The 207,314-nt window shown below is 38.4% G+C and overlaps 1 protein-coding gene and 3 pseudogenes across 9 annotated transcripts; 3 read left to right on the top strand and 1 right to left on the bottom strand.

Annotated features, from left to right (window-relative positions):
- Window positions 1–19,720: 19,720 nt before the first annotated feature.
- On the bottom strand, window positions 19,721–170,983 carry BTRC (beta-transducin repeat containing E3 ubiquitin protein ligase). 9 transcript variants are annotated; one of them, XM_016120036.2, is made up of 15 exons: window positions 170,831–170,971; window positions 124,404–124,511; window positions 92,320–92,397; window positions 77,551–77,640; window positions 46,634–46,865; window positions 43,833–44,019; window positions 39,731–39,827; window positions 38,922–39,059; window positions 38,343–38,461; window positions 36,420–36,669; window positions 35,745–35,863; window positions 34,464–34,574; window positions 32,943–33,021; window positions 26,255–26,447; window positions 19,721–24,475 (listed from the first exon to the last, which is right to left on the bottom strand). In XM_016120036.2, the coding sequence occupies exons 1-14, from the start codon at window positions 170,876–170,878 to the stop codon at window positions 26,286–26,288; spliced, it is 1,818 nt and encodes a 605-aa protein (XP_015975522.1). In that variant the 5' UTR covers window positions 170,879–170,971; the 3' UTR covers window positions 19,721–24,475; window positions 26,255–26,285. The 9 variants fall into 9 exon arrangements, with proteins under 9 accessions (XP_015975522.1, XP_015975526.1, XP_015975524.1 ...); XM_016120040.2 differs by lacking the exon at window positions 124,404–124,511 and having other exon boundaries at window positions 170,831–170,983; XM_016120038.2 differs by lacking the exon at window positions 92,320–92,397.
- LOC118604446 lies at window positions 81,664–81,782 on the top strand (annotated as a pseudogene).
- Window positions 137,990–138,108, top strand: LOC118604255 (annotated as a pseudogene).
- Window positions 170,984–182,859: 11,876 nt separating the features above from the next.
- LOC118604159 lies at window positions 182,860–182,978 on the top strand (annotated as a pseudogene).
- Window positions 182,979–207,314: the final 24,336 nt, after the last annotated feature.

Below are 207,314 nucleotides of genomic sequence, written 5' to 3'. Positions count from 1 at the left end.
AACCTGAGGGCCTTAGTTTGATAGAACAGATAGGAGAAGTCCAGCTAGTGCCGTGATGATGGTTTTCAGAGGGTGGACAATGCAGGGTGGAGAATTTGGTGAGGGGACTGGAGGGACATGGAAGGTTTGGGCATCCCCAAGTATGAAGAATAATCGGCACAGAGGCAGGATGAAGTAGCTGCGTTGGCGGAACAGAAGGGAGCCTCAAGAGGCCCTGTGATAGGGGGGATTTTGAGGCAGAGCATGAGGTGAGTCCAGGAGGCAGAGATGGGTTTAAACTTGAGTACACTGGCTCCGAGACAGGTTGGCAGGGTGTGGGGGGAATGCTGCTGAGTCCTTTCTTCGTCAGTGACTTGCAGAATCCCCAAGTTGGCCTTTGTTGGCCTGGTTTCAGTCAGGGGATCTCAGCAGCCTTAGGTTGGGCCCCCCCAACTAATTCAGAACCCTGAAGGCCAAGCCATGGGGACTTGTCGGTGTGAGTCATTGGGGAAAGGAACCGAAAGCCCATGGAGTCTGGGGGCCCCATTCACAACTCTTATCAACCAGAGACGGTCCCATCAAAAGCTCAGAAGCCTCTGTGAGGGGTGGGCCTTTCACTCAGCTTCTACTCCCAGGGAGGTGTGGCTGACCTTAGCCTGGAGTAGACCAGAGGAGCTGGGAAATCGCTGGGCCCCCCAGGTGTTAGGGCTGCTTTTATCCTCTCCCTAGTTCTGCTAGTTCAACTCTGGGCTGGGCCCCCAGTGCTTGCCAGTGTCCCTGGCAAGGGTCAGAGTTGGCAGAAGCCAAAAGCCTAGGGTGTCAGGGTCCAACTGTATCTGTTGCTTCTCCTCTCCTTTTGCTTCCCAGTTCAGCACCTTATCCAGGCCCAGAGGAACTGGGCCTCCAGTGCTAAGAGAAGAGGGAACCAGTGGGTCTCGGGATAACTTGACCACTTAACCCCTTCCTACATTCAAGAAGTGCCCAGAACCATGGAAAGTGATAGTGCTGTCTTCTGTGTCTGAAACCAAGGGCCCCCATTCCTGCCACCGCCTTTTCCCCAGAAGACACAGAATTCCAGACACTGCCTTCAGACCATACAAACTCCTGGTCTCACCTCCTGGCAAGGGCAACAGGAAATGATGAGATACAAAGGGAGAGTGCCCATACCCTCCAGAGAGACTCATCCAGAGGGCAGTATCCTCTTGGCTGCTCAATCTGACACAGGAGCCCAGGGAAAGACCTGATGGAGGGATTCCTGTGTCTTGAGAAAGGCTGCCAAGTTTAGAAGAAGAGTTATTCTCTGACCCTCAAACTAAGCAAAAGTTGCTTGCGGGGGGGTGGGTCCCTAGCAACTTCAGAGCCTGAACCGGGTTTTCAGCCCAGTGCCCCATCCTGCCGGAAAGGGAGACAATTTCAGAGCCTTGGTGGCAACTGGCATCCTTTTCAGTGACTGAGCACCCCAAAATCATCACCCAATCACCACCTGGTCCTGAGGAGGGGGAGGAGGGCACCACAAACCTGTTTTCTGTCCCTAGCCCAGCTGTTGTCACTCTATCCCTGAGCCAGAGTTGTCCCTGGCCGGACTCCATGTGGTAGACAGAATAATGGTCCCCCAAAGATGTCCACATCCTAATTCCTGGAATCTATGAATATGTATGTTACTTGGTGAAAGGGACATTGCAGATGTGATTAAGGCTGATTTTGAGATGAAATTATCCTGATTATCCAGTGGGCCCAATCTAATCATAAGTCCTGAAAAGTAGAGAACCTTTCCCAGCTACAGGAGACAGGTGTGATGAGGGAAGAAAAGTCAGAGCGATGCAGCATTTCTGGCTTCGATGATGGAGAAAGAGGCCACCAGCCAAGGAGTGTGGGCAGCCTCTAGAAGCGGGAAGAGGCAAGAAACATCCTACTCTAGAACCTGCATAACAGAACACAGACCTGCCAATATCTCAATTTTATTCCAGAGATACCAGTGTCAGGCTTCAGAACAACAGAACTAGGTGGGAATAACTTTGTGTTGTTTTAAATCACTAAGTGGGTGGCAATTTGTTATCACAACAATAGAGAACCAGTAGACCGGGTGTGTCTTAGACTCTCCTGTATAAAGTGAGCAGGCCCTGCTGTGAGGTGGAAGAGGTCCCCCAATGTGCAGTGGGGTATAGAGAAGGAGAAGGAGGCGCATATGCCTAGAGTAGGGGTGGGTCAGGTGGTAGGCAAAGCCTCGAGCCCCGGACCTCTCCGACTGGCTGCCGTATGCTCAGTCCGAGCCTCCCTTAGTGTCAGTCTTCTCACTTTGTGCCCAAGATAGTTTTCTCTGGGCCACTCTGCCCCAACACTGCCAAGCTGGGAGCCTCATCTTTTCCCAGGGCCTGGGGTGATAACACTGACCTTGACCCAGGGCTTGCACAGAAAGGGAAACAAGGCCAAAGCTTACTCCTGAGTTCTGGCTGCTCATGGGGGAGGAAGTGTAAGGACAGGGCCAGGGGCCTCCCAAGCCTAGAGTGGGCATGGCAAGGTCAGCAAGCCCAGCTGTGTCCCGCCCTCCAGGACCCAAGGGCTAATAGAAAACCCAAGCCCCTTGTCCTGCTTTTCCAAGAGAGTTATGGAATTCCTTTCTCTTTAAATGGAATGGGATACCTCTTGCCAGGACTAGGGACTACAACTTGAGAAGAAATTGGCTTTACCTCCTCTCTTCACTCCCCCAACAGGAGTGCCTGTTTCCAAGCTCTCTCCACCATCTCAGAGATCAGCCCCACATGGAAGATACAGCTATTGGGGTATCTGCTGCTCCACAGACTCTGCAGACACCCAGGAGCTGTCCCAGGCCCAGGAAGGGCTCAGACCCAATACCTTTAGCCCTATGTCTACTCCGCCCCTCAGTCAGGGCATCAGCTGGCTAATTTTCTAGAACCCCTGAGCTCCTGGGCAGCCCTGCTTCTGAGCACTGAAACAGGGGGACCCTCAGGGCTGAGGCCCCAAAACTGACTTGAGACTGGGCCAGGCCTCATCCCCATCATCTGAACCTTGACCTCTGCAAGCCGTGGTCCCCAACACTGGAGGTCAGTGCAGAAGCTGAGCCCCAGAAAAGACCTAGAGGGAACATTCCTGAGGAAGGCCCTGAAGGTTGAGGACCCAGGAATGGTGGGACTGTGGGGAGGGCTCTGAGGATGCCACGGGGCACAGTTTAGTTGGTCCTCCATATCTGCAGGTTTCACATCTGCAGTTTCAACCAACTGCAGATGGAAAATATTTGGGAAAAAATTACATTGTTGCTGACATGTACTAGGTAGTTAGTCCCATGATAGTTGTATCTCTACTCAACACTACAGACTTTTCTTGTCATTATTCCCTAAACAATACAGTATAACAACTATTTACAAAGCATTTCATTGTATTAGGTATTATAAGCTAATCTAGAGATGATTTAAAGCAGAGGTCCCCAACCTTTTTGGCACCAAGGACTGGTGCTCCTCTGAGAATCTAATGCCTGATGGTCTGAGGTGGAGCTGAGGCGGTGATGCTAGCGCTGGGGAGCAGCTGCAAATACAGATGAAGCTTCGCTCGTTCATCCACCATTCACCTCCTGCTGTGTGGCCCATTTCCTTACAGGCCACCGACCAGTACGAGGCTGTGGCCCTGGGGTTGGGGACTCCTGATTTAAAGTATAAGGAGGATGTGTGCAGGTTATTCGCAAATATTACACCATTTTATATGAGACTTAAGCATCTTTGGATTTTAGTATCCAAGGGGGACCTGGAACCAATCCCCCTCAGATACCAAGGGACCACTCACTGTACAGGCACCAGGCAAGGGGACACTGCTTGCTGCTTGAGTAGCAGCGGAACCCCTGCCTGGCCCTTCACTCCTCTGGACTCGGGCCTAGCCCTGAGGGAGCAGGCCCAGGGCCCCAGACATAGAATTCCTCCCACAGAGAGAACCCTAACCCAGTGAGCTCCGGTTCCCTCACCTGGGGTGTCACTGTGGTTGTCGTCTCATTGGCTTGTGTGCCTAATGTGCATTCCCAGGCCCTCAGTGTGTCTGCTGCACATCATGATTTTGTATCTGGGCACGTGTGTGGGCAACTGGCTATGTATGTATCAGTGTACCCATCTACCTAGATCTCTGTGTGCATTCCTCTGTGTTGTCGAGGGTTTGGGCAGGGCCTGGGGGCTGAAAGGAGGGCCCCTGGAGCCCCCCGTGGTGCTGGGCAGGTCCTGCAGAAGGTGGTGGAACCCCGGCTGAGCTCTGGACTCTGGGTCCTTGTGTCCATGGAGGCGGCCGCAGGGCGGGCTGCCTGCGTCAGCCTTGAGCGGCCATCAATAGCACGCGGTTAATTAATTTGATGGGAACAGCAGGGACCGCCGTTTGCATTTAGTGAAGTTCCAGGAACTTCCAACCTCATCTTCATAATTGGCCTCATAAATTGTAAGAAAGAGAGAGATCAGCAAAGCAGGAGGGAGGAGGGGCTGCCCGTCCGTCCTTATTTAATTTTATTGCTGAAATTCATCTTTTTAGCCTCCTCCAGAATCGGCTCTCCCTGCCGGATTTGCCTAATCATGATAAATTAATATTCATTTTCCTGCCTCTTACCCAGCTCCTGTGCTTGGATGGAGTTGGGGAGGGTCTTTTTCCAGCCCTTCTGCCAGGCCGTGATGAGGGCCTGAGACTGGGCGCGCTGAAGGGGAGCTTGCATGCAGAACAGAAAGTGGAACCTGGGGAGGGCTGGGAGGAGCCTGGGAGAAGAGGTGGCTGTCACCTGGGGGTGGGAGTGGGGGTGATTGACTGGGGCTCCCAGGCGAGAGGCTCCTGAGGCCCCCAACCCCTCCCTGTGTCAGCCCAGAGAGTCCAGGAAGATGGAATCTACTCCCCCTGCCCACGGCTGAAGAAGGGGCAGGAAGAGCCTGAAAGAGCCCTTTTGGAGACCCAGAGGCCAAGATGGGGCAAACAGAATGAATCTGGGAGACGGCTTTTGAAGGCCAGCTCAACCTGAGTGGTAAGGGGAGAGGGGATTGGTTGCCTGCCTGACTTGGTCTTTGCACCACTCCCTCGACTAGCTGCGGACTTGCCCTGTGCAGACTCTGGGGGGCCCCATCCTTGTCTGTGGGGCCTCACAAGTGCCCATGGGCTCTGACCAACAGAAGCAGCCTGTCTACTTCCCCATAGTCCAGCCCAGCTGAGTGGCTGGACCCCTTACCCAGGGTACCTTGGCTGTGCCGTTTGAATGTCCCAACTACAGCTAGCTCTTCCTTGGTAAGGCAATGTGGAAGGCCTGCCTGCAGGTGGGTGTTGCTGGGAGGGTAATGCAGTCCTGCTCTTGTCTGGAGAGTGGGGCCTCTGCAGTCCAAAGGATCAAAATTCTCTGTCTTTTTGCATCACAATTAGTATGTAAGACTTGGAAGGGATTTAGATTTCATCCAGCCCCTTGCCCCATTTTACAAATGAGGAAACTGAGGACCAGAGATGGGAGGTGACTGGCCCAAGGCTTCACAGAAGTCAGGGGGGCTGGGACTAGGAATGAGGAACGCTTCCGCCCCATCTTGGAGGCTAGGTGTGGAGGGCAGGTTTCTAAGAAAGACCCCCAGTGACCCTTGCTCTTGTGGAACACCCTTCCTTTTGAGTATGGGTAGAATCTTCAGTTATGATGAGGCACTATTCCTCTGGTTGTTATCTCACATGGCAAAGGGGAATTATGTGGGTGGGACTAGTCTAATCACATGAGCCATTTAAAAGCAGAATTTCTTTTTCTGGCCAGTAGCAGAAGGGGTAGTCAAGGAGATTGGAAACATGAGGAAGATTCCACCCTTTTTGCTAGCTTTGCAGATGGAGGAGACTGTGTGCAAGGACTGAGGAGAGTCCTCAAGGAACTGAGAATAGCTCGCAGCTGACAGCCAGCAAAGGAAATGGGGACCTTAGTCCTACAACCACAAGGAACTGTATTCTGCCAACAATGAGAATGAACATGGAAGCTGATCTTCCCCAGCTCAGCCCAGCCAACACCTTGATTTTACCCTGTGGGACCTTAAGCAGAGAATTCAGTTGAGACAGCCTGGACTTCTGGCCTACAGAACTGTGATATAGTAAATAGGTCTGTTTTAAGAGGCTAAATTTATGATAATTTGTTATGCAGCAATATAAAATTAATACACAGGACTTAGGAGAAAGGTGTTTTAGGAGGCTTCTATGATGGGAGGAGATGAGGTTAGGAGAGGTCTGGAGCTCTATCCTAATGCTATGTCCCTCCCCCATAATCCCACATGGCCACAATTGACTGGAGCTGCTCCCCACTTGCCAATGTCCTCACCACTCCCTAGTTTTCCCTGAGACCAAACCTTTGTAAGCATTTACATTCGTGACTCCTGCCAGGTGGAGTCTGGAACCCTTGGTCATGAGGAGCAGTGAGTTTACCTCTCACAGGAAAGGGTCCTTTACGGGAGGAGTTTTTATGGAATTGAGTTGGGCAGAGACTTCTAGGATGTGGGCACTGTAAGCCAGCTAATAATTTGGTACCCTTTCAAACCAGAGTTCGTCTCCCCATCTCAAACCAGAGTTTTTGGGGAAAAAAATTATTCATGGGGACCGGATGGGTACTGCCAAAAGACGTTTTGATTCCCATTGGAAGGCATCAACTTCTTTGGAGGTTGGAGAAGACCAACTTCCCCCAAATTTGATATTTTGCGAGTTATAGAAGGAGTCTCCAGTGAGGAGACCCGGGTTAGCTACACCAGATTTTTGGTTTATCTTAGCAAGGTATCAGCAGCGTTTATTGATTGATTCCTGAGCCTTAACCCAGTCCTGCACATGGATTATATCATATAACCTTCCCAGTGGGGAGTAGTAACAGCCCCTATTATGTGATAGCCCTATGGGTAGTTGTATTATTTCCATTTTGCAGATGACAAAAGTGAGGCCCAGAGAGGTTCATTCACTTATGTGAAATCACAGCACAGGAGGAAAAGAGCTGAATTTCAACTTAGATCTCTGTGACCCAGGAAGCCCAGTTGGTTTCCCTGGATCCCTTGTGGGAATGGCCCCAACTCACATCTAACTGGGTTTTCTCTCCCAACCTCTCTTCCTTCTCCCGTGCACCCAAAGCAAGGAACCCTGAGCTTTTCAGTCTGTGGCGAGTTCCTAAGGCGGATGTCCAAGGATGCAGTCCATGGCTCTGAAAGCCCATGGTTTTTGAATCAGCAAATGCCCACTTGCCCTGTGATGGGACCCCTTGAGCTCCTCTATTAGGGAATTAGTGGTGGTGGTCGTGGGGGCACAGATTCCTAAGCTCCAGCCAGTCCCCCTACTGGAGGCAGGGGTCTCAGCTCTATAGCTCACACGTATCCCCTTACATGCCTCACCTGTCCCCCATGACTCCCACACGTGTCCCTGCACAAAGCTGATTCTTCCTTCATTCTCTCATACATGTCCCTGTACATGCCTCCCCCACCATGCCTGGCTTGTTCCCACATGATTGGTCCTAGCCTGGCCTGAGACATCCCCTCCCCACCGCCCCAGGCTTCCCCTAAGGAATCATCTCTCATTACCATGACCTTGAACTCACCACTATATGGGAGCATTTTAGGACCAGTTTGACAAGGGCCTCTGGTCAGGCCACTCTACCTACCTGCAACGCCAGACACCAGACACTTCATTGGAGAGAAATCACCCCCTCTTTCTCCCAAGGTGCATAATAGGGAGAAAACCCAGGACCCTCAGCATCTAGCCCCAGGAGGGCGGACTCAGAGGCCATGCCCTTCCTCTCCCTGCCAGAGAACAGTCCTGGAGCTCTGGGAAGCCCAAGCTTCCCACCTCAGGAGCCAAAGAATGCAGCCCCCCACCTCAGAGCTTCTGAGAACCAAGGTTTATGGGCCTCTCTAAGCAAGAATAGACTTGGGGTGTGTCGCGGTAGAGAATAGGGCGGGTATTAAGGACGACGGGCGCGCTTCCCAAGAGACACCAGCAGAGGGCGCGCGAGGACCGGAGAAGAGGCGCGGCAGCGTGCGAAGGCTTGGAACAGGCGGGAGCGGGGGCGGGCGGGGCGGCGTGTAGAGGAGGCGGCAGGTGCCCGCGAGGAACCTCCCGGAAGACTCCCCTCCAAGCAAGGGGGTGTGGGGAGTGAGGCTGGAAGGGTCCTGACTGAGCTGCCTCAATGCGGCCCCTTGCTCTTCTGAAGGAGGCGGCGGATGAAGATGTGGCCCAGCGCGCCCCTCCATGGGTGGGTATTCCCTCCCATCACCTGGCAGGGAAGCAGGGTCTGCGGAGCCAGGACTGGTGACGTTGATGCGGAATCGAGTGGGACCCCTTTACAGCACTTGCCTCAGGTCTGTGCCTCAGTTTCCCCCTGGGTGAGTTCTGTCCTTGTTCCTTTAAATTCTAAACTAGGAGGCCAGGTGAGGTGAAACGACCCAAAGAGCGGGAACCAGTAACTACCCAGGGCCCCCACACCTCTTTCCCTCACTAACCTTGTACTCAGAGTTTGTGGGGGAGGCTAGAAAAAGATGGGGAGAGGAGAAAAGAGTGAGTGATGGAGGGAGCGGTGGCACTGGAGGCGCAGATAGCAGGGGAGAGTGGAGGAGAAGCTGGGGAGGTTGGAGTGGGTGGGCATGAAGAGGGGCCATTTGCCCTCCTCCGGGCTGTGCCGGGCACCCAGCTCTCAGCTGTATCCTGGGAACCATCCAGCCGCCATGATTTATGGCAGGGCCAGGCCCAGCGACCTTGGACAGATAACTAATGACGGGTCAATAACGCTACAGAAAGAGTGAACTGGTGAGGGAGGAGGGACGAGTCCCATTAGCCGGCTGTCCCTTTCCTCCCGGCATATTCTCTTTGGTCCCAATGCCTGTCACTGCAGTCCCCTTGCTGGGGCTTTTGGTCGGTCTGGGAGGTGATGGTTAACACAGCTGAAATAGTGGGGGAGGAGACAGGGACCAGACCATACTGGAGAGATCCAAAGCGGATCACATGAAGATGAGGGAGACAGGTGGGGGCTCCTGGGAATGCTCCCTCACCCCATTCTGTAGACAGGAGCAGGAGTAAGTCACATGCTGAGAATCCAAAGTTAGCAGGTGGAGTCTCTCAGGCAGGAGGATATCATAGTGTCCTCTACTCCCCTCCATGGTGCTTTGCCAGGCTCCCTCTGCCAGCCCACATCTCTGGAGGTGTCTTCTGCCACCCCCTGACCCAAGCTATCTGCAGTCAGAGTGTTTACTTTAGTCATGAGGGCACATCATATCTGCCCTGTGTCCCTACTGGCAGGTGGGTTGTGGGAAGCAGGGGCCTGAGTCTCAAGTACTAGATCATCTGGCTCTATTGAAAGTAGACCAAAGCCTCTTTATCCCAGGTCCACCAACTCCCCTTCTTCTGTTTGAGGTCGCCAGGGTTGTCCCATGGGTCCCTAGTCTGTTGTCAACTCCTCAGGGAACCCAGAGTTGAGAAGAAGAAAGCAGCTCACTCAATACCTGACTTGATGAAATATATCTCTAAGCATCTCTGTCAGAATCAAGGTGCCCATGTAAATGCATTTCTATCTTTTACTCCCATTTTGTGGATAAAGAAGTTGAAGCTCAGAGAGGAGCAGTCAGCAAAGGGAGGAGCTGAGACTCGAGTTCAGATCCTCTGGCTCCAAATCACAGCCTCTCCTGTCCCATCGTCTCAGGATCCTGGTCTCCTCCCTCTGCCAGCTCATCCTTAGCTCCTGCCTGGCTTGGTCTACAAAGAAGACACCCAGTGAGAGGGTCACTGAGGCAAGGGTGTTTGTACCCCAAAGTGGACACTGGACCACAAAACAACCCTGGAGGCAGTACATGGTAGTAGCAGTGGGTCTGAAGAACACAGTCAGGCTTGCATGTACCCCTCGTGGTGGGGAACTGGATGCCCAGTGTGTACATATGTGGACTCCTGTGTGCTCGTTCATTCATTTATCACTTATTCCTTCAACAAACAGGTGTTAGGTGGCAAGCATGTGCCGTGTCCTGGGGATATAGGAGCAACGCTGGGGAGCTCATATTCCAGCAAGGGGAGTATATAAATTAGGTATGTTTTACGAGGCAACCTGTGGCATGCAGCCACGTATGGATTCACTGTGGCGTAGAAACGAGCATGGCAGAAGTATATGTCAGTCCCTAGCCCCCACTCTGGGGATGGAGACACTGAATTCTCACTCGTCACCTCGACTCCTCAATCCATATCCAGACTCCCACACATACCTGGCCCCAACCAAACTCCACCCCCCCCCCCAATACCTGTTCTTTCTAATGTCTTACTAGATCAACCTGGAAACCTGAGAGATCCCTGGCTCCAGAGTTGGCTATGTAATTTTGGGGGGCCCAGTGCCAAATGAAAATACAGTCTCATTATTATACATTTATAAAAAATTTCAAGACAGCATTAAACTCAGCGCAGGGCCCTTCTAAGTGCAGGGTCCCATGGGACTGCACAGGTCACATGCCTATGATGTCAGCCTTGCTTGGCACCTCCCACAGGCTTACTTTCCCATTCATTGATCTCCTGGTCCTCTCCTTTTCTATGTCCAGTGCTAGCGCAGGCTTCGTGCTCTCTCGTGCGGACCTGCCTCCTCACTGGTTTCGTGGTCTCCGGCTTCCTCCTGGCTCCAGTCTCTTGCCCCAGTCTGTCTGAGAAGCCTCATTCCCACCACACTCACACGATGCCATTTTCCTGGACTCCTGGCTTCTTAGACAACTTGGCCCAGAACGCTCCCTATACTTTCCCGTTTCCATACCATATTTTCCCCCAGAATTTAGTTCCTTTAGCCACCTCCTCTAGGAAGACTTCTGATTTTCCAGTTGGAAATCTCACATTGCAAACTCTATACTTGGGTCAAAGCACAAATCATCTTTTGCCTTCACTCATAGCCATTTGTCTGGTTCCTCTAGTAGACTTAAAATTCTAGACAACAGGGATGGTGTCATATTCATCATTGTAACTCCGCGGTACCTAGTTGACTTGTGTGTGGTAGGGGCTCAGTTAATATTTGTCGATGCAGCTGTGAGAATCTTCTGTGTGTGGGTGTGGGTGTCTAGAGGCCCTGAATTGTGTGCTGTAAGGGTTTGCGTCCACACACAAGCGTTTCTGCTGTGTATATATGTATTATCCATGCACGTGCCCAGACATGAGTAAGCATGTGCGCGAATCGCAGGTGCAGGGTATGCATGGCTCTGTGTACACGGATTTCTGTTGGTGAGTGTGTGCCCTGATCTAGTGGCAGATGTATGCCCATGCATGGCACAAAAGCATGTGTTTGTGGTTCTGTGTGGGGGGGGGGCATTGTGCCTGAACAGGAGCTGCAGGTGCACTGTGCAAGGACACAGGCGGCTGTTACGTGTACAGGCCATGTGTATGCACAGCTGTGTGTCCTGGCCGCAGGCAGGCGGATGCCCAGTGCGCCCCCTGCTCCCGCTGAGTGTGCTGCTTTGTTTCTTCACTGTGGGTGGCTGCTCGGGCTCTCAGCTCTCAGGCCTGGGCATCTCAGCCCCGCCTTGGTTGGCCAGGCGGGAGGCTCGGCTCCCTCTCGGGTGGGCAGAGCCTGATCGGCTCCCGTTACCGGCGCAGGGGGGTAAGGGTTGGGGGGGGGGGCGCCAGGCCATCCATCTTCTGTTATTACAGCGTAATGGGGCTGCTCGGCCGCCCGCCCATTTGTCATCGGCCTCGTTCGCTGATAACGGGCATTTGTCATCACTTTCCTCTGCACCAATGTCATCAGCGCAGCTGACAGACGGGGGTGGGGGGTGGGGGCATCGCGTGCACGAGCACTGGCGTGCACACATGCACATGGGCCTGCTAGACACATGTTCATGCACATATACACAGGAACATGGAACGTGAGGGGGCATATGGAACCTGGGGGGACACATGTCCCTGTGTGTGGATCAAGGCTCCCTGGAGACAGACACATACAGAAACACACTCAGAACAGCCTCATCTGTCAAGCAGATATTCCCAGCTGGAGATCCTCTTCCCCAGTTGAGGAGACGTGCGTGCCGGGGGGAGGGGCTAGTGTTCATGCTAAGGGAAGCTTGAGTGCAGGTGGCCCTCTGCCAGCTCTCAGTGTGCACACGTGTGACATCAGCCGCCAACATTTGAGCTGCCCACAGGCTCTACAGGAGCTCACGTGTGACCGTGTCCCATTGGCAGGTGGAGTGTAGCAGCACAGGGGCAGCCAAAAGCGCACACTCGGGTTTCCCAGGCCTCTCGGACATAAGGGCCTTGGGCAGGTTGGCAGGCTGGACGGTGGGGTTGTGGGGTGGATGCTGAGATGATGGGTGGTAGTTCCCACAAAGCCCTCCTCACAACCCTCCGGAGACAGCGTAGCCTGGGAGTCACCCTTCCACTCCTGGCCCCACTCAGGCTCTGAGTTTAGGCTGATCTGTAGCAAGAGGGATCAGGAAAGACTCAAGAAAGCACTTCCTGCCTGGAGAGGGCGCAAGGCAGTTTGGGGTGGGGATGCCGTCAATAGGGAAGAGGGGAGCTTGGAAGGGGGAGATCTCTTGCCTATGTCCTGGGCCCTCTGGGTTGGGGTACGGATGATATGTTCTCCTGGTGCTGCTTTCCAGGGCTTTCTCTCCAGTGTGGCAGAGGGGACTCCTTTAGCTCTTAGCAGGGAGGGAGACCTCTCCCCACATCTCTCTGGTCCCTGGTTGTCTGACACATATTAGGTGCTCAATAAACACCTGTTCAATGAATAAATGATTGAAGACAGGGTGTGTGTGTGTGTGGGGGGTGTTGTCCTAGTCCTTCTCTGAGTGGCCACCAGCAACTGATCTCACCTCCTGCCCTCCCTTTAACTCCCTTCCTCACTCCTTTGTAGCCCCCCAAATTCTCCTTTTCCCCCAGCCTCTCCCTCCTGGGCTGAGGGGGAGTGGTGGGGGAAGGTCCCCTGGCAGAGCAGGGCTTGCTTGTTCCTTGTAAATGAAGACCATAATTAACATTAAATTAAGGTAATACAAATGAAGGCAACATAGAGGCTGACAAGATGAGCGTTTGGGGAGGCAGTGGGGAGAAGTGATTCATATTTTTAATTTACTGTACGAATGGGCCATGTGGCTGGGGAGCAGGCGGCTCCAGTGGAGGGGGTGTCGCCCCGCGGTTTGCTGGGCTCCGAGTGAGCACACAATGACTATTAAACTCAACTGTCCATATAATGGGACAGATTCGACATGACACCCACCGGAGCACCAGGAGCCTGGCTGACCGGGCTATAAATCCTGCCCACCTAGCCTGGCTTGGCCCAGGCCTGGGGTAGGGTGAGTACGATCCCCAAAGGACGCAAGAGGGGCCTTGGACCTGGGGAATCAGGGGGGCCAACAGGGTCCAGGCTCCTCGCTCCAGCTGAACAGGGTCAGGGGGCACTGGAAGGTCAGATCTGGAGTGTGCTGGGGGTGAGACAGGCCCTGGAATCCCCCTCTTCGTGCAGGACCTCGGCGTCAGCACGGGGCTGGAGCTCTGTGGCCCACACGCAGTCTGTTCAAGGAGTTGAAGACACTGGTGTCCCATTCCAAAGAGGGGAGCTAGTCGCCATCTACTTCATCACCATCACAGCGCACATTTAGCAGGCGCCCACTCAGCACCGGTTCCCACTTCTGACCCACTAACTGTCCTCACGATCATGCCATGAGGGAGGTGTTTATCCCTCTTACACACAAGAAAACTGAAGCTGAGAGACAGGGAGTAACTTGGTCACAGAGCTTTTAAGTGTCCACTGCCCCATCTCGCCCCTCCAGACCCCAGAGCCTGGATGAGCCCTTGATCCTGTAAACACCTAGCGTGGAACGAAGGCTGGCATCCCAGGGGGCCCTCATCCACCGGACCCTGAGGCCTTAGACTGAGCTCCTTGGGGACTTGGGTATGTGTTGGGACATAGGTGTGCACATACACATGCATGTACACCCTCCCACCCTCCCTCCAGCCAAAAGAAAGGTGCCAACAAGTCCCAGGCAGGCAAGGAGGGATCCCTGCTTACTCACTCTGAAACAGAGCCGAAAGATGCTCGTCCCTGGGATGAGAGACACAAGTGTAATTTAGGTTTTGATATTATGAAAGTCTCGCTGCTCTAAAACAGCGGGGCACTCGGTGCCTCATTAATAAAGGATAAACTCGGAGTCTATTTACAAGGCGCTTTTTGGGGTTATTTACTCTCCAATATACATACGTAATGTTGCGCATACTTACCGCTAGGTACAGCTCATCCTTCTAGCCCGGGCCTTGGAGTCACCCTGGGGAAGGCTTCCCTGCAGGGCGGAGAGGGTCACTGGGGAAGAGAGAATGCAGAGGGGGCTGCCTCCGGGAGTGGAGAGGCCCTGTGGGAGATGGCAGGGCCCCACAGAGGGAGGGGAGTCATGGAATTTTAGAGCTGGAAGGTAGAAAGGGCAGAGGATGCACCCCATCTGACTCCCCTACCCTCTTCCACGTTTTCTGAAGCCCGGCCTCCTTAAAGATAAGGGGCAGGCTAAGCTCCCCTGCTCAGCTTCCAGGCTCTCCCTCTCTGTCCTTCCCTCTTTGTCAGGCCAGGGCATGGTGGCTTCCCTCACTGGGGCCCTCCTCTGACTAGATCCTGACCACACTGAGGAAGAGTCCCTGCAACTCTGAAAGGAAGTCAGCCGATTCCTTTCGGCAAGCTTGTCCTCTGCGGCTGTCGTGCACCTGACCTCACACCTGTCACAGCCCTACCATTGTGCTCGGTGGTGCCTGGAGTGGGCGAGGCCTTCCTCAAACCGAGAGGCTACCTCTCAGCTCCTGGCGCCATGAGCCAGCCACAGTAGAGATGGTTCCCCATAGCTGCTCAGCCTGCAGCTGCTAACGCCTTAGCCTGGCCTCTTCACGTTACGTGCGGTGTCTCAGTGAATCTGCAGCCATCTGCAGGTACGGAGGGCACTTTCATCTCCATTTTATAGATGAGGAAACTGAGACTTAGGTTACGAAACTCACACAATGTCATACGTCAAGCAGGTGCCAGAATTTTAACCCAGGTTAGGATTGTTACCCCACAGGGCCTCCTCAGGGGTCCTGGGCCTTTACTGCCCTTTCTGGCCCCTCTCCTCAGCATGGGCTCCAACCAGCCCATGGCCCCCGACGAGGAGCTCTGTGCCCTGCCGTCCTGCAGCAGATCTCCCCTCACCGAAGGACTCTCCATTCACTGAGTCACTGAACACCTACCATGTGCAGACTTGGGCCTGGGCCTATGGCCTAGGTGGGCAGAAGTGCATGGGAATGGAGGCCTTGGTCAGAGACCCCAATTAACACATAAAGGAGCTTGGAGATAGGGCTACCCACCCATGCACCCCACAGCTTAAGAGTTGCGTGGTTTTCTGAGTATGTCAGCTCCTCAGATGAGGAGTGTGTGGCCCAGGGCCCAGCCTGGGGATAGTGATGGTGGCGTGTGCATGGGGCAACGTGAGCACCCCTTACCCCCCAAACCTGGCCAGCTTGGACCAAGGAGACGTCTGGTGGCCACTAGGAGACCTATGGCCTTTCTGCATGGAGTCCTGGGTACCGGTGTCAGGGTCCAACCAGTCCCAAGGGGTCTGAAAGGACATAATCACCCTTGAGGTAGAGCCCATGGCTGCTCCAGGCTTCAGTGCCCAGGACTCAGTGGGAAGAGACTAGGGTCTCCTATGTCCTTCCCAACCCCAGAGCCCAGAGCTGGGGGAGAGCTGACCTGGAGGGTGCTGGACAGAGGGAGAATGGTAAGCAGGAGGATCTGATTCATCATTGTTTGTGAACAATGAGCCGTCACCACCCTAATTAAAGATGTAATTACAGTAAATACATTCTGGGTTGAGAATGAATGATGGATGGCAGGAAGGCACCTTGTAATCAGCAGCCAGGAGGCTCTGTCCCCTAAAGCTCCCCACTACAAGCTGGGGAACTCTCCCCTCAGCGTGTGCCCCCATCAAGCTGGTTACTGGGTGTCCTGGTGCCTCCCAATAGGATGGTGGCAGCCAGGTGGGGACTGAGGCTGGAGCTGAGGGTCCAGGCAAGGGTCAGCGGCTGGGGCCTTGGAGAAACAAGGGAGGGAAGGACGCCAAGAGGCCAGAGTCAGAGGGCCTGGGCTGGTCTATCTGTCAGGCAGAGGGGCAGGGCCAGGAAGGAGTAGGTATCTCTGTGATAGCAACACAGTTTTTCAAGGCACCCCTGCTTGGGGGGTAATTGGACCCCTTCAAAGGCCAGAAGGACTATGGTCATTGACCTTTGGCCGTAGAGGGTGAGTGCAGGGGCCAGGCTGAGGGGACTCAGCCTGTAGAGGGTAAGCACAGCAGGGAGCTGGTGGGCCATATTGGCTTTTAGGTTTGGTACAGGCTTCAGGGACTAGGCATGGGGGTGGGGGGTGGGGGGCGCTCTCCTGAGGGCTAATTTGTCCTTACCTGGGTTAGGGTACAACACAGGGGACTGGCCATATTAAGGGACTAGAGGTGGGTTTCTCCTACTGTCCTGGCCGCTGTTGCTCCCTCTTTCAGCATGGAAGACCCCCGGCCACCCTCCATCCCCCTACCACTGCCCTGGACACCCTTAAAATTGTGGGTACCAGTTGCCCCAAGAGGCTTGGGTTGGGATAGCTTCCTCTAATTGGGGTCTGGTCCTCTGGATTCTATGGCCTGTTTGCCCTGGGCCACCACTCCCACTTTCCCTCAGGGGACAGGAAGCCCCAGGCACAGGGTCAGGTCACCCTGAGGCCAGACTGAGATATGACCATTCCGGGGCCAACACACGAAGGCCTGCTGGGACGGGGAGCTTGTGGCCTTAGCTTTTTGGTCTCATCTGCCATAGTGGCCCCTGGTCAGGGTCCTTCAGGGTGTGTGGGCTGACCCCAAGGGAGAGAGGGCTGGGTGGGGGGTGGTGGGGAGCACAGGCAGGCAGAGGGAAGGGAGGGAAGGCCACTGACAGCAGAACAAATGCTTGTAATTTTATAACCAATCTCAGCATGTCCATGGGGGGCCGTTTGCGCCTCCACTCAGGACCAATCAGCCTGACAGAGCTATGAGTCTGCCTGAGTGAATGTGAGCAGCTCCCCCCCAACCCCCAATACCACTTACTGCAATCTCATTACGCACCCAGCCCAAGACAGGCCGGAGCTGAGGGGCTGCAGGGAAGGGAACCCAGCCCATCCTGGAAGCAGAGCCAGGCCAGAGCTAGGGCTGAGCCTCGGGCCAGGAGGGGAGGGTGGGCGGGCCTTGGAGATCGGCAGCTCAGAGGGAGGTGGGCTCAGGACAAACATTTATTTTGCACCCATTGGTTGCTGAGCATATAGGATGGGGTAGGGCACAACTTCCTGCCCTCAAGAGGCTTGCAGTCTACTAGGGGCAGATAGGAAAGTTCAAGAGGCTTGCAGTCTACTAGGGGTAGATAGGAAAGTTACGGAAGGATGGGTCCTGGGAAAGGTGGTGATGGAGAAAGAAGTGACCACAAGCCAAGGAGGCTGAAGGACAAGAAAGGCAGGCAAGGAAGGGCAGAGCCCGAGAGCCAAGCTGACCTTGGGCAAGGGGTGGGAAAGAGGGTAAGTAATCAAGGGAGAGGGAAACCAAGAAGCCTCAGAAGTATTTGCAGAGCCAGCCAGAGAGATTCAGGCTATGGGAGAGAAATGCCGCCCGGGGAGAGAGGAAAGGGTTGGGAGGGGCTGGCTGGCCAGCGGTGGATATTAAAGGACGGCCTTGCCGGATATCTGGCTCTGGGGATGGCTATGTGCCCATTAGTCTCTCTAATTGTCAAAAATCTAATTTAGTGTCTGGAGCCCGGGCCGGCCTCAGGTTAAATGGAGAGAGGTAGGCCCAGCCATAAATCTGCCCTCCCAGCCTGGGCTGGTGTTAATTCTGCAGTTAAGTGAGGGGGTGAGGAGGGCAGCAAGATGGGACAGGGAGGGTTCTGGAGAGAGATTATCTATGACCCTGTATGCCAGCCCCCTCTTGCTAAGTCATGGCCAGGCTCTCCTCTTTTGCTGAAGGAAGGGGACTTGCTTAGTGCTCATTTAGACCATGCAGAGGGCGTGCCTCAAATGTGATGAGCTTGGGATCCAAAAGGAGTCTCAAGAGTCTGCCGAGGCTGGGACTGTAAAACCATCAGCCCCTCCCCCTCCTGGACCCACTCAAGGTCTGCAGGGTCTACTGAGGGCTCAGCTCTTGCAAAGGGATCGGTAGGGAGGTCACATTTTCTAATAACATCGTGAGCCTCTGGTGAGAAAGGGGGCTTGGAGGTTCACACCATGTGACCAAAATGACTGGCCATCCTGTTCACTAGGTGATTACTAGCAGTGGTCTCAGTGATGGGATCCATAGGCTATTTCTCACTGAGGAGAACACACACAACCCCCTGGGTGGCCCAGACTCCAAACGATGTGCACGGGGACTGGACAGCCCCTGAGGGCTTAGTGTGGCCTGGAGTGGGGAAGGCGCTCCACCTGAGCTTGGTAATGACCTCACTCCCCTCAGAGCTGCTAATTGAAAGCAAGGGGTGTGGTAGGCTCAGCGGGGAGAGACTAGGGGGCTGAGAGGGTTCCCTGAGAAGCCCTGCTTCCATGGGGGGAAGAAAACGATTTCTCCTGGCTTCAGCTCCATCTCACCAGGCACCCACCTGGCCTCTCCTGCTGCTAACGAAGTGCCTTTAATTAGCAGCCTAATAAAATGCTCTTAATTGGCAAGAGCCAATCAGAAAGGAGAGGTCTCCTCCCCTTAGTTGTGGCTGATGGTGGTGCAGCTATAGGTTTCAAGGGGAAAGAGATTACAGGCCCAGCCTGGCTTTGGGAAAGTGACTTCAGAGCTAAGTCTTCCAGCGGCATGCCTAGACCCCAGTCTTCCTGGGGAAGCCATCTGACAGAGTTTGATAGTGAGACCAGAAACCCCATGGCCCAGCCTCTGCTCAGTGCAGGGCTCAGGAGCCCAGCTGGTGACAACTGATTAGATGCCAGGGGTCCTGAGCCTTCTCTGCTGACTCCTCCCTCCCAGTCCTTATTAGGGAGGAGACTCCAGTGTGGAGTCTTGCTCGGGTTCCCCATCTGCAAAATACGGGTGCACCTGATGGTCGGTTATGTCTCCAGCTCCTCCAGGAGGGATAGTCCTGCAGTGGGGCCCTGCCATCTTACAGTCTGAGAATGCTCTCATGACCACAGTGTCAGTCTAGGTATGACAAACACTGAGACCGCAGGCTGATGGAGCCAGGGAGGAAAACGGGGCGTACAGATATAAAACAAGGGCAGGTTAATTTTGGCAAAGGTTCTACTTGTGACTCTAGGAGGGGAGAAGAGGGAGATGAGGAGGGAGGCCTGCCCTGCCTACAACTTGTACCCATTTCCCTAGGATTGGTTTAAAGAGGGAAAGGGGGTGAGTTTCCCCCAGATGGTCAATGTTCTCTATTTTTATAGCTTGTTGGAGTCTCTCTGGAAATTGCTCCCAGGTGAGCTCACCTGTCTAGAAAGTGACCAAATGGGATGCAGGGGAACCTAAGTCTTCTCATGCTTTTAGGAAGCAGAGAAGAATTTAAGTTCTGGGCTCGAGTGGGGCTGTGGTAGGCTGAGGCCATGTTGACTAGTTCCCAAATCAGACATCGCTTTGGATTCAATTTAGTTTCATATGGGAAATTAACTGTATGCCAGGGGCCCCATATGTATTCACACCATTTGGCCCTGACTTCTGTCAGTATTTTCTAATATCAGATTATCTTAAAAGGTATCTGTGCACTCAATTTGTATACCAAAAAACTCACTGTCCTTCTGATGTTGGGGCAAAGAGACAAGACACTTAGAAAATTCACTTTAATCTTATATTTGTAATTTAAGTTACTTTTTTTCTGAACAGTTAAAAAAACCAGAACACACTATATTACCATGATCCTAGGTTGTGAACATATTGGTACATTGACTACACATCACCAAAACATAATCACAAAAGTCAAAGCAGTCAATACTGAAGTCTAGAGAACAAAGGGCTGAACCAACAGAAAGCTCTCAAGGCAGCTTACATTTGTTGCCAGGCCTGCCCCCTACTTGGAGTCCAGTGAATATCCCTCAGAGCAGTCCAGGTTGGGCTCAAGTGATCACTGATTTGAGAAGGTCTACGTTTCCTTGGAACCCAGGGGTCTAACCCTCCTCATTGGTCTGTCCTTCCACGTCCAGGAAGGGAAAGGAATAGAGGGGAGGTGACCCTTTGTAATGCTACTTACTACAGTCATCCTTAAACACATACGCGGCCAATAAGCAGCTAAGAGAGCCAGGTGGGTGGACTGAAGAGCACATCGTTTAGTTGTCATCTGCCTCTAGGAAATCTTCAATCATACTCAACTTGCAACAGATGAGGTTTCAGAATATCAATGCATTAAGTTCTACCTGAACTCGAGCAGCCATAATAATGCTCTTTTGGTTTCTCTCCTCAGTTCTAAGAATTACGAAGTCACAAATGAACTACAGGTGAAAATAACAAGAAGCAAAACTCAGCCTCATTTCCCTCAGAGATGGCTGTCTTTCCATAATTTCTGGCACTGATTATGGTCAGACTGAGGAGAACCTAAGGGGCTCTGGGATGGGAGGATAGAGCCCAGAAAGAGAAACTCAGCCTGCAGGCTCTGGGTGCCCCTGTTAGAAATGAGTTATTCTAGGATGAAAGAGAGGAAGGCAAGCAAAGAGAAGCATGGCATCTTTTCATGTTTAGTTCTTGGAGAGTCTGTTGAACTCATCCAAATGGGGAAGGAGATCAGAAACGTGGATTAAAGTCATATGGTAAACCTGATCACCAAAGAGCATGATGGTCACAGGTGGGGGTTATCTAAGTCCCTTTTCCCACTTGGAAGTAGGATTCCCCCAAAATCAGGCCTGCAGCCTAGCCCCCCAGGCGCGCACTATTCTGGGTTGGACAGTTTCCACTTCAGGCAGGAACATATTACCATCTAAGGTAAACGGAGGACACCAAGAAGGTCAACAATACCGAGGTGTCTTGTCTAATTCTGTAAAGAAAAAAACTGCCCCAATTATTTCCAACATTCCCACCCCCTTCACCCCAAGCCCTTTATTTCCACACATAATCAAGTGCTAAGCAAGGAGACAAACCCCAGCTGTTTAGACCAGTGGGCACCGAGAAACGGCGAAGGAGAAGAGTGCCTATTTTCTTCCCTTCAGATTTTGATTTTACAAGAGAAAAATAAAAAAGGATTTTTCTTACTCAAGCAGAAAACAGAATGATTTAGGGGTCTCAGGGTCTTTTCCAGTTCAGAAACAAGTTATGAGGGCCAGGCTTTATTATTTGTCAGTAGAGTTCCAGACAGTCCCTGTCTCCGAAGTTTCTGGTGAAGAGTTACCAGAAAGAATTTTGCCAAGGGACAAGCGTAAAAAGCCTCCCATTCACAATTCATGTCTACTATCAAGCTGCCCATGAGAAAGTAAAAGGATGTTCGGAGCAGTGGAAACACACATGTGCAGCAAGGCATGCTGGTTTTGTCCAAGCAGCCCCAGTGAACGGAGAGCTCACGTGTGCCCAGGTGCAGTGCATGCACACGCTCCTCGCCCACCTGTGAAGGGGCTGCCTCTCATCCCGAAGGAACATTTCTTTTAGGCCCACATCAGAATTCTAGTGAGAATACAGTAATTTACAATGGAGCCATTTCATTTCAGAGCCCAGAGACACCGTCAGCTTCTTTTCTACTATTCCTTTAAATGCGTTGACTTTCTTTGTTTCTCTTTTTAAAAAGGTCAAACTTTACATTTATTCTAGCCCAGTTGGGGATTAGTGATAATCAATTCCTACTGAAATCATGCAGAGATGGTAAGTGGGGTTTACCTTCTTTGGAAATGAACTTCTACTTACCTGATTATTTCTTCTACAATGAACTGGTAAATGACCCCCAGAGCTGAGATGTGACTGATTCAAGTTTTTCAGACCACTTAACTTCATTGTCATTTTCATGAGCAGCAGAGGACAACTTGGGGAATATCCTCGATGGAGCTAATGGCTCCAGACCGCACAGAGGGCCACCTCGATCTCATTTATGATGTATTGGACAGGCTTCAGAATGGTCTATTTAGTATTTCTAAATAATTTGCATTCAACTGAACCTAGATGGGAGAGCAAAACCCCGGGCACCGATGAATATTCAATAGCTCCCACTTTTGAACAGCAGCATATAATAGAAAGGCTAGTAAAGTTATGGCTATTGGGCAATATTTTAAAACAGCTTAAAATCCATGATTCTTTAATGCCTGACCTGTGTGTTTTTCAGGGATGACAGCCTTCTGCCTCACCTGGCAAAATCCTTAATCAATCAAAAAGCCATTAATAGTCAACACAATAGGCAAGAAACCCTGATAGTGACTAGAGAGAATATATTTCTTTGTAGCATTTGGCTAGTTAGGAAGGGAATTATACTCAGAAAATATTTCCTAGGCAATGACATACCATTACACTGGAAATTATTTTCTGACTGCAACCTGGAACTAAAAGCTTAAAAGCACTCATAAAGCAGGAAAGGAAAAATGCATATGCATAAACTACCTTCTAATATGTAATAACATCCAGTCTGGGCACATTTTGGGAAGAGGAAACCTTATAAATCAGAGGGAAATGTGAAGATGGCCTTCTCTCCCTCTCCTTGGCTACTGAACTAAAGGTGGCCTGGCTTTGAGGTCACCTGCAACAGGCTTCCATTCTGATGTCTCTACAGCAGCTGGTTAAAAAGGGGCTTTCTTTTACTCAGCTGCTTTGATTAGGAAGGGAAACAATGGGCCTGACAGCTCTGCTTCCAAGGGAAACTTGAGACTGTACTGTGGCCTTGAGCCTTTAATGGGTGCGCCCATGACACTGGAAAAGGATGGTGGAAGTTCACTCCCACCCTAGCAAACAAGTGGGGCTCAGGCTGATAGTATTCCCTATGCTCCCAGGATGGGGAAGCACCTGTGCCCTATCCTGAAAGCCCATACAGCTGCCTTTCAAGTGCTGGGTCAGTCTGGCCCTTGCTGAGGTCCATTTGTTTATGTTGTTCTCCAACTGCCAGAGAAATTTTATTGGTCGGGGAGAGCGGAGATTAAAATAAGACCAAGAGGAGGGAGAACAGGAAAGAGAAGGCAGTTTCTGCCCCCATAATAAACCCTGTGTGCCAAACTTCACCCTGATTTGCTCTCTCTGGCAGCTTTGCCCTTTGTAAATATCAAGTTTGGAAAAAGCAGAAGGAAGGTTCTGCAGGTCAAGGTTGAGATGATTAGCTTGATTTTTGAAAAATGTTATTTACTGGCCTAAATGAAAAATAAATCAACTCTCATTCATGACCCCCTCTTAAGCTATTCAGATTGTGGTCTTGGCAAAGATACAGGTGCCTGGGTGCTCACAGGCCCTGATGAGGAAATCAGAGATGTGAACCATTGTGAAGAACGCACCGAGTGACTAGCTCTGGCCATTTCAAACCTTTCTGTAGGCTGAGCCTTACCAGTGATTTAAGATGAAGTACAATGCTTTTTATTACACATCTAATTGTTAATGAGAGGAAATGCAATCAGCAACTCCTTTCCACACTCTACATGGAATTGAGGAGACTGCTGAGTCCAGAAAAGATGTGGCCATTGATAGAGCCCAGGAAATTTCTGCTCTCTCTTCTGTTTTTTCTTTTTTCTTTTTTTTTTTTTTGGTGAGTGGGTGGGGGTGCAGAGGGTGCTAGAAGGACAAGAGAGAAGACTTGCAAATACAATGAGAGTACCATGTCTGAGAACCCATTGTTGTCACATAGGATCTCTTGCAGCAAAAGCCTGCATTTGAAATTTTGACTGAACAGCATTTAATTCTTTCAAGAGTTGGATTTTCTAGCTGATTTGCCTCATGCTAACCGAGGCCACTTTCTTTATACTCCTTCTTCTCAAGTGGAGCACAGAAACAGGTTGAAGGGGAGTGAGGGGAGGGGAATGAGGGAGACACAGAGAAAGAGATGCAAGGAAAGAGGCCCGGATCCTCCAATGTGCACATTCTTACTGTCTCTCTTTCTTACCCCAGAGGCTACACAGACAGCTGTCTCCTCCTAAGCATAGTGGGGCTGCTTGATCTTGCCAGGCGCTGGGCATTCCTGTAGTTCAGAAGGAGGCACTGGCTGCTGTCTGGCTTGAGGTGGTTTCCCCCTGTCCCCTAGCAGTGGGTCTCTCCCAGCAGGCTATATAGGGAAACTAGTTCTTCTGCTTAACGGCAAAGCAAGAGAGATTCTGGCAAAACACTAAATATATTTATAAGTCATCTTTGTCTGGAACCAAATGAGGAAAAAACAGGTGCAGAGGGGAAAGAGGAGGGGAAGTGAGGTGAGGTTTAAAAGTTCCAATCATTCACGAAAGATAAAAGACATCTTCTGATAGCAGCACGGAAGCAGTCAGCTGTACTGAGCGGACCCTCCTGGGTCGACTGCAGACCAACTGTGTCCCAGCAGGAGTCTCAAAGCCCTGCTCCTCGGCTAGTCCGGGGAAAGTGGGTAGTATTTTGATTGTTACTGTTGTTGCTCATCCTGGTATTGGCAGATACATTAAATACCGCAACTTTAATGAGTCCTGTGTGAAAACAGAGCAAATAGTCATTAGTCCCTTTCCCTGTATTTCTCACTTGCTCTATGAGAAAAAGAATGTTAACTTAGCTGTCAACTGGGAGAATGGCTCAGAGGTGCTTCTTAATGCCTGCTCTCTACCCATGCCAAGCAAGAGTTTCGGTGAAAGGCTACATGGCCTGTTCGAGGACCTCACAGGGCTCACTGACATGCTAGGGGCCACAGTGTTCACAGAGTGACTCTGATGTCTTGAGATTAAGAGTGACTATGGTGAGTGTAGCATCAAGCTTTCACCTGCTCCCTATAAAGGTATAGCAAGCTAGAAGAGCTCTGAGGTTCTGGCCCTGAGTGGCCTTCAAAGACAGATGTGTAGGTGGTGACTGGATATGTGGCCTAGAGATTAAGGCTGAGGTTGGGAACAGAAATACACATTTTAGAGTTATCTATATTGAGATGATAGCTGAAGTCTTGGGAAGAGCTAAGGCAGACAAAGAAGGGAGATTAAATAATGAAGAAAAGCCTGAGACATACTCTAAGGGGATGTCTATATTTCAGCAGTGAGAGGGGAAGGAGACGTAAGCAATAAGAACACCAGAAAGAATATTAAAAGTGGCAAAATGTCATAAAAATCTCAGGTGGAGAAATTCTGGCAAAAAGATGGGATAGGTAACATGACAATAACAACATTAATACTGATGACCACATTTTACCAAGGGCTTGTTCTGTGCTAGGCACTGGGCTAAGCACTAAGAATTTTACAATTAACATTTCAATGCAATCCTCACAACAGCTCTGTGTAGTAGGTACTGCAACCCTCTCATTTCACTAATAAAGAAACTAAGGCTCTGGGAAGTTACTTGCCCAAGGGGACACAGCTAAAATTCTCACCCAGGCTTGCCTGTGTGACTTGGATGAGGAGGCTGAGCAGGAATGAGGAGGCAGTGTGAAGTAACCAATGAAGTGAGCCCAGCAGAGCACAAACTACACCATGCAGAAGAACCACTGCAAAAAGATGTGCAAAAAAGTGTACTAAAAGAGTTCTTAGGCCACAAAACTGAGGCAAGCGTGGGAAACGAGAAATTCCAATGGAGCCAATGCTCCCCAGTTGTAGTGTAATTTTCCCAAACCAACGATAACCTAATTAATTTATTTGAACTGTTCAGGATACCAGGTATGATCTGAAAATACCATAATATAGATAAAAATGAATTTTGGGATCTTTTCCTGCCTCAGAGGGAGGATGAAGACTTGAGTGGGAGAATACATGGAGTTTTCACCAATTCTACAACTACTACCAAGGTCAAAGACAGTTCTTTTCATTTTTGGAGGGGTTGGGGAACGGGGATAAAGATAAAAAAGCTACCTTTATAATCAAATGATACTGACAAGGCAGAGCTATGAGAAGTCAGCATACTTCACCATGAGATGTTCCCATTCACACATTAGATTATCTACCTGGTTTAAAGGGTCTCTATTATGAGTAGTGATTTGATCAGGGAACTATAAAGCCACAGGCTTTTGGGTCATTCCTCTTAGTTTTGAAACTGATTCAAATCTCTTACTTTCTTAACAATCCTATTAGATAACAGAGGGAGGAATTACTAGCTCTGCTACACAAGGGTCATCCAATATGCAGTCCCAGCCCTGTCTCATGTTGCTGGCTTCCCTTGCTTCACAGGACTTGGAGAGATAAAGGGCACAAGGCGGCTCCATGAACCAGTAACACCTTACAACCAATACTCCATCTCCTACCCACAGTGCTACGTACACAATTATTTTTTCATACCTGGGCAAATATGAGGTCAGTGTGTGATTATTTATCTGGAGATATAGGTGTATGTTCGAGAAGGGGAACGGGGGGGTTCAGCTTGGGCAGCTGGATCATTTAGAAAGTCCCAGATGAGGATTGTGTCGTCATGTGAACTACTGACAATCTGGAATTCGTCAAACTGGAGTCGGAAGACTCTTCCAGAATGCTCCTAAAGAAGAAACAAAAACTTTTGAACTACTCAAAATCAAAAGGACATAAATTCAGCAACATGTCAAAAGGAGTCTATGCTGCTAATATTCTCTACCATTTAATTGTTCCAAGAATACAGAGAAAAAACTTTAGTTGCTTTAAAGAAAAGATGGAAAAGTCAACTATTGGGCAGTTGATTTCATGCACAAACTAATATTCACCAGAGCACTGACACGCCAAATAATATGATAATTCTCCTGGTCTTAGGCTGAACAAGACCATTCCTCAGGACCTCCCCGGCCTTATCCTCTCTCTATACCTTCAAGATTCTTCCACAATCAGAGGCCAAGGCTTGATGAGCAATAAGTGGTGTGCTGGTAAATGTTTATTAATTTACTCTTCCTAGTTTTCCCAGCATTTGCACATTTTCATGGTGTAAAAATTCCCTCCCTGGCTAATTTCAAGCTAACCATGTGAGGTCAACCAGCTTGCAAAATTCATGAAAATTTAACATTTGGCTCTCATAAGCAATTATAAATCTATTTAGCACATCATTGTAACTACCCCCGCAATCATTTCCAGCATCCTAGAACGTATTCTCATGCCCCTTACTAATCAATATTACCTTCACTCCAATGCTATTATCAATTCATTTTTCCTGTTCAATTTCATATATACTCATAACAGCATGTATTCTTTTTTCCTGGTTTATTTTACTCAACAGTATAAGATTCCTCTATATTACTGCATGTAATAGTAGTTGTTTATTATTATTATTATATCATTATTATTATTGTGTTGATATTCCATTATAAGAACATACTCTATAACATCATTTCTCCTGTGGTAAACATATGGATAGACTGCAGTTTTGTGTATTATAAATAAAGCTACTAAGAACATTTATGTACATGTCCTTTGATGGATATATGCTCTTATTTCACCTAGAATTGCTGGGCCATGGGGGCCATGGAGTAGGTGTATGTTTAGCTTTAGTACGTATAGCAAAACAATTTTTTAAAAGTTGTACTAATTTATACTCCACCAGCTACGTATCAGAGTTCTACTTGCTTCACATCTTTAACAAATTCATACTGTCAATCTTTTAAATTTTAGCTATTTTGGTAGGTTTGTAGTGGTATCTGATCAGTTTTAATTTGCAGATTTCCTTATGAAACTGAGGCAGTTCCCCTCTATTCCTAGTTTGCTTAGAGTTGATCATAAATGGATGTTGGACTTGACCAAATGTCTTTTCTGCATCTACTGATATAATCATGTGATTCTTCTTCTTTAGCCTTTTGATGTGATGGACATTAATTGATTTTTGAATATTAAACCATCTTTGCTAACTGGAATAAACCCCACTTGGTCGTGGTGTATAATTCTTTTCATACACTGTTGGATTCAATTTGATAGTATTTTGTTGAAATTTAGTTTAATTTGAATTACCTATTGGCATATTATTACCTTTTAAATAATTTTGTAAATATTTCTTATTGTGAATCACTAAACATAAGGTGACAAGACCACCCTTAATTCTAAGCAAATAGTTTAAAATATTACCAAAATATCCTGCCTAATAAACTCATATTAGTCATATGATTGTGTTTGCCTATTACATTAGTGTTTTCTTTTTAAAAAATATTTTGAGTTATAGTTAAAACCACATAACATGAAATTTATCATCTTATCCAATTTTAAATGTATAGTTCAGTAGTGTTAAGTACATTCGCTGTGTTGTGCAATCAATCTGTAGACTTTTTTCATATAGTAAAACTGAAATTCTATTACCCATTAAACAATAATTCCCCAACTTCCTCTCCCTGGCAATCACCATTCTACTTTCTGTTTACATGTATTTAACAACTTTAGATACCTCATATAAGTAGACACACAGTATTTGTCTTTTTGTGACTTGTTTCACTTACAATAATGTCCTCAAGTTTTGTCCATGTTATAGCATGTGACAGTATTTCCTTTCTTTTCAAGGCTGAATAATATTCTAATACAAACACACACACATTTTGTTTATCCATTTATCTGTCAATGGACACTTGGGTTGTTTCCACCTATTGGCTACTGTTAATAACAGTGCTATGAACAAGAGTATGCAAATATCTTTTTGACATCCTACTTTTGATTCTTTTGGATACACTATATACCCAGAAATGGGAGTACTGGATTATGTAGCAATTCTATCTTAAATATTCTGAAGAACTGCCATTCTCTTTTCCATAGAGGGTGCATCATTTATATTCTCTACAAGATACAAATGAGCTTATAGATGAGTCTCTGTGTGCATGAGACATCTTGGTCAGTAGTTTTCTTTTCTTGTAATATTTCTGTCTGGTTTTGGTATTAGGGTAATGTTGGCTTCACAGAATGAGTTAGGAAGTATTCACTCTGCTTTTATCTTCTGGAAGAGATTGTAAAACACTGCTATAATGTCTTCCTCAAATACTTTGTAGAATTCACCAGTGAACCCATTTTGGGCCTGGTGCTATCTATCTTGGAAGGTTATTATTGCTTCAATTTCATTAATAGGTATTTATACCATCTATTTCTTCCAATGTGAGTTGTGTAAGATTATATCTTTCAAGGAATTGATCCATTTCATCAAGTCTGGGGGCATAGGTTTGTTCATAGTATTCCTTTATTATTATTTTTTGATATCCATGGGATCTGTAGTGATGCAAAGTTAGGTTTAACATTCAAAAATCAATGTAATACACCAATTAACAGAATAAAGGCAAAAATATAAGATCATCTCAATGGATGTAAATAAAAGCACTTAATAAAATCTAACATCCATTTCTAATAAAAACTCTCAGCAATCTAGGAACTTCCCAATCTCTTGATAACGGGTATCTATAAAAAACCTATAGCTAACATATTACTCTCTATGTATGTATATATAAAATGGTAAAGACCAAATGCCTTTTCCCCAAGATAAAAACAGCTACTCTTACCAATTCTTTTGAACCCTGTACTAAAGGTCTTAGTACTATAAAACAAGAAAGAAATGAAAGGTACATAGAGTAGAAAAGAAGTGTATATCCTTGCAATGAATGATCCAAAAATTTAAATTTTAAAATACCATTTATAATAGCATTAAAAATATGAAATACTTAGATATAAATATGACAGAATATGTACATGACCTTTACACAGAATGTTATAAAACACTACTAAGAAATTTTTAAAAGACCTAAATAAATGGAGAGATATATTGTATTCATGTGCCAGAAGAAGACTTAATATTGTTAAGAAGTCAACTCTCTCCAATCCAAGTTAATCTAGATTTAACACAATCCCAATGAATATCTTAGCAGATTTTTCCTGGGGGGGAGTGTGGCGGTGGTGGTTGAAATCAGCAAAGAGATTAAAATTCACATGAAAATTCAAAGGACCCAAAAATTTTATAAAAGAACAAAGTTGAAGGGCTTATATGACTTAACTTTATGAGTTATTAAAAAAACTGCAATAACCAAGATAGCATGATATTGGTATCAAAATAAACAAAAAGATCAATGGAAATGAATAGGTCCATAAGTAGACCCACATACAACTGGTTTTTGACAAAGCTGCAAAGGCAATTCAGAGGAAAAAGGACAGTCTTAAATAAATGGTGCTGGAACAACTGGATATCCATGTGAACTCTGAACCATACCTTGTACCATCCATAAAAATTAATTCAAATTGAATCATAGACCAAAATGTAAAATCTAAAACTATGAAACTTCTCAAAGAAAACACAAGGAAAATCTGTGACTTTGGATTAGGCAAAAATTTTTTTAGATATATCAAATACAATCCATAAGAGAAAAAGCTGATATACTGGACTTAATCAAAATTAAGAGTTTCTGCTTTTCAAAAGGTTTTTTTTAAGGCAATGAAAAAGCAAAAACAAATGGGTATCCTGAATATGTAAAAAAATCTCAAAACTCAATAGTAAGAAAGCAAAAGATTCAGCAGACATTATACCAGAGTAGATATAGAAGGCAAATAAACACATGAAATGATACGGAATATTATTAACATTAGGGATATGCAAATTAAGATCACAATGAGGTACCATGAGGCACTTACCAGAATGACTCAAATGAAAAAGGCTGTACTAAGTATTGGTGAGAATGTGGAGTAACTGGAACTCTCAAGCACTGTTGTACTATAATGTTAAATGGTACAACTGCTTTGGAAAACAGTTTGGCAGTTTCTAAAAATATTAAACATACATTTGCCATATGACCTAGCAATCCTGCCCCTAGGATTTACCCTGGAGAAATGAAAGCATACATTTACAAGAAGACTTGTGTATAATGTTTATAGAAACTTTATTTGTAATCACCAAAAATTAGAAACGATCCAAATATTCATCAACTGGTAAGTAGATAAACTGTGGTATAACCTCACAATTACTACTCAGCAATTTATAAAAACGAATGAACTATTGATATATACCAACAACCTGGGTGAATCTCAAAATAATAATGTTTAATGAAAAGAGGCAAAGAAGAGTACATACTCTATGATTCCATTAATTAAACCCTAGAAAATGCAAACTAATCAATATTGACAGAAAGTAGATCAGTAGTTGCCTGGGGACTGAAGCAGGGGTAAGTGGGTGGAAAGGGAAGGAGGGATTAAATAGGGCTATAAAGAAATGTTCATTATCTTGGCTGAAGTGATGGTTTCACTGGTATGTATGTACGTATGTCAAAATTTATTAAGTTGTACACTTTAAATATATCGACTTTATTGTGTGTCAATTACATTTCAATAAATCTGTTTTTAAAATAAGGCAACTCAATAAATGAGGACAAGATTTAAACAGACATTTCACAAAAGAGAAGCACATGAAAAGATGTTCTACACTATTAGTTATCACAGAAATGTGAATTAAAACTATAATCACACACAAAAAACTATAATCACTACACATTCAAATGCCTATAATTTTTCAAAAAACTAACAATACCAATTGCTGTCAAAGATGTGGAAAAATAGGACTCATATATTGTTGCTAGTAAAAATGTAAAATGGTTTGTATTTGCAAGCTTCCAAAATTCCACTTTGGTAAACAACTTAGTAGTTCTTTTAAATTTAAACATATACTTATCATTGGACCCAGAAATTGAACTTCTAGGTATTTACGTAAGAGAAATGAAAAGAATATGTACGTTCGAAAACCTGTATTGAATGTTTTCAGTATCACCGAAAACTGGAAACATTTCAAATAGTCTTAAACTGGTGAATGAAAAAATAAACTGGGTTAACCACACAATGGAATACAACTCAACAATAAAAAGGAAGGGTGACAGGGTACTAACATATGCAACCACATGGATAAATTTCAAATGAAGTAAAAAAGCCAAATGAAAAAAGCTACATATTGTATAGTTTAATTTATATGACAGTCATAAGATAGCCAAACTATAGGGACAGAAATCAGATAAACAGCTGCTAGCGGTGATTCTAAGGGGCATAATTTTGGGGGGTGATGGAAATTTTCTATAACTTTGTGGTATTTACACATCTGCAAAATTTATAAAAATACACTAAAAATGGGCAAATTGTGCTGTATGTAAATTATATTTTAAAAATCAGAATTAGATTAATTGTAAATGAATTAAAGTACACATTTTAAAAAACATGCATGAAAAATGAAGGTACAGCATGTCTGGTACTGAAAGAATGAGCTTTAATTCCAACAAGGAAGACAAAGAAATGTATCTCTCTCTTTTCCAGAGCAGAGACTGTGTAAATGTTGAGCTAGGATCCAGAATACTGGGACTTCAAATGCTGCTTCTCATCTTTCCGAGTTGTGCAAAAGATCCTGTACTCCCTGGTGCCCCACCTGATCATCTTTTTCTGATGAAAACAGCTGCTTTTAACCTCAGGATATTTTTAAATCCAGGCCTTTGGAAAAACTACGATAAAGAATTCAGTGCATTTGAAGGTGGCATTCCTTCTTTTGAGTCACTTCTTTTCCTAAATGTCAAGATGTTCAGGCAAGGAGGTATATCAGGGATAAAAAAGATGGGATTCAAAATGCTGGAGGCAGCATGCCTTGAATAGGATGCAGAACTAAGGGGCAGACCAGGGGTTCATGCAGACTCCCACAGCACTTTTTGCAGGCACAGGTGTGCAGGTCCTTGGATTCTGGACAGGTTCCAGTTTGAGTAATTATGTTACTTCTCCCTAAGTACCCCCCCTACTGTTTCTGGTGGATACAGTATTCTTATTCACTTCCTGTACTAAACTGATGTGTAGAGTTGCTGTGCAGCTGTTAAACAGCTGCCACATTCCTCATCATATATAGTCTCTAAAGCACTTTTGGATGAAAGGCACTATATAAACATATTTTATTGTCATGTACTAGTTGCCTTTCCACTTAGTAGTAGGTTTTGTGAGGTTCTAACAATCAAACCCAGATCTGTATTCCACAGCATATCAATGTTTAATTTCTTCTCCTTCCTGCTCCCCAACTCCCACTAAACAACAAGAGTCTTACCACAAGGGTCCGCAGACAGAGAGTCCCTGCAGGAGCTCGGGGATCCAAAGCAGCTACAAGATCCCATACTTTAATTTTTCTAAAGAGCAAAAAGGAGACAAATATCTTAGTTAAAAGCAAATTAAAGGAACACAGGAAGAATAGCAAAAAAATGCATGGCAATAAATATGTATGTTGAATATAATTTATATGATAAATGTAGCCCATAGGAATATATAAAAAGTTTTTGTTTTGGAAATTTAGTTTGTGTATTCATTCTTGGGTGTTTATTGGTCTTAATGGGGGAAAATGTATGTGTTTAACCTATAAATGAGAAACGGGTTAGCTTTAACCAAACTGATGAAGATAGTGAACAGAAAAGTTACACCATCCTTTGAAGCCAAGAGGAGATTTTACACATTAAACCTCTTAATGATATAAGAGATCACTTAGACCTAGAAACCTATCACCCTGAGGCATCTTCTCTCTGGTGAATTCTAAGAATGGCCTAGGTAACATGTACTAGAGAACTGGGGTCGATTTAAGAGCTCTGTAGTTTACATAAACAAATCCTCTTATTTTCATTTAAACAAGAAAAGGTTAGCCCTCTAAAAATTAATTACAGGTCATGTCTCCTCTAGGTAAATAACAGATAAAATCCAAGGAAGGTGGGTAAAGATCAAAATCATGGGAATGAGAAAATATAACCTAGGACCTACCTGGAACACGTTATCATATCCCTGAATGATTTCCTAAGGATATGAGAGTAATGGCTGACTCAAGGCAGAGGAAGCTATACTTCCTGCTGCTTGAGTTGTCTTAATATGTCAATCAATATAGCCAGCTCATACACTAAGATAACATTGTTAGATATTTAAAAAGCTGCCAATATTTGAACCATAGCTTCCTACTGTCCCAAATCAGGTACCTTGACAAGAAATGATAAATAGGCCTTCATAAGTGAATACGCTTTTGTAGGAATTTACTATGTGCTTAGTATTGCTAGACATGCGGATCCAGCTACAATATGAATGGATTCTATAATCACTGGAAATTAGACTGAAGAAAATAAAGATTACTGAATTCATTATAACTGAAATGCTAGAAGAAGTAAAGACAAGAGTGCTGCACTTTTAGGAATTATTCAAAGAGATCAATATTCAAGACCCTACCACACTAAGCCACATAGATATTGCCTTTCAATGTCTCAGTTTTATTAATAAGTCTCTATTTTATATTCATCTTTTATTATACTAAATTTGGTTAGTTCTTTGCTTTACAGGGCAAAAGACAACTATATAACAACAACCCGTGAAATATAAATAACAATCATGAACAAAAAAGTGCAATTAAATGATTGGGAAGAAGATTTTGGAAAAGAGTAGACAGAAATGAATACATAGATTAGACACAAGAGCTACACATTGGGTCCTTTCTGTGAAAACTATAATCTTTTGGAGACAAAGAAAGGCTACATTTAACATTCTAAGGCAGAAAGGACTCAGCTATAGATTTTTTTTTTACTCCTGTTAGCAAACTCACCCATCATAGGCTCCACTGACTATCCTCTTGTTATCAAATCGAATACAGCGCACCAATTCCTCATGACCTTCTAATACTCGTAAACATGCACCACATTCTATGTCCCATAATCTGGAAAAGAAAATTGAGTGAATTCTCATGTATTCTTTTATAAGCTTGGAATATTATGAAATACTTCATATGTCTTTTAAAAATCCACAAAAATAAAATAAATCCACACCCATACAAAAATGTACTGCTTTCAATGTAATTTATTTCCTTTCTGCCGGGAAGAAAAACGTATGATTTAAGTTCAAATACACTATATTTTTTCAAAGTACAATGCTTTATATAATTCTGTAACCAGGGTCTCCAAGGCATAAAAAGGATGAATTCAACGCACACAGTTCCCTGTGAAGGTGACCAATGCAAGAAAAGTAATGCCTCCTGAAATCACCAACAGGAATGAGATGAAACGTGTCAGTGACATTGTGCCCTCACAAAACATGTCCATTTCTTTTACTGAGGATGCGCTCTGCTTTCACACACTGTCCAGGACAGTTTTTCTCATGTAATGAAAATGCAAAGTAAGTTCTCAAATACTTTTATATACTAACATAACAAAAATTGTGTGCTTTCAGACCAATCCAAATGATCTCTAGGAATGAAAGTTTCCTTAGCTATAACAACAGTTGTTTTTTTAAATGGTCTTTCATCCTCTTAGTACTTCTATGAAGGAAGGCAGAGGATTGATAAATCATCCAAATTCTATTCATATCTGTGTCATTCATCTTCATAAAGAGAAAACATCGAAAATACTTTAATTTGTAGATACTTTATAATTTCAAAGGCTGGTAACTCCCAGGCCAACTACGTAATGCTAAGAAAACAAAATGCACAATTTCTAGTGGAGAAACACATCTTTTTTCTTTTTTTTAGAACAGTGGCAGAGAGAAATGGCCTTTAGCTATCTAGTAGCACTCTTCAACCGTAGACAGGTGAAATTTAAAGAGGACTTTCAACCTCAATCTACTTATTTCTCTTGACCACTTCCTCATTTAAGCTGTACCTTTAAAATAGGTCTATCTGGTGATAAAACCATTACAGAAAGGAAACAAATCACTAAAAGTTTTGGTGTGCTGCCTTTCTGCTTGGGGCAAACTTTTGACCTGTAAGAAGCTACAGAAAGGAAAAACATTTTATTATAAACATAACACAGTTAAAGATATGTTTGAACTGTGTACAAACAATGAATGGCAGGATATTATTGATATCTTCTGGGCAAGGGCACCTGCTGCTCACCTGATAGTGTTGTCAGACGAGCCACTCACAACCAGCCTGTCTCTGTACTGCAAACAGGCGATGCCACGTTTGTGTCCATTTAAGGTCCTTACAAATTCACAAGTACTTGTGTTCCATACCTGAAACAGAAAAAACAAACAAAAAAACAGAAAATAGCATTGGCAGTTGATTTGATGCTTTCACTACTAAAATCTATGGCCACTGGATTCTTTGGGAAGCAGAAAATAGGACTGAACCAATAGGGGCATGTCAACTTCTCAAGCCTGGCCAGGTCTAGCCTGGTCCAACCTGACCCGACCCAAACAGAACCAAATCCGAACCAAACCAATGACAAGTTTGAGTCACAGTAATATAGGGCTAATTTGTAGCTGGATGCTATTTACATGAGGATTTCTCAAATTGATTTACTCTTACTGTGTTAGGATGGTCTTCCAGACAAATTTTCTTGAACCTATATTTACAACTGCCTTCTTATACACACCATTATTTATAGTAATAAAATACCTAACCAAAATTGTGACACACCTTGCCTCATTCATTACCTTTTTACACAGACTAGTATCTGAATCAAATATTAGCTTACAGTGATATTTAAATATGAATTAGCCCTTGATCATATTTTCACATGAATTCCCCTACTATAAGTTGGGGACTTACTAAAAACTGCTGTATTACCTTTATAGTCCTATCTCCAGATGCAGAAACAATGTACTTGTCATCAAAGTCTACAACATTGACGGCTGCGCGGTGTCCGACAAGCACCCTCCGGAGGGTGATGTCAGTTGGGGAGGCCATATCCCATACAGCAATGGAACGGTCTTTGGAGCAGGTCACCATCATGCCGTTATTGAAACGCAAGTGCAAAACTGCTTCACAATGGTGAATCAACGTATTTAGCATTTCACCTGTATTTACATCCCACACTCTAGAACAGACAACATTAAGGTTATCTGAATTTTGATGGTATTTATGCTACAAGCTATTACCAATATTTGGCCACAGCACTTCCCACCCCTCCTGACCCATTTTCATAGCTAGTATTACACCCTACTCTTTTTTTGCAACTTTGAAGTTGAGCTGAGATAAAGAGTACTAATGGATCACAGGGAAGTGGTAGGTAGATGGCTAGATTGAGAGAGTGGGGAAAAGAAGGGGATGAGATGCTGACAATGTGAAATGCTTCAGACAAATTACTTGAAATCTGGGCAAGTGTAGGGGTAGGAATGTGGTAGCAGCTACCATCACCTACTAATTAAACCTAGACTTCAAGATGATTATAAAACTTTTGACATTCAATCTGATACCATAATAGGTACATTTAAAATTGGGAATCTGATTTAACAGCAGCATTAGTACCCTATGGATAGCTCTCAGGAAACTGATATAGACCAAGAAGCTTCTATAATAGATTGTCTTAGTAGCACTATGGATTTGTGCTTGATGACCCTGAATCTTAGATTTCACCACACAAATCAAGGTCTAGATTACCTAGACCCTAAGTCTAAGTTTCTAGTTCTGTGCTTCAACTGGGGGTAGGGATCAAGAATAGCCATCCAACTATAAATATGGGCTTCGCATCAGAGCATGGGACCCTTAGATAGCTTGAGAATTTTGTGTGATGATTCTGATTACTCTTTTTGTATATTTATTTTGGTTTTTATAACACATTTTATTTCTTCTTCCAGTTTAACCCCGTTTTAGAAAGTAACCTTTTCCCTTATCCTATAAATGATGTTAGCCTCTACAATGTTTCAGCTTCCTTGAGGCACTCCACAAAGCACCAATAAATGTTAAATGTCGATAACTATAAGAACTAAGTTTGCTATGCCTTTAAGTCAAAAGACGAGAAACAGGAACAGCCTTTTCTATTCACAGAGGATAACTGAGAATGGTAAACATTTAACTTCAGAGAATCTAACAATGCCGTTAACTGCTTTTTTCCCCCTATTTTTTTTTAAAGTTACTTTTGATGCATTATGTTTGCTAAATCCTATAGCTTACGGCTAAATTCCTAACAGAGGTTTCCAGCAGTGCTGCTGGTACCCAGAACTCAAGCTACACTGGACTCCAGCAGCATAACGGCTATGTCATCAAATCACTAATGCTTGTGGAAATTGAAGGCCCCTCCCTGAGTTGAGCTTGCAATTAAAAACTGCAGGGACAGCAGGGGAGGGGCTGGCAAAGAGAAAGCATTGCTCACCTGTACACATTATAAAGTAGATAACACATGCCTGCACTACAGTTATAGCCACCTGAAAGGAAGGCTTCATTTCATTCACGTCATTCCCTCGTGAGGTGGTTTTTGTAAGGAATGAAAGATTTACCAAGTTTCTACAATGGATGATTTTCCCAAATTAAAATAGAACATGTAGCTTCTTAAATGTACAAAAATGTAAGCTTGCCTTACTCATTCCTAATTCAAGTTTTCTAGTTCTAGATTGACACAATGATGGGGGGAGCTGACGGTTTATTCTGCTTTAGCTATGAAGTTTCAGAACTGTGTTCATGCAAATATATATATATAGAATTACTATCTATGACAAAGAACAGAGTGGACCTGGTATTTCAGAGTTCAAAAGATCGTTTGAAATTTTCTACCTGACCGTGGAATCCGATGATCCAGTTATGATCACCCTCTCATCATACTGAAGACATAGGACAGAACCCGTGTGGCCTGTGAGAATTCGCTTGCATTCCAATGTGCTTTTATCCCAGATCTAAAATGGCAAACAAGATCCTTTTGATCACTGTGATAATGGGGTGCTGCAGAGACTTGCTGGCTCTATTATGTGTTTGATTCCCCAAAAGAATCAAAGCCCAGAGTAGTGTGGAATGCATTCTTTTCTCTGGGGATCGCTAAGCACTTATATATATGTGGCTTTAGTACTAATGCAGGCTTTATCCTTTTCATTAAGGAACAGGGGTAGCCTATAATTATGTGAAGGCCAGTAGAGTAGCCCATTCAGTACACTTCAGGACGAGAATTTAATAATTCTTTGGTATGCTCTTCTCGGGGGAAGCAGGTATCTGTCCTTTAAGAAAGTGATTTCGGCTTTGGGACTGGAAACAATCTAAAATGCTCACTTACTTCCTGGAAATAATACTCAGAATTCACACTTTGGATTGCTTTATGAATGTGGTCACCCTCGCTCCTTCCCACAACTGAAGAGACCTCACCTTAATCGTGTTGTCTCGAAGGCCGCTTACTATCTTCTGATCATCATACTGTAAACAGTAAACACCTTTGCTTGTTTCACTTCGACAGTGAATTCTCTGTAAACTATGTCTTCCACATCTCCAATTAGATTCTATAGTCTGAGAAGAAGAAATGATAAAGAGGCAACTTTGTTAGGAAAGGACCAGAACTAAACTCTTATGATTTTCATGGCAACCAACGACAAATGCTCAGTGGTTCACGCTATTGGACACACAGAACTTAAGGCAAACTAAAAATATGTTTTTAAAAAGGCATTATTTAAAATTATAAAACATTTTTTCATTTGTAAAGTAAAGAGTCACTTTCTAGAACTCTCCTGCATATAACTCAATTAAATAATAAGCCTGGTGGAAAGAGACTGCTTACTGACAGAGGGCAAGCTATGAACCACATGAAGTTATGTGCGCAGTACTCTTCCTACATACGTGGTGACCATTTCTATCAGTGACCTTTCGGAGAGGTTCAATTCAGAAGATATCTGAATATGAGATTATAAGTACAACTTTAGGAGTCCCACTGTTACTATACGAAGATATCACTGTCTCCCTCTCTCTCTCTTATCTATTTTAATCTATCAGTAAACAACTTTTAGACACTTATACATTTTTGCTTGGCAATTTACTATATTTTACCTACTCTATTCTCTTATAAATTGATTTTTAACTCACATCAATAAATTTTAATGGGTTTATTGTAAAAATGCTGTTACTTAAGAATGTTGAGGATTCTCTAGGATTTGGCAAACACCCAAATATACACAGATTCTTACCTCAATGTCTTGTATAATTTTAGGATAAAGTGCTCTATAAAAAGAGTTGGGAGGAGCGTTCCCATCAGGAGGTTTGTTTTTGAATAAATACTGTCCCCTAAAAAACAACAAACATTTCCCAATAAAAATCATATTATTATGCATTCCCAAGGAGCTTCATTTTTTTTTCAAAGTGTTTTCATAGTTACCATTCCACATAGTCTCCATAACTAGCCTGGAGAGGCATGAAGTTAAATCTGATTTCAGGAGTCTCACATCAAGGAGAAACTTTCAGGGATCTATGGAACTAGGCCAACATTGATTTGCTTTTGGGTAAAACATGATTTCCAGTGTAGAACATCAAAGTGTCAGGTCTTAAGGGATATTATAATGTCAACAGATAAACGAAATATGATCATCAGAATAATCTATTGGTCTATCAGACCTCTGGATAGGCAGACTACAAATTCTGTTAGTGAAGATAACTACTATCTTTGAACTAGGCACATGCCCCACAGTCTTTTTTATTTTTATTTTTCACTGAGTAAAGTTGTGCCAATCAGTAGAGACTAGCATCATGGGCAGCAGGAATGGCTCTCTGACATGGAGAGCACTTTTTCTATTCTTCATTTATGTAGAGGTAAGTTGGCAACTTAGGCACCTAGGCTGCTGCTGATCAGTGTAGCTATGCTTTAAAAGGAGCAATTCAGTTCATTTAGACAGAAAACAAAGGGATCACAGGAGTGTCCAGCAGCAGGTATGAAAGAAGATGAAATGCCTAAAAGCACTGTGCTGTCAAGTCTAAGGCATGAAATTGACTTTCACAGGTGTGTTCCTGGCTACATACATACATGCATGCATTTTACTGCCTTTCCTTGATTCCAGTGAGCAACATTTGTTAGCATCTCCTTCCTTATGACAGCACATCTCTGGAATACTCATATCCCAAGCTAGATCTTTGCTACGAAAAAAAAATCAGTAAATGGCAATCACTTCCTGCTGGGTAAAAAATTTAATTCCTCATCCTGAAGTTAAGAACCCACCAAACACGGTGTGGAAGCTAGTAAACCCCACTATGGGTGTACTAACTGCTGTTCTCACTGGCACCATGCCTTGCAAAGTGGAGACAGGCAGAAATGCCTCTGAGTGTAATCCTGGCACCAGAGAAATCATGTTTTCTCTGGGCCAGTCATCCATTCCTCCCTCTAAAGCTCCATTACAATATAATTAATTGTTCGATGTCTCCAGGAGTGCTTCTTCCCTGCCCTCTTCCTATCCTACACCTTGAAAATTAGTTGAGAAAATTTCCTATCAGGAAGGTAGCTGGCTCTGACTCCTGTGTTAATATGGAGAGGGAAATATGCAATGAAGAAGCTAAAATAATAGTTCTGAAAAAGGGACAAATGGGACTAAAAAACATGATACATCAACATAAAGAAAAGGGCAAACAAGACACATTATAAAATAATTCTGGTTTAAAGGTACTCTTCTCTAAACAATTTCATTCTATAAACACATTGGAGATAAATGACAGATTCTGAATGAAGAGATTCTAAGTCTGGTTAATAATTACAATTTAGTAATTTCGACTTCTTCAACATCCTTTAATGAAATAGGCATCACTGTATTAATTTTACAGATAAAGAAATCAAATGCCAGGGAGGTTAAGTAAGTTGCCCAAAGTCACATAACGAGTGAGTAGAGCTGAGAATCTAACTCTGACTTCAGATCCCATACTCTGAATTACTTTATTATCTCTCAATGCCCACCATTCCTTAGAAACTGTTGTTCCCCTTTTCATCTCTGGCAGTTATACAGGCATCCCAGGATTTTCTTTATATGCAATGAAACCATCTATACATCTGAAAGAGAAATCATATAAACCTCTGATCTTATTTTCTATTACACTGTGTTTACCATGCCTTGCTAAAGTATATGAATTTCTTCAAATCAATGGTGCTATTAAAAAGGGTGAGTAGGTACTGAAAACTGGTTTCTCAGTCTATATCTATAAGTCAAAACCTTTTATGATGGAAGCTCTTTGACACCAGGGACCACTTCTATATGAAATGCTTAGTACCTCCGAGAGTGTGAGTGAGTACATGATAAATGCTAAATATTAAATTCAGAATGTTATCATAAAAGGTAATCTGCTGATTAAGAAAACAGACTTTTCATAAGTGATCTTTTATTACACTTTTAAGAGTTACCATTACTGAGTAGAGAGCATATTCAGTATTATCCAAGAGAGGAAATGACAGAGTTCATGTCCTAGAGGCAGGCTGTCAAATTCATCTAGATACAAAATACAACAGCAAAGTAGAAATTAAACCCAAAGCTTTATTAGAAAACTATATTTACTTATTTATTTTTGGTTGGAGAAAATAGAAGAAACTTTCAAAGACAGCATTTGGGGAAAGGTATAACAAAGAGACTTTACTGACAATAGGTTTGATAAGACAATTTGAAAGAAAATTGCGATGCCTATGTTTATCTTTGGCATTTTCACATGCATCTGCCAAAATCTGCCCATCTATTTCTTATTCTCCCCATCTTCAAAAAAAGACTTTGTCTAATAAGGGTTTGCTGTTTATTTACAGTTCAAATGGGAACAAAGTATATTTTAACATGGAAAAAACCTATATAGCTATGGGAATGAATCTCTGTAACAGAAATTTCAGGTCAGGAATTGTTTGGAGGAGAATTTCTTTTCTCTTGTTTTTCCCCGAGGGATACAAGAATACTCCTAGCTGTCCTAAAATTTCCCCAGGTAAGCAACACCTGCTCTGCTTCTAAGTCTGGTCTTGGCATGCTTAACCAAATGATGGCCTTTGAATGCCATACAACTATAAACTATTTTGCTTTTTTATACTATAAAGAGTTTATTTCCAATGTATGAAATAAGTTATAAAGAATAAGGTTCCTATTTTTCTATATAGTGACATAAGTGAGGATAAGAGAAACATACTTAGAAAAATATGTTATCATTTATGCAATTTTTACATAGCCAAAGAATTGCCTGGCATTTACTTCCTTTAGTTAAATTTGAGAGAAATTTTAGTCTTCTTAGTAACTACAACGACAGAAATCTCTTGAAGCACATGGTATAATATTTAGAGGTACAATGTTTATTATATATTAATTAATTTCCAAATGCAAAAAAAGGGATGCCAACTATATTTTTATGAAAATTGCTAAGAAAAGCTGATCCTCTAGTCTTAACTGTTTTGTATCTCTTTATGATCCATGATAAACAATTGATAAAATTTATTGCTTAGGATAACACTGAGCACACATATGCCTGCTGGTGCATATCTATCAACTAAAATACCTAATATGTCGCTTTTATTTTATTTATGAGACATTCACACCTGACTTTCTTATAGTGACATTCTAGAGACACCCTCTGAGATCAAGTTATATAAAAAGACATCTTCCAGAAGTTCTAATGAAATGGTACCATTTCGTTAAGAGAACAACAACAAAATTGGTGAAGTGTCAGGCTGTTAACTATATAATGCCTTAAGGAATTTACTGTTAAGTGAAACCTTGAAAATATAGGAGTCTTATGAAGAAACAATTATGTATAATAAATTCCATTCTTCACATTTTCTGATGGTTACAGTTCTTATTCTAGTTGGGCATAAAAATAATTTTGATTATGAAGGTGATAAAATACCATAGGCATGGGCTAAAGGCAAGGAATCTTCTGAAGGAGATCATGATTATTTGTTCTGGGCTGTTTCAGGGGAAGAAAGTTGGATCTGATGGCTTCTATGTCATCAAAAGTCATCTACTTGCCTTATAAACTGCCCATCAGCCCTTTTTCAGGATACTGTTTCTGCCCAGAAAACAGAATGCTTTAAATGGGAGGACTAGTCAGGTTTTCATTATTTTTGGAAAGCAGTATTAACACACATTTTTATGTCGTTTATGAGTGGTTGGTTAGAAGAAAAACTGTCATGTATATGGACAACTATTTTACTTTTTTTTTTTTTTTTTGCTATAAACCAGCAAAATCACTGTATTAAATGAAATGGTCTCATTGGTTCCCAACAATATTCCAATGACTGAACAGTCAGGTCCTGAAGCTCTATAATAGCAAGAAAATTAAAAGGCTCACCACCCTCTTCGTTCTGCCAGGCCTCTCCACAGAGAATCTGTCCTGACCATTCTCTCAATGAGCTTTTTCCATAACATGCCATCAGATGTCACTCGGTACCATTCTTTGCACACCAGTTCAGCAGCACATAGTGATTTGGCATCCAGGTATGAGAGAATGTTCTCAGCAATGTGATCTAAACCCCGAGCTTTTGGTGGCGGGAGGAGGCAAGAAGAACACAGGTGGTGAATGATTTTTTACAAAGGGTCCTTTAAAACAGAACAGCATTTATTCTGCTATGAAGGCATATCACTGTCCCTAGTGTGGTACAGTTTCTTTTTCAAACAGAGACTTGGGTAAAATGAGTGTCAATAATTTTTCCATAAGGTTACAGAAATGAACAGTATTTTCTATCTTCTGTTAGCTAAGAAAGTTAAAACTAACATCCAGCAAACCCCCCAAGATATTAAAAATAAAAAGGATTCCAGAAAACAATTCACATCTATCTGTATGGATTTCAGCACTAGGGGATGTTCTATGGATGGCATCGCAAACTCTGTGATTCAGACCCCCCCAAATCTCTATATTAGGTCCATTTCTCATTCTGTTTCTATTACTGCTGCAGTTCCAAAGCTGTTCAGTAAAAGAAATATCCTTTAAATGTACTGGGGGAAAGGTACTAAGTCAGAATGTGCTGGGTTATAGAATTTTGGGCATGCAGAAAGGAGAGAAGGAAGAAATACAGACTGGCATAGGAACATCCCAAGAGGAAAGACAGAGAGGTATGTTTAAGTTCAAGGATGAGTTTAATTTCAGATGTTTAAAAAAAAAAAAAACAACAACTACATTTGAGAATAGTTGCTGCTATATAACCTAAATGACAGTTGACAAAAAAAAAAAAAAAAAAAAAAAAAAATCCCAGACCAATAGATAACTTGGTTAGAATTTCAGAGACTATTTCGTAGGGTGTACAGAGGAAAACAGTGAAAGTAGATCTTGGGCTTTGTAAATCAGACGGGCTTCCCAATTAAAATTCTCTACCACCCAAATCTGTACTGAGGTCTCAGAGGAAAAGATTCTATAAAACAGGATGATCGCACTAATAAACCTTTTGGCTGCTGTTCTAATTCACGAGTGAGAAAAAAACATTCAAAAACATTTCTATTTACAGGTTACATATCAGAGGTTTGCTAAAGTCTTAAACAGTGCATAAGGATACCTTCATACTTGCACTCTCTTAGGCAGAAACTTAACAGGAAAGAGAATACCATATTTCATTTTGTGCTTTTCCCCTGAATCATACAAAGACATAATTGGACGCCATTAGGAACAATCCAAATGTGTTTAAACATTATTCTAATTATAAAGATTGTATGGATATCAGTCACATTGTATAAATTTGGAAAAGAAAGCATTAAATGGATCTTGTTTGGCTGGTGTCACATGTTCATATTTAAGTATAAACAGATGGAGTTATCCATCATCTCATTCTTATTAAAGGACTATAACTATAAGCCAATTAAAGATATAATAATTAGTTCTTCATGCAAAATACAAATACAGTGATGGTACAATTCCTGCATTTTTATAGTGAAACTTTCTACACTATCAGATGTTTCCAAAATCCATTTCTGTTTTTAATGGCTGCTATCAAATTGCTCCTGATCTTTCACTATGTCCCTATAACAAGTCTTTGGAAGTAATTTCACCTAACACTGCAAACAAACCCATTACATTAATGGATTACAGACAGTTTTTGAAGTAGTTTGGTTTACTAAATGTAGCCAGATGGTGTAAGTTTATAAGTTAAAATGGCTGTGAAGCATTAGACTGATGATTTAATATCTTATAAAGTGGTCAGCCAGATACACATCTGGGATCAGTATTAGGCAAAGGATACACTAGTCTAATCAACTGCTGTTCAATTTTTAGTGGTATATGCTTGAGATAGTAGCATGTCTCAGTGAATGAGGAAAGTACAGTAATGAGGTACATACTGCACAAAGAAAACTGCCTGTGGCTAAAACAAAATCTAATGAGTGAAGAGGGGGCAGAAATCTACTCTATTTAACGAAAGATACAGGTACAAATTCAGCTTTAAAATGCTTATTCATAAGATATACACAGATATTTCTTTTGTTTTACAGGGCAATTTAAATCACAATTTTGAAAAAACAATTTTTTAAAAAAAATGTACTTGGCAAAGCAACGTGTTAATAAGCAGTTTTGGGGAGGTTTTAAGTTGGTATATATCTTTTAGAGGATAGTTTGGCACAAGTAATAAAAGTCTTAAAATATTCACCATTCTTTAATATAGGAATCTCACTTCTGGCACTTTTCCATAGGACGCCCAAAAGATTAATGAATAAGAATGTCCATCGCAGAATAGCTTAATAATAGAAAAGATATTTTAAACTACCCAAATGTTAAATAAAGAGATTAAATAATATGCACTTCATCTGTTACGAAGAATACATACCTATAAAAATTATGTTTTTAAAGAACAAATACTTGGGAAAATATTTTAAAAGAACATAGTAAAGAAAAACAGATACTGGCTCAGGAAAGATGTTACGTGGACCAGTGTGTGGGTAAAACCAGGGTGAACAGATAGGGAGAACATAGGGAAAAAGAGTTTGATTTCCAAAGTTTTATTTTTTGTATTTATACCCCAAGAAGGTACAGTTAAAGGACTCCATTTATAAAAATCAAGCCAATAAAGACTTTTAAAAAGAGAGGTGTATAGCTGAAGATCCAGTACCATTACCATTGTAACATATCTTCCAGGCAAATTAATGGCTCACAAACACCCACAGACATACCTGGCAGAGCTGTTATGAAATCCCTCTGCAACATAGGTTTAAGATACGAGTTTATGTGCCCATGCTGATAATGACACATTTGAGATATAAGATGTTCCACAAATTCCACTTGATCGGACTCTGACCACTGCTCAAAATATTTGACACACAGTTCCTTTTCCTTCTCATAGCTTGCCGAGAGTTTCCGTTGCTTGGGCACAATCATACTGGAAGTGCCATTGGCAAGTTTTGTCTGTAGAAGGGGTAGATTAAAAGAAACATATAACAATAAGTACTGAAAATGAGAGAAATGTATAATTTTCTGGTCTGGCATCCTATGTTATGTCTATATGATGGTGTTCACTCTCTTACTCTATTAGTAAATAGACATTGTTAACATGGAAAGCCACAGAAATACCACAGTAAGTTGGTAAATCAGGAATATTGTTGGATGACTAAGCATCCATTTCCCAAAGTTTACAGGAAGATGTTACTTGGAGATATGTAGATGAAAACTGAAAGGTGAAAGCATTATTATTATTACTAGCAAGCAAAAAAGCTAATTTGCTTTTCTTTGTATACACCAATTACTGGACATTTATACAATTACTTACAACTTATTATTTAATAGTCAAATAAGAAATCCTCTATCCAAAGAAAGGCTAATAAATAATTTGAGAATCTGGTACCTTTGGAGCTAAAGCTTAAATAACATTTATATGCTTAATCTGATCTTTCCAAAAAATCTTACCTCCACTGTCATCGAATTTATATGCCATAGTCTTTTTTATAAACTGGATCGGTCAATAAATATTAATTGAGTACCTACAATGTGCCAAACATTGTCCTAGGTGCTAGGAATACAACACTGAACAATAACAACAAAGTATCATTGGGACCTTTTATATTCTAGCGTGTACGGTAAGTTAAAATAAAGCAGGATAAGGGACTAGGGAAAAAAAGCATATGTTATTATACTATAGGCAAAACTGTAAGATGGTCCCCCAAGATTCTCAGCCCCTGGTATACACACAACTTCTCTCAGTTGTTTAAGCGAACATGTAGGTACTGTAGTGATTTAAGGGCCCAAAGCAATTGACCTGAAGACTGGGAGATTACGCTGGTAGGTCTGACCTAATCAAATGAGCCCTTTAAAAAGTTTTCTCAACTGGTTGCAGAAGAGGAAGATCAAGTGGCAAGGAATGCGGTTGGCCTCTAGGAGTTGACAAAGAGTAAGGAAATGGGGACCCCAATCCTACATAGGCAAGGAACTGAAATCTGTCAACAATGAGCTGAGAAGATAATTTTCCCCCAGAGCCTCCAGATGAGAACTCAGCCTGGCCAACCTCTTGATTTCAGCCTTGCGGTACTCTGAGCCAAGGACCTAGCCATGCTATGCCACACTTCTGACCTAAAGAAATGTGAGCTAGTGGATGGACACTGTTTTAACTTAAGTTTGTGGTAGTTTGTTATACAGCAATAATAATAATAAAAAAATACACCTCATATAGTTATGTAAGTCTAAGGAGTCACAGATAGTTTCCCTAAAGAGATGACAACTGAAATGAAACATGAAGGAAATGAGGAACCAGATATTTTGTTACATGTGAGAAGAATGGTCTAGGCAATAGGAATTTTGAGAGCAAAGGTCCTGGGTGGCAGTCTGTCTGCCATGCTCTAGGAACAACGAGAGGGCCCAGGATGTCTGGAACCAAGTGGGCAAGGAGAAATAGAGATGTAGAAGTAGTCCAAGCCAGATCATCCAGGTCATCTAGATGATGGCAGCGAATCTCCAAAGAGGGCCCCAAACAATTCCATCCCTCCCTGAACACGAATGCTGTTTCTCCCATCAAGAAGTGGAGTTGGTACTAGCCTTTGAATCTGGGCTTTGACTAACAAAACGTGGAAAAAGTGACATTTTGGGGCTTCTGAGTTCAGGTGGCTCTGCTTATTTCTTCTTAAGAGTCTTGAGCTACCATGTAAGAAATTCAAGCTCCCTGCTAGAGAGAAATCTGGAGGATGAGAAACTCTGCAGAGAGATAGGGTATACAGAGAAGCACCTAGAAGCCTAAGAGTGACATGATCGGACACCTTTTAAAAGGATCACTGCTGTGTGGAGAATAGACTGTAGGTGAAAAGAATGGAAGTAAGGAGACTAGTTAAGAGACTGTGCCACAGTATTCCATGAACGAGACAATCATTTGGACTAGAAGGGTAGCTACAGAAGGGTGAGAACTGAAATTCAATGTATAGTTTGAAGGCAAGGCCAACTGAATTTGCTGATAGGCTGAATACGGGGTATGAGAAAAAAAAGAGACAAGGACCATACCCAAGTTTGAAGTTGGGGAACACTAGAAGCCTCAGAAATCAAGTGAAACTTTTGCTACTGTGAAGAAAGTTGGTTTTCTCTAGAGGATAACCACAAAATGGTACAACTGGGTACTTTTCAAAGTAATTTGATTGATCTTCAGCATATTTGCCTGAGGTAAGCCCATCTCACCAAGGAGACCCATGTTACTATGGGGTCTTACCTGTTCATACATAGTGAATATGCTATAAAACTGTATCAAATTTGGATAATCAACTTCTGCTATTTAAGGCACAGGCTTGACTTAATTTTTAAATGTTAAATCTTACAATGCAGGCCTCTTTACAAATGATTCCTGATACACAGATCAAAGTTTATTTTTAAGAATGGCATTAGCCACTCCGGTTAAAACAGAAAGAGCTGATACCTGTAAACAGCAAGCCCTAGTGTACAGTTTGATGTTTTCTAGCATAAATGCCACTGTTGTCTATGACACAGACTAAAAATGATTAATAAGAACCTTGTTGGACACAGGCCTTGGGGGACTTTAGGGCTGCTTTCTGTGTAGGTTATTTGTTTGCATCTTAGAAAAAGAAAACTTGTGAAATATGGAGTAAGATTTAGAGAGCTAACAAGCTTAACCAAATGCCACTTTTCATCCCAACAACTAAAACCTCCCACTCCATCATCTTTCATATATTTGTCCTTTGTCTTGTAAAAGGTGGCAATGGACAGGAGTTACCACCAGAACACTGTTTTCTGGCTAAAGATTAGGAATGTCAGTAACAGAGAACAATAATCAGCAAGAAATGTCAGTGACAGAGAACAATAATCTGCAAGGTACTGAAATTATTCTGTTTATACTCTAAACAAACCAGCTGTTTCTATAATCATGGAAAGTCGTGCTTTGATCAGTGGCTGTCAGACTATTAACACATAAAAGTGCCTAAAAACTTCACACATTTGGAATTATCCCATTGCAGGTGCTAAAGTTCAATACTTTCTTACACTTTTAACAATCAAATCATAAATGAGACCTAAAACATTTTACTATTAGAAATACAGTATAAACTGAGAGTTCATGTATTTACCACCATTTGGGTTACTCCAGCTGGTACTACAGTTTAGTCACCACCCCTCAGACCACAGTATTTCCTTGTGAGCTAGAAATATGCACACCTCAGATGCATCATCACTTCAGCTTAGTTGCTCTTAATCACTACACCATACTAAGAGCTTTGGCCCTAGAGTAGAAACCTGGTTTCAAATTCTGGCTCCTCAATTTACCAGCTGTGTGACATGGAATAACTAACTTGATTTTTTCTGAGTCTGTTTCTCTTTTCTGTAAAATAAGGATAATTATAGGATCTATTCCACTGGGTTTTTGTGAGAATCAAATAAAATAATTTAAGAAAAGTATGTTTAGCTCATCTGTAACACAGTAAAGTGCCCAATAAATCAACAATTTAGTGACACTTATAATACTGCTGGGGTTGGACTCTTCCTCTCTTTTTGAAAATACATCCTTCTTTCTCACTATTAATAAATATTTTTGTATTTTAATTTTCACTGAAGTATGATATACATAAAAGTACATAATTTTAAGTGTGTACTTAAAATTCACATCTTGTGAATTTTCACAAGATGAACATACCCATGTAACCAGCTCCCAGATCAAGAAACAGTTTATCTTGAGCCTCAGAAGCCTTTGGACTCAATATTTTTAAGATGTTCATTCTTTCCAATTGATCTATATAGAATATCAATTGGAATCCCAGCAGACAAATTGACAAGCTGATTCTAAAATTTTATGGAAATGCAAAGGACCTAAATTTTAGCCAAAACAATCTTGAAAAATAAAAACAGAGATGGAGGACTTATATCACTGAATTTCAAGATTTTCAGTAAAGCAATAGTAATCAAGATATTGTGGTTTGATGTAAAGACAAGCATGTAGATCAATGGTCCTCAATAGAGTCTACAAATAGACTTGCATATAGCCAGCTAATTTTTGAGAAAGGTTCAAACTTTTTATTTTTTAAGAAAAAAATTGAAAAGTTAGCATGTGGCAAATTTTTAAACTCTGGTTCCCAAAAGAAACAGTTAAGAAAATAAAAATACAAATCTAGGAGAAAATATTTGCAACGTATGTATTTGACAATGGACATATCTAGAATGTATAAAGAACTTTCACAGCCAGATAATAAGGAAACAAATAACCATTTTCTTTAAATGGGTGAAAGATATGAACAAACACTTCATAAAAAAAGATCTCCAGATGGCCAAAAAACACATGAAAAGAAGTACAACATCATTAGTCAGTAGGAAAATGCAAATTAAAATTACAATGAGACACTACTACATACTAACTAGAATGGCTAAAATTAGAAAGACCAACCATACCAAGTATTGGCAAGAATGAGGAGCAACTGGATATCTCATACATTGCTAGCAGTCATGTTTAATGGTACAACCACTTTAGAAAACCAGTTGACAGTTTCTTATAGAACACATACTTACCACCTGACCCAGAAATTCCACTCTCAGGTATTTACCCCCTCCAAATGAAAACATATTTCCACCTAAAAACTTATATATGAACATTTATAGCTGCTTTATTCATAATAGTCCCAAATTGAAATAATCTCCATGTCCATCAAGAGTCAAATAAACAAATTGTGATAGATCTATACTATGGAATGGTACTCATTAACAAAAGAATGAACTACAGATACACAAAATGACAAGGATGAATCTCAAAAACATGCTTAATGAAAGAAGGCAGGCACAGGAGTATATATTTTATAATTCTACTTACATGAAACTCTAGGAACAACTAATCTAATTTATAATGATAAAAACAGATCAGTGGTTGCCTGGGGCTGGATATAGGGGTAGGATTGACTGAGTTAGGGCACAAGGGAAGTTTTTGAGGCAATGAAAATGTTTTACAGCTTGATTATTACACAGCTGTATACATTTGTCAAAATCCATACTTAAAATGGGTGAATTTTATGTAAATTATCTTAATAAAATTGATTTTTTTAAATGCTAAGGATAGAGTATGCCTAGGATAAATGCCACTATAATATTTATTTCATTTGCAACTAAGATATTACATTTGCAAAGAACTCTGGAGATAAAGGCCTTTATTATTAACCTTCTTCCTTTTATCATTCTCCTGTACAGATTTTTCTACTAACATCTAAAATAAATGCAGCAAAATTTCAATTTGAGAACCTTTGAAAATCCGCAAGGGTATCCTGAAAAAACTCAATTATTAAAAAATCAAAAGGTTGTATATTAGAGTGTATGGGAAAGAGGGTAATGGCTACTGGTGGCAATAGAATTGATTTGGCTTTCCCAAAAAAAGCGTGATGACTCAACCACTACTGTTCAAATGTCTAGGAAAGCTGACAAACAACCTTGGTTTAATGGTAACACTTTCTGCCACCCCTGCATATCTCCTCTTCTGCTTTTCTGTTTACAATGAACAGTTATTTCCAAAAGAAAGAAGCTGTCAGGTGACAAGCACACAAATGAAAGAGTTTAAGTATTTATATCACTGCCCTCAGCTTTGTCCTCAAAGGCTAAGGACTAACATTTCCTTCCCCTAAAAACATATTACATGTATCACTTTCAAAATTACCATGAATGTCTCTGAAGCTGCCGCCAGAGCCAGGAGGGAAAAATAACATACTTGCAGACGCCAACTAGCCTAACTACCACATCCCTGCAGTATTAAGTGTGCTGACTTTGCTAAGACTATTGTGCGCTGCTTGGAAGAGACAGCACAGACTAGCTAAAATTGACGGTAAAATGACAGATATTTCTAGTTTGCATGCACATCCTGCCTTATTTAACAACCAACGATGGGTGTGGTAAGAAGAAAAAATGTTCTAGACACAGGACACCATTTGGAATTAGGGGAGTACAGCCTAGGTGAAAAGAGTAATATTTACAACTAGAAAGATGCAGATGGTATTTCTGTTTGGCTTTAAGAAGGACTTGAAAGAATGGCACTGAAACCCATGGTAGGGGAAAGGGCACATAATGATTAAGATGAATGAATCTAAGAATAAAATGGCCAAGCACTGTGCTGTGGATAAGACTGTAGCCTAGGAGGAATAGGACACGAATTTTGACTATGGTTGGAACTTTAGAGTTATCAATCGACCAACTAGTTACTGAGTGACTACTCTGTGTTGGACACTTAAGTACTGGGGAAACTGTGGCAAACAGGCACACATTTCTTCACCTTCTCTGGGCAAGAGTGGAGGAAGGACATTTAATAAATATGTTAATTTCAGAAACAAATAAGTATTGTGAAGAAAACAAAACAAGGTAACATAAATAAGGAGTAAGTAGTCCAACTTACTTTAACTGAGATGGTCATGAAATGATGCTAAAGGAGGTAATATGTGAGATGAGATCTGAATAATGAGAGTCAGTCTTGTGAAGACCTAGGGGAAAAGCCTTCCAGACAGAAGGAAGAGCAAGTCAAAGGGCGTGTTTAAGTGAAAAGAGAGAAAGAAGTCTAATATGCCTGGGGTGGAGTGAATGAAGGAGAAGGTGGAAATGAGGTCAGTGAGGGGTCCTGGGGCCAGATCATATAAGGCCTTCTGGGACACAGTAAGGAGTGTGCATTTCTTCCTTAATGTAAAGGGGAGCCCCTGGAGGTTCTGAAGTAGTCAATATGACATCATTTGATTCCTGCTTTAGGAGTATTTACACAGGCTGCCATACAGAGAATGGGCGCGGAGGCTGGGGAGATGGGAAGGGGGTAACAAGAGCAAGTTGTGACAGCAGAGGAAGAAGACCAATTAGAAGGTTGATAAAATAAGAGTTGATCATAGCTAAAATTAGAAGAGACGGAGGAGAAAGAACTTGTTGAGAATTTTAAGTCTGGGTTATAAAACACATTTTTTTCAGTATAATGATTTACTTCTTGAGTAGGGCTGATTCTTCAAACATTTATTCTGCTACATTAACCTGGAGGGGATAAAACCAGAGTTCTTGCTCCTGGGGCTGGAGAAACAAGAAAAAACATTCAAGAGTTTTGAAGGGGAAGGGGAGATTTTTAAAAGGTCTATACACTACTCTCTATTCTGTTGCTAGGCTTTAGTTAAATAAGAATCCCAAAACACTGATTTTAAAGTTCTTTTTTTCTATTGTTTTCTTTGATTTCTTTGTAAAAACATCTGTTTTAAAAAGTCAACATGGTCTTGGTCAAATTAAGAGGAAATGATGTTGTCTACATTTTGATTAGGACTGAAAGAAATAAGTAAGCACACCTAGTGGTGGAGATGGTGGTAGCGGGGAGGCTCAGAACAGCTCTAGAACTCCCAAGAACCAGGGGAGAAAAGAAACAGGAACCCAGAGGAATAAAAACCATTGGTACTTGAGCATCTTTTAACAAGGGGATTTTAAGGGAAATGGAAAGAATTTTGGCCATAAATTAAATATGCAGAGTAAAAGCTGATGAATGCCCAAAGATGGAATCACAACTTTTAATATTCCAGTTTTCAGTTCTTTAAAGACTTTAAAACTTTTAGTGACCCAAGAAGTAGTCTATCATCCTCTTTGGGGGGCGGGGGGAGGGGGGGGTGAGAGTGCAAATGAAAAGAAAACGGTGGCTGTATGTACAGAATGAAATATACATTTCAACAGAAGTAAACATCACATTTTTCAGTAGGATTATTGCATTAATATTTTAACAGCTTCTACTAAATATGATTACATATTGGGTGAACTCATAAATATGTCAGATCTGATTAGTGGATGTAGAAGGCAGGAAGGGGCAGATTTGTCAGCAGAAAGAAAGTTCACATTATGACTCTGACTGGTTTTTAATAACCAACAAAAAAGCTTGCAATTACTTCAATTCTTTTAAATAAAACTCACTAGGAAATGAACTCACAAATGTACCAGTATATATGATTATTTAAAGACTGGACACTTGCCAATCTTTTTTTCTATTTACTAATTATAGAAAAAGCCATATAAAAAATTAACCAAAAGCAAAGTGAAGCCATTTTGATTATTTCCAGATTTTAAAGGGAGTTAAAGGGAAAAAATAATTACTTAACATTTTAGGTTTCAAAACTGGGGCTCTTGTTTCTGTAGTGCATTCCCTCATGCAACTTTACAGCTTCCAGGACGATAGGTTCTTTTGTTCTAAACCAAGAAACTCATAGTAGTTTAATTTACTGCTACATTCTTATAGCTACTAACTACACACACCTCCAAGGCTGGTAAATCCACTGATGTAGACAGTGTCACCTTAAAAGGATTTTTGGATGGGTCGTAGTGATGGGGAAAAAAAAGAACATAATGTTTAATTATAAGAAATGATTGAAATAGGCACAGACATACCCTGGGTGCCTCTGCACTGCAGCAAGCTCTAAACTTGTTATCGTTAATGGTTTAAATTTCACTGTGCTAATCATTTCAGGACACAAGCCTTTCTTGATAATCTAATGAATTATTCCAACATCCTTCAGCAAAAAAAAAAAAAAAAAAAAAAAAAAAATCCTCCATGACAGCACTAATTACAAGACGTTTTCCCAGTGCTTATGTAAAATATGACAGAGCAGCAGCTTAGGGAATTGCAGAAAACTGCTTCTAATTTCCACTGAGAAACTGACAAACACCTCTCTTTCATCTCTCCCAGCTCTCAAGTAAGATTTAACTTTCTCATTTAGTTAATTACCGAGTGAGGATCATCATTTCCCCGGATCGGAGCGGCACAGAGCCTTTATCGTGTTAACTTGTGAACTTGATCGATGGCTGCTGCTAAAACTTAATAACTTCACCCCCTGGCAAATTGTAAGATAAATATAATAGGAGAAACTCTGACAGTAAAAACCTGCCAGAAATGAGCACTGTGTTTATGTTTCTTTGCAGGCAGCAAAAAAACAACCGATAGCTTATTACTGGTTGCGTGTTACTTATATTTAAAAGACTCCAGGCAGTTAACTTTCTATGTACTGTTAAAACTTTGCTCACAAGATGGGGAAAAATGGGAAAAAGCAGCAGTAATGCAGACTTGGGGAAGTGAGAGAAGAAGTAAAAAAATAAAGGGAAAAAGGCAAAAGCAAGGAAACAAATACAGAGTGTAAAATCTTTTATATTGTCATATCTTTATCATATAAAATGTCCAAACATCATAGGCATAAAATCCTTTTTAAAAAAAGAATTCTGGGCTTTTAAGACTCTGTATGAACTATATCTACTAGCAAAGCATGAAGATTTTACTCACTCAAATATTTTCAATGACCATAAGTTCATGCCTGAAAAATTCAATTAGCTCCAGAATTCCTAGATCTCTTTTTCAAAACCCCTGCAGCTAGAAAACCGTTCACTAACTACATCATTTAACCCCTTCTGAAATGAGTACACTATAGCTAGGGAATGCAAAACTTTGTCTAGAACACTACATCTAGTCTTACATGTACCTTGCTCACCTATGCTAGTCAACTGAGAAGGACATAATCTGGAAGTTCCTCCTTTGCTCAAACTTGAATCTGAACTTGGAATTTTAACATTTAACTGTGGATCAGCTGGTATCATGGGCTGTTACAGCTAGTACAACATGAAGTTCATGCTTCTGGTAACCAATAGTACCAAGGACAATAGACAAAGTATAACAACGAGGTATAACAATAGTAGAATGGGTGCTCACCAATGCCAGTCCACTCAATGTCCCCAAGACTGGTAACAGGGCTGAAAACAAATCTGCATATAAACTGCCAAGTCTGTTATACTGACCACCCTCATAGTAAAAATATTATAAAAAAACAAAATATGAACTAAATTTAAGGATTTAAGAGTTTAAGCCTAACCTGTGAGAGTGTATTTAACATCCATTATGTACTACGAGAGCACCAAGAGCTGAAGGGTTCACACTGCAGTCCAAGGGGCCATAATTTTCAAAGTTGAAAAAATTTGGAAAACCAAATACCAAAATGGTGAACCAAATTCATATTAACTAGAAAACCAAATTTGATTTCTCATTTTGTTTAGTTTGTACTTTTGTTAAATAAGGCTCTATTGGCATCAGGCACAGAAAGAGCAAATGATTTTTTAAAAATGGCATTTATAATAGACACTCTTTAGAAAATATGAAAAATACAGAAGCACAAAGAACATAAAAATTGCCCATAATCTCCATCATCAACAAATAGGATTCTTTGTCCATGACATCAAATTAATTGTAGCAGGCAAAATTTATCTCCTTTGCTGAACACCTTAGAAAAGTCAAGATCTGATCCGGGAGGATACAGAATTACAGGTGATTGTGACTGTGGAAAGGAAATTAAGGAAGGGGAAAGAGAAAGGGGAAATGGGGAAGCAGGGAGAGTGTGAGAGGAAGAAGAGAACAGAAGAGAGAGGAATGATGAAAGTAACTGGAGATGGGGTAAAGGGGAGAATGTAGACTAGGGGGCAGAGGTAGGACAGAGACCTCAAAGAGATGGAAAGGGTAAGCAGGGGTAGGGAGAGATAGCAAAGGGGAGATGGATGAAGGGGAAGGGAAGAGATGGGAGGAGTAAGGGTGAGGTGGAGAGAGATGAAGGGGGAAAAGCATAAATATAACCAAATACAAAATGGACCTAGCATTACTAAGCTCACCTGTTCCAAGAAAAGCAATATGCTTGTTGGACAAACAGGTTCTCTCCCACACAATAAACAATAAACATCAAGAGGGAGAAGAGATGAAAAACTATTTTCCTAAACCACTACTTAATGTTTCAGGCAGAGTAATAAAGTTTAACTGTCTGGAATCTGGTTGCTCTTTCTGTAAACTTCCTCAGATAGAGGCTGTTCATCTGCATGTTAAATAATGTTAATATTACCAAAATAAAATTTCTGTGATGGAGAAAGTTTAAATTGTCTTCTCCCTGACTCCCCCCTCAGATTCTCCCTTTTAACATCAGAAGCTTAAGTTCAACCATAAATAACAGAGAATGATGGAAGCATTGGTTGCCAGAGGAAAACACAAGAGACACATTTAAAACACCATTATAAAACACATGGGGAAAAACAGAGTCAGTTTTAAATAAAGAGGAAAAACTAACTTCCTCCTCTTTGTGCTCTAGTCCTTACATTTTGTGTCCAATAAAATGGTCTCAAAGACTTGGTAAAACTTGCTCCTGAGGAAAGCTTTTGAGAAGCTACAGCTAAAACCTGGATTAGGAAAATACAAGGTTTTATGTGGGGACAGGATCTCAAGAAGCCAACTCAGCTTTCTAGAAGAAATTCAACTCTTTCCAAACGCTCGTTAAAGCATGTTAAATGCAGCAAGAAATAATCCTATGAGGCAGCAGCACAGGCGTCACATAGCTGCAGCGAATGAAGTAAATGACTTGTAACTTCTGAAGTCCTGGTTATCTGCAGGTAAAACTTTAATAACCCTTGGAGCATCAAGGGACCAAAGACATTTCTCTGTGGAATAGTTGGGTAATTGTTTTCTTAATTTATCCAGGAAAAAGCTTAGTTTGGATGTACTACTTTTTTTTTTTTTTTTTTTTAAGCAGAGGTGATCAAAATAGCTCAGATTCACATAAGTTAAGCGAGTTTAGACTAAATTTTTAAATGCAGTTATTATGTAAAGTGTATACTTTTTCTAAAATGAAATTCTGGCCCTTCTTTTGAAGGGCAATGACTAAGACTAAATGTAGAAGACCAGAATTGCTTTGCATAGGTGGATAAATACATTTTCTATAGCCAAAAGCAGTTTACATGAGGGTCAAGACCACAAGCCATACTGAAGCCAGTTCAAATGTCCTGAAGGAGTTTATGTGTATGTACTAGAATATCTCATAAAAAATAACACTGTAATTGGGACTCATTCAATCCCAAGTCTACCTCAATTTCCTCATGTGTAAAATGGTGATTCTTATAGTACTTACCTGGAAGAGTTAATGTTATGATAAAAATAAGATAACACATGTAAAGGCATTTAGAAGAGTATCTGGCATACAGTAAGGGCATTAGCTGTCGTGCTTTTAACTACAAAGTACTACAATGTACACAGTTCTGATTATAATTAGCTTAATACTTTATCAAATACAATCTTCTTTGCTTTTACAATAATTTTATGTTCAGAAAACTTTACTTTTAAACCAATGTTTAAAATGTGAAGGACAGAGATTATGACATAAGCCCTTTATATCTATGTAATAGCATCTCAAAATATTTGGTAAAATGAATTTTTAATCCTAACTAATATAAGGTGTGCATATGGCTTTCTGGGAGTGCAGTGGTAAACTGCCTTGTGGTGTAAACATAATTTGAGTCCCCTTTTCTCACCAACGAGGATGATACTTTCACTATATCGATGCTTTGTCCATAAGTACTTTAATTTGGCAAACTTTAATCCATTGTTTTCTCAGATTAGTTTCAACATTTTTATGTAGTAATAAAATTATAAAATATTACTATGCAAAATTTAATAATCAAAGTAAAACTGAACTTCCAAAAGGAAGGATAACTGACATTTAACAATTCAAGAAGACAAAAAAGAGCAAAAGGAAGACCTCAAAACATGTTCTACAATACAAAATAAAAGACAATTGGACATTGTTTTTTCTTTTTCAATCTTTCAGAGCAATTGTCAAAACATATTCCTATAAAACTCAAATTTAAGTGAGGAAAGAACAGTAAGGAAATTATTAGAATGGTAACAAGCCTCTCAATGAGTTACTCTGATTTTAGAAATTCCACTTTACTAGTTTCTACCATAGAGCTATCATCCCGTAGCGTACAGAGCATATTTTGCTTCCTGTAGAGTACAAAGTACAGACTCTGTAGTTTGTTTTAGTAATCAGCAAAGACAGAGCTAGGGCAGAAACCAGACTAAAAGTCTAGCTGTCATCAGCACCCACCCTCCTTTCTCTCAAAAGTAGGCGGAAAAACCATTAATTTGTGATTTTGTTTGAAAATTATTTACATTTCCCTCACATAGGCACTGTTTTTATGGGGTTCCGTGGGCCAGAAACTGCAGATTTTTGGTGTTTCTGAGGAAGGACTAAATCTTGAGGTTTGCAAGAAATTTTCTTTTTCAGAATGGGGCAAACTCGCAGTAGGGATTTTGTGTGTGTATTTATTGGGGGTGAAGGCAGGATAAGAAAATGGAAATCAGGTAGACAGTCACTTCCATAATGTTTATGTACTTGATTTAAAAATAAGAATTGTGTTCTTTCTTTGCAAAATGTGGCTTTTCTTAAAGCATGAAATGGTTTCTATAAAGACATTTCTTGGTTTACTATTCAATCTTTTAATTTCATCTGGGTGTGGCTTAAGCTCACAGGAAGCACTATAAATATGAAACTCAGGGGCAGCAAATTTTTATCAGGGGCAGCAAATTTTTCCCATGAAATTTGTCTATGTGTTGAATGTTCTGAAGTTACTCTATTTCTATTTTCTGTTTAAGGAATATGTATTGAAATTTGATGCTTTGGAAACAAATCATTATAAAAGTTTTCTTATAGTTGACACACACATAAACCCATAGCAAAAGTGAGGCAGCATGATGGCCCAATCCTATCACTAATTAGCTATGTGACCTTGGGCAGGTCTCTACTGCCATGGGATCTCATCTATAAAATCAGTGGTGGACACAATAATTTGAGGGCTCAGTCTGGCTTTCATATTTTGAGTCTATGATTCAGTTCCATGGTGAATTAAAATAGACCTGAGCAAATAAATTTAAAAATAAACTCATTCTTCACATTTTCTTAATAAAAAACATATTACGGTTTAAGTATATACCTCAAATAAAAAGAGAAATATTTTTTTATTTTTCATAATATTATTTGGATAAGCGATATATTCCAAAATTCCAAGGATAACTCAAGCTTTTTTGCAACAACTGAATTTTTAATGCCAAGAAATGCTATCGTTCTGACAGGTACACGGATAACATTATTATTCTGACTTTTTTACATGCTAAAATATTTATAATTAAGATTTAAAAACTTTATGTGTTAACCTTCCTTAGGGCTGACACTAGGATCTGAAGACCTAATTATGTGTTCTTGAAGTTTTCTGTGTTTCAATTTGCTTCATTTCTTTCATATTAACTCTTACTTCCCCTTCTATCTCTCTTCATAGTTGCCAGTATTTAAGGAAAGGTTTTCTAGAAAACTTTCAATAAACCATTCTCTTTATTAAAAATCCCTTTACTTCACACAGAGGCAAAGAATTATATCCATTTAATACACCAACCCATCTTATTTAGGGCCAAATCGAAGTAGTAGGGCTACATGTAGAGTCTGCATATAGATATGAAAAGCTGACTGGAATCCTCTTAATGCTTTATCAAGGTTATAGTGGTCATGATCAGACAGCTGCTATTCTCTGAAAGTTTAATTTCAGCATTATAGGCCATTAGCTTCTTATATCTTAGAGACCCTTTTCTTTGAGATTCCAAAGGCCAACAAGAGTCTTCAAGGTCTAGGTGGCATATTAGGTACTATAACAGATAAATGAATATGGGAAAGAACTGGGGCTCAATTTCCATTTGAAAAATTGTTTCACTGAAAGTTACAAACAGAATTTGTGGTACCTTCTTCCATGGTGATAGTATTTTTCTGATAGTGAGCAATCTGCTAGGCCTTGTGTGTAAGTGAAGTTGGAAGAATGGGCTGATATCAGAATGGACATAGACTAATAAGAAAGTAGCAGTTACAATGTGGGGTGGGGTTGGGAAGAAGACAGAATCAAGACATTTTGGAAAACATTCTTAGGGATAACAGCGAGGAGGCTGGGCATTACTTATGGAGTAAATAAAATAAATTATTATTTTAAAGGTAGTACACTACATAGTGTAAGACTAGCCTAGGTTCAAGTACTGTGTCTTCAATGTACAAACTATGTAGGTTTGAGTAAGCTAGTTACTCTCTATAAGCCTTATATTTTTTCACCTGTAAAAGGGAATAATACTACCTATTTCCCAGGGTTGTTAAAAGAAATAACAAATTATATATAAAATGCTAAGCAAAGAATCTGGCATTTAAATGCTCAATAAAGGAAGTTATTATTGTTTGCTAGTACATAGAAATCATCTCAGTAATTCAGGTCGTATCAAGACCTGCCCATCAAACTTTGAAACTAAAGTTTTAACTGAAACTCCATAGCAAATTCCCCAGGTGGTGGAATTAGTAATTGTAATATTTTAAAATATGCTAATTTGTCTGGCCACCATTAGCTGATGTGATTGGGGATAGAATTGTGAAGAAAGATTTCACATGTGATTAGATTGTAAGAATAGCCCAGTAAAGCCAGGCTCAGAGGACACTACAATTTAGGAATTTCTGTGTGTACTGAATTATTTCATTGAAATATATTGAGGACTTTCTGTGTATAAGTGCTACACTAGGTGATGCAAAGGTCACACAAATAGTAAATATTGACAAGCTGTTTCTAAAATTTATATGGAAATGTAAATGGCCAAGAATAACTAAGGTAATATTAAAGAATAACAACAAAACTGGAGGGTTTACTATCAGAGGTCAAGATCTGACAAAAATCTACACACATATGGTCAAGTTATTTATGACAAAGGATGTAACAACATGGGAAATATATATTTTAATAAATGGTGCTGGATCAATTGAAAAAAGAAAATTTTAAAAATTAATTAAATTAAAAAAAGAAAATTCTCACCTCTACCTAACACATATGCACAGATCAAATAGGTTGTAGATCTAAATGTGAAAGGTAAAAATGATAAAAATTTTAGAAGAAAACATAAGAAAATATCGTCATGACACTGTGAGGGACAGATTTCTTAAGTAGAATGTCAAAACACCAACTATACAATTCAAATATTGATAAATTGGAATATATTAAAATTATGAACCTTTGTTCATCAATAGGCATCCTTTTAAAAGTAGAAAGGCAAGTCACAGAGTAGGACAAAATTTCTGCAATACACGTATCAAAGGACTTGTATCCAGAATTTATACAAAACTACAAATCATTAAGAAAAATAAATGAAACCCAGTAGAAAAATGAGCAAAAGACTTGAACAGGCACTTTACAACTAAATGGCCAATCAACACATAAAAAATGCTCAATTTTAATTAAGGGAAACTTAAATAAAAAACAAGTGACAACGATGTGAAAAAAAAAAAAAAAACCCCAATGCGACATTGCTGCTACACACCACCAGAATGCTATAATGAAAAAGCCAGACAAGTGTTGGTTAGTGAGGACAAGGAACAACGGAACGCTTGTTCACTGCTTGAGAGTATAAACTGGTACCACCAGTTTGGAAATTCCAATTCCCCTCCTAGTTATATACCCAATAGAATACATGTATTAATTGTATAGATTCACCAAAAGATATATACACTTTTTTTTTTGTAGTTAACAAAAATCTGAAAGCAACCCAAATGAATAAAACTTGGTATAAATGAGAATAAAGAAATCACAACTATATAAAATAATGTAACTCTCAAAAACATGCTGAGTGAAATAAGTCAAATAATAAAGATTGCATACTGTATGATTCCACTTATATGAGATTCAAAAATAGACAAAAATAATATATGATGTTAGAAGTAAAGATAATGGTTAACCACCATTGGCAGGTGAGTGACAAAGAGGGCTGGAATAGGTTTTTGGTAATGCTCCTTCTCTTTCTTTCTTTCTCTCTCTCTTTCTCTTTTTATAAAAAAATCTTGGTAGTGGTTATACAGGTGTGTCCACTTTGTGAAAATTCACTGAGTCAGTTTGAAGGTTTCCTAAATATTATATTAGGAGGAGATGATTATATTCACAGAGAGAGAAGGATGAATAAAGTCCTCTGTTTACAGAGTCTTAACCCTTATTTTCTGATATAAAAGAAACAGGAAGTTCTAATAAAAAAGATTTAAATTTTTGTCATGGAACAGCCTTAGCCTGTATCTTCATTTGCGAACCTATGGCCACATACAAACAATTGCTCCCACATGCCACTACTCCAAACAAGGTTAGAGCTCCCTCTAGCACTTTTAACTAAGGAAACACCACAGGCTCTTACAGAGCTGACACAGTTTGGTGCTGCCCACGGTTAAGTGCAATATGGCGATTTTTATTTTTAATTTGCTTTAATTGTTGCTATGATATGAATAATTAATAGACTGCCTATGCGAGTTTTGTAAAGTTCACAATACAGAAAGCCAGGAGAGAAATATCTACTTAGAAAGGGGGCTTAAAAATGGTTATAACTGTTATAATATTAGAGAATTTGGAATATTTATTCATGATTTGTAGCAACATTATGTCCAAACAAAGAAACATGCTACCAACCACTTCCTACTAAAAAATTCTTCTGGACCTCACCTATTTTTCTCTTCAAGGCTGCATAACCATTGTACCTATAGTACTGTATAAGAGCAAAACAAAGTAGGTCAGTGTTAGAAGAACCTTGCACTTTGGTGGAGATGAGAAAGGTTTGGCTGTAAACAGTTAACCTAGTTCCATCCATTCTAAAACAAGTATTTATTAGCATTAAATAACCCCCTGGACAATAAAGACCTATTCAAATTGAAGCCTGTATTCTTTTCCCATGTTTGTAAACTCCCTTCTCCACTGAAGCCTTAACCATTGGAAATGATATCAATACTTCCACTTGGTAATGTCTATTTCATGTTTGGATATTGCCAGAAAGTATAATTTACATATGATATTATAATCCTACACACTGCAGGCAGAATTTGAGCAGGCTCTAAAAGTTCAATGATTATAATACAAACATCTGGGAATGCAGCCAGAAATAAAAGGGGCTTCATTTTTCATTGTTGGATTTTAAATCTTCCCCACCCTGAAAGAAACTGCTTTTCGACACTCTTGTTAAAATTAACACAAATATAAAATCGACTATAATTAATAAGTTTATTGACTCAAGAGAGACTGAGAGAATGAAAAAGAGACTGTAAAGAGTCACTTTAAAAGTAAATTCATTTTAGTGAAGACTACTGTTATTCATTATTCTGCATTCTAAAATTAAGAATTTTTTTGAGTTATAACATGAAATAAACATTTCCTATCAACTTTTGTTTTTTTAGCATATGGAGTGCTCAAAAAGTATGTTCATAATGAAAGGAAACTTTAGCAGTTTCCGAGGGAAATTTTTCCATTGCTTTCTTTTAGCATTCTAAGTGGAGATTATACAAGTCACTACAACTTCCTTTCTCATGCTCTGGTTACACACAAGCTCTCCTTGGCCAAAGATAGTAGTAACACCACAGATACCAGTCCTGGATCTTTCCCGCACATACTACAAAGACATTATGCCTAGTCACCACTTAGTGTGGTTTTGCATCATGTCTGTTGGTCACATTAACATGGCCACAGTCATTCCAAGGGCAGTTCAAACTAGGGGTAAAATATTGTCTGAAAACAGTTATTCATTAACCTACTGATAGCCTCAATCATGAGTTGTGTTTTTCGTAAGACAGGATTCACTACTTGCTTCTCTTTCAATTCACCTAGTAGCTTCTGGGAACCATACATCATGAACTAGAAGAAGAACGACAGATCTAAATTAACACGACAGAAAAGCTATTGGATGCTGCCTCATGGTTTCTCCACTTCACTCTCTTTTGTGGCATCCAAAGGCTTCAGAACCCTGGCATTAATTAAGCAACAATTTTATTACACACAATCAAAGCCTAAAAAGAAAAGCCTAACAGACAGCAAGAGGAGTTTACAAGGTTCAATTAACAGTTTTACTTTTTTTGTGGCTGCTAATTGAGGTGTTTTTAAATTTTATCATCTCATATGGAATGCTGAAAGGGAAAATACTATAAGTGCAAAAGAAGAACACAAACTTTAAACATCTTACTGTATTATGATTTTACATAACAATTTCCATACTTCTGTGTTTTCCAAATTCAGGCTACTTGTCAATAAATTGTTAACATTTAATAGGCACCATAGAGAACTTTTTAGATAATCTCCCCCATCTGCATCTACCCCAATTTCTATGTACTAAAATTTATAATACACAGTGGTTGAAAGCATAGGCCATGAGGCCAGACTGTCCGGGTTCAAATTCTAGTTTTGCAACATGTTGGGTAAGTTGCTTGACCTCTCTCGAGTTTTAGTTTATTTTTATGTAAAATGGGATGGTATACTTAATGAAATTGTTGTGAAGATTTAAGTGAGAGTGTATATAAAACCCTTGGCCCAGGGTCTGACACACTGTAAATAAACAATAGTGCAAAAAGGCTGTTAAAGCTCTGAATTTTAATACTTTAAAAAATATATTTTGCAATTTTTTTGTTTATAAGTCAATCAGACTCAACATATATAATTTGAAGGCTGATCTTTTGCAAGTTAAAATTAGTCCTATTCAAACTCTACAATGAAAGCAATTTACTTTTGCATTAAATGTGCCTTTTGTAAGTAACTTTTATCACACATTTTCGATGGAGGGGAAGCAGGGAGTAAATAATAGCCTAAATCTCAAAAGTATGAAGTTTCAAAAAGCGCTATTAATAGTATTAATTGACAATCAATGGCAACCTAAACATTTGACTAAAAAAAAAAAAAAAGTTATATAAAGCTCTTACTTAGAACTTACCCTTATTGTATGATCTCATGTTATAATGTTGAGATAGTGGCTCCTATAGTGTCCCAGGCTACATGTATTTAAATTTACAATACTCAGTACCCAAACTTTTGAAAAGCATCCCATATCCACAAAACTGTATCACTGCAAATGGAATCTACTGTAATCTGGATACATGTGGTATCTATACCTACTCCTTATCATTCATAACAAAATATAAAAAATAGCTGTATTTCTTGGACTTGAGTAAGGGAGAGATAAATAAATAACAGAGAAAAATATAAAGAAAACTCCTTCAACCTATAAGTTTTAAAGTCTAAAATGACACTATATTAATCCTATAAAAAAATAATATATGTGTATATATACATAGCAAAATTCAAGGAAACAGATTTTTTAAAAAAGTCCTTTAATTAAACTGTCAGGCTTATAAGTACTCCAACTATGAGAATAAGAGAAAATACACAAACTAAAAATGAACCTCACGCATAGATGTAAATAAAGCCACTCTTTAGGTTGCCCATTAATCCACAAGTGGCATATTCATCTTATTTACAGTATTATACCCCCTGCCATGATATTCCATTACAGAGTCACGCTACACACTCCATAGTTAACACTGTAGACACCATCTCTTTTTAAACATAGTTTTCTCTTTATTATTTCCCTTTTGGCTTGTGCTTCCAGGTTTTTTTTTTTTTTTAAAAAACAAACAAAAAACTACTTCATAATTAAATGTCCAATCTATTAGATATTCTAAGAAAAAGTAGATAAAGAAGTGATATCTGAGGTATAAAACAATTAAATTTATGTTTATTTTTCTAGAAATATTTCAACATTCCTGTTTGTCATGGTCTTAATGTTCCATGTGAGCAAGTGCTTCTTACATATTTTACAAGTCTGAGCAATAAATTTATGCTAACCGTAACTATCAAAAACTTGTATTCTTTCCATTAAAGAATATCCAGGGAGATTTTATATACACATACATACACAAAATAATATTCTTGTTTGTTTCTGTTTTCATTTGCTTTTGATGAATGTATTTCTTCTTAATCACTCACTCTTGTCCCAAGTCTCTTTTCTCTGTCTAAAATAGATAAAGGATTTCAAGGCCTAACCATTAACTCTGTGATACCCTCATCACGTCTTCACAATTACCCAACTCTCTAGAAGCATGCATACAAACATAAAAATATTTACTGGAGTGTAATCAGAGCCTGGGCTTTGAAGCCTTAAGGGACATTTTTTTAACTGATAAAATTAATTACCATGCTTAACCAGGAACAATTAATTTTTGGTATAAAAAGACTGCTAATATATGCTTATACTATAAATCTTGACACAGACAGTAGGATAAAATCTATATTCCAAAACAACTTCTAAAACAATTACTAAGGTATGAACCACCACCTCGAACCAGCTATACTGGACTCATATTGTTCCCCTCCTTTTATATGTAGACCAATGGTACAAGGAGCCATGAGGTCATCTTAGATCCTTTAAGGACCTATATATTTAGATGGTAGGTGATTATTACTGAATAAGCATTTAAAGTTAAATAGTAGAATTATGGACTAGGTAACTCAAAACAGATAGTTAAGTTTTTTGAATATAGTACTTGGCTCAGTTCAGTCAGAACAAGATGTTTTATAAGCAGTAGAGAGTAGTAGGGGAAGAGGGAGATAAAGAAATAACATTTACTAGATGTCATAAGTGCTACAGAAATCAAATGGAGAAAAGCTATAGGTGCTTTTTAGTGTGCGACCAAATATAATGGTAGGAAAGATACACAGGGCCTCCAAATATTAACTGAAACACAGTGGGGTGCAGTAGAGCAAGGACTCCAAAGTCAGATAGATCTGAGTTCAAAATTTGACTCTACAACTTAGAGATGTGAAAACTTGAGAAAAAGTTTAACTTCTCTAAGCTTCACGTTCCTTACCTGCAAAGTAAGGGTAAAATCATCTATCTAATCAGGTTCAAATAAGGATCGAAATATATGACATAGCACTATAGCGCCTAAACACAGGGGCTTAATACATATTAACATATTCTCTCTACTCAAATTTTGAGTAGTACAAAACTGGAAAAAAAAAAAAAAGATAAAGGTCTTCCACCTGGAAGATACACCAAAAGGAATATGACATTTTTCAATTCCTTACACAGGAACATATCCCCAAATGAAAAACTGGGGGTGGACTGGGAATTTGGAAAGGATTACAATAGCCTCAGAGAGTCAACTGGTTCCAAACATATGAACTTTAAATAAGGGTGTATTGCATGAGCTCCAATGACCAGACTAATGAAAATTTCTCTAAAGTGAACCCATTGATGAGGTTTGGGATTAGCAGAATTTAAGGTGACTTGGTAACTCTAGCTCTGTTAGGAAATTAAAAAAGGAATTTCTTGGTCATTCAGTTAAACATTTCTATAATTACTAGTATAAAAAAAAAGATGCTCTCAAAAAAAGATTGTCTATTTTAACACAGATAAGAAGCAAATCTTACTGGAAAAGAACTTTTTAATAGCAAGAACAAATACTGGCAAGGTCATTAAATCAAATGGAATTCCAGAATCATAAGAAAAAGAGAAAAATACAATTTTATTTTTGTAGAAACTTGATAGAATACTAATTTAAATTCATAGCTCATTTGCCTTATAAGCTGAAGTCATGACACAAGAATAAAATTTTACACGTATGGATCCTGAGCTCATGGGTACTGAAAGGTTCAAAAGGAGAGCTCGGGTTTCACAAGCTTTGTAACTGATCTATTTATACCATATAACTAAGAACATATTTATTCATGGAGAGTTTCTGAGCCCAAGCTTTTGAAATTGTCAAACTAGGAGAGAGAAGAATGAAAACTCACAAAAATCCATAAAAGTTGTAAGGATAAAAATCTCTCTTCCAGATTAAGGAATGCAGAAAAGTATAATGCAAAATTCTAACAAGTGTCCTTTAAAATAGTAATATACGCAGTACCACCATTCTCTTAAAGAATGTAGAGGGGTAAGTCCTAGAGACTATTTAGTATTAAATCACTGACTCTGAAATACTGATACATATAAGGCTAGATGAATGTTTTCAGGAAAATCTTACTATCAGTGGAAAAAAACCCCAAAACTAATCTAAAGAGTCTGGAAGGAAGCAAAGTAGGGGATTTGATACTAGAGAGGAAATGTCTTTGTTAGGTAGGTTCTGCATAATATCAGGAATTTATTTTGTAAATATAGTATCTTAGGGCTGCAAGGCTAGAATCACCATTAGTTAGTTACACATATTATGAAAAGGTCCTATTAACTATGATGAGAAAAGATCGCCTTACACCTAACTTGAATATTTTGTATTATACTTCAGGCTCTTTCCTGCTAATTCTGTACTTAGGTAGGTATCTGATAACTGATTTTTCTACATATTAATACTTAAAATAAATGCCCAAGTCAATTAACTGTTAATATCAAGAAAATTTATTTTACACATCTTTGAAAGATATCTGGATTCACATTTTTGTAGCCTACATTAAATTACTTACTTTTACAGTAAGCCACTAAACTTAAAGTATAAAGACTAAAATACTGTAAATCCTGATGGCCTTTTATACTTTCTCAAAGTTATGGCCTGCTAAAGAAGGCCTGGAAAACAGGCACTAATTTGGTAGAGAAAATTTGGCTTGTTAATGCCTTCCATAGCCTTATACCACATTTCCCAATATTATAGGGATGATCAATGAGGTCACAATTGAGTAGTATAACTTTAAGTGGATGAAACAAGCCTTTAGTTGCAGTTACAGCATAGATTTCCCCCCACCTCCTATGAACACCGTTCATTGATATTCAATTCTCAATTATATAAGTTGAAATAACACAGCCCTTAATACTGAGAAGTCAATGGCAAATTTCCTAATAAACAGAATCAGGAAAGAAACACAATTTAAATATACCATAGCTTACTTCCTGCATTTGGCTGTTTTAAACAACTCAAACTGACAGAAGTACTCCAAACCAGAAAACTCTCATGCTTACAACTAAATTGGCGGGTTGGGGTGAGGGGAGGTTGACAAAGCAAAGCCTTTATAAATTTAATTTCTCTGGCTACCTGATTTTAAAAAATCCAAAAGTTAAAACTCAGACTGCAATGCCAAAGAAAGTGTGCTGATAATTAACACATCAACCATCTTTGCGTAATTATTTTGGAAAGGAGGCAGTATTTCTTAAAGTCTAAACCAGCTCTTCAGTGGAAACACAATGCCTGAAAACTGCAAGAAAAATGTGATGTTAAAACCCACATTATTTTTTCTTTCCCTTTTTAGAAATTGTGCCTGGCATTGTGCAGCCACGGTGCTGCCTTCATCACTCCCTCTGTTTCCAGCCTTGCTAATTAAAAGGTTGATCACAGAGCAGTGCTCTTCTCATTAATTTCAGTGTTCCGATTGGACAGGATCCCTGCTTACCCCACCTGATCTTTTCACACTGTTGAAGTTAATGTGACAGGAGCCCAAAGATGGATTACCTGCTGCCATATTGCCCATCGCCTCCAATCAGGAGCTATCTGTGTAAACTGATTGTTCTAATTTGCTCTCATTATTTTTACAATATCAGGAGAAAATAACGCACACAGCTCACTGTCAAAGCCATGAAAATCAGCCATTAGTTAAACCCAGACACTGAGTGGCTTTATTAGAGGTACTGCAGTTTATTGATGTAGCTCCAGTCAAACAAGGCGGCATTTGCTTAAGTAGAAGGAAATGCTTACACTGAAAGTAAATATTTATTATAATGATACCCACAACAATATGATATTTTGAAGAATCCTGTTCTTATTTCAAAAGCTTGGTTTGGACATAAATTAACAACAATGAAAAGTTAGGTTGACATAAGAATGTAGATAACATCTAATGCATACTCAGTATGCATGAAAATGTTTATTAACTCAAATCTATGAGTACTCTTCACCTCCTTTTACCTCGTATAAACAAGAAACTCTATTCTGTCACTACAAATACTAAACAATCAATAAATAATGGAGGTTCTATTTTCTCCATATAACAAATATTTTTCTAAAACAAAAATTTTATGACAGGAATCAAAATTATTTCTATAATAATCATATAGGTATAGTTTTAAATAAGAAAGATTCAACCCAAAAGATTACTAATTCTAGTTTCATAGATATTCACAGTATATTTCAGAATTGGAAAATGAGCAGTATAGTAAGGCCAGCTAAACAAACAACAAGCTGGGTTTTAAAACCTTTCAGTAAGAGATGGCTTCTTAAAGCAGAAGGCAGAACTCTGCAGAAAGGTTTGATACTCAATGAGATAATATCTTTAAAAGATGCATACTGGGCACAAAGAAAATATATTTTCCTGTTACAAAGAAAATGCTAAACTCTAGAAGAAAACGGATCTAACTTTGTATTTCTAGGCTTGCCTGACTATGAACATTTTGTAAAAATGTTAGCTAAATGCTGCCTGAACAGCATTGGCAGCGGGTGGGGGCTGGAAAAGGAGGGTATAAATAATAGAAACCTATGCCTTTTAAATAAAGGAATTTAATCCACACACTCTTCCCCCTCCCTCCCCCCTTTAGTATTAGAAGGAAACATGGCTTCCTCCTGTTTTCTTTCTATACTAACATTCCTAGGTAATGTGAAGGCAAGAGTATGCCCTTCTTGCTGCTCCCCTTTTAATGGCCACTTTTCTTTTTCTAAGAAACGTGTGCCATGCTTTTCTCCTTAAAATTCCTGCACTAAAAGACTGCACCATACTGCACTCCGCAAAACGTGCTGATGGCGCCAATTACAAGCCCCCAGCCGAATGCTCCAGCCCCCACCATTCGGGCAGATTTATGCGGACTCTTGCCGACGTTATTACAAGTCAGAGTTTATTGGGAAATTGTTACATTATGCAGAGTGTCTAACAAATTGCTTATGCTGCTATAATTGGATTACAACAGCCGCTTGCTCCCACCGGTAAGATTAGGCAAGTAGGACTCCTGCCGATCTCTGAGCGTTAGCAGTAATTTTATTTGCCTTGCCTCTCTCTTTCCTAACAACATGCCTCTCTCCCTGCCAGCTGTCTGCTGAAAAGGCACAGGCTTGTTCCTTGGCCCTAACAATGCAATTACAGCCCCGCAGATCGCACTGTTTGTGCATTAAGTACAGAGCCAAAACGAGGCGAATTGATCGTTTGACTTTTGGAGAAGCCATGTGATCTCTTGGTACGGGTGATCTGACATGCATCAGCAGGCAATACTGCAGTCAGTTCTTGATGAAGAACTTCCTTCCTTCACCTCTCTCTTCCCCAACCTTTCCTTTTTCACTGAGGAAGATACTGACTGGGCTCATCTCATGCTAATCTAGATCAATCCACAAAGACAAACTCAATCTTATTAGCTCCCTGGCTAGAGAGAAATGCGAATAGGTTCTAGCATCTTGAAGTGTCTCAGTCAGATATATCAGTGGTTCCCAACAGTTGAACTGCTGCTGCTATCTTAAAAAAAAAAAAAAAAAAAAAAAAGGTTCATAAAGAGTTCATTGAGGGAAAAAAAGTTTACAGAAACACTGGGGTTGCAGTTCAAAAGAACTGTAGAAAGTTTTGGGTTTTGGCAAATAAAATTGCCTTGGAAAGGTTTTGTTATAAGCTCTGTCTATATTCAAGGGGCCATCAGGATATGAGCACTGAAACCCGTGTCCTGCCTTTCTCCAGATCTGCTCTGCCAAAGATGCTGGCGGCCAACGTGAAGAATCAATGCAGCTGACTTCAGGCTTAAAAAAGCCAGTCTGATCCTCACTCAGGGTAAAGTTTTAAATATATTTTGTCAACAGCTTTCAGTTTCTTGTTTCTTTCTCTTATATGTTTAACAATGAGTGCAAGGTAGCAAGGAGACTGTGCAAGCTGTTACTCTGACTCTCAGGCATAATTCATGAAGATTCTCCTAGGGTCTAGACTTTTTTTTTTTAATTAACTTTCTTGAAATGGTTGAAAATGACTTTGAATTTTACCAATTTTAATACAGACCAGGATTCCTGTTTACACTTTCCCCTCCAATGGCATATGCTACTTTTTAGAGTTCCTAAAGCTGATTACACAACAAATGTGCAGTCAATCTGCTGATCCATTTTGGTGCACTATGTCTAAATATCATGCACATCTAGAAGGTTATGTATTCTTGTATCCTTAATCTGACAAACGCACACACTCTTTTCTATAACAACAGTCCTTGATTCTATTATTACTTCAAAGTGAGCTTGGAGAAGTCACTCTGCTAGTATTTCTCACAACCTCACTGTAACCCTAACACTCATATGAACATTTGAAGATGAAAGAAAAAAATATTACTTCTGAACTTTATTACTGCCTCGGTGATAAGCTTAATGTGTAACACATTACACTCCAGAGTTTTTCCAACCACATCAGCCTCAGTTACATGGTTAAATCTAAATAGATTCTTCACAAAGCTAATATTTAGACCCAATAGAGGATCCTGTGCTACTTGTGGAACACTGTATTAAAGAAGCCGGTTAACATGTAGTTTAAAACTCAAAAGAAACTCTGAACAGCTGAAATGCCTTATAAATAGCACAGACCCAGAGGAAGTGCAAACGTCTGCATTGTGAATTGTAGATCTTAATTACCGACAATGGCTGGTACAGCAAGTAGGAAGGAAAAAAAGTGAAACAGTTGCACTGTTCATGGTTGGCAATAATTCTTCAGGAAAATATTTACTATCAATCAGTTATGAGAAAAGGGACTCTGTGCTCGTAAAACAGCACGTTGCTTCTCATACCAAGACCATTTTGCTTCAGCATAATCTGAATTTAAACAGCTTGTTTCCTGCGGATATAATTTTGGAAATAAATAAAACAAGTCTTCTATCAAAATCTGGAGTGAGTGGAAAGGAACATCACATTTTTCTGTCTCAGTCGCAAACGGATTATTAGTCTCAAGTAAAAAACAATAACAAACAACAACAACTACAATATAGAACATCTACAAAGGACTATTGAAGGGGTTTATTTTCAAAACATAGAGGCAGAACTCCTTTCTACCTGAGCAGAAATTGAGGTAGATGTGTTCAAACAACTCAACTTTCTCTGTCTCTGTCTGTCTCTCTCTCTGCGGGAGTGTGTATGTTTGTGTGTAAGGGTAAAGGTAAATTAGGGAAAAGCCTGAAACCAAAAATTTCAGTAATATTTAAATAAAGTCAGTTAAAAGATAACATAAAGGATTAATGCTCTTCATTTTCCAGTTAATTTTCTTTAAAACACATCATGAAGGTTGACAATTAGGTGCAATGTAATTATTGATTTTAAAGACTAAGTTGGCAGTCAATAACAATTGTCCATTTAAAGCTACCATAAATACAAAGCTCATCATGTCCCACACACAAATCTCATGAACTACAGGGCTATACTTAGTAAGAAGAAAGGCTTTGGAAGAAAATGAAAGACATTTTAGTGCCTCCAAATATTACTTGGATTAAGTTATACTGGTAAAATGACCTCTCCTCCATTTTTATTTCTAAATATTTTCTCTTAGGCCACATTCTTCAAGTTAGAGATTGAGAAGATTATTATTTACCTAGGGTGCCTGGTAGTATGTTTTACAACTTTGTTTTCTTGTATTCTAAAGAGGACTAATGGGTCCCTTTTCACAGACAATTATTGTAAGGTATCTCTGGCAATGAAGAGTCACATACAGTGTATTATACAGGAAACAGAATATAACGACATTGCTGTTTTTAAGGGAATAACTGGTATTAATGTCTTCTCTAAAACTCATATAAACAGTATTCAATAATAAAGTTTTAGACTTTAATTACTATCTCCATCCAAACCAAAGTCACTCCTATCAGAATTAACTGCTCTGAACTAGAGACAAAAATGGTTGATACCGCTATATTACAGTTGCTCTCACATGGAGATGATTGGACATTCAAGGCCACTTTGGAGAAAATCTTAATCAACAGACACTGTACCAAGTTAAAATCCACTGCAGCCATATCAAGTACAGCAGATAAAATTATTCAGTTAAGGGCTAAAGGTAGAGAACAGGAAATAGGGACAAGCTTTCAAACCTACAGAAATGATAGGAAATCATTACTTTTCAAGGTCAAGCAATACATGAGGCCAACAGAAACAGCACAGAATCATGAGATACATATCACACATGTAAATAAAAAAGGGAAAACTCTTTCCCTATTCCTATGGTATTGGTACCTCACTTGTAGCTGTTGTAAAAAAAAAATTTTCAGCTACATGTTTTTATTTGCCATTGTTCAACTGTTTATTTGGCTTAACTCTGAGGTAATGAACCAGAAGACAGGATGTGGGCCAAAAAAAGGAACCAGAAAGTTAGGTGGGTTCTAATTGAAAATCATTATTAAATTAGGGTATTTAAGGAGACAATGAAAGGATATAGGTGTCAGAATAATGTTAAAATAAGCTAGAATGGGATGAGAGGGTCACCATCTGGGAGCAGCAATGAGGAAACGTATTTCCTCACTCAAGAGCATAGAAGAAATTATGCTATTATGCCAGAAGCCAGAAGATTTCTAATACTGCACCACTGAAGTAGAGGGTGGGAGAGGAAAAAAACACCACATCATACAGACCCACACTAACATAACTATGTAGCTTGGAGATCCTGGCTTACAAAGTATGGAGAAAACAAAAGGAACAGATGCTCACTTGGCCAGCTCTCAATGAAACTCATTAAAATTGTCACCCTGTCCTTGGATCGGTGCTCATGTTAAAATTTTACCTTGTTTAGCCAGAAGTCACCCACTTGTGATGAAGCTGAGCACAGTGTGGCCGAAAAGGAGACAAATTATTTTTTAAGGCCCAAATAAGGTCCCCCATCTCAATGTACAAATGCTTGATATAAAATAGGGTTAATCAGCACTTGCTAGTTGTAACTAAATGACTGAAAAAAATATATGTAACTTATAATATTCATATTGTTCAACAAATTATTGACATTCTAATCTAAGAAACAATTAAATGATCAACTCTATCTTTTTAACTATATTTTTAAATAAATTCTAACATATAGGGATCGTTTCAATGATTATATTTTCTATGATAATTTTCAGTTGATAAAGTAGATATAGAGAACACTGCATGTTTTAAGAAACAAAATAAAAATAATAAGAAATATTGTTGTCCTTTGATTTTTATAGCAAAAGATAGAGACTACGTAATACCAGGCCTGGCTCTAATAATAACAGTAAGTAACTAAGAGCCTGAGTATATAATATAGTAGATTAAACTAAAGTTAAAGTTGGGAATGTTTTAACAGTGATAAATCCTGGGATAATTATAAAGGCAGTAATTTTGCAGATATACAAAGTAAAAGTCTAGAACTAGAGCCTATACTTGAATTTTACGTATTCCTGAAATAATCAAAATGGATGATATATATTTAGGTCAAAGTTCCTGAGTAATCAGAGATACTTAGAAAATCTGAGTAATAGTTGATACAATTATTAGATTGTAAGATTTCTGATATATAAGATTATTTTTGTATCTAGACTACAGATAGGGTACACATTTACACATAAGAAAGAAGTAGTTCATATGTATAATTTAAATATACTTGTTCACTCATCTCAAGATCACCGAAAGGAATATTTCTATCATTAGCCCCTCAATAAATAACAATAGTCACATAACTGTATTTCCTATAGTATATTTCACAATCCTTGCAATGGTCTACTCATACTTAATTACATTTAAAAGCTATGAACAAACTTAAAAAAATATTGTATATTTTCTTAAATAAAAATTACTTATTTGTGATAATCCATAATTAGTGTCAAGCAACAAATGTGATTTAAACTAAAATGTGACCAGAATACATAATCAAAAAATTCTGCTGCAACTGAAGAGATGGAGACTCCAACTTGAAATCTAAATTGGATAAAATGATGTGTGCTGTATTTTTTAAATATGAAATCCTGTAATAGTCTTTAACAGCAATACTGAGTAAAAAGATGTCTATGGATAAGGCATTGTTATGATGTGGTTTAACATATATTGATGAGTAAGTATCTATTACTTACTTTGGCCACACAATTTTCAGTCTTCATAGCAGTGCTTGCTAGACATACTGTTTCTTGGTTTAAGCAGAGTCTGGCACAGCTGTTGTAAGTCTGTAAAGAAAATTTTTTGGACACAGGTTTAAATACTGAAATACTATCATACGCAAGTTTTCAAATTCTGCCCTATTTCTCAAAATCAATACACAAATAGATCCTATGTGTAAATTCCCGATTTATGGGAGCTGAAGGACAAGGTAAACAGGGGAAAAGCAAAGAAAGTGAGAGCCCACAAAAGCTACTGTTGTTCCCATGAACAAGTATGTAAGCAGCAGTGGTTCACTGTATGTATGGAAGGTATGGGTATTACTTATTAAAAAATGGCCAAAGTACTTGAATAGATATTTCTCCAAAGAAGATATACAAATGGCCAACAAGCACATGAAAAGATGGTCAACATCACTAATCATTAGGGCAATGCAAATCAAAACTGCAATAAGATACCACTTGATATCCATGAGGATGATTACTAGTACATCACCACCAACAACAAAAACAAAACAGAAAACAAGTGTTGGGGAGGACATGGAGAAATTAGAACACTTATGCACTGTTAGTTGAAACGTAAAATGGTATAGCTGCTGTGGAAAACAGTATGGTGGTGGTTCCTTAAAAAATTAAAAACAGAATTAGCATACGATCTAATAATTGCACTTCTGGGTATAATTGAAAACAAAGTCTTTAAGATATATTTGTACACTGTGTTCACAGCAGCATTATCCACAACAGCTAAAATGTAGAAGCAATCCAAGTGTCCATTGATGGATGAAGGGATAAGCAAAATGTGGTATATACATACAACAGAACAGTATTTGGCCTTAAAAAGGAAGGAGATTCTGACACATACTGCAAAATAGGTAAACCTTAAGGACGTTATGCTAAGTAAAATAGGCCAGTCACAAAAAATACTGTATGATTTCATTTAAATGAGGTATTTAGAGTAGGCAAAATCACAGAGATGGGAATAGAATGGCGGCTGCCAGGGACTAGGAGAAGGGAGGGAGTGCAAAGTTATTGTTTAACAGGTACAGAGTTTCAGATTTACAAGATGAAAAGAGTTATGGGAATGAATGATAGTGATGGTCACACAACAATGTGACTGTATTTAATACCACTGAACTGTACACTAAAAGCTTACTAAGATGGTAAATGTTATATATTTTACCACAATTAAAAAAAAAAAACACTGGTTATATTTTATGGTAACAAACATTATTATTAATAACTGGCAATATGTTAATAAAAATGTTTCCTTTTAGTCTTAAGTTTTTATTGATGGTACAAATCATGGCTCTCAAACTAGTATGTGTCGGAATAAACTGGAAAGCTTGTCAAAACACAGATTGTCAGGCCCCATCCACAGAGCTTCTGAGAATTTGCTTTTCTAACAAGTCCCTAGTTAATGTTGATAGTCTAAGAACACTACTCTTTGAGAAGTACTGGTATAAATATGTGTATTGAAATGAAAGAGAATAATCTGAAGACACAGGTAATTTCATAAAACAATAGAAAAGAATCTATTTTTTAAAATTCTAGATTTACAGAAGTTGCAAAAAATGGTATCAGTTCCTGTATACCTTTCTCCCAGCTTCCCCTTATGTGAATGTCTTACATAACTACAGGACATTTATCAAAACTAAGGGGAAAATGTACAATATAAAGTAAGGAACTTGAGTTTCACCACTTTTCCCACTAATGTCCTTCTTTCTTTCAGGATTTAATCCAAGAACCCACATTGCATTCTGCTGTCATATCTTTTTGGTATCTTCTAATCTGTTAAAAGTCCTCAGTTTTTTTTTTTTCTTATCTTTCATGACTGATACTTCTGAAGAGTACTGATTGATTAATCTACAGAATGTCCCTGAATTTGGGGCTGTCTTGTTTTCTCATGATCAGATTGAGGTTATACATTAGGAAGGATACCACAGAGGTGATGGATCCTCCTCGATGCATCAAGTCAGGAGGTATGCTGATGATTATTTCTGGTGACGTTAACCTTAATCACATGGCCTAAAGCCATGTCTGCCAAGATCTTAACTGTAAGCTTAGTACTTTTTTCCTTTAGGAATAACTAAATATTGGGGAAAATACTTTGAGACTATGCAAATATTCTGTTTCTGCTTCAACTCTGCCTGTTAATTTTAGCATCCATTGCTAGATCTTGCTTATGACAATTTTTACTGTGGTATTCTAGTAATAATTTTAAAAGTTATTCTTTTTCTTATACATTCATTAACTTGAATTTTTCTGTAAGGAAGAGCTATGATTTCTCCTCCCATTTATTTATTCATTTAGTTATATCAGTAACAGATGCAAGGAAACTTTAAATAATTCATTTTGCTCAATTTTCATTCTTTGGAAGTAGACAAAATGAAATTTAAGAAAACAAAAAAAATTATAAAATTGGTTTTCCATTTAAACAAGTTAAACTTTTAACATATGTTAGGGGCGCCACAACCTAAACGGGCCCTTAAGGGTTAAGGATAAAACATGCTGGGCTTGGGCTTCACAAGAACAGAAGACAAATAGCAGCTCAGCAGCCCGTGACACCAACATGTTTGTACAGAGAACTCTGAGAACTTCCTTTGTTTTACACCACCTGTGCTTGACCGATCAGTACATGACCAGTACCCCCCTTTCCTCTTCTTTCCTTCCACTGCCCCTTGTCCCCATAGCACCAGCTGAAGACCAATTATATTGTGACAAGTCCCTTTTGCTTGCCCCCCTTTGTTTTTGCTGTATAAATATAGCTGCTTTGCAAAATAAAATTTGAGGCTTGATCAGAATACTGTCTTGCCTCCACTCTTTTCTCTCGTCCGTGTTACCCCTCTTTTCTTTAGGTTGGGTTCTCCTCGGTTCTCCCACCAAATAACCGGTCCCGCGGGCGGGACAAACATATATCCACTTAACTGTTTTATTCTTATATCATTTAGGTTGAAATGATTTCAAAACATATTTTAAAAGAATAAATTGGGTTATTCGACATTAGGAAATAGAGACTATTGGTACATTTATATACTGGGCTTCTTTTGCAATTACTAATACCATAAACATTTACTATTCATGTACAGACAACATAATCTTTTAAAATGAAACTCACTGTTTTTAAAAAACATTTATGAAGTAATTGGTATACTATGAATAAAATAAAACTTTAAGCCAAAGAGTTCTGGTTCTAATAATGGCAGAGATATTTGTATTGGATTAACCCTCCTGAGATAACAATTACAAGCCATAGAAAAAGTATTTTAAAATAACTACTTAAAGGCAAGAGACTGACCTAAAGTAAGCAGAAACTGGGGGGAAGAGTAGACTGACCTTAAAAGAGGACAGCCACTCTGGCTGAGATCCGTGTTTATGCACTTTTTTCCCTAAGGGTACTCATCAGTCCACTTTGTACAGGATGACTAAAATTCAATTAGAAAGCCACAGTCTATTGGCTTGAGATGTCATAGGATGGAGTTCAGGGATGCCATAGTGGCTGGAAGAGAAATCATAGACAATAGAAAGAGCCATAGAAGAGGGAAGAAGTAGCAAAACATAGACAATAGAAAGAGCCATAGAAAAGGGAAAAAGTATCAAAACATGCATATAAATTCCCCTCAAATCCATGGCTAACCCCTAAACTACATACATAAATGGGAGACTCCAAGAATTCTAATGGAAAGTAATAGCTAGAAGACAGAAAGATCTGAGCAGAGATTCTAGCTGCTGCCTCTGAAGGAAGACAGGGTTTAGAATTTGATTCATACTAAGTGTGAGGGGCTTAATAAGCTAAAAACCTGGAAAGACCCTGCATTGAGACTAAAGAATAAGTCTTAGGGCTAGGCTAAGAGATGTGCTTTAGGACTAAGGGCAAAACCAAAACACACAACCCATTATAACGAAAGCAAATCCAGACTCTATGAAGTCACAGTTATCAGCCAGAAATGGGAAATTAAAAAAAAAAATCCACAGTCTCTGCTACGTATCATTTACAATGTCCACTATATAATCGAAAACTTCTAGACATGAGAAGCAACAAATAAATAAGACTCATAGTCGAGAGAAAAAGAAACAAATAGAAAATGACCCTGAGTCTATGGCCATGCCACCCTGAACATGCCTGACCCTGTCTGATCTCAGAAGCTAAGCAGGGTCGGGCCTGGTTAGTACTTGGATGGGAGACCACCTAGGAATACTGGGTGCTACAGGCATTAAAAAAGAAAAATGACCCTGAAATAATCTAGTTGTAGGAAATCAACATAAAAAGGCTCTACAGAAGCTATAATAAATATGTTCAACAACTTAAATGGAAAATATGGTCACAACTGAAATTCTGAGACGGAAAATTTTCACTAGAAAAATGAAAACCTAAAATGAACCAAATTCTAGAATTGAAAAGTACATGATCTGAATTAAAAATTGAAATTATCTCAACTGAAGAACAGAGAGAGAAAAAGAAAAAGCAATAAATAGAATCTCAGTCATCTGTGGGACATTTTTTAGTTATCTAACACGTGTTTACTTGGACACCCAGAAGAAAGGCAAGAATGGAGCACAAAAAAGTTATAAAAAGTGACCAAATATTTCTATCATTTGGTGAAAACCATTGTCTTGCTGATCTTAGGTTCAACAGAGTCAAAATTGCTGAAAACCACAAAGACAAAACCTTGAAAGCAGTCAAAGAAAAAAAGGGATGCTATATACATGAGAACAAAAAGGTAAATTGTGACAAACTTTTCACCATAATAAACACCATAATAAACAAGGAAAGGAACGGAAAAAATGTGAAACCAGGTTTCCTACTGGTAGAAAAGAGAATTCCAAATATGAAAAGGGAGAAATCTAGAACAAACTCTGCAGTATTAGATTGGAATTGGAGGTATTAATGGAAAGTCATGGTTTTCAAAAAATATAAATATAAATATAAATGTAAAATAAAAATTAATGTTTAAATCTTGGCTTCTAAATGCCATTCTGCACTAAAAGAAACCATAGCTTCCTGGAAAAATGACTGATTCCAGGATTAGACAGGGGAAATACAAGGTGAAACTGTAAATACTCAAGGAATGATGGAGATATGTCAGAGGGGTACAGATGTCAGCCTAAAGGGGCTCTCATTAGCACAATATGCAATAATCTAGTATTAAAATAAGATATTAACAGAACACACAATCTGTTACACATTTCTTGAAAGACACAAATTATCTAAACTGACACAATAAGAAATAGAAAATCTGAATAACTCTATATATATTAAAGATATTGAAATTGTTATGAAAAATCATTCCACCTTAATTAAAAAAATTTTTTAGCCTTTTTCTCTCTCTCTCTCTCCTCCCTCTCTCTCTCTCTCTCTCTCTCTCTCTCTCTCTCTCTCACACACACACACACACACACACACACACACAAACTTCTGGCCCAGATGGTTTCACTGGCAAATTCTATTAATTTTTAAGGAAGAAATGACACCAGGATCATACCCAAACACTTTTGGAAATGGAGGAGAAAATTTCCCAACTCATTCTGAAATCAGCATAACCCTGACACCAAAACCTGACAAGACTTCAGAAAAAAAATTACAGACCAATATCTCTTTTGAACATATTCTTATAAAGTCAGCTGATGTAATTCACCACACAAACAGAATAAAAGGGGGGAAAGCATTCGACAAAATTAAACACCCATTCATAATAAAAACCCACACCAAGATAAGAATAAAAGGGAACTTTTACTCAAAAGGTAACTCAATATCATTAAAAAAATTTTTTTAAATTTCAACTAACATCATACTTAATGATGTAAGAGTTAGTATCATCTCTTTAAGACTGGGAACAAGGGCAAAGATGTCCTCTTATCACATCTATTCAACATTATAAAAGAGGCCATAGCCATTCAAATAAAGCAAGAAAAAAGAAACAAAAGACAAATAAGTTAGAAAACAAGAAATTGTCTTTATTCACAAATGACAGAAAACAAGGTCAACAGTCAAAAATCAATTATATTTATATATTCCAGCAATAATCAGAGAAAAAAATTACAACAGCATTGAAAAACTTCTAAAACCTAGGAATAAATCTAACAAACTATGTACAAGAAATGTACACTGAAAACTAAAAAAAAATTAAAAAACAAATGTATATACCATGTTCATAGACTGAAAGACTCAATATTACTGAGGTTAATTCTATTCAAACAGATATATAGCTTTATTTATAGTTAAATTCCAAATAAAAAACTCCCAGACATTTTACGAGAAATTGTTAAGTTTAAAATTTAAATAGAAATACGAAGTATCTAGAATAGCCAAAATATTAAAAATAAAAATATGGAGGCCTCATGCAACCTGATTTCAAGAAATATTAAAGCTACAATAATCAAGACAGTGTAGTAGAGTCATCCCTCAGTATTTGAGGGAAATTGGTTTCAGGACAGACCTGATCCAAGGAAACCAAAAGCCGTGGATGTTCAAGTCCCTTATATAAAATGGCATAATGTTTGCATATAACCTATGTATATCCTCCAATATACTTTAAGTCATCTCTAGATTACTTATAATACTCGATGCAATGTAAGTGCTATGCAAATGGCAATTACACTGCATTGTTTAGGGAATAATGACAAGAGGGAAAAAAATAACATTCAGTATAGACCCAATCATTGTAGGCTTAATTATATAGTACATGTCAGCAACGACACAACTTTTTTCCCCAAATATTCTTGATCTGCAGTTGGTTGAATTCATAGATGTGGAACTGTAGATATGGGGGGCTGACTATATTTGGTGTAAGGATAGATACCTCTAAAAACAGAGGACCTTGAGCTCATCAGTTGGTCTGGTCAGTACTGGCCTTAGATGCTGTCACCCTTTACTTTGCATTCAACGGTAGTCTTTTCTCTAGAAGGCACAGCCAAGTGATGTTTGACAAAGGTACCCATGTAATTCAATGGAGAAAGTCTTTTCAACAGTAGTGCCAAACCAACTGAACAAAAAAACTAGAGGATGTTTCCATCTTTGCTATTACAAGCAAAATGAACTTAGTTGCCCCCCTAAAAAAAAGCACGAGGAAAATAATGAATCCCAAATTTACTTCACAGCACACATAAGAATAAATTTGAGATCGACTACAGATTTAAAGATAAAAGCCAAAACTTATAAAGCTTCTAGAAAAATATCTTCACAATCATAAGCTAAAGACTGATAGACTGGACTTCATTAAAAATCAGAAACTTCTTTTGTTAGTTATGTAAATGTTTAATCATTATGCTGTACACTTGAAACTAATATAAGATTGAATGTCAACTGTAATTGAAAATTAAAAAAAAAAATTTAAATTAGCAACTTATCAAAACACACCATGAATAAATAAGCAAGACAGACTATGAGAAAATATTCAGACACATAATCTGACAAAGGACTGGTATCCAGAACTCAACAGAGTTCTATATAACTCAGTAAGACAATGAAATTTATTCAAATGCCAAAAAAACAAACATATATCACAAAAGAAAATTAAATAGCCAAGAAGCACATAAAAAGTATTCAACACATGCTCACCAAAAAAGCTTTTACAAGCACATTCACAGTAACTTCATTTGTAGAAATGAAAATAGCTCATGTGTCCATCAAAAGAAAAATGGAAAATATACTATTTATTCAATGGAATATACAAAATAAGAGAATAAACTACTGATATACACAGAAACATAGATGAGTCTCATAAACATACTGAAAGTCAGACCAAAAAATGTACAATTCTATTACATGAAATTCCTGAAATTCTATGGCAGTAAGCTGATCATGTTTGATTCATTGCAGGTGGGGAAACTGGCTGGGAAAGAGACCAAGGAAGCTTCTTGGGTAATGAAAGTGCTCCTTAGCTTGATTGGGGTGGTGGGTTACATGGAGGACCGAGTTATCAAAATTCACTGACTTATGCAATTAATATCTATATAATTCACGCGTGAAAATTTTATTTCAATAAATATATAAAAGTATGCAGTTAATATTTTAGGGGGTAAGTACTAGAGTTTGTCCAGATAATTAATAAATATATTATGCTATTTTTCTGTGGAAAACAAAAATAGTCATGGCAGGTAAAAAACTAATCTGTTTTCCTCCAAAATTCCTTTTCTCCTCAGAAATGAGAATAACACACTCAGGGGAACATTAGATAGATTCAGGAAACCTATTCTAGACTTGTGGAAATTTCTAGAATAAGGCTATACATAGGATTTCATTTTCTAGACATTCCACCTGTAAAATGGGCATATGATCTTGTTTCTCTCCCAAGGAAGTCTCATAAACTAGTAAACTAAAACTTGTCACAACCCTTATTCTGGGATAAAAAGTCTAAAAAATTCAATATTTTACCATTATAAGACTCCTTTCAGGCTAAAATTAAACTAGTGAGTATAATAGCCACAGGCAAGATAGGTTCTGTCACCATGCAACATTTGAAACGGTAGCTTCACTGTTGAACCAGAGGCAGAGAGTTTTGCGTTGGAGTATTTTAATATGTTTTTATATTGCATATAAAGCACATAAGCATAAACCAGTAAGATGCTTTGCTGAAAACTACCTTCTTTGTGAAAGCAGGCTGTAATTCTGAACAAGTTTTCAATTTTCACACTGCTGCTAGGGTAAAACATTTTAAAGAGTTTAATTTTTTACAATGGATTCAATGACATAGGATTATCTAACAAAGTAATGGCTAATCAATAGAAGGTTTAGTTGTCAGGTGAAACATATAACACACTAAAAGGGATTGATTGCCAGACTTCTCCTTATTTACTAGAAGGTATATATTTAAAATGACACAAACTTGTTACCAAGGCTGCATTCTTTTAACCTTGCAAAAAGCTGCTTAAGAAATCTGTTCATCAGCCCTATAGCAAAACAAGATATAGTATAATGAAAATGGCTAGTGGGCGGGGGGGGCGGCACTAGGAGAGGGTAGACAGGGACCTTCAGATAAACGGTAACATCAAATCGAGTTTCCAGCTAGAATATGGGAAAGAAAAAGCAAACTACAAAGCAACATCTAGGAAAGCTGGAACTGGGCTTTAAACATGTCACATAGATCTACCGAATCTACCGAATTCAATAGATGCCAAGCTGTTTCTGATCTCGTTCCATACTGCTCTTAGGGCATATTTTTTTAAGGACTCATACAACTGGGCACAATAGACAACCCCATCCCCCACCCTCCTTTCTTCTTCTTTTTTTTTAATGGTACATCCAGATTTAGCACTGAACACAAAATGAATTGGACCCATATGGACTTCGACTAGCATATAAGCGGTTTCCTTTATAATTTATTCACAATATCTCAAATCTCTATATGAAAATATACTTTTTATGGTCATTGCAACCCAGGAGTTCAATAATATTTTTTCCACTAAGTCAGTGATTACACAATTTATCAAAGAATGATTACACTGAAATAAAAATAAAATAAAACATCAACCCCCTATCCAGTCTTCCTTCCTCAAAGTAATTTTAAGAAAGCTGGTTATTAAATTGCTTCTTTTTGAACAAGGGTTTTTGCAGCTAGACACAAATTGCCAAACCATGTTTTTTTTTAAAAAAAGTTATTAGACTCTGAAGGATTCAGCTGAAGTGGGAAGTTAAATAAACAAATCACTTCATCAGACTTGGAAAGATCACTTTTGTCTTACTTAAGAGACCTACATTAATTACCTTTAAGGTCTTTTACATGAATTGTTTAAAATAAATACAATTTATTTATTTATTTCAAATGAGGTGCTTCTTCCAAAGTATTAAATAATGTCTACAAATGCAAAAGCATTTTTATAAATAGGTAATTAAAACAGATGACTAAAATTAAGTCAAGCTGCAAAACATTACCCATGATGCACTATGATATATATATTTATATATATATATATATTTTTTTTAATAAACATCTCAGGCAATTTTTTCCATCCAAAGCCCAAAGCACTTCAGGGGAAAAAAAAAAAAAAAAGAAGCAGGAAGTTTCATAGGGGAAAAAGCGCACGCGCGCGCACACACACACACATATATATATATAATGAAATAATGCCAAACCCCAAACTAAAGTATTTACAAGATAGTCCCTTAAGCATAGTTTGTCATGTTGCAATTACACCTTGCCTACTGCCAAGTCAAAGTGCTTACTATTGCCACTAGGGGGAGAAATGTCTTAACACAAAGCAACGGCAGAAAGAGAGAATGGGTTTTCTTGAGCAATTATCAGAACAAAGCTCCCTTGGCTGTGTGTACCTTCTAATTACTCAATACAATTAAAATGACTAACCTAAAACAAATAGAAAAAAAACCCTGCATGCCTGATATCAGGGACTTCATTAAACCTTTCCTCCTCATCAATCAAATCAGAAAGAAGGGTATGCCATCATATACAAACACTGCAGAGCTATTAAAGTAAATCAGTGAGTTCGTTTGTTTTTAAAGAAAGAAAAGACAGTGACTTCTTAAAGAAAGAAATGTCATGGTATTTACCCATCTGGATGCTGCTAGAAAACAAACTGTCCTCCAAAGAGCAGAAATACAGTATGTTTTCTCTCAGTTCAGTGGCTTATGAATGACTTTTTGTTGTTGTCGTTGTTGTTTTGTTAATACACACTATAATGTCATTTTCTGTATCAGTAAAGTGCTTTTTCCTCCTACTCATCCAATTGTATAAAGGAACTATGCCAATCACATCCATGCTTATACTGAGCTGTTTTCACTTTAAGTTCTTTTCCAAGGTAATGTTTAGAACAACATAGGAATTGGGGGGTAGGCGTAGTAGACAAGGAAAAAAGCTACTTATTCCTTTTAAAGGCTTATGTGGTTCCTTTTATAAGGCCCAGTCATTAACAGAAGATGACAACAGAGTCATTTTTCTTTTAGCTGACAATTGTGACATTTTTCCAGCAGTGTGCAAGGTGTTGAAAACCTGGCAGCTGTTACCTCCTGGGATGAAGATACTTTTTTATCCTCCCTTGACAGTTTAACTCAGTGGGTCAGCACCTTTAAAGACTGCAAAGTATCCTTGAAGAGGATGGAAGCTTGAATTACTGCTCTCTCCCTAATCAATGTAAACCCTCACTGCAGGTGAAGTCTCCATCTAAGAGGTGCATGGGAGAGGAAAATGTAATGCCCTGAGCCAGATGGTTTTTATCTTGTTTTTAAAGAATAAAGGAACAAGCTAACAAGGGAGACAGCTACTTTGTTAGCTTCTTGGCCTCTCTCATGGCTTTGCATCCCCAGGGTTCCAGCTACACAAGAGAAAGAATACAGAAAAACGTAAACACTTAAAGAAATATAACTAGAGGGCTGGCATCATGCTGCTTTCAAAGCATTGAGGGGGCTCTACTCAATGCTTTATTTATCACTGCCCACGTTCTCAGGATGGTAAGTGGACACATACACAAAGAGAATGGGGGATGGGGGAAGGATTAGACAGAGGTCACAATTTACTCAATTACAGAGAAAGGCTGGGCTGACAGATCCTATTAGCACCAATGTGAAGCAAAGAAGGAGTTGCATGTTGTAAGGCTACATTTTCAAAAAGTAATGAGTACTTTCATGTATCCTCCCAGGCCTTTGCCCTTGTTTGCAGATATGAATAAAAGCTATAAAAAGTTGCTATGGTTTCCTTGGCATCATATTTTAGGAATAAAAGTAGAAAGAAAATTGTAGCCACTTCGTACATCCTTTATATAAAAGTTCACACTTCACCTTAATGCCAAAAGGTGGTATTATTCTGAAACTTAGAAAATTAAAAAGATACATTGCTCCCTCCTACCCCGCAACACTCCTGCCTTCTGATGTTGGAAATGTAACGAAAAAGCAGGTATACAAAATGACTGGGTGATACCGGGAGTAGTGTCCCTGACTTTCTCCTTCAACATTTTCTTTTTCTGCTAATGTCTTTGTCAGGTTTTGGAATTATGGTTATCATGGCCTCATAATACAAGCCAGGAAATGTTCTTTTCTTCTCTGAAAGAATTTGTATAAGATTGGTGTTATTTATTCCTTAAAAGTTTGATAGAATTCACTAGTGAAACCATATGGGCCTTTTGATAGTTAATTCACTTTCTTTCATAGACACAGGGCTATTCAAATTTTGTTTTACCTTATGTTGATTTCTGTAAATTGTATTCTTCAAGGAATTTGTCCATTTTATCTAAGTTGCCAAATTTTTGATTAAAGTTGTTTATAAAATTTCATTATCCTTTTAATGTCCGTAAGAATTGTAGTGATAACACACTTCTTTCAGCTCCTCCAATAATTAACTCTCCGCGTTAACATAGTGGTCACTGTTGATATCCCATCAACAATGATAAAACCGTACTTTAGAATATGTAAACTATAAAATTAGTTTAAAATATTACTAAACTTGTTAGAATGTAACTGAGCATTTTAAAATTAATGGTGAGAGAGTTCCTGAAATCCCAGTAGGAATATCTGCAAAAGAATCTCAAATTAAGGGATTGGTTACATGATAAAAATCCTACTTACATCAACACTAGGTAAAAGGCAGCCTTTGACAAGTTTTTATCTACATAACTTTACTAAAATGGGGAGGGGGGTGGCGAGCAACTGGCACTTCATTATTGTCATATGCAATAGAGAAAAGAGGGAGTTTAAACAGCTTATGTATTATGTCCTACATTAGAAAAATCAGCGGTGGGGTAATCAAGTTCAGGGCAGTCCTGGACAGCTGCCCTGTGACCCGCTTCTATTGACCCCTGCTATTCATCACTCTTCCCTAAGATTGAGAGGGCAAGCTCCTAGGGAGTGACCACCACAATAGACAGACACAAGCCAACAGTAATCTGGTTCAAGCAAAAAACCAGATGGCACTGCAATAAATTTACAAATCTGCATTCATGGGGCTGTTAAAACACCCAGAAGCTAAAAGGCTACTAGGGCCCCAGGAGGATCTCCTACTTCCCTGTTTCTAAAGGCCATTTCTCTTTCCAAGAACATTGAGTTCATGCTCTTCACAAAGAGAATGGAGATAAAAAACCTTTACAAAGAAAGGAGGGGGGAAAGCCTCTTGACCTAATTAATCTCCAGAGCTTGGATCTCAATACTGACAAGTATCAGAAAAATCATTTTGGGGCACTAAGAGGAAAACAAAAATGGTTATATTAAACTGGAGGGGATAAAGCGAACCTACTAAAAACCAATGAAAAAAAATTTCTTTCAAATACTGCACATGACAGATCTTGCAAGTAGAAAATGATTCAATAATGTATGCATTTATTTTTAAAATGAATCAGATTAGTCCCATGTGTGACCTGCTGGTCCATCTGTATGTGCTGGACTTAATAGGCACGATTCTCTCTCTTGCTTCAGTTTGAAGTATGAGAGAGATAAATTTAGTTTAATTTTCAACAGATCAGCCTATCCATTTTCCAAATGGACCATCTGGATCAGCCTATTAAAATTAATTTATAACTTTGCAGAGTGAAAATTCGTTTGTTAGCTTAAATAAAGTTGCCAAAACTTTTTGTCGTGTCATTGTTTTCTGACAGTTGTTTCTGTATAGGGAGCAGAATTTTTCCACCTCCAAATTTATCTTATTCAATAGTGTTCTATTTATTTACATTTGTAGATCAGGTGTTTGTCTCCAAAAAGTTAAAGTTGTAAACTGCACAATATCAATTACTGATCATTTCTTTTTTTATAAAGCTTCCCAAACTGATTCAATTTTACTTACTAAACAATTATTTTTATAAAAAACAAAAATGTGCCCGTCTAAAAAAATTTTAAGATATAGTAAATAAAAAATAAGTGTCTCACAGTTGCAAGTACTTTCCCCCTAAATTAACACCGTATAAAAACTGGAGTCAGAAGGCAGAGTAGAAACACTGGCGATACTGAGATCCACCACTCTAAGCCTCTATTTTCTTTATCTTCGGGAATCCGTACCTAGCAACTTTACAGGGTTGCTGTCAGGATTAAATAAGTATCAGATTCATAGAGGGTGCTCAACAAATATTAGAGCTCCTTTTTCCTATAATAATGCCATAAATGCGAGTAAATTAAAATTATTTTGACTATTGCTGGTGCTCATCTTATTCAATTTTGTATTTAAAATGAGTAGGTGGTATACTTATTCCCTAGCAACAAATAAGAACTTGTTTTTGTTGACAGTGGGAGATGGAATAGGCGGTAAGAAGAGCAAATTTCTTGATGAAATGAGTTTGGACATTTTAATTTTTAAAAATAAAGTACCATGGAATTGAACTTTCAAAGTAAAATGTGTTATCTTTGGAGAGTGTGATGACAGTGATGAGTAAAAAATTTTTTTAAAGTTGTCATTAATAATGGCCTTTACTTCTAGAAAAAGCAAACAAATATTGCTTAGACTAAAAAGAGCTAACTTCATTATAGGCAGATCCCTTTTGATTATTAATTTTTTAAATGTATGGAGAATCTTAAAGTTTAAAGTAAACTATTCTACTATCTGCACTTAAGAATCATTTTACGTTATTTTCCATAAACAAGAAACCTTTTCTTTGATTTTGTTTTTACTACCTGTAAGCAACTGACTGTCCTGTATTTGCACACCTATAAAATTTTTAAATAATTAAGAAAACCATGTAACCTGAATGAAACTGATGGCTATAGCCAGGTGAACTTCAGAGTCATCTAAATTTAAGCTCCAATGCTTAAAGAATGGCAAATTGAGGGTTTCCTGTCTTTTGTTGTTGGGTAGCCTTTTATTTAAGTAAGACTGAATTTCATACCTGTCTAAGTGAATTCTTCTCTGGTATTATCTTCCTAGGGGGTTCGCCATTATTACAGTCTTCTCTCTCTGAGGAATTCTGTGAAAGAAAGTAAGCTTTAATTCAGTTCTCATTATCTTCAATCTTATTCTGTGGGAGTAAACTGAATTACATTTCTAATTCTGTAAGCTAGAATACCATGTATATTTATGCATTTATTCATTTGAAGATTTATATACATACAGACATACACTTATGTAAAGGAAAACATATGCCCATGTATATAAATAAATGTATGTAGGGGTCTAGGATGAAAGTATTTCATCTATATTTAAGCACTGCCTAGCAGATCATATTCATTAGAAGTCTGGTTTATTGCTTTTTGAAAATTCAGGTTGACACTGGGTATAAGAAAACTCCAGTCTATGCTTAGCTGATAACAACTTAAACCATGATGATTACCTATGAGTGTAAATAGTTAGTTTTAAACTACAGTAAATGTTTGGCCAGTATAAGTTCTTAAAGTCTGGATCTTAAAAAAAGAGTTCTTCCTCTTCTTCCTCCTCTCAGATTTGATTTTCTTCTTTATTAAAAATAGCACAGTACTTAGCTCAAAACAACATTTAGTCAGCGGTTTAGGACTGGAGTCCATTCTTGCCACTATCACTTTAAACAGCAGCTAGAGGACCCTAAAATGTCGATGAGATTTTTAAATACTTTAAGGGGGAAGAAAACACAACAGTCCAATTGAAAGCATGTTCAGAGTTCTAAACATTGGCAGAATAAAAAGACAACTCATAGAATTGGAGAAAATACTTGCAAACTATATATCTGATAAAAGAGTAATATCCAGAATATATAGAAAAATTGTAAAATGACAAAAAACTCAAAGAACCAATTCATAAATAGGCAAACGACTTGAACAGACATTTCCCTAAAGAAGATTTACAAATGGCCAAAAAGCACATGAAAAGACGTTCAACATCACTAATTATTTTGGAAATACCAATCAAAACTACAAGGAAATACCATCTCATATTTATGAAGAAGACTACTATCAAAAAAGAAAAAACAACAGAAAATAATAGGTATTGGTGAGGATATTGAGAAACTGGAACTCCTGTGCACTGTTGGTGGGAATGTAAAAATATGGTGGTTCCTCAAAAAATTAAAAATCGAATTACCACCTGATCCAATAAGTGCACTTCTGGGTATCCACCCATTCTCAAAGAACTGAAAACAGAGTCTCAAAGTAATATTTGTACATCCATTTCATAGCAGCATTATTTATAATAGCTAAAATATGGAAGCAATCAAAGTATCTACTGATAGATGAAGGGAAAAACAAAATGTAGTATACGCACACAACAGAATAGCATTTGGTCTTAAAAAGGAAGGAGATTCTGAATATATTACAACAGATAAAACTGGAGGTCATTATACTACGTGAAATAAGCCATTCACGACATGACAAATATTAAATGATTGGACTTATATGAGATACTTAGAATAGTCAAAATCACAGAGACAGAAAGTAGAATGGTGGTTGCCAGAGACTGGGAGAAAGGGTGAATGAGGAGTTATTGTTTAATGGGTGCAGAGTTTCAATTTTACAAGATGAAAAGAGTTATGGAAATGATGGGGTTGATGGTTGTATGACATTACAAATGTATTTAATACCACTGAACTGTACACTTAAAAATGGTTAAGATGGTAAATTTTATGTTCTACGCATTTTACTACAATAAAAAATAATTGAAAAAAATTGGTAATAATACATGTAAATCACTATTTGCAAGGCAAAGTAGAGAAAATCCAAATATATATTATTTGGGTTCTATTTTCCACAACTACATTTGTAATGTTACTATTTTAAAATTTACAGTTGATATACTCACTATATTACATATATTCATCTTATTCTATTTAGATCCAGAAATTCTTTCCTACATATGAGTTTATCGGAAAATTTTCATATAAAATCATTACTACAGTATATAGTACCATAACTGTGTTTAAACTTAGATATTAGTTATACTTTTTTGGTTTCTTTTAGATACATTTTAAAAGATATTAAAGGATTAATAGCATATACATAGTTATTTTAAGGCCCCTGCACTTCTGTGGCTAACACCTGTGTGCTTCATCTTTCACCTTCAAGATGACTTGAAAGGCCAGTACTTTCCTTCGTACTCTGTTGGAACTAAGGTGATCCTTTAGGGCAGAAATCTCTTATGAAGTTTAACTTGATATTTTACATTTGTGATGATCATTTTAAGGTAAAGGTCCCTAAAATTAAGAGAAAGAAAAAACATGCTATAGTACAAGCAAGGGGCAGAGACTCAGTAACTTAAGGGTTCTAACTGCTCTTCTCCATTTTGAAAAAAGGAATGTAGACTATCTACCAAAAAATGAGGAAGAGATATAGTTAATGACTATAAAGCATTCCAAATAAGGAAACTAGCAATATATGCCATTATAAGAGAATCGAAGGATGGCAAGGGTCAATTTGTATAAAGACATACCTTTTTTTATTGTACTTCACAGACGTTGCGTTTTTTACAAACTGAAGGCAAGACCCTCCACCAGCAAAAAGAGTAGTACTCACTTTATTGTGATACTTGCTTATTACAGTGGTCTGGAACTAAACTCACAACACGTCTGCGGTATGCCTGTACTCACTTTATTGCAATGGCCTGGAACCAAACCCACAATATCTCTGAGGTTCACTTGTACTTAATTTTTTTTTTTAAGTATAGATAGATCAATGTTTTAAACACTAAAATTAAGTGTCTTATACAATAAAAACTTAAGCCAATATTCACTTATAACTGTATTCAAGTAAGCCAGTATTTTATAAACTTATAATTGCAAGTAACTATTCCCAGACTACGAAGTTCTACCCTCCTTTAAATAAAACCCCATTTTAGATAATCTAAACCTATTTAGCTCAATGTAAGGTCCTGTATTTCAAATTAATTATGTTTTGTTAAAATATCATTATGATAAACTTGGAAGCCTAATTACTTTATGGTGGAAGTTCATTATGCTAAAGATATTATAAACCACATTTTTATTCTACAGATGCTTGGGATGAAAAAAAATTGATAGTAAACTCTCTATATTAAATTAGATAGTGAAAAATAGTGATCTGAACCCTAACAGGATGAGTAGTAACTATCTAGCCCACATCCACAATTTCCTTCCTTCTGACCCTCTCATTTTATCTGTTTTAGATGGGGAACTATTAAGTGAGTGTTATGAACACGTCTAAGGCATGAAAAGTGAAGGGAACTTAAAGCGTGATTACTACCTGAGACCAAAACTCGGAGCTATAGAGTGTCTTTCCCTTCTCCACCCAAAATATTTCTCCATACAATACTTAATAATTACAAAAGGAAAAACAGTAACCTCACAGTAGAGCGATCTGACAGACACCAGTTTAACATTATGATTTCTGAGGTAAACTTGCCCCCCTAAAACATAACTTCAATCTGATCATGAGAAAACACCAGACTAAACCAAATTGAGGGTCATCCTATGAAATTACTAGTCTGTGCTAAACAAAGAATGTCAAGGTCATAAAATACAAAGAAAGACTAAGGAACTATTTCATGTTAAAGGAAACTAAAGAGATATGACAACTGAATGCAACTTGTTATCTGAGATTATTTGGGGGGTGGCTGAAACAAAATTGATAGTAAACCCCTCTACACTGAATTAAATAGTGAAAAATAGTGACCTGAGCTTAAAAGGATGAGTTATAGCTACCTAACCAATTACACAATTTTCTTTCTCTTTAATTTGATACTTGACCCTCTCTTTTATTTGATTTTGATGGATAACTACTGAATAGGTATTATGACATAATGGTACAAAGGACATTATCGGAACTGGAAAATATTGAATAAGGTCTCTAGGTGAGCTAATAACACTGTATCAATATTAATTTCCTGACTATTCTCCCACTTTAAAATTTTACATACAGAAAAATTCACACTTTTGGCATCTAGTTCTATGAGTTTCGACAAAAGCATACAGTTGTGTAACTACCACCGCAATCATTACATAAAGCGATTCCATCACTCCCCAAATTCCTCTGCACTGCCCCTTTATATGGACAACCCCTTTCCCCAATAACCACTGATCACTGATTTATTTTTGGTCTCAATAATTTTGTCTTTTCCAAAATGTCATAAAATAGAATTATACAGTATGTAGTTTTTTGAGGCTCCTTTTTTTCATTTAGCATAACATATTTGAGATTCACTTATTCTGTCATGTATATTAGTAGTTCTTTTTATTGCCAAGTAGTATCATTGTATGAATGTACCGCAGTTTGTTTATATTGTCAATTTCCTGATTTTGGTAATTTGTACTGTAATTATTTAAAAGAATATCCTTGTTTTTAGGAAACACACAATGAAATATTTAGAGGTAAAGGGTCATTATGTCTACAACTTTCAAATGGTTCAGAAAAATAAAGGATGTGAGTATATGCATATGTATAGAGATAAAGCAAATGTGGTAACATGTTAACATATGGAGAATCTGTGTGATAAGTATGAGTCTTTGTAATAGTCTTTCAACTTTTCTGTAAATCTAAAATTATGTCAAAATAAAAATTAACAAATAAAATTGATGAAACCTAGATGAAAATATGTTAATAGAAAGATAAAAATGAAATAAATAAAAAATAATTGGGAGGGGTAAATTCCATCAAATATAAATAGATGTTATAGTCTACCACTTAACCCTAATCCGAACAGAAAAATCTGACTGCTCGGAACTCATTCACAACACTCAAGTTGAAAGTTTCATTATAGTAAATTACTTGTAGAATGTGCTTGGAATACCAATATTGTATAAATAGTAGCATTACATTAAAATATTTCTGAAAAACATACTACTGAACTTATTACTTTTCATATTGACGCAGATTTTTATCTCTTAGACCAGTATTTACTAGCTTAGAATTAAAAGGGGCAGAACAAAAGCCTCACTGACAACTTTGAATTTAACTTCAAAATGAAAGCATTTAGGTTGTAATTCCTGCAAACATGGTAACAGGGGTTTGGGAAGGAAAAAGTCAATAAAGTGAAATGTTGCTAAGGCTCGTGCTTTAGATCACAGGGATGTATTTTGAATAAAATGTTTCCAGAAGTAACCCAAGCTTAATAAAAAAGAAGGAATCACATCAAAAAAGTATTCAGATGATAAACTTAAACTGTGTCAAAATCAACATATCCAAATTTTAAGTACTCTTTTACCATTCTCACCTATTCTAGGTCAGCTCTTACCCTCCAAAATTTCTTTCCATTCTGCATTTAAATCCTCAATTTTTACTCCCACCTTCCCCCCCCCTTTTTTCCTTTGAATATATCTAGTCAATTTCGGGTCTCGGTTTTTCCCATGAATCATCTATTTAATAGTTTTGCATTTCCACTGCCTCTACTCCAGTCTAGATCACCAATACCTCTTTTATCAGTGCTATTACTATTGAGAAAGCCTTCTGGTATCCTCGCCTAAACCTGTATCTGATCCATTCTGTACAATACTGTCAGAATCACCGTTTAACAAGGCATTACTCCTCTGTTCAAAAACCTTTTATAGTTCTCTGTCACCTACAGGGTAAGTCCAAGTACAGTCTTAGTACAGCATCCATTTTCTGGCCAACTTTTTCAAAGTCTCTTGCACCATCTACATGACATTATTTACCATTCTCCAAAATAAGAAAAACATCCCTGTGCTTTTGCTAATTCTAGTCCCTTGACATTTAATAGCCTTCTTTCCTGCTCTCTTCTTCTTCATCCTGATTCAAGAATCAACTAACACAATACCTTCTCTGTGAGGCCTATGCTTATCTTCTGCCTCGCCCCATCATTCCACTTAACCCCGGTTGAAATTAATTATTCTGAATTAGCATTTTATTTCTATTGTGGCGTTTATTCTTTATATTCTTTCTATGTTATATCTCTAAATGAACAAGCTTCTCACCCCAACCCTAAAATACTGTCTTCCGGGCAGGGCCAGTTTCTTTTTCATCTCCATTTTCCAGTGTCTCAGCACAATGCTTGCAAACATAATGTGAGTTTTAAGATGTTTATTGGACTAAATGCTAGTGCCAGATTAATCTTTCTTAAACATTCCTACTGTCATGTGGTCTTTTTTCCTAAAAACCTATTAGTGGCTCTTTGTTTCTATGAAATCAAATAGGAAGTTCTGAGCCTGGTTTTTAAAATCTTCCAGAATTTTCTGCTGCATTACATCAAGTTATGTCCTTCGACATACATTTCTGCCCTCGTTAAGCAAGTCTCTTCATAGTCTCATAAACATGTGATATGATCTTGAAATTTTCAGCCTGGAAGAACCTTTCGTTCTAGTCTAGTTCACTCTACAATCATAAACTCAAGAAAATTAATTAATCTATTCAAGTCCTACCCATTCTTAAAATGAATTTCAACTGCTATCTTCTCTAAGAAATCATACAACTATTCCATTTTACTGGAAATTCCTTAAAATTTTTATCTTGGTCCACACAATTTGTCACTTAGTTAGAAAAACATTCAGTCTCAATAAGACTGAAAACTTATTAGGCAGTCTTTGTTGTGGTTCCCTCCACCTACCAACACATTAATAATACACAGATAATAAGGGCTCAATAAATACCGGAAACCCTATACCCACACTGTCCAGACAGCTTTAAAATGATTTTCAAAGCAGGACAACTTCAAAGTGATAGCCCAACTACAGTCCTACCCTTCTACCACTTATAATGCCAGTATGATAATTCAGAGCATGAGTTAGCAAGCTGCTTCTCTAAACAAAGTTTTTGCAAATAATTTTATTGAAACTTAGCCACCCCCATTTATTTATCTTTTGTCTATAGCTGCTTTCACATTACAATGGAAGGAGTAGTCATGACAGAGATCCCATGGTGCACAAAGCCTCTAATGTTTATTAACTGGTCCTTCACAAATAAAGTTTGCTGACCCCTTGATTAAGAAGGAAAAGTTAATCTGTGGCTCAGCAAAGTATTCCTAACTTTTCAGAGGTTTTTGGTGTCTGAAATAAAAAGTAGAGAGGTTCTGAAAGTAGCACACAGCAGTTTCAATATTGCTAGGGCAATATTCTCCATGACCTAGTAAGTGGTGTATTTACTGTTTTCAGTTATCTATTCGAACACACACTCCTGATGACATGGATAATTAAGAGTTGATTACATAATCAAATGAAAAACTAAACTAATTTACACAGTGATGAAAAGTCAAGCCACTCATAATGACTTATAATAATCTTTGAGTAAGCATTTTGCTCAAGGTTGGATAGTGCAGCAGAGCCTGAGCCTGTTTGAATAGACATCTGTTATAAATAAAATAACCAACTCCGAAACTAGAAGTAACATTTTCCACCTATACCATGTTCTTCACTGAGAGAATACAAAGAATTCTATAACCAGGAAAATTATATCATTTTAGCAAAGCAGGTAAATTGTGGTGAATTTTATAACTGATTTTAAACACATTTTTAAATGGAATCATTTGTTCACCATCATGTAGAATGACAACCCACATGAAGAAAAAATCTTGAGGCCAATTTCTAATAGCTAGATGCAAACAGAAACATCACATAGCGGGCTTGATTGGTAAGTCAGTAATTGGATTAACATTTTCCCCATTCTTATAGTATTTGGAGCTAATTATAGGCTCCAAATATATATGATTTACACTTTTCAAAACCAGAAAACAATTATTCTTCTACAAAGTCAAAGGTAATTTAGCTACATAAATAAAAATCATTCAAACCCTTCTATTAAAGGTGATAAAACACTGTGTGTGTGTTTAAACAAATTTTGAATGATCTTTCTAGAACACAATAGGAAAAACAGGTCTTTTAAGTTCAGAAACTGACTGAAGAATACTATTCCAGAACCAGTTTTAGGGAGGACCTAAAGTGTCCTCATAAAATAACATTTTTGGGCATGTTTTCATGCACACTGCTTCTCTAGCACATTTATCCTTTGACCTTCTCTATTAAACCATAATCATATCAAAGCCTCCCTATACTGCTAAACTTTAGTAAGATCCACTCGTTAAAGCTTTCAAGAAGTGATATTTTCTAGTAATACACCAATTGAAGTACACTGCTAGGAACGAGATATAATGGAAAGCACTCTCTGAAACAACCAAACACACAGGACTTCCATTAGTACAGCCTTACTCCTTGTGACAGAAGTTAAAAAAAATGCCAACTAGGTTTCCCCCCGTTACACTGTCCAACACTAATAATAAAACACTACAGATATAGCACCTTTCTCAAAATGCAAAGGGATTGTGTACATTTGCAAAGAACAACTATTTTTTATGCTTCCAAATTCTTAATCCTGTTTGGAGCTGTCAGTGGGGGTTAATGGAAGCCTTGGATAGGAGAATTCCAATCTGGTTGGCAGATGGATAGGTTGGTTATAGCTGCATAACTATGTCTTGCCTGCAGGCACAATTCAGAACACTGTTAAAGCAATATAAAGTCTCTGTCAAGCTGAACCATTTGGATCAGTAGCAAGGAGAAATAATAATAAAAAAGAAGTTCATTTCTGGGCCTTGTGCATTTATGCTAGTATGCAGAAACTGATTAATTGTCATAGTGTGCTGGTCTTCTATACCTCAGATTTCTACTTCTGGAGTAGATTTTGCATGCTAATATAATCATTTTCCCTCTTGAGACATTAGCAAATAATCAAATGAAAAACAGGATCATAATTTACTGAGATTCAAGCAATTCTCTATGCAAATTTGACTTGTTATTGCTGCTGCCTCGTTAATCTGAATGCCTTTGACAAACTCCTTTGATTTATGAACTCGTGACAACTCCAATGTGTATATATTTTGCTAGATTGACATTATCATTAAGAGTGGGTGGACTGAGCTCACATGAATGGCTGATTTTATTCGCTGGTGTCTGCTGCTCAACAGCTGAGCATCTCCTCCTCACAAAGCCCCTGAGCGTCAGGCTCTTCCCATCTTCCCATCCATTCATCATCTCGATGTTAATTGGCCCAGGCTTTAAGCAAATTTTCAACACGATTTAAAGGCACGATGACACTGATTACTGACCCTCTGCCATACGGTGCCTATTGATTAACCTGACAGAGATGATGAGCTTGAGGGAAACTAGGTGTGTGGGGACCTCAGGGGGAAAAATATATTGTCTATGCAGGCAAACACTTGTCATTACCTCACAAGCCAGAATTTCTACAGCACACATTCTTAAAACACACTACTGCTTTAACACCTACAGCTAATGCAGAAAGTGCTTTCCATATTCAGAGATACTACAGATATGTCACGTCAAAGCACATGACACATTCAGTATTTAGAAGAACTCCCCAGATAGATGGCTGCCTTTCAACCAATTATGTTTGTGCTGGCTGATGTATTTTAAGTTAAATTCAAAGAAAGTGCTGGGTAGCCTAGTAGTGTTGAATCATATAAGAATGAGAATAGGAAAACAAACAAAGTTATTGAAAATAAAGAGGAAAGAAGGAAGTAAAATTGTCTGCTGACATTCTACTATTATGGTAAGCTGCCATTCAATCACTTATTGAAATAAGAGATACTCTTAAAAAGAAAAACCTGATTTTACAAATTATATTTTCTTTTATTTAAATACTGCTACCTGATTCCAAATGTCAAACTATTCCTGGCACAGAAATTATCAATAACTGAATGTTTAAAATTAAGCTAAGTAATATTTAACAGATATAGCCCTATATTCTTGTTTGTCATTTTCAACAACTATTGTACAAACTGCTGTACTTAGAGAAATTGTGCAGGTTACCTGCAGTTACGCTTCCTAAGAAAACTAAATGCTTTATTACTCAAGAAAAAATATGTAAGTTCATAATTAACAGTTACCAAGCATACACATTAGCAACTAAAAAACTGCTTTAATATATTGCTAGATCTGCAAATTTACACAAGCAAAGTCATGCAGCACAATATCAGGGATCAGACAAAAACCCCTCTTTAGATAGGCAAGGTTCTTATTTAAAACAAAGCTAACAAAATATGCTCCCTCTGGCTACACATATCACCTTGTTTACTTACGAGTCCTGGGGGGACAGCCAATATATAATTTTAAACACGGAGATTTTGGAGCAGCACTAACAGTTATTTCAAAGCTAAAATAATAGAAAACTGAACAACAGCCCAGCTGTAGTCTCTATTACAGTGACATGGGCTGTTAATGTAAGAGATCAAATGTTTTTCAAGTCAAACAGCATTGGTGCCTGTTATACTGGAACACGTAGCTTACTCCCTAAAAGCCTGCCTCCTGCTCTTTTAAGATAAACAAGCTCAACTAAGCACTGAGATACTCTGATAAGGAGAATGAAAGAAACGAGCTACACCAGAGAATGACAAGGCAAGGGCATAAAGAGGTAGCACTGCTTCTTTTAACTTTCAAGTTACTGAACATATCATAATATAGCATTTTAATATTTCACCGTTAAAAGTATAGCTATAGGAAGACAAATTTCTACCAATAAATATGGGGACAAAAAAAGGTAAAACAGTTATCTCTTTTTTTGTAAATAATAGAGATATTACACAGCTGTCTGAACACATTCAGCTTTGTGACTTCTTAATCAAAGGTTTGAACATCAAGTTAGAAATGACTACGCATATATAAAAGTATAATTATGTTAATATGCTCCACATCAAAAGTAATAGTCCATTTAAACTCTAAAGGTTTTCTGACTCTAGAGGCTTAATTTTAAAACAAACAAAAAAGCTTCATACCTTGCCCTTTGAAGTAGATTTTTTTTTTTTACCAGTTATTCTGCTTAACATCCCAATGCAGTCACCAAACCACATCCATAACAATTTGGCTTCATAGTTTTAAAATCCCAATTGGCTTGCAAAGGGGACGTTTACATACTACTGTAGGTTGTTTTTCTTTCTTTCTTTTTAGAGTTTGAATCTTTTTTTTTCTTTGAAAAGGTTGTTATTCTTGACAGAACTGAGACTATCATTCATTCAGAAAAAAATTAGTTTCATGAATATGTTTACTGTTTAAAATACAGTGACAATGCAAAGTAGTTAAATTCGATAAAATGAATAAAAACTCATTGGGGGATTTGGAATAAAAAGACATACATAACAAAATAAAACAAGTTCACCTATCATATGAGCAAAAGCATAACTAACTTAATTTACCTCTTTACCTTTAAATCCACATAAGTCTTAAAGATTTTTTTTTTTCCTTTTCAAGCTATAACTTTTATGATTAGGTATTTAGGATTGATCCTTTTATGCCACAATTTTCTTTGCTGCCATATTTACACACTATTTCATCCAGAGATCTTCTGCATATAGTTTTATGTAAATTAAGAGGCAAACATTTGCTTCTACTAATAAGGACATCTGGTTATTTTTGTAACTCAAAGACATCTGCATTCTATAGATCTTGATTTCTCAAAATGGGGTTGAGAACTATAGAACCCTTAGGACAAACGCCAAAATCCTTTCTCTCTGCAGAATTGTTATTTCTGTCATCCTTATTCCTGATTTTTTTCTGCTAAATGCCTTTCATCACCTTGGATATCTTCCCTGTTAGGTGTTCCCATTTTATCACAATTCAACAATACTGTGAAAGGAATTTAAGGCTCCTATAAGTTGATAAACTATAACATCCCCCAAATATCTACCCCGCCCAGTTTGGAACAAAAATAAAATCATCCCAAGTAAATAAGTACATTTTTGAAAACCAAATTGGGCTAGGTTTAGATTTGTGTATAGGTGTATATTTCTATTATGAATGGTCCCTTATTTAATCACTTTTTTCTTATTGAGAAATTATGTTCTACACTTGAAACTAATATTGTATGTCAACTATAATTTAAAAATAAAAATTTTTTAAAAACTTTTCAAAAAAGTTAAAAAATATATTATTGTCATGTTATTATCTTGTGTATTTCTCCACTAATTATATAGTTTTAATAAATTCTCAGTTCTTTGAAATGACAAATACCATTTCCTCTCATTAACTTATATAGACTTCTTTTTCTAAGGGTGACTTCTATTTCCTATGGTCCAACATAGGTCTTCAAAGGTATGCCTTAAAGACTAGCAAGTTATTAATAAGAAATCAAACATCTCACTTTGCTTTATATTCCTTGCTTTCCTCTTAAAATTTCAAGTACACTAACTATACTCCTTATTCAAGATACCTGAGTTTAAGCTTTTGCTTTACTGTAAATTCTGCTTTCTCATTTTCTGCTCATCAGCACTACAGAAATTTAAAAAAAAAAAAAAAACCTACAAGAGAAAATATGTTTTTATATATAAAAGAGCTAATATAATTCTCACTGACTGCATTCTCATAGGTCTCTAAGTAGCCAGACACTAAGGCAGTACTGGACTAAAGGCTTTAAAATTTAAGTGAGAAGTCTTCTATTTCTGAAAGGTCAAAGGTTATAAACACCAATTAATGTGTTCAATTTTTCATTTGTTAATATTACCAAAGAACAAAGCGAAAATAAAACCAAAACAGTTTAACTTAGAGTTCTACCAGGGAGTATAATACATTTATTTGGGAAGATGGATAAGTTTACTGCTCCAGGGATAGACAACGTTATAGGTTTGTTGTTTTTATTTTTTAAAACAATGCTTTTTAATGTATAAGTAACAAAGAGTATTCTTTTTCTCCAACAGATTTTTTTCCTATAACAATGTAATGATTTCTACTTAAAAGATATGTTTGTGTGTTATTCTAACAAAATTATTCCTTTTAAACCTATGGTCTTAAATTATTAGAATGCTAGAGAATGATTACAGTCCTTAAATTTTCCATTTTGCTAAATACACAGAATTTTGTTTGTGCATTTCTGACAAATCCTACTAATAATTTGATTATGGTATCTTCTTCACTTTCCTCACCATAACTGTACTTAATCTAAAGAATCACTAGAAATCTGCATTTTTTTCTCAGAATTACTCAATAAGTCACTACAATTATAAAAAGCAAGTTTTATTATTGTTTAGTAGGAATAGAGTTTTCTTTGGAAATACTAATGATCCTTTGTTGATTAAAGAAGAAAAAGTGAGAAACTTTAATCTAAATGTTCTAGAATTATTCTTAGATCAACACCTCAATTTTAAAGTGGTCTTTTTATTTAACTATTTTAGCACGATTATTTAAATAAATAAATAATGATTAGCTGATATAAATTGAGCTCATTTTAATTATTGATCTTTTAAAATCTGTTATTAGTATCATTAATAGTATTTTAGTATGTTAGGGAATGAAAAAATCACTAACTTCAGAGTTTGGGAATGGGTAATTGGTTTGACAGATAGCAAACACTAGTTTTAATACCATAATACTTGCTCTTAGTACAGAAGCTGTGAATATCATAACAGCCAACTTTGGCATTAAAGTTTGTTTTGCCACAAGTCCCTCTTGTGGAAACTGATGTTCTTGCTCCTGCAGGCAATGAAGGAACAGCTGACTTCAAAACCAGTTACCTATCACTGTTGTACAAAGGACATTCTGGGTAGCGGTCAGTACAGAAAGTGTAGCCATTTCTAAATGCCAGTAGTTCCCAGCATCTCCTCTCCTTCTGAGTGGAATGAAGTCTGCAAGCACTGACTGGTGGGTCATTCGACCCACGAGGGCCTGGAAAGGTTTCACGAATAACAGAGGTCATGTAATTGCCAAAAGAGCATTAGCCACTCAATCATAATGGATAATTAAATGACCTACATGATTCCTGAAATAGCTGTTCTATATTTGGTCTATTACTTGCATCCCTCAAGATAAGCTACTCGGTCTGGTCTGTCTTGACCCGCAAAATTCCAGCCTGCGCCTGAAAACTAGCTGCATGCTTCTATTGCTTTGTAAACCACCCCTCTGCCCCGCCACAAGTAGTCATGGCCCCGACTATGCTTTCAAGAGGACACACATAAAAAATCAATCTTGTATCCTTCTCCCTATTGTGCTCTCTGGAATACAAATGACTAAAGCAAAGAAAAAAAATTAGTAAATTCCTGGTTTAGATCTTTGGGGTATAGAAGAAAGAAACAGGAGCTACAAAAGAAGGAAAGCCATGATAAAATTTTTTAAAGTTTTTCTCAATATGCCTCCAAAGAATTTTACATTTGATTATAAAGCTAGTCAAGGATTTTTTTGTGGGCAGCAAGTCAATTAAAATGCCAATTGCCTGGGCTGCATTTTTGATGGTGTGGGCTATTTGATCTTTCCTGGCCTAGTCTTTTAGTCCATACAGAAAGCCTCTCAATAAAATAAAATATACATGGAACCAACTGTTTATATAATAGCAGTAGCAAAAGGAATAAGAATCTATACGCTTCACATTTTCATCTAAGTAGTTCAATAATCTCACTATATTTGATCAGAAATACAACCAAATAGAAGCCAGCTGCATGAAATGGCAAAAATGTAATGAAGAATATGCTTCTTTAGGAGTAAAAGGTCTGTCTGTGACCCTAGAGGTAGCTGCACATCAAGCAACTCTACAGAGAGAAGCAAGACACAAGTAACCAAACACAACGCCACAATAATGGCAAGGGACAAGGGATATGAGGGACAAAAGAGCTCACATTTAGAATACCTTGGAGGCTAGTAAGATTTCTCCGTTTCCACAGGAAATTATGTAGCTTGAGGCTACTGACTACCCTGATCTTTTACTACTACATGAATGGCTTATTAAGCCTAGAACATATCTGTTTTAGTTAACTTCTGGGCAGGGAGGGGATTAGAGGGGGAGAAGAGAACAAAATGTACTTAAATGCTGAATTTTTTCTCCAGGCTGAATGCCTTTCATCCAATAAGACATTCAAAGCAGTGACCCAGCAAATGGATTGAAAAAGCAATCTTCCGTCCCAGTGCCACATTATCATTCCTATTCAGTATTCTCCATAAGATATCTCAATCAGCTCTGTGTAAGTGACAACGCAGCCCATTGCTGGGTTAATTAAACATTTGACTTTAACACCCTCCCCGTCATTAAGCAAATAAAAACAGATAATTCAAACTGCACTTCATCCTCAGGGTACACAACACACATGTCAAAATTAAGAGAGTCCAAGGCCTCTGGGGAATTCCGTTGGGGCTATAATCAGTTTAAATCTTATCTGGTTTATCAATTATTCTATTGATTAAACCAAGTGGTTATACACAACTCCTTTGCCACATGGGATTGATGTCAGCAAAGCAAGAAAATAACTCCAGGAGGTTCCAAAATGACTTAAAAAGAGACCAACAGACAGACCAGTAATAGTCGATTATTACATACCAGTGATCCATATACTGAAGAGTTGATTCTTAGTTTCAGGCAGGTGAAGTGAACTGTTTCCAATCACTATGTCCCCCTGCTATACCTTACAGTTGGCTTGAGTAAATTTATGTCTTGGAAGATCAACGTATTTTCCACCAATTCAAACATAAGCTAGCATACTCGGCAGCTGAAATATTTCATAGATACTGACCCTAAACTGTGACAGAGAGAATCTCAAATGAGGAAAACTAAAATTAATTTTCTAATCTTATCTGCCTGCATGTGATCAGGAACAAGCAGGGATGAAAGGGGACATACTTGAGAGCTGATTCTCTAAAATATACACAATTAACTAGCTATTGTAGTATCTTAAAACACCATATTCTTGAAAAAAAAAAAAAAGAATCTAAGAAATCAGAAAGTCCTTACCAGAGATACAGAGTCATGACTCCTTTTATTAATTCCAAGGGCAAACATCTTCAAAGCCATTAACAACAATGCAAATATACAATTGTATCTTCAAAAAAAATGTGATATCCAAACTTTAACATATTGAGTTTCTATCAGATTTTTAAAAACACAATTTAGATATGCTCCTGTCCAACTTACTGTGTAATATCCCTAAATGTTCAAAACCCTTACCACCTCAAGGCAATGCTAATTATGGGTAAAGCACTAATAAAACCTACTAACAAAAAAAGAGGGCAGGGTAAACTACTCCACATCTGAAATTTGTATACTCTTCAGCTATGCTCTTCAGAAACAAAATCTGTTCCCTGTTATGCTGGCACCACATGTGCAGTAAACCATAATTTAACTTATTTCCTTCAGATTTTTTGTTTGCAGGCAGACTAAGTAAGAAAATGCATTAGCATGCTGTATTCTACACTCACCACTAGAAATACTGAGGGTGCTATTTGTAATTGTATTCTTTTTAAGAGGTTTGTTCTCTGCAGCTGTTTTCTGCTTGCAGTGTATTTTGTGTAATCAGCACATCATCATAAATACATTGGCTGTTCCCCTGAGGGTAGCTGTCAGTGTTTAATTTACAGAACAACCTGGCCAATGTGAATTTTAACACTACAGCACTATGGCAAGGAGTTACCACACTCTGTGAAAAACAGGTTTCTATGAATTTTTATATCAAGAGCTGGTCCCAGGACAATTTAGGTTCCAGAAATAGACTGTTTAAAGAAGCACTTTACACCTAGTATGCAATAGAGTCTTTCCCATTTTACAGTCTTAGAAGAAGCCCTGAACTAACTGCCAAACCACAAGTGGGCACTACCAATTCTGGAGACAAGGATTGAAAATCCATGATCACCGGCAGGAGGCACTGTAATAAATGTTACCCATCTCTTTTTAAGCTACATGTAAAGCTATCAAAAATAATAATTACTGCTTTCCTAGAAGATATATAAAGAAAAGCAGAAGGGAAAATCATTGAAGACACAGACAAGTATGAAATATGCATATCACTCTTCTTGCTGAGATGAGCTACATTTGATATGAACATAAGTATCCTGCTTCTTTAGGGATGCTCTTAAGCCAGAACTCTAGCTCGATAAATAGGAAAAATACATGAAACTAATGATTATTCACAACAATAGTTTCCCCAAATTATATGCATAGTGCCAGGTACATAGGTTCTCAATAAATGTCTAATAAATAACTATAAGCTCCTTAAGGACAGGGTCTGAATCTTAATTTTTGCCTAATACTTTGTATAGTGCCTCGCACACAGAAGGTACTCTATATGTGAATTAAATGGAATTGTGGCTAGTTGTAAATGGTGATGTTATTTGTAAAGCTTTAGATCTATGTGGTGTCAAAATGCATTTTCTAAGCCAGTAAAATGCCTGTAAAGCCTACATAAAGGGTACATATCATGTAATTTAGTCATTTTAGTCAAAACTATTTGTACAAGAAACCTAAGTAGCTCAACCTTACAATAAAAAATAAACTAGCCTACACAATATTGAAATATTCAAACTTACATTTTATTTTAATAATAAAGATTGTATAGATGAAATCAAACATTTTTATACTTTATATTTGTTTCTGTCATATGACAAGACTGAAAGAGATCATTTTAAATGCTCAGAAGGGTAACCATTAGCACTTATCTATTACTGAAGTGGTATTACATGCACACATAAACAGTTTGTATGGAAATCAAGTGATTATACATATGCATTTTTCTGCTAATGGCTATTTTTAGGAATCAGAATGCCTAGAGTTAAACTGAATCAAAATATAGTTCATGCTGAATTCTTCTCAATGCATTGCTTTTAAAGTTGTATAGAATTATATTTTCATGACATTTTACAAAAATCATTAAATTGTGACAACAGATTCTTTTTTTTTTTTCAGAAAAAGAAAACTTACCTATTCATTTCAGAACATTTTGCTTACTCAAATTTTTGGTAAAATTAAATTTTATATGATTACCTAGACTTACAGAACTGGTTCTGATAGTGCTATAATTAAAATATTTTTATTACAATTTTTTAAATGTTATGTAAGCATAATCATGGATAGCCAAATTTGATAACACCCTTAAATTGGCTCACTTCAGTATTGTGACAATCAGCGATAAATTCTATTTAAGAACACAAACCCTATATCGTTCTTTCTGTGATGCTAAGACATTTCATAAAGGTAATTCTTTTTTACAATTATATTAGATAAAATGCAAAATTAGAAAGAATATGATCCATTGACAGTATATTTGAATTTGTTTTCACCAATTTAGAGGTAAGGAGTTTTATGCAACTTAGTACTTCATAAAAAATATTATGTCTAATAACCATCTTAATTTTTAATGGAGAAATTAATCACATTCTTTCTCCTTAAATTTAGAATTACAAAAATTCATCTTGGGACCTTAGAACTAAACTAAATGGGGTTAGACTGAGGTCACAATAGATCAGATGACTGTATTCTTTCTTCCCTGGAGACCATGTAGTAGTTCCATAGGCTGCCATTAGATAGCAGCATAGTACACATCATCAGTCATATCTCCTACACTCTCCTGTTAAGGTTGGAATTATCTGTTACACACACACACACACACACACACACACACACACACACACACACACACAGATTCTAATTCAATTAGTGCAGTCTGCAACTCCAGAAAAGAGTAATTCAATTAGTGCATTGTGGAGCTCTACAATACCTCTAAGCAGATGTTCACCATCTTCAGGAACTGGAGTTAGGTTTAAAATACCTGTACCACTCAGATATGCCACTACATTATGTCATTTGTCAAAGTGCTTACACATGCTTTTCTGGCTACAAAGAAAAGGTGACGAAACAAACCCAGGCTAAGTTCCTAGGATGTTTCCATCATCTACACCAAAAAAGAATATGCAATTTTAGGCTGCAGTAATTAAATTATATAATCCAAATTATGTTCAAAATAAGATGTATCTCTGTATTCTAAACTAGTACACACATTTGCAGCACTGCCTCTAGTTATGCATGCCATATTGTAACGAGGACACTGTCAAGGTGGAATGCATTCACGAGGAAGGACAACCAGAATAATACCCTCTACTAAAATAGTAGATTATAAAAACGGCAGGAATAATTATTGATATTTTCCAAAGAAACACCAACAGAACCACCCCGAGTCAATTTAAGGAATACTCACCCTGGGAACAAAATATATGCTTGTAAGCAACATGATAGCTATCCTCAAACATAAATATATGAAAAAGAAGACAATTACTTTACATTACGACAAAAGGTAGAATTAGAATCAGTAGATGAGCAAAAAGTTTGACTCTTTATTGAGGTAAAACTTTCTAATAGAACCAACAGTGAAGAAAAAAAAAGATGCCTCAAGAAGTTCAACTTGCAAATAATGGCAGTGATGAAGTAGAGATTAAATGACCTCCTGCTAAAAACACTTCATAAAGGATGCCTGCGTGTGACTAGATAGGCTTCATGTTCCTTTCAATGCTGAAATTCTATGGTTCTATTAATACACTGTTTTTTGCTCATGAGGCAAGCTTGGACTTTAAGTAATAAAGCTAATTATTATTATAGAGGTGTGGCTATATAAAAGACCACGGGCTGTGAGGCATTTTCATAGTAATTAATGTATTAATAACATACAAGGGGAAGAAGAAATTTTGTAGTTTCTCTGTGTTAAGATTTAGGAGATTACTAAACATACATGTGTCTAGTCTTATTTTTTTAAATAAGCACTTGCATTCCTATTATTCCAAGATTGAAAAGAATGGTTTGTTTTTGCTCAGTCTCAGGAAATCAGCCAATGAGAAATCAATTTCTAGAAGAATGATTTTTGAAAACTCCCCTATTGAGTCTAGACGGTGGGTTCTTATGACTTAAATGCAAATCTATATCGATATGTATGCTTTAAAAATACAGAGCAATACTTAAGGCAACAATAACTATTCTCTATATCCCTCCCTTTGGTTTTGCTTTCCGTGCACTGTATTTTGTAAATGAGGACGTAACTCTGGGTACAAGGGAGTAGGCCATTATTTTATAAATACTATCCCCTCTCTTTTCAGCATGACCTCAAAGCAGGAAACTAAGAAATGTCAGGAATGATTACCAGCATTTTTCAGTGTATTTCACTACGTCTTCATGATGGAGAATAGCTCCTGCCTTTCACATTTAAAGGACATCTAGCTAAATAGCTGTCCTTTAAAACCATCGATAAGAGTTAATTCAAATACCTTTAACACAACTTACTTTTTCATACTTCAGAAGAAATGCAAAAGGTCATTCTCACTTAAAACTTTACTTGTAAGGGCTATGTCCTCAAAATGGATTAAGTACACATCTAATAATAGTGCTGTTTTCTGAGGAAGAAAACATTTTAAATGTTAAATATCTGTTGTTTTAAGATGTATGCAGCTTAAAAACCTGTTCTATCGCTAAAAAATATTTTCCAAGAAATCTACGATTTGGCTTTTTCAATGAAGATTTTCTATTTATGTGCCATTAAGTTGTAGTAATTACAAACATAATGGTTCTTCCATATTACCTATTTATCGACCTTACTATAAATACAAATTATACACATTTTTAAAAAGTTAGTTTCTTGCCAACATTTTTAGTTTTTTGTAATGAACCGTTTGCCAAAGACATTAGATAATTATAGCAATAAATAACTAGCTGGATTACTGTTGATTTAACTGGCACTACTGTCATACAGTAGGCTATCAGTTTAACAAAGTATGTCACTCACAATCTCGTCTTACCTACTACTGCCTTCCCAATTGACTACCTCCACAAAAACAGAGCCAGAACCTAAACTGCTTCTTCCTTTAAATATGGTGTTCCATAAAATCCAATAAAAATGCACTAACTCAACTTTGGTTTCCTTTGCCCACACCTCACAGCCTGCATTTATGTTCAAGTGTTAACTTTATTTGGCTCCATCAGTACCACTTCTCTTTAACATTGTCCCTTTTCATGCATTTAAGGCAATGGCTTCCAACCCTATCAATGAAAGCAGACGAATGGGGGAGAAAGGAATGAACTGCAAACACCTAAAACAAGAAAGGTTGCTTAAAAAACCAAGTGTCACGTTCTGACAGTTCAATATTTCATAGCCAATATAAGGAATGTGCAACGACGCTGCAACTTTAAATCTTTTCCTCCTATGTCAGTCTCTCTTTCTCTCATTGTAATGCCAAAGGGAACAGCAATCAGAGTGGAGATGTTCAACGTGATAGAGGTCAGGACACCAACGGATCAACGTACCAGAAACACGACCTTGTTTATTTTTTTTCCACTGTATTATTGTTTACAGGGTGCTTTGCTCGTGTACCTTGTGGTTCTTAGCTAAAAGATGAAATTACAGCCCAGGATGAAGCGCTCAGGCACACATCCAATTTGTGTTTCCATCTCAGAAAACAAAAAGCTTCTAAGGCCCTCAGGCTGCCATTCAAACTTGGAGGCTGACATTTTTAACAGCATGAACCAGAGACTGGCAGAGAGAATGATCTAATGCATTTCTGACTTGTCAATCAAAGATCTCACCTCTGCTGTCTTGTAAACAGTTGGGGGCCATCTAACTACATTCATAAACCTAGGGAGAGCTTACTGCCAGCTGGGGTGCTGGAGCCACATGCTCTGGCTTCTATTCACCAAAATCATGATTCAGTTTTATAATCTCACTGTAAATAGTCCATAGGCACATTTCCAGGACTACTGAAATAGAACCAGAGTGGGAATACAAAAGAGATTTTTTTCATATACGGGGTTATTTTCAAGCTTTCGGAATCCTGTACCCATTTTATCCTCATTTTACCAATTCCACCCCCCCCCCCAAAGGATTGCACTATGCTGCAACCGAAATACTTAAAAAATTAATGACCTACCAATTTAAAAATGTAGGGGAACTATACTAATATTTTACTAGAAATTTCTCTTATATTTTATTACCAGCAAAGAAACAGGAATTCCCCAAAGCATGGCTCATGCAAAAGGTGAAACTGCAATAAACAACAGCAATCATATTTTAGTAAAGCTAATCATGTGCTTTCTTTCAAATATAAAACTTCTGATGTTCATATAAAAAGCTTTATAGTTACTAGACTGAAATAGTGCAATATATATTTGTGTGTGAAACATGAAAACAAAATGAGTACTTGTCTCTTTACTCTTTCCTTTCTGTTTATGACCTCTAACAGATACACACACACACACACACACACACACACACACACACACACACACACACGACCAAATGAGGCTAAGACCTGAACTTTCTGCTAAAGGATCAGATGTGAAAATGAATATACTCTTTTTTTATGTCATTTCTACAGAGAATTCCAATTTAATTCATACCAAGCCACAGATACAAGGGCTGCAACAAAGGTCTTGGGGATTGAATGGTACACCTGAGAACTTTAAAAGGCAGATGACAGATAACCCAGCAGGGGAGGGTATATGCAAAGTCCCGTTTCATGAAGATGTACTACATCCTAGACCCAAATGACTTCTTCAAAATATAATAAACTTGGTCTCCAGAGGACTGGGCCAGAGAACATAGAAAAGCTCAAAACTATTCAACATCACTCTTAGGAAAACAAAACTTGTGGATATCACCTCTCAATACTAAAGTATTGCAATTCTTAGAGACAGGCCTATGCAGCTAAACAAGAGATTGGTCTTTCCCCCTGTCCCACAATGAGGCTGTTGTAAATAACTTGAATTTCTCTCTTCATGAAAAATACGCAAAAAGTTTCCTAAATGCTGCCTATCTACCAAGATTCCAAATCTTGACAATCTACATAAAATACCAAGTATAGAAACTAACACAAGGAAGGACAGCAAGACAATAAAACACTACCGTATAAGGCAGAACAATAAGTGAAAGAAGGTACAAATGGCTATGGCAGTCACAAAACAACCAACAGTAATTCCTGAATAGAACAGAAAGAATTCCTATGGTACTTTGGCCTCTACTCAGCACAAAGATGGCAATAATAAGAAGGTAATCTTGGAATATAAAGAAAGTAATATGTACCTCTCCAGAAGATACAGGTGTGTCTTAACTGCCCACGGCAAGAATTAGTCTGGTAAGGACAATGCATCCAAAGAGGCTCCCACCACCCTTAGAGTTTTCATCAATTCCATTCTTCTGGTCTGTGTTTCTTACAGTGGGGCAACTCCAGGCCCCCTGGGGTACCTGTACTCTCCCTTCTGCCATTAGGGGGCATGTTGAAGTTAGGGCAATTAGAAAAATCCAACATTATTCAACATAAACAAAAGCAATAAACCCTCTTTGTGAAGAGTTTAATTTTTCAGATTTATCTAGAAAAATACAAAAAAAAATTTAAGGAAATCTGATAGTCTCATAATAAGATGATTTGGTATACTCTAAACATTAGATAATGCTGCACATTAGCCTATACATGAACATTACTTGCATCACGGAAATGTCAAAATACTCAGCAATGGAGGAATCTATCATTACAAAACTTGAGAAATAGAGTATTTAAATAACCAAGTAGGCACCCTGAAACACAAATATATCCAAATGATATAATTTCACCAAGATAGACTGCTGTATTTCCAGGATAAGGTAAAATGCAGTAAATTCAGGTCATCTCTATTTTTCTTATTGAAACATATATAAAAGTTGAAAGACTAGAAGCTAAACAATAAATTCTAATGTTAGCTGAAACATTTTAAAATCGATAATTATACTTTAAGAAGCAATCTTCAGTAATATATTTCCAACATTTTGGACACATACTTTAATTTTATACCTAATCATGACTAAAGGGTCACTTTCACTGTGCCTAATGATTTCCATCTCTTCTCTAGACTGTTGTTTATCACTACTATCATCATTTTAATTTCCCAGTATCTATTCTTTTATAGAATAAGGGTAAAATGCAATAAAATAGTAAAATAATTGCACAAACATACACTGCTGTGAAGATAAAGATATTGACATCATTGAAACTGAACTGTTAACTGGCTGGTAGTGCCACTATTTAATAGCTTGAAATGTGCATTTGTTCATCAACAAGAATCCAAATTCAGCAAATAAAATCCAGTTGATAGGAGATCATCATGGTGTGAGTTGTTCGAAAGCCAAATGTATAAAATTTGAAGACTGTCCATAAATCAAACTCAGATGTTTTCTTTTTTTTCCATGTAAATGTGTGGTCTTTGAAATAATTGTTTAATTATGACTTTTTCTGAATACAAAACACTTATGTATATGTATGTGCAAATATCACCACTGAATCAATGTTTTCTCTCCCTCCCTGCCATATATGCTATTTGATAGTCTTCTTCAAATTATTTAAGTTCAGTCATTCATTCAGCAAAAATTTATAAAGCACATATTCTGTATCGAGAAGTACTATACTTGACATTGGAAATCTAAAATGAACAAAATACAATCCTACTCTCAGGAAACAGAGAGTCTAGTGAGGGAACAATTATAATACCTATCAGTGCTATGACAGAGGTATCTACTGTATGCCCTGGGTACAGATGGTTCTGACTAGGTTAAGGGGGAGAGTGAAAGAATCTTTATTCTAGAGGCAAAATAAGTTGAGCTGAATAGTGGAATTAGCCAGGTAGATAAAAGTGGAAGCAGGGTGTAGCGGAGGACAGGTGTTTTTAGTAAGGTTCTCCAGGTAGGGTGAACAGGATATGCAAAGACACAGATGCACAAAAGAACAAAGCATCTTTGGAGAACTATAAATTTAAAATGGCTAAGAATTTACATGAGATGGAAGTGGTAGTAAGCCACTCAATTACATGAGAGGTAAACCAAGTTCAAACTTTGTTCAATTTAAAAACATGTGAGCAACCGGCCATGCAATAAAGAGTGACCAAAATCAATGTAACCGACAAATGTATAATCTGGATGAGAATATATCGTAGTCCTCCCTTATCCTCGGGGGCGGGGAGGTTATGTTCCAAGACCCCAGTGGCTATCTGAAACCAAAGACAGTACTGAACCCTACAGATACTGTTTTTTCCTATACATACATAACTATGATAAAGTTTAATTTATAAATTAGGCACATTAAGAGATTAGAAACAATAGCTAAAAATAAAAAATATAATAATACACTATAATAAAAGTTATGTAACTGTGGTCTCTCTCTCTCTCTCAAAATATCTGCAATTTTCCATTTACTATTTTTGGACTGCAGTTGACCACAAGTAACTGAAACCATGGAAAGCAAAAAGGAAGGTAACAGGGGGCTACTGTAATTGAAATTCAGAAAGGATTAGTATCAATAAAGTGGTAATGTCTGGTAGGACATTTAAAATATTTCTTCTTCTATTTTCTATGATTAATAGTAAATGTTTTATTTTTATATTTTGTTAGAAAATGGTAATAATAAAAATATTTTGAAACAAAATTATATTTATTTGGGTATACGTCAGAGTGTACGTGTATGAATGGATGGATAAGTTATTCCAGACTTATCAACCAAAATGTCGATGATTACCTTAAAGTGGGGAAGGATTATGGGTGATACTTTCTTGTTTATATATTTACCAAATGATTTACGTATTCCATAATAAACAATAAATTCTTTTTATAAGCAGGAGAAAATATGAAAATTTTTTCCCCTACAAAACAAAAACATTTTGATTTGTCACTGTAGTCAAACTCCTAATGCAAGGGTATAGGTGGGACAAACAGTCAAAAATCAATATATGTACACAAAAGAATTAAATATTTTATTATACAGAAGTTATGATTACTGAGATTATTCATATACAACAGGGGGGCTAGGGTTTGATAAGTGTTTTTGTCATGGCATACTTTTCTTTATGGCATTGTTTTGTAGTAACAGTTGAATGTTAATTTATAATCAATCTGATAATCCATATTCCCCTAAAACCTCAACTGTAAAGTGAAGTCATGTATATATGTACATATATCCTAAATAATGCTTAATTTTCCTATATTATTCCATTTTAACATTTTACTTAGCAGACAGTAAGATTTAGGAGACTTCTAAGTATTCTTGAACAATAAAATACATTCTCTCTCTTGAAGTCAACCTTCGACAACTTCAACCTTGGACAAAGGACCCTAACTAATATTCAAATATGATATGGTTCTTTTAGCTCAAGATTTCTCTATAAGTACTAGCTATACTTGACACATGAAATACTCTAAGGTCATATAAATCTACTTATCTTCTTATTGTTCGAATTTCTCTTTTCTTTCAATGTCTAAAAAAATAAAGGACCTTAATTACTCAGCTATTTTTAAGCACTTTCTACTGATCATTGTTATTTATTATACATTATAAGATTACCATTTGATAAGGATGAGCAAATGACTCCACAAAATACATCTGCTATTAGTCAACAGAAATCCTCTCAATCACCCATATACTTTCCAGGACAAAACAATAAAATATGAAAATGAAAATATGTTCAAACTAAACATGTCCTCATAGAGTTTACTTAAACAATATTTTCAGCATCCTCTATCACTAGTTTAAAATGTGTGGTTTGAAATGTCAAAAGCCAAACTATCCCAATGTTGCCATTTTCATCTGAGTTATTGAGGATATTCTAACAAATTCAACAATGACTTAATGGCTCTTCATTTTCTATTGTCACAAAATTTTGATTTCATAAGTTGCTTTGAACTTACTAAAGGAATGCAATAATATAAAGAAAAAAATGGCATAAAACTATCACTAAGGCACCTCCTTAAATATATATGGCAATATTAGTAAAAATAAGTATTCCTACTGGGACAACCACTCTGGAGAATTACTTGACTCCTTTAAAGTTAAAAATACACTTACTCTACAGCCTAGCAATTCCACTCTTAGGTATTATCCAAAAGAAATAAAAATGCACGTCCACAAAAAGACCAGTAAAAACGTTATATAGTAGCTTTATTCATAGTAGACCAAAAGAAAAAGAAAAAAAAAGGAAACAATCCAAATGTATATCAATACATGTATAAATTGTGATATATTAATTCAATGGAAGATATTCAGCAATAAAAAAGAATTTCTGATAAACACAACAAAATGGATAAATCTCAAAAACATTATGTTGGGCGAAATAAAACAGACACAAAAGAATGTACACTATACGAGTGCATTTACATGAAGTTCAAGAATAGGCAAAACTAACTGTTGGTGACAAATCAGAAGAGTAATTGCATGTGGGGGATGGGTCCTATCTGGGCAGGGATACAAAGAAACCTTTTCAGATTATGGAAATGTTCTCTATCTTGAAAATGAGGTTGCATAATATGCACATTTCTCAAACTCATCTAGAGTACACTTAAGATGAGTGTATTTCACTATATATAAATTTTACACAAACAAAACTCTAAAAAAAACCCAAACCAGAAGAATGCAAATATACTAAGATTGTTATAATTCTAGTAATGGTAACAGGAAAGATTAGATTTAAGTCACATATCTGCCAATTAGTCAACCAGCAATATTGAGCACCTGTGCACACTGAACCCGACAGGACAGATTTTGGATTAATAGAATAAAAATAATAAATAAGCCTATTTCTTCCATTTTTGCTACATAAAACATAGATCTCTCTGAAGATAAGAAAAAAATAAACAAGCATACTTACAGTAATTTTGAGAAAAGCAAAAATTTTCTTATCAATAACTGAACCAAGAGCAGGTTTCCCTATGATACAGAATTAGGCTGTAAAGTATGAAAAATGTAAGATTTTTTTCATAGTATACTGTTTTATACCAAGATGAAAAAGAGTATTTGCTAAAGACTACCAAACCTAGTCTTCTGTGCATTTTTCTAATAATATAAAACTCATTAACCAGCCAGGCCCTGTCTAAGGACTTAATATAAATCAACTAATTTAATCCTAACAGCAATTCTCTAAGAGATACTATTATCACTCCCATTTTACTGATCAGGTAACTGAGGTTTACAGAGGTCAAGTACCTGCTCAAGATCATACCTAGACAGAGCCAAGCTCAAATCTCAAGTAGTCTGGTGCTAGGGCCCATGCTCTTAATTAATCACTGCACCACATACTGGCTTCTGGGCTTCTTTTCAAGGCCCAAACACTCAAATTTATTCCTAGATTTTTCAGCAAAATCTCTAAATTAGCCTTTCTCCAAGTATACGCTAGAAGTAGTAATTTGTAAGAGGATTCAATAAATCTTTTAAAATAAATGTTTCTTGATTTTTGAATAAGACAAAATAGAAAAATGATGGTGAATTTGTTCGACATTCTTTCCTACTGACCTTGGATTCAAGATTGCTTTAAGCCAAATGAAAACTGAAATTTTTCTTTGTATTTGGGGTGTCCAAGTCAGATGATTTTAACTCATGCAATTTTTAATTGCATGTGATTATCTTTACCACTTACCTAATATAGTTCAAATTATCAGTATTTACTGAGCCCCAACTTAAAAAACACTACATGACACTGTGGAAGTCAATGGATATGTATACAAATTCTGCTTTCAAGGAATTTCTCATACCTAGCACATTTCTCATATTATGCTAGGATATATTAATTACCTAGGGTCTACTTAATTCCCATACCCATATCCCAGAGTGGGAAGAGGTATGTGGATGGCAACTTAGTAGTATCACACTACTAAACTGTGATTTTAATTTGCATTTCCCTGATGACCAAAAATACTGAGCATCTTTTCATATGCTTATTTGCTATTTGTATATCTTTTTCGGTAATGTATCCATTCAAAGTTTTTGCCCATTAATTGCCCATTATTTTATTGGGTAGTTTATTTTATTATTGTGTTATAAGAGTTCTTTATATACTCTGAAGATAAGCCTTTTATCAGAAATATATTTTACAAAAGTTTTCTAACAGTCAATACCTTAACTATTCATTTTCTAAACAGTGTCTTTTGAAAAGCAGTTTTAAACTGTGATAAGCCCAACTTATCACTGATTTCTTTTATGGTTCATGTTTTTTGTGTCTCATTGAAGAACTCTTCGCCTACCCAAAGCTACAATGATTTTTTTCCTCCTTCATTTTCTTATATTAGTTTTATGATTTTAGCTCATATTTAGGTCTATGATCCAGTTTTGAGTTAATTCTTGTATATGGAGTAGTATAACAGTCGAGGTTTATTATTTTGCATATAGATGTCCAATTGTTCCAGCATGATTTGTTGAGAAGACTGAGACCAATGTATTTTAATATAACAGAGCAAAAGAAGTTCAGTGAGATGATTTCAGATTCTATACTACAACTGATCTTTAAGGAATTACAACTACCTGAAAAGGGTATTAAAATATCTCCCTCTTTTCAAACTATATAGCTGTGTGAGGCTGGATTTTCTTCATATATTTCAACCAAAACACCACATCACAACAGAGTGAATGCAGAAGCAGAAATGAAAATCTAGCTGTCTTTTATTAATCCAGACATTAAAGAGATTTGTAAAAATGTAATACATTGACAGTCTTGATTTTTTTTGTTTTAAAAAGTTTTTTTACATAAAAATATTTTATTTGCATGAATTTATTATGGGCTTATTATAGTTATTTTATATGAATAAATTAATATTAAGTTTTTTCTTAATTGTAAATTTGATTATAGTATACATCAATAGATTTAACCCACATAAGCAAAAGCATTTGAGTTCTCAATAATTTTTAAGAATGCAAAGGAAACTGCTACCATCTCTCAACTACTGAAATTAGCTTTACTGTAGCTAGAGTAAAGTATCTAAAATACATATCTGATAGCTCGAACTTAATTTTAAATCCTTTCAACAGCTTTACTACGTTCTTAGAAGACTAAACTCCTTTCAATGGCCCACAAATCCTGTGTCATCAAGCTTCCCTGATCTTTCCTAACTCCATTATCATTCTCTTAATTAAACAGTCTTTTTTTCAGGAGAGTCCTTAAATGCACCAAGCTCCACCTATACACAAAGGGCCTTTGTAGTACCTCTTCCTTAGGCCTGAAATGTTCCCCCCTTCTCCCTTTCACTGAGTTCAGACCTCATCATTCTGATCTTACCTCAAACATTGATTACCTGATATTCCTTACTCCCACCTTCAGGTTAGATCAGATTCCTCTTTTATGTATTCTTATGACTCCCTGCACATTTCCTTCATTTATCAGTTTGGGGGATTATACTTTTGATATTATGTGACTTAAAGAGCTCTTGCATCTCACAGAAAAGATAAATATAATAATCATATATATATATATAACTATTAAATGAAATTTTGCCTATATGTCATGTGCATTTTTCCAAAATCAGTAGTTCTCATTAGATCCTCAATGGTGTCCATAAGCCCTGTGTTGTGAAAAATTAACCTTACCCAAAGAGAGCTCCTTTGCTCTTGGCTACTACTGGAAGCTGGTATCTAGCCCCCCCACAGAACTTCTTACCTAACAGGAGTGTCTTTGTTCGCCTGGGGACTAGACAAATGTGATTCATGAAGGAGGCTCTGAGTCACACTTGATCAGTTCCAATCCTGAGAGGAAATGGAGACTAAAAGCATTAATATGACCTATAAGAGGGGCTAGAAACTAAAGGTCAGCATGTGGGCAGTTTGTAACTGAGCTTCAATAAAAGCTCTGGACACCAAAACCTTGGGTGAGTGTCCGTGGCTGGCAATACCTGATGTATTGTCACATTCTATGGCCCAAAAGCAGTAATGCCATCCATGACTCTATGGGGAAAGGCTGACAAGAAATTTTACATGTTAACCCCTCCAGTGTCTGCCCATATGCCTCTTCTTTTAGCTAATTTTAACCTGTTTCCTCTTCCTGTTACCTGTAATAAACCGTAAGTACAATGGCTTTCAGTGAGTTCTATGAGTTTTTCCTAGTGAATTGAGGGTAGTTGTAGGGGTTCCTAAACTTGCAACTGGTGAGACCAGTCTTGTATGGTCAATTCACTCAGCCTCTGCAATTTGGCTAAACTCACTGCAACCAAAAAAAAGTTAAAAGCCAATAGGCTAGACTATGAGTTTCTTAAGAGCAGTAACTTTATCAATATAATACACAGTAAAAAATGTAAGATACTTGAAATAAACGATACTCCAGGATATCAATATTCTCTAACAATAATAGCAATAATGCTAATAATGATAAAAATGAAGATAATAAAAACCACAACTATTTACTACATGTCCTTACTATAGTACTATTCACAGATAAGGAACGTGAGGATTAAAGTAAAATGTCTTGCTCGAAATAGTACCACTAGTTGACAGACCGCATGTAAGCCCTGATTTAACTAATTTTAAGCCTACACATTTTACTATTGTATTTCATAAGATAAGCAAAGAAAGTTTAATACTATATTTTTCAAAAGACAAACAAATATCTAGCACTATTATCACTAAAATAGTTATCATTAAAGAGTACCAACTGTTAGCATTGTTCAGGAATGTGGAATACTTAAGTTCCCCTCTTTCAACTAAGACTTAGTCATAAGCATTCTGATGCTTACTTACAGCTTGTCTTTGAAATTCTTCTAAATAAAATATAAGCTACACAGGTTAAAAACAAATTTAAAAATTAATTTCTTGTGTATTACTACCAAATGCTAAACACAAATTCCAAATACCTGAGATGGACAGATAACACTTCTGCCAAGAAAATCACCAGATATCCTAATCTGTAAACAATGGGCACAAAGCTCTTTCTTGCATTTTCCTCTACAAATTTTCCATCTCTTCCTCTTTAGTTTTCTCTCACATCCTGGAACTGTCCTAATGGCCTCCAAGAAAGGCTGAAAGGAACTGAAATCTGTCAGTACATGCAAGACCAGATGTCTCAAGCTGAACACTGTACTCAAAGGTCTTAAAGGCCTTTCTACCTTGAAACTAGACCTGTTAATATATAAACATAGTTCTTACAAATATAGTAGTACAGTAACCAGGAGACACTCTGACACACTTTACATTTTTAGTAATCATAAGAAAAATATAAGGCATTTGGCAACTGGTTATAAATAATTACATGAATTATCTTTATGTAGGTCCAGAGCAAATATCACATATTGAATGCTATTTGCAGAGATTACTTTAAAATTCACTATCATACTTCTACCAGATATGAAAACCAAGTCAAGTTGTACAGTGTCAATTTTGGCAAACCAATCATGATAATAAAAATGTCTTAAGAGTGGATCAGTCTGGATCTACATTAAAAATTAATCATTAAAGGAGGACTGAGTGACATGAAATATAGGCAATATGAAGGAGTAAAAGTGAACATAAGTAAAGCACGGAAAAGAAAGAGGGACACACTAATGAATTAGACACAAACACGAAAGCCCACAAATAACCCACAGAGACAGAGAAAGTACCTGGAAAGCTGTGAGTGCGCCAGTCCCTGGGTTATACAGGCACCGCAGCGAAGGCATGCTGTCCGCCAGGCTGGAGCAGCCCAGCCACAGAGACCTGGGCATAGAGCACTGCAGAGAGAGGACAACTATGAGATGGGACAGTATGAGACAGGATGGTACAGATTACAGGAACTTTTAAGGCTTGACTTAATGTAATATTCCAATTGTACCTGGCCTTTATGATAGAAACATCTTCAAGAAACATACTACTTACTAGTTCTAATCCCAGTGAGAGACTCAAAAGAGGCGCTAATGGCCAAAAAGCAAGGGGGAGGGAAGGATTATAGGCCAGAAAACAAAATATTTAGTAAAAATTTTTGTCCTTGTTCTTCTAAGTATGAGTCTAAAGGAAATCCACTTCTTAATCCAATTAATCAGTTCTTTTCCTCTATGTACTGACTCAACTCATCTCCCATAAATTTACCACAGGGAACGATTGTGCAGACTAAACAGAAAAAGAAATAGTTCGTGTTAGCATTTCAATATTAGGAATGGCAAATTAGAACACAAAGGAAAGTTAACATTTTTTAGAAGTTGGAGAGAAGGAAAAGAAAAAGTATTATATCCCTATAGCTTTGACAGTAGCTAACTTTGCAGTTTGCTTACATATGTTTTACATATCTTGTTAGTCTGCTATTCATTAACAAAAATGCACAGTTACCATAGCAGCTGCCTCTTGATCTCTCCAAATAGATGAGGGGGCTGGTGGGGGGGAGCTGTGCCCAAGAAACAACCCAAACAGAAGGGAAAACAGCAATAAAGGACAGGAAAAAAGAGAAAGAGAATAAAAGAGAACCCCAAAAGCTGCTAGTATTAAACCCTTCTAAATAAAAAAGTATGTGTGAATATATATATATATATATATATATATATATATATATATATATATATAGTGTATTCAGGAGGGAGCAAAAAAAGGTAGAAATTACGAATTCTAGTAATACTAATTAAACAATATTAGTGTTATTGCTCCTAGAGCTTTAAAAAACACTTATCTTTTAGAAGAATTTTTATATTCTTCATGTTTCTCTAAAGGTATCCCAGGCTGAAGTTTTGTCCATCAACTTGGGTGCTATTATAGTCTAATAATACCAAAAAAATTAAAAACCTGATCATAGCACATATAAAAACAAGAATACATATTTTAAAATATAGCAATTTTAATGCACATAATACTAAACTTTACAAGTTTTGAAATATTAAATATTATGGGCATTTTTTCTTCTTAAAATACTTAAGTTGTAAAAATTAATATTAGGAAACAAAATATAGCATACATTGTTCATACTACCTACAATTGATATAAGGAGAGTATCCTGCAAAAGATTCCAACAAATGACCTGTTCTAGACCCCTGCTTTCAGGTCATTATTTCCTCATTTTATAGTTAAGGTGATTGATGCCCAGATGAAATTAAGTACTTCTCCATGATCATGAATTTAGAAAGTAGAGAAGTAGGAACTAGAATCCTGGCCTATCGCTTCTTAGTGCAGAACTCTTCCTCCTGCCTCCATCCGTCCCTAGGCATTATAGTGGAGACATGAGACTTCAAAGACAGGTACACACTAAAGCTATCACTGGATAACACACTAACCAAAACAGTTAAACCACTTTGAACTCCTACAACAGTCATCTAACTTTGGCAATCCATTTTACAAACAGCAGCTAAACAGAATACTTGTGTTTACTTTGTTATCATATCACTCCTGTCAATAATTCATAATGGCTTCCTATGTCTACTGTATGAAACCCAAGTACAGTACTAATCTGACTTTTCCCCACTGCCTACATTAACTCACCTTCTCTGTCCTTCCACTTGGCCTAAGACTCTAGTTAACTAACTACCTTCATATTTTTTTCGAATATCCATTTTACCCACATACCTTTGTCATTTTCTTCTCCTCTTCACCTTGCAAATGTACATCTACCATTTACTTCTATATCTCCTTAGAACTATTTATACTCATTTTAGTCTCATTCAGTGGTTCCCAGTAGCAGATATTCTCAAATTGTGAGAAGGCAGCAGGGAGAATAAGGAAGAGCAAGATAAAAAAGGTTTCTTTCTCCTTGAGAACCGCTATGCTACTCACATTACTGCTATACACTGGAAGCATCAAGTTCTTCATGAAAATAATTTAAGTAAATGATACTTAAAATTTCTAAGTCTAATGTTTTAGTAATTTATTCAATGAGCATTTATTGAGCAAATCTCGTACTAACTAGATACTGTTCTAGGCACTAGGAATAGAACAATGAACAAAAGAAACAAAAGTCCTTCACATTCCAGTGACATTCCCTCAACCTTAAATTTTTCCATATTTAAAATCTTTAATGTAAAAGAAACTTGTTTGTGAGTTTCTCTCATTGTTAATGAGACATAATGTACTATTAAGCAGTTGGTTCTGTGTATGCTGGGTAGAAGAAAGTCTCATTCTGAAGGAGGGACTGAATTTGAGAAAAACGGGAGAAAGAAACGTAAAACAAAAAAGAAAATGAATATACAAAAGAGGAAAAGGAAATAATGGAAGAAAATGGAGTAGGCATTGGAAAATAGCTTGTTATTTCTCCCCATTCCCTTCTCAAGAGGAGGATGGCTCAAATACTTCCATTCATACTAAAGCCACCCACATGATCATCTCTATTTTTATTAAAATATGCATATTTTATTTGTATTTGTAAATGTTCTTTGGTAAGTTTTTAAGGCATTCCTTTTTTGAATGTGTCTCCATTTTATATTAGATCCTGTGTTATTTTTGCAGTATGTACTTTCCTTACTGTAACTTACTCTAATGCTCTTCCTCATTCATTCATCCCTATCTTTCATCAAAACTCCTAAGAACTAAGAATTCGAAAGGGCTTACTCCATCCCCTTAAACTAAAATTCCAAAATAAAATTATAATCAATAATAAGCCACATACATCCAGCAAAGCCACTAGATATACTGGTGTGATTTCTAAAATAGCATTAACTTGCAAACACCACACAGAGGATGCATTCCCGATTATTACAAGACAATTGGTGTGGGTATGAAAATTGCACTTGAATATAATCAGATTTGCACATTATCATAAGATTTTATATATTATAGCTCAATTTAAAAACCAATTTTCAAATTGGTTTGTATTGTAACAATCTTACCCATACTGGTAAATGTCACCTAAAAACACTGAGGAAAAAATATATAATTACAAAATTAATGAAATCAGCTATACCATCTACCTCTTTTTCCCTTCTATCCTCACGTTCATGAGTATTTTCTAAATGAAGGGGAAAATCAAAGGAAATTTAGACAATAAGTAACAGAGTAGAAAGTAGTACCATATCAGTTACTATTCTTATGTATCTGCATACTTGGGGCCGTCCTGACTGGTTAATTTCTGACAGAGATTAAAGACTGAAATCTGTCCTTCAATATGTAATAAACAATCCTCTTTAAAATGCCCAAAAAGCACACACAGGTTTCTACTTAATGTTTGGGCTGCAAAAGTTTGTTTCTCCTTGCAAATTACATGTAAATTTCTAAGGTTTTCTTTCTGCACTTAAAAAATTTTTTAATTAAAAAAAAAAGCAGATTCCAAACTAAGCTGCAACCCAGCAATATTCTCACGTTTAAATATTTAACTTCCATTAACTGTTAAAGAACTTCTGAATTCCTTAAATGTTTCTCCTATGCAATCTCAAACGCTATAACCAAGTTTGGATCATACATGTACCCCCATCCTAGAGAAATCCAGCCGTACAAAGCACACATTTGTTTATTCAGCTCATTTCCCAATTAACTCTCCTTTGCAAAATCAAAGAAAGTTGAAGACTATAATAATTTCTTACAACTGAAGTTTGTTACCCAATTGAATGAGTTTACTAGCTTTTTAAAAGCATACAAGCCATTTTTTAAAATGCTGGAACTTTTTTTTTACTACTAGTGCCCATCAGTTTCAACAGCACAAATTAATTTTCAGAGAACACTAAAAACCTTGACTCCTCCTACTCGGCTGCCTGGAGAAAAGTCCCAGTTTTCTCTTCACTGATACAGGGCCCTGCAGGCAAAAGGCTGGCCTCAGCAATTACTGTAGGAAAGCTGAATGACAAAATCTCCTAAACTCAGGTCCCTGTTGGTCAACTTCTAGGAGTAATAGAAGCTATAATAATCAACAATAAAAAGATTGCTGCATTGAGAGTTTATGTATCCTTAAGCCATGGAATAGAAGAATTCCCTTTTCACTACTATATCAACTAAAAAAATTCAGGCCAAGAGAACTACAGTATTCCATAGGCCATGTAATATATTCAGACTCTACCTATACGAATTCAATGCCTGCCTCTTAGGAATCCCAATTTAGTTCACCCCAAAAATGAAACACCCACCTGACACAAAGGATAATCATATCTGCCCAGCCTTACTGCACAAGGCTGTGGTAAAATTAAAATAAGAGATGTAAAAACTTCGCACACAAAGGAAAAAAATGAAAAGTAGCACCATTACTAAGAACAGGCTTTCATGAATGCCACTTGCATTGCAGAATGTTCTGGAAAGTCATTATGAACTATAGACCATGAAATCAATATATCCATCAATCAAATATTTATTATTCATTACAGAATGGACACAGGTGGAGTACAAGGAGAGGAGAACCAAAATTGATCAGGCATAAATTATTTTCCAAATAGTGTGCTAGATTCTTTAAATACATTATTTCACTTAATCATTACAACCTTGTCAAAGAGTTATTAGTGTTTTCACTTTAATAGGAAAGTAAACTCAAGTTCAGAAAAGTTACAATGACTGAATGGCAATGGCAAAAATAAGACCCCAATATGTTTGTCCCCCAAAATGCAGACTTGCTATAAAGACCTGTTCTCAAGTAGTTTACACTCCATTAGGGAGATAAATTAACTAATACAAATAGTAATAAGGAAAAATACTATAATGTATTAAATTGTGTTAGACAATAGCTGCTATATAAGTTTAATTAAAATTTGTAATTTTTTTAGAAGTTCACACACAGGCTTTAATTTTATTGTAGCACTTGTTACTGTATACAACTTGTACATTCGCTATACTGTATATAAATTGTGTATTCCCTATCTACATTCCTCAGAGTTATGAGTCATGTCTTACCTTTTTCTTTTTTTTTTTAATCTCCAGTATTTGGTCATAGTAGATGCTCAATATGGTGAGAGACCAGTGAGAGCGATATATCAAAGAGAAGAAGAAAGCATTTTTTTGCTTATGAAATTGTGAGAATACTGATAAAATTACATTGGTTGCTTTCCTGTGACTATTCTTACTAGACTGGAAGGTTGGTGTGTTAGATAAAGCTTTCACAATTCATTATCTTGCTCACCTATAAACAATCTACTAAGGTAAATAAGATCCAGAGAGATTAAACAGATTACTAAAAGCTGATGAGTACCTTACAGCAGTAAAGATGAGTTTCAAAACTAGATATTCTGATGGCTTAGGACAGTGCTACATACAAATGTCACTTCAAAAGTAGGACCGGAGTTAACTCATTTATTAAGAAATGGGGAGGCAAAGGTAGTAAGGGGTACTGGGCTGACCACAGAAACTAAAGGAAAAGAATCCCACCCAACAGGCTGTTGTAATCATCAAAGTAATAGCCATGGAGAAGACGAAGTACATCAAAAGGAGGATTAACAGGACTTAATGACTGACTGTAAGGAAAGAAAGAGGATGAGTCAGAAAAAATTCCAAGATTTCGAACTTGAATGATTGGAAGAATGGTGGTTGCAATGACACACATAGGTAAATTGAAAACTACCTGGTTAGGGTGGAGGGGCTAGATAAGCTCATAAATCATGAACGTGATGTAATAATAAACTTCTAATATATGAGTAAAAATATGGCATAAAGCCTGAGTATAAACCTGTAAAGATGACATAAATTTGGGAACAAGTGGCTTTTGTGTAGGTTGTAATGCACTAAGTTAAAAGCATTTCCTGTAAAAATACTAGCGAGGTTTTTATTTTTTAAAATAACATTTAATTGATTCCTCTTCCCTCATCTCCTTTCTTACCTGAACAATTCAGTTCAACAGCCCGTGAGTAAGTATAGGCTAAGTAGGCAACAAGTTGAGTGGCAGAAGTGCTACCGTGGCCCAATACAGGCTTTAAGACTCCAAGTGGTGTGAGAAAGGCATCCCTAAAGGGGAAGAAGCCTAGCAGAGTTTCAGTATATATAAAGACAGAACTCTCTAGGTAAATGATGTACACACATACACAATCATAACTCTATCAATGAAAAAACCCAGTAACAGCAACACTGTAAGAGCGATGAGTACATTTAATGATTCTATATATCACTCTCCACTAAAAGTACCAGGGTTCCATAGAACAGTGGCTGATTCTCCAGGGCTCTGGCAGGGAAAATTTAAGATGAGCTTAGAATATATTGTGGAAACATGGCAAGATGACACATGGGCCTATGTGAAAGGCTCTCATAGACTAAATCTGGGACAAACTGAATACCAAAATAAATGATAATAATGGATTATAACTGTGGCAGGCAAAGTCTTCTCTTAACATGCTCCCCAATGTTTCCCACCTCCTGGTATTCATGACCCTATTGTAATCCTGTCCCCTTGAGTGTGAGACAGCTTAGTACTTTGCTTCTAGGTTATATTAGATTATGACTTCCATCTTGCTAATTCTCTATTGCCGCCTTCTCCTACATGCTGTTATGAAGCAAGCAGCAGACAAGAGAAGTCCGTGTGGCAAAGAACTGAGGGTGGCCTCCAGCCAACAGCCAGCCCTTAGGAATTGAGGCTCTAAATCCAAAAGCCCTTGAGGAAGAAGAAATCTGCCAAAAATATATATAAACTTGGAAGTGGATTTACCCAGTCAAACCTTCAAATGAGACTTCAATCCTAGCCAATACCTTCATTACAGCCTTGTGAGAGATCTTGAAGCACAGGACCCAGGTAGTCATGCCCAGACTCCTGACTCAAAGAAACTGTGAGATAATAAATATGTGTCTTATGTTACTATAAGTCACTAAATTTGTGGTATTTTGGTTTGCAGCAAAAGATAACTAACGTATTAAGCCTCTGAATAAAATAAAAATCCATGACTCTACTAGCGATGTAAAGAATAAACTTGTTTGATGAGGAATATGATACTTGAATAGTCTCAAAAAAATCTCCCCACATAATACTTATTACAAGAAGAAAACATTAACTTTAAAGTGGAAAAATATGACTGACATCTTAATCAAGTGATCAGTATTAATATTGCCAATAAAGAAACAAATTAAAATCACATGGTACCTGATAGAATGCAATACAAAAAAAAAACAGAGCCATCACCTCTCTGATATTCCTGCCAAAGATATATTAGAAAAACCCAAACTGAAAAACAGTCTACAAAATAGCTTGCTTGTAAACCTCAAAAATGTCAATGTCATGAAAGTCAAGGAAAGACTGAAGAACTGTCCCAGACTAAAGGAAACTAATGAGACATGACAACAAAATGCAACATGTGATTCTGGACTAGGTTCTTTTGCTACATTCATTGGGACTGCTAGAAAAATTTCAATGGGGTCTATGAATTAGTTGGCAGTTGTATATCGATATTAATTTTCTTATTTTTGATGAGTGTTACTGGGTTACATAGGAGAATGCTATTGTTTGTAAGAAATACGTATTAAAGAAGTCATGAGTGATGAGACATCATACAGTAACTTTACTCTCAAATAACATATGGAAAAAATGTTATCTGCATTTTACTTACAACATGAAAAATTAATTAATAAAAATATATTAGGATTTTGCTTTTTGCTATAGTGTATAATTATTACCAGACTAAATTTCATGCAGAAAAAGATAACAATAAAAGATGAATAAAATATATAAAACTATTTGAAGGTGTAAGAGAAGTTTAGGCACCAAGACTTTAGGGGTCAAAATCCTGGGCAGGAGGAAAATGTATTGTGGTAAATCTGAGACATCTGCTAACTCAGGTTTTGCACGCAGAGTCAGACGCTAAAAAATTAAGTTTAAAGTGTATTTCAGCAATCTCGTGGTGCTAAGATGCGAAAAATTAGAGTATAGAGCTCATTAAAAACAAGGTGCCCTGTTTTGTTCTGTTTTTTTTTTTCAGTTGATACTATGGAAGGGCACCAGAAATAGAGTAACCTCAATCAAACCAAAGGAATGTACCATGAAAAGAATATTAAACCCTCTCTGAAGGGAGACAGATGGCATCTAGAGTCTCTACCCTTTTCATAAAAAATTGCAATAAAAAATTATTAAGAATTCAAGGAAAAGGGATCAAATGACCTAAAACTAGAAAACTGAAACAATAAAAACAGACACCCAAATAGCCAAAAGGTGAAAAGTATCTACTGAGGAATGAATGGATAAATAAAATGCAGTATATAAATACAACGGAATATTATTCAGCCTTAAAAAGGAAAGAAATTCTAACATATGCTACAATATGAATAAACCTTGAGAATATTTTGTGAAATTAAATAAGCAACTCACAAAAGACATATACTGTATTATTCCACTTATATGAGGTACCAGAAGTAATCAAATTCAGAAAGAATAGTGGTTGTCAGTAGCTGGTGGAGGAGATAGCAGGGGCAAGAAAAATGGGGAGTATAATGTGTACAGAATTTCAGCTTTGCAAGAAGAAAAAGTTCTGGAGATTGGTTGCATAACAATGTGAATATAAAGCTTCTAGACTATACACTTAAAATTATTAAGATGATAAATTTTATGTAATAGATATTTTAACACAAAAAAAAAAAAACCCATAGTGATAAGTATTAGAATTTTTAGGCATAGGCTTTATAAAATAACCATGTTTAAGATAGTCAAGAAAATAGGTGAAAAAGTGAAGATAAAAAGTATATAACATAGAAATCCTGCAATTAAATAAATATAAAAGATGAAATTAAGAATTCTTTAGATTCGTTTGAGGCAGTTTAGAAACAGAGCAAATGATAATTAGTAAATAGGAAGATAGGTCAGTAGAAAAATCACTGAATTGAAAACAGATAAAAGGATAAAAAAAACGCTGAAAAGAATGTAAAAGATATAAAAGTGACACAGTGGAAAATAAGTGTATGTCTATTCGGACTTCTAGAAGAAAAAGAGAGAAAATGGGGCAAAAGCAACCATTAAAAAGATACTAAAATTTTTTTAAAAACTGATGAAAATCATCAAGCCATAGAGTCAAGAATCTCTGCAAACATACAAAACAAGTATCTTTTCTATGCCTTGGCAAACTGTCATTCTAAGTTTGAATCATCTTTATCATTCGCACTTTCAATGTTGTGAAATATCTTTAGGAGTTCCTTTATTGTAAAATTTTTTGCCTTTAACGTGAAATTTTTCTTCTGGAATATCTTTGTCTTTTTTGTCACAACTGTTTTTCCTCACGTTAATAAATTCATCTTCATTAAGTTCTCTGCTGCATATCTAGAATCTATCAAATAGTATCAGTATCAACATTTTTATGGTCAGCTATTTTTTCTATGATTCCATTTAACCTTAACTCAAATTTCAAAGTATTATCATTTTACTTTGCTTCATCTGTCACATGGACTTAATACTAAGAGAGAAGAAAACAACATAACTATACATTGTGTTTTCTGTGCATAACTTAATGTGACTAATTACCAAAAGACTAAAAAAAGTGACTGATCATAATGTGCATCTGTTTTCCACATAGTGATTTGCTGACTGGAGAGTTTTCAATGAAGTGTACTTAACAAAAATCACTCACAGTTAATATGCCATAGTGAAATTTGAACCATGTTTTGGGAGACTGATGGTATTTAAACTTTATTAATTAAAGTTTATACACATCAGAACCATGCAAAGTGAGGAATTTCAGTACCTTAAATTTAAAATAGAAACTTCAAGTAAAAGAAGAACATTAGACTTCAGCTTCTACCACAAGGGAGTAGTTGGTATCAAATTTGCCCTCCTATCATAAGACAAGAAAACTGGACAAAATAGCTAAAACATATATTTGAAGACATCAACACCGGGCAATGCCAGACTATAAACCCTGAATGGCCTTCAAAATTGTCCTTGTTTTATACCCTGAGGAACTTTCCAGTCTGTGGCATAAGAAACAGGAATCCAAACAGAGCAAAATGGGACCACTTATTGAGAAAACAGAACAGAATTTGGGGAGGATAAAGAGACTGGTGAGGCAGAATATTAGAGACTTATGCAGGAAAAAAGCTCCAGATATCTGAATATGAGGCCCCTTAAGTCTGCTCCTGAACACTAAGTTCTGTTTGTACAGGGTGAAACTCTACAAAGGCCAAGCAAAGAATCATGAGGAAGCTATAAGCTCAACAACTCCTAGAACCCACAGAGAGCTGGAGAACTTTTCTGTTCTGACCAGCCAGACTGCAGTAGGCTAATTTAACACTTGGGATATTCAGTAGAAGCCCCAGAAAGCTTACACTAAACCTACTCAAATAAAGCTTAAAATCAAGCCACAACAGCATCGAGGTGATCTGCAAGAAACTTAACTGTTGGCTGAAACAAACACAAGATTCTTTTAAGAAGATAATAAAATAAAAATATGGAATAATGTAACACAGTGTCTAAATCTAAAATTACTTGATAAAAAGCAGTAAAATAATCAGGGGGAATATCAGTCAATAGAACTGACAGAAGTGATGAAATTAGCACACCAAAACATTAATATAGCTATCATAATATGAATATAGTGAAGAGAACTATAGGATATAAAAAATAAATGAAATAAAACTTCCAGAAAAGTACAGTCTGAAATGATAATTTTAGCAGGTGACAGTAACAGCTGATTAAACACAGAAGAAGAAAAGATCAGTGAACTTGGAAAAACACCAATATGCAAAATAAAGCACTAAAATAAAAAGGCTAGAAAAAAATGAACAATGCCTCAGTGACCTAGAAGAAATAATCAAGTGGTCCAACATATGTATAACTTGTATTCCATTAAAAAAATCATGAGGAGAGGGTTAGGAGGAAGCATAAAATATATTTGGAAAATATGTCTCAAAAAAATGATACTAGAGGTAATTGCTACAAAAATATGAAAAGTGCCAGAAATATAGATAGGTGGGTAAACATTTTAAAAATATTTCTCATTTTAAAACTTACTTTAAAAATAACAATTTAAGCAAAAATAATTGACATTATAATATATTAGGAAATTAAACACATGAAAATAACAAGATAGAGGAAATGGAAGAACATTATATGTGAAGTAAAATATTTCAAGGAAGACTCTGATAAGTTAAAGGTACGTATTGTTTTGCAAATCATGTATCTGATAAAGGTCTCATATCTAGAATACGTAAAAAACTTTTACAACTCAATGACATGACAAATCACTTTAAAAAATGGGCAAAGGATATGAATAGAGATTTCTCCAAAGAAGACTCAAATGGACAATAAGCATATAAAAAAGGGTGCTCAACTTCAGTAGTCATTAGGGAAATGAAAATCAAAACCACAAGGAGGTTACCATCACACCTAAGAGGACCACAACTGTTTAAAAATTCCCAGAGCCATCTAGATATCTCAGGAGAGAAGTTTGTCAGGAGAGCCAGATGGACCAAAAGGAGTTTTATCATCAATGTCTTATCTAGTCTCAAAAGCTTTTGAAGCTACAATTTTAAAAAGCAAAACAAAAACAGAAAATAAGTTGTGGTAAGGATACGGAAAAAATGGAACCCTCATCCATTGCTAGTGGGAATATAAAAAGGTTCAGTAATTATAGAAAATACCTTGACAATTCCTCAAAAAGTTAAACATAAACATGTGACCACTTCTAGCTACTCCACTCCTGGGTACACTCCCAAAAGAACTGAAAACAGGTACTCAAACAAATATATGTACACATTCACAGCAACCTTATTCACTAAAACCAAAAGGTAGAAACAGCTTAACTGTTCGACAACAAATGAATAAACAAATTGTGGTATATACATACGATGGAACATTTTTTGGCCATAAAAATTAATTAAATACTGATACAAGCTACTGATGAACCTCAAGGGAAAAAAGTGAAAGAGAAAGAAGCGACACACAGAGGATTATGTATTGTATGATTCTATTTATATATAAAATAGCCAGGATAGGTGAATGTAGATTGGTGACTGACAGAGCCTGGGGGAAGAAGGGAATGGACAGAAATTGTTTAATGAATAAGTTTTATTTGAAGTAATAGAAATGTTTTGGAACTAGATAGAAGTGGTGATTGTACAACATTGTCAATGTACTAAATGCCACTAAATCGTTCACTTTAAATTGGTTAATTTTATGTTATGTAAATTTTACCTCAATAAATATTTTTAAATGCATATTGAACTCTCTAGGGCAACCACTAAATAAAACAAAAGTACCTAATAAGCCAACAGAGGGGATAAAATGGAATACTAAAAATAATTCAAGAGAGAGCAGGCAAATTTAAAACAAAAGAGAACAGTTGGGACAAATAGACACAAATAATAAAATGGTATATTTAAACTTAACCATACCAATAACTACTAAATATAAATGGTCAAAACCTATTTTCTAATATAGTGAACACTAGCCACATGTGGCTACTAAGCATGCTGATCCACACTGAGATGTGTTAAACTATAAAGTCACATTGGATTTTGAAGACAATACAAATAAAGTATCTCAATAACTTTATATAGATTACATGTTAAAATGATACTTAAATACACTGGGTTTTAAAAAAGCATTTAAAAAAATTCAACAGTTTACTTTTTTGATATAAGAAAATTTTTAAATATATACTTGATTAGGATCTGTAGCTAACACATTTCTATTGTACAGTATAAGTTCAAACATTGGAAGACGGATTGTTAGACTGAATTAAAAAGTAAGACACAGCTATATATAAATGTATGCGGATAAATTAAGAGTAAAGCTTGAAAAGATGTCACAGAGTTATAAAAAAGCTAAAATGGCTACATTAATGAATAAGAAATATTAACAAGGATAAAGAAGGCCTTACATAATAATAAAGAGGTCAACTCATCAAGAACAAACTTAAAAGGGTATGTACTAATAAAATTTCAAAATAACAAAGAGAAAACAAATCTACAATCAGTCTAAGGTGTTTAGCTATTTGACAGAATAAGCAAATAAGTGAAGAGCACAATTAATGGACTTGACTTAAGGACTTATCTAGAACACTGTACACAACAACTGCAACTGTCTTCAAGCACACTTGCTACACTTACCAAAGTAGAGCTTAAAGTGGGCCCAAGCAAGTACCAACAAATTTCAAAGGACTAAACTTGCAGAGTATGTTGTTATGAGCTATAAACTGGTGTAGAAAACATACCTAGAAGGGATTCTGGTTCTAGTTAAGATGGAATTAAGCACAGTCCCTTCTCTATCTCCCACTGAATGCAACTAATAAAAAATGGACAGAGCATGGTGCAGCTATCTGAGGACTCTGAAAAGTGAACAGCAGTAGGTGGACTGGTGAAGAAGACTTCAACACAGCACTGAACCAACAATCAATTTACCATTTAAAAAAAATTTTTTTTTTCTGACTGCAGCCATGCCACCCTAAACAAGCCCAATCCCATCCAATCTCGGAAGCTAAGCAGGGTTGGGCCTGGTTAATACTCGGATGGGAGACCACCTAGGAAGACTGTGTGCTATAGGCGTTAAAAAGAAAAAAAAAATTATTTCAGTATCCACCAGCCTAGACTGCAGCATCATAAAACCCAAAAGTAGATATGAGTGTAGGCAAAGAGAGATTCAGGAGAAGCCCTCTAGTTCTGGCCTAGGAATATAGAAGGGGTATCCTAACTCTCAGAGAATAGTGAAAATCTTCCACTTTTCATTCTTAAAATTCTCTTTATTCTCTCCAAGAATCCCATAATGAAAGCCACAGTAGAAGCCTGGGCCCACAGGAGCTTGAAACTGAAGTAAGGAAACTCTCTTTGACCAGAGGAGTTGTGATCCTAAAATGCTGACGTGAAACCTCATTGCTTTTTTTCCCCCTCTCTATCCTCCCATCCATTAGCTCCAGATGCAGTAACATATTCAGGTAGAAAATGTTAAATAAAGCCCCAGCTATCTGGCTGGCGGACTGAAAATGGGAGTTCTAGGGAACTAGAAAGTACTAGGGAGACTATGGAGAAAGAGGAGCTCAGGAAAGCAAGCCCACGAGGTGGTTTGTGAACTTTTGAGCTCACCTACAAGCTTCACAGACGTGGATATGACCCAAAACAGCAAGCCACAGACTTTGAGAACTGAACTACCAGAGTACCATCTAGATCCCAGACTGGCCACTGAGTGGCACACACATGGAACAAATTTCAGTAGCACTGCAAAGGCTTTAAAAATGGACTAGACATTGAAATTAAAACCCCACAGAAAACTATTTGAACTTGTAGGCTGAACTCCACTGGATTGAGAACCTGATAAAACAAAAACATCAACATTTTCAACATAATTTAAACAAAACTCAGCTCTAGAATATTAAAAATATCCAGGATACAACCCATGTATTACCTGGCATACATAAAAGGAGGGAGGGAGATATTTCAACTCACATCAGCAGGTGCCAATACTAAATTGACACAGATGTTGGAATTAACTTTAGAGACAAAGACATGAAAATAACTAGTATAAAAAAAGGTTCCAATAACTAAGGGCAAACACTCTTGAAAGAGAAGGAAAGATAGGAAGTCTCAGCAAAGAAATGACAGATATAAAGAAGAACCAAATAGAAGTAAATCAACTGGAAAAAATGGAAATTTAAAAACCCATTGGATGAACTCAATAGCGGAATAGAGATAACAGACCAATACTCCTTATCAATATACAGGAAAATTCCTAAACAAAACACTAGGGAATAAAATGAAGTAACGCATAAAAAGGATTATACACAATGGCCAAGTAGGATTTATCCCAGGAATGCAAGGATGACTGCTTTAAGTCTTAGGGGTGTTCCAATGCCTGACTACATACACTTTGACCTCTTTAGTTCTATGAATTATCTCTGAACCCTTAAAATAGTTGCCTCTTCTTGCTTAAGGGAAGAATGAAGTAATCTGTTACTTGATACCAAAAGTACTTGAAGACAGACATATAATTCTTAAATGAGTATTATCCCCAAGGTAGACACCATGGGAAGCTACGCTTATTCCAACATTGCCATCAATGCTAAATACATATATATATATTTTTTTAATTTAAGCTTTCCAAAATAAAAGTGGATTAGCTTTATGAGAACTAAATGAGTCTCTGCCTTTAAAGAAATTGAAATCTAGCAGAAAAATTAGATTTAAAGATTTAGCCAACACTAGTTAACATTTATAAATGTTGGCAAACACTACATAAATCACAATGAAAATGTAAAATATTACTAGTTCAATATCATTATTGTTAGATCATATAAACTCACACTATTCTAAACTCACTGTTGTACACATAGCAGAAGAGTTCAAGAAATCCCCGATGAAAATATCATGACAACTGTGAGAAGATATGACACTAATCCAGGTGTTAAGACATGACATGAGGTTCTTGTGCAGACTCATCCTCAAAACAAATGTAAGATCTTGAGCAGTTCACTTAAATTCTACACAACTCAGCTTCTTCACTGGTAAAACTGAGTAGATTAAAATATTTCTAACAATGTCTTGTAATATAATTCCACAATTCTGTGATTTACATATATCTATAATACTTCTAATATGATTTTTTTTATAGTATTATTATTAGTTTCACCACAAAACCTAAACTAAAGGAATGGAAACCCCTTTAAACAATAAGGTGAAGTGAGAGAGGAGGAAGCTGCTCCCGATGGTTATTTAGAATAGTTAAAATCCAAATCTGGCTGCTTTCTAAAATAAACTTTTCTCATTATTATTTATTAAGTATGCAATTACTCAAATATAACACTTGGATAAACTAGAATTTTGAACAAACAAATGCTTTAAAATTCTAATAACTATGTATAAGCAGTAAATTATTCTTACTTGAATTTCTACTGCTGTGTAGCGCAGGGTTACTAAGTACGTAATTACATAAGAGAGCCACCCAACTTCCAAAGGAGTCATTCCAGTGAATTGTGTAAATAATATGCTTAAAAAAAAAAACACGGCCTCCTCACATATGAATTTAGATTTACCAGATATGGATTAGCTGCGTACCTGTGAGACTAGAGCACAGTCTTAAAAAGGCCTTTCTAATTATGAATTTACCAGAGAGACTAGAATGACCCAAAGCAAATTAATACATAGACTTTTTTCCATAACTTTCTATAGAAACATTTTCACTGTTCTGCTTCAGTACAGAAAGCAAAGGTCTTAAAAGTCCCTGGCTTGAAATAAGAACTACAGAGTACAAGACTGACCAAATTTTTCTAAAACTGACATTCTGGTTTTCTTAATTACCAAACACTTGTGTTTTATTTTTATTTGTATCTACATGAGAAGTTCTAAATATTTGGTCTATGACTGATTTTACCGTAACATTGAATTTGAAAGAATAAGAACAATTTTCTTTAAAAAAAAAAAATAATAATAAAAAAGTCAACATTAGCAGACAGCAGGGCATCATAATTAATACCTAGATGTTACATGTTTTCTGTACCAAAAAAGCCATTTTTAATACCCATCTACAGGAAATCAACCAACATAGTAAACAAATTTATGCATACCGCCAGGTGGTATCTTTATTCTCCCTATAACAGAACAAAAAGTAAGGATGTTCAGTTACATTTTCTTTGCTCCATTATTAAAAATCACCTTACGCTAAGTAAAAAGAACACCTATATTTTTGAAGTTCTCATCTACTTAGTAAGAGTAAAACTGCAATTATCTCAGATTAAGTTTTACAAACTCTGTCTTCTATACCTGTACTTAAAGACCTTTTAAGTTGTGCCACAAAGAAATTCTTTAGTTATACTGGAATTTCATTTTATTAAAATCAAGTCAAATCCCATTGCAATAAGCTCTAAGGAACTGTCTAAATTCTTTTATTGCCCTAGGATTTCCTGCATTAAAAATTATTTGAAATAAATAGGCAACAAGCTGAGGGGTTATACAATATTTGATCATGTGGGTTTGGCCTATACACAAATTTCAAATGATCACAGTGCTCATTGGAAGGTTTATGCTTTATGTATTTCTGAAAGAGGGAGGGAGGGGAGAAAAAGGGAGTAAAAGGGAGGGTAAGGAAAAGAGAGGGAGAAAATAAAAGAAAGCTTCGTTGTAATTAGAAGAGTAAACAGAAGTTGAAGCAGTCTTCCATTTTGATGAAAGACATTTGCAACACTTTTTTCCCCAGTACAGATTTACACATTTGTTCATAGCAGTTGCTATGACTCAACAGAGAGGTGGGTGTCTTGTTAAGAATCCACATATTAAGGCAGGCTGGCTGCCACATGAGCGATCAGAGCTCTTGTCCCTCACTACACAGGCAGAAAGAGCAAAAGAAGCCACAGAGTAAAATCCTTTGGGATGTGGGGGAAGAGGAGACAATTCTCACGCCAGACTTGTGGATCATCCCCCTCTCTACAGATGTGTCTGCTCTAACAATGAGTTCAAAAGAGAGAGCTATCTGGAGCTTTCTTCTTAACTGAGAAGGAAACTGCTCATGAAAGGATCCCCTGATATCAAACAGTATTTCAACAACTGCAAACCAAGTATCCCAGCCCTCTTGGGTACTCCTTAATTTAACTTTTGTGTAGGAGTAGAGAAAAGAAAATTACTTGCTCATTAGAAAGAGAATAAATGCCTACATAAATAAATGGAACCATATTACAGCTGACTTCCTGGGCACCACAGACCAACAGAGAAGGAACTCATTTTCAGCAGTGCAGTTTACTTCACTATTTGCAAATGGCTGGCTGATCGGCAGCTACAATATATGAAACAAATAACCATTTCAAAGATCAAGTGTCATGTTCCCTGGTAAGTAACAAAAATAAACATTATCTACTCTCCCCATCCAGTTTATGGAATTTAACAGAAAAGGTTTATTGACTATTTGATTCCTTGGTATGTTGTGAGGACATTTTCTGTGATGGTGTGGTTATTATTCGGGTTAGTTAAGAAATTCTCCTTTCTCTCAGAATATCAGTATTAAGAGTTACATATTCACAAGAAAAATCCAAAACAAATTATTTCTGAAGCAAGTGAATATGACAAGAAATTGTGAAATAGGGAATAATGAGTATATCTAACAAATTTTTTTCTTATAAGAAAATAAAGTACCTGATCTTACAATACAATTTATTACAAGCCAATGCAAACTAGTAAATCTCAAATGCACAACCTGATGATACTGCCCACTTTTAGACACCCATCTAAAAAACAGTGCATCAAATTTTAATGAAAGAGTTTTTACAGATTTACAAACCAGCCTTAAAAACTCAGGTTCCAATGTAAGTTAGAAGGGAGATGCAAATCCATGCATTGTTATATCCTAGTGGTTGTGAAAACATCTAGGCAAAATCGGATATAGCCACTTATGGTCAGCTTTCATTTTCAAACTCCTTTACAAAATATTAGCTAACTTGTAATGGAATTTTGAGGTGTCTGTTGGGTATCTGAACTATTGCATAGCTAGAGTTTGCCTGATCAACAAGTCAGATAAGACCTATTTCTACTAAGTAACAGTAGAAAAGGATAAGTATTTTACAATATCTGTCAAAATAAACAAAAACCCAAAAATCCTCTAGTTCTCCCTTTTCTTCCCCCATCTTTTTCTGCTTTTTAAAAAGAAGTTTCTTCCCTATGCCTTTATGAAAGAACAGATTTCAATTAGGAAAAATTGGGCAACGTTTAAAGTGAAGAGCTTAATTATGAAAATCAACTTATATTTAAACAAATCAACATTAATATTTGGATGTTGACTGAAAATATTCAAGGATTACTGTTCTTATGGTCAGTCAATAATATCTCTCATAACTGACATATTCACACCACAGTTTTCAACTACAACACAAGAATATTAAATACAAAAACCTCTACTAAAGGGCAAAAGGTGATGGCATTAGTGTACTCATGCTCTGGTAGGGTTCAACTCTTTGTAATTAAGTGTGGAAGAAAATATGGAATTTCACCACCACAGTTTTTAGATAAACCCCTCTGCCTTATGGATATTTATAGCATGTGTCCAGTCTTGCAGAACTCTATCTGCCCCGACCCCATTTGTAACATAAACCGCTCTTAAACCACTTTAATACATTGTTACTGAGATACTTCTTTTACACAGTACCTACCAAGCAGTAGATCAATACTCTTTAATACAGAGCTGCCGATTCCATTACCACAAAAACCTGTGCAAGCCGCCAGATGCTGAACAAAGACCACGGCTTTCATCAGGTTTATTCCTAACATGTCTCCACTCCGCTGGGATGAAATATTTTGCTTTGGTGGGCAAGTAGAAGTTGGAAAAGAAATAATGACATTTAAAAATAACAATTAAGAAGCTGTGATTACAAAGAAAGTTTAAATGATACAGCTAAAATAAATTTCTTCACATCTACTGGATGCTTATCATTTATCATCAAATCCATCTGTTCACCTGCAATCATATGCTGCACATGATGCTTTCACAAACTACCATGGCATTAGGTGTTTAAATTGCAGTTCAACACTTAAGATAAAAATGATACAGAAAGAGGTTATGGAAAAGAATAAAAATAAAGCACTAGATGAGAAATGGGGTGGGCGGGAGGAAAGAGGAGAAAAGGAATACATTCTACTATTCTTTAAAAGCCATTTTCAGCAACAAAATTTTGCAACTTCAATTTTTTTCTAAATTTGCTAACAAAAAAATCTTTATTCACAAGCTTTTCGTAGAGTTATTACATTTATCTTTCCTTCATACCATCATTATGATCTGAGGCAATAAAATTGAATTGAAATATAAATAGAAAGGACAGAGATCTGTCTATAAGCAGTGGTACTAGCAACTTGTGGCACCAGAGGGATTTAACTTTTGTCTAAAACCAATACCTCCTGTCTTTTCTTATACTATTTACTTTCAATGGACTAAAGCTGCAATTCATCCTTTCTAGACCAGCTTTAATCATTTTCACAACTATGGTTGCTATGACAACAGGATGCAGTTTATTTGTGCCGTTTTCATTTTCCCCCATTTGAGTTGCCATAACAACACTATCATTCTGCCTTTCTCTAACATGTAACAACTTTATTTCAGTATTGTATTCTTAAGGACACTGGATTTCTCCATAAAGAAGGTAAATAATAGAATTTATTTAAATAATGATATCCAATTTTAAAATCTTTTGAGGGAAGAGTTATTTTAATGTTGTTCTAAAGAGTAATATAAAATCTAAAAAATATTTTGGCTACTGGATCTCCACACCATATCCATTACTAGGACCATCAAATCATGTTGAGATATGAAAGCATATTTTTTTTAAAAAATTCGATTGTTATAACACTTTGTTGTACCAGTATCTGCTATAACAGGATTTTGTATATGCAAAAGGTTATCTTACCAGCTTAAATCACTAAGGTCAGATCTTTTAGCCCTTTGATCAGCTGACAGTTACATTAAAAAACCTCTTCACAGCATGAATACCTATGACTATATATACAAATTTATTGCTTACAAACAAAACATAGAAATCTTACTATTTGAAGAGAAAATATGCAAATATTATTAAATTCCCTCTTAGCTCCCTATAGGCATAAAAAATATTATTTATAATATTGTAGTATTTTTACAGACTAGAACTAATTTTCACCTATTAATATAATAGACAATTTTAATTTTAATCACAGCTGAGATAATAAATTTTTTGGTTGCAATGAACTGAAAAATGAGTTAACCAAATCTGAGGACCAAAAGAAAATTTAAAGTCTTTTAAAAAGTATGATCAGTTTCTTAAAATCATTTTTTAAATAAAAAAATTCACTACTATTCAAAACTCTGAAATAAGAATTTAACAGTTTTTATTTTGGCTACTTTTTTAGAGTGTATGAAGACAGGGTCTGCAAATGTTAAGAGCAAAAATTAATGATTAGCTCAAGATCTTTAGAATCCTTTCAATATAGGAAAATTAAGAACTCTAAAACAATGATAATGAAAATAAAGCAGATGGAGGGTAATTACACTGCTTAGCAAAGGGGCTGAGAGAGGGGGAGCAGCAGCACATGAGATTATGCAAGACAAGGAGAGAGACTTGGACAAAATAGATTCCAATCCTAGGCAACCTGGCTTGGCCCTTACATTAAAATTAAACCAACAAACTGGACTAAAATCATATACAAAAGTCCATCTTTCTCCAATCTGCTTTCTCTTTTCCTTAGTTTGTTGTACTGGTAGGGAACCTCAAGAAAATCCCCTTCTGTAAGGCTTAAATTGCTCAAGCAAATGCTACCTTGCAATGACTTCTAAATGAGCCGAAGCCAGTAGGTCCTAGGCTGTAAGCATGATGATGCAATTTTATTACAGTGCAATACTGTGAATTTAGGTACTAATGTTGTTGGAATCATATAAATATAAGTCTTGAGACTAGATTTCTGTGATGTACTCTGACAGGACTGGTGAATTATTCGTGCGTGTGTAGTCTAGCATTCTTGTTAACAGTTATGACTCATCCAGAACATCCCTTAAAAGAGAGCCTCTGGCTTCATCTTTAGGGCAGTCTGCTGTGAACCAACATACATTCAGATCTATGCTATTTCTGTTACACCTGCTGGAACTCACTGATGGAACTGCTATTCCTGCCTTGATCTGAAACGTCTAGCCATATATTCCATAGGGACTTGCAGGCTACTGGACAAGCCCCCACCACTCTTATCATGAGTGTGTTAGACACTGCCCAGGGTGGTAAGAATTTTAACCTTTACTGTCTGTCTCTGAATTACGGCCTTACTTATTTCTCCTCTCTATTCCTAAGGTAAGAGGAGGTTTGCGTTTGCTTCATTCTTAATTAGGGAATCTGTGTATTCTGTAAGAGAGGAGAGTGAAGGAAAAATCTACTTTTAGTTTTACCTTTGACACTAGGTATTTGAGTCTTTAAACAAACAACAACAACGAAAAATCCTTATCTCAGGAATAAACCAGTGCCTCTAATAGAAAAAAAGTGAAATCCACAAGCCAGGCCAGCTGCATGCTGCAAAAGGTACTTTTTCAAGGATTTCGAGGGGTAAGGATTCTATATACCTAAGAAATCTATATGCATTCTCATGCTCCGAGATAAAGCATAGTGATTTTAAAAGATTCATTATATCAGTCACTGGCAATTGGATGTGAAAAGGTCCAATATTCAAACTTTAAAATAATTTTACTGCTATTTAAACCAATCTGAGTAACTTTTCCAAAATGAAATATATTATCTTTTAAAATTACCAAAGAATCCTCATCTTTAATAAGAAATGTTAATATACCTTTAGTCATAGATATCCATCCCTACAAAAATATTTTCTTCCAAATAAAACTGAAATTAAAAAATCTCCTCTTGTCCAGTGAAACAATATCCATATTCTATGAAGTCTTTGATTTAGTTCCTAAAGTTCTGAAATGAAGGAAGACTTAGGTACGGATTTCTGAGCATATATTTAGTTTTAGAAGGGCATAATATACAGTATGAAAAGTTTGCATTACACTGGTTATACCTGTTCTCAGTATCTGTTTTCTCATTCAAGTGCCTTCCAGTGACATATGAAATTTGAAGATAATCTGAAAAAAGACAAAAATCTCAATTCTGCCTCAATGCATCTTCCAAAGAGGGGCGTGCACATGCCAGGAAGTAGGGCAAGATGATCCTTTGGGGTACCAGGGAAAAAATAAACTTTTATTCAAATTACTTTAATCTAAAAATTGATGTTTTCTAATTTTCATAACATAGATTGACACTGGTTCCTTCATTTGATCTGATGTTACACGGTCAAACGTCACTTATGAACCAAGTGTTCCAGTGGAAACCTGGGAGTTCCACAACACAAAAGGGTTGGCAGTGGTGCCCCTCCTGCCCAATGTTTATTTGTTGCCTACCATGTGCCATGTGCTGGGATACACTGGAGAACAAAACTGACAAAACTTTACCCTCGAGGAATTTATTTTCTAGCAGAAATAATATACAATGAAGGAAAGAGCATTTACTTTAGATTGGGTAGTCTTTAAGGAAGTGACATTTAAACTGAGATATAAAAGATATGAGAGGATTCAAGTAAGAAGCCAGGGTCAGAGAAAACAGTAGATGAAAAGACCTTCCAGTGGTCTTGCAAGAGTCTGGCAAAAAGCCAAGGTAATTAGAGTGTAACTGGACAGTGGGAGTATTAGCCTTAAACAGTGAAAGAGGTAGATACGAAAGGACCAGATCTGCTTGGCTGAACCAAAAAGTCAAAAGTTTTATCATGACATGCATGGCATAAGTGCAAAGAAAAGATACTGAAAGTTTTAAATTTAGATTTTTTGTAAGATCACTCTGACTCCTGTATAGAAATTGGATTTAATGGGAACGACAGTTAGAAAAGTATTATAAATATAAAATAAATTATAATAACCTATAGTAAGTTGATGACAATGGAGGTAGAGAAAGGTAGATGAATTTTAGATACATTTTGGAAGTAAAAGAATCTGATGATGGGCTGGGTATCAAAATAAGGAAAAATGGTAAGTCAAGGATGATCCAAGCAACTAGGTAAATGGTGTTACCATTTATTGGGATAAGAAGACCAACAACAACAACAAAAATCGAGATTTCTATTTTTGATATATTGTTTGAGATCATTATGCAACATTCAAGTAGATAGTAAGTTAAATATAAAAATCTAGAGGTCAGAATAGAAGGATAAGTTGGAGATCATTGACACATTATATAGCATCAGCACACAGAAGGTATTTCACAGCCAAGGGGATAGATAAAATCACCTAGGAAGAAAGTACAGACAGGAAACAGAACGTTGCCCAGGACCAAGGGCTAAGAAACCCCAGCATACGGAAGATTTGTTTAAGGGTCAAGTGCTTATTAAATGATCTGGTTCAAAGGAGTGCTCTTTCATTACACCCCACTGCCTCTTAATATTAAGGCAGAAAAAAGCCATCTTTGCTAGCCAAAGTTTCTCAAATTTCAGTATTTAATCCATGATAGGTGTCTTCTGGTGGGTTCTAGAAAAACACCTAACGGAATCTAACTTAAAATAATCAAGAAAACAGAAACAAAACAATGTGGTGGCCTATGGGTAGGGAAACAATGGTAAGAAGATGGATAAGAGACAGAGATTTTTCATTCTGTGTCTTTTTGTACTTCTTGAATTTTGTATTTTGTTGCATGCTTCACATATTCAAAAACAGATTTTTTAAATAACTCCATATATTTTTATCAATAATTAACTTGAACCTCAGTAAGTTTATTATTATTTACTTTTAGATCTTTACTGAACTTGACAAGTTATTTGTAAAATTTTTATAAAGGTATAAAATAAGCCACAAAGAGCCAAGACACTCTTGAAACACAACAAGGTATGAGAACTTAACTACCATACATCAAGGCTTATTATAAACCTACATGAGTAAGGCTGTGTGGTATTAAGGATCGCTAAATAGATAAACAGAATAGAATTATGAGTTCAAAAACAGACCAATGCATGTAAGGGCATGATTAATGATGGAGGAAGCACAACATATCAGTGGAGAATGCATATTCTTCCAATAGATGATGCTGGAGGGCATTGGAAATTCATATGGAAAAAAATGAAATAGAATACCTTCCTCACATGAAACACAAAAATCATTTCTATAGAGACTAAAGTTTGAAATGCAAAAGGCAAAACTATAAAGTTTCGAGCAATAAATGAGACTATTTTCATGACCTTAGAGTAGAAAAGGCTTAAGTCACAGAAGCACTCACACACACACACACACACACACGCGCGCGCGCTCGCTCTCTCTCGCTCTCTCTCTCTCTCTCTCTCTCTCTCTCTCTCTCTCTCTCTCTCTCTCTCTCCTCTCTTCAATTCACCTATCAATTACAAGCTCAACCACAAATAAGTGTCAAAAAGGCACCAACTAGGCTTGGATTTGGAAATGTGGGCTCTAATCCAAGCTGTAATCAACTATAACCTTAAACAAGTCACATGATCTCTTTGGATCTCAGTTTCCTCATTTTTAAAACAAAGGAGTCATATTCTATGACCCAAATGGTCTTTTGCCCCAAGTATACTACTGATCTAAAATGATCACAAACCACTGTTCTGAACAAGCTAATGAAGTGGACCACATTCCCAGTGTTGGTACCTTAACAAAGACAATAAATGTTTCCCAGTCCTCCCGGAACTACAGAATCTAAATAACTGAACATGCTTACAGCGTTTAAGGTTGACCTTGATAGAAGATGCTCCTAGATGTAAAGTGCACTTGCTGGGCATTTTCTTGGTAGTACTATTTCTTTAAAAAACTGATAAAAGTAGAAAGATGTTGAAAATATCAGTAGATTCGGCAGTCAAAGGATTTAAGCGTGTCCATCCATATATTCCTGACAAGTAAAATTTCATCATCATAGACAGGGATAAATTGTGGCTGCTTGCCTTAGGTGGCTAAGGGAATGAGAAAATTAAGAACAGGGCATTCCAGTAGGATTTTTGATAACTACCAGCCAAGTCATTTCTGTACCATTTTTCCTGCCACTACCAAATAACATACTCAACATTTCATTAGCTTCCCAAAATCACATTTTATGATAAAGCTCAGATCTAATAGCCATTCTCTTATTGAAACAGTCACAACTAGTTATACTGGAATGACAATTATCAACAATAAAAGTTTTTAATTAAAATACATTATGTAACAACAGTAAAGCAAGGCTCTTAACCCAAACCCAGGATTAAGGATCTTAACCCAGGGTCCATGGATAAGAATGCAAGTACCTTTGAGCCTCTTGAAATTGTGTATAAAATGTATGTGCATGTGCATGTCTGAGGAGAGTATCTCATGACATACAAGAGATTTTCAGTGAAGTCATAAACAAAAAAGTTTATGAAGCCTTGAATCAAATGATCCTTCCTGACTCTTAAAGCCTATGACCCCACACAAATTCAGTGACATTTTAGTTAAGGCAAATAACTGACCCATTTATTAAGAAAACAAGACTTCGCTTCCTTCTAATTCATCACATTTTCTCTTAATCCAAGTTCGATAAAAGTCAGTCTTGCTTTAAAATAAAAATTTCAAAATTTCATGACTTCAATTAAGCAATTACAAATTGAGTTCAATAGTATCCTCCAATTTCAAAATCTTCTGCATCTTGCCCTTGGTTTATATTCTTACTTTTTAAGCCTCTCTAAACACTCACATTTTAACTACAGTATATTCTCAATAAAAAAGAAAAACTTTTCTTTGGTATTTTCTACCAGAAATCCTTCTTTCTAGATTCTGAGTACATTTTTATGTCAATAAAAACAAGATCTCACTCTTTCCTTCAGCTTTATATAATTAATTGGGGCTGTTAGTCCAAATTCATCAACTCCTGAGCCTTTGAAAAAAGTTATTAGTCAAATCCTACTCTGGCCAACATTTGGTGACTGACTTCCACTCCCACCTCATAAGCACATACTTTAAAAAAATACACACACGAAACTTGCCAATGAGAACTATAATTTACCACCAACTACTCATAAGAAATTATAGCTCTGCTGACTGGCAAAAAATTTGCAAAAACAGATCAGTTTAGCTGCATAAAATAAATATCCACCTGCACGTACTAGCACTAATCAGGGCGTGAAATTAAACTTTCTATTCGAAAAGAAATAACTGCTTCAAGGCTGTGATTTAGTCTGGGAAGCAAATATTAAGGTCATCCTTTTCTCTCTGAAGTTTACAGTACTTTCTAATGAAGGAAGCAAGGGAGGAGGGCCAACTAGCCAAATTCTGTAGAAGTGAAACTATATAACGAATGTGCCACATTTGCTTTACTAACTGCAGACTTTACAGAACCAAGTTTCTGGAATGTACGCAGAGATCATGTAAGAGCTGAAAGCTCAAAGTGACCACTATGGACATCTAATTTGGTCAAAACTAAGGGAATGGTGTTTCATTAAGCAAAGAAAATTCAATAAATATAAATGCTATAATAAGTTTTAAAATAGCCTATAGCCATTTTCATTACAAAACTGTCAATTCTGGATTAGCCAGGTTAATGAGATCCTATTCAGTAATTTAGCCAATTCTCACAATTTTTCCAAATTTAATCAAAATTAAGTAATACAAACTTCAACTTATTCCATTGCAATATATCCATACTACTTTCATGTCTACCAGAGAAAGCACACAAGTAGAAAAAGGGCCCAAAAAATCATGAGCAAGATACTGGTTTGACGGGCCTAGAGAAGCCACAATGGTTCTCAAAGTATGGTCCCAGAACCAGCAGCATCTCCTTGAAACTAGTCAGAATGCAAATTCTATCCCAGGGATAGAAAACACAAGCCCTCCAGGAAAATCTGATGCAATGTTTACTACCACAATCCCCAAAAACTAAACTCAATTAGCAGTATTTTCCACTAAAGATAAAAATTATAAAGCATATAACTTTATATATAACTTGCAAATTAGAACGTAAAAATGAAATTTTAATTAGTCTAAGTTCAAAAGCAAAAATAAAAGAAAATAAAAACAAAGTCTATACTATGTCTTCCCTAAGTCAGAAACGGTCACCATTTCGAAGTCAAGGAGAAAGAAAAAATAATAATTTCAAACTGCTGAAAAATAAATGGGCTGATTTTACAACTATCACAAAAGAATCATCATCCATGCATGTTAAAACTATTGGGAGAAACAACATTCGGAAACAAGATATTTACAGTTTCCAAGTTTCACTCCACTGAGCACTTATTAATTACAAATATACCTTCACAATGGAGAAATCTGGTGAATACAACCTTAGTAAAATGATCAAACAGTATCACCAATAAAGGAACAAGCTGACATGATGTAGCTTCTGATATAATGCACTGAGAAAGAAACCACAACATATATTCCTGCCTCATTTGTTTAACCTGTATCTAATCATGGAGAAACAATCAGATAAATCCAAATAAGAGATGTTCTGTAAAATTAGCCTATCCTCTTCGAAAACGTCAATTTCATGAATAAAAAGACAAGGGAACTGTTGTAAATTAAAGGAAACTAAAGAGACAAATATATCACATGTGATGGGATTGTGCATTAAAAACCTGTGAAGGACATCACTGAGATAATTGGAGAAATTCAAATATGGACTACATATTAAATAAAATGTTATCGCTGTTACATTTCCTGAGTGGGATCTTCCCTTGTGGTTGTGAAAGATAATGCTCTTGTTCTTAGGAAATCCAAATGATTTACAAAGAAAAGTATAGCTATATGGAAAGAGAAAAAAATCAAATGCGGCAAAATGTTAACTACTGGCCAATCCAGGTGAAGGGTATATGAATAACCATTATGATTTCCTCACAACTTTTCTGTAGATTTGAAAAAAGATACATCCATATCCCTCCTCTTCAAAACCATATTTCTCCACCTGACAATCTTGAGGAAGTAACTCTTTCTGTGCTTCAGTTTTCACATTTGAAAATCAGGGATAACAATATATACCTAATAAGCTGAGAGGATCAAATGAGTTAATATATGTAGAATGTCTAGACTCCTGCATGGAAAATACTGAGCTATAAGCGTTTGCTGTCATTATTATTGCTATTTTATTATTACTACTACTACTACAGCCACCCAAGGTGAGATTAAAAAACAACATAGCTTGGATGCTTACAGTCCTACATAACTTCCAAAATATTTTCACTACTTATAATTCCACTTAGTACTCACAGTAGCTCCTTGAAGTAGGGAGAGGATTATTATCTTCATTTTCCAGATGAGGAAAATGAGACTCAGACAGGTTAAGCAACTTACCTAATATTTTATGACTTCTAGAAAGTAGCACAGTATAAGTGGGACAAGAACCAGGTCTTGTTTTCACTATAGCAAAATATAAAATTTACATTCCAATCTAAAATGATTACAAGGAATTTCAAAGAAAACACTCTAAGAAGACAGGTAGAACTCCTGTTTTGTCAGTTATAGACAAAAGAAGTTATCGCTAGTCCATCCAGCAAAACAGATGTCACTTTGCAGAGCTTTGATATTTTCCTTAAATACCCTTGAAAACAAGGATCAAAAAATATGAACTCTTATAAAAGGGGATTTATTGTATTTTTATAGCTTATTACATACCTTGTAACAATCATCTTGTGAAATGTGAATGTCAGTTTTATTTTCGGTCCCTTTTTTCCTGGCTATTTACAAGCTTTGTAAGAATCGTTCCTTAATTAAGTCTAAACATAGTTTTATATAAATGGATTCCTGGAAATAAAACGTTCAGACTTAAGAAATGATTGTTACAGAGACTGTAACAGGCCGTAAAAAAAGAATGCCGCTTTAAACAAAGATTTCCCATTTTAATTAAAAAGATAATCATCAGAACATTCTTACACTTAACAGAACCATTTAAAGAAGCTTCTTTGGGAAAAAAAGTACTATCTTTTGCAGGCTTCCATGTATAATTTATAATATATTTAAATCAAAGTCTTAGTTGATCCTATAGTATGAATTCTTATACATTGTACCTACATTTTAATGATACATGAAAAGAGAAATAGGCCCACATGAGACAAACATCATTTCTAATAATTTTTAACATGACTGCTTTCAAAAGACAATAGAAATCTTTCCACACAATATTGTTAAAACACATTTAAGAACACGTAAGAAACACTTTTTAACATGACCACATACAAACATAACACGAATTACATAATTTGTTGATGCAGTCGTAATGTGTTGGGTAAAGGGACTGACTATATCCAGATGACTTATCATATAATCAATAATGACACATACCTAAATAAAAAGTTCCCCAAACTCTGCTAAAAGCTCAAGCAATCATTCTGATTTTCAAAATGCCATACTTGGATATGACTGGAGGGTATGAAAAACCTTTAGCAGCTTGATTTGATAAAGCGGGATCCTTTTCATTAATTCATTTGACTTTTAAATTGTCCATTTTTAACTCAAATCATGTAAAATTTGTAAAGTTAAGCAAAATTCAAAGAGAGAATAAAGTAGATCTGAGGCTGTCATTATAATTAACTGAGATTTGAAAAACAGATGCATCAATGTTCTTCTACTTAAGTCACCTTTGCTAAATTACACTGAACACTAAACCTGACACACCACTTGACAGTCTATTTTTGCAACAATATATTATTGGAAACTGCTTCAAAGTGGACTATATTTTCCCAGGGAAACAAGTTATAATCCAGAGGCTATTTCCTGAGAACTTCGTATCAAAAAGAGTACTGACATGCCTAACAACATCAAAACAAAGTTTCAATAACAATAAACCTCCATGGTCATTAAAAGAAAGACAGTTACATTCATAAAAATTAGCTTCATAAAATGAGAGTAACATGCTAATGATTGGTATGTGTTCCAAATGTAAAAAAACAAAACTCTTCTATATTTACTCATGAAACAAATTTGACTTTAAGCTAATAACTAAAATAAACACTAAACATTTATTTAGCAATCATTTGATCTGCTTTTTAAAATACAGACTGCTGCGTGAGATGATTTATGAAGGTAGAAGTACAAGGGGGCCAAACAAATATATTACTTAAGAGAATGCCCTCCTTTCCTCTATCTAAATTATTTCCCTAGTAAGCAAGCTATTCAAAATCATACCACTGACCTATGCTACCAGGAATAGGAGAGCAGTAAATGTTGATTGTGATCATGTCCATGAGTGTTTCTCAGTTTGCTTTATTTAAAAAAATTGTAGGATGACCAGATATTTTTTTTTTCATTTGCCTATCTTCTCAGTTTATTAAAAGCCATAAGTGTTCTACATCAGACCAAAGGCAATCAGAAAAAAAACACTCTAAGTCATTCTCTCATTCTCACTGTTACAGAGCTTACTTGAAACTGTGTAGATAGGATTCAGAGTACCTCACACTTCACTGAAAAACCATGAACATTCATTAGCACAAACTCCTTTCAAAAATATTTGCAAAAAGTCTTTCATAGAATGTTAAAGGCATGTCATTCTGATGACCATTCTTCTGATTCTTCTAGTGATTATCTTTTGTGTTTGATCCCAACAGATAAAGTCATCAAGAACTGAGGCATGCATTAGGGAAATGCAAATTAAAACCACAATAAGATATTACACATACCTATTAGAATGGCTAAAATTAAAAAAATACTGAATCCTAAGTGCTAGCAAGGATGCAGAGCAACTAGAACTCTCATATATTGCTTGTAGAAATGCAAAATGGTACAGCCACTCTGCAAAATAGGTTGGCAGTTTCTTAATAAAGTTAAACATAAACTTACCATATGACCCAGCAATTCCCTCTTGTGTATTTACCCTAGAGAAGTGAAAATTTATGTTTACACCAACCTCTACACAAGTATTCATAGTAACTCTATTCATAATCCCCAAAAACTGGAAACAACCCAAATGGATAAATAATATGTGATACAATCCATACCATGGTATACTAAACAAACAAACAAAAAAAAGGAATGGACTACTGGTACATGCAACTTGGATGAATCTATCTCAAAGATATTATGCTGAGTGAAAGAAGTCAGAAGCAAAAAAGATTACATATTGTATGATTCCATTTACAGGACATATTCAAAAAGATAAAATTAAAGAGAGAGAAAAGAGATCACAGGTCCTAGGAGTCAGAGACGGGGGGATAGTATAAGAAAGTTTTTTGGGGGAGTGATGAAAGTGTTCTGTATTCTGAGACCTACACACTAAAAAAAGTTTATTTTACTGGATGTTAATTTTTAAAAAAGAACTAAGACCAAAAACTTGCACATGGCAGGCATGAGTCAATATATATTTAAATGGTAAAAGGAAATAGGGGTGGAATACCTATTCTATAAACTTTGGGAGTGTGTGAATTATTTTGTTAATTTTATTACACAAGTATCACCACCACTACATGCTTATGGCCTAGAAAGTACTTTCACATTTCCCTCAGTTTAATTATATCAAATTACATCTTCCTCTATTTTAAAGATGCTGTGGTTGACAGTGATTATAATCCAAGGAATAGAGACAAAAAGACCTTTTCAGATGGAATCTCTCACTACCCAGAAACCCTATGGCTATGTGTCTTTCACGTAAGGTCTGCATGAGGCCCTTGCTCAAAAGAACAACTCCATTCTATGTAATTGTACAAGAAACTAATTTTTCATCATAACTCTCCTTACTACTCAATTATGTCTTATTGTTTTAAGCAATACTTCAGTGATTCCTCGAAATTCTTCCTTCATCCCTTGATATCACTTCCACTTAAGAGCACAATAAAACAACTGTTGAAGTAGTCTATTATCATTTATTTTTACATATGTAATAGGGTCACAGAATAGTAACAATAAAAGTAATGTTAGAACTATCCACAACTTTTCCATAGCACCGGGAAGGACTACCAGTTGTAATGTAATATGATTATAAAATACCTAGAGTGGCCACATTTTGGAATGTTGCAATTGTTCTACTAAATATACCTCTTATAAATGGCATATTTTGCTAATTTTTCTGCCCCTATATTTCACCAAATTTCTCTAGCTGCAAACACAGCCCCCAGAAGTAAATTTTTTTAAGAAACCAACTTATTATTAATAAGTTGAAATTCAAAGAGATGGCTTAAGGTTTGTCTCGCTCTGCCTTCACTCTTTTTTCCAGCTTGAGATATAACTGACATTGTATAAGTTTAAGGTATACAATATGTTGATTTAATATACTTACATACTGCAAAATGATTACCACCTGCCTTTACTCTTGATTCATTAACTGAGATCCTTCCTGCTATGTTCCCCATGTACAAGGCCTCACCCTTTACTCTGGTTCTAGGCACAATATTTCCCCCCACTCCCTCCCCTCTGTGTTCGTACACCAGCCAGGACACAGTAGACTAGACAGTTTGTCAAAGCATTGATCTGAGAAATATCTGCATCAGAAACACTGAGATGCTTGTTAAACACGCAGATTCTTGAGGCCCACCAAATTAAATGGAGGGAAGGAGCTAAGAATCTGCACTATGTTTTAACATGTTCTCCAATAATTCTTACACATAATAAAGTATAGGACTATTGCAGTGGGCACTAATGAATGCAGGATGGATGAATGAATAAACTGAATGAGTGAATTCCTTAGTTCCTTGCTGAGTATTCCAGCAGTTCCACTTTTAAGCCCGAACTTGAAACATGAGCCTTGCCACCTGTTTTTGGTACTCACTGGTACTCTCTATCTGGCTCTCCCCCAGAATATCTGAACCCAGAATCCTTGTGGCTATCTTGCCCCTGAAAGTATATACTGCCCTTACTAAACTTCCCTGAGTCCACAAACCTGGTTTAGTTGAAAATAGATACCCTCGTTCCATCTGCCTGGCTAACTAACTTTCTTTTCAACTCCTAGCCACACCTAAGCACTTGGCCTACCTCAGTTAGCCTCTGTAGCTTTGTACCTCCTTATCCGGATGATCTTGATAAAACAATGTTCTCAATACAATAGACAATGATTATAAAATTTCTCAAAAATCAAATGTAATGTTCAGATGAATCTTGATCTATCACAGAGAAATTTAGTGGTCTTCAATCTTCTTTGTTGTTTCTGCCCCCAGTGGGAATCAAATTCAGATATAAATTATACACTTTTCAGGAAAAATTACTCCCATGTGTTTATACCTTGAATGGGGACAATGATCGTCAGATTTAAAACCTTTACACTCTCAGCAACAAATAGAAAATTAAAATTTAAAAACAGCATTGAAAAAACACCAAGTACCTAGGAATAACTCTAATAAAAGATGGGCAAAGACCTCAGCATAGAGAAATTAAAGACCCACATAAAGAGAAAGATATACTATTTTCATGGATTGTAAAATTCAGTAGTGTTAAGATCTCAGTTCTCCCCAAATTTTCTTATAGATCCAATGCAATTCCAATAAAAACCACACCAGGATTTTGTGGAAATTAACAAGCTGATTCCAATATATATAGCCAAGAACAGCTAATGAAATTTGGGATGGGGTGGGGTGGAGGATGGCATATACTCTCGTATGTATCAAGAACTGGCATGAAATTTAGTAAATAAGAAAGTGTGATATCGGCACAAGAATAAATAGAGCAATGGAACAGAACCCAGAGTCCTAGAAACAAGCCTACACCTATATACAGACAGATGGTATATGACAAAAGTGACTTTGCAATGCAACACAGAACAATCTTTTCAATAAATGGTACTGGATCAATTGGCTATAAAAGGGAAAAAAAAAACAATTCTGTTGTCCATTTCATATCAAAAACAAACATTAATTCCAGATGAACAGAAGTTCTAAATGTAAAAGGTAAAACATTGACAGTTTTCAGGGTCTTGAAGAGATATTTGTAGACCCATGTTCATAGCAGCATTATTCGTAACAGTCAAAAAAATGGATGTCCATACAGGAATATGGCAGTCTTGGTAGCCCCACACGGGGTGCTGGAGTCCAAACGGAATGAAGAGAGCAACTAGTACAGGGTATCATACCCTGAAATGAGGAAGGTATTCAAACAGAAGGGTAGGGGCAACAGCCTGATATAGGAGTCTGAATAAGGTGAGAATTCATAGTTTTTAAAAAAGATGTAGATAAAATTAAAAGATATAAATGTACCTGTGCATGTGTGTGTGTATATATGTGTGTGTGCACACGCATATGTTTACATATACAAATATTTCCTACCTCTGTCCAGTGAAAGGGCCCAGGAGCAATGACATCCCAATAGCAACAAGCACACCTGATACCCAGATCTTGACTTCTAAATATCATTCTCTATTAAAGAAATCATGGTTCATTGGAGAAATCACTGGTTTCAGAACTGGAGCAAAAGAGTACAAGATGAGCCTACAGGATCTTCTTACACCAGAAAATAGGAAAATGCTCCAAGAATGATGGAATTACATCAAAAAGACAAAAGAAGTGGCTTGAAAGCACTCTCACTACCACATAGAGAACAATTTAAGCAACAAAATGATAGTATTGGATAATAACCCACTGAATAAAACAGGAATTCATAAGTCCATTTTGTTAATAACTAGATTGAAAAGTTGATGAATAGGTACATGGTTTCAAAATACCTTCCCATAAAATACTTATCACAAATTTTAAAGGAAGAAACTGGTAGATGCCACCTTAATCAAGTAAACAATTATAAGACAAAAAAAAAAATCATGTCTTCTGATAAGAGGCAATAGTAAAATAGCATCACGTCTATGGTATTTCTGTCACCAATACATAACCTAGATTTAATCATGAGGAAACAGGTAAATCAAAATTGAGGGACCATTATACAAAATAACTAGCCTATAATCTTTAAAACTGCCATAGTCATGAAGTCTAAGTAAGACTAAGGAACTATTTCAGACTGAAGGAGACTAAAGATACATGACAACTAAATTCAACACATGATTCTAGATTGTATCCTTTTGTTATAAAGAACATTACTGAACTGGCAAAGTTTTAATGGGACCTGAAGGTTAGATCTGTAATTGTACTGTATATGTTAATTTCCAATTTTTTGATGGTTATATTATAGTTACAGAATGTCCTTGTTTGTAGAAAATGCACACTAAAGCATTTGGTGGTGATATGACAACTTATTCTCAAATGACTCAGGAAAAATGCCATTTGTGTTGTACTTTAAATCTTTCTGTAATTCTGAGACTGATTCAAAATTAAATATTAAGAGAAAGAACTGCACTTATACTTACCAAACACTAAAAATAAAGATTATGTGTGTGTGTGTGGCCTGTGTGGCACAAGTGTACATGCACATGTGCCACACACACACACCTCAATTAGGTAGGGTAACTACCTTCTCTTGAGAAGGACTGTACATATTAGTTTTCCATGGCTGCTTTAACAAATTACCACATACTTGGTGGCTTAAAACAACACAAACTTATTATTTTACAGTTCTGTAGTTCAGAAGTTTGAAATGGGTCTCACTGAGCCAAAATCAAGGTGTCAATGAAGCTGTGTTCTGTCCTGGAGACTCTAGCTTGCCCTGATTTTCAGCTTCTAGAGGCTTCTCACATTTTCTTTGCTCATGCTCTCTCACCCTATCTTCAAAGTCAGTGACAGCAGATTGGGTTCTTACCTGGTATCATTCTGACCTCCTCTTCTGCCTCCCTCTTACATATTTCAGGTCCCATGTGATTACACTGGGCGCAGCTTAGATGATCCAGGATAACCCGCCTACCTTAAATCAACTGATTAGCAACTTTAATTCCCATCTACCATGTAATTTAACATTCTCAGGTTCTAAAGACTAGACTGGACATCTTGGGGGATGGGGGTACTTTAGTGTGCCTACCTCAAAGAGTTTCCTTTATTCTGAGATTATATCCTTTCTACTTTTATGGCATTAAGTACTTTTCTTTTATAAAATGATAGTGCTAATAGTGGTGATTCTTTTTAAGTACTGGGATGTAGGTAAAAAAAAAAAAAAAAACCTTGCTAACTCTGTAAATCCTGTGAAAGCAGTACAAAATTTTGTGACATTTTTTACTGACCTCAAGTGAAAATGTGAAAAGTCTTCCTGCAAAAATACAATATACTTGAGGAAAGATTTATATTTTTAAGAATAGTCCTCCCTCATCCACAGTTTCACTTTCTGCAGTTTCAGTTACCTGAGGTTAACCACAGTCTGAAAATATTAAATGGAAAATTCCAGAAATAAACAATTCTTAAGTTTTAAATCGCATGCCATTCTGAGTATCTCACTTCATCCCTACATGTAGGCATTGTATCATCTCACATCGCAAGAAGGATGAGTATAGTACAATAAGATATTTTGAAGACAATATTCTTAACTTTTATTACAGTATATTGTTATAATTATTTGTTTTATTATTAATAAATTAAACTTTATCATAGGTATGAATGTATAGAAAAAAACAGTATATATAGGGTCTGGTACTATATGTGGTCTTGTATCTCCTGCAGATAAGGGGGGACTATTGTATAAGGAACGAATCAATAAGAAAAGGAAAGACAAATAGAAAAAATGACCAAGGCTTGAAGAAACAACTTCCTAAAAAGAGGATATATCTAAACAGCCAACAAACCTAAAAAGGTGCTTGATTACAGCAGTCATTAAGGAAATAAAAATTAAAACAGTAAGATAATGTCAGTCACCCACTAGTATGATTAAATGAAAAAGACAATATCAAGTGCACGTTACAAGAATGTGCAGCAACTAGAACTCTCATATGCTTCTGTAAGAAGTGTAAAATGGAAAATAGTTTCATAGTACTTGCTACCTTATGACCCAGCATTTGCACTCCTAGGTATACACCCAACAGAAATACGTACATATGCTCAAGAAAAACATATATAAGCTTATTTATAACAGCACAATTCACAGTAGCCAAGAACTGGAAATAACCTAAATGTTCATCAACAACAGAATGGCTAAAAATTTGAAGTATATTCACATAATGGAATACTACATAGCAATAAGAATGAACATACCAAAACTAACACAACAAACCTGAATGAATCTTCTTAAAAACAATGTGTGACAAAAGATGCCAGACACTAAAGAATATATACTGGAATGATTTCATTTATATGAGGTTGAATACCAATAAAGTTAAAACTAATCTATAGATATTAGATAATGGCTACACAGAAATGATCACTGGGTAAAAATCCAATGAGCTGTATACTTATGATTTGTACTCTTTCTGTATATTTATTTTACTTCAATAAAAAACTTACATACACATACATACAAAAAGTATATCAGAATATTATTTTTTAGATTATTCTTAAATACAAACTGGACTCAGTCCAAATTCCCCAGCCTTCCAACCTATCTTCTTTCTTGTCTCCTATGAACTTTATAGTGAAGTCATACCTATGTACTCACCCTGTGTCAGCCCATCTCCTGGTAACCTGGCCTTTGCCCAAACTACTCCTCTTCCTGGAACTGCCCACCTCAGAAATAAGTCTGTCAAAATTTATTCTACAAGATCCAATATGAGGCTTCCTTCTTTCACAAAGCTTTCAAAGTTCTCTCCAGTTAAAATTAATTTCCTCTCCCTTAACTTCTACAGTACTTTGTGCCTCTATTTTGACATTTACCAAAGTGTGCCTTAGGAGATATTTATAAATGCCCATCTTCTCAATAGATTGTGAAGTTCTAAAGGAGAAAGAAGTTTTGCACTCAGTTTATGTATATATTTTTTCGAATCAGGTTGCATGCCAACTATTATGATCTCACCTTCAGTTCTCGGCCCACTGATTTTGCCAAATACTATTTAACAGGAAAATGCAGTGCTCCAACACAATTTAAGTACATAAAGTCCTAAATTTCCAATGAAAACCTTTGATACATATAGGGGCTTTATGGTGCAAATTATTAATTAACATATTACACATGGCAATTTACCATGAACTGAGAGGAGAAAAAAAAACAGAGCCTTTTTAAGTAGGTAAGACTAACAATAGCCCATTTCCAGTTAAGAAAATGAGCTCAAAGTGAGGTGTCTGTTCAAGTCACCACTTTCAGTCCCCTGGCCAGTATATCTGCTACATTGTACTCCATGATCAAATACAGGTAGGTGTTCATTCAGAGTACTTGTTTAATAAATGTATACACTCAGTATATTACATTTTAATTTTTGATTCAAAACACAGTCACTGTAGAAAAACCAGAAAACATTAAAGAATGTGAAGAAATGAAAAATCACCTAGGTAATCCTTTTGTATTCACCAAAACATTTTCGCATAAAATATTTTTAAATACTTCCAATAATTCAGCAATTCACAAATAACCACATTAACAATTTAGTTTAGCATAGTACCTCCTGAGTAAAAGGATTAATGCACCTGTACTGCAAAAACATTATCCACATACTACAATTCCTGAATGTCTGTTTCCATAACTTTTCAATGAAAGCCTGAATGTCCCTGTATATCTGAAAATATCAGCACATACCTTTGCAGCCTTAGGTTTAGGTGCAGAGAAAGGACTGAAGAGCTCTAAACCTACTGCCAAGGGAATTGTTAGGGAATTATGTACGACCTTGGTTCAAATTCTATTACAGTTCAAATTCTGTTACAAATGCCATTGGAGTAACATCAACCTTATCCTTCCCAAGGAAAGAACAGCACTCTGATACTGATGAACTTTTCAGGGCATCACTGTGAATTAAAATCAAGATTCTGATTATTACTTTATTTTTCCCCCCCTATGTAACATGATGCAAACGTATCTGCTATATTAAATTGTGATTCTTAGAGTATCCAACCAACAGATGTCATTCAATAACCAAAATGAGAAAAAGCTAGTCAGGATAGTGCCAACAACGGAAAGTAGAAAAAAAGCATAATAGTTATCACAGTAAGCATTTTGTCATTCTATCAATAAAGTATATTAGGTTATCACAGGTTATTGTTACTATGGTAGATTATTGTGCAAATTACTCCCTCCCTGACTCCTCCCCTTGACCTCAGGTGACTTGCTTTGGTTAATGGAATATTAGCAGGTGTGATTCAACCAATGATTGAAAGGCGTTTGGACAACTAACTGGGCTTGCTTTCTTGTGCCTTTGCTGTAGCTATAAGAAGAGTTTTGCCAAGGAAGTCACTCTTTAGCTTGAGTCTGAGAATACTATGTTGAACAGTCCTGAGTAAGCAGCTAAGTCCAGTTACCAAACTAAGTCTAGTCTATATCATCCAATACCCAGCAACTACACATATTCATGCAAATAAATATCTATCATTGTATGACATATTTTGTGATTCTTTACAGGCGTCCCCAATCCCCAGGCTGCATACCAGTATCAGTCTGTGGTCTGTTAGGAACTGGGCTGCACAGCAGAAGGTGAGCAGTGGGCAACAAAGTGAAACTTCATCTGTATTTACAGCTGCTCCCCAGCACTAGTATCACCGCCTCAGTTCCATCTCAGGTCATCGGGCATTAAATTCTCACAGAAGCACCAATCCCTGGTGCCAAAAAGGTTGGAGACCACTGCTTTATTACACAGCAATAGCTACCTGATACAATGATACTGTGACAACTGTAAAGTCTTACTCCATTTCCTCAGTAATTTGAATGATCAGAAAATCTATATGTAAGTCTGCATAGTAACTCTTCCACTCCAGCCACTATCTGACTAGTAAAAAAAACCTGCCATCATATCACTGTTTCTTTGCTCTTCAAAGATGAAATACTATAGTGTAAGTCAAGGTCTCAAATCAGACTGTCTGAGTTTGATCTCTGGCTTCTCGCTAGCAGAGTGACTTTGTGCAATTACTTAACCTCTCTAGAATCAGTTTTCTCAACTGAAAAATGGGGTAACAATAGTACTGAATCTGTCTTACAGAACTATTGGGAGGATTAAATGAAATAAAATATGAAAAAATTTAGAACCGCATTTAGAACATAGTAAACAATAAATAATGACAGCTGTTAGCTATTTATGGTTGACTATATTTAAAAAAGAAATAAAAACACCACTCTACCACTTCTACAGTGATTATCTTATTATTGACACAGTGTCCGGTCAGGTCAGGTCAAAAGCCTGGGAATAGAAGGCAAGTATACCAGAAGGGAGAACCAAATCTCAGGAAGGAGCAAGATCTCAGAAGGAGCAAGTCCAACTTAAAAGTTGAGTCTTAGGCAGACAGGAATTCTCCGCCAGTTGTGGCTTTTGCTCCTTTGCTCCCCACTCCCTAACTTGGCCACAAATAAAGACAATCTAGAAAGTAGGATAGTAGTGCCCCAGAGAACAAATCATATTTAGTTCAACATACTCTCAATATCTATTCCATTTTTATCTTGGAATCTTTGGTAAAATGTTCTAGCTCTGTCTTAATTGGGCTTTCAGAAACTAAAGCAAATTATCTAGAGATCTTCCCCTATTCCCCACCTACAAGGTAAATCTTGTAGAATACAAGCTGACACTATAAGATCTGGTGGGCTTTTCCCATAGAGATTTTCCCGCCTCCATTGCCAATTTTAGGATGCTGGGACTGATTTACTAAGGAAAGAAGCAGTTTTCTTTATAGCAACCAAGCTGTTAAACTTTGGTAAATATTTTCTATTTCATCCTCAATGAATCTTATACACATTTAGAAAGCACTTCTGCGCTATATTAAAATATTGCTAGAAAATAGATGGGATTTTAAAATACTATAATACCGCAAATTTTTTTCTTTCTTCATTCTCATTCTTTTTTTTATTGTAATGCTATTTACCATAATATAATTTTATCTGTACATGATCAAGATCTTAGCCCAAGGACTTCTGAAAAGGAGAAATGGCTTCTGTCATCCTTCTTGCTTAGCTACCCCTTCCATCCTGGTTGAGTCCACTGTATTGACTCTCCATTGACAGACAAATGCTATTAAGGGTTTCTGAGAATCTATAGGAATATATTTTGGATAGGGTCATATATATCCAGAGTTTCTAGTTCTATTATAAATAGCTGACTGAAAGACAAAAGGCAAAGATGAAAATGAAGGCCTACTGCAGGATGAGGTGATAGGGTACCCTAGACTGAGGTGATTTGCTCTGCAGCATGAGTTATTAAGTTCAGCAAATATTTATTGAGTAACTGCTGCATGCCAGGAGTCATCCTGGCCTCTGGGGATACAAAGGTGAATAGATTCTGTACCCACCCTACCATTGGGACATGTGGTGGGGTCAGCTAGCAGTAATTGAGGTGAGAGCTGTGATAAGAAAACTTTGAGTAGGATGTTGCACGACACGGTGTGGTCTGAGCTGACACAGGGGCTGGGTGGGAGAAGGCTGAGGATAAAGCTGTGAGTAGCCTTGACCTTATTCTGGGGCCTGGAGGATTGTGACCTAGGTTCTCAGCAGGCTCTGAGGATGGGCTGGTGTCAGAATGATTGGTTGGGGGCTGTCACCAAATGTTGGTGAGTGAATGAGGGCTAGCCTAAGCACAACAGGAAAAGATAATGAGATGAGCTGCTGAGGGTGAGAGTGACTATGAAAAGGGAAGTTTAATAAATAAAAGATCTTATATAATGCCCTGTCTCCCTTAGTAAGAGGAAAAACATTCTTACCTGCTTCCTTTCTTCAAGGATTTAAACGGAATACAAATAATATAGAATAACAAGTAGTCTCTTCTAAGTTTTTTCTAATTTAGCAATAAAAAATCTCTGACAACCATTCAAAGTAGTTTTGCTCCACATCTGTAACTCACTGCTAGTAATTTACTATGTGTGTCTATTACAAACATAAATCAAGAAAATTAGCACAAAGAAAAATTACTAACTTGTAATTTGATACCCCAATACTTATACTGCATAAAAGTATCCCAAAAAGAAACTGAAGACTAAATTGGGAACAGGGATTCACAGAAACTCTGACAACTTAAACTAAGAACTAGTTTCAAGCGTTCATTCAGCCAGCTGGTAATCCATCTCACTGATTTAAAGAACAGCCCATTACCATGAAAAATTTGAGTATTTTTAAATGCAATTCCTTGCTTTTAGATACATATGCTTCTCAAGCAAATAAGAAAAGTTACTGAATCATATTAATTCACCCAGTATTATCTCTACAGCAACGTTATTAAGGCAAGTCATGCAGGAGATCACATTAGTTCCTTAAGTTAACCTCCAAAAAGAGATGCCTCCAAAAGTATTCCTAGTGTTATAACCCACAAATATGACTGATCTCATTTGTATTTGTGGCCTGAACATCCAACTAGAATAGCATCATCTACGGAAGATAGTCTCAAAAAGCCAGGCTCCTCCACCCCAGCAATTTTTCCCTCTCTGTTTTTGCATGACTCTCTTCATGTCTATAGGTACAGATTATTTTCCCTCCCTCTGACTCTGGGCTAGCCTTGACTATCTTTGACCAATAGTGACATTCTCAGAGTTTCAAACCTAGGACTTGACAGAATTAGCTCACTGGCTTCTATCTCCTGTCTCCTGGAATGCTCCTTCTTCAAACCCAGGCACCATGCTTCAAGGAAATCCAAAAGCCATGGGGAAAGAGAAGGCGCACATAATGGAGGTCTGAAGGCCTTCAGAGCCAGCTGAACACTCCAGCAGTGGCCAATCATGTGAATGTGGCCATTTTGAATATTCTAGTCACCCTGGCATCCCAGCCAACACCAAGTGAAGTAGAAACACATCAGTCAACAGATTTCAGAAAATAAATTGTTTCTTTTTAAGCTACTAAATTTGGGGGTGGTTTGTTACACAGCAAGTTACCTTTTATCCAGTTTCACTTATCTATCAACTGCATAAAAGTCTTTTATATCCCCTAAAATTATTTCATCCCAGTTTCAAATGTTTCTCTAGTTCTAAGGACTTTACCTTGTTTGTTTTCTTAAATAAATTTAAAAATTCACCCCTAACTTGTCTTTCCATCTCTCTATATATTTTAAATACATATATATCCTTATAAAATGATGCCTACACTCCCTCAGTCATTTCCATTTTTCTTCTCAGGTCTTCTTCCAGTTCTCATTCATCTTTTTCTGAGGAATTATAATATTGTTGACCAAGGAAGGATTAGGAAAAGTCCTTGAGGACCTGCTAAAGCTGAATGAGCGATATTAGCGCATACGTTATTTAATAGAAACAATTGCTTTAATATCATTTGTTTCAAGAAGTTAAACTACTTTTCACAAGTATCCAAGGGTAAACTTTTAAGTCTAGACCTTGTGTGAATTATGGTTAACTCTGTATTAGCAGTCTCATTAGTAAGATTTTATTGTAAAATTCCTCATTGGAGTATTACATTAATGTGGTAGAGCAAAATTTACAAAAGAGAATATCCATTTCATGTTGGCATTTTAACGCACTATATTTTCTTAAACTATGGAAATCAGGGTATCTGTACAAAAACTGTCATTCATAATTCACAACCAAGGGAAAGGTAAGGCCAAAACAAAGCCAAATACTATACAAAATTTTTAATTTAATTAAAAGTATAGCCCTTCCATGTGACTATGCACTAAACATTTGGTGCAAGCACAAATAAAACAGCTTCCCATCTCAAAACTGACTCGGGGTAAATAGACATGTTATAGCAGGGTAAATGGGACCAAAGGCAAGTTGTGACTTACTCAGATTCATATTAAGACTGTTGTTACTGAACTGAAAAAGAATATCAAATCTCTAACTCTCCATTTCCTGCTTCAGTTAGTAAGGTGCCATTCTTGGTGACCCTCTTCCAGTTGGCCTTTTCTCAAACAGCAGCCACAATAGCAGGCAAGGTCAAAAATGAAAGTAACTAAAATTAAAGAAAAAATTGGCTTCTCCCTTCGGAAACGGATTCAACATTTAATAATGTGTGGTGCCCTAAAAGCTGCAAACTACTACATGGCCATCTCCAGGTTCACTTTAACTCAGCCAGGAGACCATTATCAAAATACAACTCACTGGTGCAAAGCAGAGATCAAGTAGTTGAGAATGTTCCTATGCTGAGGTCTGATGGGAGTAAAGAAGATGATCTCATAATGTCTCTTTATGATCTGTAAATCACACTATTCCATAAGTCTGACGTAAGTGTCAAGATTAGGATTAAATCAACCTCTAAGTAGGAAAACAAAAATAAGCAGCTGCAACTTTTCTGACTTAAATCTAGAAGCTGACTGTAGATATAAAGCAACTTCCTCTTACTTCTAAAGTCCAATAAAATTTCAAAGTCTTGTCTTAATATTTTAGAATTTCACCATTGGGCAGGAAAGTCAAGAACCTCCTTCGAAATGGAATTTTGTTAATGATATACACTCAAACTTTAGTTAGGTGTTTTTGAAAGCACCCATACAAAATAAATGAAGTTTTAGTAAATCTGACCAGTCTCTGAAAATGGATTTTAAAACCTAAATTCAATTAGGTTAGTGTCTATGTTAATTTAGATTCGTTTTGGTATTTCAGGCAAAGACACAAAATAACAACTAACAAAGAAATAGATTTAGAGTGACAGGTTACAATTACTTCTGAAAAACCAAGATTTGACTGCAGATAATATCCACGTCTCTAAAGCCACCTGTTAAGATGGAAGTCTATGCATCCCATCATTCTTTAGCTGTACCACAAAGTCTGCTTTTACACCTATGATATACAAGAAGCATCAGATTAAAAGCATAAAATACCAGACTATACAAAATTTCCAAACATAAACATAGCATAAAAAAAAAAAAAAGCATGAAGTTAAAGAACTGGGCTCCGAAGGATTTAAACATACCCACAACATTCAATCCAAGCTCCTATGGTGCTTCGACCTAAAACTGATAAGTAACAACCAATCCTGACATCTCCTATTTCCTTACCTACATTCCCCCTTTTAGATCCTGCATTTCTCAACTGATCTCATCACTTCTCATGGGTCTTGTGATTCTAATCTCCACGGCCTCTCCTTTCCCAGAAATAACAGCACCTGGGCCCCACATTTTACTATCTCTACAATTTAACACTTTTGTTTTGTTTTACTCTATTAGATATTAATTTTGCCCCCAATCTCGTGTACCCAGGTTTCCCTCTGACCAATCAACCTCTTGCTTTTCATCATCCCATCCTTACTACAAATATTTAGCTTCTCTTTTCAAAATAGAGTAAGTATCCCCTACTCTCACATTTGTAATTCTGGCTCATAATCGACACCCCCTTCCTTCCCAAGTGACTGTCACCATAGCCCTTGAGCCCCATCCCCAGCTCTTATCTTCCTAAGTAGGGCCTCTTCCTTTCCGGAGTTTGTCAACATTAGTTTGGCCAAGCTGCAATTGCACCCTGAAGGTAAAAGCTACCTCTATCCCCTCATTCTACAAAACTAGAAGTCGCCCACCAGCCTTGGCTTTCCTCCACCCTTAGATCCATCTGCATCCAGCCCTGCGAGTCACCCTCCCCCCTAATAGCTTTCCTCCCACTATTCGATGCTCCCCTTCCCCACTCATGAATGCACCTCTTCTCCCGGGCCTTACCCGTAACCCTGGCACTGGGAAGGCCCGGCCCTCACCGCGTCTCTCCTCCGGGGTTCCTCCGCACTTCAGTAACTGTCCCCACGCCCCTTTCCCTCCAGGGCCCCGCGCGCCGCTCGGAACCCCCCTCCCCGATTAAGCTCCCGCTGTCACTTGGCCTCTCATCCACAAGATGGCGGAGCTGCTGCCCCCACCCCCGGGTCCCCTCCGCAACCCCCTCCCGCCTCCCTTGAGCTCCTGTCCCGTCCCCTTCAGCAAACCCCGCCGCCGGCCTCGGCCCAGAGTCCCGTTGCCCCTTCCTCTGGAGGACAGGCAGCCCAGGCCTGAGACACCACAACGCTGCAAACGCCACCGTCTCCACCGTTTCCCGGCCTGCACCTTCTCACCATAAACTTGAGCGCTTTTTCCTGCAGCACCGCCTCGGCCGGGTCCATAATCGCCGGGAGCCACCGGGTCTGCACTCCGTTGGGGCCGCCCCCTTGGTGCCAGGCCGCAGCCAACGCAGCGCCCGGATCCCGCCTCCTCTTCCTTCCCCCGCCCTCTCTTATCTCTAGGCACCCGCAGGGGGGCCGGGGAGGACCGACTGGCTTGTGCGCATGCGTGGGCCCGCTGCCTCGCTGGATTTGTAGTTCCGGAGCTTCCCTCAGGAAAACGAGACGCCCCACCGCGAACTGCAACTCCCGCGGTTCACTGCGCCAGGGTCGCGGTGGCTGACAGGCCAAATCTAGACAACTCTCCTTGAAGTAGAGAGAATCAGTTGATGGGAATCGTAGTTTACAGCCTCTACGCGATGGAAAACGGGAGGGGCGCGGGTGTCTCCGTGGTTACCAAGAGACGCCAGTGGCGGCTTGCCTGGTATTTGATAGCAAAATGGCGACCAGTGCCTCACTCGTAGCCCAAATACTGGGAAAAAACTGTGAGAGGACTCAGTTCCTAACACCTCCCTAACTGTGGTTTTAGAGACCTGGCCACCCCTCAGTTTCATTTATCTGATGTCTGCAGGATGGATTTCACCCAGAGGCGCTAGACCTATGAGCACCTGGCAGCCCTTCACAGACCAATGCAGAATTTCAAGGTCCTAAACCACAGGACCTTGTTCGACCCCAAAGCAGGCCAAACCTGATAGAACTCGGTTCCGGATATTCTCGGGTGTTTAACACTCAAAATTGGCCAGCTACTGCTAACCCTGAGTTGTAAACCCTGGATTAAGGATCAAACAAGCACTTACCAAAGGCCTTCAATAATAGAATATAGTGGCCATCCAGCAAATAAAGCATATGTGTTTAGTTTGGCCTTCAAAGAAACAGTACAGATTTAATTTGGAAACTGAGTCTACTCTAGATGGAAAAAACACTAGGGTTGCGCTGAAAGTGATAGGCTTGTAAAAATATATCTGAATTTATAAAATAAGTGAATTGTCCCTTCATGTATAAGAAAAATTTGCATTGTAAACTATTTTGTTCGTTATTCAACAACAGTAAGCACATGACTGTGCAGACATCATCCCAAGAAATGGGAATTTATTAATGAACATGATAGACCCATTCTTTTGGACCTTTCCAGTATCTTGATATTTTATCCTACTCACCCCTGTGTCCACAGAACTAAGCACGATACCTAATTGGCTGTCAGTTAATAAAAAGTTTACTCTTGAATTTAAAAAAAAAAAAAATTCTATACAAGTGCAAAATGGGGAAGACTCAAAACTCATACATATGAAAACTACCTGGAGGTTTTCATAAGACTAAGGCAGTATGTGAGAGTGTTGCCAAAAAAGCTAAAGGGGTCCTAAGCAGCTTGAAGAGTGGTGTCTGGAGAATAGAGGCTTATGGTCTTATTCTGTTTCGAAGCATTCAGACTATACCTGAAGTACTTTGGTCAGTTACAGTCACTATGTTCTACACACATCATGTGCAGGAACATAGCCAAGGGCAGGATAAGAAAATATTGGTGGATGTTTACTCTGAAAAAAGAACACTTAGGGATAACATACAACTAAATTCAAGTATTCAAAAGTATTGAAAGGCATATGTATGTAGCATCATAAGGGAAACTAGGACCAATGGATGGGATAATAATTATGATGGCAACAATAACAACAGTTATCACTTTATTAGCTCTTTCTGCCAGGCACAGTACTAGCCATTTTACATTTATAATTTCTGATATTCATATTAACTGCATAAAATAAATATTATCTCTAGTGTACAGATAAATTGAATGAGACTGATAGAAGATAAATAACTTGCTCAAGTCATGCAGCGAATTACATAATTAGGATTCTAACTCAAGTCAGCTTGACTCCAAGGCCTATGCTATTTTCTCTGAATCACACTGCAGTGACATAGGACTCAGACTCAGAGCTCTCTAATAATCAGAGCTGTCCTGACAAAGGAATGGACTGCCCTATTCCTGAAAACATATAGAGGGAGGATATCTCTCAGGGGTGTCATCTAAGAGGTTTCAGTTTGGATAGGAGGTTAAGATCTTTTAAACCCTAAGATTGTATTCTTTTTAGAAGTCATTTGTTTTACTTTTTTATCCTTAGAGGAGTATGAAAATATTGCCTGATGAGGCTGGCAGTCAGTGACAGTCCTCACTTTGTCCAATCCTGTAGAGGTAAAGATTAGTAAAGCAGAGATAAGGAATTTCATTTTGGAAGCCAAATCAGCTAGATTGTTCATATCCTTATGGGTTGAAACTGAGTTGGTAAGGGCTGGGAGTACAAAAGTTAAGTCCTCTTTCTTGATAATTGACCACTTAGGTCAGGCAAACTGAGAAATCCAAATGTGAATTAGCTTGATTTTCAAACCTCTCATATCCAATATAGTTTAGGAAAGTTCATTGGACTTTCTCCAGTTAATTGGTTGACTTTAGGCAATTAACTGAACCTCTCTTGTCCTCTCTTCTGTCATCTGGAAAACAAAGATTTCTACCAACTCTGAAATGAGTGCACCTATGGGCCGGTTTATGGTGCTTGCTCAAGGAGAATACTGAATCATTAGAAACTTTAAAGCTCCACTTTACTGGAAAACTGGATTTCCAGCATAAAAGATCGTAGCTACCACTGGACTTAATTTCTTCCCCTAACTTCCTGGTTTAAGACCACAGAGTACTCTGACTTAACCTTGTCTATTCCGCCAGTAATCTATTAAAATGTCTCTTCCAACCTTCACCTTCAAATCTAGCCTGTCTAGACTACCTTCATCTTTTTTGCTTAGTTCACTTTACTATTCACTTCCAATCCAGTTCTCTGACTCTAGGCTCTCTCTATCTCCCTCACCTGACTTCACTTTCATCGCGTCTTCCCTGCTCCATTATTTTATAGCTCTCTTATCTACTTTATCATTGTTTAAATTCCTTTGTCTAGCTTTCCAGATCTTCAAAATCTTATCCAATCCTCTCTCTCTGTAGCCTTACTTCCCACTTTGTTTTAATACACCCTTCTGCTCCAAACAAACTGTTCTACTCTACCAACTCAGCTCACTCCTGCCTCTTGTCCTTAGCTCATGAGAGTAATTTTGCCATTCTAAAAGGCTTCTCTTCCCCACCTCTTTCCTACTCATCTTTCAAGATCCGATTTAAATCTTACTTTTAAAAAATAGTTATCTAGTTATTTATTCCTTTTAGCACTATAGGCTGTTCACTTTTCCCTTCCCTCATAGGCATGTTTATCTTTTTGTTTGTATGGTTTTTACAAAATAAGTATTGTTTTATGTGCTACGTTTTTAGTGTGTGTTACCTTTTTAATTCACAAATGTGATATTGTTTTTTATATCTCATTATGTTTCATACCTTTTGTATCCAGTATCTATGATTTTAAGATCCATTCATGTTGTTCTGTGTATGTCTAACCTGTTGCGTCTGTGTATCCCCCACATTCTACCTATCTTCCTAGCAAAGCCTCCAGTTCCCAATCACCCCCAATAACACTAATTATGGGGTTGGGATCAACCTCCTATATGCCCTCCGAGTGAGACTATCTTTGAGATTATTTACCTAAAATAATAATTACTTGTTCATAGGCAATTAAAGATACTTAATTGGGCTATGTAGTATCAAACTGCAGTACAGAAAGACCACAACAGTCTACACTTCCACCACACTTGGCATTACTGAGCTTTCCACTTTTCTTTTTTTTTTTTTTTTTTTTTTTTGTGGTCTGTTTATACATCTTACCTTCTCTGGCAACACCCAACCAACAAGAATCATGCCTTTCTTTAATCACATAACTCTTCTAACCCCCTTCTCTGTAATGTGTGCTTATAACACATAGTAGGTTAGAGTCAGAAATATCCCACACATGCCTGCACTTCTTTCTCATCCCATGGCATTCCCCTCTCCTGTATCCGATGGAATTCTCAACTCCGATTGCACATAAAAACCATTTGAGGAGCTTTAGGAAAAATATTGATGCTCAAGCTCTACCCTCAAGGTGTTCTGATTTAATAGATCTGTGGTAGGCCCTTGGCAATGATAATGTTAAAAATATTCTGGGTGGTTCTAATTTACAGTCAGATTTAAGACCACTGCCTAGGAGTTTAGATATCCAGTGCCTTCTTGCTAATCTCTGGCTACTCAGAGTCCCTCTCCACATCTAACCTGCCTTCCAAAGAATTACTCCTCTCCACCCACCTTCCCGCAAAAAAAAAAAAAAAAAAAAAAAAAAAAAGCCCTCAATTTTCCAAGGACAGCCAATCAAAGCTCATGGTTGAATGGAAGCGAAGCAATTAACTGATGAATAAACTACCAACTATTTGAATATCTGATAGGCTTAATCCTGGGGTCAAATGGTCCAATGGATGTAGGGAAGGTTATTTGCATTTCATTTGGCAGGAGAGATACTATTTTTGTTGGGACTAAATAAAGAATTTCATCTTTCTCCTCATTTCTTTGTCCTCAGTCAGTTACTACTTCTAAAAGTTTGCTAACCTCATTGGGGCTCTGTGTTTTGTGCATAAGTGGAAGGAGTCATTAACAATGAACTGTGTTCCAGATTAGGTTCCCTCAAAAGATGCTCTCACTGTTATAGACCAAGGTCACCCTTATCTGGATAGAACTGTCAGTCCCCTTTAAGGCAGCTCTTTGGAGCGGGGATGATAGGGTGGGGTGATGGTGGAACTTTCTGAAAGAGTATGCCAGACAAAGGTAAGTGCATTTTTGCTGGTGCATTGTGAGAACCAAATCAAGGCTAGTGTGTCTTTAGGGGAAGAGTGGCACTAGATGAGACTGCAGAGGACAATAGTTTGGGATTCTATGCACAAGCCATTATTCAGCTAGCACACTCTGGTCAGGTGAACCAGCTGACATCCTTTCTAAGTGGGCTCAGTGCCTGTGCCTTACTAGCTATAAAATATTTTGACTTTCACCCCTGTTTATAGGCCAAATGAAAGAATTTGGACTTTATCCTGAGGGCTAAAAGACACTACTGAAAAATTTTAAGAAGGGCTGCATCATGGTCATATTTGTATTTTTAGAAAATCTCTTATGGCTGGAGGTTGGGAAAAGGATTATGAACTTTCTGAAATCTTCACAGAAAAGATGATGGAGGTCTGATGAAGGAGGAGATGAGAACAGAAAGAATCTGTAGGACTTGGTGATTGATTTGATAAGTCATGGATGATGTAAAAGGGATGCGTCAAAGATGACTTCTAGGTATCTGGCTCAGGAAACAGGATGAATGAGAAGTGTCATTTTTTAAGACAGGGAACACAGTAGAAGGCATGGTTCGTAGGAGGATAATTAGTTCTTTCTTGGACGTATTGCTTCGAGGTGCCCACAAGACTTTCCCATGGATTCTGACATTGAGGAGGCAGTTGAATATTGGGAACTGAAGCTGGAGAGAAATATCTTGGCACAGATAGCAATCTTCAGCATATAGGTGGTAACTGAAGCACTTCTAGGTAAGGATGAAATCACTCAGGGAAGTGTAAGCAGTGTAAAGAGTAGCAAGTTTAAGACAGAATCCTGAAAACCCTTTAAGATTTATAGGATGAGCAGAAGAAGGGCCAGCAACCGACCCCAAAAAGTGATGAGAGGCAGAAGGACTATCTGGCAAGTGTGGATCATGATGGGAGACAGATGCCATACTGCAGTGAGTAGAAGAGGGAAAGTGAGAAAATGAAGACTTCTGGTCTCTTCTTACAAAACATGTGGCTGTCAAGGGAAGGAGAAGAGAGACATCACTTCTAACAGTGGTTAGAGGTAGTAGTTGGGAGTCTAGGGAAAATGTTCATTGTCTTGTTGAAAGCAGGGAGACTTTAGCTCAAAGGAAATTGAAGAGGCATGACAACTAAATGCAATGACTGATTCCTGACTGGGCCCCAGAACACACACACATACGCTGATATACAGAAAAGTAAACAATTATAAAAGATACTAGTGGGAGGATATGAGAAAATTCAATATGGATTGCATATTAGAGAACAGCATTTTATCAAAGTTAAAGTTCCTGGGTATGATCATTGTATTGTGAGAATAAGAGAACTAGAAGATATGTGCTGAAGTGTTTAGGGTGATATGTTATAATGCCAGCAACTAACTCTCAAACGGTTTAGGGAGAAAAAGTGTGTGTTTGTGGACAAAGAAAGATAGAAGGGAGACAACGAGAGAACTAAAGCAAAAAAAAAAAATGTGGCAAACTATTAATAATTGATAGATCTAGTGTTATGGGCGTCCATTGTGCCCTTGCTATTTTTCTGAGAGTTTGAAGTCTTGCAAAATAAAAACTTGGGGAGTAAAAAGAAGTGAGAAACTCGAGCCTATTTAAAGCTAGTGGAAAGGGTCCATTAGTAAGAAAAAAGTTGAAAAAGAGACCGGAGATAATGATGGACCCAAGTCCTGAGAAGATAAGACAGGATGAGATTCAAGTGGAGGGAATAGTCTCCAGTGACAGGGAGGAAAGAGGAGAATATGTGTGCAAGCATGGGTCAGGTATAGAGTTGGAGGAGAAAGGCTGAGAAAAATCTTCTTCTAATGGACACCAGAATAGATAACTAGCAATCTCTGCCACACAAAATTAGATTTTTGCATTTTCTGCTCTTCTGGATTATGCTTGTCCCCCCCCTTTTTTTTTCAATCATTAGCACAAATAATCAAAATTAGTTTTCCTTAGATGAAATTAATGTTGTTCTAGACTTCTGGTTTTCAGTGGAGGCAATTTGTCCCCCGAGTACATTTAGCAACATCTGTGCTCTAGGCCTATAGCGGACGGATGCTAGGAAGGACAAAAGATACTTGCTCCTATTTAAGGATGTGCTCTATAAGTTCAATAAAATATTTTTGCTATATCTCATTGGTAACTGTGTAACCTTAGGCAAGTTACTTAACCTCTTGATGCCTCATCAGCAAAACGAGTACTCATATTGTTGGGCTTCTATGCAGATTCATGGAAAATCCTTGGAACATTACCTATTACATAGTAAGTACTCAATAAATGTTAGCAATTAATAGTTCTAAATTTCACACAATTTACACATATAGTCAAGATAGGCTCAGTTTATACCTTCTTTCTGAACAATTTAGTCTTAAAATCATCATGTAGAGCAGAACAGGGTTGATGTCCATGCTGAGAGGTGGTCTGGCATGGGCTATTGAAGCCCAAGTAGTGTGGTAAGGGCATCCATGTGAAGGAAGAAGCTCACATGAGAGATTGGTTACAGGCATGCATGCATGCATGCATACATACATACATACATACATACGCGGAGTCCCTAGCTCTGCCCACTGAGAAGGCCTTGGAGCAGCAATACCCAAAAGCATTGAGTACAGTTAGTGTCCAGATCTTAGCTTCTAATACCATTCTCCACTAAAAGGAATTAGTGTTCCTGGGAAAAAAGGCTGTTTCCAGGGCTGAGACAAAGAAAGTACAAGATGAACCTAGAACATTTTGTGCCAAAATGCAACGAGGTGCTCAAAGAATAATGGAGATAAAGAACACATCATTTCAACTCCAAAAATATTTAATGATTTGAAAAAAGAAAGAGTAACTTCACAGTGAAGAAGGCTGGCAGATAAAACTGTAATCAAGTGAACAAAAATTTGCCCCATTACCAGGAATGGAGCAAACTGAAATTGTGCACTCCTGACAGAATGCAATAAGAAGAACATAAATGTTATGGTGGCTACCTCTAAGGTGACACCCAATAATTCTTGCCCCCTGATATTCACATCCCTCCTGTATTGTCTAGGACCGATGTGTGTAACCAATGAGATATTACAAAAATGATAGAGGTTGACCCCAAGATGAGGTTATAAAAGATATCGTGGTTTATTCCTTACTCACTTAGATCACTTGCTCTGGGGGAAGTAAGCCTCTTTGTTGTGAGAAATCTCAAGCAGCCCTACCAAGAGGTCCACATAAGCAAGGAACTGAAGCCTTTTGACAACAGTCAGCACCAAATAGCCAGTAACATGAGTTAGCCATCTTGGAGCAGATCCAACAGCCTCATTTAAGCCTTCAGAGGACTACAACCCCAGCCAACACCCTGAGTACAATTTCATGGGACACTGGATAGAACACTCAGCTAAATTGTTCCTGAATTCCTGACCCGTATGAGATAATAAATGTTTATTGTTGTTTTAAGCTGTTACGTTTTGGAGTTATGTGTTATGCAACAATAGACAACTAATACAGATTTTTTTTACAGGTAGTCTATCCCCAGAGCCTCGCTGCAGTGACAATGTCTCATCTATTAACAGTAGTATTCAAATCAGAAACATTTGTCCAAATAGACAAAAAGAGTGTTCATTTTGGTTAGAAGATACTTTATATATTTGCTGCATAGTTTTCCCAGTTTGGAAGATTAATCAGCCTTTTGTACTGACAAAGTTATCTTTCCCTTTGCTTAGATTTGTTAGACACTGTTTGACCAACAGTATTTACTACACTATTTTACAGATATTAGTTGAAGTTTATGTAGTTTGTTTTTAACTAGCCTTTGTCCAGATCTCAACAATACCATTCTTTCAAATTGTTGATTTCCTTTATCTAGCTGCTATCAATTCCCAGACATTTACATTACCGGAAGCTATTTTTCATTTGATTCCCCTTCCCTCCCGAAAATGTTATTTGAGAAAGAGGTGACCCAGGACAGGATTAGTTCTATCAGTGAGCATTAAACACTCACTATGTGTTTGTCACTCTATAGATAAATAAGATATAGGTCCTGCCTTCAAGAAGTTTTGTGTTTTGTAAGGGAAAGGAAACATAAAAATGTATAGTAACTAGGGCTCTCTTAGGAACAGTATAGGCCCATATCAGTCAGGGTCCTGGAGCATGTATACTTGATTAATGTGAGGAGGGTTTAAGTAAGGACCCGTTTGCAAAGGTGTGGGCAGGATTTAGGTAGACCAACAGGGATAGTGCATACCCTAGGCTAGCAACAGCAGGGAGCCATCCCATCCTGGGCCTGCAGGGTTAAGGGGAGGTAAGTAAGATCCAAGGAATAGCTATGGCCTTCAAAAGGGGATGCAGCCCTTTCCCAGTAACTCAACAGGGAGGGATCAAAAGTATTTATATCCCAACATCACACTCTTTCTGCCCGCTAACCTTATATCTCCTGTTGGCCAAACCAAAGCCAAAGAGCAGGATGCAGTCCATATGGGTTGTTTCCCAAGTCCAGACAGGTAAGAAAAGGATAGTGTTTCTGTAAAGACAAATGGAAGATTTCAGCGTGGGACCAGTTTAGAATTGAATTAGATCTTAAATCTGGACAGCCCTGAAGGGCAGGACAGAACAGGGCACATCATTCAGGGAGGCTCAAGGGAAAAATCCAGTGGGACTTTTGAATGGAAGGAGCTTCCACGTGGGAGCACAGTAGTCAGTAGGAGAAAAGAGGGAATCCAGACAGCCAGGCTGTCAGCCTCAGATAGGTCTGGGAGCAGGTTCGGGCAGGAGATAGGGGAAAAGCAGGACTTTAATGTCAGAGAATTACCCTTTAAATCAAACGGAATCTCCTCCACGTATCAAGAGACAATTTTGGAAGGGAACAACTCTGAGGAGGGGCAGCAGGGTAGAAGAAGAAGCCGGGACAGCTAGACAATGATGTCTGGATTCCCTATCCCAGAATATTTGCTTTCTTTGGGTTCTCTCACAGTCGTCCCTTACTACTACTGTCTCTGGATCCTGGGAGCTCTTTTTTCGTTGGCCCAATTGTAAATGAAACTCATTTGATTTGGTTTGTCTTTACCACAGCTAAAATAGGGTGACATTTAAAAAATAAATAAATAAAGGCACCTTACTTCAGAAACAATAACAAAACTACCAAGAAAAAAAAAAAAAAAACACCCGAAAGTAAATATACACACAAAGGGGGAAAAAAAGGGAAAAAACCATAGTGTGTGTTTAATTTTCAATTATGTAAACTTTCAAACATATAGAAAGATAAATAGAAGAATATAATAAACCTCCTTTTACCCTTTCCTCAGCTTCGAAAATATTGACTTATGGACACTTTTGTTTCATGTGTACACCTACCCACTTCTTTCCCTCACCCTCTGGATTATATTGATGCAAATCTCAGATATATCATTTCAGCCATGAATATGTCAGCAGCTCACAATATATAAGGTCATAAAGCTCTCTACTCACTTCTGATCTCAAAGCTTTCCTGAGCACAGAATTCTCTTATCCTAACCTAGCATCTTCCTTCATTGTTAATAAACGGACACGTGACCAAATGCTGCTCTCTGGTCTCTCAGAGAAGTGTCCCAACCATGTCCTGCCAGTGAGCAACCTATCCAAATTTTGTCCCCAGTCCCTGGGTTCTCCCTGCTGGTTCCGGTGCTGCCCTGAGAGTCTGTTTATTCACAGCAGAGCCCTGGAAGCTGACTCTCAGAACCACTGTCCTGGTTCAGGCTAAGAGTCCAGGTTTAGCAGGATCAGGAGGAAAAGATACATGTGAAACACTTTGCCCAGGCCACAGCTCATGGCAGAGACTCAGTAAATGTTAGATGATGGTGACAATGATGATACTGACAAGGACTTGACAGAATCCTGTCAAAGACTGGGGCCCAGAGAGGACATAAAAAAGATTCATTTACCAAAATTTGACTTTCAGGACTTAACTTGAATCTAAGTATGGCAGCATAGTTTTCTGTTTATTTGTTTTAATTCATTTTCTCCAGAACATAGGGAATTTGATGGAATGAGGCACTCTATCATATAAAACTGGAGATGTGCAAAGGGTTGTAAATCTGGGCTTTTGAAAGATCTAATTATTTCATTATGATGGCTCGCCTCCCAACATTCTCCTCAGTTCCGTCACCTGTCAGGGAATCTGACTGAAGGAGTCCTTCAGAGAAGAGGCCAGACCATGGGAGATGGGAGTGAAAGAGGAGCTGAGCGTGGGCTGGTGGGTGAAGGTGGAAAAGGGAGAAAAGAGGCAAGTGGAAGGACATGCTTGGCCTCCCTCTAAGGTCAGAGAGCACAAGGGACCCACACTGACATGGGCCGGAAGAAAGTCAAAATACAGAGCCAACAATCATCCTTAAACTCTCAGGTCTCTTTGTAGTTGTAACACTTTTATTCGAGTCATCAGTACTAAGTGAGAATTTGAATGTCTCATAGCCAAACCCTTTGGGACACAGATTGTGCTGCCCCCTCCTTTCAATGCCAGGGGTATCAGTGACAATGTTGCCTCAGTGTTGTGCAGCTGCTGAAACCACTGGTGAGACTTCTTAATTCTAAATCTCTGAGCTCCTCTGTGATTCTCCCAGCGATAACTGTGAGAAACCAGAGAAAGGAGACAACTCAGAGGCTTCCTGCAGACCTAGTTCAAGGACACCTACCTCCATCGAGGACAAACTGAGGGTTGATTTCAAAGAGAAGGTGGAAAAATCCTATGCAAACGTTTCTAGGACAAAAAAAAAAAAGTTCACATCCTTTTACATTTTTTCCCACATAACCCACACGTGACCGCCACGTGAGTCCCATGTGACCCATGTGGCAGCAATGTGACTCCCACATGACCTCACATGACCTCCACACGTGACTCCCAGTTCGCCTTTTATTTGAAATTCTTTCTGTTCGTTTTAATTATTTATTTATTTCAAGGTGCCAAAATTCTCTTCTGAGTATCTCATTAGACAAACTGTTTCTGACCAAGGTTTAGCCAATGCTACTGTTTATTAGGTTTATAGTTCCCTTCCAAGGACTCGGCAAGATCAGTGATGCTGAGTTCATATTATGTTTCACAGAAGAAAAAAGTATTTTCAAATGTTATGCTGAAGCAGAATCTCCTAACCACATATACAAATTGTTATTCTGTGTGCTTTTTTATATGTATATTGTACTTTAATTAAAGTTACATTTAAAAAGAGAAGAGAGGATGTGGTTCCATAGTGTACCAGTTAGCACATCTGCTTTACATGCAGAAGGTCCTGGGTTCACACCCCAGTGGAACCACAGTCCATGGTCTACGGCCATGCCACCCTGAACAAGCCCAATCCCGTCTGATCTCAGAAGCTAAGCAGGTTCAGGCCTAATTAGTACTTGGATGGGAGACCACCTAGGAAGACCATGTGCTGTAGGTATAAATAATAATAATAAATAAATAAATAAATAAATAAATAAATAATAAAAAGAGAGGAGAGAAAGAGGCCATATAGGCACAGGTGTATAAAATATAAATACAAATGAGGAGTGGAGGGGAACCCGTAGGTGAGGGCAAGGGTCAGAGTAAATTAGAACAAAGACAGGAAGAAGATATGCAGTTGGCATGTATGAAAGACTGAAGAGATCAAGGAGAGTGGAGATGAGAGCTGCCTAGGGTCAGATTAGTAGCCTGGATGCCATGGTGGGGAGTTTGGGTTTGATTAGAAACTATTTGAGGGCAGTATTCATAGTTTATTTCAATGGTTTTCCAATTTCACATGCATAATAATCATCTGGAGAGCTTGTTAAACAGCAGACTCATGAGACTCATTTTCAGAGATTCTGATCAAGAAGATTGGGTGGGCCCATGAACCTGCAATTTAACAAGCTTCTCAGATGATTTAGTTAAAAAGATTGTCTACTGGCCATAATTTGAAAAACACCAAACAGTCCCTCACTCTTCCATTTGGCCCGGGAACCTGGGTTCTTGTCAGATATTTGTTGATTTTGATAAATATCAAACATAGTATTCAAGTGAGCATAACTCTGAGGCTAGATTTCTTGTTTCTAGCTTAGATCAAAATTTGGATCTTGCTATAGAAAAAACACTTTTGGTACCCGGAATTATGTCGCAGTTTTCATTGATTTTGTATTATGAGCAAAGACTCTGGAACCAAAACCTGGGTTAAGTTCCTGGAGCCCTTTTTAACTTTTCTAAGCCTCAGTTTCTTCACTTGTAAAGTGAGGTTAGATAATAAGGTCTACTGCATAGGAATATTATGTAGATTAAATGAATTACTGAGGGAAAACGCTTACCACAGTGCCTGGAACAGAGTAAACTCTCATTTAATGATAAGAATGATTCTTATTCCCTTTGTAGTTCTCGCCCTTCCTCCTGCTGTCTTCTTCTCCAGCACTGATAGAGGTAACTGGACCCTATCTGTAAAGCTAAGGCTCAGTTACTTTGGAGATAGGGTCAAAAACATACTTCCAGCCTCCTGTTGTCCTCAGTGCCAGGGCAGCCAGGCAGGGAGAAGTCTGGCCTCCATAGACCTCTATCAGCATCCGCGTGGGAGAGATTTTCCACTGAGATGCTTGGTCTTACCTGCCCCTAAATTTTATTAATGCTAGGTCTAATTTATTTTAGGCCCTGGATTTGTGACTCCAAATTACTTAACGAGTTGATTTAGTTGTGCTTCATGAGATATAGATCCTCTTACCCTGAATTTTCTCTAGCAGGAGATTGAGAAATCAGTGGAAACCAGAAAATTTTCTCAGAGGTGGCAGAAGAGCAAGAGTCAGGATTATTATCTTGTAAATTTTTTTAAGACAAAGCCAGCAACCATTCTTCATCGCCCCTTCACCGTGCAGCTTGGGCGCCAATGCCCCAGTGTGCTGCTAGAACTCACAGGCTGGACCGCAATGATCAGGCAATGGCTGGACAATCACTCAGCTATGGAACAACCCTCCCTTCCCAAAGCAGGGCTTCAGCTAGCAGATCTGGCAGTTTATTTGTCAATATTATTTGTTGTTATCTTAATTGTAGGAAAATTGAAAAGTGTAAGGCATAGCCACGAAACCCTTAAAGCTGGTTAATCTTTTTGGTTTGTAACCAATGTAATTTATGTTAGTTAATCCCGCCTTGATTACAATATGCAAGCCCCGCAAAAGTTGCTGAAGGCTCCAAGTCATGGTGTATACGGGGAAGATATAGGCTTCATCATCTGTGTTTTCTGCCAAGGAGAGATAAAGGGAAGAGGGAGCTGGACTGAAAAACTGGGTTTGAGATGCCAGTGGGAGAGGAATGCAGTCTCCAGGATGGACACAGAAATGATCCTGGCAGCCCCATGAGGAGAGGGTTAGGTCCTATGACTTATATGCCGGAGGTGCCCAGGCCCAGCAGTGTGCTGCAATGAGAACATTTGTGTGAGGACAAAACTCAAATTAGGCTTCAGTAGCGAAAATGAAGACAAATCCAAAAGGCCAAAGAAAACACATGTTTTTTCCATTGGCATTGTTTATTTACGGTTATTTGAAGAGTCCATCTTCTTCAGTTTTACAGTTCAAGCATGGCGGCATCTGGAATCAGAATTGTATTTATAATTGAGAATTGGAAATGTATAAAGTATTACTCTAACCATCTCTGGTCCTCTGTGGACTTTAATTTTCTGCACCAAAGAATGAAGAACAGATGTTCTCACCCATTTCACTGCCCCTTCCTTGGCTCTGACATATGAGAGGGCTTCCTTTTCCACTTTGGCATCTCCAGAGAAAGAAGGGTTTTTGCCTTCTCCTTGGTACCTCTAAACACCCAATCCAGCAATGAGTCCCTTTCAAAGGGTGAAGTTGGGGGCCAGAAACACTGGGATTCTGACACTTGACTGATGCCCTTGACCCCCAACCATACACCCTGGCAAATGTGTGGCAGCCTATTCTAGACAAATGGAGAGCCTAGAGGCAGCACATGAGCAATTTTTTCCTTAGCCTTTTTATGAATATAAATATTTAGTGCATGGTGTTTTGCAGAATTAAATCTCTGAGCCTAGATTAGCCTGGTAATATTATTATGTAGATACTAGGGACAAGCTACCTGTGACTGCTGTGTGTCTTCTCATTCAAAGATTCCTGTGATGACTTGATGCACTTTCATTTGCCAGGGCAATCATTAATTGCACATGAAACAGTTGGTGTTTGGCTTTAAGGGAAGCTGATTGGGTCAGTCACCGAGTGTTTGGCTCAATGATCTACAGCTGGCTCTTTGCTCCTGAACTCCTGCTTTCTTTTCAAAGCCTTCTCACTCAGTGTTTTTGGGACCCCCTGAGGAAGAGGCTGTGAAACATAGGGCGTTTTAATCTGTGTTTTCCTTTGGGCATTATAGCTTTAATTTTAATATTTTGGATAATAAAGAATGATTTTAAATTAAATTTGCAAGTCTGCCATCTGTGATTGTTTGGACTTTTTCCTCCTCTCTGGCAGATTTTTTTTACTTAATTTTTTCTGAACGTCAGCGAGAGTGGGCTGAAAGCAAGAGGAGCAAGGGGCAGCAGAGTAGGTCAATGCCGGGAACTTAGAGAAATGAAAAAAAGCTTTGATCCCTGGCCTGTGGCCCTGGGGTTGGTGGAATAAACTTGATGCCCTAAGTCAAATCACACAAGTTAGCTCATATATAATTGCATCTTCCTGTCATTGCCTCTTGATTTGACTTTGGGAAAGTGATTTGCCAAGGTCATGCCTCAGTTTGCCTATCTGTCAAAGAGAAGTGATTTTCCCCACGGAGGTACCACTGCCATTTTGACATAGTTCTTCACCTAAAGACAGCTACGGGAACTCAAGACATTATTATCTACCAAAGGCTAAAAGGGTCTGTGGGCTTATGTATGCTTCCAGATCAAAGCTAAATCCAAGAAATCTCTGCCTAGAAATATTCTTAATCTTATCAGTGAAACCCAGGAAGAAGGGTTTTTCTACCCTTCCATGGGAAGTGAAGACACATCATCATCATCACCACTGCGGACCATTAATGAGTCAGACAGAGCACGACTAAACACACAGACAAATGCTGAGCAAATGCCAGAATAAAATGAAAAAGCACCTGCCAGCAGAAGGGTTGGTATGATGAGTGACTTGGCTAAGGAAGAAGAGGGTAGGGGATTGCACAGCAAGTAACTCTCTGTTTAGTGAAAGGAGGCTTCTTGGAGAGGTCAAATTTTGAATTTGGGTGGAGGGAGTTTGAGAAGCAGTGCAGGCAGAGTGTTCATGGCAGAGCATGTGGGCCATCTGAGCAGAAGCCTTAGGAAAATGCAGTGGTCAGGGCCTGTGAGGCTAAGAGAGTGAGCAGAAGGAGACAGACCAAGGGACAGAGATAAAGCAGAGGGTGAGGGAAACCATTTCAAATGCTCTCTGGAACAGGAATGGGGTATAAACAAAATCCTAGGAAGCTGCTGGAAGCCCGAAGTTGCGTATAGGTTAGGGGGCCTTGTTGGCCTTAGAGTGGTTTCCTTTAAATCGCTAATGTTCCACTCTCTCTTCTCCTTCACCCCAAATTCTGCTTTTATCAAATCAGGATGGAGCTCCGAAGCACTGCCCTATGAGGAGAAAAGCCAAAATCATTGCTGCACAGATCAGAGGGAAAAGGTTCATGAAATGACCTTGAAAGTCAAAGAGACAGTATCCATGACTCTGAGCAGGATAGAAGCTCAGGTAAACAAGTATTTATCATGTTTTTAAGACCTCACATCCTTTGTCTCACATTACTCTTAGAGATAAGCTTGGAATCTCAATCAAGCTCTCTCTCTCTCTCTCTCTCTCTCTCTCTCTCTCTCTCTCTCTCTCTCTCTCTCTCACACACACACACACACACACACACACACATTCTCTACTTCTTCTTCCTCTCTCTGTAAAATCCCTAGTTCTCTTAAACAGAACCTTAGTATCCCCCCAATAGTAGAAAACAACCCCAACAAGTGCCTGTGAAAAAAAGCCTTTAAGACTCATGAATATTTAGCTCGTCCTCATGTAAAATATATGACTTTGTGTAAGGATCAGGCGAACGAGGTGCATGATTTTTTTCTGATTTATGGGCCTGGAGACGGATTATTCATAGCAGAGCAGCTGTGTGGAAAGATTCATCCGCTGCAAAATGTGATTGTACATCAGGCAGTGTGTGGGAACGGAGCTATGACTAATGGCTGCTTTACATATAAATGAGAAGGTTTGTGCTAGGAACTGTAAAAAAATACAATCACTCAGCTGACGGGCAGGCTCCTTATCGGGGTTACAGGAGAGGGACTACAGGAAAGGCAAGCAAATGAATGCCTCACCCCCAAACACTGAACCAGGTGGGGGTGAGAGTCAGGAAGCAGCAGGAGAGGGGATGGAGGGAATTTGGAAAAGCAGCCAGCTCTCCAGATCTGGTTGTAGTCAGTATCTGTATTTGTAACTCCATCTTCCAAGCCTCACTATGACCTCTGAGAGCCTGTCAGGGCAGAGATGTGGCCCAATGGAAGGGGCTGCATTGCCAACACATCTGATCAGGCCCTGAACCCTCCAGAGCTTGGCACTGGGCTGCTGAAGATTCAGGTACATTTTAGAAGTCAGCACAAGATTCATTTGGGTAAACCTCTGAAGAGAAGAATTGTATGAATCTGAGATTTCCCTCTGCCACTCCTCACGTCTCCCTCATTTTTTCTCCGTTTGTCTCTCTCCTCTCTTGTAGCTGAGACAGGCTGTCTAGACATTGCAGATGTGGACAGATGTTGGGTCTGTAATTTATAACAACGGCCTCCAGAAGGCAATTCCAATTTGTTTCGGTAAGGCTTTGAGTTACAGGCAGAAAAAAATATCCTGTAAATACTGTTGACTTACGTGGTAAGTACACCAAGAGTTTACTTAGTGAACAATCACTAACTACAGCATAATTACATATCCCTGCAAATTAACAGAGAATTTAATGACACCGAGCAGATAATGACCACCAAACTGAGTTTCTGGCTTTGGGAGGGCCTGGAGAACAAGAGAGTTGAGCCATATTTAATAGGAATTTATGCCTATTTTTTCAAGTCATCAATTAGCCTCTATTTTGAAGGCCTTTCATTTTTGTCTATACACTAGACATCCTTTCACCATCATATTGAACTCCAAGCAGGTTGGATGCTGGTTGTTGCTTTTTGCTGATACAGTTTAAATTATGTGGTATCTTAGGTATTCCCAAAGACCTCAGATAAGCCAGGAGGCTGGAAGATTATGTTTGCTGTCATCATAATAGGTCACACACTCAGCAGCAGGGCCGAGCTACACCAAGCAACTCTCCCTCTGTCCTACTGGCCAATGGACCAAACAGATGTCCAAGCCAGCAGTGAAGAGGACTGGCCCACCCAAGACCAAGCTAATCCTCCTGGGGGCTATATTCTGATCTGTTAATTATGATGGGAAATGGAAAGGTGAATTTCTGGAATAATTTTTCAAGAAATTCAGGATGCTTCTAACTACCATCTGGGATAGTGTAAGTGGCAGTGGAGCAGGAGGCTAGTGTTAAGGTCAAGACACAGAGAAGTTAAGTGATCTGGCCAATACCAAAGTTTGTTGGTTGCAGAAGACAAATTTACACTTGGGATCTGCTATCCCTGAGAACTTTGACCGGTTGGTCCCTCTGGATTTAGGGGATCAGAGCTGGCCGGCAGCTGGGGAGCTCAGACTTCTCTGGGTATATAAGGTTGCAACTGAAATAGCCATCGGGGTATCATGTATGTCAGTCTGGGGGAAGGGGAAAGAAGAGTGGGGATAAAGGGGTTATAGAAAAATGTGGAAATCAGATAAACACATTGACAGTATTAGATTCCAATTTTTAATCCATCACCAACCTCTTCTAGTTTATCTGTTCCGCAGAATCTTCCATCCCCCTCTTGCCTGTCCAAAGACAATCAAACAAAACTTAATCTTAATACACCTCTAGGCAGAGACCTCTGGGTTTCCACAGACTCTGAAAAGAATGTCTGATGCCAATTTAAAAACAGATATTGTCTGGAGAATCCTGACTCTTTGATACAGTTGCTGTGCTCTCCCTTTCTCATTCCTCCCCTCCCCTGTCCCTGCTTACTGAATGCTCTATATCTATCCAGCTTCAGTGTCTTGCTTCACCTGAAGAAGTGGTTCTGGTTTAGAATGTCAGCTCCTGGCAGAGCCAGAAAACCAATCACTAGCTGGGAGGGTAGGCCACCTGGGCCAACGGAAAGGTGTTAGGCTTATCAGGTGTCCTGACTGAAACTGCTCTTCTCTCGTGGGCATTGGTCAGTGGGTCTGGCCTCAGATCTGGCCTGAGAGAAAAGGTGTCAGCTGCAGAAGGATGGGTTTAGGAAACAATTTGTGTCTTAGGAGTTTAAGGTTTTGGATGCAATGTCTAAAGAGACTCCTGAGACTTATTTTATGGAGACTTTAAAAAATATGAGTGAGTCCTGCCTGCTAGGGTTGTGTGTGATTTTTGTCCTACTGAGAGATATGGATGACAATGGCCTGGAGCCCTGTAACCCCAGGAAATCCTTGTAAGTGCATCAAGCCTCCCACAGCTCTCTGGCAGGAGTAGATATTGGTACTTGTACTTCCAGTTCTAGAAGGGTTATGGGGAGAAGGAGGGATGCCCTCTGGTCAGGGAGGATGAATGAGCCATAATAATGTTAATAGCTTACATGAATTGAGAGATGACTGCATGCCAGGCATATATTATCTCTTTGATGATACATCTATGCATTAGCTCTTCGATAAAGAGAAAGTTATCCATTGCCAGGGAGCAGAACTTTTCTCAAAATAAGAGGAAGCACATGTCACACAATCCCACTCTGGCCTGCCAGCATTAGCTAAAAGGTTACATGCAGTTTCTAGGAGTAGAGGATAGAAGCAAGAGGAAAAGGCAGCTACAGGGACACATATCCATAGATATCTGCAGGGAGGGAGCATCAGGGTGCAAACTCAGGTGCCTGAATATACAGACAGTATAAACCACTGGGATATGAGAGAGCTAATGAAAGGATGAGTTTACTGATACATGTGTATACATACCTGAAGACATGTCCACAAATGATATGTACATATACATTTATATAAGTAAATATGAGTAAATATCTCTGAATTCATGAGAATGGACCACATGACTTAGGCACAAAGGACATATTATAAGGCATGGTTGATTCTATACACAAAGGAATGGTGTTTCATCTCTCACAAAGATCCCTTCCCAGATTTCTTGATAAGCTAACCCAAGCCTGGGATATTGGAGGAAGGACAAGACAGGATTGGAAAGGGTTTGCCTTACAGGCATCTTCCCAGAGAGATTAAGGTCTGGTCTTCTCTAAACCTAATCTTTCTGCCCTTGCCAGGCCTAGTATCTGAGGTATGATGTGAATCTGTAGGAAGGTTATGGGTGAAAAGACTAGGGTCTGGGTCAGGGGGAAGCATAGATCCAGAATCCAACCTCAGGTTATTTCTCCAATATTGACCAGACCCTGAAAGTCTAAAAAGAGTTGCCTGAAAATAGTAGAAAGACCAGGAGATTTGGGGCCCAAAAGTCTAGGTTTGATTCCTGTCCTTTCTATTTATTAGCTTTTTGGTCATTCACTCGCTTAATAAATATTGAGTATCTATTGTGGGCCAGGGGTGTGATCTTTTCTGGACAAGCAATTTAAACTTGCTTGGCTTTAGTTTCCTCATACATAAAACAGAGATAATAATACCTTGATATCACTATTTTTGTAAGGATGGCATGAAATGAGGAGCTTGGCACATAGTTGATTCTCAATTTATGCTTCTTGTGGTTATTATTACTAGCAAGAGACTTCAAATAATAGCTCTTTAATAAAATCTCTCTTGCTTGTTTTTTCCCACCATAGGTGGCTGAGCTGTGTCTTTGGGAAGTTTGGGGAGAATTTTGTATAGACACGAAAGATCAGCCACATCTTGGTGACCCTGATGGTGGGCCTAGGGTGTGGCTTTTCTCTGGAGTGAGGCATCACAGGGCAGGTTTAGCACCATAGGTGTCTTATTTGCTTGTCTGTCTTCCTCCCTAGACTATGAGCTCCTCAGGAACAGGGACTATGTCTTCACTTGTGACCACAGTGACTCTGACAATTCCTGACAGACAAGAGGCATTCAGTCAATGTTTACAGAATGAATGAAAGAAGGAAGGACCAGGGTTTCCAGTGGCTGTGCAGTCCCCTTATTCTTTCATTCAACAGATATTTATAACCCACCTATAAGATTCCGAAGTACTGTACCAGGTGCAGGAGATATGATGGTGAGCAAAATGGACATGGTCCCTGTCCTCATGGAGCTGAGTCCAAAGGGAGAATACAGGCTGTAATGAAATAGTCAAAAAAGAAAACATATTCTTGCAATGTGTGGTCTATCTTGTAAAAGGTAGTAAATGATGCCAAGATAGCATATCAAAGGAGAGCTAATGAAGTCTGGGTAGTCACAGAAGTCTTCCCCCCAGGATGCAACATTTCAGCAGACATCTGAAGTGAGAGTAGGAGTTGAGGGCATGCTGGGGTGGAATCTTCCAAGGAGAAGAAACCACAAGTGTGAAGCTCCAGTAGCTTGTTAGAATATGGCACATTCAGATAACTGGAAAAGGCCAATGTGGCTGGAGCAGTTTGCAACTGAGGGTGTGGGGCAAAAAGTTCGTGACATGAGTTCTGGTCTTTATTCTAAGAGTAAAGGGACACCATAGCAAGGTTTCAAGTTGAGGAAGTATGGTGGTAGTGACATGGCCACCATCTGGCTAAGTTGAGGGGCGAAAGGGCACATGGGGACACCAGGCAGAAGAGTATTGAGTTAGCTAGATAACAGATGGCCTGGCCCTGGACTAGGGTGGTAGAGATAGAGAGAAAAAGATTGATGCAAAAAATAACTTCAGAGTGGAGGTGAAAGGGCTCACCAATGGTTGGGTCCTGCAGTTGTGGACAAAGGGACAGGAGAACCCACAGATAATTCCTAGGTTTGTAGAACTGCTCCTAGCATCTATCTGCAACTTGATTACCCCTCTAAAAGGTCTTCTTTCTAGTCCACCAGAGATCTTGGTTCCGATAGCCTTCGGAGATGAATGAATTTCCACTTTCAGAGGATGAGAGAGAATACCAGGGGCCCTACTGTCTCTGACAGGCACCTAGAGGGTCATTTCCCAGACCAAGCCCCTTGCCACTTCAGCACTCATTTATCCTCCCAAACTCGCCCAAACCCAAACACACATATTCTCAGCCTCTCTGGCTCCCCAGACTTACACAGATTTCCAAGTACTCCCTTCAGACTACTTCATCCTACCCTTATTTATCCTTGCCTCCCCAAAGCCCTCCTCCCCCGCCCCACACCTTTCCCGCTTCTCTTCCTAGGCCGCCCCAGCCCCTGCCTCCCTCTGCCTCCACTTCACCCTATTAAGAAACAACCCCCGAGAATCCCTGCCCCTGGCTGCTGCTCCCTGAGCCCCGCCCGTCCTCCCTCCTCCTGCTCTTCTCCCTGACAGATGCCTCAGAGCCCCGGGCCGCAGTTAAGGTGACGAGATGCAGCAATTCTTTATGAACATTTCATTCCTGCTCGCTACACGACGTAAATTAGATGGTGTGTTACATTCGGGCAATAAGAGAGATATGTCACCACGACGCTGGCCCATTGGATGGAGAGGGTAATCCTGCCGTGAATTTCATTACTGCTTTTATATAGACAGAATTAGCTCGGTGACAGCGAGCCTGATTGTCTTTCACTAGGGGTTTGGCGAAGAGCTGAAAGGATTTCACCCTGATGTGCACACTACTGAGTGACCCCGCTCACCAGCGGCTCCGCTGATTGCTTTGCACCTTGCAGACCCGCGATTGGCTCAGCCTCTCCGCCTCCTCACCTCCCTCCCTGGTCCCCAGCCCTCCCCGCCCGGCTTTTTCTTGAAGCAAGATGAAAGGAGACCTAATGGAGGAGTCACAAGGTCATGAAGGGAAATGTGTATGAGGGGAGGGGCAAGGTGACAGAGTTAGAGAAAAAAAAATTCGTTTCTGATCAGAGTCTCTAGGATAGAAACTCTTCCCCCGACAAAAGGGGAGAAGAGTGGATCCCTGGGGCGCATACCCGTTGTCCTCGGGGCAAAAGGAGGAACTGGGTGGGAGCTGGTAGATCTGAGCCTCCCTGGTAGAGACTCTAGAGTGGAGTCTCTGAGTCTGAGGTTCCTGGCCCTTTGCCTCCTGCATCTAGGGGGTCCTCCCCCTGTGGCAGCTTAGCTCTTTCCCACTTCCTAATCAGAGAAAGTTGAGAGAAAGGAAAGCAAGAACCAGTGTCACTCTCGACCTGCGGACCTACCGATTCCACTGAGGGAGGGGCGAGGATTCCCTTTATTCCATTTCCCACACTCATCTGCTTGTGTCAGGGCGCCCACCCCAGCCCCACCACACATGTACATAATCCTCTTAGTAGGACCTAGATGGCCCAGCTTAGCAGGCTGCAAACAAGCCCAAACCAGGGCCTGTCTTCCTTCAGTTTCTTTCTGTGGGAGTGGCTGGTTCTCAGAGAGCCAGCCCCTTCCCTGTTCTCCTGGCCTCTGCCTTGATATTTCTAGCCTTCTGACACCTTGTCCACTCCTTTCCTCCCCTCTGTCAATCTCTCAACAAGTGTCTTCTGCCAGGCCTTCCTCAGGCAGCTGGTTGCCCCTGGGGCTGGACTCCTGCTGACTGCTCTGCCTCCTTCCAGAAGCCCCCAAAGGTTCAGTTCCTTGGGGGCTCAGCAGACAGAATAATCTCCTCAAAGCTCCTTATCTTTTGGTCAATCTGACACATCTGTCAGGAAATTTTCTCTCGATACCTGGATCAGCCAGCTCTGTAGCCTCTGCCTGAGAGGGATTAAAGCCACAGTCTCCACTTACCAGAAGGGGAGGAGGCTCCCTGGCAGAACAGGGCAGGCCCTTGGGAAGCCTGGCACAGGGTCTCTGCCGCCTAACTCTTTGCCAGGGGACAGTGCATTGAGTTCCCCACTGCAGGACCCTGCCCAGAGCACCCTCGGCTCCAATTTCCTGTCCTCCATGGAACCCAGGATGAGGGTTCTCTTATCTATTTATGCAGTCACAACAAAGGAGTTTTATACCAAAAGCACTTCTCTGCGAAGCCAAGACTAAGCCTGTGATGCTGAAACTATACTCTAACCTTGTATGAGAGCTGTGTGATGAGGCAGGTCATTACATCTCTCTGAACTTCGATTTCCTCATTTTCGAAAGGAGAGTGATAATGGCTGTAGTGGAGGCCATAATGCAATGTGGCACTCCCTTAGATCTGAGGGACCTTTCTCAGCTGTTGCCCTGAACTGTCAGCCTTCCTTGGATTTGTCTCTGCTGAAACGAGCTGCTGAAGACAGCTAACTCACCAAAGGTTATGCTCCTTTCTGCGGGCAGCCTGTAACCAATGTTTGGTCATGATGGGCATATGAAGGCCCAGCCACCTCTCCCCAACTCAGGACTGTTCTGATGGATGGTCTCAGCCTCAGCGCCCCCCTTGTAGTCGGCTAAGGCCTTTTTTGAGACTGTATCACAGCCCAACTTCTCCCTCTGCTTCTTTCTAGTTCCTCTTTCACTAATGGTGATCCCAAGGGCCTGCTCCTATAAAGCTTTTGAACAGTACTCTCTATCCTAGACCCAAACTGCAGACAATTCCTGCCCTATCTACCAATAGGGCTACTATGAGAATGTTCTATAAAGTAATGTGCCTGTGAAAAAAAACAGCTGCTGCTGTTTATCATCATCATCATCATCATCATCATCATCATCATTGTTCTCTTCATCATCTTCATAGCAGAGCTGGCCCAGATGGTGTGATGGGGTTAGCATCTTTTGTCTGGGAAGTCCAGTAAATGAAGGCCCAGCCTTCTTTTTTCTCCTAAGGATAAAGTCCTTTGCATTCTTTTATCTTCTGATTAAAATGACCTTCCTAAATTAGCCAGACGGTCCCTCAGGTAGCCTAGCCATGGTTCCAAGGGTTAGGAGTTCAAATTGCTGGAATTCTGTTACCTACATCTCATTCTTTGCCTATTGGGATATGTCCCTACTCCTTTACTTTAAGCATATACTTTCCTCCCATAGACTAAAGTATCCATCCTTGGTGGTGGGGGATGGGGGGGCAACAGTTCTTAAGTGAGGCCTGAGAGCAGAGTCTCCTCCCCTTTGAGCCAAGACATCCTTCTGGGCCTTGTTTACAGTCTCCTCAGCCCCACCGTCATCAAATAAAAAAAGCCCAGGATCCCTCTCTCCTAGAGAATAGGGAGGGGCATGGGCTACAGTCCCAGACTGTTGTACCCTTCTAAGTGTGCTCGCACTGTCTCAATCTTGGGCCCCCAGCCTTGTCATCATTTTAGAATGGAGTGGCAGGTAGGGACACTGCTAGGTGAATCATATGTACAACCCTGACCCAGAACTGTGTTCTGCATCTCTTCGGGAGCTTTTCCGCAAGGCTGCCGACCCTGATCAGGAGCCAGAAATGTGGGGGATGGAGATTTCTCACCCTGCCCGGATCCTGACGTCACAGCCCTCACTTACTGACACTAATTGGTTGCCATGGAAACAAGTTACTTAAAGTGCATGATGGCTTGAGGTGGTAGGAGAGCCATAGGAGCCAGCCCTGTTACTGGAATCCAGAGTCCATCAGAATCAAACAGGGCTGCCCAGAGTCCCTTTCTTCTGCTGATACATGTTCCTTGCACATAAGGAGAAAAGTTTACCAGCTCAGGAAAATGGCCCAGGAGTGCACAAAGATAATCTTAATTCTCTATTGCTATTATTTCCCTCTTTATCTGGGAGTCTGTCTTGTCTCCGAGCAGGGAAATATCTTGCTGCAAAGTTAGAAATAGTCCAAAACAAGAAAAGTCAGCCACACCCTGGAACAAATGGATATCAGATGTGATGTGGGTCTTTCTCTTCCAGTCCCAGATCAGGTCATCTAAGAAACTGTCCTCAACTAGCCAATCTCCCATTCTTCTCCACCACACACCTACACACACACACACACACACACACGCACTCTCTCTCTCTCTCTGTCTTTCTCTGTCTCTCTCTCTCTCCCTTCCCGCCCTCTCCCCGCCTTATCACTTGGTCACTCTAGAGCTTACATAGTCTTTCAACAAGTGTTTCCAAGTCCCTGGCATGTTGTAGACCCTGTGCCAGGCCCTAGGCATAAAGCCAGGAGCTGATAGGGCCCTGCCTTTATGGAGCTCACTATCAAAATCTTATATCATCTCCTTCTACACTCACATGTTCATCCCTTTAATAAGTATCTCCAGGTTTTCTTTTTTCATTCTAGTTCCCCAAATGTGGTGAGCTATCTGGTTGCTGGTAAGGTGGGGGTGGTATTTGCTTGTTATTAACTTTTATCCATGGGCTTTCTAAGAGCCTGTTAGGGTACATCCTTTCCTGATGCTAAATTCCAAGATTTGGGGCCCCTCAGCCTCCCATTTCACCCCATTGCTCTCAGCACCAACCTTTCAAAGACCTTGGATTCTTTCATTCCATTTCCAGGCCAAGGAGCAGAGGAATAGATGGGACTTGATGATGGGAGCAGAAAGGTGTGTCTGCTTTGTATCTGCTGGAACACATGCTCAGGCACCAAATGCAGGGCTGTGCTTTCATGCATCTGGGTCCTGCTGTCATGCATGTGTACTTATGTTAGCCAGTATCTGTGACTTCTCCCAAATTGGCTGGTCCAAGGGTGTGAGCATGTGTATGATTCCACTTATGAGCATGAGTGAGCATGTGTTCGGAGGCAGGGGAGTTTAGGGGTATGTCTCTATGTGTGTTTTTTCCAAATGCTTGGCTTTTTTCAAAATGGCTTGGAGCACTACTGTCATTTATGGGGTTTAAAATGTCAGAACAGGGCCCGCGGGGAGGCAGGGGAGATTAAACTGCAAACAGTGAAGGTTATAGATGACGTTTCTGATAGGCTGACAGGCGGACTCAAATGATGCTGCACTTTAGCAATCATTTAAACACACACACACACACACAGAGATCATCTCTCCATATTTTAATGGCATATTCTGAAGGCTAAAAACAAAAAGGCCATGTCTAGAAAACTACAGCTCTGCTTTCAGAACCCAGCCAGCAGCTGTCAGTCTGTGTGTGTGTGTGTGTGTGTGTGTGTGTGTGTACTTACTCAAGTGCACCTATCTATGTCAAGTGAACACACGTGCTTATTTGTATTTTAGTGTCTGTATTGGTTCATTTCTCCTCACTTTTATATAGTGCCCTGTATAATTAACAAAAATGTCATATCCTGTGGCCTACCTAAGCATCATAATGACTACCCCCTTTTTAAAAATATAAGAAAAGTGAGGCTCAAGGAGGTCCAGTGGGTTACCTAAGACCACCTAGCTAGGAATTGACAGCACGAAGATTTGAAGCAGGATCTTTTATACTTATCCAGAGCTCTTTTCTTGAGGTTGTGGTTCTTTACTCTGGCTACACATTAGAATCACCTGGAGAGCTTTCAAAACCCACCAAGGCCTGGGTCCCAACCCTAGAGATTCTGATCCAATTGTTCTGGAGGTGACAGGATTTTTTAAGGCCCCCAGTAATTCTAACATGCAGGCTGGTCGAGAACCGCTGCTCCAGGGCTTGATGATGGCAGGCAGGAACCATGCATGCGGGTGTCTTAGGCATCTGATAATGCTCACATCTCCTCCATGTGAATGCGAGTTCCAGTGTTTTCCCTCTTCAAGATTTGTCTCTGTATCTACTTCCCAAGATCAGATCCTCTATTTCTGCTGAATATCTTTACTGAGATGTACTCCAGAACCTCATCCCAAGTACATGTTCTAATCAAAACTCAATATTTTTCACTCTCCACCTCTTCTATTCCCCATCTCTGTCATTTCCAACCATTCGCCCAAAGCAAGAACCTGGTAGTCATCCAGGAATCCTCTCCCTCATCATCTTCCACTTTCCGTCAGGCACAAAATCCTATCAATTCCCTTGTAAGGCGCTCTCGAGTCCCACTTCTCTGTATCCCCACTGCCACTGCCATAACTCAGGTCCTCTTTGTCTCTTGTCTGCACAGTTAGTTGTAAGAGCTTCCTCACTGGTCTCCCAGCCTCCAGCTTTTTTTTTGCCTACCCTCTTTCCTCATTCTCTTCAACAATCTAAGAACTAGTTTTCTGAAATGCAAATCACTTCACTGCTAAAGCTCTTCGGGATAAAAGCACAACTTCAAATGACCCTTTACTATAGTTCTCTTCCATTAGCCAATCCCAAAGTGACCTCTCTATCCCACCCTCTGTACTTCAGTCCTCCCAATGTGCCAGGTGTTTCACCTCAAGGCTTTTGTATATGCTATTCCCCTGCCTTAAATGCCTTTCCTTCTTTCTCCTCTCTTATTCTGCCCACATTTACAAATTAGCTGAAGCACTAGCCCCTCTAGGAAGTGTTACCTGACTCCTCAAGTTGAACCGACCACACTCTTTGTGTCCTTACCGCACCCTGTAGTTATCTCTATTATGTTGTCTCTCACTCTGCATTTTACTTCTTTTTTTCTTCATGCCTGTCTCCCCTCCTGAACTGTAATCACCTGGAAGTCATGGGCCATATCTTATTTGTCTTTAAGGAATGAGATGAGTAGGGAGGAGCTCCGACTCCAAGTCCTGTAGAGATTTTACAAACTGTTGGGTTCCCTTGGCTGAAGTACTTAGTTAAGAGTGCTTTGGCTTATGCCTCTGGATTTTGAAGGGTAACTTCCTCCTGCAGCCAAGCAGAGAGGCTTGGTATGAGTGAAGAGACCCAAATAAGTCATGACCAGCCACTGTGCCCCTTGGGTTTCCCCCTGGGTATGCCTTCTAGGCCCTACTGCTGGAAGCTCTGACTGCCACAGCACCTGGCGCCCCTTCATGGACCCACCGAGGAGAGAGCGGAGTCTTCTTTCCCTTCTTTCATTTGAGATCAGCCCATAACGCCTCCAAAGGAACCTACAGAGAGAAAGCCAGCAAAACTAAAAGCACATAAGCAAGTAACCAAGCAATCTTTTAGCAATACAGAAATAGACAGAATGCAGAGATCTAATTCTAATTTGTCACCCCTGCCTAAGGGAGCATCTTTCCTCCCACCCTTATTAAAGGAAGAGATGAAGCAAGAATCCTAGTCCTACCCTATGTTAGGTCAGTGGGAGCCTGCCTGGAGGCTTCCCAGCTTGACATCGGAATCCAGACAAGGGCCCACCCTAAAGCCCTGGTGCCACCGCCCTAATCCGCCACCACCCTAATCTGGATGCTTAACTGACATTCCCCATTCTATACCCTATCCCCACATAACTCTATAAAAACTACGCCCTCCAATCCCAGGGCACGACTTCTCTGGCCCTTTTCCTCTCGGGACCAGTGAAACTTGCCCAGGAGCCCTCTCCCAAAGAAGGCTTGCTTTTAAAACAACTTGGCATGTCACGTGTTTACCTTACACCCTAGGCAGGTCTACAGCTGAAAAGGTAAAAGTCTTACAGCCAGAGAAATTAAAGCAAGCCCTCATCCTCCACAGAAGTGAAAGGTCAAGGCCATCACTGGTCTTGAGCAATATAAAAGGTCAAGGGCCCAGAAAATAACCCATAGACAAAATGTGCTCTCCAAAACACCCAGGGCAATGTTGGCCTCACTAACAGCTGGATCCTCCATGCCCAATCCTGACTAATATTCCTAGAGTCCTTGCCATATGTCAGCACTGTGCCAAGCACTAGATTAGCCTGAGTAACCCTCACAAGAACCCTATGAAGTAGGGACTATTATGATTCCTGTTACAAATGAGAAAACTGAGTCTCAGCCAGGCTAAGTGACTTGTCCAAAATGACAAAGCTGGTAAGTGGGTAAGCTAGGACTCAAACTCAGACAACTGAATCCAAAACCCCAGGCTCTTAACCTCCACGGTGTACTGCCTGATACACTTAGCAGGTGGTCATTCAATATTTGTTAAAGGTAATAATAATAGCTAACATTTATTTAACATTTAACAATGTGCCAAGCACTTCTCCGCACTTTACATACATTATTTTAGTCACTAGATAGGTACTATTATTCCCATTTTATAGATGAGGACACTGAGACTTAGAGCAGTTAAGGGCATTGTCCATGGTCCCAAAGCTAGTCGGAGAAAGAACTGGGGTGTAAACCTAGGGGATGGATAAATGAATGACCAGAGGCACAGAAACACCTCCCTCTCCCCAACACCCCAGTACAACTACCATGAAGGCAAGAAAAGGCCTTATCAGGAGCTCTGACAAGGTAGCTGACACCTTGATTAAGGCTGTGGGCTTTTATGCCCTGGCAAAGGCAGCTCCAGCATGGATAGTTCTGCCAAGTTCAAGGCCGAGGGTACTCAGAGGTGACCCTAGAAAGCTGACTAGTTCCTTTTTTCTCCCAGGCCTCCCCAGAGCACCCTCTCACCAGCTGTATCTACTCACAATAGTCTGGCACTTGGAATTTGCTTCAGTTTGGGGGCCCCAATATCTAGAAAACCGGAGCCTCCCAGACCTTCCCCCAAGCAGGCAGTTTTCAGGTCTCCCTGCTGATTCCTTTGGTTCTTGATTATCCAGCGTGGCACTCCTGATGGGAATCCTTGCAGAGAGCCATCCTGGCACCTAAGGAGAGAAAGAAAAGAAGGACGGAGCCAATTCCTAGCCTCCCTCCCCATCTCCTCACCCTCCCCAAAACCTTGCAGGCTGCCCCACCACATCCAACCCAGCAGATTCTCACCTTTAGGCAAAGGCAGATGATGACAGAGTTGAGGAGCAGAACTTAACTGAGCCTTCGGGGCACTGCAAATCCCTGTCATTAGTATTTAGGGAGTGCGAGTCCCAGAGGATAAGGGAGAGACTGAGAAGGGAAGGCCAAGATGCTCAGAGATGCAGAGATCGAGATGAATATGCATAGCAGGAGGGGTTGCAGAGAGAGACAGAAGAGGAGGGAGTAAGGGAGAAAAAGAAAGGAGACTGAGAAGGGCAGGAGAGAGGCAGAGAATGGGGGGAGGGAGGAGAGAGACAGAAAGAGCCAGTTGCTTTATTCATGGCTGGTGATATTATAGACTGAGTGAAAATCACATTATCGTAATGGGAAAGTTAGAGTTGCTGAGATGATGCCCTGAAGCCTCAGTGCTGATTGGGGTGTGATTGCTATCTGTATTTATATGTAGAAAGCAAAGTTCACTGCCAGTTCAAGATGGTGGCGGCTGCTTTATGCAACATAATTCTTCAGTAGGGAGACGCCCCAAGCAAGCTGAGCAAGCCGTGCAGGAGTGGGAAAGACAGCCCGGGCTCAAGCTGATGCCTGAGCTGTGCTGGAGCAGGTGATGGAGCCTGGGGTGGAGCCGCATGGAGCTCAGCCTAAACAGAAGGCGGAGGACCATGGATCAGAGTGGGAGTGCGATCTCTGGCAGGACCAAGGCCTGGGTCCAGCAAAGAGGCCTGATGGAGGTAGGGGGAGAGCCTGGGGACTAGGAGATAAGAAAGAGTTGCTCTCACTATCGCCCCCTCTGATGGGCCATTCCAGAGTTAAGCCTACCCAGAAGGGAGGGCTGGGCTAGACCTCCAGAGGTCAGAAACCGTGAACGGGTTATGCAGTTGACTCAACACACACCCATTGTAAAATTCAGTGCTAAGCCATAGAATAAATGTCAAGAAGTTTTGGTTTTGTCACCGGGATGATGTTTTTTGTTTGTTTGTTTGTTTGTTTGTTTGTTTGTTTTTTGACATCACCAATTTCTTGATTTCTGTTCTTTAATTTTCAATTAATTTCGTTTTCAGGGACCTCTGCTGTGCTGGTGGCCCACCCCTAAGTGTGGTCTGCCACTGCTTGCTGTTCATTGAGCAGCCCAATGCTGGGATGAAAAAGGGATCATCCCTACCGACTGGTGAATGCATGTGATCTCTCACCTCCAGCGCACAGCTGGGGCCAAGCAGGTCAGCCCGGACTCCAAGCCCTGTCCCACCCTTGGAGGCACCAGCTACAATCTAGAAGAGAGAAAACGGCTGTCAGTGCAGCCTGAGCAGTCTGTTACACTCAGGCTGCCTTTTATTTGAGGCCCATTTCCCTCAGGACTTTCTAGGGGAATGGGGAAGGCTGAGGTCCCCACTAGAAATTGCCAGAAAAAATGTAGAATGCCCAGTTAAATTTGAATTTCAGATCCTCATTTAACTATTTTAGCATAATTATATTCCATGCAATATTTGGGATATACTTATACTAAAACAATAACAAGAACAACAACAAGTACTTGTTGGATCACAAGGTCCACGGAGAGATCTGGAAAGCTGATTGCAAGGGTGAAGCGGGGACTAAGAACAAGCCCTATCCCCAGCCCCAAATCAAACCCCACATATTCTCCACATCTTCTAAACTTCCAGAACAAAATAGAATCTTCCTTCCTCCAGGCCCCCAAGTTTCCCTTTCTATCAGAAACATGGAGGGCAGAGTCATGCTGCTGGACAAGAAGGGGGCCCTGCCTATCTGTGAAGCCACAGAATGGGCTGTTTGAGCAACCAGTCTACCTAACAGCCATTTCATCAGTGCAGCAGGTCAAATCCCTGTCCATCCTCTGGTAGAAGCCCATGTTCAGGACAAAGCAGCTAGAAATTAATGAGTCCCTCAAGGTTTCTGTGCTGTTCTCTCTCTATCTCTCATATCTCTGCCTCAGCTCAGAAATGACTTGGTAAAGGGAAGAGGCGGTATGCCAAGAGTTCTGAGTCCCACTGAGGCAGCCAAGGTTCTAGCTTCACCTGTATGATCTTAAACCTCTCTCTCATAGAAGAATGAGACCCCTCAGTACAGGCGTTCCTAACTGACTAAAAAAAAAAAAAAAAAGTGGCTTTCAGTACCCCTCAGTCCCAGAGAATCTGGTGGTTGAACCCCAGCCTTTGCCTCTGAAGGAGGCTAATTATCTAGGGGCAGATAGGAGCATATCTCCTTTTCTTCAGAAGTCACATACTCAAGACTTAAGTGCCCAACAGATCACATAAACACAAAGTAAACAGGGAGATCAATAGGGAGCGGTGTGGTCTGTGGCTACCTCAGAAGAACATACCTCCCTAAAGGCATTCAATTTCATGTTTGTCTGTTTGTTTTAAATTCTGTGCTCAGCAACCCAAAGAACCAGGTGGGCCTGGTTTTGGTGTATTGGGTCACTCCCTATTTTATTGATCTTTCTGGTGATACATTTAGCCCTAGCCATAAAGTCACAAAGTATCGACACAGAGTAGACGTACAACAGTGCAGAGACACACTGACCCAGAAAGATGCCTGGAGCCATCTGTGTATACACCAATATCAGACCCCAAAGAAGTAGAGAGTCTGTAAGAAAACCTAAGGACACTACAAGGGAGGTGCACACCCACGGCTTGCCTTCCTGTCTACCTCTTGCCAGCTTCCCACCTTCTGCCTCCTCCTCCTTATTCGTTCAGTGAGATCCATGTCTGCTGCTTATACTCTCATCCCTTCTCCCTTCTTCCTGGTAGTGGAATTTTGTAAAGCCCAAAGGGTATAACGGAAATGGGATGCGGGGGGAGCATTCCGCACATTTGACCCATATGATAGAGCCGTCATACATGCAGCTGGGGCCTCTGGAATGCCCCTCCTGCTTTTAATTCTCACAAGTCTGTATCAGGTCAGGGGACTGATAAGGAGTGTCCACGCATTCCTTGGCCTCGATATCAGGAAATCAAATTCTAATCCCAGTGGTTTAAGTCCATGCTCGTTATGAACTCCATCGATGTGTGATGACCCTCTCCCAAGGATCACCCAGACATCCCTTCTTGGGTCCTGCTCCTGCCCCTGGGAACCAGACCATAAAACAGAGTGAGTTCCCAGGCACTCAAGCCACTGACCCTGGAAGGATCCAGAGAAGAGCTGCAGTCTACGGCTTTTTTTTCATGCTCCTTCTGATCCATTCTATTTTGGCCATCAGGGCTAGAACTTAGGCAACCTCTTCCTGGGCTCAATCATTTCAGCAGAATAGAATGTAGATCAATTGATTTCAATAAATAAATTAAATTAAAATCCAGCACTCTTTCAAGTATTACCGAGAACTGATTTTCGAATAATTCATTGTTTGGAATTGTCTGTGCTCCTGTCCCCTTCCTTTTCATGATTATAAGTAACATTGATTATCACCAGCATCTTATCAAACCTGCAATGTACACCTTAGGGAATGACTAACCGAATCGCACAGAAGATAGGAGAAAACCTATCGAATAAGGGTTTGTCATCTTAGAGGTGTAGGGGAGAGTCCAAGAAGATGACTTCTGTCCTGTATTGGAGACATGAGTCTTTGAGGATGAAAATGAGACATCTTCAAGGCAGGAAACTTGGCTGGTGGCTCATTTTTTCAGATTCCTCTGAAGTTTCTATTTTATTTCCCTTTGGGCTTGTTTCTGTACAGCTCTGTTGGGGGATTGCGCATATGTCCCCACTCCCTCAAATTATACACAAGGGAAACGGAGGTTTGGCAGAGAAGGTTTTGCTTGGGACAGAGGAAAGAGAGATGAGGCACTTGCCTTAGAAACTCCCTTTTATCAGGGAAGAGAGAACAGAGGATCACCCAGTGCCCCTGAGATAGAGGAAGGGGCTAATCTGCTCAAAAGCTGAAGGCTGGATAAAAAGACCCATGCCTGGGATTGCTGTGGAAGGAATGTCTCTAAGGAAATGTCACTTCACCCCCCTGGAGGGCCCTGTGGGTGGCTGGTAATCCACCCACCTCCCCCCAATCCTGTCCCTCCCCCTCAAAACACATACACACACGCATGCACATAAATCTTAATTGTGTCCGGGGCTTTTTACAGCTTTAATTAATCATATTTAGGGCTGTTTCCAGCTGTTGCTGAGGGGAAAGAAGGTCCCACACGCCTGTGACTTAGGGTAAATCCAAACAGGCAAAGGAATTCTTTGATTCTGGAGAAGCCAAGCATGGGAAAGACACCTCTAATCCCAGTGCCTCTTGGACCCCTGCCTACCACCTCCCCCATAACAGCCCTTGGAAACTGATCTGGGCTAGTGAAGGGGAGGGGCTGCGGCTAGAGAGGAGAGGGGAGGGGTGCAGGCCCTTGCTTTAGATGGCCTAGGGTTGACTGAAATCAGGACCTAGGCCCGCCCCACTAATAGGAGCTTCTGCCCTGTACTTGGGCCTTTTAGTGGGCTCGGGAGAGCCTGATTCCTGAATAGCCACTGGGCCCGAGTTATTACAGGAGGCTGGGCCTGGACTAGTCAGACCAGTGGGTGGGCAGCATTGACCTAATTACAGTTCTACACAGCCTGTGTGGTTGGAGAAAGGGCCTCGCCCAAGCCTCTCTGCTTTCCTGTGACTTCTCCAGAAGCCCAGGCAGCATTTCTCTCAGCTCCCTCAGGCTCTCATGTGTCTCTGTGTTTCTCTCTTCCTAGAACTCTGTAGCTTGAATATCTTTCACTGATGTCTATCCCTCTCTGCCACTATCTCTGAAATCCTAGCCCACCACTTAAAATCTTCACAGAGGGGCACTTTAAGATAGACATATTAAGGGGAGGGGACCAGCCTGGCTGGTGTTAATGACATCTTCTTTGGTTTATGCTGGTAGCCATTAGGTATTCATGTGGAGCAAATACAGGATGGGGGTGATGAGGAGAACCAGTCAGGGGAAAGGAGCTGCTGCAGAGGGTGGAGAAGGAAGGGACTGTTTCACCTCTTAGAGACCAGACGGGAAAGGGAGGGTTGCTCAGGGTGCAAAGGAGGGCGTCAGGCCATAAGAAGGCCAAACAGAGATCAAGCAGTGACTACCCTATCCTCCCCCCTATGATGACCTCACCTCAGTCTACTCCCTTGTCGAGGCCTTCTGTGTCCTGGCCTAACTGGGCCTAAATAATTGAGAAGCCCATTACAGCCTTGCTGTTTCCTCACTGTCAAGTGTAAACGCTGCACTGGTCGGGTGGGGAAATGGGGCTAATTTGAATTGATAATAGGAAACGCGGGGAAAAGTCATCTATAGTGAGTGAGGAGCGAGCGATCCCCGAGCAGATGCTAAATCTTGTATAATGAAAGAATCTGCCGATGTCAATTATGTACGAGCGTCTTTGCAGTGGTTGGAGGCGGTGGGCGGGAGAGGGAACGGAGGACTGGGTGCATCCCATAAACCCAAACACCCATCAAAGGCTCATACATATGGAGTGGCGGAGATTACAGCATAAATTTGAATGTTATGAATGTGCATGAGGGACAGGCAGAAAGCCCACCTCATAAGAGGGTAAGAAAGGGACTGTTTTTCAGTGCGTGTATGCAAGGGAGCTTTTGTCCTCTTGGTCGCTCAGCTATATCTCCTCTGTCTTAGCTGTACTCCCTTTGCACCCGAAATGAAAAAGAAAGTCAGGGTCTGGGGGTACTGGGGCAGGGTAAGGTCAACTGTTCTTCTGAGGCCTGAACATGGGTCCCTTGGGGGCTTTGGGCTTGAGCTGCCCTTGACCCATTTAGAGCGCTCCCCCCTGCCCCCGCCCAGATGAGATCTAGAGAGAGACTGATGTGGCCAGAGATCCAGAGGAATATCTTGAAATACCTGTAACGTGAACACAGCTTTTCCTCCTACCTGATGGAAGAGATAGGAGAGGTCAACGGAGACAGCAATGCCCACTATGGGATGGGCAGGGTGATCCTGGAAGACAGCCTGGAGGAAGAGGTTACAAACTGTGCTATAAAGAGCTCAGAATCACAACATGAAGGACACAGCTTACTGTTCCTGGGTGTAAGCCCACAACACAGATGGGGGTGTATGCTTGTAAGTGTGCGCGCA

This window comes from Rousettus aegyptiacus, unplaced genomic scaffold, assembly GCF_014176215.1.
Source record: "Rousettus aegyptiacus isolate mRouAeg1 unplaced genomic scaffold, mRouAeg1.p scaffold_m13_p_6, whole genome shotgun sequence".
Taxonomy (NCBI): domain Eukaryota; kingdom Metazoa; phylum Chordata; class Mammalia; order Chiroptera; family Pteropodidae; genus Rousettus; species Rousettus aegyptiacus.
Note: the sequence above shows the minus strand (reverse complement) of the source record. Positions and strands in the feature narration are given on the sequence as shown.

What these genes read in the sequence shown, in the direction of transcription:
- BTRC (XM_016120036.2), bottom strand. Translation starts at nt 170,878, where the DNA reads ATGGACCCGGCCGAGGCGGTGCTGCAGGAAAAAGCGCTCAAGTTTATG. An exon ending in TCATCGGATTCCACGGTCAG is followed by an intron (nt 36,670 to 38,342) that starts GTAGAAAATTTC and finishes TGTCTGTTCTAG; the next exon opens with AGTGTGGGATGTAAATACAG. An exon ending in GTCAGTGGAGCCTATGATGG is followed by an intron (nt 33,022 to 34,463) that starts GTGAGTTTGCTA and finishes TTTGCTCTTTAG; the next exon opens with AAAAATTAAAGTATGGGATC.